The 288,358-nt window shown below is 35.5% G+C and overlaps 6 protein-coding genes across 9 annotated transcripts in view; 1 reads left to right on the forward strand and 5 right to left on the reverse strand.

Moving 5' to 3' along the window:
- Positions 1–19,858: 19,858 nt before the first annotated feature.
- Positions 19,859–156,337, reverse strand: zbtb20 (zinc finger and BTB domain containing 20). Of its 2 annotated transcripts, none has more exons than XM_056458789.1 (4): positions 156,071–156,337; positions 48,260–48,452; positions 28,962–30,500; positions 19,859–21,506 (listed from the first exon to the last, which is right to left on the reverse strand). In XM_056458789.1, the coding sequence occupies exons 3-4, from the start codon at positions 30,478–30,480 to the stop codon at positions 20,962–20,964; spliced, it is 2,064 nt and encodes a 687-aa protein (XP_056314764.1). In that variant the 5' UTR covers positions 30,481–30,500; positions 48,260–48,452; positions 156,071–156,337; the 3' UTR covers positions 19,859–20,961. The 2 variants fall into 2 exon arrangements, with proteins under 2 accessions (XP_056314764.1, XP_056314765.1); XM_056458790.1 differs by lacking the exon at positions 156,071–156,337 and adding an exon at positions 119,904–120,590.
- A 1,011-nt stretch (positions 156,338–157,348) lies between these two features.
- On the forward strand, positions 157,349–160,756 carry tex55 (testis expressed 55). The gene is made up of 3 exons (XM_056458791.1): positions 157,349–158,416; positions 158,695–158,757; positions 159,542–160,756. Exons 1-3 carry the CDS (start codon positions 158,291–158,293, stop codon positions 159,596–159,598), a joined length of 246 nt encoding a protein of 81 aa, XP_056314766.1. The 5' UTR covers positions 157,349–158,290; the 3' UTR covers positions 159,599–160,756.
- Positions 160,757–163,871: 3,115 nt separating this feature from the next.
- arhgap31 (Rho GTPase activating protein 31) lies at positions 163,872–216,085 on the reverse strand. Of its 2 annotated transcripts, none has more exons than XM_056458793.1 (12): positions 215,577–216,085; positions 198,621–198,723; positions 195,839–195,983; positions 193,009–193,091; positions 189,629–189,736; positions 185,944–186,086; positions 179,392–179,599; positions 177,941–178,062; positions 176,556–176,615; positions 173,380–174,168; positions 170,675–170,811; positions 163,872–168,411 (listed from the first exon to the last, which is right to left on the reverse strand). In XM_056458793.1, the coding sequence occupies exons 1-12, from the start codon at positions 215,674–215,676 to the stop codon at positions 166,240–166,242; spliced, it is 4,170 nt and encodes a 1,389-aa protein (XP_056314768.1). In that variant the 5' UTR covers positions 215,677–216,085; the 3' UTR covers positions 163,872–166,239. The 2 variants fall into 2 exon arrangements, with proteins under 2 accessions (XP_056314768.1, XP_056314767.1); XM_056458792.1 differs by having other exon boundaries at positions 177,941–178,065; positions 215,577–216,084.
- Positions 216,086–232,060: 15,975 nt separating this feature from the next.
- On the reverse strand, positions 232,061–259,042 carry b4galt4 (UDP-Gal:betaGlcNAc beta 1,4- galactosyltransferase, polypeptide 4). 2 transcript variants are annotated; one of them, XM_056458796.1, is made up of 7 exons: positions 258,964–259,042; positions 254,186–254,644; positions 248,203–248,435; positions 243,655–243,842; positions 241,055–241,177; positions 237,988–238,092; positions 232,061–234,343 (listed from the first exon to the last, which is right to left on the reverse strand). In XM_056458796.1, the coding sequence occupies exons 2-7, from the start codon at positions 254,454–254,456 to the stop codon at positions 234,202–234,204; spliced, it is 1,062 nt and encodes a 353-aa protein (XP_056314771.1). In that variant the 5' UTR covers positions 254,457–254,644; positions 258,964–259,042; the 3' UTR covers positions 232,061–234,201. The 2 variants fall into 2 exon arrangements, with proteins under 2 accessions (XP_056314771.1, XP_056314770.1); XM_056458795.1 differs by lacking the exon at positions 258,964–259,042 and adding an exon at positions 257,167–257,248.
- A 3,336-nt stretch (positions 259,043–262,378) lies between these two features.
- casr (calcium-sensing receptor) lies at positions 262,379–275,260 on the reverse strand. The gene is made up of 6 exons (XM_056457106.1): positions 275,064–275,260; positions 273,816–274,122; positions 269,187–270,026; positions 267,588–267,818; positions 267,351–267,474; positions 262,379–265,112 (listed from the first exon to the last, which is right to left on the reverse strand). The coding sequence occupies exons 1-6, from the start codon at positions 275,258–275,260 to the stop codon at positions 263,971–263,973; spliced, it is 2,841 nt and encodes a 946-aa protein (XP_056313081.1). The 3' UTR covers positions 262,379–263,970.
- Positions 275,261–285,185: 9,925 nt separating this feature from the next.
- eif4e1b (eukaryotic translation initiation factor 4E family member 1B) overlaps positions 285,186–288,358 on the reverse strand; it is an 8,513-nt gene continuing 5,340 nt past the window's right edge. The window contains exons 5-6 of the mRNA XM_056457107.1: positions 288,094–288,233; positions 285,186–285,466 (exon numbers count right to left, since the gene is read on the reverse strand). Coding sequence (XP_056313082.1) covers positions 285,352–285,466; positions 288,094–288,233 — 255 coding nt within the window. The 3' untranslated portion in view covers positions 285,186–285,351. The remainder of the gene's footprint in view (positions 285,467–288,093; positions 288,234–288,358) is intronic.

Genomic DNA, 288,358 nt, shown 5'->3' on the forward strand with positions numbered 1-288,358 from the left:
CTAACTGTATTCTCCCTCTCTCTCTCTCTCTCAAAAAAAAACTTTACATTACTAATGCTTTGCTTCTTAGACTTTACACACCTGAAACTTACCTACAGCACTTATTCACTGCTGCTCTTATAGTTGTGTAAATTGCTTCCTTGTCCTCATTTGTAAGTCGCTTTAGATAAAAGCGTCTGCTAAATGACTAAATGTAAACCTAATAATAAACGTTTGCAAAACGATGTAATACTTTCAAAAATCACGATTGCAATATATATGTCCAACTTTACATGCCAATTTGCACATAACAGCTGCACATATAATGTTGTATATAGTAATAAACATGTACATACACTTGTCAATCTGTATATTTGCACTCACTACTTACTTCTATTTTTTTTTAAATATATTTATTATCTGTTTTTTGTCCTGTCTCTGTAATCCTGTTGCACTGTAGAAGCTCTGTCACCAAAACAAATTCCTCGTATGTGTGAACATACCTGGAAATAAAGCTCTGATTCTGATTCTGATTCTGATGTCCAATATAAATACATGTCCATGCCTAATATCCGATGGCCAGAAAGTGATTTATTTATTTATGAATTGTTAAAATGTTAGTATTTGTGATGGAGCAAGCCCAGAGATTGTTGTGTACACTATAACTTTATAGAAAATTCACTTTAATGTGTGATATGAATATAAAGTGATCATAAATTAATATTTTCTCAGTTTAAATGAGGGGCGGGCAACTTGGACCCGAAAACAGCATTACACACGTCACCAACACGTCACCATTTAACAAGCGGATACCACGAAGGCAGTTCCCAAGGCAAAAGGGGGTCCAACGCGGTACTATAAGGTGTACCTAATAAAATGGCAGCTGAGTGTATGTTTATAATAATTTAATTAGATTGCTATGCAATAATGTGCACCTTTTTTAAAGCAGTTTGTAAACAATAAGTATTGTAAAAAGTGCTTTACACGATCATAATCTAATACAATATTTATTATTGGTCTAGAAAATGCTTCTTGATTTAATCAAGTTTTGATATTTGGACTAGAAACAAGTCAAAAACTAAAGTAAGAAAATCTTTGCATTCGGTAAACTCGATTTAATTAAGCTGATGTCAAATCTCAAAATGAACCAATCAACAGATGTAAATAGTATAATAAACAGAAAGCAGGACGCATCCGCAGGACTCGGAAATAAAAACACGAATCATCCCATCCTTTAATGTACAGGAAAGTACTATTTTTTTTATTCCTTCATATTCAAACTTCACAAACAGAGTGAACTTACAATACCTCAGAGAGTGAAAATTACAAAAAAAGGTGCTGGTAACATTTACAAAAAAATCATCCTTACTTTGCAACAATCAGTTATTCTTCCACTCTTTTTTTTAGTTTTTTTTTTTTTAGTCTTTTGCATTAAGGCTTAATACTTCTGTATAAAGTATATGCAAGTCTTCACAGTTTTTCGAAAAAAGTCACAATATTATGTAACATAATGAAGCTTTTACGGCTATTTTATGTTTAATAACAAATACACATCACTGGTATATATACGTGAAAATACAGGGCTTACTGTAAAATGGCAAGTAATGATACTGTTTGCTGAAATATTTCTTTTTTTTTTCTCTCTCTCTAAACACATTTGTAAGAAAGGTTACATGAGATACCATTGAAATAACTGAAGCGGAAGGAAAAAGGGAAAACAAAAGTAATAAAACATACACGAAAACGAGGGAGATCGCCTCCAAACTTTGGCACATCCCTTTAAATATTTTCACAAAAGGTTTCGCTCTTTTTTTTCTTTTTTTTTTGAAGTTTCAAATCATATCCATGGAAGTTTAGCAAAAAACTGGCATAAAGTGAAATCATGCTGTGTAGTAAGGTGCTAAATTAGAGATATTACAAAAGCCTGTCTGTTTCCGACAGGAAGAGAATAAGGTGCATCTGTAAGACTGAAAAGCATGTAGGCCTTTAATAAAATAAATTACAAATGCAACACAAAGAAAACAGCACAAAAGAGCCAATAGTCTTGAGGCGACCTCATGAACTCATGCACACCGAATTGTGACAGTCTTTTTTTTTCCACAGACGCATGTTAAATACTCCAATAGTGTAGTATATGGTATGAAACTGTTGGTATTTCTAATAAACATGGAATAATCCACTGTAATAGACACATGTTGATGTCGTTTGATCGGAACGAAACACAAATAAAAACATCGGAGATATTATTTCCGGGGATTTCCTATAAGCTGCGCTAGTTCAGAAGTCGTAAAAAATAAAAAGACACGAGCTCTATCTCTAGAACTTACCAAGGAGAACCCTCATGCATACTGCTAAAGTGACGCGACAAGCTTGCTCAAATAACCAACAGCACGAAAGCGATTTGGTTTTTAGTGCAAACACAACTGGCTGGCTTCAGCTTCTTAATAAAAACAAGCTCACCGAGAAGATTATACATGAAGGCACATACTTACGCTTCCTCTAACACATATCGAGACGGACTGCAACACCTTTCAACAACACCATCACCACCACGAAGCGGGAAAGCCACTATATTTCCAAAGACCATCAGCACGTATGATTGCTAGAAGTTATTATATACCCATCTGCTATTGTTAAGAGACGCTTGGATGTGATGATTTTGTGTGTGTGTGTGTGTGTGTGTGTGTGTGTGTGTGTTTAAAGTCTCTGACTGATGAAACAATGATGAAACATCCTTCGTTTATAACGTCCCAGAAACATGGTCAACTAAATCGATGGTTACATTTATGATGTCTTAAGCTGTAAGTATAGGTTTGTACTCGGTCTTCGACTCTTGGATCTCTTGGAGTACTTCATTAGTGTTTGATGAACACCACAGGATTAGAAAAATGATAAAAAATAATGCGGCTTCATGTTTCTGGGACAGCCTGCCGCCTTCACTTTTCCTCAACGCTTGTAGGAAACAAATATTACAAATGATTGTTCAATCACAAGAGGAAACAGGAAGCATACAAGTGAATGTACCTAAAACTACCCAGCAAGCACTTTTTTTGCGTAAAATAGACGTCTAATAGACATCTGAACGCAGATGTTTTGTCTAAAACAAGGCTAAAATTTGGGCTGTCAGTGAAAATTGAATAGACGGGTCCAAAATACACTACTCAGGGATATTTTCGGACTATTTTAAGGGATATTTTATCTCTTGCTTTTAATTAGCAAGTGTTTTCAAATAATTTGGCGTGTGGTGTTTCATTTTTGTGTTTTGAGAAGTACTGTGTGTGTCCTTTCATCAATATAGGCAATATATGTGCCATTTAAGGACACATATATATCACACACACACATATGTATGCATATTATGATAGCTTTTCTAAAAATGTATGCATACTAATTGTTCAATTCCTGTGTTTTGCTGTCAAATTTGCCTGAAATCTTCAATTTTTTCATTTGTTTTTATCTCAAGAACCATTCGACGAGATATCAAATAGTCAGGGATGAATGACCACACTATTTGATTACCATATTTATGTTTGTGTTAGGGGCTACTGTTTACATTGCAATATGCTAATTTTCTACCGTTTTCAAATGTAAACACACACTTGACAGACGTGAGTGTTTGTGTCTCGCTTTTTTTCCAGCATCATATTTTTAAAATGTCATGTCAAGTTAAAATAATTTAATATTTGACCCTCGGCGCCACTCATCAATATCAGTTCCAAAGCAGCGGGCCAATCAGAATCAAGTGTTGTGAGTTTCTGTTTACAAGTTGGAATGTCAATGGTTTCATTTGACCTCTAATAAGTTCATTAACAGCTGTCATGTCAAATTGTAAACAAAAGCTCACACTTGTCCCGCGTCCGAGTTCTTCTGATTGGTCCACTCCTTTGGAACTGTTATTGACGAGTGGCGCTGAGTGTAAAATGTTAAATTCTTAAGTCCTTTTTGGACTATTGTTAGGGGCTACGGCTACCGTTTTCATTCCAATATGCAAATTTTCTATTATTTTCAAATGTGAACACACACTTGACAGACGTGAGTGATTTTTTAGTTTCACATTTTTAAAATGCTGTGTCAGGTCAAAAGAATTCAATATTTTACATTGAGCGCCACTCATCAATATCAGTTACAAAGCAGTGGACCAATCAGAATCAAGTGTTTAGTTTCTGTTTACAAGTTGGCATCACAACGGTTTCATTCGACCTCTAATATGTATTTTAACGTCAAATAAAACAGTTGTCATGCCAACTTGTAAACAAAACTCATACTTGTCCCGCCTCCGAGTTCTTCTGATTGGTTCACTGCTTTGGAACTGATATTGACGAGTGGCGCTGAGTGTAAAATGTTAAATTCTTTAGTCCTTTTTGGACAATTGTTAGGGGCTACCGTTTCCATTCCAATATGCAAATTTTCTATTATTTTCAAATGTAAACACACACTTGACAGACGTGAGTGTTTGTGTCTCGCTTTTTCCAGCGTCACATTTTTAAAATGTCATGTCAAGTTAAACAAATATAAAATTTGACCCTCAGCGCCACTCATCAATATCAGTTCCAAAGCAGCGGACCAATCAGAATCAAGTGTTGTGAGTTTCGGTTTATAAGTTGGAATGACAATAGTTTCATTTGACCGCTACCATATTAACGCAAAATAATACAGCTGTCATGCCAAATTGTGAACACAAACTCACAACACTTGATTCTGATTGGTCCATTGCTTTGGAACTGATATTGATGAGTGTCAACTGTTAAATTTTTTACATTTTAACAAGTGATACGCGATCACTCACGTTGGTCAAGTGTGTGTTTATATTTGAAAACACTGAAAATTAGCGCATTATTAAACACAGACCCAATCTGTGTGAATGGCGTCAATTCGATTTTACAGACAGCTCAAATTTAGCCTTAATTTAGCCAAGATGTCTATGTTTAGACGTCTCTTAGATGTCTATTAAGTACAAAATGGCTTAGCGGGTCGGACATCTTATATGTACTTTTTAAAACAGTATATATTTCCAACTTTACAGTCTCGGCATCCTCACAAATCTTGTATCGGTATGAACAAATAACGCAAAACACAAATTTTCAAGACAATTTAAGAGCACAGAAAGCTTTCGTCGATATACGCGGTTGGTTCACGTTCATGTTTAAGTGTTCTATTGCTATTTATCGAAGAAGACGAAGAATAATTTTAGTGCAAAAATTCTTTTCTGGCTTGATAAGTGGTATTTGGGTTTAGGTCAACGAGGATTGCTACAGGGATCAACTGTGGTTCGCGCTCAGTGGTTTCTCTCAGGTGTTTTGTTATCTGAAGTGGTTCGTCTTTATATTTTAATAACACAGAGGGATTTGTAATCAAATTTTGCCATTTTTTGATGACTATGGTATTAGGGTCAATAAATACAGATTTTTTTTTTCCCCTACCAAATTTGGCTCAAGGTAATTTTAGGAACAGTTGAGTGTAGACAATCCTGTTTAGCTGAAAAAACTGGATGTGTTGGGTGTAAAAGTCATGTATGCTGTGCTGCTTTGTGTTCATGAAAGCCCTATACAAATCAAATCACGAAATTTGACTTGGCTTGACTGGTGTCTCACAAATAATTCTTAAAAAATGTCTCACAAATTGTTCAAAATTCATTCTAGTCCAGTGTTTGACATAAAAATAAAACAAGATGGCCTCGTACGCACACTAAAAACCTTATTCAATATCTCTAAACAGCAGGTATTGTAAAGCAATATTATTTAACTTTTTATTTTCATGACAATAATAGAAAGTGGATTTAAACACGAATGCAGATTTCATTTTTTTAAGGTCGCTTGAATACTGTAGGATGTTTTTTAATACCTTTACTACAACAGCTCAACTGAGTTCACTCTCAGTCTTAATATTTCAATATGAACAAAACAAAAAGATTATGAAGTTGGTGGAAATAAATTATGTGCTAGTGCAAAAATAAAACAAGGCTTAAGATATGGCTTTAAACTGTGAAAATACCAAATCTTTCTTGAAAACATTGATTTGTAAGTCCGCTAGGTTCTAACGTAATCTGTTTATAGCACAAAACAATGCGTCTTCCTAATGCATATCTACACCTACTGAGCTAAATAAGCTATTAAAGTATCCCATGGCATATTACTAAATGATCTATTCGTCAAGGGGTAAAATGCTACAATGATATGAGCATTTCTATCCAAATGTTCACATTACACATTTATTATTATTGTTTTTACATTGATTATATGATATCACAATATGTTACAGTGAAAAATGGGAATTTGGTCCTTGAAGGTAAAACGGTGGTGCATTACTCTTGTGTGTTTCCAAAGAGTCGATCACGCAATATCTTATTGAACTTATGGAGAATGTGTTATAGAGCAGTTCAACTTTTAGTAAATTAACCGCTTTGAAACAAAAGAACTTGGTCCAAATAACAAGTGAATTTTAACATCCACTGCACAAAGCAGAGCAGCTGAAATAAAAAAAAGTAGAAGAAAAACAGCACATCAGTTTATCTAACTTGATGTTTGCTTGATGTTGCTGAAGCTAATAACATTGAGCAAATAATTAACTCTAGAATTTGTGTGGGAAATATTTAAAAGAGTCACAGCGGAATCAAAAAAGCCGTTTTAATGTTATCTTAGCATATAATGAAGTATCGTGTGTGTATTTTTAGTCAAAATTAGTTTGTGGATGCTTTTCAGATTGGGTTTCTGTTGAGATTGAGATATATAATTCTTTGGCGTTAACAGAAACTTTATTGTGGGTAATAAGTTTAATAATCAAAAAATATATATTAAAAAAATCTAATTTGATGTTGACTTTTGGAGCTTTGGAATAACTAATTAGTTTTCTTTGTGTTTCTCAAGCAACATCACATTTGGTACAAAAAGAATGGTTAATATAAAGGTTAAAATGGCAAAGGTTTTTATGATATGATGCAAAGCTTTAACGTAATCTACTCTCAAGAAATTACTTTTGCTGCTTGTTCGAACTACTTAATTAAAATGAGTTGAAACAACTCAATTCTTTTTTTTTGGGACAAATTTTATTGTTTTATGTTCGAGCTACTTAAATTTGTAAAAACAATTAAGTTAACTTAGAGTGTACTCACACTAGGCTATCTGAACCATGCCCAGGCACATTTCCTGGTTTGTTTGACAAGTGTGGGTGCTCTGAATTGAGCCCAGGCGCAGTTCAATTGGCCGGCCAGGGGTGTGTTTCCCAAACAACGTCATAACTTGCGGCTGAACTATCATAGTAGAATGCATGTTTTGGGGAAAGAACAATGTAGTGACGAGTGTTTCCCCAAAACACATGGTTTCTCTGTCGCAGATCAGTCGTTTGAATCACGTTAGTTATAACGTAAAACGTTCATAATGACACTCTAAACGGGGTGGCGTAACATCTTCTTTTGAGAAAACTGCATAATTTTCATGCAAACTATATTGTTTTACACGCACACACATTTTTAAAAGAATCCAATATTAGTTTTGGTGAAGACATGCACTCGCTTTCCATGTGAATTAAAATATATGAAAACGACACATATAAAGCCAATGTATGTTTCCTTTACAAATATTATTAGCTGCTATAAGCTAACACATATTCTAATATCATATATAAATCATATAAATCGTTGTAGGCCTAATTTACAGTAGGCTATTTATTAAGAAATGAAACAATTCCTACTTAACAATAATCATTATTATTATTAAGTAGGATATTGTTTATTTTTATTATTATTTATTTTTTAAAAGTCTACTTTTACAATTTGACACATTCAAACCACTGCAGAAATGTTCTATCCAACAGGCCCATGTCATATACAGTACAGACACTTAATAAATAACCCACTCTAAATTAACGTATGTTATATATTTGTTTTCACAAACTTTAGGACATTTTTAAATAATCCGCTTTTAAACAATAGCTTTCGTCATGAGTCACGGCTGTGTTCAAAATGACATCAATGTTTGCAAAAGTGCGCTACGAAGGGAGCTGTCAATATGAAGATCGCTAAAACTGAACTGTAAAAATACTTTGAAAGTAAATTACACCTAAGAGTGATGACTTTAATGCTTTATTTTAATCATTCCAAGTTTAAATCTTAGAACGTTCTAAACGAATAGGGCATAGGGGGGATAATAGGGAATACACAACCATGAATTATGTTTCTAACTACAGCTCTAGAGGTGTAGTTGCAAGCGTACAAGTTTGCGATGCAGTTTGTGAATGTTCGTTGTAACGACGGATTTGGGAAACGCCAAATCACGAACTATGTGGATAACGGCGGAACTTACGACCTTAGTTAGCTACTGATGGTTTTCCGTAATGCATCCTAGAGCATGGTTCGGTTGGGCTTTAGCGCGGTATGTTTGTAATGTTAGTGAAAAGCACGCCTGAGCGCTAAACTGAAGACCCGACGTCACTTTTAAGGGACAGTTTTATATGGATTTATTATTCATTTTTACTTTTCATTGAACGTGAACTGTCGCAAACGACGCAAACCCCTCGCTGCACGTCAGCTACCACCTCCTAATACGTGCACTTTTATGAATATTTATAAGCATCAAAAGTTGTGGATCTGTTCAGCAAAGGATTTGAATGTGTGCCATCACATCCAAAACGTCTTGAAAATTACAAAACAATATAACTAAAGCAATCTCCATTGTATGGAGTGAGAGTGCTTCTCTTCTGTTAAACTGAACAGTCACACCATCGATAACATAAGCGTGCTCGGGCTTGGAAGTTAAAATTGTAGTGCAGGCCAAGGAGGGAATCGCGCCCCGGCACAGTTCAACGCAACTGTGCCTAGTTTGAGTACACCATTAATCGATTTGTGTTGGGACAACATGAAGGAATTGTGTGGAAACCAACAATTTTACAGTGTAACGACAAATCGTAACTTTTCGATTTAACGGTGAATTCGTATTAATTTGTATTAATGAAGGCTACGGTTAGGTTTTTTTTATTTCATTTGAATCATACATTTTCATTCGCATTAGCCGCTTTTCGGAAAATGCGTAAAATAGTTACGTTTCCTCGTTAGATCAGCTAAAAGTTTGCCAATGCATTTTTAAAACAAAAAAACTAAAATCGTTTTCTCTTATACACTCAATAATTAACTATCAAGTGGCCCCAAACATCAATGTTCAAAAGAGTATTGACGACTTTCGATATTAAAATCGATATTTTAACGATGACAGAAATAAAGTCTAGGGCTTTCATAGTATTGTGTGTGTGTGTGTTTATCATGTTTGATTTTGCTCACGCTAAATAGTTCAAGGGAATAAACGAATGTGTTAAAAATATACGTAAAAAACAAGAACTAAGGAGTGTTTAAAGGAGCGATGATTGCTCAAATCTACGTTTAATTCAGTATTTGTAGAAAGTAGAAAAAAGTCGAGCTGATAAGGTACTGTTAATGAATGTCAAGAAAAAAGGGCTGAAATCTACTCAATAAATCAACATGTCTCGTCATATCCTCCTGTGAAATGCTCTTCTGTTTCTGAACGTCATTGTAGCGAACCACCCACAGATTTGTATCATCTTTTCCACAAACAGTCTGCCGGATTTAATGCTGAAGTCAAATTGTGCAGCGATATTGGTCTTAGAATTGGAAAAAGCCAGCGTAAACCCATCTCAAATCACCAGTAACAGCAGGGGTTCAATCCAAATATGCAACAAGAATGCCACAAATTCCAGTTCATGTTTTTATCATTTGTTTTTAAATTTAGGAACTCAAAACAAGTAATGAAGCAAACGCATAAGAAAATGGAATGAGATTTCAAAAGTATACAAAGTCGGAAGAGCAAAAATATGTTAGACATATTTATTCATTTTCCTTCAGCCCAGACTCTTATTTATCAGGGGTTGCCACAGCGGAATGAACCGCCAACTTATCCAGCATATGTTTTCACACAGCGGATGCCCTTCCAGCTGCAACCCAGTACTGGGAAACACCCATACACCCTCACATTCACACACACACACTCATACACTACGGCCAAATTGGTTTATTCAATTCACCTACAGCGCATGTGTTTGGACTGTGGGGGAAACCGGAGCACCCGTAGGAAACCCGGAGAACATGCAAACTCCACACAGAAATGCCAACTGACCCAGACGGGGCTCGAACCTATGACCTAGCGACAGTGCTAACCACTTTATTAAAATTTTATTTGAATATTTTTTCATGACACATTAATTGGGGTGTACTAGTTTCTGCACCGTGATCTTAAGCTCTTTTGTTAGATTAGTTGCAGTTTTGGGTTTAGTACTGACTAATAATGTATACACACAAATAAATTATTGTATAGCACCTTATTAAAAGTATTAATTTAATAAGAGAGATCTTTATGTCGTAAGATGTTAATATTAGGTTAGATTTAGGTTGTGATATCAAGTTACCAAAATTTAATGTCTAGCCAGCGTCTAAGGACAACGTTATTTTGACATCCATTAACGACGTCAAATGACATTGATATTTGGTTGATTTTGGGTTGTGTTGGAAAGTGACCAAAATCCAAAGTCGAGCCAACATCTTAAACCAACGTCATATTGATGTCAAATACTGACATTTATTCATCAGGTATGGCAACCAAAATCCAACATCATAGACGTCATAGCCCACACAATGTCAAGCTGTAACATCATTAGACGTTGATATTTGGTTGATTTTATGTTGGACATTGGACATTGACATCGGTTCAGACATCAACGCGAATGTTTTACAAACAAATTGCAACATCCCCACGACACTGGGGTACAACGTCAAACTGACGTCATGTTGATGTCCTCTGCCTGCTGGGGTGTACTGATTTATGCTGGGCACTTGTCATCTGAACAAAAATGCAGCTAATCAGAGGAAAATGAATATATTTTTCATCTAATATAAAATATAGGAAAAATAATGTATTAAAAAACTGTTCATTATGACAACATTATGGCCAGACACTGCAGTACACTGCAAAAATGTCCGGAAATTAGCAGTTTCCCAAATTTTGTGATTCATATTTTTTATTTTTCCCTGTTTAATTATGCTTTTGAATTGAATTATGAGACCTTGATCTTTTTTTTCAAGATTAAACCTTGAAAAGTTCGAAAAAAGTTACTTTTATGAGTATTTTCAATAGTTTAAAGTGATATATTGTCTGTGTTGGTGTTGTATATTAGGCTACAAGAACCTTCTAATAAACTGTCAATACATTTTCTGTAATTTTACAGACTTATTCTTGATACTTTTATGTTTCTATTACATTATATTATTTCAAACTACTAAAATATCAGTAAATGTCAAATGTATAGTTGAATTTTTAATATCAAAAGTCGACAATGCAGCGATCAACATCCTATAATGTAAATCACAACCATAAATAAACAGAAAAAACTAAATACGGTTAATTAACCCTTTTTTAATAGTATAGCAGGAAAAAGACCCCAAAAACTCTGTTATTGGTGATCTGAAATGGCACGAACCAAACTCGACAAACAGACTGATTCATTTCTGTGCATACAGAGGTTGTGGTTGATGGAGAAAAAGCCCCCCCCCCCCCCCCCCCCCCCCCCAAAAAAAAAAGAGTCATCAGTGCTCACATCACAGCCCAACACAAGCAGCACCATCTGTCCCTCGATCCACAGGAACTTAAATACAATCCAGCGATTTTGGCCTTTTAGCAAACTGTGGGTGTCGCTAAAAGCATGCAAACTATCCTCAATCCAAATCCCAAGAAAACGCGACCCTCAACATGCAAAGAGAAGAGCACACTGGTGTTTTCTGGTTTAAAAGAGGAAAAAAAAATCATGCATGTCACTTGTGTAGTCGGCGTTATTATTAAAAGTGTGATTAGTAACTGCGGTATCTACTGTATATATATATGTATCTATATATATACACACACACACACAAATATATATGTATATATATATATATTCAATCTAAAGATATTTTACGTCTGCTTGCTTCTCCTGTTAAAATCTGTATTGTGTTTTGTCCAGTAAATATATACGCTTCTGAAAAAAACGAACGAACAAACGAACAAACTCTGTAGTCATAAATAGAGTAAATGCTTTTGTCTTTGGATTTGAGCCTATGATACAAGCGAGAAGAATATCATATAATCAATAGTGAATACCATTCAGTGCTGTAACGCGGAAAGAGAAGTGTGAAATCACGAGCATGCGTACATATCTAAGCTCTGGCGGAGGAAAAACTGAAAAGGAACATAAATTTTGGTATTGAACGTATGATATGGTCGTCTAGTGACTACGAAACAACAAAACGGTATTCGTTTTCTGTTATATTCCTCGAAAACACACACTTTCGACTTGTGATTTTTGCAATCTAACGCTAAAAAAACCTCACCCTCAGACAGCAAAAGCTTATCACGGAACAACAATGACCTCTTTTTCACATAAAACCATCGCAATATTGATTACGGTGTACACGATATCATGTCGATTATGTATAACAACAATTGCTCAAAAAGCATATTAACATCTCTGAAAGGAAAGACGTCATCATCTCAAGCAAATTCAGCATCTGTAGGAAAGAAGAGAGTAGGAAGAATAGAGTAGGAAGAACGTTTTTTTTTTCTCGTTTTTTTTTTCGTTCGCATACATAAACGTCGAATAAACTGCATACTGAAAATGCAGACATTTTCAACAGGGCATTAAAAATACGCAACTTATAAAATTCTAAAGGCAGGTTGGAAAAATAGGAAATTAAAACATATGCATTATTATTATTATTATTATTATTATTTATTATTAATTTTGATGGGGCACTTTGGACACAATATAGCACTGTATATTGTAATATAAAACGAGCTTCATTTTGGTGATTTCAGGGGTTAAAACACAATAAAACACCCTTACTTATTAGTGGTCCTTCAAATGTTTTCTTTTTTTTGTGTGACCTTTCGGATCTATTTTGTAATTATTATTGCTGGTAGTCCTCATACTTGCCTCATAGAGGGATCTGTCGATATCTATGTATGTGTATATATGTGTGTCGTTTGTCAGGCAGTGATTGTTTCGTTTTTTACGGTTTCGTGAAGTATTATTATTACAGAATAAAAATAACAGTATTATTGTGAGCTTTATTAAGCTTGGATCTGTAAGAAAGAGGCACTTCATCATTTAGTTTTTTTTTCTTCTACAAAGGAGAGGCATTGTAAAACTCCACGTGTACAGTGTTAGGTGTTGTTTTGGTTACAGTACTATCTGTTGTAGATGCTGATGAAGACATGGATACTTTATCTCGTTTTGGAATTGTTCTGACCGTCGTGTTGAGAAGATTAAGTCGTTGTTTTGTTAGAAGAAAATAAAAACTGCGAGATGAACGATTTCAATGCGTCTGACTGTTTTTATAAATGGAGATGAGTTGCAGTTTTTACTTTGAAAAAATCCAGATTTATTACAGGATGCGCAGTATATTTGTGTATGTTATGAAAAAGCTTAGTCTCTGAGCGTACGATAAAACCAATCATTCAACTCTGTTAAGCGAGCAAAAACAGCAAGAAAAGATTGCTCCTACATAAATATCCAACATAGGCTTATTCTGAAAACGTAGCCCTATATACATTTCTGGAGATCACGAATTATGTAGCCAGAGGTGCATTTCGTCCTTAAAATCAAACACTAGGGGGCGCCGTTCCTTTTCTCACTTACCACCTGAACGCTTATAGACAGCTTTTCCGGTGTTTGTACCAGTTTGTGCGGTAGCTCGACACGTATGTCGGGCGGACTTAAGATGCAGAGTGTAGTTGACCGCTCTGGTGAAGAACGGTTTCAGAAAGCGAGTGAGACAAAAACAAAAGCAAAAAATAAATAAATAAACAAGTAAATAACAGGGTGAAAATGTGGTAAAATCTGAAAACGTGGTAAAAATCAGGTTGCCGTGAGGCCTTTTTCTTTATCTGGATTGCTTTTGAAAACACTATCGGTTGGGTTTAGGGAAGTGGGTGATCGGGTCAATCAGTACTTTTGAAAACACTATTGGTTGGGTTTAGGGAAGGAGGAGCACGAGGGGATCAGTTGATTGGTCAGTCGACAGCGCCTCAAGTGGATTTATGTGAGAACAGCAGGCGCGAATGGCACTCGCGAGAGAAATTTGAGATCTAAAAAGCATACACAGCGGCCTCTGGTGGATTTACGTGAGAACAGCAGGTGCGAATGGCACTTGCGAGACAAATTTGAGATCTAAAAAGCATACACAGCGGCCTCTGGTGGATTTACGTGAGAACAGCAGGCGCGAATGGCACTCGCCAGAGAAATTTGAGATCTAAAAGCATACACAGCGACCTCTGGTGGATTTACATGAGAACAGCAGGTGCGAATGGCACTCGCCAGAGAAATTTGAGATCTAAAAAGCATACACTGCGACCTCTGGTGGATTTACGTGAGAACAGCAGGTGCGAATGGCACTGGCGAGACAAATTTGAGATCTAAAAAGCATACAGAGTGCCCTCTGGTGGATTCGTCAAAACAAAAATCGCAAAAAACGTTTCTCCTGGGACATATTTGGCACTCTCCAGAAATGTATACAGGGGCACATAATCAGAATGAGCCTGAGTTGTAAATATCAGTGATGTTTTTTCCAACATTATTTTTTTTTCTGTGCCCACAAGCCTATACTTTAGGAATAGATATTTTTTCTTTATAAATTAAGAATTAAAAAAATGTACCTTTGTTAAAAAGCAAGGAGAAAAGGTGGTAGTCCTACAACAAAAAAACCCAACTTACTCTAATAGCGAAGAGAATGCTGTATCTATACTGTACACTGAAGAAAAATTAATATGTATTGTAAAATTACCATTCTGAAGCAGAATCAAAAATAAAAGCTACTCTACATGTAAATATATACTGTAAGTAATGTAAAAAGTCTATCTGAACTACCCATAGAAGTGATCGTCATAGTGCTTTTGAAGAACCCACAAGAAACGCCGTCCAGTCTAGATGCAATGGATAGTAGACTATGACACTGAAGCTTCTGAATTGTGTCTAAACATTATCTTCGTGCAGATTTTTTGTACACTTTCACAAACTACACAATTTTGGCTAAACGAAGTCTCTGTGAAATAAAACTCTTTATTTTTTTTTCTTCTTCTTCTTCTCCATTGTAGTTACTGTTTTTCCTTTTTACATATGAACAAACACAGAGTAACAGTAATATCGGACATAAAAGCCTCATAGCACTTCAACACGAGCGAGATGAGACGGCTTTCGGATATGAAGCCTGATACTAGAACCGGTGACGATGTTGCGCAAAATGCGTGGTTATGAATCCATACCAAGATGAGAAGAGAAATTAGCAATTTGCATGTAGCTATTCGAGTGTGTCCTTCATAACCATCACCAGACAACTGTCCAATACTGTATTGCAAGGTCGCTTTTTTTTTTCTCTCTGCCCTTCTCTTAAATATATATATCCCTTGTGTAGAATAAACTGCAACAGCACCGTCACAAGCAATAGTGCATTTGGTTGCTTGATGCAAACATGATTAAGGCTATCTGTAAAGACACAGCTGATGGCCAATGTAGCTTGTTTTTTTTTTTTGTTTACCCCCTCCCAAATCAATATTATTATACTGAGTGAACCATTTGGAAGTGATGTTGATTTATCTGCTTTCATTTGGTGCTTGAAATGCTAATGTTGACTTCAAAGTTATGCCTCGAAATGCTATTTAATATCATGCACATCTTGTCAGTCAAACACAGCTCTGTGATAAGCAGTAAGCCTCCTCCGAAGGCCAGAGGGCGCTGTTGCGTGAATACTTCAAACACCCATGAAGAAAAAACCCAGGAAATCCTAGAGCGTTTCATTATAGACAGACGATTTAACTGATTTCTTTGAGTCTGTGTGATTAATAATCAGATTAATCTCACAGAAGGATTAATTTCAAACGCTAGACTGAAGTTATGAAGTGAGTTTGGAGTAAACACATTATTAAATGTGGTAATTTTACATGCTTTCAGATGTAGCAGCATTTATAATACATAATGTCATCGTAATTATCACAGAATTCAATTGGGTTTAATACATTTTTATTTCTATAGCTCTTTTACGATATATACGATATTTACGACAGCTTAACATAGAAGTTGTAGTAAGTTGAAACTGCGTCAGTCCAGTTTTCGGAGTTTAGTTTAGTTTAGTTCAGTGTGGTTTAAATTTCAATGCTGAAAGTCCAAACACTGAAGAGCAAATCCGTCAGTGCACAGCGCCACAAATCCCAAACCAAGCAAGTCAGTGGCGACAGTGCCAGGTAACAAACTTCACCGATTGACGAAAGTGAAGGAAAAAACCAGACTATTTCAATTTCATTAGTGCCCAATTAAAATGTCTGATATTTTGAATACGATTTTGCATAGCCTGTCAGTGAACTATGACTCTGTAGTAAATGCTGCTTCATCAGAAAGCATGTGGTGGAGATTTACAAGAACCGGCTTTACTGACAAAGGGGCCGTTCACATATCATCTATTAAACTGAAAATGCAATCTGCGTTGATTCCTTTGCAGATTTCAATGCTCTTCAGAGCCTTCACAGCTCCAACATCCCTAGCTGTAGCTATAATAAAAGTATTATTTATGGAGAAGATGTCATTTATTTTTTGGGTGCTCAGCGCTTCTGTGACGTAATTACTGAAATGTGACCATTTTGAGGGATGTAAATAAAACAATGGTCCCAACGTTTAATTTCTATAGCTTCCGAGAACCCAATAAGAGCCACATATTAATAAATAGTGTTATGACATCTGTTTTAACATTAAGTTATGATTGAATTGTTGATAGTTTGATAACAAGCAGGAAATGTTCATAGGCCAACGACATCCCCACATTAAAATGGTCTATATTACATACAAGTGTGAAACTGATTGGTTGGTTTTTGTCACTTGACATGAGGTGCACTTGCAAAAAATTGGCATGTTTTCAACTTCCTGTGGTGTAGTTGCACCTGTAAAAGCTGCACCTTCTTTGAGCGCACATGCTGCATTTCTCCATTTAAAATAACCAGCTTTTATTCATTCGTTCATTCATTCATAGCTTAGCCCCTGTGGTCGACTCAGCGGAATGAACCGCCAACTACTCTGGCATATGTTTTACACAGCGCATGCCCTTCCAGCTGGAATCCCCTAGCAAACAATTATGTTTAATAGACATCTAATAGACATCTGAACATAGACAGCTCGGCTATAAACAAGGCTAAACTTGGGCTGTCAGTGAAAATCTAATAGACATTCAAGAATAGCCCAAAACTAGACTAGTCATCAAATAGACAGACTTTATATATGTAGTCATCCATTTCTGTTTATTTGATGACTAGTCTAGTTTTGGGCTATTCCTAAGACGTCTCACTGAAAGCCCAAATTTAGCCTTGTTTTAGCCAAGACGACTACGTTTAGATGTCTATTAGACATCTTATAAAAACAAAAAATGATTGCTGGGCCACCACTGGGAAAAACAACAACCGTGAGCACACAAATGATATACGAACGGCCCCAAAATGTGCATGAAAAATGGCTTTCGATGAACTCAACTGACCTTAAATTTGGAAATTGACCCTAAATTTAAATCCAGCAAAACTCTATCATAGGTCTCAAACTCGATTCCTGGAGGGAATCCAATCCTGGAGCTGATCCAACCAATCAAGGTGTTCAAGATTACTAGAGACTATTAAGCAGGTGTAATTTGGAGGTGGTTGGAGCTAAACTATGCAGAGCTGCGGCCCTCCAGGAATTGAGTTTGAGATGCTTTAAATTGATAAAATTGGGTTCAACTCTACCGCCACCATCACCGAAAACCTTCAAAAGTAACCAACATAGCATTCGCTCTTCATTTCCTCCAAAGGTTAGGCCAAATTGTAGCACCACATGCAGATCCCCCCCCCCCAAAAAAACCCCCAAATAAAATAAACAGATCTAAAAGTTGGTTCAAACTGATCAACAAAAACGCATATGCTAGCCCAAGGAACCCCTCAGACCGACACAAGCTTTTTCAGCATAATCGATTAAAATAGAAGTTTGGTCTCGAAGCTCTGGAGAACGGTATTCAACAGGCGCGTTTTGCAGATCACAGATCATCCCACTCTGACTTCAAGAGAGGGCCTTAACAGCATCATGTTCCTGGTGTTGCTAATCGCAGGGAATATAGCGATGATTGTTCTCGAGAAGGTCACCGAATGCACTCTAAGTATGTAAAAGAACGTGTTGTCACTGTTGCCGTACCTGTACTGCATATTGCAAAGGAAGCCCTACAGTTCAGGCGTCACGAATTGTACAGCACACACATAGAGAGACATACCAGAGGAATATACGCACACACACAAACACACATGCTCATACAAACACATACGCGAATGTGCTCGATCCCTAGACAGCACTAAAAAGCTTTGCACAACGACCCTCTCGTAGAAACGTACTTGTTCTAAAAGACATTTATCATATATTGAGGCACACACTACAATTCTTTTTTGTGGTTTTGTGATTTTTTTATGGATTTTTTTGTCTTATTTCTTAGTTTTTTTGTGTATTTTTAAAGTTTGGTATGAATGAGAAGAAAGCCGAGCGTTCGCTTGGATGAGTTTTAACTGCACTGGGGTATGTGGGGATGGCAGGGGGATAGGGATGGAAGCGGTGTAAGCGATACATCGTTAGGATCTGACCAGCTCACAATGGTTTAAATATAAATAAAGAAAGACGAAGCTTGCATAAACAGCACAAAGTAAATACAATAGCAAGTGATGATAACAAAGCCGAAGAAAAAAAAAACTGAATCTAAATCCAAAATAAAGCTACTCAAACACAAGTGAACTATAGTAGAACCAAATATTTGATAAAAAAATGATTATCTCTAAAAACTAGAACATCTCTGGTAACAGTAGTGCACTTATTGGTTTAAGCAGTGCAACATATATGCAAGAAAACAATGCAGTCCTCTTATCAAGCTTTTAAGAAAAGATATTTCCTTTATAAACAATGACGAAAAAATAAAACAGAAGAAAAAAAAATCATAGAATTTAATTTCTTAAGTAAAACAATTCAACGTTTAAGCACAGGATCTTGAAGTAAAATGTGCAAAATAGCACTGTTTTTTTCGAAACGGCAAATTATGCGACCACAAAAAGTCTGGATAAATTGCCATTGATACATTTCGTCATCGTCTTCGAAGGTTTATCGACCTAGACGAGTGAGCAAAATCGCCAGATTGCAGTTGCACGGCAGATGAGTCTTTTTAATATCCATAAAATACGTGTATAACAAAGCCGAATATGAACACAGAGCTTCTGAGTGACGTAACACCAAAAAAACACAACCCTCTTAACTCACTTCCAAAGTACACACACACAATGTCTAGATATCAGTACGCTTGGGAATGTTTCTTATTGTTCGGAGAGTCTGTGGTATATTAAAGTTGAGTGACCGTGTTGCTTTTATTATGGTTCTGATTGTTTTCTGTTGCCTATTATCTGTCCCCTTCCTTCTCTCCTGCCCCGCATGTATCTCCTGTCAGGCGAACAGCACAAAGAAAAAAAAAAAACAGCTGTTTGAGCCACTAGGTGGAGCTTTAGGAACAGGAGTAGTGCATTTGTGTCGCTCCACCGGCCCAAACAACTGAGTCATAGTAGTCGGCGCTAACAGGAAATACATCATCTCTATGCGTTTACTTCTGCCTGGTTGACTTTTGATCTAATCTAGCCCATGGCTCCAGATAGCTTAACATAGGTTCGCATGTTCACTGAGAATCATATCCACTCCAATGATGGATTCTACAGCTGATAACAGTCTCAAAGTGAGCACGTGAGGAGCAGCAATTGACTTGGATTCTGGGCCTGTTTGCATACGAAAATCTGCCATTTTCCTTTTTGTTTTTTTTTTGTTTGTTTGTTTGTTTGTTTGTTTGGTTGAAAAAACAGAACCATGGAGCGAATGAAACGTTTTGAAGCGGAAGAACTAACAGTCGTCTTCTAAGTGGCAGTGTATGCAAAACCAATTGGAAATTATTAACGGCATTCAAAGTTTTTGCTCGAATACTGTCTGAATTTTTCTGTAAACTTGACCTGAACCATCGAAAAAAGAGGGTGGCGGGAGAAAAGGAAAAACATCATAATAATCATAATAGTCATTCATTCATCAAGCCACTCAAATATTCCCATTTTAGTACAGTTAGTAAAACTGGCTTGTACCTCGACAACATCATCATCATCATCATAATCCCTCAATGCCATAATAATAAATAAAAACCCAGTGTCAAATCGAACAACTCTCCTATTCTTATCGCACGTAAAAAGGCAAACATGTGACCATCGTTATTTTAGAATGAATCTAGAGCCAAAACGTTCTCTTTTTTTTTAGTTTTTTTTTCTTCGTTTAAATCTATACCACAGTAAGCTTGGACGCTTATAGTGTCCAATACGGTCTACATGGGAAAAGATCTACAAGTTTTAAAAAATTCACTGCAATGCTTATTCTTGTGCACACGCACGCCACATGCACAAATACACATACGTACAAAATACCTCTACCATATATAAGTGTGTATAAGTAGTTTGTGCGTGTGAGTGCATGCGTGGGTATGTGTATTTGTGTTTGCGTATGACCGAGTGTGTGCGCGCATGTGAATTTTTTTTTTCTTGTGTGTTCTTTCGCAGGCCTTTCGGTAGTGTTCAACACATAAATCAGTATTTAAGGAAAGCATACATTTAGAGGCCAGTAGTATGGATCCAGCCAGTGGATCATTATCCAACTACACAGCCTTAAGGCCACCATCTTTTTTTTTTTATTCTTTAAGAATAGCAAGGACGAAAAAAAAGGAAAGAAAAAAAATTAAACGCTTCTTTTTTTTTTCTCTAAAAAACTTAATGTGCCAGTGTCTATACTCATTACTCTTCATGCCCCAATATAAGGAAAAAAATCTAGTGCCGTTTTTCTTAATCATTTCATTCTTTTCATGTTTGCGTAAGTTTTTTTTTTTTTCGTTTGTACTTATCCGTCGGAGACATGCTTGCGCATGTGGTCATTGAAGTGCTCGATTTGGTCAAACTTGACAGGGCACACGGAGCACATGTAGGTGGTCCCCTCCTGGCAGCTGGCTTCTGCGGCCACACCCACTCCGGTGTTTCCGATTCCGCCCCCAACTCCGCCCCCTCCCACAGGCATGGCGAGAGCCACCACTCCGGCTCCCGGCTCCGGGACGGCCATCGGCACAGGGATGGACACGGGGCCTCCGGCGCTCCCTGCGCCACTGACCCCGGAGACCCCAGAGACCCCGCTTCCGGTGCTGTGCAGGGCCATGTGGCGCTCCAACAGGGTCTTGTGGGAGAACTTTTTCTTGCAGATGTAGCACTCGTAGGACTTCTCTCCGCGGTGCAGGCGCATGTGGACGTTGAGCGAGCTCTTCTGGGTGAAGCGTTTGTTGCAGATGCTGCACTGGTACGCTCGGACGCCTGTATGCGTAACCATGTGTTTGATGAGATAATCCTTCAGCGAGAACGAACGCCAGCAGATACTGCACTGGTGTGGCTTTTCACCTGAAAGAGGACACAAAGCACACACTCATTAGGATGGAAATATTCACCAAAGTCTTTTGCATAAGCTATTATCACACACACACATCCTTTTATTTATTTTGTTATAGATACTAGAGTAGATTTTATACTCTTTTACAGTGGAAGTCAGAATTATTAGCCCCCCCTGTTTATTTTTTCCCCAATTTCTGTTCAACGAAGAGATTTTTTCAGCACATTTCTAATCATAATAGTTTTAATAACTCATTTCTAATAACTGATTTATTTTATCTTTGTCATGATGACAGTAAATAATATTTGACTAAATATTTTTTCAAGACACTTCTATACAGCTTAAAGTGACATTTAAAGGCTTAACTAGGGTAATTAGGTTAACTAGGCAGGTTAGGGTAATTAGGCAAGTTATTGTATAACGATGGTTTGTTCTGTAGACTATCGAAAAAAATGATAGCTTAAAGGGGCTAATAATTTTGACCTTAAAATGGTTTTTAAAAAATTTAAAACTGCTTTTATTCTAGCCAAAATAAAACAAATAAGACGTTCTCCAGAAGAAAAAACATTATCAGACATACTGTGAAAATTTCCTTGCTCTGTTAAACATCATTTATAAAATATTTAAAAAAGAAAAAAAATTTTTTTTTTTGGGTGGGGTTTGGTGCTAATAATTCTGACTTCAAGTGTACGAACACAAGAAAAGTATTTGGCAAATAAATAAAAACAAACAAACAAACAATAAAAAAGGGTATTAATGCGTTAAAATACATTTTTTCTCACTATTTACTCACCTTCAAGAGGTTTCATTCCAGTTAAACACTAAAGAAGACATTTTAAAGAAGGCTGGAAACCTGTAACTATTGACTTTCATAGTAGGAAAAACAAATACTATGGAGGTCAATGGTATTTTCAGCATTCTTCAAAATATCTTCTTTAGTGTTCAAGAAACTAAAGGTTTGGAACCACTTGAGGATGATCAAATAGTGAGTACATTATCGGTTTTGGGTAAACGATCCAATTAAGAGTGAATAATTAAGTTGTTATTATAATATATTAAGTACACAAAAAGGTCTTTGGCACATAATAAAAACAAACAAAGAAACAAATAGAGATAATAATGCTTTAAAGGGATAATTCACAATATTTTTTGTAAACTTACTATATAAATGACTATATTTTGATTGCACACTGCAAAAAATGCAAGTTTTTTGGGCTTGTTTCTAGTCCGAATATCTAAACATTTTTAAATTAAGAAGCATTTTCATGACAAGCATAAAAACATTGTCTTATTTTAAGAAATATGTCAAAATTGAGCAAGTTTTATCCTAAAAAACAAGCAAAATAATCTGCCAATAGGGTGAGTAAAATAATAGTTTTCCTTTTGACATAAGATTACTTTGCTTACTCCATTGGCAGATTTGGCTCATTTTAAGCAAAACCCCACTTAATTTTGCCATATTATTTCTTAAAACAAGACAATATGTTTTGCTTGTCTAGAAAAAGCTTCTTGATTTGCGAATTTTTTAATATTTTGACTAGAATCAAGCCAAAAAAAAAAATAGGTAAAACAAGCATTTTTTTGCAGTGCAGATCATTATATGTAGAAAAAAATACTACAATAATATGATATAATATTATCTACACACCTGAATGTTATTTCACACATCCTTATTATAGTAAGAACATTTATGTATTTTTCCAGTATATTTTTATGCAATATTAGACATGCATTCTCCATCGCAAATGCATTAGCTGAATTTGTATTGCATATTTAAAAAAAGATTGTTCCTGTCATATTCTTGCCTTTTTAAAACATCTGGAACCTTCGCTGAAAAGTTGAACTTTGCAGGCTACTAATATTGCAAAATGTATTAATCTTAATTACTGAATTAATTAGTGCTGCGGTTGCCTAGCAACAGCAATGTAAAATTCTAAAATCTGTAAGCCCGGCACAGCCAACATACTGAAATTTTCCCTCATCAAGAACACATCTGATTTCTGCACCGGTGATGACTATGAAACTAATCTAACATTAAGAGATTGTAGTCTGAACACATAACAGATAACAGAAGATTTGTGTGTGTGTGTGTGTGTGTGTGTGTATATATATATATGTGTCTTTGAAATTTATATATGTTTGTATATATGTAGGGTGGCATGGTGGCTCAGTGGTTAGCACTGTCGCCTCACAGCAAGGTCACTGGTTCAAGTCCCGGCTGGGCCAGTTGGCGTTCCTGTGTGCTCCGGTTTTCCCCCCAGTCCAAACACATGCGCTATAGTTGAATTGGATGAACTAAATTGGCCGTAGTGTATTAGTGTGTGTGTGAAGGAGTGTGTATAGATGTTTCCCAGTACTGGATTAGAGCTGAAAGGGCATCCGCTGTGTAAAACATATGCTGGAATAGTTGGCGGCTCACTCCGCTGTGGTGACCCCTGATAAATAAGGGAATACGCCGAAGGAAAATTAATAAATATATGCATTTTTAAATATATATATTTAATTAAATTGCATAAATATGTTTTTAAAAGACATTTTCCTGGTCATTATTACCACCAGAAATTACGTTAAGCTTGTGGAAAGGTTTCTGCTGGTATCTGAAAGAAACTGAATGTTTTTTAGTGCTAATTAGACCAATTAATTAGAAATAGAAGTAACTAATGTATGTTGGTGTGCTGGTAATAAGTGCATACATTTACAGAACTTATAAAATACATTAGTTAACATTAAGAAGAAACATAAACAAGAAAAAGTGGATTTATTTATAATGATCTGACTGAATGCCTCTATACTGTAGCCACATCTGAATGCAGCTTTGAAAGAGCCAAATCTTTCCATGTCGGGAATCAAAGTCAGAACAGTTTTGGCTCAACACAAGGGTTCAGAATGTGATCTGATAATGATGATGATGACACACAGTTTGCAAAATCAGCCTCCTGTCCTGAAGAGTTGAAACAGGAGCAGCTTCTTACTAGTGGACTCTGTCAAGCCCAGGTTACTTTAAGGAATAGGTCTCCCAAAACTGAAAATTCTGTCATCATTTACTCAGCGTTTACTTGTTCCAAACATGTCTCAATTTCTTTGAAAAGAATTTGAAGAATAATTTGAAGAATGCTGGAATCCTGTAACCATTGACTATAGTGTTTGTTTTTCCTACTATGGACGTCAATGGTTACAGGTTTTCAGCATTCTTCAAAATATCTTCTTTAGTGTTCAGGACAATAAAGAAACGTATAAAGGTTTATAAAACCGTTCTCTTTAAGATTGACAGTTGATTTGGTCCTTTTTAAAAAGAAGTTATTTTGTGGCATGTCTAAACACTAGTGTATATTTTTTTCCTAAGACAAAAATCACACCTAAACAAATACAACGACACAGCCAGAACGACCATGCATTTTAATCATAGCTTGACTATATTTTGTGTAAAGTTTGGAATTTGCAAATAAGGGACAATAGCTATTTTAGGTCGTGATGTCAGGTGACCAAAATGCAATGTCCAGTCAGTGTCTAAGGACAACGTTATTTTGACATCCAATAATGATGTCAAATGAGGTTGATATTTGGTTGATTTTACAGTAGGTTGTGTTGGAAAGTGACTAAAATCCAACATTGAGCCAACATCTTAAACCAACGTTATATTGACGTCAAACACTGACATTTATTTGTCAGGTATGGCAACCAAAATCCAACTTCTGATACACGTCATAGTGGTAACGTTCACACAACATCAAGCTGTAACATCATTAGATGTTGACATTTTGTTGATTTTAGGTTGCGTTGGAAAGTGATCAAAATCCAACGACGTCGAAATCCTGTTCGACGTTAGATAAAACGTTAACTAACCTAAAACAATTAATGTCTTTGTCAAATAATTAAAAACAAACAAAAAAATGGATATTAGTGCCTAAAAGGGATAGTTCACCCAAAAATACTAATTACTCACTATTTACTCACCGTCAAGTGGTTCCATTCCAGTTGAACACAAAAGACGATATTTTGAAGAAAGCTGAAAACGTGTAACCATTGACTTCAATAGGAAAACCAAATACTATGGAAGTCAATGGTTACAGGTTTCCAGCATTCTTAAAAAGTTTGTGTTCAAGAGAATAAAGAAACTTATAAAGGTTTGGAACCACTTGAGGATGAGTAAATAGTGAGTACATTTAAAGTTTTGGATGAACTTTCACTTTAAGACTGAATTATTTATATAAGTTAATATAATATAATAATTAATATTTAACAAAATAAGTTATATAAGTTAAATAAGTAATTTTGTGGCATGTCTAAACACTGGTGCATACTTTTTCGTAAGACAAAATCATACCTAAATATACACAACAGCATAGCCAGGACAACAATACATTTGGAGCATAGTGTGAGTATATTTTGTATAAAGATTGGAGTTTGCCTAAGGGAAAACAGATAGGACTTTTTGTCTTAAGTCTTAAAATGGAGTCTTAAATAATTTGAACTAAATTCATTAAATAAAAAATGATATTTTTATATTAGATTTTTATATGCAAGGTCTTTGGAACATAATAAACAAATGAAAAATGGATATTAATGCGTTAAAAGGATAAGTTAAAGTTTTAATTTACGCTCACTTAAAAGTAAAAAAAAAAATAATAATTTACTCACAATTTACTCACCTCCAAGTGGTTTCATTCCAGTTGAACAAAAAAGAAGATATTTCAACGAATGCTGAAAACCTGTAACCATTGACTTTCATAGTAGGAACAACAAATACTTCGGAAGTCAATGGTTACAGGTTTCCAGCATTCTTCAATATATCTTCTTTTTTGTTTAACACTCAAATGCGTTTGGAACAAGCGAAGGCTGAGAAAACGAAGCCAGAATTTTTCAGTTTTGGGTGAACTATCCCTTTAGCAGGGAATGTACAGAACTTGTTGAAGCATAGTTTACTGTCTGCTGATATGGTTTGAGCAAACACTGCTACTGTTTGCAGTTTATAACAGCAGAAATCCCACTTGTGCTCTCCAAAGTGAGAAGAAAGGAACTGCACACAATTGTGTTTTTTTCTGAAACGTGTGATTCCTTAAGCTATGCACTGACTGAACACTCATTCAGTTTGTAAGTAAGTAGAGGTGCACCCACGACATGGCATAGGGGTCTCCTTCCTTCAGGCTTCAAAAACAAAACACCTCACTTTTTGTGTGTGAGTGTGTGTGTGTGTGTGTGAAAATAATGCATATTTCAGTTCTTCTGAGCTGTAGCTGAAAGTCGAGTAACTGAGGAATCATATCAGTCAACTGGTAACATGAATTCCAAAATGGAAATCTGATAAATGGCCATATTTGAACATAAAGTTATAGCTAATATATATAAACATATATAGCATGTACTAATTTGTGATCCTGGAGCACTTATGTTGCCTAGGTTTTTTCAATAGTATCTGGATGCAGCCTTTATGATGCAAGCTATGATTGCATCACTCAGCGATGCAATGTCATACACAATGCACTCAATGGAGTGAGTGACATCCCTTTGAGGGGTAGGGTTAGGGGTGGGGTTAGGTCAGCCTATTAAAAAGCATTGAATGCAGCTCAGATTGCACTGCACCAGGTCTGCATCCAGACCCCTCTCGGTTTTTTGGCAATAGCCACAAACGGAGTGTATTATTAATTTTGTTGACAAAAATCATTAGTATGTTAAGTAAAGATCGTGTTCATGAAGATATTTGGTAAATAACGTACTGTAAATATATCAAACTTAATTGTTGATTAGTAATATGCATTTTATTTAGACAAATTTAAAGGTATTTTCTCAGTATTTAGATTTTTTTGAACCCTCAGATTTCAGATTTTCACATAGTTGTCTCTCAGCCAAATTTTGTCCTATTATAACAAACCAAACAGCTTGCTTTGCAGCTTTTAGGTTATGTATAAATCTTAATAAAAAAAATGACCCTTATTACTTATGAGCCATTTTTAAAAGACATTTTGCATTTATGACATATTTCATGTTGAGCCATACATTGTATAATGGCATGTGGCCACTCGGTGTCAGTACGATACTATATAACTGTGGCTTCACTGCACTGAGGAAGAGGTTGGTAGGAACACACAGTTTTTGACTTTTTGTAGCGACTTTCTAATTGCCGCTATCGTTGGTAAAATAAGCAAGTTTTTATAGGCGTAAAATACAGAGAAGAGTGCAATATATATTGAATTTTGTTGTTTGGAAAAATAAAGATGTTTTATTTAAATCTATTTTGCCTTCGGACTCTAACTGTTGCGTGTATAAAAACTTGCTTATTCTACAAACTATAGCGGCAATTGGAAGGCGGCTACATTTCACATAGGTTAAATCCAAACATGAATTTGTAAGTCATACAGACGTGGACTAAATTGTTGATACCCTTCAATTTAGTCCAGGCCAGTTATTTATTTATTTATTTATTTTGTTGACCCATAAATCGAAAGCCATATCAGATTTTTCATTTGTTTATGTTCAGTAATTTTTGCAACCCAGGCTCATTCTGAAAACGCTATATACATTTCTGGAGAACGCCAAACACATCCGAGGAGGTACGTTTTTTTGCAGTTTTTGTTTTTGCAAATCCACCAGAGGGCGCTGTGTACGCTTTTAGAGATCTTAAATTTCTCTCACGAGTGCTGTTCGCGTCTGCTGTTCTCACGTAAATCCACCAGAGGCTGCTGTTGGCTGACTGTCTGACCCACCCTCCTCCATCCCTCAACCCAACCAATAGTGTTTTAAAAAGCCCTGATTAACCAGCGCCACCCACTTCCCTAAAACCAACCAACATATTTAAAAAGCAATCCAGAAAAAGAAAAGCCCTCGCCTGATTTTTACTGCGTTTTCAGATTTTATCACATTCTCACCCTGTTACTTATTTGTTTATTTTATTTTTCGTTCTTTACTGGACTCGAACAACGTTGTCGTGGTCAACTCCTCTCTGATGGGCAAACTGGTAACAGTGGGAGAGCTGTCCACATGGAGGTAAGCTGTCAGCTGGTAAGCGCCAAAAGGAATGACGTCATACCGCCCCCTAGCGTTTGTTTTAAAGACGAAATGAAGCCATACGTACTTCTGGCTACATAATTCGCGATCTCCAGAAATGTATATGGGGCTACGTTTTCAAAATGAGCCTATGTAAAATTTTTGTAAAGGATGACAGAATTTTCGATCTTCGGTGATCTTGACAGCAGGCTGTATTCCTGTTGCCGACTGACTAATTAAATCAATATTGATGTAATACATCCAAATAAATGAATCAAAAGAGTTTTGGTCAATTCATAAACATTTTAAGTAATCGTGATTACAATATTAACCAAACTATTATTATCATTATGATATTTTTTGTTTGTGTTTAACAACAACAACAATACAGGCTTGAAACAAGTAAGTACTTTAACTCTGGAAGGGTTAAAGTACTTTAACTAACTTTAGCTGAGCATAGAGGAAAAAAGACCAAGAGAGCTTACCTGTGTGCACGAACATGTGTTTGACGTAGTTTTGTTTGGCAGTAAAGGTCTTACAGCAAAGAGTGCACGCGTAGGGCTTCTTCTCCCCGTGCTGTCCCCCCGGCGCACCGCCCTGCTGCTGACTCCCTACCGTCGGCACCGACAGCCCGCCGGGGAACGGAGGCATGTTGGGAGAGGGGACGGCCACAAACTGCGGCTGCTGGCTCCCGATGGACTGGGGCAGACTGAAGAGGAAAGGCTTGTTGTCGCTGGCTGACTGGGTTGCGAAGAGCGTAGGCAGGTACGTGTTGCCCGCAGTTCCCATTACCTGGGAGTTGCTGGTCAGGGTCAGGGGCATACGCAGGTTGCTGGTAAGTGGCTCACCCGGCCGCAGGTACGGCCCGCCGTGCATCACTTGGGGAGCCACTAGATTGGCTTGATGGATCATGATCTCGCCACTTTCTTGAGTAGGACCGTTTCCGCTCAAATCTTCAATGATCTCTTGGGTTTGCTCGGGGGAGGAATCATTGACTTCAATCTGCACCGGGGTCCCGGGCTCGCCCTGCTGGCCCTTATTTGGACAGTTGAAGCCAGACAAGAAAGGCTGTTCAACAGAGTCGGTTTCGGTGCCGATGGAAGAGCTGACGCCAGAGTCAAAGCTCTCACCTTTGGGCTCGCTTTCCACGCACTCCAACGGCTCACCGTCCTCTCGGCAGTCCTCAATCCCATAGCAGTTGAACTCGTCCCCTTGCTCCTGCTTGATGTGGATGTCCCCAGTGTGGAGCCTGACGGGACGGGGCTGTTTGCGGCAGTGTGTTGTCTCGGTGGTGGACAGGAATCGTTCCATCTGCTGAGAGCGCTCGTGGATGCGCGTGATCCAGGCAGGGTCCTGCCCGGCCTCCTTCTGCTGCAGTGGCAAGGCCGAGTCGTAGTTGGCTGTCACCGCAGCACCGACGTAGTGAGAGCGATTTCCGCGGGTACCGTTTTGCAGGCCCAACCCGGAACAGCTGGAATAAAGCGAGGAGTAAACGCTCTGGTGAGATGTTTGCATGTAGCCCGACTCGGCGTCGCTGCTAGGACCAGACGTGCCAGACTCCGGAGTTCCACGCGGCGTCTCCTGCCCCGAGTCCCCAGGGACCACCGAAAAGCTGCCAGATCCCGAAATGCCCACATTCTGCGAGACAATCCTGGTGCACTCGTCGATAACCGTCTTGATCTGAAGGATGCTGGCAGCCGTGAGGATCTGCAGGGCCTCAGATTGGGAGACCCGCAGCACACCGCTGTACATGAAGTCGATCAGTTTCTGGACGGACTGGACCGAGACCACAGAGGGGATCTCGATGTCGCTGTAGCCCAGGAGCAGCTTGTCCTGAAAGAAGGGGCTGCCGGCAGCCAGCACACAGCGGTGAGCGCGCAGCATGCTACCATGGATCCGAACAGTCACGTCACAGAAGTGCCCGCGGTTTCGCTGCTCATTGAGGGTCTCAAGTACAGAATTGCTGAAGTTGTGAAGATTAATGTGGTGAATGCGTTCGGTCATCCCCTTGCACCTGATGTCACCTGTGTGTGCGATAGAAACAAACACAAAGAGGAAACAGATCAGTTCACACACTGGAAAACATCTTACACTTACAAAAAAAGACTTGTCCAAACTAGGGCTGGGCGAATAATCGAAAAGTAATCGAAATCGACATTCAGAATCAATAATCGATCTAATTTTTCCAGGCCAATTTTTACGGTTACTTTCCTTATCACGTGTGGAGTCATGTGACTGTTCATTTTAGGCAATGTGTGCTTTAATTTTAATTGTTCAACGTTGATGTTCAATAAATCATCTTCAAGAGTTCACACTTAGCTGATGATTGATTGTAAAGCTTGTGTGGCATGCTGTCCTGGGACAGAGCCCTGAGCTCGGGGCTCCATCCTGTTTGTAAGGCGAGAGGGGGGTTTGGGCTCAGGTAGATCTCAAGAACCCCCCTGCTGTAGTAGCTATAGTGAACAGATAGTGATTGCTCTTAAGAGATAACCACTTACTAGGAGCATGTCTATGGTGCCGATTTGGATTGGTCAATTAACTTAAGCTGCATGTTTTAGATGGTGGGAGGAAACCTGGGAACCTGGGTGACACCCACGTAAGCACAGGTAGAACGTGTAAACTCCGCACAGAAACGTTGGCTGGCTTGGTAAGGACTAGAACCAGTGACGTTCTTGCTGTGAGGCAACAGTGCTAACCTTTGGGCCACCATGCCACCCATCTAGAAAAGGATTGTTGTCTGATTGGTGAATCATAAATTAGATTATGCGGGTCCAACCGCAAGCAATCATAAGCACGTGATCCTCTCGAAATGAGTTAACATTATAATAAACTTCACATAGCTACCTAATAGTGTGTGTTTCCTTCAATTATTTTAGTTGAACTCTGTTTTTTATTGATAGATATTAGTCAGAGAGCCACATACACCAAATACAAAGAATCATTAGACATCAACTGCTCGAATCTAGCAGCAGAACACAATTTGCTCACATTTTCTTTCTCTCTGAATAAAGCAATACAATAAAATATTCTTGCATTAAGGACAACATAAAAAAAAACACAAAACAAAAATAATATAATAATAATAGAAATAATAAGATAGCTAACATAACATTATATATAAAAGTAACACATATTAGGCCTTGCAACAATACAGAAAAAATATATAAATATGAAATATGCAAAGGGTGTAGCAGTAGATAAAAATAAAAATAATAAAGCATCACTAAAATAAAATAAAAAAGCACCACTCTCTATTCATAACTAAGCCAGGGGCAGGGAAAATAGGTATTTATATATCTGTATATATATCATATATCTGACAGTTGAAGTAAGAATTATTAGCTCCCCTGAATTATTAGCCCCCCTGAATTATTAGCCCCCCTGTTTATTTTTCCCCAACTTCTGTTTAACGCAGAGAAGATTTTTTTCAACGCATTTCCAAACATAATAGTTTTAATATTTAATATTTTATTCCTCAAAAATCAGCCAACATGTGCCCATCACACAAGGTAGTTAAAACACATGCCTTAAGCAATGACAAATTATACTGCTATATTGTACAGACCACAGCAGGACTACCAAATACAGCTATACAGCTGGTCATTGCTTAAGGCTTTTATTTAAACTGCATTGTAGCTCAAATGTTACCAATAAATCAAATATAAATAACCACAGGCACGCGTCTCGCATTAGCTAATAGAATATGTATTGTTTATTGACATATTTTCTGTAGAATGTGCATTCAGTGCCTTTCTCGGCCTTATGGAATAAGTGGTCACGGGATGCCGTTTGCTAAAATGAAGCAGCAGAGAGAAGCACTGCATCTGTGTAAATTTAGGAGAAGAATTCAGAAGAATAGATGCCCTGTTGATGTGCTCTTAAACATTTCAGAAATTCTATTATAAGTGCTATATTGCAGATCCTTGTACTATATACTGCAGCAACAGAATGACAAGACTGTGTGTGTGTGTGTGTGTGTGTGTGTGTGTGTGTGTGTGTGTGTGTGTGTGTGTGCTCTATATGGATAGTTGACTATTTTCTTTTGTAAAACACCATTTTTGAAGAACAAATTAAGAAAATATAATGAAAATGTATTTTTAAAAACATTTAACTGAGGCCATGTCCACACTAATACATTTTTATTTGCGTGAAATTAAAATAAAACATTTCAGGTGTTAGTTTCAGTCTGCTAGTTTTAAGGATATTAGCTAGTGTGCTCCAAAACAGTGACGAAATTTGCATTTAGAAGATATAAAACTGATATAAACATCCCAATCTTGCAGTTTGTCACTTCTGCCTAAATGGATCAACATTTTTTTTTCACATCACCTCATAAATCTTTTGACCAATCAAATGCTCTAGTATTTAACATGCCCCGCCCCCTTCAAGATGCTTCTTATTCGCTTTTCATTTGATGCGCTTGAGCTCAACCACTCTCACTGGCAGAGCTATGATAAAAACAAAACACTATTGGCTGTTTTTTTTAAAAGGGGAGGAGCTACTATATGTCCCACCCTCTCTTCATGTTTCAGTTGAGATTACAACAAACATTGAATAAAAAATGCACATTTCGAAGCACTTCACGAGACCTTTAGCCCATTCAGTGTGGTCGGCCCCTCAGTGTCACTTTTGAAATAGCCATGAGCTAGCCGTCCAATCACAGTGGAGAAGGGGTGGGACAATACCACACAACAATCAACAAACAATCTGCTGAAGACTTTCAACTTTTATCGGTACATCAGAGTGCCGGTACATGTCACTCTAGAGGCAAGACTGTAAATCTATGACTTAGTTTTCCTTCTGCTTAGTCCCTTATTTATCAGGGGTCGCCACAGCAGAATCAACCGCCAACTATTTCAGCATATGTTTTACGCAGCGGATGCCCTTCCAGCCACAACCCAGTACTGGGAAACACCCATACACTCACACATTCACACACACTCATACACTACGGACAATTTAGTTCATCCAGTTCCCCTATCGCACATGTGTTTGGACTTTGAGGGAAACCGGAGTACCCGGAGGATACCCATGTCAACACGAGGAGAACATGCAAACTCCACACAGAAATGCCAACTGACCCAGCCGGGACTCGAACCAGCGACCTTCTTGCTGTGAGGCAACAGTGCTAAACACTGAACCACCATGTCACCGACTTAATACAGTATCCTAATTTTGATCCCACTATTAACCCCATTTTATCCCACTCATATAAATTAAAAATGCAAACTGTTCAAGGTTAAATAATCCAAAACACTTAAAGAATTGAGATCACCTGACGAATATAGTAAGGTTATGAGGTAACTATTGCATGCTATGAAACTATGAAACTTGTTATTTTTGTAATAACATACCTTCTGTTTTAGCTACTATTTTTAAAGCTCATTATAATGTGTATTGTGTCCATTATAATGTGTATGTGTATCATTATAAAGCTCAGCATAATGTGTATATTGTGCAGTATATAATAAGTAAGGCTGTTTTCCATTCCAAGCTATCCATCAAAGACTACACAGAATATTGTATTCTGCCATACACATCAACTGACCTTCCCTTTTCACAATGATGAATGATTAAAAAGTCATTTAAACTGAGATATTTACCTGTGATCAATTCTGAATCAGAGGACACCCTCATTTATTTCCCTTTTTCTTTTCTTTACTTTCATTATTCTCTATTTTCTTTTTTTCTTTTCCTTGTCTTTCATTTTATTTTCTCTATTTCTTTTCTTTTCTTTAATCAGTGAGCAGAATGCCTCACAAACTCATTTAGAGTGACTCACAAAATTTTTTGTTTTAAGAGTATTTTAAAATAATTTGTTATTCAAGACCCCAATAGGAAGTGAGTAGGACATTGAAAGCTTGATTTTAACAAGTGGTGCTTGTCTCGTGCTATTAATTAAATGTGTTTTTGAATTTTTTTTTTCATTTCTGTGTTTCATTTCTTTGGTCCAGTAATTTACCACACGCTTAGCAGAAAAAACAAAACAAAATGGATTTTCTGCAACAATAAACAAAGTTCATCCAAAACTGATCTTTTAAAGAATGTTGGAAACCAAACAGTTTTGGTAATAATAATAATAATAATAATAATAATAATAATAATAATAATAATAATAATAATAATAACAATAATAATACTACTACTACTACTACTACTAATAATAATAATAATAATAACAATAATAATAATAATAATAACAACAATAATAATAATAATAATAATAACAATAATAATAATAAATACAAATAATAGTACTATTATTAATAATAAATAAATAACTACAATTAATATTATTAATAATAATAATTATAGTAAAAACAAATAAATACAAACAATAATAACAATTATAATAATAATAAATAAATATAAATAATAATTATAATAAAATAAACAAATAAACAAATACAAAAATAATAACAATATTCATAATAATAATAAAAACATCTAATAATAATAATAATAATAATAATAATAATAATAATAATAATAATAAATACAAATATTAATAATAATAAAATATATAAATACAAATAATAATAATAATAATAATAATAATAAAAATAAAATATATAAACACAAACTATAATAACAATAATAATAAACAAATAATTACAAATAATAATAATAATAATAATAATAATAAAATATATAAACACAAATTATAATAACAATAATAATAAACAAATAATTACAAATAATAATATTAATAATAAAAATAAAATATATAAAAACAAATTATAATAACAATAATAAACTAATAATTACAAATAATAATAATAATAATAATAATAATAATAATAATAATAAAATACATAAACACAAATTATAATAACAATAATAATAAACCAATAATTACAAAAAAAAAAAATATTAATAATAATAATAATAAAATATATAAATACAAATAATAGCAATAAAAACACTGTAGGTTTTTTCAAACTGGCCTTAGAGAATTAGTACATGATGACAAAATTAGATTTTTCAAGGGTAACTCTTAAAACATTAAGATGCTTTAACCTTTAAAACATTATTTATTTCCATGCATGAGGCATCAATCAGGTTATCTGCTGAATAGAATATACCAGAATAGCCTAATACATGCGTCCTGCAGTGTGGCATTATATACTCAATCTATAAACTAATTAAACATCCTTTTTATAACTGACTCTATAAATTATGCATGCCATTTCATAAGAAATATATTAAAAAAAGATGAATGAGTGTGTATTGGTGTTTCCCAGTTCTGGTTTGCGGCTTGAAGGTCATCCGCTACATAAAACATGACCTGGAATAGTTGGTGGTTCATTCCGCTGTGGCGACCTCTAAAATAAAAACTATGACGAAGGAAAATGAATAAATAAGTTTCATAATTACATTGTTTACTTTTCATTATTGACCCCAAAATAATGTGGATCTCATTGTAACCTGACGATATAGCGACTTAAAATGTTATTTGAGTTAATTTATATAATATAGGAGACAAAAGTCAAATATTTTTGTCAATAATCTAAAATTAGTTCATTTTCAAATAAAGGTGTTTATTTGGTGGGGTTTGACAATGAACACATGAACTCATTTCTGTGACGTAATATACATTTGTACTGCAAAACAATGTACAGCACAAACATATGAAGAAACTGGTTATAGGGGACCTATTATGCACACTTTTAAAAGTAAAATAAGTCTCTGATGTCCCTATAGTGTGTATGTTCAATTCAGCTCAAAATACTACAGTAATAATGTATGTAATTATAACTCTTTGAATCTGCGTATATTAGGCTTTTGTACATAGTGTGCCGCTTTGGTGACTGTCGCTTTATATTCAAATGAGATTGTGCTCTTTTCAAAAGAGGGCGGAGCTACAAACGCCTGTATCAGCATAGTGGCAGATTCAAAAACAAGACTGACATCCTATGCTAATGAGGGAGAGACGGTTACTGGTGGGCGGGGCTTTCCCCCTCTGATGACACGTATAAATGGAGAATGTCAATCAAAGTGTTTCTGCAGACTGTTTTTATCAATAAAAAATACAATTAATACATTTTTTACCACTAAAAGCTGTTTATATTCACAGACTGTCACCACACAACTGTGTTTAAACCCCTTATAAAAGTGATTTTTGCATTATAGGTCCCCTTTAAAGAATTTTGGGACAAAACAAATGACATTAATGTTGCAGAATAGCACAGTGTTAATAATTGGGGGGAACATTATAATTCAGTGTTACAATGTTTCCCAGTTGCACAAGTGGAATTTAAAACTGGTAAGTGTCTTCTGTAGTTAGTGAAGTTTTAATGAACTGTCTAAACTGTTAATTAACCGACTGGAGATTAAAATAATAGCAGATTTGTCTCATTTTAAGTGAGTTTAAGTGAGTCGAAAGATTTACTTCTGCCAGAAATGCACTTTTGCTGATAGATAAATGTTCAATGCATCTTCAAATGATTTTTGATACAGTATTTTCTCTAAATACAGTAGTGGGCCATCAACTGTTCATGCTGAAAACAAAACAGCGCAAAAAACAACAAAAACAATCGATTTGTGTTGGGATAACATGAAGGAATTAAGTTAGCTTATTAGTTTTTACGAATACATAAAGAAACTTATTAGAGGGGACCTATTATGCACACTTTTTACAAGTAAAATAAGTCTCTGATGAGTGTGAGTGTGTGTGTGTGTGTGTGAAGTTTCAGCTCAAAATACTACAGTAATAATGTGTTATAACTCTTTGAATCTGCGTATCTTAGGCTTTTATCTATAGTGTGCCATTTTGGTGACTGTCGCTTTATATTCAAATGAGATTGTGCTCTTTTCAAAAGAGGGCGGAGCTACAAACGCCTGTGTGTCAGCATAGTGGCAGATTCAAAACCAAGACTGATGTCCTTTGCTAATAAGGGAGGTCACTGGTGGGCGGGGCTTTCCCCCTCTGATGACACGTACAAAGGGAGAATGTCAATCAAAGTGTTTCAGCAGATAAATGTTCAATGCATCTTCAAATGATTTTTGATACAGTATTTTCTCTATATACAGTAGTGCTGACTTGGAAACTAGTAAAGAGCTCAAATTTTGTTATGATAAGCTGTTTTTAAAGCATATTTATTACAATTGACCCTGTGTATGTCTGAGATCACCCACTCCCACACCTAATGCTGAAATATTGTAATGCTTCAATTAACAGTATTTAAGTTGTCCCCCCAAAAACTCAAACATTTTTCAGCTCAATTTAAATAGGTAGTTTGATCAAACATCAAAATCAATGCACAATTCTTTTCTTTGCCTTTCATTTCTTTTCTCTTTTTCTTTTCTTTAATCAGTGAGCAGAGTGACTCACAAAATCATTTGGTGTGACTCACAGAAATTTTTTAGTTTCAAGAGTATTTTAAAAAGATTTGTTATTCAAGACCCCAACAGGAAGTGAATAAGACATTGAAAGCTTGATTTTAACAAGTGGTGCTTGTCTTGTGCTATTAATTAAATGTGTTTTTGAATTTTTTTCATTTTAATTCATTTGGTCCAGTATTGTACCACACAGAGCTTAGCAGAAGAAACATAAAAAGATTTTATGCAATAATAAACAAAGTTCACTCTAAAAATTCTGTTTTAAAAAATGTTGGAAAGCTTTTGTATTAATACAAATAATACTAAAAATAGTAATAATATTAATAATAATAAATACAAATAATAATAATAATAATAATAATAATAATAATAATAATAATAATAATAATAATAATAATAATAAATCAAATCGATTTGTGTTGGCATACACAATTGTTCATTCAGTCTACACCAGTGGTCACCAAACTTGTTCCTGGAGGGCCGGTGTCCTGCAGATTTTAGCTCCAACCCTAATCAAACACACCTGAACAAGCTAATCAAGGTCTTACTAGGTGTACTTGAAACATCCAGGCAGGTGTGTTGAGGCAAGTTGGAGCTAAACCCTGCAGGGACACTGGCCCTCCAGGATCGAGATTGGTGACCCATGTACTACACCATCTACAACTAAATTCGATATATGCAGGTTTTCTGCAGGTTTCACCAAGGTAAATTTAAGTCTTTTAAAGACATTTTAAGACCATTATGAATGAAATTTAGACTCATACAGAGCTAAACGCTAAGGATTTTTTCAAATGGCCCAGATGGAAAAGATTTTTATTTGCCCAATCAAAATTATTTTTTTTTTTATTTAATACATTTAATAATACAATAAGAATAATTTAAGGCAGCACAGTGGCTCAGTGTTTAGCACTGTTGCCTCACAGCAAGAAGGTTGCTGGTTCGAGTCCTGGCTGGGTCAGTTGGCATTTCTGTGTGGAGTTTGCATGTTCTCCACGTGTAGGCGTGGGTTTTTCTTCCGAGTGCTCCGGTTTCCCCCAGTCCAAACACATGCGTATATATGTTCACCATATGGGTGAATTGAATAAACTAAATTGGATGGAAGTATGTGTGAATGTGAGAGTGAATGGGTGTTTCCCAGTACTGGGCTGTAGCTATAAGGCATTTACGTATCCGCTACTTAAAAACATATGCTGGAATAGTTGGCGGTTTATTCTGCTGTGGCGACCCCTGATAAATCAGGAACTAAGCCGAAGGAAAATGAATGAATAGTAGTAATTTGATAATAAAAATGTTAAAATTTGAGATATTTCTTAGCTAAATATTCTAAATATTGTGTCAAAACAAGCAAGCTCTACTTGTATTCGTACAGTTTCTTTGTCTTTAAAATAATAAAAACTATAATAAACTATAATAATCTATTACAATAATCTATAATAATAATAATCTAAATACATGGAGCGTTTTAAAAACAAATGCTATTCTAAGGAAAATAATTGATTAGTAAATAATTATTGGTAAACAGAGTTAAAAATAACCTTTGTAAATAAAAAGTTGAAAGTTTTATTGAAATGGATTGTTGGTGTGTATTGATTGTGTGGCTGTTGGCCAGATTGAGTAGCAATTCATGAACAAAGGAAAATTAAGACCTGTTAAAAAAAGATTTAAGACACACAACACAATATTTCAGTAAATTTATGACTTTTTAAGGCCTAAAATTTAGATTTTGAGATTTAAGACATTTTAAGACCTCGCAGACACCCTGATATATATATATATATATATATATATATATATATATATATATATATATATATATATATATATATATATATATATATATACATATATACACTTGAGGTCAGAATTATTAGCCCCCCCTGAATTTTTTTTTCTTTTTCAAGTATTTCCCAAATGATGTTTAACAGAGCAAGGAAATTTTCACAGTATGTCTGATAATATTTTTTCTTCTGGAGAAAGTCTTATTTGTTTTATTTTGGCTAGAATAAAAGCAGTTTTAAATTTTTTAAAAACCATTTTAAGGTCATTATTATTAGCCCCTTTAAGCTATATTTTTTTTCGATAGTCTACAGAACAAACCATCATTATACAATAACTTGCCTAATTACCCTAACCTGCCTAGTTAACCTAATTAACCTAGTTAAGCCTTTAAATGTCACTTTAAGCTGTATAGAAGTGTCTTGAAGAATATTTAGTCAAATATTATTTACTGTCATCATGGCAAAGATAAAATAAATCAGTTATTAGAAATGAGTTATTAAAACTATTCTGTTTAGAAATGTGTTGAAAAAAATCTTCTCTTCATTAAACAGAAATTGCGTAAAAAAATTAACAGGGGGGCTAATAATTCAGACTTCAACTGTGTGTATATATATATATATATATATATATATATATATATATATATATATATTAAACATTTAAATAAAGTCTGCACAGATTTAAAGCCTACAGCTATGGCTTCTACATTTCAAACCATAACCATACACTTCATCCTTTAGCCTTATAGTAAAACACACCATATAAAGCCAAACCAGTTGACTACATCCTAGCAAACAGCACGGAACGATCACAAATCAGCACAGTGGAGATATTATTAATGAAAAGTGGCAGTGACCTACAAAAAAAGCTTGTCTTTTTGAAAAAAGACAGAGGGCAGTCTTGAGCTAGCATCAACTATCCAGCACTCGTCTGCACTGCACAGGCAGCATGTGTTTCGCTTTTGCATTATATACCAAATCCAAAAATAAGTCAATCAAATCAATCAAGCGACGATGGGTCGCGTGGTATCATTACTCACGAAATGAATTATTTTCAGGCTGGCGTTCGTGCTGGTTTGCTTTAGGAAAAAAAAGGACCCGACTGTCTACACAAACAGTTTTGGAGAGAACACAAAATGTCTACTTTCTATGAGGTGCTGCACCCTTTTTTGTAATCCGAAAACTCCACACACATACACGCACGCATACTCAAAATATAAATAAATCACAGAAGAGTGAACACTTTCTAAAAAAATCAGCCGTGATTTCAGTGGACAGTTGTAGTGAAATCGGTTTCATCTTACAGAAAGCCACACAGTGAAAGTTGAAAGCACACGCTGTTTGCTCCTTTTCAGATTTCTCGCTCTCCTTTCCACGTGCGCTGCTCTCTAAGCACTTCTCAATTTTGTGCATTGTCATTTTAGTAGCATGTCTTACTCCCTTAGCTCACTACAATAGAGAAAAAGCTCTATTCACTATTCCTTTAGAAGAAGAAGTGACATTTTTTAACTAATACATTTTCAAGTGCATTTAAAACATATTAGCATGCACAGAAAGGAAGGTTAACAGAAAAAGGACCATTCATTAGGATTCATAGCAAACGGCATATTTGGAGTACGCAACCTTTGAGACTTAAAGGAAGACGCTGAAAGGAAATATCCATCATTTCTGAAGCTTATCAAGGCAAAGTGTTGTATTAGAAAGAAAGGGGGAACGTACTTGTGTGTGTGTGTGTGTCTGTGTTCTGTTGAAACCTTTAGTAAAACAAATCAGATTTTGTGTGTATGTGTGTGTGTGAAATCGTAATGCCAAGTGGCTCACAGTTAATATATAATACGACAATAAATATTTTCAGTCTTTTAGTAGATATATTATATAGAAGACTTGCTTTGTTTACCAAATAAAGCAAATCTAATTGGATTTGCATTGTAAACATTAAATACAAATTTAAAAGGTATTACTTTTTGGTTCATATATTAAGGTTTTAGTTATCTTACTGCCAAAATCATTCCGCATAAGTCCGCAGATCTTGTACAAAATCTGCGCAGAAATAGCAAAAAATGTCCGCAGATTCCGTCTGGCCCTGGTTATGAGTGTGTTTTGAACATTAAACCAATCAGAGTCTCATCTCCCACTTCCTTTAACAGTCAGTTGAGTCGCGCCATGGTGCAATTGCTATTTACATGGCGAACTTTGTAAGAGAAAAAACTGCTGCACTAGCAAGAATACAGTTAAACAGAGCATCTGCAGCGCGAGGATAAAAAACGAGCCTCCTCCATTCGGCCTCTTTACTTTCTCTTCTCTTTACTTTTATTCTTCACTCCTTTACTTTTGTGGGTAAGGAAACGGTGTTGTACGCACTCCACTGAAGACATCCATTAGCCTACATATTTAATTTAGTTTGTTAAGCGCAAAGATTTGTTGCAAAACTATTTCTAAATTCAGTTCTAATTTCCAGACAACGAATAAATGAACAATAATAATGAAGTGTGTTCAAAACGCTGAGTTATATCCAAACACACGTCCTGTTCTTATGCTCCATATAGTGACGCATACGTCTCCAAAACCCGACAGGTGGATTTGTTATTTAAAAAACATGGCACAAAATGTGAAAATTAGGGTTGTGCTGGTTTGAGAATAGCAACTAATCGCGCCAAACACGTCTTGCGCCTTATTGCGCCGGGTGTATGATAGGGCCCATTAAGTCATCTGGTGAAATTGCATTCATATCACAATATTTATGTCACAAAAATAAAAAAAAAATCGCAATGTTAGATCTTTCCAATATCGTACAGCCTTACTTTAAAGTATCGTCTATTGTGTTCGACAGAGGTATAATATAATAAATGTATCATTGTTTGGGTGAACTATCCCTTTAAGGCCAGGTTAAAGAGGGCTCTGATGCAGCATTGATAGTGTCTTTAGACAAGAAAGTTTTAGGTGCCTCTAAAAAAGAAAAGAGACGTTTTAAGAAAAACTATCTAGCTTAAAATTCCTAAAATAACTGTATAATTCAGTATTAGAGTGCACTGAAAAAAGGATTAATTGGATTTACTCAATTTTTTAAGGTAACTGGTTGCAAACAATCTATATAGGCTGAGTTTAAACAAACAAATTAAATTTAGTAATGTTTATTACATTTATTTGTCAAAATTCAACCCATATAAATTGTTTGCAACCATTAAACTTTAATAATTGAGCAAATCCAATAAATAATTGGCGGTTCATTCCGCTGTGGCAACCCCTGATGAATAAAGGGACAAAGCCGAAGGAAAATGAATGAATGAATAAATATATTTTTCAGTGTGTGTGCTTGTTTAGATCTGTAAGGGCTAGTCAAGGACTGATGATGATTGTTTATTTGAATTACAGGAAAGAGCAAAGAATCTCAGAATGTGCTGGAAAACTCTACTGAATGCTGGTGATGATTATATGGCGATGAGCAGTACCCGCATACAGTATATACAGTATAAAGAGACGACAACACACTCGTCCTCATGTGTGATGTCAATCTGTTATATGATATTGAAGTGTGTGAAGTCTGGACAGCGCTCTGGGTTTTCAGTACATTGTGTCACACAGTATGATATTAATGAGTAGGTCTTCTGTTTTTAATGAGAAGTAGAAAAAGAGGAGACATGAATAAAAATAAAAAATGAGGGTGAAATCTAGCCGTACACACAGAGTTAAAACTATTATGCTCAAAAAGATGTTAAAAATATATATTTGATACATTAAACAGACCTTGGGAAATATTTTTTAGATAATTACAATTTCACATGCGAGCTGATAAATTTGTCTTAAGCTGTATATGCTTAAAACAAAATATCACAAGAACGAAAATTTAGTTTTTTTACATTTCTGTAATTTAACGTCTGTTATTTTCTGGTAAATTTCTGGAATTTATTGTCTGTTACGGTAGATTTTTGTAATTTAATGTGTTATTTTCTGGTAAATTTCTGGAATTTATTGTCCGTTATTTTACGGTAGATTTCTGTAATTTAAAGGCCGTTATTTTACAGAAAATTTCTGTAATTTAAGGTCCATTATTTTACGGTAAATTTCTGTAATTAAACGTTCGTTATTTTAGGGTATATTTCTGTAATTTAGCATCTGTTATTTTCTAGTAAATTTCTGGAATTTATTGTCTGTTATTTTACGGTAGATTTCTGTAATTTAAGATCTGTTATTTTCTGGTAAATTTCTGGAATTTATTGTCCATTATTTTACGGTAGATTTCTGTAATTTAACATCTGTTATTTTCTGGTAAGTTTCAGGAATTTATTGTCCGTTATTTTACGGTAGATTTCTGTAATTTAAAGGCCGTTATTTTACAGAAAATTTCTGTAATTTAAGGTCCATTATTTTACGGTAAATTTCTGTAATTTAACGTCCGTTATTTTACAGAAAATTTCTGTAATTTAACGTCTGTTATTTTCTGGTAAATTTCTGGAAGTTATTGTCCGTTATTTTACAGTATATTTCTGTAATTTAACGCCCGTTTTTAATGGTAAATTTCTGGAATTTAACGGGCATTATTTTATGGTAAATTTCTGTAATTTAACAGTCGTTACTTTACAGTGTATATATATATATATATATATATATATATATATATATATATATATATATATATATATATATATATATATATATATATATATATATATATACAATCACCAGCCACTTTATTAGGTACACCTATCCAACTGCTCTGCTCTTTAATGCAAATTTCTAATCAGCCAATCACATGGCAGCAACTCAATACATTTAGGCATGTAGACATGGTCAAGACAATCTGCTGCAGTTCAAACCGAGCATCAGAATGGGGAAGAAAGGTGATTTAAGTGACTTTGATTGTGGCATGGTTGTTGGTGCCAGATGGGCTGGTCTGAGTATTTCAGAAACTGCTGATCTACTGGGATTTTCATGCACAACCATCTCTAGGGTTTACAGAGAATGATCTGAAAAAGAGAAAATATCCAGTGAGCGGCAGTTCTGTGGACGCAAATGCCTTGTTGATGCCAGAGGTCAGAGGAGAATGGCCAGACTGATAAAAACTGAGGCTACAATTCACACAGGCTCATCAAAATTGGACAATAGAAGATTGGAAAAACGTTGCCTGGTCTGGTGAGTCTCGATTTCTGCTTTTTACTTAAATAAACCACCAAAATATAACTACTACAAAACACTATCTGATTAACACATTCACAGATTAAATAATAGCAAAAATAATATCCTCTCTTCACATACAGTAGCACACATAATGCTTGATTCATGCCCTATTTAAATTTCAATTCAAGTAAATTCCCTGTGAGTGATCAAATTTACAACCTATTAAACATGCATTTAACCAAGTCAATAAAAAAATAACATTTATAAATATCTATATTATTCCCTTTAATAGCCATTCTACATGTTTTCCATTGTGATACTGTAGAGAGAAATAGAGAGATTTGTGTAAATAGTTTTTTCCCATGTATATATTTATTTTATATGATCTGTTTTCAATTTTATTCATTGTTTATAGGATCTGCAATGCTTTGGCAATACTTGAAAAGTCATGCCAAGCTGACTCAGATAAAATGGAACAGAATTGAATTGAGAGTTAGATAGACAGACAGATAGTTAGATAGATAGATAGATAGATAGATAGATAGATAGATAGATAGATAGATAGATAGATAGATAGATAGATAGATAGATAGATAGATAGATAGATAGATAGATAGATAGATAGATAGATAGATAGATAGATAGATAGATAGATAGATAGTTAGACAGATAGATAGATAGACAGATAGACAGATAGATAGATAGATAGATAGATAGATAGATAGATAGATAGATAGATAGATAGATAGATAGATAGATAGATAGATAGATAGATAGATAGATAGATAGATAGATAGATAGTTAGATAGATAGATAGATAGATAGATAGATAGATAGATAGATAGATAGATAGATAGATAGATAGATAGATAGTTAGACAGATAGACAGATAGATAGACAGATAGACAGATAGATAGATAGATAGATAGATAGATAGATAGATAGATAGATAGATAGATAGATAGATAGATAGATAGATAGATAGATAGATAGATAGATAGATAGATAGATAGATATATAGATAGTTAGATAGATAGATAGATAGATAGATAGATAGATAGATAGATAGATAGATAGATAGATAGATAGATAGATAGATAGATAGATAGATAGATAGATAGATAGATAGACAGTCAGGTAGATAGATAGATAGATAGATAGATAGATAGATAGATAGATAGATAGATAGATAGATAGATAGATAGATAGATAGATAGATAGATAGATAGATAGATAGATAGATAGATAGATAGATAGATAGATAGATAGATAGATAGATAGATAGATAGATAGATAGATAGATAGATAGATAGATAGATAGATAGATAGATAGATAGATAGATAGAGAAAGAGAGAGAGAAATAGAGTATAGCTTTAATTATTTTGATGTGCTGATTCGCATACTAAAGCACAATTTAAGTGTTTTGGAATAGTATAAATCTGCAGTTATTCAACATTACACTTAAAGATAATATATTTAAAAAGTACTAAATCGCAGCATTACAAATGCATAAATGCAAATGAGTTTAAATTACATATTCATGACTTTCTGCCTACAATAAACATGGCATTAAAATATTATATATTGAAGGCTACCATTAATTCTTGTCGGCAGTACAGAATAACCACATTTCAAAGACATCAGAATTAATTTTGCATTTGCATAGAAAAATGTATTGAAGTCCCACTTAATTGGGTCAAACTCATGACCATTTGAGCAAAAGAGATTTATTAAACAGATATATTTATGGAAATAATATTTTAGTCATCGAACATCTTTAGAAATAGAAAAATAATGCATTTAAATTCATGCAAAATGTTGGGAATAAATTACAAACTACGAAAATTCATCAAAATTTTACACATTTTTTTTTGTTTCTCTTAAATTTAGCTATTTTTAAATTTTTTATTTAATATTTTTTTTCAACATCAATTCGAGTGTACTCATTTTGAACCGTTATCATGAGTTATTTTGTTAGATAAGCTCCAGATTTGGCTTCAGTAGTGACTAATCTAATGTATATGCACAAATATAATATTGTCAAGCTTCCTATAGAAAATATGAACTTATATAAGTGATTTATGAGGGGTGTACTCATACATGTTGAGCACTGCATCATATTTAAATTATATTATTTCCATAATAAGCACTGTTTATGAAAGAAAAATGTAAACAGTGTATGCAGTGTATGTCCATCTGTAAGCAGCGAAGCTCAGATATTTAACTCTAAAGGAACAAATAAATACGGATTTACATTTTGCATGAACAGAACAAAGCGTATTTTAGGAGCACAATCATTTTTATGTATTATGGCATTATTTTGATGACAATTAAGCACGCTCCCCATCCCCCACTCCAAAACTCTCATTAGTGTAATGCATCCATCTTACTTTTCAGATTTGATGTAATTCTCATTATTTTCAATGATGATTTTCATTATATTCTCATTACTGTAATAAACATAGGCAGAGTGTGTGTGTGTGTTTGTGCGTGTGTGGGGGACCACAAGTGCAATATTTGTCCTCACCAGCATTTTTATTTTTGGTGCATTTTTGATGATTTTCACCTAAATCTGACGTGTAAATACACTGAAAAAATTGATTCAAATGTGATTACTTAGATCGATCTATTAATTTTTTTAAGATATGTGGTTGTAAACAATTTATTTGGGCTGAATTTTAACAAACAAATTAATTAACATTTTTCAGAAATCATTTTTTTTCAGTGTACTTGAATACAGAAATCAGTGATTGAGAATTCTGTAATGGCACCTGTAATATGCAATCGCTGGTCTAGGATCAGTTTCTCAATGGCCACAGCACACATTCCATCCGATCAGACAGAGACAGACTGTGGAAAAACTAAATATACAGCATAATTGAGTACACCTCTTACATATCTCTCTTTTAAAATAATACTTTCTACAGGATGCTATACACTAATATATTTGTGTTTATACATTATAGGGCGAGGCAGTGGCGCAGTAGGTAGTGCTGTCACCTCACAGCAAGAAGGTCACTGATTCACCTGTACTGCATGTCTTTGGACTGTGGGGGAAACCGGAGCACCCGGAGGAAACCCACGCAAACGCAGGGAGAACTCCACACAGAAACGCCAACTGACCCAGCCGAGGCTCGAACCAGAGACCTTCTTGCTGTGAGGCGACAGCACTACCTACTGCGCCACTGCTATCATGGTAAAGATAAAATAAATGAGTTATTAAAACTATTCTGTTTAGAAATGTGCCGAAAGAAATCTTCATTCCGTTAAACAGAAATTGGAGAAAAAAATATACAGGGGGGCTAATAATTCTGACTTCAACTGTATATATATAGTATTTGTGCATACAGATGGGTTTTTTCTCCTGTAGGCTGTGGTGTAAATCTTATTCTTTTATTATCAGAAAGAAATAAAAGAGAAAAAGAGAGAGGGCGTTCATATTCACAGGTCATCGCATTGCAAGATAGCGGATAGCTGATATTACACATTAATCAAGCAGAAAGACATTTGGGTGGAAGGATAATGAAGTGTGGCTTGGCGCACTCACAGTTCTGTTGGGTAATTGTGTGTCTGTGGGTGTGTTGGTTTGTCAGGCTGGTGAAGAGGCACTGGTTTGATGCTACAGGTTTGCTGGTGGTGGTGGTGGTGTTGGTGCAGCGGAAGAGGTCAGTCGTCAGCCACTCATTTCATTTCGCTCCGGCCGCCGCAGTCTAACCTCATGCAGAACCTCAGATGTCGCCCTGCAAAACACACAAGCACCAACAAACACCGTTTAGATTGTTTGTGTGTTACAGTTTTTCTCAGTGGCTTTGGTGCATTTCTCTCAACACTATTTACATTTGCACAACAGTTAATGCATCTCTCAAAACAATCAGTACAAACTGCAAAACCTAGTTGATAACCTGCAAAAGCGGGTCACCTGCTCAAAATGGAGAGCTCATTCCTCAGAAGCAAGTATTGATGTCAATGAAAGTGTCAGTGTCATCAAGTCCAGACACCATTGTTTATGAACAAGATAGTCAAATGGCTTCGTCATATTTTCATTATGACAGTTTACTCAGTAAATGTTTTCCAATGCAATAAAGTCAGATTTTGGTGACACTTCCTGAAAATGCTCAAGACAGCACTCTATACTATTTGCACAGCCATTTGAAAACTACAGTAAAGTTCGACATCACTGCATTTCAAGAGTTTACACTTAGCTGATGATTAGTTAGCTTGTTTGGCATGCTGTCCCGGGAGAGAGCCCTGAGCTCATAAGATCCTCGAGCCCGGGGCTCCCTCCTGTTGCAAGGCGAGAGGGGAGTTTGAGCTCAGGTAGATCTCGAGAACTCCCCCGCTGTAATAACCAATGAACAGCCAGTGATTGCTCTTGAGAGATAACCATTTACTAGGAGCATGTCTATAGTGCCGGTTTGGATCAGTCAATTAACTTATGTTGCATGTTTTTTGGACGGTGGGAGGAAACCGGGAAACCCGGGGGAAACCCACGTGAGCACGGAGAGAAAATGCAAACTCCGCACAGAAATGTCTGCTGGTTTGGTAAAGCCTAGAACCAGAGACCTTCTCGCTGTGAGGCAACAGTGCTAAGCACTGGGCCACCGTGTCACCCATCTAGGAAGAAGGAGGAGTAGGGGTGGATGGGGGGATTCTTCAAAACGAAGATAGCGGTGGTACGTAACCCAGGGTATTTGTAGTAGCTTAGGAGTCGTCTGATTGGTGCATTGAGAATTGGATAATGCGGATCCAGCCACTAGCAATCATAAGCACGTGATCCTCTCGAAATTTGTTTATAACTAAACTTCACTTAGTGAGGTATCTGAGTACAAGACACTGAATATGTACACTGTAAAAATGGCTGTGATTTCAACGGTAAAAAACTGTACAAATGCTACAGTAAAAATCCGTAACCTGGTTAACAGTGTGTTTCCTTAATATATACGGCGAATAACCGTAAATTGACTTTCCCATAATTCCCTGCATGGCACATCACTTTTTATGCTTTTTGTTGACATTACTGTGGATCTTTTTAGTTGTTTCCCCATCAGTTATGTACATTAGAGATTTATGTTACATCTAATGTTGATAAACAATGTTTATTTCATGACTATAATGTTATGCGTGTTACCATACTGGTGTTTAGTAGCTGTGTGAATAACACTGAGCACCTTCCATACACTGATACACTTTTCTGCTTGTGGGAAATGTTTTTTGTGATGACAACCACCAGCATACGGCTGTGTTAATGTGTCTATCTGTGTAATAAAAGATGTGCAGATGTTGGTAATTTAAAATACAGACATATCACATCTATATATTAATGAAATACGTTTTTTTACTGTAAAAATGAGAAATTACTTTTACGGTTTGTACCGTATTTTTAACGGTAAAATACTGGCAACCACAGCTGCCGGTTCTTTAACGTAAATTTTACAGATTTATTTTTTACAGTGTATGTTTCACATTTTTACTGCATTTACTCTTTGTAATACTAATTTATTCACAGCATTGTGCAAAAGAATAAATACACCCTTATTTACAACAAACATAAACTCCCTTTGGGTAGAGCTGTGCGCAACTGTAAACAATATTGCAGTACATATTGAAACTGAACCTACAACATACACAGGTCTGTAAATCATTCATGAAACTGTTCAATTTAGAAGACATTTTCAGGAAGAAAAAAAAGATAAAATTTGCTTTGACAGATTTTGACTACTAGTTCAACATTTTAGTATGCAATGACTCAAGTAATGAAATGAGGACTATTAGTTTGATATGGAATGACTATTCAGCATTCACAAGTTCAGTTAATTTTGACTGACATGACATAAGCAAATGATAATGTTATAAAACAGCAAAGAGTTGTATGAAAGTGATTGATGCATGTCCAAAAGCATCTGCAATGTGTTGGAAGGAATGAGAAACTGCTACTGTGATGTGCACAAATGACAAAAAAATGCATTAACTGTTGTGCAAATGTAAATAGTGTTGTGTGAAATGCACCAAAGCCACTGAGAAAAACTAAAAGAAGAGTTACCTAAATCACAGACATACAGTTGAAGTCTGAATTATTAGCCCCTTTGTATATTTATTTTCCCTAATTTCTATTTAACTGAAAGAAGAACACATTTCTAAACATAATAGCTTTAATATCCTATTTCTAATAACTGATTTATTTTATCTATGTCATGATGAAAGTAAATAATATTTGACTAGATATTTTTCAAGACACTAGTATTCAGCTTAAAGTGACATTAAAGGCTTAACTAGGTTAATTAGGTTAAGGTAATTAGGCAAGTCCTTATATAATGATGGTTTGTTCTGTAGACAGTCAAAAAAGATATTGCTTAATATGACTAATGATATTAAATTTATAATTTAGATTTGGATAATTTAATTTATAAATAAATTAAAAACTGCTTTTATTCTAGCCAAAATAAAACAAATAAGACTTTCTCCAGAAGAAAAAATATTGTAGGAAATACTGTGAAAATTTTCTTGCTCTGTTAAACATCTTTTAGGAAATATTTGAAAAAGAAAAAAGAAATCAAGCACACGCACACACACACACACCATATATACAAAGGTTTCAAAATAATGGCAGTCAGTTTATGTTTGGTTTGCATGTTATATGTTTGGTTGTTTTATGTAAATATTGTCATATCCCCTATCAGCTCTATTTTAAAAAGGAGAGAGAGTTATAATATTTTTATGCTTAATAAACATTTAATTTATATTATATATCCTTTTATATATACCACTAGTAAGAAATCTGGAATCAGTTCGATATAAAGGGACAGTTCTCCCTCTCCAAAAAGAAAATTCTTTCATCATTTACTCAAAATATCTCTTTTAATATCTCTAAGTAATTTTGTGACACTTTTTGAATTAACTTAAATTATACTGATTTTTAAAAGCCAATAAAAGTAACTCATTTTGTTGATTTATAATAATTTATTGACAGTAAAACTCGTTTCAAACCTTTAAGAGTTATTTTTTTATGAACATTAAAAGATGTTTTAAAGAAAGTTGGAAACCTGTAACCATTGACTTCCATGGAAAAACAAATACTATAGAAGTCAATGGTTACAGATTTCCAACTTTCTTCAAAACATCTGTTTCTTTAGTGTTCATTAGAAGAAGGGAACTCAAAGTTTGGAACCATTAGAGGAAGATTAAAGGGTTAGTAATTTTATTTTTTTTATTTCTGAGTGAACAATCTCTTTAATGTATTTAAAAGAAGCCTATTCTGCTCACCAAGCTTGCATTTATGACTAAAAATACAAAAAAAAAATATCACAATTTACAATAAATGTCATAAATAAAACGAAGTTAATGTGTGTGATTTAAAGAATTATTTAATTATTAATCATTAATTATCAACTTTGAACATTTATCATCTTAATGGTTTTGCGGAAACTGTGATACATTTTACTTTTTAGTATTATTTGATGATTATTTTGATATTAATATCTGTGTTTCATTACAAATCTCTTTCATAAATCCATATTTGTCATTGATAGATTAAAGTTCAGAAATTCGTTCATTCATTCATTTTCCTTCGGCTTAGTCCCTTTATTCATCAGGGGTCACCTCAGCGGAATGAACCGTCAACTTATCCAGCATTTGTTTTACACAGTGGATGTCCTTCCAGCTTCAACCCAGTACAAGGAATTACCCATACACTCTCACATTCACACACACACTCATACACTACTGCCAATTAAATTCATCCAATTCACCTATAGCGCATGTTTTTGGACTGTGGGGGAAAGCGGAGCACCTGGAGGAAACCGAACACAGGGAGAACATGCAAACTCCACATAGAAATGCCAACTGGCCCAGCCAGGACTCGAACCAGCGACCTTCTTGCTCTGAGATGACAGTGCTAACCACTGAGCCACTGTGCCGCCCATACTTTCCTTGTTTTTATTATTAATATATATATTTTTACAAATTTATGGCTGACCTCATGATAGAAAGCACTAACAGACCCACAAGTACATGTCGTTCTCTCTCCTTCTCTCATAATACACTGCTTAGCACACTATTAACTGAAGCGAAGCAGCCCAAAATGACGTGGAAAAGCCTAGAGGCGTACATGCATCTGTTTAACAATCACGAGCAGATTTAAATCCGGGGCGAAGGAAAGTAGATCCACAGACAAGAGTCATGTCAATTTCATCCTTCCGCCAGAAAAATAGTCCCTGACAGTGACAGTAAATGTCAATGTTCGTAAGTGTAACATGTCAGATACGATGGGGCTCAAATAACACAATACAGCTACTGTGTTATTTATTTTTAAGAGTGCCATGAAATTAAAATAAAGTTTATAAAATAGATGTTAGTATCAGTATTGTTAGTTTTAATGATACATATAAGCTAGTGAGCTCCAAAATTCAGGTTTAGAAGATATAAAACTGATATAAACATGTGAAGCTTGTAGTTTGACACTTCTAAATGGATCGACGGTTTTATTCACGTCACCTCATACTTACTCATCAAATCTTGACCAATCAAATGCTCTCTAGTGTCTTACATGCCCCGCCCCCTTCAAGATGCTTCACATTTGCTTTTCATTTGATGCACTTGAGCTCAACCGCTTTCACTGGCAGAGCTGCGATAAAAACTAAACACTATTGGCTGTTTTTTAAAAAAGGGGAGGAGCTATGCTATGTCCCACCCTCTCTTTATATATCAGTTGAGATTACGTCAAACATTGAATAAAAAATGCTCATCAGCATCGATGTTGTGATGTAATTACAATACATTCAGTTAAATAGACTTAAGCATTCAGTTGTTCAAGCGTAAAACGAGATGAAAGACCACTGTAAACACTAGCGCTGTCAGTTGTAACAGGCTAGCACAGAAACTCCATTGAAAATACTGCGGGGTAAAGTAAACTGTCATATTTTAAAGACATGACGGGGGGGAAATGGAATTTAATGCAGTGCTTCTTGTCTGATCTGAGACCCACTTCATATCGTATATCGAACAGGCAGTGAAGATCACTGATTTTTAAAGAAATCAGATCTTAAACGTGACAATTTTGTAATGGAAATACAGTTCACCGAAAGCCCTTGAGCTGCCTGGCTGAAAATTAAAAGTCTGTGTCACACTATGAGCAACTCACAGCGGCAAAGCGACAAGCGACCGTTCATTTTAATGACAAGTGAACGACTTCTGGCGACCTAAGTCTATGGGAGTGACAGCGACTATTGTTGATCAGGTGGGTGTGACGAGCAAAGCAACAAAGTTGAGAATCCTTCAACTTTATGCAAATGAAGAGTGACTGTGAGCGAGTAATTTTGATTGTAATATTATCTAGTCTATTCTGCTCACCAAGCCTGCATTTATTTGATCAAAAACTAAATATTATTATAATTTAAAATGATTTATTGAATGTAGTTTAAAATGAATTCTTGTGATTTAAAGAATTTTCAGCGTTATTAATAACGGCTCTTATAATTATCAATGTTGAATATTGTTTTATATACTTATTGCTTGATTGTGGAAATTATTATATACAGTCAAAATGATTAGACCTCCTGTGAATTTCTTTTCAAATATTTCCCAAATGATGTTTAACAGAGCAAGGAATTTTTCACAGTATGTCTGATAATATTTTTTCTTCTGGAGAAAGTTTTATTTGTTTTATTTCAGCTAGAATAAAAGCAGTTCTTAATTTTTTAAACACCATTTTAAGGTCAAAATTATTAGCCCCCTTAAGCAATATTTATTTTTCGATAGTCTAACTATCGTTATACAATGACTTGCCTAATTATCGTAACTTGCCTAATTAACCTAGTTAAGACTTTAAATGTCACTTTAAGCTGAATACTAGTATCTTAAAAATATCTAGTCAAATATTATTTACTGTCATCACGGCAAAAATAAAAGAAATCAGTTATTAGAAATGAGTTATTAAAACTATTATGTTTAGAAATGTGCTGATAAAAATCTTCTCTTCATTAAACAGAAATTGGAAAAAAATATACAGGGGGGCTAATAATTCTGACTGTATATGTTGACAAAATTTTCTTGGATGGGCAAAATGATGCAACCATAACACGCAGACATAATCACTTTATTAAACAGGCGATAATAATTATTTTTTTTGCTGAGTTTGAGTGTACAGTATATTGATTGTTTATGTTGTAAAGACTGCTGGCTAAGGGTGTTGCAAGGTGATACACAGACGTGCTTAATGAAGTGGTCATAGCAAGTTTTAATCATAAATAAACCTGCCTACTGACCAATCTGCTTTGAGAACCAGAACTATCAGTTTTGTAAATGAAAATAAAAGGTTAAAGTAAAATGATCACAACTAAAATGAGAAGCGGAGAATTTACGTTTAAAGAATTCAGTTGATATTTTATAGAGAACAAGTGTGAACACATTTTTAGTGCAATTATGACTGCAGCAGAACACACACACACACACACACACACACTTTATTCAGAATACACACACACACACACACCATATTATCTGGAGAAAAAAGCATCATTTGATTTTCACAGACCTTTTTCAACATAAGAGTTGCTGTTTTGAAGTGATTTTTTACCTTTGTTCTCTTATCCTTGATAATCAAGCAGCAATATTAGGTAAGTGTTAGGTTAGTTTAACTAAATCTTCTATTTATTACACAGCTGTCTGAAATATTCGATTCTGATTGGTCAGTCGTGACATTCCAAGGTGTGTTACTCCCAGATAACATCCACTAAATAACAGACTCATCTGAGAACTTCGTATCACCTTGACTGTCATGTAAATAGGTAAATAAGTTCAAATCCATATACTTGCATCCACATTCATAATCATATGTATTTACTGTACTTGTCTGTCATGCTATGGTTTTTGACTGTTCATCTCGTGTCTGAATAATGCACAGATTAGTGTATACTCCATCAGCTGTTTTAGTTTCTCTCAGCTTTGTGTTTTTGACTGTTTGGCACCATCTTGTGTCTGAATAATGAGCAGGTTAGTATAGACTCTATCAGCTGTTTCAGCTTCTGCCAGCTTTGCATTTACTTAGAAGAATAATTTTTTGTCTAAAACAACTGCTTGGATGTTCTTTATCCTTGAATCATCTGAGACTGGTTTATTGAACATGACAATGAGTTCACTTTACTCAAATGGCCTCCACAGTCACCAGATCTCAATCCAATAGAGCACCTTTGGGATCTGGTGGAACGGGAGATTTACATCATGGATGTCCAGCCGACAAATCTGCAGCAACTGCGTGATGCTATCATGTCAATATGGAGCAAAATCTCGGAGGAATCTTTACAGTATCTTGTTGAATCTACTGCACAAAGCATTAAGACAGTTTTGAAGGCAAAAGAGGGTCCAACCCGGTACTAGTTTATTTTATATTACGCCTATAATACATATAACTATAATAAATATAAATATAGTATTATAATTAACTGTTGCAGCTGGAAGGGCATCCGTTGTGTAAAACATATGCTGGATAAGTTGGCGGTTCATTCCGTTGTGGTGACCCCAGATTAATAAAGGGACTAAACCGAAGGAAAATGAATTAATGAATAATAAATATGAATTATAATAAACTGTAAACGATAAACAATATTTATGTAGATTTAATTTAATAATAAAAACTAATTAATAATGCATCAGGAGTCACAGTGGGTAGCACGATCGCCTCACAGCAAGAAGGTCGCTGGTTCAAGCCTCAGCTGGGTCAGTTGGCGTTTCTGTGTGGAGTTTGCATGTTCTCCCCGTGTTGGTGTGGGTGCTTCCTCCAGGTGCTCTGGTTTCCCCCACAGTCCAAACACATGCGCTATAGGTGAATTGAAGAAACTAAATTGACCGTAGTGTGTGTGTGTGTATGTGAATGAGTGTGTATGGATGTTTCCAAGTGATAAGTGCGTTTCCAAGTGCGTAAAACATATGCTGGATAAGTTGGCGGTTCATTCCGCTGTGGTGACCCAAAATTAATAAAGGGACTAAGCTGAAAAGAATTGAATAATAATGCAACAGTGTGTTAATTTTAACAACAACAACAACCCCCCCCCCCCCCCCCCCCCCCCACACACACACAAAGTTACTCAGTGTCACCTGACCACAGCTCAAATCCCAATCCCAATATTTGTCAAAATGATGAGAATTCAAGTAGCCCAAAGCGAAATGAGCAACTCTAAAAAGCCTTGGCATAAACCCAAGACAACAACACACCTCAGACACACTGATCTTTCTGAAATTCCTCCATACATCACAATCTCACACACACACACACACAAACTATATCCTCTGTGCTTTGTGAATCTAAAGTATGAAGAGGACACCATGTGACTTCCTGCCGATTGCCATGGAGGCAGGAAACAGTTGTGTCTGGTTTTCACACGGACGCATTGGTGATAGACTCGTGGACACACTTCACCACCAATTACAGGGTCAAACTCTGCCTGAGGAGAAATCATATGCTCACTGGGCCAGGTGTTATTATGCAGGACAGATGAAGGAATGAACACACCCATCCTCTCCATACCACAGCCCATCACACACACACACATACTGTACACACACAGAGAGACACACACAAGCACAAGCATACACATGCACACACATACATGCACAGAGAGATACACACACACAAGCACACATACAAACACTCACACACACACACGCACACACACGCACACACACACACACAAAGAGAGATAGACAGACACACACATACATTCGCTCACACAAACATGCACACACACAAACACATGCACACACATACACACACAAACAGAGATACAAACACACACATGCGTGCACACATATACATACACAGATACACAGACACACACAGACACAAGCACACGCACGCACACAAACACACAGAGATAGACAGACACACACACATTCACTGACACAAACATGTACACACATACACACACATGCATGCGCACACATGCACAGAGACACACACACTCTCACACACACACACACACACACACACACACACACACACACACACAAACAAACACACATTCACTCACACAAACATGCACACACACATACGCATGCACACGCATACACATGCACACACATACATACACACATGCATGCACACATATACATACACAGACAGAGATACACACACACCAGCACATGCACACACATTCACACACAAATGCGTGCAAAGAAAGAGAGACAGACACACACATATATTCACTCACACAAACATGCACACACACACATACAGTACACATGCGCACACATACGCACCCACAGACATGCATGCACACACACACATACACAGAGAGAGAGACACACACACACTCACACAGAGAGAGAGAAAGACACACACACACACGCACGCACAGGCACACACACGCACGCACACACACACAAAGGTCTCCACTGTTTTTTTAATGTATTTATACCCCTCATAAGTCACCCTCTTCCTGTAACAGCTGTGTCACAACCAGTCCATTATACAAGTTTGTTTCCGTATGTGTTACACATACACACACACACACCCACGCACACACACAGACATTTGTTTTTGTGAATTGTGGGAACATTCCATAGGTTTTTATTCATTCATTCATTCATTCATTCATTTGTTTTCTTTTCAGCTTAGTCCCTCTATTAATCATGGGTCGCCACAGCGGAATGAACCATCAACTATTCCAGCATATTTTTACACATCGGATGCCCTTCCAACTGCAACCCATCACTGGTAAACCTATACACACTCATTTACACTAACACACTATAGACAATTTAGCCTACCCAATTCACCTGTACCACATGTCTTTGGACTGTGGGGGAAACCGGAGCACATGGAGGAAACCCACGCGAACGCAGGGAGAACATGCAAACTCCACACAGAAATGCCAACTGAGCCGGCCAAGGCTCGAACCAGCGACCTTCTTGCTGTGAGGTGACAGCACTACCTACTGCGCCACCGCGTCACCCTATAGGTTTTTATATTATATTATATTATATTATATTTCTACTTCTATCAGTCTTCAACCTTAAACCCTAAACTCAAGCTTCACAGGAAACTGTGCAGTTGTATTGTGTGAACAACAACAACAACAAAAAAATCAGTGTGATTAATAACCCTTTTGAAAAACGGAGACATTTACAGGACCAGACAGAAACCGCAGACATTTTTTGCTACTATTGCGCACAACAAAAAATAAATAAATAAATAAATAAATAAATGAACTAAAAATCAGCAGATTTATGTGGAATGATTTTGGGAGTATAATAAATAAAAACTTAAAACATGAAATAAAAAAATAAGAACATTTTAACTTTTAATTAAGATTTACCAACCCAGGCTCATTCTGATTATGTACCCCTGTATACACTTCTGGAGAGCGCCAAATACATCCACTTGATGATGCGACGGCAGCCACAGGACAACAGCACCAGTGCGCTCACCACACACCAGCTATTGGCGGAGTGGAGAGACAGAGATAGAGGCAATTCATTGAACATGGATAATTGGGGGGCCATGATCGTAAGGGCCGAGTGAGGGACTTTGGCCAGGACATCAGGGTTACACCCCTACTCTTTATGAGAAGTGTCATTGGATTTTTAATGACCGCAGAGAGTCAGGAGCTCGGTTTAACATCTGATACAACAGACGGCACGCACTGACAGTACAGTGTCCCCTTCACTATACTGGGGCATTAGGACTCACACAGACTGCAGGTTGAGCGCCCCCTACTGGCCCCACTAATACCACTTCCAACAGCAACCTAGTTTTCCCATGTGGTCTCCCATCCAGGTACTGACCAGGCTAAGCCCTGCTTAGCTTCAGTGAGTCACCGGTCTTGGGATGCAGGGTGATTTGGCTGTATACATACCATTCATGCCTGCTGTTCTAGCATTAATCCACCAGAGGTCGCTGTGTACACTTTTTCAGATCTCAATTTTCTCTCACGAGTGCCATTCATGCCTTCTGTTCTCATGTAAATCCACCAGAGGCCGCTGTCGACTGACTGAGTGACTAGCTGATCGACTGACCCACCCTCCTCCTTCAGTAAACCCAACCAATAGTGTTTTCAAAACCACCGATTGACCAGCGGAAGGCGGTGGGCAGGACAATCGGTGCTTTTAAAAACACTGTTGTTGGGTTTTTGGGAAGTGGGTGGGCGCTGGTGCTTTTTCAAAAATGTATTTTTACCACATTTTCAGATTTTACCGCATTCTCACCCTGTTTTTTTCTGTGTTTATTTTATTTTTTGGCTTCTGTTTTTGTCTTACCCGCTTTCTGGAACCGTTCTTTGTCAGACTCGAACCCCGTCGCGGTCAACTCCACTCTGCTAACATACAGCGAAAAAAGCCATGCACACGGAAGTAAACGGTCAGCTGGTAAGAGCGAAAAAGGAACGGCATCATACCACCCAAACCCATACATAGCTCTGGCTACATGATTAATCTCCAGAAATGTATATAGGGCTACGTTTTCAGAATGAGCCTATGTTGTTTAAAATGCAAATTTAATGAGATCCACTAGTTTAATCATCAAAGCAAGTCTCTCATATAACATACATGACAACCAAAAGACAGAAAATATGACTTTGCAAACTGCATTGCACATGAATCATAATAAACATTTACATATTAGTCAGCAATACTACTGAAATGAGTATAAAAACTGAAAGAGCATATAATTACACATATATACATACATAAGTAAATACAAAGACTCAGAAATCTGCCTGTCCTCATATGCCACCTTCTCCATGTAATAGCTGTGTCATGCCAATATAATTAAATAAGTTTGTTTCCTGATACGTCACAAAAACAAACACACACATTTGTTATTGTGAATTGTGGGGGCATTCCATAGCTTTCTTGTTTTTATAGTGCATTTATCCTTTTATCACCCTATCCCTAAACACAACCTCCACAGAAAACATTCTGTATTTGTGCACTTTTATCTAATATATATATATATATATATATATATATATATATTTATATATATATATATATATATATATATATATATATATATATATATATATATATATATATATATATATACATACAGTTGAAGTCAGAATTATTAGCCCCCCTGTTTATTTTTTCCTCAATTTCTGTTTAACGGAGAGAAGATTTTTCAACACATTTCTAATCATAATAGTTTTAATAACTCATTTCTAATAACTGATTTATTTTATCTTTGTCATGATGACAGTAAATAATATTTGACTAGATATTTTTCAAGACACTTCTATACAGCTTAAAGTGCCATTAAAAAGCTTAACTAGGTTATAATTAGGTTAACTAGGCAGGTTATTTTATAATGATGGTTTGTTCTGTAGACTGTCGAAGGAAATCTAGCTTAAAGGGGCTAATAATTTTGACCTTAAAATGTTTTTTTTTTTCAATTAAAACTTATTTTATTCTAGCTGAAATAAAACAAATAAGACTTTCTTCAGAAGAAAAAATATTATCAGACATACTGTGAAAATTTCCTTGCTCTGTTGAACATCATTTGGCAAATATTTGAAAAAGAAAAAAATTCAAAGGGGGGCTAATAATTCTGACTTCAACTCTATATATATTCAGTTGAAGTCAGAATTATTAGCCCCCATTAAAAAAAAAAATCTTTTTTTCTCTCTCTCTCTCTCTCTCTCTCTCTCTCTCTCTCTCTCTATATATATATATATATATATATATATATATATATATATATATATATATATATATATATAAATCATTCAGTATGATTTATAAGCCTTTTGAAAAAAAAGTCACCCTCTCTTGTAATAGCTGTGCCATACCAATGCTATTATACAAGTTTGTTTCCTGATATGTCACAATACCACACACACACACATAAACATACACACTTCTGATACATTTGTCTATGAGTAAATGACAAGGAATAACAAATGGCTGTAAACAGTCAAACTGCTTGCCCTACATACCAGTGTGTTTATGACCATACATTCAAATGAGAATAATAGCATCAGAAAATACCAGTTTGCAACATCAAGCAGCATAACCAGCTGTTCTGAATGGCTGAAAATCAACGCGAGTGAATGAAACGCAAAATTCATGACACTTTTAAGTTAAATGAGCAACACATACTCTTAAAAATAAGATGCATAGTCTTCTCTCAACCCTAACTCTAACCCTCATAGAAAACATTCACACACAAAAGAAACTTCATTCTGGATGATTATTGTCGCTGATTTTCTCACAGGGAACAAAAAAAGATAAAAATTACTAGTATTACTGAGAATATTTAGTCCCCACAATGTAGTGAATACCAGGACACACACACACGCACGCACGCACGCACACACACACACACACACATACACACAGATACAGAAAAGGGATTTATTTCACCAACTGCACTAAAAGCAGTTATTTTAACTCCATATAAATTCAAAGTGTGATCATGCAAAGCGTTTAGCCAGCTTCCACTTTCCAGGCATGATAAGAATTCCCATCACTCATGCTGTTTTTGTGCTATGCATTGTTTACATTGCAAATTATGCAAATCTAATATATAAACTACATGAAATCTTTGGCTAACTCAGCTTCTATATCTTCTAAAACATGCACGCTGAATTGAAATACAGCACCACTGCATATTCAGCCCCCAGGGTTTAACGTATCTGATATTACAGTCTTATTAATGTCAAATAATAAACAATCTATTTCATTTTGTGCTTTGACTTTTTCCATAACTTATATGACAAGTGAAAAGAGAATCATCTGAAAGTTACATTTATATCCAGGCATATAAACATATATTTAACCCTTTAAACACTCTAAGAAAAACACAACCCAGGCTTGTTATTGATACGTACCCCTGTATAAATTTCTGAAGATCGTAAAATACGTCCCAGGAGGTATCGTATGTTTTTTTGCAGTTTTTTTTCTGTCGCGAATCCACCACTACGTGCGCTTTTTCAGATCTCGAATTTCTATCACTAGCACTAACCCGAGGCCGCTGTCAACTGACTGAGTGACTGACTGATCCCCTATCCAACCCCATCCCTAAACCCAACCAATAGTGTTTTCAAAAGCAATCCAAAAAAGGAAATCCCTTGCCTGATTTTCACCACATTCTCACCCTGTTATTTGCTTGTTTATTTTATGTTTATTTTATTGTTCTTCGTTGGACCCTCTGCGTCTCAAGTCCGTCAACGTACTTGGCGAGCTACTGGGCAAACTAGTAAAAGCCATCCACATGGAGATAATCAGTCAGCTGGTAGTGCAAAAATAAACAGAAGCCACTGGCACTGTCATACCGCCTCGCAGCGTTTGTATTAAAGAAGAAATGCAGCCTGCATTTCTGGCATCTCTGGCTACATAATTTGCGCCCTCCAGAAATGTACACGGGGGAACGTTTTCACAATAAGCCTGTGTAGCCATAAACAGAACCCTCTAACTACTCTTTGGTTAAACATTTTGAACAATTTCTTTGGTTAAATTGTGGTTTTGCCAACACGTCAAGCTAAATTTGACATTTTAATGATAACCAACATGGACAAAACGTCAACCAAGTTTTTATAATGCCAGTTACAGAGTTAATTGTCTATTTTAATTAAAGCTATGCTATAATAGCAAAACTAGACCTTCGAAAACAATGATATTACTGTCTAATCTACACTCAAAAAAACATTTTTGATGTTTGATCAAACTACTTAAAATGAGCTGAAACAACACAAATCTTGAAATCGTTTTGGGACAACTTAAGTATTTTATGTTCAATCCACTTAAATTTGTAAAAACGATAAAGCTAACTTAATCGGTTTGTGTTGGAACAACATGTATGAAACCCTGCATTTTTGTACAGAGTACACTCAAATATTTAGTTTTTGCTGCTTGTTCAAACTACTTAAAATGAGCTGAAACGACACAATTCTTAAGATTTTTTTGGACAACTTAATTATTTTATGTTCAATCCACTTAAATTTGTAAAATCGATAAAGCTAACTTATCGGTTTGTGTTGGAACAACATGGATGAAACCCAGCATTTCTGTACAGTGTACACTCAAATATTTAGGTTTTGCTGCTTCTTCAAACTACTTAAAATGAGCTGAAACGACACAATTCTTAAGATTTTTTGGGACAACTTAATTATTTTATGTTTAATCCACTTAAATTTGATCAGTTAACTTAATCGATTTGTGTTGGGATAACATGAAGGAATTGTGTTGAACCTTTGTACAGTATATACAGTAGGTTTAAGAGCAAATTAAAGACAAAGTCTAAAACTACATGTAGCTCTTTGAATTCCTGAATAAAAGCCCCATGAATAACAATAAGTGTTCATTGTAATGCTAGTAACCACATGCCACTTGGGTGCTTCTGTACCAGTTGAGCCCAAGGTTGCAATCGTATCCCTTTTAATTAAAACAATATTTTGATTCCACAAATCCCTCATTAACAAACACTCACACATAAAAAACTTTAATATTCAACAAAACACACTGTCACAGATCAACCAGGGACGTGCAATTAGAAAACAGAAAGACATACTACAATAACATACTACGGTAATAATAATCCAGGACAAAAACAATGCTCTTACTCTATGATGTTATAAGATGACATCTGCATCGCAAACTGTGTTGCTGTTTTACAAAACCAATACAGATATTGTGTAAAATGAAAAGAGGCCCCAGGAAACACCATTTGCAATACACAAGTGACGGCTGTCAATCAGATTCCAATCGAATTCACATAAATAATCAGATTTCCACAGACACCTATTTTTATGCGCATTTTAGGCACAAAAATATTCTCGTCGCATAAAAATAGCTGGATGGGCATGTCAAGACGCACATAAATGCGCATAAAAATGTGTTTATTTAGATTTACCACTGGATGGATAACAGGAGATGCGCAAAAACACTAGAATGGAAACACACTCACTGAATAAATTCCTTCATACGCTTTAAACCAAAACAACAACTGCACCGCTCCCAATCCCATAATCCCAAATGTTCTGTACGTCACAAAATACATCAGGTAGATATGATAAACATAAAATGACAGCGACTGCATGTGGCATCAGACAATCTGAGGTAGTGCTGTCAAAAATATCGATATATTGCTAAATATCAACCCAGGCTCATTCTGAAAATGTACCGCTATATACATTTCTGGAGACCGCGAAATACATCAAAGGAGCAATGTTTTTTGCGGTTTTTGTTTTTGCGAATCCACCAGAGGCCGCTGTGTATGTTTTTGAGATCTCAAATGGATTTGCTATTTAAACAACGCAAAATGTGAAAATTACGGTTGCGCTGGACTGAAAATAGCAACAAATCATGCCAAACACGTTTTTGCGGCTTATCTATCCATCCATACATCCATCCATGCATTATCCATCCAATATCTATCCATCCATGTATGTATGTATGTATGTATGTATGTATGTATGTATGTATGTATGTATGTATGTATCTATCTATCTATCTATCTATCTATCTATCTATCTATCTATCTATCTATCTATCTATCTATCTATCTATCTATCTATCTATCTATCTATCTATCTATCCTATATAATGTATTTTTGGCTATTCCTACAATACCCATCCAACATAATATCATAGTTCAGGGTCCTTAATTAAATGTAGAACAATAATGCAAATATGTTATAATAATAAAATAAATGTACATACATTTTTTAAATGTATAAAATGATAAGAAATAAAAAAATGAGCCAGATTTAAAACAAAACAGCAAAACATCAAATTAAAACATATGTCAATAGAATTTGTAATAATATATCAAATACAGAGACACTAAAATCATGACAGCATCTAGATATTATATTCAGTAAATCCTAAACATTGTGATTATCGTGGTCACTATTCTGCTCCGTATCTACATGACGTCTCAAACCAGCTTTTGTCTCGCCCACTTGGTCACACTTACATGCAGCTGTAAGCTCAGAAGATGGTAAAAGCACCATGAAAGTATCCCAAATGTCAAAAAACGAAGGTGTTATTCACAGAAAAATCTGCATTCAGTTGCGGTCGGTGACGCAGAAGCACTGATGCTGCCTAACCATCAAGCACTTCACAGGCCACAACAAGAAGAGTATACATTTTGATTTCTTCGCAAAGGCCTAACCTACATTCAAAAGCAGGAAGAGGACAGGCACAGCGCGACACTGTCAGATCGCAGCATTTCAAAATGTGACTAAAAGCCCTAAAAAAGACACAGTCCTTGGAGATTCGATGACCCTTTACCTTCCCTTCACTCAAGCGCTTTCGTTTTTCCCTCTCTCATTCCTCTCGATGTGCTGAAGTGAGATTGATTTCATTTTTTATGTGCAGACTAGGGCTGGTATAAGATTCTGACGGTGTGATAACCTTGGATAAAAAGATCACGGTTTCATGATTACTGCTCTTATATATAAAATATATTTATTTTTTTAATTGTCTGGGTAACTTTTTTCCCCATTGAACACAATATATTTAAATTTAAAGGGCACCTATTTTACCCCTTTTTCAAGATTTAAGATGCGTCTTTTGTGTCTCCAGAATGTGTCTGTAACGTTTAAGCTCAAAACACCCATCAGATTATTTATTATACCCTTCAGAAGTTCGTGATTTTTAGCTCTGAGCATCTTGTAGCTGTTTTTGTTGCCTGTGGCTTTAATACTGGTTCTCCCCGCCCATCGTTTCCATGTGCCTGTCAGAGTGTGCCTTAAACTTCCGCCTCGGCTGCGTCAGATAAACAGCACAGTGACAGACATGAAGGAAGCAGATCTCAGGTAACGCTTGTGAGAAATACTACAGTAAGAATTTTACCAATGACTATCTGTTGTATTTGTTGTGGAGTTAACCAATCAGGAGCTTGCTCTTGTGGGGGCGTGATTATGACGTAGCACCTGTTGTTGGTGTCCCGGGGGAAAATCCTCCTGCCTACACCGACAACAGCTCATCAAACTGGGCTCGGCTCAGTCAGAAGCCCTGCTAAATGCTTTCATCATCCAGGTTAAGTTTCTGCAGGAGTTTATGAGCTCACAGAGCTAACTGCACCACTGAAAGGATCTAGTGGACTCAGACACGACTCCAAACAAATCTACGCTGTTTTTCAGCCTTCATAAAGCACATAAACACAGCTATTTTATAAATAAAATCCATGTTAGCCATTTAGCAGCGAAGCTAGAGTCACCGGGCAGACAGAAGCCCTGCCCATGACGTGAATCCGTGTCTGTTCTAAGCTGAATTTGATGCGCGAATGAAGCGGATTTTGACGTGTGAATGAAGTAAGTAAACTCAAAATGTTCACGCTTCTATTTAAAAGCGAATAGCGTGATTAATGCGTGCGTTCCGCGTCTGGTGTGAACACAGTATAAAACTAATTCTTGATCACGATTGATGATGATTGATGATCACAGAGCGCTGAACAGATCTTTTAATCCCGGTTGCTTTGCGCAGGACCTGTCTTGTTGATATGATTATACAAGTTACTACGAAGACATGTTAATACATGGCTGTCAATCAAATCGGAGAAGCCGCACTCCTACGTCAGGTTGCGGTGGACCTCAAAATGGGAAGGATTCGGATCTTATTTTAATGACTTATTTCAATAATCTTATTTCATATCACTTCAATCTAACTGTGGATACACTATACCTACACACAGCCACAGCAACAGTTCCACACAATTTTTTTATGTCGGCCCAACACAAATCAATGAAGTTAACTTAATTGCTTTTACAAACTTAAGTGGATTGAACATGAAACAATTAAGTTGATTCAGCTCATTTTAAATAAGTTGTTTGAACATGCAGCCAAAATAATTTTTTGAGCGAAGAAAACACAAATGCAACAATGCTATCTCACGGCAATTCGTAACTTTTTGATTTAGTGACTAATTCGTATGAATTCGTAAAAGTTTGTACGATTTCCTCATCCCCCAATGACGGCTGGATTTAGGGGTGAGCCACGCCTCCTTTTACAAATCAAACATTTTCATACGACTGAACTCTTACGAATTTCTACGAATTAGCCACTAAACTGACTAAATAGTCACGTTTCCTTGTAAGATCAGGCTGAATGCAAGAAGCTGGCAACTACAAGGTGTGTGCAAATGTTCTTATGTTTCTCAAAAACACTACCATCTACTCATCCTCAACAGCCCACAAGATAGCAGGTCTAAGTAACGTTACCGTTCAATATGTGTGCAAGGCTGCTTCTGGGGTTAGATTCACAGTAGTGATGGAAAGTTCAGATCTTTTCCATGAACTGGATCTTTTGTGACAATTCCCTCATGTTTGGGCTCAGCATATCAAAAATAACGTTACGTAGTCAGCAATCATAATTTCAGTCAGTTAAAATATCACCATGATCTGAAAAGTTACTATAAATTATTTTTTCCAACCCAACTGAAGCATGATTCACTTATTTAAATTCCATTACGATTTTCTGCTATTCTGTTATTTATTCCTGTGAAATAAACTTACGTTTCGCCAGATCTTCTCATTTTATCCCTCAGTTTACCCGCGCTGCCTGCAGTTGTTCATGTTTAGTTCAGTCACAGCAGGCTATCATGTGTTCGGTTTAATCAATCACACATGCGCATTATTATGAGTTCACCCATTCTCAAATCCGATCTCAGTGTAACATTACTGTTCTAATACCTGAACAACTCTGGAAATTGGTTTATTTAGAGTCAGAGGGGGGTATCAGGCATGTTAAAAAGTACATTTTTGTGGATAAGTGCTTATTGGAGATGCGAATCATTTAAAATGATTCAGTTCGATTTGGTGAATTAGTTTAACGGGTTCACTTAGAAGATCCGGTTAAAAGAATAAATCGTTCGCGATCAGTATCAGTAATACGGAAATGAAACCCCTTATTGGACACAAATGTGTTAAATCAATACTTTTTAGTGTCTGCTCGGGTTGTCCATGCTGCTGTCATGTCCAGTCGTTGTTTTTGTCGTGGGAACAACAGCTAGGACTTATTAGAGTAAGACCGGCTTGATCTGGCCAATGGCAGCAGGCTTCCGAGGTGCCGTACGGCTTAAACACCTGGCGTAAAACTGGCATCGCAAAGTAAACAGATTTACTTCTAAAAGGCTTATGTATTAAATACAATTACCAAGACTAAAACTAAGGATATTGTCGCTATAATTTTAGTGAGTTTCAGTAAGTTCTGTATGTGCACAATATAGTTTTAGTTAGTTCTAGTTTTTTTAAAAAACTCTCATTTTTATTATTATTTCAGTTAAGGAAAATGTTTTTTCATTTCTAGTTTTCGTTCGTTTTTGTTAACTTTAATAACCTTGTATGATAATAATGATTACTTTTGAATTGATTAACATTAACCAAAAAAGGGGCATTTTTATTTTTGTTGTTTATTTGTTTTTTGTTTAGTTTTATATATATATCCTTTTATTTTGTATAATTTGTAAATGTAGCAAGGTTATTGTTGTATAAAAATGCATGTAAAGTGTTGTACTGTATTTCAATGTGTACAAACTGAAAATTAAAATTAAAATATATTATGGTAAAAAAAAAATATATTTTGTTTTTAATGACACGCACAAATGAATTGTTCACCACAGAACTAGTAATGTGAGCCAACAAAATCAATATGGTTAGTTTTGATTTCATGTGTACTTTAAAACCTTGACATTTCCAAAGTGCGGTAAACCTTGAAACCAGTTATCGTCCCATGCCTAGTGCAGACCTGTGTGTGTCATTCTCATGTTCCGGCCCTGTGAATAGATCCAGTCAAAAACAGCATCCTTTATCTCTCTCTCCACCATTGTTTCTGTATCCTCAGCGTTTCTTCACCAGGACGAGGAGGAAAGGCAATCATTTTATCATGGAAAGCATTGCTGACATTGGGTGGAACATGTCATTAAACAGAGCGCGCAGATTTAGGATGAGCCACCCTCAAAAGCCATTTTAAATTCTGCACACCTGTGACCGCACATCAATCACATCCTATATTAATGCGACAAGTTGCTGTTGTTGCCAGGCAACCATAAACAGCCTCCATTCCAGCATTCCACCTGCACTATTTTTTAATTGATGCGCAAGACGGACATTCTCATTAAAATAAGAATATTTTTTTAGGGGGGGGGTAGTTTTACAATCAGGGAATTAAATATGCGCATATAATGAGCTCGTATGAGTAGCAGTGCAACATACTATGACTTTTGGTTAAAAAAACGAATAGCCATTAAACACACACAATAATCTTGCGAGCGTGCTTTTTATTAAACCAAAAATTAATACACATATTAAACATAAGATTTGTGAAACACTGGCAAAATTTATTCAAGGAATAGTTCACCCAAATTTTTTAATTGCTCAGTTTTTATTATCTTAAATGGTTCCAAACTTTATGAGATTCTTTGTTCTGTTAGAAGATATTTTATTTATTTTAGGGGTTTTCACCTTTTATGTTGTAGGACAGTGAAGGACAGACAGGAAAGCATTGGGAGCAGAGAGAGGGGAAGGATCGGCATAGGACCTCGAGCCGGGAATCGAACTCAGGTCGGCAAGAACACCTTGATGCTATATGTCGGCGCACTTAACCACTAGGCTATTGGCGCCGACAGAAAATATTTTAAATAAAGCTGAAAACCTATAACCATTGACTTCCATAGTAGGTAAAATAAATACTATAGAAGTCAATGGTTACAGGTTTCCAACATTTTTCGAAATATCTTCTTTTGTGAACCTCATTAGAAGCTCATAAAGGTTTGAAACGAGTAAAGGGTGAGTGAATGATCACAAAATGCCAATTTTTGGGTAAACTACCCATTTAAAGTGCTTTCCTTTCCTTTTAGGTAAACGTTTTTACAATGTGAACAATGTGTAACTGCTTTAAAAACTTTAAATCAGTTTTCCTGGTCAAGAAAAGATATCCTTATGAGATACTTTGTTCTGTTAGAAGATATTTTGAAGAAAGCTAGAAACCGGTAACCACTGACTTCCATAAAACGTAAAAAAAAAAATACTATGGAAGTCAATGGTTACAGGTTTCCAACATTTTACAAAATATCTTCTTATGTGAATCTCATTAGAAACAAGTGTTTGAAACGAGTAAAGGGTGAGTAAATGATCACAAAATGTAAATTTTTGGCTGAACTACCCCTTTAAAGTGCGTTCTTTTCCTTTGAGGTAAACATTTTTACATTGTAAACAATGTGTATTTGCTTTTAAAGCTTTAAATCAGGTTTTGGAGATAGTTTTACAATCAGTGAATTAAATATACACATATACTGAGCCCGTATGACTAGCAGTGCAACATACTATGACTTTTAAAGAAAAATTAATAGCCATTATACACACACATTAATAGTGTTCACATGTGCTGCATCTCGTGAGCGTGCTTTTTATTAAACCAAAAATTAATATACATATTAAACATACCATTTGTGAAAAGCTAGCAAATATGACAATTATAATGATGCATCATGACTTTGGAGGTATGATATAAATGATTGTGATACTCTAAGACACATTGCAATGTTTTTATAATGTAAAGTCTAAAAACACAATCATTCAATGTACAGGGAAACATATTTAAGGGATAGTTCACCCAAAAACTAAATTTTTACTCTCTTAAGTGGTTCCAAACCTTATAAGATGCTTTTTTATTTTAGAACATATTTTGAAGAAAGCTGAAAACCTGTAACCATTGACTGACCAAACCTTATGAGAGTCTTTGTTCTGTTGAACACAAAAAGAAGATATTTGGAAAAATGTTGGAGGCCTGTCACCATTGACTTCCATAGTAGGTAAAACAAATAATATGGAAGTCAATGGTTACAGGTTTCCAACATTTTTCAAAATATCTTCTTTTGTAAAACTCATTAGAAACTCAGAAAGGTTTGAAACGAGTAAAGGGTGAGTAAATGATCACAAAATGTTCATTTTTGCCTGAACTATCCCTTTAACATGCTTTCCTTTCCTTTTAGGAAAACGTTTTTACAATGTGAACAAAGTGTAACTGCTTTAAAAACTTTAAATCAGTGTTTCTGGTCAAGTAAAGTTATCCTTATGAGATTCTTTGTTCTGTTAAAGGATATTTTAAAGAAAGCTGAAAACCTGTAAACACTGACTTCCATAGTAGGTAAATTAAATACTATAGAAGTCAATGGTTACAGGTTTCCAACATTTTTCAAAATATCTTCTTTTGTGAACCTCATTAGAAGCTCATAAAGGTTTGAAATGAGCAAAGGGTGAGTAAATGATCACAAAATGTTCATTTTTAGGAGAACTATCCCATTGAAAGTGCTTTCCTTTTCTTTTCGGTAAACATTTTTATAATGTGAACAATGTGCAACTGCTTTAAAAACTTTAAACGTTTTTTTTTTTTTTTGGTCAAGAACAGTTAACAGGGAGTACACACTACACAGTGCACTCTATGACATCCAAAACATGCAAAACAGAAAGCTTATAAACAATAAGTGACACATATTATTTTAATTAAATTGCACTTTTGAAGTTGCAGTCGATTTGTTGCTGTTTTGATCTATCTGCTTTGTCAAAATCTGCCTGATGAGGTCAAACAGACCCCATTATTAGCACTCTATGTTTACAACTGCTGCAGAAATCTTAGAAACTGAAACTGATTATGGCGGAACCTGATGATATTTCCAAAACACACTCGAGGTGTTTGACCAATCACAACACACCGGGTCACACAGCTGGCCAATCACAGCCATCTGGACTCTCTAGAGAGAGAAGCTTTGTAGAAAACTTAAGATTAAGATTTATGCTGCAGTTATTTATTGGATTTAATGTACTACATTTTTAGAGGTAAGTGGTTGCAAACAATTCATCTGGACTGAATTTAAACAGAGTGCCGTGGTGGGTAGCGAGTTTGCATGTTCTCCCCATGCTGGCGTGGGTTTCCTCCGGGTGCTCCGGCTTCCCCCACAGTCCAAACACATGCGCCATAGGTGAATTGGGTGAGCTAAATTGGCTGTAGTGTATGTGTGTGAATGTGACAGTGTATGGGTGTTTCCCAGTAATGGGTTGCAGCTAAAACGGCATTCGCTGTGTAAAACATATGCCAGAATAGTTAGCTGTTCATGCCGCTGTGACGACCGCTGATGAATAAAAGGACTAAGCCGAAGGAAAATGAACGTATAGATAAATCAATTATTATAATATATTGGTCAAATTTAAACTGTGACCGAGTGAAAGGAGAAAAAGTGAGGAAAAAGGAGAAAATTATGAGCAGATTTTGTTGCCAGCTGCACGACATGGCATACGACAATCTGTGTACAGTCATTTTAGGTATTTACGCACATTCTTTTCCCCTCTTTCTCCCCCTAATATTTCAGCGTCTTCAGAAAAGGCTGATATTTGTTGAAAATGTTGATGTTTGTTTCTTCAAATACTAGCTTTATTTACCCATTCAAATTTTCCATTGTATTTGCACGCCTCTAGCAGACAGCACAGATGCATGCAATTAAAAATGTTTTTTTTTTCTCCTTCTTCAGAGATGCAACACTGAATTTCACAGATAACCTTTCCACAAACAATAGCGTTTCAGAATCCACAAAATCTCATCCATTTTGCATGCGTCCATAAGACGAAATCTTCTATGTCTTTTTTGATGATATACAGTGCTCAGTATACAGTTGAAGTCAGAATTATTAACCCTCCTGAATTATTAGCCCCCCTGTTTATTTTTTCCTCAATTTCTGTTTAAAGGAGAGAAGATTTTTTCAGCACATTTCTGAACATAATAATTTTAATAACTCATTTCTAATAACTGATTTATTTTATCTTTGCTATGATGACAGTAAATAATATTTGACTAGATATTATTCAAGACACTCGTATGCAGTTTAAAGGGACATTTAAAGGCTTAACTAGGTAAGTATATAATGATGGTTTGTTTTGTAGATAATCAAAAACAAATATTGCTTAAAGGGGCTAATAATATTGACCTTAAAATGGTTTAAAAAAATTAAAAACTGCTTTCATTCTAGCTGAAATAAAACAAATAAGACTTTCTCGAGAAGAAAAAATATTATAGGAAATACTGTGAAAATTTCCTTGCTCTGTTAAACATCATTTGGGAAATATTTAAAAAAGAAAAAATAATTTAGAGAAGGGTGAATAATTTTGACTTCAGCTGTAAATGAGTACATCGCAGGCAGATCTCTCTTTTAAATTAATCTTCTCTCTAGAATGCTTTACAATAATATTTTAGTGCACATGCTAGACCCCCTAATTTTTCACGATTTTGCGATCACTGAATCCAATATAAAATCAACAAAAAGACACATTTTTTGCGATCCTGCAAAATTCTTAATTTAAAATATAAAATCTAAATATAAAAAATAAAATTGTCTCATAAAAATATATAATTAACACAATATAAACAAATTATGTTTATTCCAATTTGCAATTAATTGTTTTACGTGATTTATAATAGTTGCATACGCACCGCACATGATGTCAGGTGACTACCCCCCATTCCCCCCCACCCCTACTGCTTTTTACTTTTCTCTGCAATACCCCCTCCTTTCACTTTCATTTGGGAAACCACCCGCAAAATAATATATATAATTTAAAAAAATAAGGAAAAAACGTAAAATGTTCCACAAAATTCTGGGAATAGGGTATATGCGGAATTATGCGGAAGGACTTTTATTTTGCGGAAGGACTTTTATTTGCCATCGTGTTCCTCGGTGCTCAACAGAAATGACTAAAGCAGGTCGCACACTGGAAGCGCCGCTCGGTGCCGCAACATGCCGCGCACATGACAGTTAAAAGTATCACACACCACACGCACATTCGCATGATAATTAACATGAAACTAATCAGATGGCACTCTGTAGCGCGACAGAGAAATAAACAGTGTCCTTGTGAACAGTGACTTGCGGCGCCGGTGTGTGTACCCTGATAGAAACCTATGTTTAGAATTTTGAAATGTATGGTACTGCGTGGCGCTATGCGGCGCTTCTGATGAGCGACCTGCTTAAGATTGGCAGTGAAGGTCATCAGTTCACTGCATTTCACCGTTCTTTACCGAGTGCAAACACAGACAAGCGATCCGCTGATGAATCGACTGATTTTTGCGGCTTTAAAACACTTCAGTGTTCATGCATCTGTGTTTACACTCAGTGAAGAGCGGTGAACTGATGACCTTCACAGCCAATCACAATCATTTCTGTTGAGCACTGGTGAATACTATGGCAAATCAGAGGTGTTTAAGAACGCGCTCAGCGGCGCTTAAATGTAGCAGGAAATTGACGTTTTTAAAACTTCAGTACCGGGACAACACTATTATAGACAACACGAGGGTGTGCTACAGAGGACTGCATTGTTTTATCCCTCACTTGGTGACATAGGCTGAAGCAAGCCGGGAAGCCCCGACTGTGTTTACCTTGTGCCACAAACTGAAGCCTAGGAGGACACTCTTAAGCAGGTCGCACACCGGAAGCGCTGCTTAGACAGTTAAAAGTATCACACACCAGACGCGCACATTTGATTGATATTTAACATGAAACTAATCAGATGGCGCTTTGTGGCACGGCAGGATTATGAACAGTGTCCTGAGTCGTGGCTGGGCGCGCCGACTTGCGACGCCCATGTGTGTACCCTGATAGAAACCTATGTTTAGAATTCTGAAATGTATGGCGCTGCATGGTGCTACGTGGCGCACCGCTGAGCGGCGCTTCTGGTGTGCGACCTGCTTTAAAGAGATTGTGATGCTGTTTGATGCCTAATATGCTTTTAATTGTTTCAATTAAACTGAACTGAATGATATTAAAGTGATGTTTACACCACATCTGCATTTTGAAACCGCGGAAAGCTGGAGGTTTGTAGTTCACAGCATGTCGTTGTATGTTTACAGTGCTCCTATAATTCAGAGTTGCTTCCCACCGCAGCCTCGCTTTTGTGTTTTAAAATGGCGGCCACGTGAAATAAGTATATAACTCTTGAAAACTGCGCATTTTAGGCTTTGATGCTAAATGTGGTGTTTTGGTGACCGTCGCTTTATATTTAAATGAGATTGTGCTCTTTTCAAAAGACGGCGGAGCAACAAATGCCTGTGTGTCAGCATAGTGGCAGATTCGAAAACAAGACTGACCTCATGTGCTAATGAGGGAGAGATGATCACTAGTGGGCGGGGCTTTCCCCCTCTGATGACACGTACAAATGGAGAATGCCAATCAAAGTGTTTCTGCAGACTGTTTTTATCAAGTGTGATTATAAAAAGTACAATTAATAAATATTTACCGTATGAAGCTGGTTATGTTCAGCCACACAACTGTGTTTTAACGCTCTTATAAAAGTGTTCATAATAGGTCCCCTTCAAAAACATTCAAGTTGTCTGTGATAACCATTCAAGCTGGAATGTACAAGTTCTTCTCTTTGCCAGACCACACCATATTTGCCTGATAGCTGTGTGCGTGTCTGTGTGTGTGTGTGTGTTAGTGTGTGTGTGGAGAGTAACCAGTAACCGTCAACACATGCCAGGTGCCAAGCCTCCCTCTTACTCACCAAACCCGCTCGCTAATCATCAGTACTGACAAAAAGAATTTATTATATACTTGCTTGAATCTAAGATAGCATTCAGCAAATGTGATTACAATCTTTTAACCGTTGCACCAAGACTCTGTCTTACAGTATATTTATATATTTTTTTTTTTATTACCAAGCTTTTCAAACCTGTAAAACTAGTTTGTTTTTAAAATGATGGGCTACGCTTGTCATAACAATGCTTCTCGTTTTACTCGTGTCCTTTACGTTTATGTACACTGTGTTTATCTTGTATGTTTATATGAAATACAAGGCCTATTATTAAAATGTGTGGCAAACAAAAAGAGTATGTGTAATAATTTATCCCACAAACCTTACACTTTTAATGTGTCGAATGAAGCAGAAGTAATATCAGTCAAAATGATTAAGTTAAACATTACACAACTAATGAAAAAACTGATTAAGGGGTAGATCACACCGAACAATTTTTAAGCATTGAGAGGTGCCTTTTTTGAATGATTTACTAATGGTCGCGAGCGTTGTGCGCATTGCTTATGCCCCTTGTGTTTTAACCGCCTGCTACGCCTCACATTTTTGGCGTTGCACGCCGTGCGCTCGCAGGGCTCGCTCCGCAACTCCGAGCGGAAAAAGCGTGTTACGTCAGTTGCGTCTGTTTCATTCTCCAATTAAATGAAAGCAGAGGCGGGGTTTCCATCAAAGACTAAAGAATGCACAAGACGTGTCACTCGTATACTTTTGAATTGGGAAAAGTGTAACAGTCAATATGATAGCGATCGCTGATTGGCTCATGTACTAGAAGGCGAATAAAGCCCCGCCTTCTAGTACATGAGCCAATCAGCGATCGCTATAGAGTGAAAATTCTCCAGGTGAGGGGTTTGGACTAGACGTGAGTTTCTGTAGATTTTGTGTGATACGAACATTTAGAAATGAAACTAAATAGACAGTTTTTGTTTCAAGAGTTCACACTTGGCTAATGATTGATTATAAAGCTGGAAGGGAATCAGCCACGTGAAACATGCAGGTTAGCTAGTTGGCTAACGTTTTCTTTCCCAAACACATGTTTTAGATGGCATCTATCAAACTCAAGTTAATGAACCGAATCTTTTACTATATTAGACTTGTCACCATACTGAATTTCGTTACTGAAGTTTATAAAAAAAATGTCAATTTCCCGCTAACATTAAAGGGCACCTATGGTGAAAAATCTACTTTTCAAGCTATTTGGACAGACATGTGTGTAAGTATAGTGTATAGACCGTCATATTGGGGTGATATAAACACACCCAGTCCATTTTTTTTCAATTTAACAACACCATCTGAATAGTTTCATTTTAAATAACATGCGAATGTGTGTGCCTGATGTGCCATGTTGTGGCTCTAAGCGGGTCATCCGGTGCCTCAGTCAAAGTTAATTCAGTGTGCGTGGTTATTAGTCTCGGTGTACAAGCTCGGAACTTTAAACTAGCGCACAGTTGGCTGTAAAACTATACAAAGACACAAATGATTTTGTACTCTGCTTGGTCTGTGTCCGAGTCGTACATGTACGGCTGAATGCCGGTCCTCTCACTCATGTTGCTTCTCTCTGTCTGCCTGTCTGTTGCCAAACACAGAGCGGGGGAGCTCTTGGCTCCGCCCCCTTGTTACATTGGGCGGGAATTTGAAACTAATGTGAAGCAACACACCCCGAAACAGCGAGCTGTGGACAAGCCCCCAACATGACACTTTATAACACATTATAATAAAAAAATCTGAACTGTGTTTTAAACTGAACCTAAACTGGCACACTCAAAAGAACCATAATATTAATATTAAATCTTAAAAAAGGGGTAAACTATGTGCCCTTTAAAGCACTGTTGAACGCAACAGCGCTGATTTGCCATCGTGTTCACCGATGCTCAACAGAAATGACTGAGATTGGCTTTGAAGGTCATCAGTTCACTGCATCAATTCCCAACTTCTGTAGCAAGTGTAGTGGCAATTTTTCTTTAAAGTGGCTTTCTCTGTGGTAAAGAAGACAAAATCTTACCCAGGGTGTCTTTTTAAAGTTTTATTCTTTGCAAAGAAGGTCACAATCATACAGCAAAGACAGTTTCTGCAGAGTGAGACACTGGAAACAGAGTGTGCTCTCCCTTATATCTGGTTTCTCCCCTGTACTGCTTACGAGGTCACTTCTAATCGGGCTATACCATGTTTACGTTAGCTGTTTCAACCGCTCTGACCCATGCCCCTTACAAACCATACCATGTTTACATCAGGTGTTTCAACCGCTCTGACCCATGCCCCTTACAAACCATACCATGTTTACATCAGGTGTTTCAACCGCTCTGACCCATGCCCCTTACAATACATATGGTAAACAACCTTTCATGATAAAAGTATAAGATGACGGACAAAAACAGGGTAGTCACGCACAGTAAAATTAAGCAATGTAGAAAATGCATATAAATCTCAAAGATGAATAGAAATGAATTTCCACTACACGAGCAACGCCGCTGAAGCAGCGCGATGGATCCACAATGCAGTTCGCCAACGCTTGACGTCACCCATTCAAAGTAAATGGGAAACGTTGGCGCTGACACCCCATGTGAATGCGGCATAATAGGGTTTTCACGATACTAATTTACTAGCAGTCGATATTGACATTTTAAAAATGTCCATTTCCCGCTAACATTTGAGGAACACATTTTGTTTTGTTAAACTTTGTATAGCTAAAAAAGAAATTCTTGAAACCAGTTTAACTTATTAAATTAAGTTAACGTAACATAAACATAACATTTGTTGACATGTCTTTTTGTCATTAAATCTTTTACAATACTGATATTACTTTTGTTTCATTTGACACTATTAAAATGAAAGGTCTGGCGCACTAAATTGAGCGATTACAAAATGATTACACTGTAGAATTGTAACAACAGATAAAGGGACACTGAAGCGTTTTAAAGCCACGTCAATCAGCATGTTTGTCTATAAGCTGAGATACGAGCGTTCTGCTGATGAATCGCGGCTTTAAAATGCTCCAATGTCCCTGTATCTGTGTGAGGTGAGTTCGTTGAACTTATGACCTTCACGGCCAATCACAGTCATTTCTGTTGAGCGCTGTTTAAGAATGCGCTCAACAGTGCTCAAATGTTAGCGGGAAATGGACATTTTTCCAATTTCAGTATCGATTGGTACCGAATTCAAGTATCGTGACAACCCTAAAGTGTAGGATGTTTTATTTTTGTTTTTAAAAATACATTGTTTGATAAAACTTTTATATAGTTATAAATACAATAATTTAAAAATTTGTGTTTGTTGTTTGTTTAAACTACTTATATAAAATAAGCTTAAACAACATCATTTTTGAGTTTCTTTTAACAACTTTATGTTCAATCCACTTACATTTGTAAAAACTAACTAGTTCAATTAATTCCTTCATGTTGTCCCAACACAAATCGATTGTGTGGAATCTTCTTTACAGTGTACGTTGTGTACACATTTGTGGTTTGCAGCATTTCGAAACATGCCAGACATGCAGTTCATAATTTAATGTCGTGCTTTTTTTCTTTTTCAAAAGCTGTAAACACTCCAAAAATTCAGGTTTAATTAAATGTGTTATTTGCCGCAATTAATCTGAAATTTACAAGCAATTTCTGACCAATAAACAGTTTTTGTGCCAGATTTTTCACCCTTGAGACTGAAATTTGTAATATCACAGCAATGCAAGAGTACAGCATGGTTAATTTTTTTTTTTTAAGTGTCCTTTTGCTTCTGCTGCTTGTATAAACAGAAATCAGAAGCTCTCGCTGAAACATAATCACTCGGAGAATCAATGACATACAGTATGACGTTGTGTATGTAGACTGAGGCTAAAATTACAATGACACTCCACAACAGCAAAATCATTTACAAATCAAGACGGTTATAGTAGTATGAGCTTTTCTAGTCACCACAAATTCATTCATTCATTCATTTTCCTGTGGTTGCCACAGTGGAATGAACCACCAACTATTCCGGCATATGTTTTACACAGCGGATGCCCTTTCAGCCACAACCCAGTACTGGGAAACACTAATACACTCTTACATTCACACACTACATCCAAGTTAGTTTATTCAATTCACATATAGCGCATGTGTTTGGACTGTTGGGGAAACCAGATCACCCGGAGGAAACCCACGCCAACACAGGGAGAACATGCAAACTCCACACAGAATGCCAACTGGCCCAGCCGTGACTCGAACCAGCAATCTTCTTGCAATGAGGCGTCAATGCTAACAATACTGATAGTAACATTTAAAAACTTTATTTTATTTCATGGGATCTTCAATGTGGCAAACTTTATACCTTTTTGAGTCCAAATAGTTAAAATTAACTTGAAATCCTGCAATGTGACTATTACAGATTCACACATTGCGATATCGATGCTAAAAAAATATATATATTATGCAGCCTTAATTAGTAATATTAGATCCGTGTTTCCCAACCCTGTACCTGGAGGCACACCAACAGTACATATTTTGGATGTCTCCCTTATCTGACCTATTCATTTCAGGTTTTTGAGTCTCTTCTAATGTTCTGATGAGTTGATTCAGGTGTGTTTGATAAGGGAGAGGTTGAAAATGTGTACTGTTGAAGTGCCTTCAGGAACAGGGTTGGGAAACTCTGTATTAGATAATAGGGCTACACAATATATCGTTTCAGCATTACTTTCGCAATGTGCGAGTCCACATTAGACACATCGCAGGTATCTGCAATGCAGTTGGGATTATAGTTAACCAGACATTACAGTTACAACAATCAAATTGTAACTTTAGAGAGAAAGTTTATTATTTGCATGCGTTTTTAAGGCCTGACTGTAAGAATTTGAAGCAAACTTGAGCTCTTTGGGCGCAGTAAATTAAACATTTGTAGCTTAAAGATTAAATTAACAATATAACTTACTACATTATTACAACAATTACTTACTCAATTAAAACGACACAGTGTTAATATTATTATTATTATAGAGTAATTATTTAATTTCTGCTTCTGAATACTGTTTAACTCCCCAGAAAATAACAAATTAATTTTTATTTGCATACTATGATCGTCATTTTCTTTCATTCATTTTCTTTTCGGCTTAGTCCCTTTATTATTCTGGGGTTGCCACAGCGGAATGAACTGCCAACTTATCCAGCATATGTTTTACGCAACCCAGCTGCAACCTATCATTGGGAAAATGCTTGTCATTTTATAAATGATATTTTATGCAGATACGCTTCCCTACAGAATCATCCCAATTGATCTAAAATTATAAATTTTTTACAAGCTATTTAAGTCATCTGGTGAAATTGTATTTATATCGCAATATACACTCACCGGCCACTTTATTAGGTACACCTGTGCAACTGCTCAACGCAAATTTCTAATCAGCCAATCACATGGCAGCAACTCAATGCATTTAGGCATGTAGACATGGTCGAGACGATCTGCTGCAGTTCAAACCGAGCATCAGAATGGGGAAGAAAGGTGATTTAAGTGACTTTGAACGTGGCATGGTTGTTGGTGCCAGACGGGCTGGTCTGAGTATTTCAGAAACTGCTAATCTACTTGTAGATCTACATGTACAGTATTAGCATCAGCATTAACTTTCTGATTAACAAGTTCGTTTTGTTTGACTGTTACACATCTACGGCTTTCACTGGAGCTTGCATTAAACCACAAACATAATCATCGTCGTATTGCAGCAATGGCATTGTGTAAGATAACATTACAAAATGGCCATAAACTGTAGAAGTCAATGATATGGCAGAAACGCCTTGCATTAACCCTTCGCTCGCAAACACACACCATGACACCACACTCGAGAATTGTTTACCAGGAGAAATGAAAAGAAATTCAACGTAAAGGTGAGGTTAATGGATGATCTAGTATATTAAGTATATAAGTTTAAATATATGTGTTGTAACTCACCGGCCACTTTATTAGGTACACCTTACTAGTACTGGATTGGACCCTCTTTTACCTTCAGAACTGCATTAATTCTTCATGGCATAGATTCAACAAGGTACTGGAAATATTCTGACTCTAACATCTGAATGGCAGAAATTGAGACTCATCAGACCAGGCAACTTTCTATTGTCTAATTTTGGTGAGCCTGTGTGAATTGTTGCCTCAGTTTCCTGTTCTTAGCTGACAGGAGTGGCACCCGGTGTGCTCTTCTGCTGCTGTAGCCCATCCGCCTCTAGGTTGGACGAGTGCTTATTTAAGTTACTGTTGTCTTTCTATCAGCTGGAACCAGTCTGGCCATTCTCCTCTGACCTCTGGCATCATCAACAAGGCATTTGCGCCCACAGAACTGCCGCTCACTGGATATTTCCTCTTTTTCAGACCATTCTCTGTAAACCCTAGAGATGGTTGTGCATGAAAATCCCAGTAGATCAGCAGTTTCTGAAATACCAACAACCATGCCACGTTCAAAGTCACTTAAATCACCTTTCTTCCCCATTCTGATGCTCGGTTTGAACTGCAGCAGATCGTCTTGACCATGCCTACATGCCTAAATGCATTGAGTTGCTGCCATGTGATTGGCTGATTAGAAATTTGCGTCAACGAGCAGTTGGACAGATGTACCTAATAAAGTGGCCGGTGAGTGTATGTCAACATGCTGCATTTAGCGTAGCATTCTGGCTAAATTTCGGGTGCAACGGTTGACTGTGACTTGTTATGACTAGACATTTATTACAAGTTACAACACTGCTGAACCGACAAAATTTCTCAATGCTTACCAAAAAAAAAAGGCAGATGACTAATTGTGTGGTATGCAGGTGCTCTATGGTGGAGGTTTTCGGCTGAGTGATCATGACCCAAGAATGTGCTTGCCGGTTTAACAGAGACAGAATAAAACAATGCTGTATAGAGCAACGGGAATATTACAATGCTTATAACCTTATAAACCACCTCAAAATTATTTGTTTTGTTGCTCTTGAGTAATTCCATGCAAATGTCAACCTTGTCATGAAAAAAATGAAGTTTTCACCAAATTAGCGAAATCATTTCTAGTTTTTTTTGTGTGTAGGCTTTGTGTAGGCTTGTATTTTAAAATACTGAACAATTTCAAACCATTATTTGATTTACCAAAGTGACACAAGTGGCAATTTCACATCTGTCACATCCATAACGGAGAGGTGTCACATCCATAAACAAGCTTTTTCCTCATAAATGCAAAGATGTCAAATAAAGTCAATCATGTTTGTTCTATAGTGAGCCGACTCTTATCCTTTTGATTAGCATTGTTTCTTTTGTGTTGAGCAGTTTAATTCACAGATTTTCCACAAAGTATTGTATACTGTAAACTCACATACTTTTTTTAATCACATCCATAACGCATCTTTATTTTCCTCATTTAACATATTAAAATGTTTACAGATTGGTATTTTTCTGATCCCAGAACTGTGGTGAGTTGTTTTGGAAAATATTAATAGATGTCCCAATATAATGTTAACATATACTTTGAATTTATGTTTTGAGTGTTTACAGCAAATGTCAGTTTACAGCACATTCTTCAGAGTATCTCATTTTGTGTTTAACAGAAGACAGAAATTCAATTTACCATTTGATCTTCTGTTAAACACAAAATGAGATATTCTGAGGAATGTTGGGAAAGAAAAAGTCATTGATTTTTGTTCCATGCATAGTAAAAATTCAAAATACTACACTCAAAGTTACTTCTGCTGCTAGTTTAAACTCCTCGTTTAACTACTCCTGAGGCATGTTTTATGTTCAATCCACTTAAATTAGTAAAAAACATTAAGTTAACGTAATTAATGTGTGTTTGGACAACAAGAAGGAATCATGTAGCCCAGCATTTTTTACAGTGTATGGATGTCAATCACATATTTTTTTTCACAACATTCTTCAGTTTACTGTCCTTTGTGCTCGACAGGAGATCAAACAGGTTTGGAACAAGTGGAGGATGAGTAAATAGTTATAGTTCCATCCAAATATGCAAATTCGACGTATGTGCAAAACTGGAATATCTCACAAAAAATTTGCAAATAAAGCAGTTTCCAGTCCAATAGCTACATCCCAAATGGCACACTATGTACTTATGCACTTACGCACTCAACAGCATAGTATAGAATGTAGTGTTGTCCTAAATGGAATGTTTTTTTACAAAGTGTAAATTCAAACCGTTTCCCAGATGACATTTGACGGTTGCCAAAGTGACCAAACTACCGAATAATACCTGCCATGAGTATAACCACATTCACCATCAGGAGGCGCTATAATCACTCTCGTGGGAGAATTTTGCTTTCGCAATCCAAAATTAATAAATTAATCCAACATGAGCGACCGAAAGCTCCGCCCCTTCCACTACGCAAGCAAAGCAGCAGGCGTTGAGTGTATGAAGTGTCCATCATTCCACACTTCATTTTAATAGTAGAATAAGTGGGTCATTCGGGAATTTAAAGTGCACTTATTATTTTTAGAATTTCAGTGTGGATGCACTACTTATTCTATTTGTACTACAAAATGGCGTAGAATAGTGCACAAGTATGTGATTTAGGACGCACCTAATGAGTCAAAGAGAACTAAAATCATCAATTCCTGATAAACTGGCACCAAATATCAAAAGGAGAAAGGGAATTTACTGGAGTTGAAGAAGCCACTGTCTTATCTTTTTAACCTTACATCAAACTATTAGGTTGTTTTGAACCAACCTAAAAATTACTGTATTTTGTTACAGCTATACGTATTAATTTTAATCAAATTATAATTTGGATTTTGTTAAAACTACACTAAAAATGATTTTTGCTACTTGTTCAAACTATTTTTTTGGGGGGTGCTGTTGTTTTATCTACTTAAATTACTTATGTTAACTTAGTGGCTTTGTGTTGGGACAACATAAATGAATTGTGTTCAATATTTAAATATTAAATCATAAGTTTCCATTGTAGTTTACAACCCAGGCTCATTACTGATACGTACCTCTGTATACATTTCTAGAGATCACTACATACATCCCAGGAGCTACGTTTTTTGCAGTTTTTGTATTCACGAATCCACTAGAGGGCGCTGTGTACGATTTCTGAGATCTCAAATTTCTCTCGCGAGTGCCATTTGCTCCTGCTGTTCTCACGTAAATCCACCAGAGGCCGCTGTCGACTGACTGACTGACTGACCGACCAATACCCCCACTCACCCCCTTCCCTAAACCCAACAGACAGTGTTTTCAAAAGCACAGATTGACTTATCCACCGCCTTCCATAAATCCAGCCGACAGTGTTTTCAAAAGCAATCCAGAAAAAGAAAAGACCTCGCTGCCGCCTGCTTTTAACCACATTTTCAGATCTTACCACGTTCTCACCCTGTTATTTACTTGTTTATTTTGTTCTTTTGCCATTTGTTTTACCCACTTTCTGAAATCATTCTTCAGCAGACTCGAACTCCGTCATCAAGGTCAACTCCTCTCTGTGACTCCTCAGACTCCTCAAGTCTGCCGACGTACATGGTGAGCTACTGGGCAAACTGGTAACAGCAGAAAAGCCGTCTATATGGAGGTAAGTGGTCAGCCAGTTGCGCGAAAAGAAAAAGTAGCGGTCTGCGGCGTCATAACATTCAATTTAAAGATGAAATGCAGCCATACGTAGCTCTAGCTACATAATTCGCACTCTTCAGAAATGTATACGGGGGTACGTTTTCACAATGAGCCTGTGTTGACAATTACTTTGCCAAATTGCTTTAAAGTCATTGCACAGTTACAGGCCTCAAAACACATGCAAATTATTGAATTATAATACAAACTCAACATTACATCCTTTGATATCAATGCTGAAACTATATATTTTTGTCAAATTATTTTCATAAATGAAATTAGAACTGGATTTATGTCCATATTCACAATAAAAATTAGGATTAAAAAATTATTCTGACCTATATTACTAGGTCAGTAAGCAAATTTGGTCTGTTTTTTTTTTTGCTGTTTTTGTTTTCATGAGTACACCAGAGGCCGCTGTGTACACTTTTTCAGATCTCAAATTTCTCCCGAGTGCCATTCGCGCCTGCTGTTCTCGCATAAATCCACCAAAGGGCGCTGTCGACTGACTGACAGACTCTCGCTGCAGCCTTAGCTCTGGCTACATAATTCGCGCTCTCCAGAAATGTATACGGGGGTACGTTTTCACAATGAGCCTGTGTTGACAATTACTTTGCCAAATTGCTTTAAAGTCATTGCACAGTTACAGGCCTCAAAACACATGCAAATTATTGAATTATAATACAAACTCAACATTACATCCTTTGATATCAATGCTGAAACTATATATTTTTGTCAAATTATTTTCATAAATGAAATTAGAACTGGATTTATGTCCATATTCACAATAAAAATTAGGATTAAAAAATTATTCTGACCTATATTACTAGGTCAGTAAGCAAATTTGGTCTGTTTTTTTTTTGCTGTTTTTGTTTTCATGAGTACACCAGAGGCCGCTGTGTACACTTTTTCAGATCTCAAATTTCTCCCGAGTGCCATTCGCGCCTGCTGTTCTCGCATAAATCCACCAAAGGGCGCTGTCGACTGACTGACAGACTCTCGCTGCAGCCTTAGCTCTGGCTACATAATTCGCGCTCTCCAGGTACGTTTTCACAATGAGCCTGTGTTGGTATAAAATGTTCATCGTTACTCAATTTTAAAAGCACAACATTTCCATTAAGACTTTTTTATGCAATACTATCACTAGTTATGACAGAACTAAAATGCTTGTGTGAACTAACCCTTTAAAGGCTTTATGCATCCATTCAGATGAAATTTTGTCACAAATTATTTTGCTGCTGCTCTGTAAAAAAATAAATAAATAATTCAGGATCCCAACAAGGGCAGATTGTGTAAATAAAAAAGAAAATATGTCCAAGACTATGTTAAAGAATACAGTGGGTTCAATACAAGTTAAGAATTTGTGGCATGATACTGATCACCACACACACATACACAAAGCATCAAGGTTAAGAAGAAGCACTTAAGAAAGTAAATGGAGCCACTTTTTTTGGACGATTGAAAAGCAAACCTGTAACACTTACACTCTTAATTTAATAACAATTTAATAAAAGCATTGCATTAGGTATTCTGTATTATCTGAGCTCTAAATATGTTCTTTTTAACGTCCTACTGTCATTTAAGGTCAATCCTTTTTGTGGTCTCAGAATATTACTTTCAAATATGGGTTCACTTGGAGCTAGAACAAATATGGAAAACGTATTGCTTTGTGTGAATGATCTCATTCAAATTTATATCCAACTGGCAAAATATATTTATGTAAAATAAAAAAGTCCTGCGCCAAGGTATTATATGGGTGTGTAGATTCAACTTGCTAAACAAAACAAAAAATCTGCACACCAAGACAAACTCAGGGTTAATGTCAAGGTTAATTAAAAAGTGCTTTACTGATGATTCTCATATAAAGGGAAAACAAACTGGCATTACAAAAAAATCAAAAGCAAAAAGTAAATGTTTCAGTCCATCTTAAACTATCATTAGTGTTGAAAATGACATTGGAAAATAAGCAATAATAAAATTATATTTTTATTCATTTACATAATAATTCCATTCATTGGAAATAAACATTCAAAGGGTAAAATTATTTCCTCGTCATGTTACTTACACAACATCTAATCTTACAACAGATTGAGAGAGTACCAACATTTGACATGTGGATCACGGAGTTGGGAAAGGATTAGTTATGAATATATATATACACACACACATATATATATATATATATATATATATATATATATATATATATATATATATATATATATATATATATATATATATATATATATATATATATATATATATATATATATATATATATATATATATATATATATATACACACACACACAGTTGAAGTCAGAATTATTAGCCCCCTGAATTATTAGCCTCACTCCCACCCCCACCCCCCGTTAATTTTTCCCCCAATTTCTGTTTAACGGAGAGATTTTTTTCAACACGTTTCTAAACATAATAGTTTTACTCATTTCTAATAACTAATTTATTTTATCTTTGTCATGATGACAGTAAATAATATTTGACTAGATGTTTTTCAAGACACTTCTATACAGCTTAAAGAGACATTTAAAGGCTTATCTAGGTTAATTAGGTTAACTAGGCAGGTTAAGGTAATTATGCAAGTTGCTGTATAATAATGGTTTGTTCTGTAGACTATCAGAAAAATATATCTTAAAGGAGCTAATAATTTTGTCCTTAAAATGGCTTTTACAAAAACATTGCAGCCCAAAGCATCATTAATCCACCACCCATGCTTGACTCAATCTGGGTGGTATACTACTCTGGGTGTTCTCCACACCTTAACTCTCCCAGATTTAGGAAAGACAATGAAAGTGGACTCATCAGAGAACAATACATGCTTCACAATGTCCACAGCCCAAGAGTTTTGCTGTTGCCACACTTTGCTTATACTGTGCAACCAATGACGACTGGCCACCAAATTTAACTATGAAACCTCCAACACTAAATTGGACAGTGTTTCAGTTTCAATGTCCAACCTTTGGGTATGTATGTATATATATGTATATATATATATATATATATATATATATATATATATATATATATATATATATATATATATATATATATATATATATATATATATATATATATATATATATACACACACACACACACACACACACACACACATACTGTGCGCATAAATGAGCACATCTCTTTGATAATTTATATTTTTATCTATATTTCAGTGAATAAACACATTGTATTTTGGTGCATTTCCACAAAACATAAACAGTTATACTGATTAAAATAAGAGTGTGGCTGGCTGACATTTTTAGGAATAGAAAGATAATACATTTAAATACAATCGAGTCAACCAAATTTTACATATATTTTGGAGTTCTCTTGATTTTTTCTTTTTATTAAAATTTAATGTAATATTTTTCCGTAACATTCATTGGGTTGTACTCATTTTTGCACTGTGACCTCAAGTTGTCTTGTTAAATTATTAGCAGTTTTGGCTTTAGTACTGATTAATGTAATACATATACACAAATACTTTATTGTATAGCATCCTAGAAAGTATCTGTAACAGGTTGCACTCATTCATACTTGACACTGTATATACGGACTTAAATTCTGTATTTAAGTTACTTTTATTCCACCAGCAAAAAATTTTTGGACCGTAAATAACACAGGCTTCTTCCAAAAGATAATAAGTTGATGTACAAGAGGCATCATTGTGGAAAAAATATTTCTTATTAACATTTGAACAAAAGCTTTAAGTCAGAATTTGCCTGGGGTATGAATAATTTCGGGCTTGACTGTATATCTTTAATGAACTAATCTATAAAATACATTAGATGATCTGTCCAGCTGATTGTTCGACGAGGCATCAGGCACTCATGTCAATGACCCCAATCCATCCAGCATCACTCCAGCCAGATGCTGATTTTAAAAGACACTAATTTGATAGACACTAATTTTGATAGGCGCTGTAGATCAGCCTGATGTTCACACAGACACAGATGTCTCAGGTAAGAACAGATTTTGTTTGCATAAGGAACAGAACACTCTTAACTGCATCATGCAAAAAAATAAATAAATAATTCACATTGTCATTTTGCCATGATTACAACACAACTAAATACTTGTTTTAGTGGGATGATGGCATAAGCTGTTTTCTTGCAATCCCATTCACAAAATGTTCTTAATTAAATAAAATGATGCTGTCAGAAGTGTGCAAAGTAATAAAATAATTTCATATGTTAATATGAAAATGTTATTTGGTAAAAAAAATTTCCTAGTGATGGGTTGCAGCTGGAAGGGCATCCGCTGCGTAAAACATATGGTGGATAAGTTGGCGGTTCATTCCGCTGTGGCGACCCCAGATTACTAAAGGGACTCAGCCAAAAAGAAAATGAATGAATGAACTACATTTTATTATAGTGTGTCCCACATTTAACTGAGATATGGTTAAAGTGTTCTGCTGAATGTACTGAAACAAAAATCGAATGCAATTTATATTGAAACTATTTTTGCAATCCTTACAGTTTACCACTGTTCAAAAATAATTGATTTCAAACATAATATTCAATAATAAAGTTACTATTATAATCAAATATAATAAACTAATTATCATAATAAATTATATAATCATAATTTAAAAAATGTGTTGTAATAAAAAAACATTTACAAAATCCACAAAGTATATTAAAGTGAGTTAAGGGTGTATCTTTAGCTACACCACGATACTTCAGCTGTTAAAAATGTCACTTTTAAAGGTATTTATAGGTAAACAGACAAAAATAGTTACCATTTTTATATGTATATACAAAATATATACATTTTGTGAACCTTGATTTGTTGTTATGCAAACTATGTTTATTCAGGTTTTATTACAGGTATTTCCATTATTGCATGCACAATCTATTCAAACTAAATACTAAAGGGACTCAGCCAAAAAGAAAATGAATGAATGAACTACATTTTATTATAGTGTGTCACACATTTAACTGAGATATGGTTAAAGTGTTCTGCCGAATGTACTGAAACAAAAATCGAATGCAATTTATATTAAAACTATTTTTGCAATCCTTACAGTTTACCACTCTTCAAAAAGAATTGACTTCAAACATAATAATTGTCACGATCACCAGCGATCATAACTCCCAGAACGCTGGATCTCACACACAAACACACATGGACTACAATTCCGCCATTAATGGACTACATATTCAGTCATGCCACACACATACTCACACCTGCTCCAAGTCTCTAATGATTACATTCGCACCACCTGAGCATTGTCAAAGACTGATTACAGACCCTATTTAAACAGCACATACTCTCACTGCCATTGCTGAGTCTTGTTATCTGTAAAGTGACAATTCAACGCGTTTCCTTAGTCTTGTTTCTCCGTGTGTTTACCCTAGCCTTGTTCCTAGTTATCCCTGTCTGCCGCCTGCCTTCTGACCTCTCGCCTGTGTTTGACTACGATTCTGGACTGCCTTTATACATCTGTTTGCACCTGTGTTGACCATTGCTTTCCTGACTTTGAATAAACCTGCACGTGGATCCGAATTTCAGTTGTCTCTGTCACTCCTCGTGTTACAATATTCAATAATAAAGTTACAATTATAATCAAATATGATAAACAAATTATCATAATAAATTATTTAATCATAATTTTAAAATGTACTGTAATAAAAAAACATTTCCAAAATCCACAAAGTATATTAATGTGAGTTAAGGGTGTACACTCTTTAAATACACTTTAGCTACACCACGATACTTCAGCTGTTAAAAATTTCACTTTTAAAGGTAGTTATAGGTAAACAGACAAAAATAGTTACCATTTTTTATATGTATATACTGGCTTTGTTACCAAAAACAATTATTTTGTGAACCTTGATTTGTTGTTATGCAAACTATGTTTATTCAGGTTTTATTACAGGTATTTCCATTATTGCATGCACAATCTACTCAGTTGGAGGCAAAGTTGTGGCGTTAAATATAGCACTGTATACAGTCTGACCTAGGGTCTGACATAGTGATATTTCGTTTTGCCACTATATATATATATATATATATATATATATATATATATATATATATATATGAATACAATTTTACCAGATGATATGAATAACTCTATTTGGAAAAAAGTCTTTTTCCATGTGGTGCATCTGCTTAAAATAAATAAACAAATAAACAAATAAATAAACAAACAAACAGTGCTTTATGGTTTTCTGGGGAGTCAAACAGTATTCAAGTACAGAAATTGAACAATCGAATGTAAAATAACATGGTCATCATTGTATAAATAATTAACAAGTAATACTATATTTATATTTTAATCTTTAATAAATAATCTAATCCTGCGATGTGACTATTGCAGACACACACATTGCGATATCGATGCTCAATTGACATGTTGTTCAGCCCCTTTGTTTACCTCTTTATAAAATGCTGGGTTTCACACAATCGATTTGTGTTGAGACAACATGAAGAAATCAAGTTCACTTAGTTTAAAAATGTAAGTAGATTGAACATAAAACAATTAAATAGTGTCAAAAAAATTTAAGAGTTGTGTTGTTTCAGCTCATTTAATAAATAGGTAGTTTAGTTACCGCAATACTCAACAACAATATCTCATATTTTTTATATTTTTTAAATCGGAAGTACACTATGGTTATTATTATTATTAATAAATATAATTAAGCTTACATAAAGCCATTTAAGTGAGTCCAATCAGTTAAACAAGTCGTATTTATTGACATAATCACTAACTTTCATAGTAAGCAAATACAGTTGAAGTCAGAATTATTCTCCCTCCTGTGAGTTATTTTTTCTTTTCTAAATATTTCTCAAATGATGTTTAACAGAGCAAGGGAATTTTCACAGTATGTCTGATAATATTTTTTCTTCTGGAGAAAGTCTTATTTGTTTATTTTGGCTAGAATAAAAGCAGCTTTCAATTTTATAAAAACTATTTTAAGGTAAATATTATTAGCCTCCTTAAGCAATATTATTTTCCAATTGTCTACAGAACAAACCATCATTATACAATGATTTGCCTAATTACCCTAAAGCTGGGCTCAGACTACAAGGGTTTTAAAATGATATGTTTTAAAACCATAGTGAAATCTGGTTAGCACACAGATGAGAACAATCCGCGCCAAATGTTTTCACTTAAATCTTAAACATGCACTCACTACGAGATTTGAAACCACGGTGCAACACGGATTACAAGATATTATTAAGATAATCGTGACCAAGGGAGCGCATCACGTCATTGCGGAATAACAAAATTAACATTTCTCATTGGCTTTTGTCAAGGTGTCCTGGATATCAAACATGTCTGATATGATCAACATAGATTAATTTTGAAAACTAAGCCCTATGAACATTTCTGGAGATCACGAATTATGTAGCCAGAGCTACGTATGGCTGCATTTCATTTTTATTTTAATTATTATTATTTTTATTTATTTATTATTTATTTTGGTCTTTATTTAGTTGATTGGACAGTATTTCAGACAGGAAGCGAAGTGGGAGAGAGAGAGAGGGGGTAGGGATGGGAAATGTCCTTGAGCCAGGATTCGAACTCGGGACGCCCTAAAGTGCTACTGCACCATATGTCAGCGCGCTAACCACTAGGCTATTGCACCGACCATTTAATTTTTAAAATTAACGATATGGGGCGGTATGACACCGATACTTTTTGTGCTTACCAGCTGACCGCTTACCTTCGTATGGACAGCTTTCCCACTATTACCAGTTTGTCCTGTTAGCTCGCCATTTACGTTGGCGGACTTGGGATGCAGAGATTAGTTAACAACGATGACGGGGTTCGAGTCTGATAAAGAACGTTTCCAGAAATCAGGTACGATAAAAACAGAATCAAAAAAATAAAGTAGACAAGAAGTGTGGTAAAAATCTGAAAATGTGGTAACAAACAGGCGAGGGCTTTTCTTTTTCTGGATTGTTTTTGAAAATTGACGGTTGGGTTTAGAGGTTTACAATTGGTTAGGTTTAGGGAAGGAGGAGGTTGGGTCAGTCATTCAGTCAGTCGACAGCGGCCTCTGGTGGGTTTACCTGAGAACAACAGACACAAATGGCACTCGCAAGAGAAATTTGAGATCTAAAAAAGTGTACACTGTTCCATCTGGTGGATTCACGAAAACAGAAACTACAAAAAAAGTAGCTCCTGGGACGTATTTGGCGCTCTCCAGAAATGTATACAGGGGTGTGTTTTCAGAATGAGCCCGGGTTGGATATGATCGTAGGGTCTCTGATGTGTGTTCGCGAGGTGCAAGATTTTATCTTTAAACGGTTCACATTACCAGATAATTTGCGCAGAGAAAATCGGCTGTGAATCGGGCTAAAACTCCTGTGGTCTGAGATGGCCTTAAAGGGCAACTATGGTGAAGAATCTACTTTTCAAGCTGTTTGGACAGACATATGTGCATGTATGGTGTATAGACTGTCATATTTGGGTGATATAAGCACACCCAGTGCTTTTTTTTCAATTTAACAACATAAAAACGGTGGACCAATTGGAGCGGTTTTCAAACCGACCGCAACTTTACGTAGGAGTGCGGTCCCCCCGCCCACCAATATTGATTGACAGGCGCGTCATCACATCCTCAGTTTGTTGATTCACGTCCGCCATTTACAGCGTAAGTCGAAGCGATATCACTAAAGGAACACCCTGCTCTATTTTTAGATGCAAGGCTCATTGGGCTCAACACAAGATCAATATTCTCCACATTATCGCTCTAATCGGAATTATTGGTTGTATTTGTAGGTAGGTTTGCAAACATGTGTACTTCTCATTGAGTCTACCTTATACTTCAGCCGTTTGCATTTCTCGCGATCACAGAAGCTCCCTGTGATCTTAACTAGCATGCGTTTTAGAATTCTAAACATAGGTTTCTATCAGGGTACACTCAAGTCGACGGCTGGGCGCCGCGGACCGCTGCAGAAACCTGTTTAGAATTCAAAAATGCGTGGCGCGACGATTCGGGACACTTCATGTTTCTGCCGCGCCACAGAGAGTGTCTGGTGTGCCGTGTCGCGGCTTCGAGCGGCGCATCCGGTGCCTCAGTCAAAGTTAATTCAGTGTGCGTGGTTATAAGTTTCTGTGTACAAGCTCAGCACTTGAAACTAGCACACAGTTGGCTGTAAAACTGTACAAAGACACAAATGATTTTGTACTCTCTGCTTGGTCTGTGTCCGAGTCATACATGTACGACTGAATGCTGTACCTCTCACTCCAGCTCGTTCTCGCAGTCTGCCTGTCAGACTCTGTTGCAAACGCAGAGCGGTTGAGCTCATGGCCCCGCCTCCTTGTTACGTTGGCGGGAAGCCGAAACTAATCTACATGTGAAGCAACACACCCCTAAATCAGCGAGCTGTGGACACGCCCCCAACATGACACTTTTTAACACATTATAATAAAACAATCTGAATTGTGTTTTAAACTGAACCTAAACTGGCACACTCAGAACCATAATATTAATATTAAATCATAAAAAAGAGGTCAACTATGTGCCCTTTAAACTATTCTACCTAGTTAAGCCTTTAAATTTAACTTTAAGCTGAATACTAGTATCTTAATAAAATATCTAGTCAAATATTATGTAATGTTATCAGGGCAAAGATAGAAGAAATCAGTTATTAGATATTAGTTAATAAATCTATTGTGTTTATAAATGTGTTTAGAAATCTGTTAAACAATGTATTAAAATATACTAATGATTTAGGAGGGCTAATAATTCTGACTTCAATATCATGTATAAACCAAGACTACAATCATCATAGATTTGCTTTTCCTTAGCAATCAGTCCAGCGCTGTTACTTGTTATTTTACAGACACCGTAGCTGTAATGTTGCTATTCATACAGTATCATCACCATCAGTATAGTCATTAATTACCAACAGCATGGCAACAAGACCCCAAAAGGTGATGAATTAACGCTAATGTAGTCCAAGATACATACTGTAACCGCATATATTGCGCGCACATCCTTTTGATCACCATCCGCGCTGCCAGAATATATGCATATGAATATAAACGGCGGAGAACAGAGGCCACGATCAAAGCCATGTTCTCGGTATAAACAAAAAGAAAAGGTGCTTTGTCTATACCATGCAGCACGACAAACAGTACAGACAATGAATACTTCATGCATATTGATATGGGCGAGGAGGTAAACGTTTCCTGATAAACACGCACACACACATGCGCGCAGAAAGACTTTAATAAAAGGAGCTCATTAGGGCGCGTCGTATGAAGATCTTTCAAAAGCTTTTTAGGGGAACATTAGATGTAACAGACATAAAAGCCTCACAAAACACTCCATTAGCCTCTCCAATATTTCATATATTTCATGAAGCGTAACATTACATACTAAGCAGACGCCCACTTTTTTTTTTTTTGGGTGGCCTTCATTTTACAAGCATTTTTTTGCAGATTTCATTTATAAAAAATAAATAAATTCTTTTAAAAAAGTGCTAAACCTTGAACTGAATCAAATAATTCAGAATAAAAAAATAAAATAAATTAAAAATAAATAAATAAATAAATAAATAAATCACAGCATGAGTAGCTATTTGCATGACTAGCTATGGTATAAAATAAAATATAAAATAAAATAAACAGAATAAAATATTTTGAAATAAAATTAAATAAAATGAAAAAAAAAAAATCACAGCATAACTACCTATGGATTATGGAATGAAATAAAGTTAAATTTAATTTAATAAAATTAAATTAAATACATTAAAAATAATAAAATTAAATTCAATTAAATTTTAGAAAATTTTAATTAAATTAAATAAACCAAATCAAATAATTCTGAATTAAAAAAATAAAAAATAAATAAATACAAATCCCTGCATGATTAGCTATGGTTTGAAATAAAATAAAATAAAATAAAATAAAATAAAAAAATTGAATAAAAAATAAATAAATAAAAAAAATAAATAAAATTTAATTAAATAAACCAAATCAAATAATTCTAAAATAAAAATGAATAAAATGAAAAAAATATCACAGTATGAATAACTATGGCTTGAAATAAAATAAAATAAATTTAATTAAATGTATTAAACCAAATCAAGTAAATCTAAAATAAAAATAAATAAAATGAAAAGTATCACAGCATGACAAGCTATGGTTTGAAATAAAATAAAATAAAATAAAATAAACCGAATCAAATAATTCTAAACTAAAAATCAATAAACTGAAAAAAATTATAAAAATCACAGCATGACTAGCTATGGTATAAAATAAAATAATATAAAATAAAACAAACAGAATTAAATAATTTTGAAATAAAATTAAATAAAATGAAAAAAAAATCACAGCATAACTACCTATGGATTGAAATAAAATAAAATTTAATAAAATAAAATTAAATACATTAAAAAATAATTAAATTAAATTAAATAAAATTTTAGAAAATTTTAATTAAATGAAATAAACAAAATCAAATAATTCTGAAAAAAAAATAAAAAAATAAAAATAATAAAAATCCCTGCATAATTAGCTATGGTTTGAAATAAAATAAAATAAAATAAAATAAAATTTTTAAAATAAAAATAAAATAAATAAATAATTTTCATTTAATTTAATTAAATAAACCAAATCAAATAATTCTAAAATAAAAGTAAATAAAATGAAAAAATATCACAGTATAAATAACTATGGCTTGAAATAAAATAAAATAAATTAAATGTATTAAACCAAATCAAATAAATCTAAAATAAAAATAAATAAAATGAAAAATATCACAGCATGACAAACTATAGTTTGAAGTAAATAAAATAAAATAAAATAAAATAAAATAAAATAAAATAAAATAAAATAAAATAAAATAAAATAAAATAAAAATCACAGCATGACTAGCAATGGTTTGAAATAAAATAAAACGTAATAAAATAAAATAAACTAAAATAAAATTGATATAAAGTAAAATTAAATAAATAAAAATTTAATTAAATAAAAAAAAATTTATTAAATAAAAGAACGCGACCTTTCCTTTATTAGAAAACCAAATTATTGTTTAAATTCAAATTAAATTACAATCAAATATCAATTACAAAAAAAAAAAAAAAAAATATATATATATATATATATATATATATATATATATATATATATATATATATATATATATAAACATCAAATTAAAATTACAATAAAGTTTAGTGAAAACACAGTGCAACCAGAATTATTGATTATAAACACACAAATTATTTTGGTTACAAATGTAAAAAAAAGAATAAGAATTCTTTTTTGTTTTGTGTTTAATTGGCCTGATTGTGCACTTAAAAATGTCCTTTTTTAAAATCTTAATATGACAAAATATGTCTACATATGAATAAAATAAAAGGCCACTTGAATGTAGCTACTTAATATAGTTCAATATTACATTCATAAAAATATAAATGCACCCATAATCATTACAAATGCTTAATTACAAATATATCTAAATACACGACACGAATGTTCATTCATTCATTCATTTTCTTTTCAGCTTAGTCCCTTTATTAAACTGGGGTCACCACAGTGGAATGAACCGAAAACTAATCCAGCATGTGCTTTACACAGCAGATGCCCTTCCAGCTGCAACCCATCATTGGGAAACACCCATATACACTCATTCACACACATACACTACGGCCAATTTAATTAAATTCCCTAATAGCGCATGTGTTTGGACTGTGGGGGAAACCGGAGCACCCGAAGGAAACAAACACGGGGAGAATATGCAAACTCCACACAGAAATGTCAAAAGACCCAGCCAAGGCTCAAACCAGCGAATTTCTTGCTGTGAGGCATCAGTGCTATCCACTGCGCCACCATGCCACCCTTCTTTCCTTACATAAAACGAAAATAACACTTGGGACTTCGACATATCACAACTTAACCTAAGAACTGAATGTACGTCTGATTTAAAGGATTAGCTGCTATTGTTACATCACGTATTGCAACATTACATCATTTCTGTGCCACTGGCTTGGCACACACACACACACACACACACATACACACACACACACACACACAGACAAAATAAGGTAAAAAACATAAGTAATAATAATGACTGTTTTCCACAACCGACAGAGAGTCCAGCCTAAAGCTCCTGCCACTGGATGAGATGTGACGCCACAGCAGGCGGGAAAAACGAATCAAACAAACCAAACAAGGGTTTAAAAGCATCACGGAGCCACAGAGTGTGTGTAACCATCTCCACAAATGAAGCATGGAGAGAAGAAAGAACTCAAAAAACAAAACTAAATGACACCTTTTTTTAATGCCTTGTAAAACGAAAACATTCCAGCCCTATGTTTTTCGATAACAAAAGTGCAAGGATGCTGAATGTCAGGAATTGTGGATCACTACACACACACACACACACATTCACAATACACATAGGTGAGTGGGCAGCTGTTCTTCTCTCAGCACTGAAAAAACTGATTTATTAGATTTATAAAGGTGTTTTTAAGGTGTTTGCAAACAAGGAAGGGTATCCGCTGTGTAAAACATATGCTGGAATAGTTGGTGGTTCATTCCACCGTGGCGACCACTGATAAATAAGGAACTAAGCTGAAGGAAAACCAATGAATGAATGAAAATTAAAATATCCCGACCCTATGTTTTCGATAACACAAGTGCGAGGATGCCGAACGTCAGGAATTGCTCCTAATGATCACCCCCTACACACACACACACACACAAACATACACACACACACACATTTACACATAGGAGAGTGGGCAGTAGAGAGTGATTCATTAGATTTATCAAATGTTTTTAAGGTGAGTGTTTGCAAACAAGGAAGGGTATCCGCTGTGTAAAACATATGCTGGAATAGTTGGTGGTTCATTCCACCGTGGCGACCACTGATAAATAAGGAACTAAGCTGAAGGAAAACCAATGAATGAATGAAAATTAAAATATTCCAACCTTATGTTTTCAATAACACAAGTGCGAGGATGCCGAACGTTAGGAATTGCTCCCAAAGATCACCCCCTACACACACACACACACACATACACACACACACACACACACACACACACACACACACATTTACCGATAGGAGAGTGGGCGTTAGAGAGTGATTCATTAGATTTATCAAATGTTTTTAAGGTTAGTGTTTGCAAACAAGGAAGGGCATCCGCTGTGTAAAACATATGCTGGAATAGTTGGTGGTTCATTCCACCGTGGCGACCACTGATAAATAAGGAACTAAGCTGAAGGAAAACCAATGAATGAATGAAAATTAATATATTCCAACCCTATGTTTTCGATAACACAAGATAACGAACGTCAGGAATTGCTCCCAATGATCACCCCTACACACACACACACACAAACATACACACACACATTTACAAGTAGGAGAGTGGGCATTAGAGAGTGATTCATTAGATTTATAAAGGTGTTTTTAAGGTAAGTGTTTGCAAACAAGGAAGGGCATCCGCTGTGTAAAACATATGCTGGATTAGTTGGTGGTTCATTCCACCGTGGCGACCACTGATAAATAAGGAACTAAGCTGAAGGAAAATGAATGAATGAATGAAAATTATTTCATTAGAATAAAAGTATTCCAAACTTATGTTTTCGATAACAAAAGTGCAAGGATGCCGAATGTCAGGAAATGCAGATCACTACACACACACACACACACACACAGACACAATGAATGAATATTAAAGTATTCCAGCCCTATGTTTTCGATAACAAGAGTGCAAGGATGCCGAATGTCAGGAACTGCGCATCACTACACACACACACACACACACACACACACACACACACACACAAACACACATTTACACATAGGTGAGTGAGCAGCCATTCTTCTCCTATCTACACTGAAAAAACTGATTCATTAGATTTACTAAATGTTTTAAGGTAAGTGTTTGCAAACAAGGAAGGGCATCCGCTGCGTAAAACATATGCTGGAATAGTTGGTGGTTCATTCCACTGTGGCGACCCCTGATAAATAAGGAACTAACCCAAATGAAAACTTGAATGAATGAATGCTGTGATTTGTATACTGTATATGTCTGATGAAGCTCTGGAGACTGAAATGTTACTTTCAATAGATCTTTGAGCAAATATTGATAGTGTTCAGGATTATTTATGTTCAACAGAACAAAAAGGTCACTGGTGAGTAAATGACGACAGAAATTTCCTTTTTTTGGGTGAAATATTCCTAATCACGCAGTTTCCAAGCAATTTAGAAAGCTTAAAATCTCAGAAAATTAATCACAGATTCAGAAACTACTCTAAAAAAACTAAATTATTATGAATATTTTTGGAAATGGGCCTTTCAGGAGCCACTGATGTGCTATACTGACATCTTTTCTGGAACACAGAGGTTCTCCCTGAAAATATTCCAAGCCTTTCTAGTGATCGATGGTGAAATTTGCTAACAAAACTCACTCTGCCAAAATCACTCTGGACCCCTCACACCCAGCACACTGCCTCTTTGAACTGTTACCTTCTGGTCGACGCTACAGAGCACTGCGCACCAGAACAGTCCGACACAGAAACAGTTTCTTCCCTCAGGCAATCCATCTCATAAACACTTGATGATGATAATAATTGTGGAACCAACATCACTACTTGCTATACACTTTTATACACATATACACTTATTTAACAACACACTTTACATGCCAATTTGCACATAACAGCTGCACATATAACGTTGTATATAGTAATAAACACGTACATACACTTGTCAATCTGTATATTTGCACTCACTACTTACTTCTATTTTTTTTTAAATATATTTATTATCTGTTTTTTGTCCTGTCTCTGTAATCCTGTTGCACTGTAGAAGCTCTGTCACCAAAACAAATTCCTCGTATGTGTGAACATACCTGGCAATAAAGCTCTTTCTGATTCTGATTCTGATTCAAAAGTGCAAGGATCTTGTCAGGAATTGCTCCCGAAAATCACCACACACAAACACACGCACATACACACATACACACATACAGTGTGGGCAGCCGTTCTCCTCTCTGCCTGGCCCACATGTTTTATTACTGGTATTTTCGATTTCCATTTTTGCATGCAAAGTCTTTTCAGTTTGAGGTGAAGCTGTTAAAAATAACTTCCACTGCATGCAGTCTGACCTTCATTTTCTTTATTTATGGATATGATGCAAACATGCAATTTGTGAATGACTTAAAGAGACAGTTCACCCAAAAATATAATTGAATTATGTCATCATTTCCTCTCCTACGACTTGTTCCAAACAAGCTTGAGTTAGTTTTGTTCTCTTGAACATAAAAGAAGATATTTTGAAGAATGTTGTAAAGGATTGACATCTATAGTCTGTAACACGAACACTATGAAAGTCAAGGGTTACAGGTTTCCAGCATTCTTCAAAATATCTTCTTTTGGGTTGAACAGAATGAAAAAAGTCAAAGGTGAGTAAATGATCGTAGAATTATTATTTTTTTTGGGTGAACGATCCCTTTAAGCACGCAGTTTCAAAAAGCTTAATCAGAAAGCTTAATATCTCCACAAATTAAGCATGGATAGAAGTGTATTTCAAAGAAACTAAAATTACACTTTTTTTTTGCGATGTAAGATGAACAGGTCTTTCAGAACCCACTTTTGTGAGCACAAAATAAGATATTTTGAAAAATGTTGGTAACTGGTAACCATCGACATCCATGACAGGAAAGTCAAATACTATTGAAGACAATGGTTACCGGTTTCCAGCACTCTTCAACATATCTTTTTTATGTTGTTGAACAAAACGAGAAAAGCATGCTTTAAGCTCTTTAAGCGTGCGGTTTCCTAGGAAATCTCTCTAAATTAATCATGGATAGAAATATATATTTTTAAAAATGACACTTTTTTTGCAATGTAAAATGATCGGGCCTTTCAGAACCCACTATTGTGCTATACTATGTAGTGAGTACAAAATAAGAATGTTGAAAACTGGTAACCATCGGCATCCATGGCAGGAAAGTCAAATACTATTGAAGTCAATGGTTACCGGATTCAAGCATTCTTCAAAATATCTTTTTTTTTGTTGCACAGAAAAAAAAGTCAAAGGTCAGTAAATGATGACAGACATGTCATTTTTTGGGTGAACTATCCCTTCAAGCATGTAGTTTCCTAGGAAATCAGAAAGGTTAAAATCTCCGCAAATTAAGCACAGATAGAAGTAATGGCATCCAAAGTAGGTAAAAGAAATACTATGGAAGTCAGTGGGTGCCGGTTTCCAGCATTCTTCAAAATATCTTGTTTTGGGTTGAACAGAATGATGACAGAAATGTCATTTTTGGGTGAACTATCACTTTAAGCATGCAGTTTCCTAGGAAAGCTCCACAAATTAATCATGGATAGAAATATATATTTTTAAAAATGACACTTTTTTTGCGATGTAAGATGAACGGGCCTTTCAGAACCCACTGTTGTGCTATACTGTGCAGTGAGTACAAAATAAGATATTTTGAAGAATGTAGAAAACTGTTTTACATCCATTGCAGGAAAGTCAAATACTATTGAAGTCAATGGCTACCGGTTTCCAGCATTCTTCAAAATATCTTCTTCAGTGTTCAACAGAACGAAAAAAGTCAAAGGTGAGTGAATGATGACAGAAACGTCATTTTTGGGTGAACGATCCCTTTAAGCATGCAGTTTCCTGGAAAATCACAAAGCTTTAAATCTATACGTAAATTAATCATGGATAGAGGTGACGCAGTGGCGCAGCAGGTAGTGCTGTCGCCTCACAGCAAGAAGGTCGCTGGTTCGGCTGGGTCAGTTGGCATTTCTGTGTGGAGTTTGCATGTTCTCCCTGCCTTCCCGTGGGTTACCTCCGGGTCCCCCGGTTTAGTACAAAGACATGCGGTTCAAGTGAATTGGGTAGGCTAAATTGTCCGTAGTGTATGAGTGTGAGTGAGTGTGTATGGGTGTTTCCCAGAGATGGGTTGCAGCTGGAAAGGCATCTGCTGCGTAAAACATGTGCTGGATAAGTTGGTGGTTCATTCCGCTGTGGCGACCCTGGATTAATAAAGGGACTAAGCCGAAAATAAAATAAATGAATGTATAATCATGGATAGAAGTAATGGTATTAACAGCGGGTAAAACAAATACTATTGAAGTCAATGGTGTACGGTTTCCAGCATTCTTCAGAATATCTTTTTTGTGTTGAACAAAACGAAAAAAGTCAAATGTCAGTAAATGATGACAGAAATGTCATTTTTGGGTGAATGATCCCTTTAAGCACATAGTTTCCTAGGAAATTAATCATGGATAGAAATATAATTAAAAACAAAAATGACACTCTTTTTGCGATGTAAAATGAACCAGCCTTTCAGAACCCACTGTTGTGCTATACTGTGCAGTGAGCACAAAATAAGATATTTTGAAGAATGTTGAAAACTGGTAACCGACATCCATGGCATGAAAGTCAAACACTATTGAAGTCAATGGTTCCCAGTTTTCAGCATTTTTCAAAATATCTTCTTTTGTATTGAAGAGAATGAAAAAAGTCAACGGTCAGTAAATGATGAACAATCCCTTTAGGTACTCAGTTTCCTAGGAAATCTCCACACATTAATCATGGATAGAAATATATTTTAAAAAATAATAATAAAATGACATATTTTTTGGGATGTAAAATGAACGGGCCTTTCAGAACCCACCATACTGTGCGGTGACAATTTCATAAACCCAGAGTTTCTCCCCGAAAATATCCCAAGCCGTGGTAGTGATCAGTGGTGAAATTAGATAACAAAAGTGCAAGGATCCCGAACGTCAGGAATTGCTCCCAAAGATCACCCCACACACACACACACACACATACACACAGGCGGGTGGGCAGCCGTTCCCCTCCTCTCTGCCTGGCCCACAGTGGGTGCACAGCAGCCGCCTGCTACCTGCCCAGAATCCTAATCAGTCCAGGGGTCTGTCTGTACCCCCCTCCCCTCCCCTTGCCTCCGCCTGTCTCACTCATTCTGCCTGGCTCAGACTCGCTCCACCCACTCGCTCACCCCTCCGTCTCCCGCCCAGCCTCTTTCTCTGCCTTGGACGAAAGGGGCCGATGATCCTTCAAAATTAATTAGATCCCTCCCCACCCCCTTTTTCCGGAAAAAAAAAAAACTCCACATAAGCACCCCCCCCCCCTTTCTTCTTCACCGCCCTTGTTTTCCCTCTCCCAAAAAATCTCTAATCTTAGAAGGGAATCTCTGAGTTTTATTACGACTGAAAAAAACCCAAATGATTTTCTGTGTGTGTGTGTGTGTGTGTGTGTGTTTTCTGTCTTACACGTCAGTCACTCAATAACTGTCAATACATCCCTAGAGGTCAGCAGACGCTCAGACGGACAAAGACCACTAAAAAGAAAAGAATAATAACGCAGATGACGGACAGCGGGAGAAAAAAAAAAAGTGAGAAAAGCAGGCGATATTCAGGTTAATCAGAGACGCTTTTTAATGAGGCGGCCATCTCATAAAGCATGCCGTGCGGTGACTGGAAATCATTTTTATCAAGAATGGGGGGGTGGGATGGGGGGAAAACAAAGACGGAGAGAGGCAAGGCAAGAAAAAGGTGAGGGTGGGGAGTCGGGCAGAGCGAAGGAGGGAGGTGTGGGGTGTTTCTGGGAAAGGATGTCAAGCATCTGAATAATATAAATCTCAAATATGCAAATGTGACTTACAATGCTCGGCATTCACACATTGTCCTTTGCCTCTGAGCCTGGTCTTTAATGGCACACAGCAGAAACAATAAGAGCGAGAGAGAGGTGGTGCTGGGGATTTATTTAGAACGCGACCAAACTATATTTGTATAAAACCCACATAAATATATTAATGCTGCTGAATGGTACGCTGACCTGCTTTTCTTTTTGAAATACCGACTGCTTTTTTGATGTCTCCGTGTCTGTAATGTTTGTTTATAGGTGCTAATAATCTGCATCACACGTGTGTCAGAGGCCTATTAAAAAAAAAAAAATGACAAGAGAATGGCAAGAATCAAAGCTGACAGTATCTGTCTTGTCTGGGTTTTGGCATCAGTTATGGACGGGAGTTATTATTCAGATGCAATGAATCACTATACTGTGTGACATACTTTCTCTCGCTTGTAGGTTTTAGGCAAGGTCGAAATCACAAAATGTCCTTAGTGCAGACGTGCAACCTTTGGATACTCCAAAATGTATGTTTCTCCCTGAAAAGTACTGCTTATTTGCACTAGGGATGCAACGATTTTAGATTTTGGTATGATTATAGTCTGAGGATAAAGCTGGGCGATTAATCATTAAGTAATCGACATTCAGAACTTATAATCGATCAAATTTTTACATTACCTTCCCGCTTGTGGAGTCACATGACCTGTCTGTTCGTTGATTGGAAGCTGCACCACATATGCCTTGAGAAAGCTTATTTTCTATTGTTAAAATTATTATTTACATTAAATATTTGCTTGCAGAATATGCAAGAAAGGCACTGATTAAATTATTATTTACAAGATCTGCAAGAGTTATTTAATTTAGAAGAGATGCTGCTTATTTTATACTTTTAATATGAAAATATTTTTTTTATTATTTATTTTGTTTCCGAAAGTGCAAGTTATTTATTTTCCCTTAATTATAGGAAAAAAGTGACTGCTGGTTTTAGGTAATGTGTGTTTTTATTTCAGTTGTTCAGCATTGATATTCAATAAATAATCATTGCTGGTAGATAGTCGTTTCCTTCAATTATTTTAAAATCAACAACCCTTATTTAAAAAAATCTCACTTGTAATATGTGAGCATATTTACTGTACAAAACTCGTCCATGAACTATGAGGGCAAAAAATAAAACAAATAAATGAAAGAATTGTTTATTAATCGTAATCGAGTTAAAATGTTCAATTAATCAAGATTTTGATTTGATCTGAGGAATAATCCCGCTTTCACGATTATCATGATTGTTCTAACTTCATTAATTTCAAAACATGACTAGTTTAGAAAATCACAAGAAAAGTTATATATTTTATACTTTATATTTCTAATTTAAATCTAACACTTTATATTTTAATGTGTTATTTATTGTGGCTCAGTAACCAAATAATACCGCACCTAACAGTAAACCTAATAATAATAAAAAAACTATTTCTCTTTGCACTTAAAAATACGTAAAAAAAAAAGGTTTGGGCATTTAAACATAACTAATAATTTTACACTAAAAATAAATACCAGAACAATGAATAAATAAATATATAACAATAATAATATATTTTAAATAATCATATTTGTCTAATGTAAATCTAAGCTGCATATTAGCTAAATGCTAATTTATACTTCTGCGTCAAGCACACGCGTATGCTCCAGCGCAGCCTTCGCTTGGTCACATAGCCCTTGCCGTGGCTTACGCAGACGCTGTCGTGCACCTCTCAAAAAATTTAACTACACATCACAATGACGCAAGCTCTGTGATTGGTCGGCTTGGTAGTGGTGACAAGTGTGTAGGCGGTGCTGAGAGCCGTGAGCCCGATGGAGTGAGTGTCTACAAGTGTCGAGTCTCCAGATGAAAACTTTTGTTTTGTGTTTACCTCATGATTAAACTTGTCGCACGTCCGCCGGTTCTCGCCTCTGAATGGGCGAGTTTTAGCTACTTGTAGCATTAAAAATCAAAAAACACCCGCGAAGAAACTCGACACAGAGTAACATAAAACCTACTACCAGCTAGCGTTTCAGAAGTGTTATTGCAGAGCAACATAAAGAGCATGCAGAAGTATAAATGCACAGCTACGTGCAAAACAGGTGCTGTGGGTCACGCCGATCACTTGACGCAGAAGTATAAATCAGCCTTAAGTATTTACATTTTAAAGAAAACAAATATAGTCAAAGGCTGCTGAACCTCTGTCTTTTAATCAACTATATTACAAAATTGTTTGGTATTTTTAGCTAATTGGTCCAGTTATTGTCACGTGACTCACGGTGCACTTGCGGCATTCTTTTAACTAGGTGGGCCTGGAAAGCGTGAGCACACCGCTGCTCACACACCGCTGCTCACACACCGCTGCTCACACACCGCTGCTCACACACCGCTGCTCACACACCGCGTGTGCGCAAAACTGGAATATCGCATATAACATTTGCGAATAAAGCATCGTTTAAATCCAATGAGTGAAAGAGAACAAAATCGTCACTTCCTGATAAACTGGCACCAGATATCAAAAATAAAATTGGATTTTTATGTAGTAGGAGAGGCCATTATGGGACTTATTTCTGATATAATAATAAGTATTGCGACTCAGAAGATGAAGCCAAAAACAAAACACAATGAATGTGCAGTGGCTATTGGAGGCGTGAGATGCTTTTGGGAGCGCAGAAGCTCAAGACAGTTCTGGAGGTAGCAATAATAATAATAATAATAATAATAATAATAATAATAATAATAATAATAATAATAATAATAATACTGAACCACTTTGATGACAGACTTTGGCTGAAGAATTTTAGAATGACCAAAACAACATGTCAGATGTTTTGCAATGTAGTCAGTCCACTGTCCATTAATACCATCATGCTTATTTTTGTTATCACATGATCTGTTAAAACAAAATCACATGACATGCGCAAGCTGGAATTTATTCAGTAAAAATGGATTTCCATTGTACGCTTTTTCCAAATTTCCATTTTTTATACTCCAAAATGTGCATAAAAATAGGTGTATGGAAACATAGCTATAGATTTCCTGTTTTTCAATATGTTACAGCATTATTAGTAAGTGTTATGTATACAACAGGTGTATTATGTGCCAATCTAACTTGCTGTCAATAAGTAAATACTCTAAATAATTCATGCAGTGTTCATTTCTTCAACGAAAATAAGGGCGAAAAATGTTCATTGCCTATAGCTTGACACAAATACACAACCCTGACAGTTCTGCTCTGATCCACTCATCTAATGAATGAACAGTGCATTATTGTTGATGAAACAAGACTAAAATGAAGTCAAAATGATCAAAAATAACCACCATTCATTTTTGTTATAATCCGCTACGTTGCGCTGTTCATTAGATGAGCGGATTGAAAAAAAACTTGCATTCAGTTACATTACTAGCAGCAGCAAACCTGTCAATTTCAGCACATTGACTTGACTATCTCTATTGGGAAAATATTGATTACTTTAGATCAGTTGGGATGATTATGTAGAGGAGTGCTTATCTGCATAAAATATAATAAACAATCTACAAGCATAGATAAATACAGTAAAGTAAAAGATACAATTGAAGTAAACAGTGCTTTATCATTTTCAGAGTCAAACATTATTTAGGAACGGCAAAAAAAGTACAAATAAATCAATAAAATAAATTGCTATTATAGTAAAAAATGTCACAATTACCAACTCAGGTTCATTATTGATATGTACCCCTATACACATTTCTGGAGATTGCGAAATACATCCTAGAAGGTACGTTGTTTTGCAGTTATAGTTTTCGCAAATCCACCAGAGGGCACTGTGTATGCTTTTTCAGATATTAAAGACCCTATCATACACCCGGCGCAATGTGGAGCAAGGCGCGATGCAATTGTTGTTTGCTAGTTTCAGCTTGGCGCAAGAGCCGTTTTGACGTTTTGCACCATGTTTAAATAGTAAATGCATTTGCGCTCATATGTGCGCCCATAGGCGTTCTGATCTAAAAAAGGAGGCGTGTTGAGGCGCATTACTGGTGCGTTGTTATTTTGAGAAACTATAATAGTCTGTTCTATAGACCAGAACAAAGCCAGTCTATTGTCTAGCGCAGAGCACGTTAGTTGTGCGCCTCGCTTACACACTGCTTAATACACACAAGATGTAGAGCAATACGCAAATATCTTAACATATGAAAAAGCATTAAAATATTAAGGATATATATAGGATATAATAAGGATATATATAGGATATAAATATAAAGGATTTAAATATTACAAAACATATTATTTTCTAGCCTAAATAAATATAAAAACCATACTTTCACGCCTTCTTCATCTCGGGACGCTTTTTCAGTTCATTCATGACAATTTGCTTTTGTATAATGCTATTATTATTAGCAGTATTATTTATTATATGCATATTTATATTTGTTTTATTAAAAACAAGCTTAGATTTGCCCACCTGTCTGGTTTTAGACCATATGTGGCATAGCATGTGTATTTGGATATAACTCAGGTTTTTGAACACACTTCGTTATTATTGTTCATTTATTAATTTGCTGGAAATTAGAACTGAATTTAGAAATAGTTTTGAAAGATGAAAAATAAAAAGACGAAATGCAGCCACACGTAGCTCTGGCTACATAATATGCGCTCTCCTGAAATGTATACGGGGGTACGTTTTCACAATAAGCTTGTGTTGACAATTACTTTGCCTGATTGGTTTTAAAATCATTCCATAGTCACAGGCCTCAAAAACACATCCAAATTACTGAATTATAATATAAACTCAACCTTACCTGTCCCTTACCAACCTTACCCTCATTCGATATCAATGCTGAAACTATATATTTATGTAAAACCATTTTCATCAATAAAATAAGCACTGGGTTTACAGTATGTCCATATACGCAATAAATATTAGGATTAAAAAATGATTCTGCACTATTACTAGGTCAGTAAGCAAATTTGGTCTACATGGATAATCAGACTTTGCATAAACGTGTGGAGCTCGAGTGCACGCTCCCCTTAAAATACACATAAATATGTGGAAATTCTTCTTTATTTGGAATTATTAGACAATATAATCTGTAATAAATCATTCCCTTTAAATTAGAAGAGGAAAAACAACACGGATCATCTTATTATAAGCATATATGGCTGTGAAAAAACATATAGGTCAAACACTTCTCGTATGACACGGCTGATGCAAACACCTGAAACCAAGCAGCAAACCATCTACACATTTTCAGTCCATTCATCCTTCGTCCTTTAAGCATTCATACTGTTAATTAGTACTACACCCTTCTTTTCACTGAAGCAAGAGACCTTTTTATTTATCCATAATACTTTTATAACATACTAATATGCGCTTTTCAAAAATAATCTGAAGTTGTATCCCTAAAGGCACCTTTTTTCTTTCATTTCATAAACTATTGTTTAACCGATCCCTGAATTATAATTCCTACGTCACAAACAACCTTGCAAAACTCGACTTGCTTGCAATTAAAAACCAGTCAAGAAAACACAACACTGTAAAAAAAATGCTGAGTTCCACACAATCGATACATTTTTTTTTACTAATTTAAGTGGATTGAACATAAAACAATTAAGTTGTGCCAACAAAACCTCTAGAATTGTGTTGTTTTAGCTCATTTTAAATAAGTAGTTTGAACAAACAGCAAACATACACTCACTGGCCACTATATTAGGTACACCTTACCAGTACCAGGTTGGACCCCCTTTTGCCTTCAGAACTGCCTTAATCCTTCGTGGCAGAGATTCAACAAGATACTGGAAATATTCCTCACAGATTTTGCTCCACATTGACATGATAGCATCACACAGTTGCTGCAGATTTGTCAGTTGCACATCTATGATGCCAATCTCCCGTTCCACCACATCCCAAAGGTGCTCTATTGGATTGAGATATGGTGACTGTGGAGGCCATTTGAGTACAGTCAGCTAATTGTCATGTTCAAGAAGCCAGTCTGAGGTTTTTTCGCGCTTTTTGACATGGCTTGAAGTAGCCATCAGAAGGCATGTTCAGCAGCAATACTCAGGTAGGCTGCGGCGTTGATACGATGCTCAATTGGTACTTATGGGCTCAAAGTGTGCCAAGAAAATATCCCCCACACCATTACACCACCACCACCAGCCTGAATCGTTGATACAAGGCAGGATGGATCCATGCTTTCATGTTGTTGACGCCAAATTCTGACTCTAGCATCCGAATGTTGCAGCAGAAATTGAGACTCATCAGACCAGGCAAAGTTTTTCCAATCTTCTATTGTGCAATTTTGGTGAGCCTGTGTGAATTGTAGCCTCAGTTTCCTGTTCTTAGCTGACAGGAGTGGCACCCAGTGTGGTCTTCTGCTGCTGTAGCCCACCCGCCTCAAGGTTGGACTTGTTGTGTGTTCACAGATGCTCTTCTGCAGACCTCGGTTGTAACGAGTGGTTCAGTTACTGTTGCCTTAGCTCGAACCAGTCTGGCCATTCTCCTCTGACCTCTGGCATCAACAAGGCATTTGAGCCCACAGAACTGGCGCTCACAGGATATTTTCTCTTTTTCAGACCATTCTCTGTAAACCCTAGAGATGGTTGTGCGTCAAAATCCCAGTAGATCAGCTATTTCTGAAATACTCAGATCAGCCCGTCTGACACCAACAACCATGTCACGTTCAAAGTCACTTAAATCACCTTTCTTCCCCATTCTGATGCTCGGTTTGAATTGCAGCAGATCCTCTTGACCATGTCTAAATGCCTAAATGCATTGAGTTGCTGACATATTATTGGCTGATTAGTAATTAGCGTTAACAAGCAGTTGGACAGGCGTACCTAATAAAGTGGCCGGTGAGTGTATTTTTATATAAGATATTTTAAGAATAACTAAATGCTCAATCAGTCTCAGCATTTAATTATGTTTACTCTGACAGTTTGACAGGACTCTTTACATTTAAAAAAATCACATCAGTAGTTAAAATAAAGTGCCATTTGCGCGAAACAATAACAACATACATTAAGAAATATTGCTTTGTGTGATATTATTTATTATATTTACTGTTCAGACGAAAACAAGAAAGATTTATAGCCCATGCAATAGCCAGAGAGAGTTTTTTTGGCTTCTTGGTGAATCTGAAATCAACACACACGTGCATATACACACATTCATCACGAGATATTAGTAACACTGACTGCACACACACACACACACACACAGTTGAGGTCTGTCGAGGTGATGGTACACTCTGCCTTAGGTTAGAGGAGTAAATTATGTTAGCATATAAATGCAGACCAGAATGCATGAGAATACACAAACACAGACAGTCCTAATGAATAAAATATCGCTTTTGTCTTTTCCTTTTTTTTTGTCCTTTTGGGTTTTGCGCAAACATTCCTCAGCAAGCTAAAACAACCCAGTGTTCGAGCGGTCACCAAATGTGATGGCAAAATATGTGCCATCCTCCTGACGGCATTCATCTGCCTTTTATTTATTTATTTATTCATTTATTTAGCTAGCGCTGATTTGGGCTTGAATAGGAGGCTTCGCTAAATGTAGAGCAACTGCTTTTGGGAAGCCTTTTAACGTGGAACAAACGCACAAATTGAGTACAGGACGCACATTAATGGAGAGGGGGAGAAAGAATAATAATTAAAACAGTTTGTGATTGTCTACGAGGAAAAAAGTCTTGCTTTTTTTACAGAGCTCCAAAGTATTAAAAGCATTCAAATGCTTAAGAAGACAGATTCCTGCAAAATAAGAACACATTGACAGATTTATATTTGGCCATTTCTTATTTTGCATGGATATTTGTTTGACAGTAGTCAAAAACACAGTGTACGGGTCAAAATTAATTATTTTTAATGCCAAAAATCGTTTGAATTAGGGCTGCACGATATTGGAAAAATCTAACATTGCAATATTTTATTATTCTGTGATACATTTATATACTTTAACTACATAAGTTAATAACTATTGGGAAAAATTCCAACAAAAACAGACCTTTAAACTAAGAACAAGAACATGTTGACATATTTATGTAACCCTGTCTAATAATGCAATATCCAAAAATACATTGTAGGCATCAAAATTAACGATTTTTTCTTTTATGCCAAAAATGATTTGAATATTAAGTAAATATTACATTCCACTGGAATATTTTGTTTATTTCCTACTGTAAATATATCAAAACTTCATTTTTAATGAACATTTATCTAATTTAAATTAGATTTTGTTCCATAGTTCACAGTATTTTCCTCTCTATGAATTAAAACAATTCAAATGCTAATACATACATATGTTATATTTTTTTATTCTGTGATGCATTTATATACTTTAACTAGATAAGTTAATAACTATTGGGGAAAAAATGATCATTTTAGATTGATTGGGATGATTTTAGGGAGAGTGCATATGCATAAAATATAAGAAACAACCTATAAGCATAGACGGATTCAATAAAGTAAAATATACAAGGATTTGATTGTTTTCCGAGGAGTCGAACAGTATTCAGGTATACAGTGCTTAGCATATATAAGCACACCCCTCACAAATCTCTCTTTTAAATTCATATTTTTAATAGGAAGCTATGAAATATTATATTTGTGCATATACATTAGAGTAGTCAGTACTGGAGCCAAATCTGGAGCTTATCTAACAAAATAACTTACGATAACGAAACAATGATAACAAAAACGAACACACCCAAATTCATGATATAGAAAAATATTAAATACAAAAAAAAAAAAAAAGGAAAAATCAAGAGAAGCAAAAAAAAATTTTAAATTGTTGAAATTTTGTGGGTTGTAATTTATTTTTTGCAATATTTTGCTTGAATTTAATTGTACTATCTTTCAATTTCTAAAATTTTCTGGTAACTAAAATATAATTTTAATAAATAAATCAGTTTAATAAATCAGTTCTATATAAATGCACCAAAATATTGACTACATTCACTGAGAAATTGATCAAAATATTCATTTTCAAAATGGGCTGTATACTCAATTATGCTGAGCACTGTACAGCAGTCGAATAATTAAATGTAAAATAATACTGCATAGTCTTCGTTTTATAGACAATTTTGTATTAAAACAATTCAAATGCAAAGCATAGGAAGCCAAATTTCTACAAAAACAGACCTTTAAAACGAGAACATGTTGACATATTTATATGTGGCCCTGTCTAATGATGCGATATCCAAAAATGCATTATATAAGTCTAAATTAATGATTTTTTCATTCATGCCAAAATTATTTAATATTGAGCAAATATTACGTTTCATGAGAATATTTAGTAAATTTCCTTCAGTAAATTTATCAAAACTTCCTTTTTAATGAACATTTATACAACTTTAAATTAGATTTTCACAGTATTTTCCTTTTTTTGTAATAAAAAAAAATCAAATGCAAAGCATAGGAAGCCAGATTCCCTCAAAAACAGACCCTTATACCAAGAACAAGAACACATTGACGTATTTATATACAGTATTAGCCTGTCTTAAGATGCAATGGCCAAAAACACATCGTATGAGTAAAAATTAACCATTTTTTTTCTTTTATACAAAATTGATTTGAATATTAAGTAAAGATCATGCTTCATGAGGATAATTGTAAAAGTCCTACTTCATTTAATTTAAAAAACTTAGATTTTAATTAACAGTGTGCGCTTCATTTCCAACTATACGGATCATTTTCTCAGTATTTTCATTTGATGTATTAAAACCATTTAAATGCAAAGCATAGGAAGCCGAATTCCTACAAAAACGGACCTTCAAAACAAGAACAAGAGCACACTGACATTTTTATATGTAAGCTTGTCTTAAGATGCAATGGCCAAAAACACATGGTATGGGTAAAACATTCGTTATATATATTTAAAAAACATTCGGACAACATTCGTTTGAATATTAAGTAAAGATCATGCTCCATGAGGATGTTTTGTAAATTAAATACCTATAAAGATAATTTTCGCTGTATTTAAATTTTTTGTATTAAAACCATTCAAATGCAAAGCACAGGAAGCTAAATTCCAACAAAAACAGACCTTTAAACTAAGAACAAGAACATGTTGACATATTTATGTAACCCTGTCTAATAATGCAATATCCAAAATTACATTGTAGCCATCAAAATTAACAATTTTTTCTTTTATGCCAAAAATTATTAGAATATTAAGTAAATATTACATTCCACTGGAATATTTTGTTCATTTTCTACTGCAAATATATCAAAACTTCATTTTTAATAAGCATTTATCTAATTTAAATTAGATTTTGTTCCATAGTTCACAGTATTTTCCTTTCTATCAATTAAAACAATTGAAAGGCTAATCATATGAATCCGGATTCCTACAAAAACAGACCTTTAAAACAAGAACAAGAACATGTTGACATATTTATGTAACCCTGTCTAATAATGCAATATCCAAAAATACATTGTAGGCATCAAAATTAACGATTTTTTCTTTTATGCCAAAAATGATTTGAATATTAAGTAAATATTACATTCCACTGGAATATTTTGTTTATTTCCTACTGTAAATATATCAAAACTTCATTTTTAATGAACATTTATCTAATTTAAATTAGATTTTGTTCCATAGTTCACAGTATTTTCCTCTCTATGAATTAAAACAATTCAAATGCTAATACATACATATGTTATATTTTTTTATTCTGTGATGCATTTATATACTTTAACTAGATAAGTTAATAACTATTGGGGAAAAAATGATCATTTTAGATTGATTGGGATGATTTTAGGGAGAGTGCATATGCATAAAATATAAGAAACAACCTATAAGCATAGACGGATTCAATAAAGTAAAATATACAAGGATTTGATTGTTTTCCGAGGAGTCGAACAGTATTCAGGTATACAGTGCTTAGCATATATAAGCACACCCCTCACAAATCTCTCTTTTAAATTCATATTTTTAATAGGAAGCTATGAAATATTATATTTGTGCATATACATTAGAGTAGTCAGTACTGGAGCCAAATCTGGAGCTTATCTAACAAAATAACTTACGATAACGAAACAATGATAACAAAAACGAACACACCCAAATTCATGATATAGAAAAATATTAAATACAAAAAAAAAAAAAAAGGAAAAATCAAGAGAAGCAAAAAAAAATTTTAAATTGTTGAAATTTTGTGGGTTGTAATTTATTTTTTGCAATATTTTGCTTGAATTTAATTGTACTATCTTTCAATTTCTAAAATTTTCTGGTAACTAAAATATAATTTTAATAAATAAATCAGTTTAATAAATCAGTTCTATATAAATGCACCAAAATATTGACTACATTCACTGAGAAATTGATCAAAATATTCATTTTCAAAATGGGCTGTATACTCAATTATGCTGAGCACTGTACAGCAGTCGAATAATTAAATGTAAAATAATACTGCATAGTCTTCGTTTTATAGACAATTTTGTATTAAAACAATTCAAATGCAAAGCATAGGAAGCCAAATTTCTACAAAAACAGACCTTTAAAACGAGAACATGTTGACATATTTATATGTGGCCCTGTCTAATGATGCGATATCCAAAAATGCATTATATAAGTCTAAATTAATGATTTTTTCATTCATGCCAAAATTATTTAATATTGAGCAAATATTACGTTTCATGAGAATATTTAGTAAATTTCCTTCAGTAAATTTATCAAAACTTCCTTTTTAATGAACATTTATACAACTTTAAATTAGATTTTCACAGTATTTTCCTTTTTTTGTAATAAAAAAAAATCAAATGCAAAGCATAGGAAGCCAGATTCCCTCAAAAACAGACCCTTATACCAAGAACAAGAACACATTGACGTATTTATATACAGTATTAGCCTGTCTTAAGATGCAATGGCCAAAAACACATCGTATGAGTAAAAATTAACCATTTTTTTTCTTTTATACAAAATTGATTTGAATATTAAGTAAAGATCATGCTTCATGAGGATAATTGTAAAAGTCCTACTTCATTTAATTTAAAAAACTTAGATTTTAATTAACAGTGTGCGCTTCATTTCCAACTATACGGATCATTTTCTCAGTATTTTCATTTGATGTATTAAAACCATTTAAATGCAAAGCATAGGAAGCCGAATTCCTACAAAAACGGACCTTCAAAACAAGAACAAGAGCACACTGACATTTTTATATGTAAGCTTGTCTTAAGATGCAATGGCCAAAAACACATTGCATGGGTAAAACATTCGTTATATATATTTAAAAAACATTCAGACAACATTCGTTTGAATATTAAGTAAAGATCATGCTCCATGAGGATGTTTTGTAAATTAAATACCTATAAAGATAATTTTCGCTGTATTTAAATTTTTTGTATTAAAACCATTCAAATGCAAAGCACAGGAAGCTAAATTCCAACAAAAACAGACCTTTAAACTAAGAACAAGAACATGTTGACATATTTATGTAACCCTGTCTAATAATGCAATATCCAAAAATACATTGTAGCCATCAAAATTAACAATTTTTTCTTTTATGCCAAAAATTATTTGAAAATTAAGTAAATATTACATTCCACTGGAATATTTTGTTCATTTCCTACTGTAAATACATCAAAACTTCATTTTTAATGAGCATTTATCTCATTTAAATTAGATTTTGTTCCATAGTTCACAGTATTTTCCTTTCTATCAATTAAAACAATTCAAATGCTAATCATATGAATCCGGATTCCTACAAAAACAGACCTTTAAAACAAGAACAAGAACATGTTGACATATTTATATGTGGCCTTATCTAATAATGCAATATGCAAAAATACATTGTCTGAGTAAAAAATTAACCATTTTTTCTTTTATGACAAAATTGATTTGAATATTAAGTAAAGATCATGCTCCATGAGGATGTTTTGCAAATTTCATACTTCATTTATTTAATAAAACTCATTTTAATCAACGTCGTGCACTTCATTTCCAAATAAAGATTATTTTCTCAGTATCAGTATCATATTTATATGTGGCCCTGTCTAATGATGCAATATCCAAAAATACATTGTGGGCACCGCAAAAAGGGAAAATTAAGTTTTGAGAAATAAAAAGAAATTTTGCAAACAAAAATAAAAGAACTGTAAATAAAAATCAAGCAGCGCCAAAAAAACTAAAATATTAGCATTTAAAAAAAAAATAAATAAATAAATATATAACATACTGTTTGTTTACATACATACATACATACATACATTCATATATATATATATATATATATATATATATATATATATATATATATATATATATATTGTGTATATATGTATATAAATATGTATACGTATATTTTTCCAGCATTGCCTTTACCCCTTAAGTCAATTGCAGTTTTCATTTTCATTTGACCTGCGTCATGGGCGCCATGATTTTTTATATATACATACATTCATTTATATATATATATATATATATATATATATATATATATATATATATATATATATATATATATATATATATATATATATATATATATATGCATATATACATACACATATATACATACACATATATATATATATATGTATATATATATATATATATATATATATATATATATATATATATATATATATATAAAATCATGGCGCCCATGACGCAGGTCAAATGAAAATGAAAACTGCAATTGACTTAAGGGGTAAAGGCAATGCTGGAAAAATATACATTTACATATTTATATACATGTATACACAATATATATATATATGTGTGTGTGTATTATTATTTTTTTCAGCATTGCCTTAAATCTATTGCAGTTTTCATTTTCATTTGACCTGCGTCATGGGCGCCATGATTTTTTACCTTTTATTTATTTATTTTTTGTAACAAACTTTTTTCTATTTATAAACTTCATTTTCCCGTTGCGATTTTTTAGAAATTTGCATTATTTTAAAAATTTTTTACTCAATAATTAATTTTTTATTTGCAAAACTTTTTATGTTGCAAGTATGTGGCCCTAGACTAACTCCATAGAATATTGAATAAATATTAAGGTCTATGGGAATATTTTGTAAACTTCTGTAAATATATAAAAACCTAATTTTTAATGAACATTTATACAACTTTAAATTAGATTTTCGTGCCATATTTCACTGTATTTGAATTTCTTTGTATTAAAACAATTCAAATGCAAAGCATAGGAAGGCAAATTCCTATAAAAACAGACCTTTAAAACAAGAACATGTTGACATATTTATGTGTCCCTGTCTAATAATGCAATACGCAAAAATACATTGTATGTGTCAAGATTAACATTTCTGCCATGCCAAAGATCATTTGAATATTAAGTAAGGATCACAGCACTGTAAATATATTAAAATTTCATTTTGTATCTGACAACATGCACTTCATTTCCAACCATAAGGATCATTTTCTCAGTATTTTCATTTCATGCATTAAAACTATTCACATGCAAACCACAGAAAGCCAGAATCCAACAAAAACAAGAATATCATCATCCGTTTCTAAAGCACACAGATAGCGCGGTAAACAAATGTGTCGAAAAAACAACAAACCCATGTTAAACATCCTGACCTGTTCAGACTGATCCCAGGTGAGCGAGCAGGCGACTCGGTGTGCATTTTAGATGCCCAAAATGTGTTTGTTGATTTACACCAAAAGCTGCAAATGTTTTTATGGACATGCTCTTCAACCCTCTGAATCTTCTGGGTCTGATTTCTCAAATGTGATTCCGGCACGTGAAAAACAAGGAAGTGAAATACAGCGAGTCGAACGCTCTGCACTTCCTTTACAACAACACGCCAGGCCTGACCTGAAACGACCCCGCGCTCCTTAGGCAAAGTGCCAAGAAAGTCTTCCGGAGAGAAGCTTAAATTGCGCGTTTATGGCCTATTGCCATCTAATCATAAAGTTATGCATGTTCCTGCTTTGTCTGAAGCTCTTCTTCTTGTTTTGCCGTCAAATTAGTGCTGTTATAATATAGTTGTCATTACGCAGACCTGCTGCTTTGGATTTGTTCGTTTATTTGACCTTACTTTGCGAACACTACAGTGATGGATTTTTATTTTTGTGTGGTTTTGCTTTGTTTTGTTCATTGACATTTTTGCTTCTGACTATCGCAAAAGGTAAATGGCACTTCTGAGTCACCGCTTATTAACCGTCCCATTTCTGATGCTTTTGTGCAAATTACTGCTAATTGGCTTGGTGGGTATTAGTCTTCAATCAAATGCCACTTATTAGGAGAATATATATTCATAGACGCATATGATTGTGAGCCATATGGAAGTTTTGAGAGAAATGCTTTACTTACCTAAAGTTTGTGTCTTATTTTTAGCCCAAATATCTCAAAATTGTTAAATTAAGGAGGAATTTTACAGACAAGCATTTTTTTTTTTCAGAAATACAGATGAAGTCAGAATTATTAGCCTCCCGATATATTTTTTTCCCAATTTCTGTTTAACGGGATGCTGATTTTTTTTCAACACATTTCTAAACAATAGATTTAATAACTCATTTCTGATTAGATTTCTTTTATCATTGCGATGATGACAGTACGTAATATTTACTAGTTATTATTCAGCTTAAAGTAACATTTTAAGGCTCAACTAGGTTAATTAGGGTAAAGTTAGGTTAATTAGGTAATTCATTGTATAACAGCGGTTTGTTCTGTAGACCAGTGTTTCCCAACCCTTTTCCTGGAGGCACACCAACAGTACATATTTTGGATGTCTCCCTTACCCCCCTAATTAACTTCAGGTTTTGGAGTCTCTTCTGATGTTCTAATTAGGTGATTCAGGTGTGTTTGATTAGGGAGACATTGAAAATGTGTACTGTTGGTGTGCCTTCAGGAACAGGGTTGGGAAACACTGCTGTAGACAGTCAAAAACAATACTTAAGAGGGCTTATAATATTGACCTTAAAATGGTTTCAATTAAAAAAAAAAACTGCCTTTATCTTAGCTGAAATGAAACAAATCAGACTTTTTCCAGAAGAAAAAATATTATCGGAAATTCTGTGAAAAATTGTTAAGCATCATTTGGAAAATATTTAAAAAAGAAAACTAAATTCATATGAGGGCGAAATGAGGTGAGTAAAATAATTTTCTTTCAAATAAAGAATTGATTATTTTATTTACCCCACTGGAAATGTATTTTACTTGTTTTAAAAGGGGAAAAATTGTATTAAATTATATTAATTTCTTTATATTATATTTTTAAGTCAATATTTTTTTACTTGTCAAGAAAATGCGGTAACACTTTATAATAACTACAAACTATGAATCATTTATTAAGCGTAGCATCTAATAAATTCATTATTTGTTAAGCATTAACTCTACATAAATAAACCTTAGTAAGCAGTTTATAACTGCAGCTACAAATGCTGTATTATTGACTTATTACCACGTTTATAATGTGCTTAATAATCGTACTTTCATACTTTGTTAATGATTTATTTTTCATTGCTAAAAAAGTATTGCATTATTTACAAACCAGTTGTATTCAAGAGTAGTTGGAGGTTTTTAAGATCATTCAGAATGAGTTAGTAAATGATTATAAACTATTGAAATCAACGTTTATATATCTTATTATTCAGGTAATGGTTACTATGTATGTTAATAAATGCTTTATTAAGTCAACTTCATGCAGTTTTGTGACCTAATCTAAAGTGAGGACTATTTATGCTTTATAAATGCCTTATAAATGACAAATAAAGGCTTGGCATCAAATGAACAATAATCTTTGCAATCTTATCTAAAAAGTAAAATTAGTGTATTAAATGTGTATTTTTTGTATAAGCTTTTACCCAGTCAGCTCCATCGGCGGACTTGAGACGCAGAGCAGAGTTGTTGGTAAAACAAAAACAGAAGCCAAAAAACAAAACTAAATAAATAAGTAAATAACAGGGTGAGAATGTGGTAAAATCTGAAAACGTGGTAAAAATTAGGCAAGGGGCTTTTCGTTTTCTGGATTGCTTTTGAAAACACTGTCGGTTGGGTTTAGGGAAGGAAGAGGGTGGGTCAGTCAGTCAGTCAGTCGACAGCGGCCTCTGGTGGGTTTACGTGAGAACAGTAGGCACGAATGGCACTCGCGAGAGAAATTTGAGACCTCAAAATGCTTAAACAGCGGCCTCTGGTGGATTCGCACCACTGCAAAAATCTTACCTCTTGGGACGTTTTCAGAATGAGCCTGGGTTGTATTATATAAACTATTAAATGTCCTACTAGGTAAATGTCCAATTATAAGCTTTGACACCAGTGAGGTAGATCAAAAACCTCATCGTCAAATGGCTTAAACGTTATTTGTGAATTTGTAAATATATATACCAATGGCTAAAATAATTGAGGTCATCTCCAAGCATTACATTTACATTTAGTCATTTAGCAGACGCTTTTATCCAAAGCGACTTACAAATGAGCATTACACAGTAAGTCGATATACTGATTATTGCGACAAGCCAAGCACTGAGTAAAAAAAAATTACAGGATGTTTTAAAGGTCAGTGTAGGAACAAGACCAAAAAAAAAAAAACATTTTTGCTGTGTGGTGCAAGTTTCATATATATATATATATATATATATATATATATATATATATATATATATATATATATATATATATATATATATATATATATACATACATACATACATTTATATGTATATGTATATATATATTAGGGGTGGGCGGTACACCGGTGTCATAGTCATCACCGGTGTGACATTGCGCCACGACATGGATTTTCTAATTCCGTCAATACCGTAATAAATCAATTATGCGCATTGAACGGCTGCATTTACATCAATAATAGCTAATTCTAAATAATAAGGCATTCAATTTTCTTCAAACGTTCAGTTGTGGTCTGAATACATGTCCTTATACTACAGGGCTCGAAATTGCAACCATTTTGGTCGCATGAGCGCCCGAAATTTAATCTATGCGCCCTCATAATATATTTGGGAGCATTTGTGTGTCTGAATATAATGAACAGGGAGCTTTTGTTACTGCAGGAAATGCAAACGGCTGAAGAGTGAAAAGTGCACAGGTTTGCAAACCTCACCTAAAGTTATAATAATAATAATGGCGCAGATGACAGCGATCATGACATGAGGTAAATGTTGATCCACCAGCTGAGATCAATCAAGTGTTTTCGGAGAAGGTGCCCGAATCTTGATGCGTTGCATTCACCGCGTGTTCAGCGCAAATGTCCGCTAAATATAAAATCTAACACTGTAGACATCATCGCCAAAGAAACTCACCTTTACTAAGTTTACATTGAAACTACGGCTCATAACAAAGAGCGGAATTGCGCTGGTGGTCATCGCGAGAATCCTGCTCTGTCTGCTTATAAATTGGTGCGGCTGGCTCGCCTGCTTTATTCCACCAACACAGAGAAATGAAGATCAGCTCATAACGAGACTGAGCATTTACAATGACCAAACCAAAACTTTGATAGACAAACCAAAAGAGCGATAGAAGTGAGACTTTCTTTTGTCCGTTCTTCCTTGAGATGTATATTATTTTGCTATTGAAAGTAATACCATGATATTATACCGTCACCGTTCAAAAGATGAAAAATACTGTGATATTAATTTTAGGTCATATCGCCCACCCCTAATATATATATATATATATATATATATATATATATATATATATATATATATATATATATATATATATATATATATATATATACATACATATAAATGTATATATATATATACATATATATACATACATATATGTATACATACATGTATATATATACATACATATATATATATATATATATATATATATATATATATATATATATATATATATATATATATATATATATATATATATATATATATATATTTAAAAAAAGAAATTTAGCTTTTCTTTGAAATATTTTTCCTATAAAAACACCAAATATACTTAAAGACATTGTGATTGTGGTTTGTTCAGACTACTACTTATTTTAAACAAGCTGAAACAACACACTTCTTGAGATTTGTTTAGGTAATCGTTTTAAGTTCAATCTACTTAAATTTGTAATAAATGATCTTAATTGCTTCATGTTTGTGTGGAACTAAGCCTTTTTACAGTGTACACCATTGGCATGAAGAACATATCTTATTCTAAATACTAAATACACTCTGTTTAAGAACTATATAAGAACTATGTGTGCAAACGAATAATTATTATATCCAAATTAATATGTCAGTTCTGCTTATCTTCTTCCCAGTGAAGCCAATATTCTACAGCTGATTCAAAAGGGTTCTCTTGGCACTTTATAACACACAATACTTAAATATGATGCATTTATTCCAAATAATGCTCATTCATTTGAATAGATATCTGAAGCATCATTCACATGGGAACTGATTGCAATTCTATACCATTTGCCCCTTCATTAAAGTGCAAATCCCTATGTTAATTTACAGCGGTCTTTATGCATTTTGCTCATTTTTAAGGCAAGCCTTAAGTCATTTCTTTTAACTGTAGCTGAATTGCATTATATTTGGTTTAAAAATATAAAAGGAGGAGGAAAAAAGGAGCCCTGTGAAAGCCGTTTTTATATGCTGATTTAACTGAATATATCACAAAGATAGTTTCAAGATGGACCATTTGACTGTTCATGTGACGGTCTTCAAATCATTTGAACCCCAGGGCAGATATTGGTACAATTACAGTCTTATCATGTTGGTGCAGATGTCCATGGCAACTGCCAAATAAAAAAAAAAAGAGAAAAGAAATCTGAAAAAAAAAGGGGGATCGCCGGTAGAAACAGGAAGTCATGAGAATCCTTAAAAAGATCAGAGCGGCGATACACCCACTAGTGCTTCGCTTTGCACTCGACCTCCAGTCTGCAAAGCAAAAAAAAAAAAAACAGATCCACTCCGCATGGCATCAACAGGGAATGTCAATGTTTGGATTAAAAATGATGCCTTGCTTTTTGGTTGTGTATTGTATATCTTATGCTAATCACACTTCAGACAATAAAAATGGACTCTGGATTCACTTACTGAGGGTTCAGGACATGTGTAAACTGTAGCCGGTTTTCTGGATGTTATTACAGACCTATTGCAACAGCAGCAATCAGCCTTTCCTAATCAATGCGTATTGAAAATATCTAAAAGCCTCGTTTATAATGTGAAAGTCAACATGCATCATAATATCAAGACTGACCCGGTCGCTTTCTAAATAGATACTTTTCTGAACAATCAGTGCAAAGAAATGCATCTCTCATCACAACCCGATCTGCTTTTGAAACAATTTTGGGTTGTTTCTGATGCCACCCAGCCTGCGCGGGCAGGGGAAGTAATGTCAGCCATACAGGCTTTGTTCTGAACTACAATTTAAGGGAGTGCGGCTTTTCAAAAACAATGCAAATAAGAATATTAATGGCAGAAATAGCTTTGTGGTCACTAATCTTTCATATAAGAGGTGCTGTATGTCATTTCTTGACTAAAGGGATTGTATACACTCACCGGCCACTTTATTAGGTACACCTGTCCAACTGCTTGTTAACGCTAATTTCTAATCAGCCAATCACATGGCAGCAACTCAATGCATTTAAGGCATGCAGACACGATCAAGACGATCTGCTGCAGTTCAAACTGAGCATCAGAATGGGGAAGAAAGGTGATTTAAGTGACACTAAACGGGGGCAGGAACTGATGCACTGGGATTTTCACGCACAACCATCTCTAGAGTTTTTACAGATAATGGTCAGAAAAACAGAAATATAAGATGAGCAGCAGTTCTGTGGGCGCAAATACCTTGTTGATGCCAGAGGTCAGAGGAGAATGGCCAGACTGGTTCCAGCTGATAGAAAGGCAACAGTAACTCACATAACCACTCGTTACAAGCGAGGTCTGCAGAAGAGCATCTCTGAACGCACAACACGTCCAACCTTGAGGGCTACTGTAGCAAAAGACCACACCAGGTGTCACTCCTGGCAGCTAAGAACAGGAAACTGTGGCTACAATTCATACAGGCTCACCAAAATTGCACAATAGAAGATTGGAGAAACGTTGCCTGGTCTGATGAGTCTCGATTACTGCTGCAGTATTCGATATGCAATTGCATCAACACATGAAAGTACAGATTAATCCTTCCTTGTATCAATATTTATTTAGACACACTTTGGGCCCATTAGTACCAATTGAGCATCTATGGCTACTGATGGCTATTTCCAGCAGGATAACGCGCTGTAATGTTATAAAGTGCGAATCATCTCAGACTGGCTTCTTGAACATGACAATGAGTTCACTGTACTCAAATGGCCTCCACAGTCCCCAGATCTTAAACCAAAAGAGCACCTTTGGGATGTGGTGGAACGGGAGATTGGCATCATGGATGTGCAGCCGACAAATCTGCAGCAACTGCGTGATGCTATCATGTCAATGTGGAGCAAAATAATCTCTGAGGAATATTTCCAGTGCCTTGTTGAATCTATGCCACCAAGGATTGAGGGAGTTCTGAGGGCAAATGGGGGTCCAACCCGGTACTAGTAAGGCGTACCTAATAAAGTGGCCAGTGAGTGTATTTTATAATGTTTATTGATTATGAATTTTTTTACTCCCAAAGTGTGAACAGCTTGTAAGAAACCTAAAAAACAAGACCTTCCTTATTTTCCGCAATGTTTATTTGCTGGTCTTTGTTTAATCAAAAGGATGGGATATGACACATGAAATAAATTTAAAGGGCACGTATTGTGTCTTTATTATTTATAAGATGTAAAATAAGTCTCTGATGTCCCTATAATGTTTCATCCCAAAATACCCCACAAATAATGCTTTATAACTCTCTCAAACAGCCCCTTTTAGGCTTTGATCCTAAATTGTGCCATTTTGGAGACTGTCATTTTAAATGCAAATGAGATTGAGTTCTTTTCAAAAGAGGGCGGAGCTACAAACACCTGTGTGTCAGCATAGTGGCAGATTCAAAATCAAGACTAACATCGTGTGCTAATGAGGGAGGTTTTATCACTAGTGGGCAGGGTTTTTCCCCTCTTATGACACGTACAAATGCAGAATGTCAATCAAAGTGTTTCTGCAGGCTGTTTTTATCAAGTGTGATTATAAAAACTAAAATTAATAAATGTGTACCATTAGAAGCTGGTTATATTCACAGACTGCTGCCACACAACTGTGTTTAAAAACCCTTATAAATGTGATTTTTGCATAATAGGTCCTCTTTAGAAAGCTATTCAATGTTATGTCAATGTGTCATTCAAAGTTAAGGGGTTCATTTATTAAATTATTGACATTGTCCTATTTTGTCTCATTACTTTGTCTTATTTTGCATGGGTATATTTTTGGCAGTACCCAAAAATACATGGTATAAATCAAAATGTAAAAAAATAAATATATTTTATGCCAAAAATAATTAGAAATGCACTCTATAACATCAGAAAGGTCCGACCCTTCATATCTGAACATGCAGCTCAACTCATTGTTCAAGCTCTTGTTCTTTTCAAACTGGATTATTGCAACTCTCTACTAGCCGGGCTTCCAGCTAATTCTATCAAACCTCTTCAGCTGCTTCAGAACGCAGCAGCACGAGTGGTCTTTGATGAACCCAAAAGAGCACATGTCACTCCGCTACTCACCCGTTTGCACTGGCTGCCAGTTGCTGCTCGCATCAAATTCAAAGCTCTGATGTTTGCTTACAAAGCGACCTCTGGCTTTGCTCCTTCTTATCTGCTCTCACTTCTGCAGATATATGTGCCCTCCAGAAACTTGCGTTCTGTGAATGAACGTCGCCTCGTGGTTTCATCCCTAAGAGGGAAGAAATCACTTTCCCGAACTCTCGCATTCAATCTGCCCAGTTGGTGGAATGAACTCCCTAACTACATCAGAACAGCAGAGTCACTTGCTGTCTTCAAGAAACGACTAAAAACTCAACTATTTAGTCTCCACTTTCCCTCCTAATCTGTAACTGCCTCTCTGGCTATACCACTAACTGTACTCTCTCTCTCTCTCTCTCTTTAAAATAAATAAACATTACTAATGCTTTGCTTCTTAGACTTTACACACCTGAAACTTGTCTATAGCACTTGTTCACTGTTGCTCCTATAGTTGTGTAAATTGCTTCCTTATCCTCATTTGTAAGTCGCTTTGGATAAAAGCGTCTGCTAAATGACTAAATGTAAATGTAAAGTTAAGATCTTGTTCCATCAGGGTATTTTATGTATTGTATTGATCCAATTATTGTAACAAATCATATATCAATGTAAAAAGGATCTGTTCTGATATCAGATGATGCATAAATCTCACTTTCCAAACACTGAGCCTTATGGTATAAATATAAAAGGCTTAGAAAAATGCTAATTTTAGAAGAACATTTCTGATGGCACTTTGAGGTTTTTACATCTGACCTCTTCATATATACAGTCTCGTGTTGTTTTCATTTAACTTCAAACTTATCAGTACAGCTTTGCTCATACTTCAAATGATTTTTCCCTTCAAATCTGGTGTTTAGTTTGTTGTTTAGAAGCAATCTAGGCTGCTGTCTTGAGCTGGTTGTTATGTGTCCGGCGTGCAATGCAAAGTTTTCCTACACGTGGCACAGATCTGAGCTGCACCCAGAGTGTGCTACAGACTTTAATGTCTACCTGTCTCACTAATAATAAGTGTTTCTAAATTCCCCATATACTGTAAGCCCTTTAATATTAAAGGTGCAATAGGTGATTGTCTTCAGAAACATGCTGGTTGAAAGTCTCATCACATATAAAAAAACATTAAATATATTTACATATACTCATAAACAGTTGAAGTCAGAATTATTAGCCCCCTTGTATATTTTCCCCCCCAAATTAAACAGAGAGACGATTTTTCAAACACATTTCTAAACATAATAGTTTTAATAACTCATTTCTTTTATCTTTGCCATGATAACAGTACATAATACTTTGCAAGATATTTTTCAAGACACTTCTATACAGCTTAAAGTGACATTTAAAGGCTTAACTAGGTTAATTAGGCAAGTTAGTGTAATTAAACAAGTCATTGTATAATGATGGTTTGTTCTGTAGACAATCAAAAACAAATATTGCTTAAGGGGGCTAATAATTTTAACCTTAAAATGGTTCATAAAAAAATTTAAAACTGCTTTTATTCTAGTCAAAATAAAACAAATAAGACTTTCTCCAGAAGAAAAAATATTATCAGACACAACTGTAAAAAAATATTTGCTCTGTTAAATATAATTTGGAAAATATTTGAAAAAGAAAACAAATTTTCACAGGAGTGCTAATCATTTTGACTAACTGTATATCTATATTCTGTGGAAGGCATATAGGGCCAAGAAATGTTCGTGTAATCAATATGTTCAGTATTATTTTGCATAACAGGCGTTCCTATACCTCTATGTATTTGCACAGACAAGATATGTCTTCTTATATGCTGTGCAGGAATATCAGACTTTCTTTCACAACAACCGACATCAAGTTTATTTATTAATAAAGAGACTAAGCCGAAAAGAAAATGAATGACTGAATGAATGAATGAATGAATGAATGAATGTTGTTTCTGGTCATCTTGTCTGTGTGCATTAATATGTATCTTTGAATGATGATTTGCAAGGAAGCTGGGAAGTACTAGACACTTTCAGTGCTTCATGCTAAAGCTAGCAAGGCTTACTGCACCTTTAACATGTGCTATGCAAATAATAATGACAAATAATATACTTTTACATTTACAATTATGGCGGCACAGTGGTTAGCACTGTCACCTCACAGCAAGAAGGTCACTGGTTTGAGTCCCGGCTATGTCAGTTGGCATTTCTGCGTGGAGTTTGTTTGCATGTTCTCCCCGTGTTGGCGTGGGTTTTCGTCTGGTTTCGCCCACAGTCAAAACACAAGCGCTATAGGTGAATTGGATGAACTAATTTGGCAGTAGTGTATGAGTTTGTGTGAGAATGAGAGTGTATGGGTGTTTCCCAGTACTGGGTTACAGCTAGAAGGTTGTAAAACATAAGTTGAGTAGTTGGCGGTTCATTCTGCTGTGGCGACTCCTGATGAATAAAGAGACTAAGGCAAAGGATAATGAATGAATTTATAATTATTAGAGGATGCAATCTTAATCTAAAATCCCATTTAGACACATGGAAATATATGCAAATTAGATATATGACAGACATTCCTTTTCCTTCGGCTTAGTCCCTTATTTATCAGGGGTCACCACAGTGGAATGAACCACTGATTCAGCATATGTTTTACACAGTGGATGCCCTTCCAGCAGCAACCCAGTTCTGGGAAACATCCATACACACTCACACAATACGGCCAATTTAGTTCATCCAATTCTCCTATAGTGCACATGCTTGGACTGTGGGGGAAACAACCAGAGCACCCGGAGGAAACCCACACTAACACGAGGAGAACATGCAAACTCCACACAGAAATGCCAACTGACCCAGCTGGGACTCGAACCAGCGACCTTCTTGCTGTGAGGCAACAGTGCTACCCACTGAGCCACCCACTATGACATATATATATATGTGTGTGTGTGTGTGTGTATATATTATCATTATACACAATTATTTCACTGGAAAAAACTGAGATAGTTACAGTAGATACTAATAAAATCATTCTTTAATCTCCAAACCAAAACAACAGCGAATAAGAACACCCTTGAAAACTGTGTACATACCTGTTGCCAAACATACAGTATTTACACACAAGAATATACTGCCAGCGCACTACGCTGTAAACAGGAAGTCTTTCTTTCTGCCAGTCTTTCTTTCTTAAACAATGGTATTGTTTTTTTCTTCCTAGAAAATCAAATAAAGTCTGCCAAATCTCCGATGTCAAAATATAAGGCTTTTAGAAACCTTAAATCATCAGATTAATAACCGTGTTGCAATTGCAGCATGTTAGGACAGCCAACCATTTCACAAGATTTACAAAGAGAAAACTGCCAGTATCTCATTAATGTTTTTCACCTTATCGATGGATTTAAGAATGTGACCTAATTGAAAATGTGAATTAAAAATAAAAACTTCAACAATCCTTTTGCTGAGGGGTCACTGACTGCGCTGTGTTATTTAAGTGGTTATTTGCTGCACATGAATAGATGGAGAAAGTTTCGCAAAAAGATGCTAATATATATTCTAATATATATATATATATATGTGTGTGTGTGTGTGTGTGTATAAATATATATACACATATATATACACACACACACACACACACACACACATATATATATATATATATATATATATATATATATATATATATATATATATATACACAACAGTTCTGTCTGGTTCTTGAATCTGATTGGCTGATAGCAGTGCGATATTTTGCCAGTAAAAGGCCTCTTCACCCTTCACCTCTGTGTATTACTCCGCCCACATTCAACCAGCAACAAGCAGAGACGCTACAGTTTGACAAATATTACTGTTGTTAGACAACGAAATGTTTTTTTGTCGAGAATGTAGTTGTTTAGATTGCAAGTATGCAGTTATTTGTGAGAATAGTTTTCAATTCAATTCAGTTTCAATTCTCCTTTATTTGTATAGCGCTTATACAATGTAGATTGTGTCAAAGCAGCTTCACATAAAAGGTCACAGTAAATAGGAACAGTGTAGTTCAGTTTGTAGTGTTTAAGTTCAGTTCAGTTTAGCTCAGTTCAGTGTGGTTTAATAATCACTACTGAGAGTCCAAACACTGAAGAGCAAATCCAACGATGCGCAGCTCTACAGATCCTGAACCATGCAAGCCAGTGGTGACAGCGGAGAGGGGAAAAAAACTAGAATCGTGCCTATTTTAAAATATTTACAATTTCTGAGAGAGCTCGTCGGCGGACAAAGATGGTTGATGTTGTCTATCCACAAGATAGCGCCAGGACCGCAAAATAAACCCTTGCTTAGTGTGTTTTCTTGAGCGCGAATAAGAAGCTGAAAAACGGAAGAGTCGCGGTTTTTAAGGTGGACCGGATAGAGTCAATAAGAAGTTGCAAATAAGAAGTTGGATTCAGCCTCGTTCCTCCTTATCGCAAACACAACAGCAGTCTAGTAGTGATTGCTCTGCTTTTTTCGAGGTTAATTATTGTCATATTTTAACGGTCGCTTAATGTTTGTTATGCATTGTAGTACATATACTACTCGTGTGATATTGCTCATATATATATATATATATATATATATATATATATATATATATATATATATATATATATATATATATATATATATATATATACATATATACATATATATATATATATATATATATATATATATATATATATATATATATATATATATATATCAAATATTATTTACTGTCATCATGGCAAAGATAAAATAAATCAGTTATTAGAAATGAGTTATTAAAACTATTATGTTTAGAAATGTGTTGAAAAATCTTCTCTCCATTAAACAGAAATTGGGGAAAAAATAAACAGGGATACATAAACACTGGATGCATGATCTGATGCAGTCTATTCAAATAGAAATTTTTTTGACTATTTGGCAACCCTTCTTGTCACATAAAAAAAAAGATTATTAAAACTCTATACCTGGCCTATTGTCCTTGTCTCTGGCTTTTTAAATGGAGAGCACAGAGAAAATTTGTATGTTTACTTTGCATATTGCATATGTATTGCGGTTACGACTCAATATATGTTAATTATCTTTATAATCTTATGTTATTTATTGCTTTATTAATTACCTCTTATTATATTAGATAAATATTTTTGATACTAGAATTTATAAGTGTATGATTCATACAGGATGAAAATGTGACCTAATTTTGATTTCTGCTGGACTTTCTGATTCTTTATATTTGATACTCTAACTCTCTGTTCTGCCCACAAATTCCTTCCTCTGAACAAACTAGTACCATCACAATTTCTCTGTTGTGGTCATTTTAATTGACAGCCTACAAGTATTTGACCTCACTTTTGGGACAAGCTGTTTTGCAAAATGCAAATACTTGTATTATAAGGACAGTGAAATGTATGGGTTGCTGAACAACTTTGCAACCGGACTAAATAATATGAGCTCTCAGTAAAAGCACTTGACACAGAAACAGCCATATACACAATATGACACTGATTCTTGTCTATTTTCCTGCGGTATCATGTATTATAACCTCAGATACTATGTGATGTTTTTTATACAGCAGTTCTGTCTGGTTCTGGAATCTGATTGGCTGATAGCCGTATGATATTCTGCAATAACAGCACTCGTACAGCCTCCTCACCCTTGTGTATTACTCAGCCCAAATAGAGCGACAGCAGATCAATAATCTCATGCAGTTTGACAAATTTTGCAGCTGTTGGACAACATAATGTACTTTGAGGCTTTTTAGGTGAGAATGTAGCTGTTTAGATTGCAAATATGCAGTTTATTTATAAGGATAGTGCCTATTTTAAATATTTTTAATTTCTGAGAGACAGCGTGTTGGCTGCCATTAGCCTGTCATTGAGCAGAGCAAAGACGGTTGACGTAACAATGGCTGTTGTTTTGACAAGGCTAATTCATTGCCGACAATCATTATATTAACCAATCAGCTTAAAACCAAAGCCCTATAAATAACTAATTAGCTCTCCTCGGATGCCAAATATATTTTGTTCATTTAAAATATCTGTATGTATGATCTTGTGAAAAAGTGCTGCTAATAGTCAATTTAAATGTCATTTTTTAACCCAGCTGTTGGGTTAATCCATATTTGACCCAGCATTTGGGTTAATAAATAGCAGATTGCATTATTTTCAAAGGGTTTACGCTCAAACCACAAGATAACTACACTACAAAATGTTAAAAAATAATCTCAATCTCCTCCATTCTTTATACATAGAGATATTTATTGATTTTAATAGATGTGTTTTGTAGAAAATCAAAAGACACAGGCTGCGTCCGAAATCGCCTACTACTCAGTTAATTACTACTACTACTACTACTCGTTAAAAAAGTGCGTTTTACACAGTTTGTATGTGAGTTGTATCAGTCGGGGGCCGATAGACATCACAATGCTAAGCCGGCATCGCGATCCTCCACCCCGCCCCCATCACAGCAGCAACCCGCTCGCGAAAAATACACACGGCCCCATTTACACTAATACATCTTAGAAACATTAAGTTAAAGTTACAATGGGTTTACTTACTTAAGTAAAGTAAATAATCACTTTTTATGGCACGGTGGCTCAGTGGTTAGCACTGTCACCTCACAGCAAGAAGGTCGCTGGTTCGAGTCCCGGCTGGGCCAGTTGGCATTTCTGTATGGAGTTTACATGTTCTTGCCAAGTAGGCTTGGGTTTCCTCCGGGTGCTCCAGTTTCCCCCACAGTCCAAACACATGCGCTATAGCATAACTGTATTGGCTGTAGTCTATGGGTGTGTGTGTGTATATGTGAGAGTGTATGGGTGTTTCCTAGTACTGGGTTGAGGATGGAAGGGCATCCACAGTGTAAAACGTATGCTGAAATAGTTGGCGGTTCATGCCGCTGTGGTGACTCCTGATAAATAAGGGACTAAGCTAAAGAAAAATTAATGAATGAAATAATCACTTTTTTACAGTGTTGTTGTAACCCATTGTTGGGTAAAATATAGACAAACCCAATTGTTGGGATAAAAAGTGTCATTAAAATTTAGTAGGAAAAAAAACATGGGTTTGTCAATATTTGACCCAACTTTTGGTTACAATAACACAGCATTTTTAAAGTGAACTGTTAGCATTGGTTAATGTTAAATGTTGGAGAAATATGGTTAATTCTGTGTTTTTTTAAAGCTATTATACTTTAAAATCTGCATTGTGTTGACGTCAAATGCTGTGATGTGCCAAATGACTACAGTAATCCATGATGCGTCATTGCTTCATTAATATTCATGAGTCTGTGTCCTCATCCAATGAGAAGTCACATCCCTGAATTATTCACAACAGCACGTGTTGATTTCCAATGTCAGAAGATTCAATCTGTGAGCTCGCATACAGTGACAGCGAGAGAGGCAAATATGGATAAAAATGAGTGTTTGTTTTTGCTTTGAATGAGTTTCTGGGATGCAAAATAGTCATACTTTCGGTTTTTGAGTGAAACTGAGCTTCACCATTTCTCGATATGGAGAACAGAAATCTGTTACATTCTGTGTGTATCAGTTTCCATATTAAAAGGACACTTTCGAAGCACACAAAAAACACAAATTTGGACGAACACAATGTCAATTTTTTTTACATTCATTTTCATTTTTTTAACACAACTGTTGGGTTAGTTGGGTTTGACCCAGCATCGGGTTTATAAATCACAGCATGTTTCAGGGTGTATTATTTTCAAGTGTTTCAGCACAAATCACAAGATAACTACACTACAAAATGTTCAAAGATAATCTAAAATTGTGTGTATCTGTTTCCATATCAAATAGACACTTTTGAAGCATACTGTGACAAAAAAAAACACAAATCACCGCAGAAAAATTACCATTTTGTGTGAATACTTTCTAAAAACTAGTTGAAAAAAAAACAGGATGATATTTAAATCTCTTTAAACACAAAAAGCCTGAGACCCTGCCAATATTCATTACATATTATTCAGACTTGTTTACTGAAAGAGTTAATGATACAACTGTTAAAATAACAAATACAATTTAGAAGTGGATCATTTATACCACTGTTATACAGGCATAACTTCTTGCCCTAAAACTGCCCCATTGTAGAGGTAACAGTAAAATCCGTAAAGCTGCTTTATTAATTTACTTAAGTTTTTACTTTAGAATTTTTACATTGCCATAACATTTCATTTTATGGCGTGAAAACTTTCAATTCTACATCATAAACCAATATATTCAATTCAATTTAGGGCTGGGTGATATGGCAAAAATGCATTCTCAATTAATTCTTTTCCAATAACGATATATATTTTGATATCAGTTGTTAATTCTTCCAGTTTTAAAAGAGTATCCCTAAAATAACTGAAGCCACAAATTAGAGCGTGCATTAAATAGCATAACCTGTTTTTGGTGGGCGATAATATTCGGAGGCCATAATTTAATGCATCTCTATTATCAACACACTTCTAGATTCCCATTGTTGCACATTTCTGCTGTGTGATTGGCTCTTAGATCAATATAAAATAAAAAAGTACAGAGCTTATCATTGTTATCGGGATAAATTTTATTGCCATTCAATATAATATAGTTTATCGGCCCAGCCCTAATTCGATTCAAGTGTATTTGTATATGACTTTTCTTAATAGTTATAGTTTCAAAGCACATATATCTACTGTATATATTAATAAAATGTGAATTTATATAATTTTGGAGTAAGAATGGCTATGGCAACTGCAGCTAGCATACCATTAATATACGTTATTATGATATAACTATAACTATATAACTATAACTATATAACATATAACTATGAAATAAATACAAAAACAAGAGTGCAAACGCAAATTGCTGTACTGTACTCAATTGAAGTAGACTGAGTTACAAAACATTAATTTGGTCACACTTTAATTTAAAGTACAATTCCAACTATCAACAAACCATTAACTGAGAATTAGGGCGTCACAGTGGCGCAGTGGTTAGCATGATCGCCTCACAGCAAGAAGGTCACTGGTTCGAGCCTCGGCTGTGTCAGTTGGCATTTCTGTGTGGAGTTTGCATGTTCTCCCCCAGTTGGTGTGGGTTTCCTCCGGGTGCTCTGGTTTCCCCCACAAGTCAAAAGACATGCGCTATAGGTGAATTGGGTAAGCTAAATTGTCTGTAGTGTATGTGTGTGAATGAAAGTGTATGGTGATGGGCATCCGCTGCGTAAAACATATGCTGGATAAGTTGGCGGTTCATTCCGCTGTGGCAACCCCAGATTAATAAAGGGACTAAGCCGAAAATGAATGAATGAATAACTATGAATTTTTAACTACTGATTTGTTGTTTATTAAAAGTTAAAATCGTAGATTTTAGGATGGATTTAGGTATTTGGTAAGGATTAAGGATGTAGAATAAGATCATGCAAAATTTGTGCTTTATAAGTACAAGTACTAGTAAACAGCCAATATCTTAAGTCAGTAGTTAATAGTGGGAATTGGTACATTCAAAAATAAATGGTAAATGAAGACTTTAGTTTCAGTACAGTGTTTATTTCGCTCGCGCACATTGTTATTCTTTAGGTAAATTATTCTCTTTTTTGGTAAAAAATATTGACTATTTGCGTCTGCGTTTAGAGTGGCGGTTCTTCTCTGATGATGTCAGTTTGTTAATATTCTAAGCCAAGCCCCTCTTAAAGCTGGTTTATACTTCTGCATTGAGCAATCGCGTTGACACACGGCGCATGCTTGCGCGTAGCCGTTATACTTCTGCATGCTGTTTGTGTTGCTCTGCAATAACACTTCAGAAACGCTAGATGGCAGTAGGTTATGTTGTGTTCCTCTGTATCGAGTATCGTGTTTTGTTTTTTCCGAATGCTACCTCAATGTACAAGTAGCTAAAACTCGCTCATTCAGAGGTGGGAACGTAAACACAAAACATCTGGAGCTCCTCCACAGGACTCGATACTTGTAAACACTCGCTCCATCTGGCTCGTGGTTCTCAGCACCGCCTACACTCATCACCGCTACCAAGCTGACCAATCACAGAGCTTGCGCTACGCGTTGTTTGTTAGATATTAGTATCAGTATTATTCATTTTAAGGATATCTATAAGCTAGTGCGCTCTAAAAAAGTGACAAAATTCGCATTTAGAAGATATAAAACTGATAAAAACATGTAAACCCTGTCACTTCCTCCTAAATGGATCAGCAGTTTTATTCACGTCACCTCACACTACAGTTCTCATCACATCATAACCAATCAAATGCTCTCTAGTGTCTGACATGCCCCGCCTCCTTCAAGACGCTTCTCATTTGCTTTTGATTTGATGGACTTGAGCTCAACCACTCTCACTGGCAGAGCTGTGATAAAACAAAACACTATTGGCTGCTTTTTTTTTTAAAGGGGAGGAGCTACACTATGTCCCACCCTCTCATCATGTTTCAGTTGAGATTACGTCAAACAGCAAATAAAAATGCAAATTTCAAAGCACGAGACCTTTAATAATCTAATTTAATTGAATCCAAACATAATCAAGCAAAATGACTACTGTATTATTAAATGATTCACAAAAACGTGATTCCAAACTCACCACTAATCAGTGAGGAAACTGTAAATTTGGGAAAAAAAATCTCTAAAAACAGTGCTTTTCTGGCCAGAAAACAATTCACACACTTACCCCTCTGCCAAATTGCCTTGGCAACAATATCTGTCCTGGCAACAGGTATGTACACCTATGCACACAGTTTTTCAAGGCCATTCCTACTTCAAAATCGCTCCGAAATGCTTCCTCAGTTCTGCAGCTGTCCTCTTTAAGCTGGCCCAGTTCATACATACCCATAAAAACGTCAAGTGCTCTTTCCAAAATGGCCACATAATACAGAGTAGGATAAACAACACCTGGATACAGCCACTGCAATAACGTGTGGCGTGTTCACTCCCCTCTGAACCAGACACAAGTCGCAGACGAATGTCCTTAAACAACACACACACAACACACGCCAACCCTGTTCTCCAGAGAAAGAATATGCTTTTAAAATATTTACGTCAAGACAGACAATCGTGACCTTTACCACGAGTCTACATTTTGCGTTTCCTGAAGTCTTTCCTTTTTAGCACCCCGAATCGTACATGATTTCAAATACCCTGCATCATTTTGTTCATAGTTGTGTATTTCTGCAGTGAATTAAACGTGTGTGTGTGTGTGTGTGTGTGTGAATGTGCGTGCATTCGATGACAGTTGTTGTCTTCCCAGAAACATGATACATTATATATTTGTCCCACCAGATCCTCCACTGTTCCGTGCAGCGTCTTCAAAAACTAGTCCCTGCCAGTAACAATAAAGACTTGTTAACAATGTGAAGTGGTAATGTGTTAAAACAGCCTTCGCCGTCGTAGCCTTTCCTCGATTTTTCGGCGTTATTCTTCTCCTATTGGAACGGTGAACACGTTTGGAGCTGCCCTTTTCTCCAAAATGGAGGACATTCTATCTGTGAGTGCTCCGCTGTGCTCCAAAGCAGCTCCCTCCCTTGCGTTCGTCAGGCCCGCTTCTTTTTTTCTTCTTTTTTTTTATACAGCCCGGTTGTAAACAAATAAGAAGTAAACTTGGCCAAACTCTAAGAGAGAACTCTTTGACTATACCTCTGTTTTATTTTTTCGTCTCTCTCTCTTACAAACCATTTCCAGATATTTTCCTTCAGAAATGGCAGTGATCTCACTAGGACTTGTAGAAAACCATATGAGAGCCGGGGTTAGCTGAGGACACCAAAGCACCTTGGCAAACATACAACTTCCCTATTAGAATCCAAGATACATTTTTCACATCAGTGAGATGCCTGTGTACTCGTTTGTGCGTTTAAAGAGACACGCTGAAAAGCCATTCCTGTGCTTTATCCCTGCAAACTTAAAAATTATAAGAGAAAAGCACTCTTTTGGAAGTGTAAAAACAAACTGACTCTCGTTTAACATTTGACAGGGACAGACTTCGGTGTTTACGTTATGTTGAGAATGTCACAGAGAATATGTTGTGTACTTTACACATATTTAGGAGGGAAAAGATTGACCAAGTTAAGGCTGCAACACATGACTGACAATTATGTATGCAAAAGGGCGGGAAAAAGTTGCTGGCACGCTCAGCGTGGAAAATCCCCATTGTACCAAAGCAACTCTTCTTTCTGAGGTGAATGTTACTAGTCTGCCAGGTGAGGGCTCAACCTCGCTGCCTAAAACTGGTTTTCCTGATGTGGGCGTGTGAATAAGATAGCGCGAGTAGGTGACGCTGCCTCAATCGGGTCATCTGAGGTGAACGACGTACAGTGCAACAGTACAACCTACGATGCGTTAACTTACAAGCGGAAAAAATGCATCATTGGGAATAAATCAGGAGAGTAAGGTGGAGAACACGAGGACGTCTCCATTCCACTGAAGCAGCTGCTGTTCAAGGAAACACAATTAGACTTTTTAAAGGGGCGCATGCACAAAAGACAAAGGGGTTTCAACTTTGACCTGGATTTTGCATACAGTCCGTGCCTATATTAAGAATTCCTTTTTAAACCAGCAAGCTGTTGCAGGGGGCATTGCCAAACACAACTCAACTCACATGTGTGTGCATGATATTGGGAAAAACTTAACATTGAGATGTTTCGTTTTTCTGCGATATCAACAGAATTGATTGATTTAAAGAGCTCAATTTGTAAAGAATTCATTTAGTTTTTTATAAAGTTTATACATTTTATTGATTTTCCTTTTTGCAAATAAAGCAGATATATAGGTCTGTCACAATAATCAATATATGGACAACACATGGACATGACCTCAATCATTTTTGGTGATGCAATATATACCGCCCATACATAAAGACCAATTCTAGGAACACTTTAGCTGACTGTGCAACATCTCTATCTCTATTTGAGGTGTCAGTGCCAGTATGGTTAAAAACACACTATAGTATTTAGTATAAATTACTATAGTATATTTTCATGTGGGTGTCTGACAGCTGAAAATAGATCTTCAGCAGATATAGCAGCCTCTGTTACTCTTTACCTTGCATTTTTTTGTGTTAACATTTATTATTATTTATTTAGGATATGCGTGTTCACATTCTGATTCCAATACCTGATTATTAAACTATTAAAATGACTATAATTAAATGAAATATTCTTAAGAATAAAATATGATGTGTTCTTTGTCATTATGGCTGGGGCCAGATGGAATCTGCGGACATTTTTTGCTATTTTTGCACAGAATTTTGTTGAAAATCTGTGGATTTAAAGGTATTTACAATCCTTTTTAACTTTTATTTAATGTTTACAATGCAAATCCAATTAGATCCACTTTATTTGGTAAATAAAGCAAGTCGCTTCTATAATATATCTACTAAAAGGCAGAAAATATTACTTTACACACTGTATTGTAAATAAACCATATGAATATTTTCATGTTTGTCAATAATATTACTAGAATTAATAAAAAAACTGAATAAATATAAATTTACACACATTTACACAAGTAAATAAACAGAACCAATGATGGGCTTAAAATCTGTGGAAATCTGCGGAATTCTGCACGCGCAAATTCTGTGTGGGTCTGATTATAGTATAAAAGGGTCTTAAAATGACAATAATATCATTTATCGCAATATATTTTGGTGCAATATATCGTATGACAATAAATAGATATCGTTACAGGCCTGCAGATGAATATCAAATACAAAGCATTAACATAAAAACAATTCAATACAAAATAAATAAATAACATCATTTCTAAATTATATGCATATTAAATAGTTAGTAAATACACCAAACCAAAACACACACAAGAAAAAAAGGAGTGTGGGGGGTTGATTATATCATAAGCTACATTTCCTCTCACCTATTTTTATGCACATTTTGGATATGCGTATAAAAAACAGATGATGGAAACGCCAAGATGCGCATAAATTTTTTAAAAATGCGCATAAAAAACATGCGCATAATTGAGTAGGATAATTTTTTTCTTCGATAAGAATAGATGTGCAAAAACTATGATAGAAACACTTTTACTGAACAAATTTCAGTATGCGCGTTAAAAAAGTCATGTGATATTGTTATAAGAGATCATGTGATGATAAAAATATGTGTTAATGGACAAATCAGCAGGCTGAGCACATTGTTAAACATCTGAAATGTTGTTTTGGTCATTCTAAAAAACCTTAACCATTTCAGTATTAGTGCTTTTATATTATTAATGACCTCCAGAATCAAGAGCGTCTGTGCTCTGCATCTCACGCTTTCAAACGCCACCTCGCGTTCACAGCGTGTCAGGATTGCCTTCTGAGGGACAAGCAATTTATTAAATGAAGAAAAGATTGACGCAGCTTCTCCTACCGCAGGAAATTCCTTATTTAATGTTGATATTTGGCAGCAGTTGATCAGGAAGTGACGATTTTGTTCACTTTGACTCGTTGGATGAAAACGCTGCTTTATTCGCACGTCTTTATCCGATAATCCAGTTTTGCTCATCAAGCTAATTAGCATTTTTGGACAAAAACATAGCTATAGACATAATTATTATTTTGTCTCGTTACTCGTTTGCTAGCATTGTAAGTCAGAAATTTTACAAATTTTGCCCATTTCAAGAGTTCACACTTAGCTATTGTTTAATAAAATTTTCAGATTTGGCATGCTGTCCCGGGAGAGAATCCTGAGAACCCTTGGAGATACTTAGGGGGAGTCTCGCCATGTAGCATGACAGAAGGTTCCAGATTAGTTAGGTCTCGAGAGCTCTCCCTGGTAAAGGAGAAAAGGTAGAGATGGGGTGGATTGTTCTTCAAAAAAACGAAGATAAGAAAGGTAGGATGAATGAGCTTGTTTATTGGATGCTAGAATTCATCTGATTGGTCTAACAATGATATCTAATTGGACTAGCAATGATTATTGATGCGAGGCCAGCCGCGATCAATCATATCACGTGCTCCTCTCGAAATTATTTAAAACTAATAAAACTTCACTTCAATCCTTCCATGTAAACTCTAGGAACGTTTTTTTTAAAGCTGCTGCACTTTACTTTTACTCTTTACTTTACTCCTTTACTTTAGTGGATAAGGAAACGGTGTTGTGCGCACTCCGCTGAAGACATCAATTAGCCTACATATTTAATTTCGCTTCTTAAGTGCAAAGATTTGTTTCAAAACTATTTCTAAATTCAGTTCTACTTTCCAGTAAACTAATAAATGAATAATAATGAAGTGTGGTCAAAAGTGTGGTTTGGAGTTATGTCTAAACACACGTCCTGTTCTTATGCCCCATATTGTGATGCAGACATCTCCAAAACCTGACAGGTGGACAAATCTAAACTTGTTTAGATTTAAACAAATATAAATATGCATATAATAAATAATACTGCTAATAATAATAGCATTATACAAATGTAAATTGTCATGAATAAACTGAAAGTAGCCCTCAAAGACAAGGCATGGAGGCAGTGGTTTTTATATTTCTGTAGAAAATAATCATTTTTATAACATTTTAATCCTTTAATTGTTTTCATTTTTAAAGATATTTGTGTATTGCTGTACATCCTGTGTGTATTAAGCAGAGATGTATAAAGTACTAGAGACCCAAACTTAAGTAAAAGTACAAGTGCTCTATCAAAAAGTGACTTGAGTAGAAGTAGAAGTGGTCTTTAAGCACCATACTTAATACTAAAGTATTCAAAATTTTTTGTACTTAAGTATTGCAAGTAGTTCATTTCAAAATTTACTACTCAAGTACTGAAAGTAAAAGTACAAGTATTGTGAAATGTAGTTATTAAAGAAAGCAGTCAAAAGACATGTTGTTTTGTTTATTTTAAATATCTTTTTTTGAGGCATGTGATTAAGCAGAACGAAAAGAAACATGGCTTTCGATACTGTTTTCCTCTCGCACTTGAACCACAAATTTGATAAATTATAACAGGTTTAACACACACCTTTCAAAATTGTGTCACAAAAACACTCTGTAATCCACTCAAAACGCTATCGAAACCCATTTTTGGATCGCAAATTACCGGTTGCAAACGCTGTAAACAGAAGTTCTAAACATTCCACCGTAAGACGCTGGTCACTATGGCGCCCTCCATGCAGCAGCCGAGAAAAAGGTCTATAATAGTAACGAGTAGCAGTGCGAATCTACACTGGTCTCACGGTTTGGTTCGGTTGCGATTATCATGCCATCGATTCGGTTCAATTTGATATCTCGGTGCATTGACGATTCTTTCCATACATAATTAGATTTTTTCTTCACAACACAAGAATTTTTTTAATTAAAATCTATAAATATATTTATATATTATTTCTAATACAATTTTGTTCTTTAATACAGCAGTAAGATATATGAATGGTAGCCTTAATTTGACCTGCTCAAAGAAAACACTCTTTCTGAATGTACCCAACAAAACTCCAGTACATGCACAGAAGACAGCATGAGCATTTATAGCAAATAAACTCATGTAAATATTATACCGCTTGCTTTTTGAGCACTGATAGGCGAGGTCTTACACCCCTATGATTGGTTATTGTCTTCACCTGCTCAACAGAAAAGGCTGCGATCGGCTTTGGAAATGAAAGCGATGTTCACCGATGGCGGGTCTTTATGCACATAATACACGGTTATCACAGGTAATTCATAATAGACAGAAAACTTGTAGAGAAAACTTGCACCTCAGGCAGGCTCGTGTCTTGCTTTAACAGCAAAGAGGAGAGGAAAAGTTACCTCACAAATACGCCAGCGGGTCAAATGTCCAAAGTGAGAGAGAGAGAGAGAGAGGTAAAGATGGAGTTTTACAGCATTTCTCCGTAGTAGTGAAATAGCGGCTCGTGTGCTGTGCCGCCTTCATTGTAGTAAGAGCTTTAATTACTCGCCCTCGTCTCCTTCGCCATAGTATTCTACTGAGACATTGCGCATAGGAGATAATTGATGTCAGTACGTAATAACCGGTTATGATCTATTACTGAACCGATATCAATAATTTTGACACCCCTAGTAACGAGTAATAATGCAGCACATAAAAAGTCTAGCAGAGTAAAAGTATTAAACTTATCGAAAATATGTACTGAAGTAAAAGTGGAAGTTGGAGAAAAAAAACAATACTCCAGTAAAGTACAGATACAGCCTTTTTGTACTTAAGTACAGTAGTGAAGTAGTTCTACTTCGGTACTATACATCTCTGGTATTAAGCAACGTGTACGCATTTTGAACCTAGAACGCATAACTAACGTGCTCTGCGCTGCACTTTAGACCAGGTTTTAGTTGGTCAGTGGCACAATCTATTTCAGTTTGATTTCAAAATAGCAACGTGCCAACAGTTCGCCTTAACACACCTCCTTTATAGACCGGCACATCCATAAGTCCTCATAGGGGCGCAAATGGATTTATTACTTAAACAACATGGCACAAAACATGAAAATTAGGGTTGTGCGGGTCTGAAAATAGCAACAAATCGCACCAAACACATCTTGTGCCTTTTTGCGCCAGGTGTATGATAGGGCCCATAGTCTTCATTGTATAAAAAATCTTAAATGTTACAATATCTCATACACTTCAAATCTCACATTCATAGGGCTTTAAAAAAGGCAAATAAATAAATAAATGGAAAAAATTTTAGTCTATAAAGGTTAAACTTTACAATGTGGTCAATTATAATCTCCACTCAAATCTCCTAATGGATGAATGAACTAAAACTGAACTGATTTTGCAGAATCCACATTGTGTCTATTGTGGATTTGCTTCTGCAAGGTAACAAAAATCTGAAATTTAGTCTCTGAATAATCTGACGAGTCCTCCTCAGGTCTGTCCTTCACACTCATAAAAATAGCATGAAAATTAGGAAATCGCTCATCAAGACAAACCTCACATTCAGTAAAAAAAAAAGAGCCGAATTTATTCTTCTAACATGTTTTTTTTTATTAAATTCTTTTTACATTTTAAACTCAACCCAATTTGTTACCCCAACTCTGAGTCAAATATGGACAAAACCAAAATGTTGGGTTCATTTTTTAATCTAATTTAATTAAAATTAACTCAGCCCAATATGTCCATGTCTGACCTAGTGTTGGGTTAAGACGACCCAGCATTTTTTTTAGAATGTATACATGTTTGCAGCTTGTCTCAGCATTAAAAGCAGAAAATACAAACTATGTCTGGTCTTCCTCAATTTCAGATCACTTCAGTATAAAGTAAAATGTCAATTTTACTTAAAATTATCAAGTTACTTCAATGCATTCTTTACTATTTAAATGGCATCTTTGTATATCTTTTCTGCTGAAAATACTGTTGTCCTAAATAACATTTGAAAAAATGTAAATAAAAAATCTTACACATACCTTAGGAACGGTATTACAGAACGGAATGGTGGTTTTTATAACCTTGACTTTTCCAAAGCGTGGTATACCTTGAAAATGGTTATCGTCCCATGCCTATCACACATTCATAGGCCTTAAAAACAAAGCAAATGAGTAAATGGAAATCTTTCACTCTATTAAGGTTAAACTTTACAACGTGGTCAACTATAATCCCCACTCAAATCTCCTCAAATCTCCTAATGGGTGAATAAACTAAAACTGAACTGACTTTGCAGATTCCTGATTGTGTCTATTGTGGATTTGCACATTGCGATACCAATGCTAAATGCAGTATATACTTCCGTGAGGTAACAGAAATCAGAAATCTAGTCTCTGAATAATCTGACGAGTCCTCCTCAGCTCTGTTCTTCACACTCTTAAAAATAGCGTGAAAATTAGGAAATCGCTCATCAAGACAAACCCCACATTCAGTAAAAAAAAAGAGCCGAATTTATTCTTCTAATATATATATATATATATATATATATATATATATATATATATATATATATATATATATATATATATATATATATATATATATATATATAATTTTTTTTTAAATTCATTTTACATTTTTAACTCAACCCAATATGTTACCCCAACTCTGAGTCAAATATGGACAAAACTAAGGTTGAGTTAATTTTTTTAATTCAATTTAATTTAAATTTTTAACTCAACCCAATATGTCCATGTCTGACCTAGTGTTGGGTTAAGACGACCCAGCATTTTTTTTTAGAATGTATACATGTTTGCAGCTTGTCTCAGCATTAAAAGCAGAAAATACAAACTATGTCTGGTCTTCCTCAATTTCAGATCACTTCAGTATAAAGTAAAATGTCAATTTTACTTAAAATTATCAGCTTATTTCAATGCATTCTTTACTATTTAAATGGCATCTTTGGATATCTTTTCTGCTGAAAATACTGTTGTCCTAAAAAACATTTTTTAAATGTAAATAAAAAATCTTACACATACCTTAGGAACGCTATTACAGAAAATGTTGGCGGTTTTTATAACCTTGACTTTTCCAAAGCGTGGTATACCTTGAAAATGGTTATCGTCCCATGCCTATCACACATTCATAGGCCTTAAAAAGAAAGCAAATGAGTAAACGGACATCTTTCACTCTATTAAGGTTAAACTTTAAAATGTGGTCAACTATAATCCCCACTCAAATCGCCTCAAATCTCCTAATGGATGAATAAACTAAAACTGAACTGACTTTCTGGATTCCTCATTGTGTCTATTGTGGATTTGCGCATTGCGATACCAATGCTAAATGGTAAATGCTGTACAGTATATCCTTCCGTGAGGTAACAGAAATCAGAAATCTAGTCTCTGAATTATCTGACGAGTCCTCCTCAGCTCTGTTCTTCCTACTCTTAAAAATAGCGTAAAAATTAGAAAATAGTTCATCAAAACAAACCAAAAAAGAACCGAATGTATTCTTCTAAGATAATTTTTTTATTAAATTCATTTTACATTTTTAACTCCACACATAATGTTACCCCAACTCTAAGTCAAATATGGACAAAACCAATGTTGGGTTCATTTTTTTTTTAAATTTAATTTACTTTTTTTTTCTCAACCCAATATGTACATGTTTGACCTGGTGTTCGGTTAAGACAACCCAGCATTTTTTAGAATGTATACATGTTTGCAGCTTGTTTCAGATATGATTGTAGCCTGAGGGGTGAAGCTCCAGAAGGAACCCTTTGGTTGGTTGAGTGTTGAAGCACAAGTGATTCGTTACTCTCACAATGTATATTTTGCATACATAAGTGAGTGATGATCTACATCTCTCTCTTCATAGTCATGCTTTAATGTAAACTGACCATTCTCCAGAGAATCAAAAGCAGAAAATACAAACTATGTCTGGTCTTCCTCAATTTCAGATCACTTCAGTATAAAGTAAAATGTCAATTTTACTTAAAATGATCAGGTTACTTCAATGCATTCTTTACTATTTAAATGGCATCTTTGGATATCTTTTCTGCTGAAAATACTGTTGTCCTAAAAAACATTTTTTAAATGTAAATAAAAAATCTTACACATACCTTAGGAACGGTATTACAGAACGGAATGGTGGTTTTTATAACCTTGACTTTTCCAAAGCGTGGTATACCTTGAAAATGGTTATCGTCCCATGCCTATCACACATTCATAGGCCTTAAAAACAAAGCAAATGAGTGAATGGAAATCTTTCACTCTATTAAGGTTAAACTTTAAAATGTGGTCAACTATAATCCCCACTCAAATGTCCTCAAATCTCCTAATGGATGAATAAACTAAAACTGAACTGACTTTGCAGATTCCTGATTGTGTCTATTGTGGATTTGCACATTGCGATACCAATGCTAAATGCAGTATATCCTTCCGTGAGGTAACAGAAATCAGAAATCTAGTCTCTGAATAATCTGACGATTCCTCCTCCTCAGCTCTGTTCTTCACACTCTTAAAAATAGCGTGAAAATTAGGAAATCGCTCATCAAGACAAACCTCACATTCAGTAAAAAAAAAGAGCCGAATTTATTCTTCTAAGATAAAGCCTACGGGTAAGGGAATGTTCAGCTCAATTAGGAAAAGTGGATAGCTCACTAATTCTGATAGATCTCTCAGATTAAATTGTCAAGTAATTACATTGCGAGCATTCACTAAAAGCAAAAAAAAATAAAAAATGGACGAACTTCACAGCCCAATTACAACCAAATTCGAAACGTTTTCTCGAGGGCTAACTCAAGCATGTTTCATAGAAGTCGTCAACACAATCTGAGATCTCTGTCCTGAGATACAGCAGTTTGGTATTAAAATAAAGCCTCTTTTTGCATTTCTATCTCCACTGGATATCCCTCTTACAACAAACTCTATAATGCTGAAGTATTTTTTGTCAAACGGCTGGCTGGAGGGATCATAGTTTTATTGCTGGAGACCCGTGAACGAAAGCAGAGAAAATCAAAGTGTGAACAAATGTGCCTGTTTCTGTGTCTGACCATTGTTACCATGGTTTCCCCTCTGGCTATGTCATGAGTCTTGATGTAAAATTGTTCTTCTACGTAAGAGAAACATCGTCATGCACTACAGATCATGCAATGAATATTTGAATGGATCTAAATAAGCCATATTACTTCTCAACTCGTAATGGAGGCCTGCTAAGTTCTTTTGTGTTCTGGCTTTTCTGGAGGTTTAAGCCTTTTAAGCCTATTGTGTTGTTTATATTGTCAACATTTGGAAACATTTACCTTACTAATAAACCACTGGGTATATCGTGAAAAACCAAGAAAAACCAATATTAGGGGTGTTGGGGAAATTTACATTATTGATAGTTCACCAATATGCAGTGATCAATTAGATATTACTAGGAATTTGGAATCTGTAAGTGACGAAATACACAGATTTCCACAGATGTTTGAGCCCATCATTGAATCTGTTCATTTAAATATGTGTTTATTCCATTTTTTTAAACTAAATTCACTTATATTATTGAATAATATGCAAATGTTCAGATAAATGTACTGCTGTAGATTTGTTTACCAAGCAAGTGATTCGAATTGGTTTTAAAATGTTATTTTTTGGTGTATTTCTATTATTATTATTATTATTATTATTATTGTTATTATTATGGCTCAGTTTTCAGCTCCAACACTCACAAAATAATTCTACATAAATCCGCAAAATTAATTTATTATTCTGTGCAGAAATAGCAAAAAAATCTGCACATTCTGTTTGGTCCTGGATATTACCTATAATAATATGAACATGTAATCAGTAATGTGAATGAGTTTGAATGTAATTGTTTCGAAGGACCTCAGAATAACGTGAGAAGTTATGTATATATACTGTATACTCTAAAAATGCTGGGTTGTTTTACCCCAACTCTAAGTCAAATATGGACAAATCCGACATTGGGTTTATTTTTTTTAATTAAATTCAAGTTACATTTTTAACTCAACCCAATATGTTACCCCAACTATATGGACAAATCCGACATTGGGTTCATTTATTTTTAATAAACTCAATTTACATTTTTAACTCAACTTAATATGTTACCCCAACTCCGAGTCAAATATGGACAAATCCAACGTTGCGTTTTTTAATTCGATTCAATTCAGATTTTTATCTTAACCCAATATATTACCACAACTCTGAGTCAAATATGGACAAATTCATCGATGGGTTCATTTTTTAAAATAAATTAAATTTATATTTTGAACTCAACCCAATATTTTACCCCAATTTCAAGTCAAATATGGACAAATCCAACGTTGGGTTAATTTTTTTAAATTAAATTTAATTAAATTTTTAGTCTCAACCCAATATTTTACCCCAACTCTGAGTCAAATATGGACAAATCCAAAGTTGGGTTATTATTTTTTTTTTTTATAAATTCAATTTATATTTTTAACTCAACCCAATATGTTACCCCAACTCTGAGTCAAATATAGACAACTGCAACATTGGGTTTATTATTTTTTTTCTTTTTATTAAATTTACATTTTTAACTAAAACCAATATGTTACCCTAACCGAGTCAAATATAGACAAATCCAGCACTGGGTCAATTTTTTAATTAAATTAAATGTACATTTTTATCTTAACCCAAGATGTTACCTTAACTCTGGGTCAACAATGAACAAATACGACATTGGGTTCATTTTTTTAAATTAATTCAATTTACATTTTTAACTCAACTCAATTTGTTACCCCAACTCTGAGTCAAATATGGACAAAACGAAGGTTGGGTTAATTTTTTTTTTATTAAATTTAATTAAAATTTTTACTTCAACACAACATGTACATGTTTGACCTAGTGTTGGGTTAAGACAACCCAGCATTTTTTAAAATATATATATATATGTGTGCAGCTTGTTTTAGATATGATTGTGGCCTGAGGGGTGAAGCTCCAGAAGGAACCATTTGGTTGGTTAAATGTTGAAGCACAAGTGATTGGCTAATCTCAAATGTATAGTTTGCATTCATAAGTGAGTGATGATCTACATCTCTCTGCTCACAGACATGCTTGTATGTAAACTGATCATTATGCAGAGAATCAAAAGCAGAAAATACAAACTATGTCTGAATTTCTACAACTTCAGATCACTTCAGTATAAGATAAAAAGTAAATTTTACTTGAAATTGTCAGGTTACTTCAATGTATTTAGAATAAAAAGACATTTCCATGACAGCAGCCCTAAAGCAAAATGACTCCTCCTACTGGTTAGGTCCAGAAACATCAGAAAAAATAAATAAAGAATTCTTGTCATGCATGTTTGCTTAATTAAAACACTAGAATCAACATCATGTCAAAATACTTCAGGATATCATTTTGAGACGGTCAATTCTTTGCTTCTAGAAGATTCCAAGCAATCAAATGAAATATACTGTAACATGATCATTATGAGAAATATCATACCACGTGTCAGGCTGAAATGTGTTGCAATTATATCATGAAGAAAGCAAAGCCAAAAGGCCAAATGCCTGTATTACACAAAACGCTATACCCTCCCCTCTTAGTACTGTCACCTACTGTTAATACACAAGAATGGGTATTTGGAAACGTGTGTGAGCTGAGCAGCAAGCAAGTTAAACAGAAAATAAATTAAAAAAAGAAATATGTTTCAGTTCCTGACAGTGTGTGCCTGAATTAACAGTGTATCAGCATTCGTCCCTGCGCTGTATGTTGTTCAACACTCATATGATATCCATCTATTTATATGTGCATATATATAGGTTCATGATGTATATCTGCCATCAGATCTACATCAGGGTAATGTGGTTGATCTCGTTGTGTGTTTAGCTCGGTTTTATTCATTCGTTCTCCCGTCTACCCAAATAGAAATCTGATACATGGAAATATATGCAAATTATATAAATTACCAAGTTCATATTTGGATTTTGCATATGTAAAGTACATGTTGTATATGCAACATATATTTTTCCTATAGATTATAGCTAATATATTTGAACAGATATGTAATTTGAAAACAAATATATGTAAAAATATATACGTATAGACAAATATACGTATAGACATTTAAGTTGCATATATATGACATGTATTTTATAATATGTGAAATCCAAATATGAATTAGAAGGTCATATTTGTAATTTGCATATATATATATATATATATATATATATATATATATATATATATATATATATATATATATAGTATTTATATATATATATATTGTATTTATATATATATATATATATATATATATATATATATATATATATATATATATATATATATATATATATATATATATATATATATATATATATATATCGTATTTATATATAGCTTTTGGACTTCTTGGAAACATACACCATGTGCTGTACTGAAATAAACTGTATTGTCTGATCATAAGTTGATCTGACTCCCACCCTGACATATAATTACATTAATGCATGCCACCATCTAAACAGGCAAGATGATATTCCTATAATCTTAACTGTACAGCAAAACACTGACAATAAACAACGCAATCAAGTCTCATTTTCGGGGTATAATGAGAACGACCCTTCCTATCATCTGACAAAACCATTGTAATTCTCTACAACTGCAATTGCTTAATAGTAATTCGACTTTCTTTCGATAATCAATTGCAAGCCAACTGACAAACTCTTTAGGAGTCTTTGGCTGTGGCATGTGAGCATTACGTTTGAAGCACTAAGAGGGTTTGATGTCTCCAAAATAAACAGCGCACAATGCCTCCTTTTGATCTACGAATCTCAATATTCCTAAGATCGAGATTTATTTGTTGTCTTTTGCTCGCATTTAATCGTTCTCATCTCACCAAAAATAGACAAAAGAATGTTTAACGATTTTTTAAAAACTTTACTCCACATTAAAAACAGGAGTATGAATTCGATTATGTGACTGAGGTCCATATGTTTCAATGGTCTGTCATCTATCACACCCAAAATAAATAAATACATAAGTATTATAAATAAATAATTATCCGCAGGAATTAAAGCACGTTGCTGCATCATTAAACATTCAAAGGTCATTAAGCATAAATGTAAAAAGTGCTTCAAAGCACATACGATGACCATGCGCTCTTATTTTGCTGTTATAATTTCAACTCAATGAGGTGATCATTATAAGCAACAATCAATATGGATTTCAAATCAGTAAACACAATAAACACATTACTCTTAAATGCTTAAAAGACTCTGTTAATGCATAGGATATAAGTTATCAACAACTTATTCATTTAATACATTTTACTTAAGATTTAAATCACTCAAGAACAAAATTTATAATAATAAAAAATGCTAAAACGCACAAGTTTATTTTTTAAACACAAATGTGTCACATATTTCCAAGCATAGCCACACTTATGTTTAACTACACTGTAATAACACTTGAAAAGCGTTCAGGAGACACACAGGAATATGAACTGTTAAGACTCCTAACATGTTTAGGCTACTTCTGTTTACAATACATGCGATTCACATTTACAATAAGGTTTATTTTCGGTTTTGTTGTTGTATAACGTGGTCCCATTCACGCAGAGCTACAGCAACTTAAAGCTGACAGACGAACAGCCTACACACAGCCAAGGCCCTCTATCCCAATCGAATACCGTCCAAAACAGCCATAAAACCACACACGTTTTTAATTGATACAGTTGAAGACGTATTTCCACTTCATTAAGCAGGTGCACAATAAAAAAAAACACCATGAGAAAGTATAAGCGGAGCTGTCTTGCACGTGTTGGGGTAAAATGGCTTAATTCAGGAACTAATACAGGCCTTATAACCTGGATTTTCATTCAAAAATAATTTCTAATAAAACCTAGCTGGATATGGAAAGAGTTAAATTACTCGACGATGTCCTGCCAGCAGATCCACGAGAGCTTTTACAAAAGAGTTAGGCTATGTGAAATAAGGGTCGGAAGCAGAGCAATGAATAAATAAATAAATAAATAAAGCGCCAAAATATTTTTATTTCAGATATATATTTGCAATAAGCAAAAAGAACAACTTATTCCTCACAAAAAAAGTATTTCTCAAATATTTGTAATGATTAATAATAAGATAAAATATATAGGCTAAGTTAATCTATGCATAATCCTTTCTCCTAGCCACGTAAGATGTGAAGACATGCACATTTAAGTTGTAGGTGAAACGTAGAACGATTGAAACAAGACATAAAAGTGTTTGACAGGCATCCATAATTATAACTCCAAATATATTAGTGTACTTCCAAGGCCGCACTGCCAAAAATGTAAGACTGGCGGTGCGTAAATCATTAAAAAAAATAAAAACTGAGTGCGAACAAACACACACTTTGTTAAATAAAAAATGAGACTATTAAAATGTGTTTACCCCGTTAAAAACAAGCTTTTCCTCAATTCAGTTCACAAGAAAACACTCAAATAATCAAAGTAGCCAACATCGGATAGAATCTCCCCACATTAAATGACAAGCTTTTCGTGTAATTTGCTATAAATAAACAGCTTATATAAGACAGACATTTTATAATACTGCGTCGGGAAACAGAGGGCATATGATAAATTAATGAAAAATGTGTCTGGGCTGCTTTTTCCACTACGGGCCAATGCCATGGCTCTCATACCCGCCGTCTCCTACCACACAGAGATAACAATACAATGAGAGCTGTGATCGGACGGCCGCTCCAAGGCCCCGTTACCTCCAAAAAAAACTGAGGACGAGCTCCTCTGTGTTTTGCCATATGAAGTTTTTTGGTGTTAAAATGGCCGAGAGATTTATTGTTTGCGTAGCCTCCAAACGCGTGCGTTATAGGCAACAAGCTGGCACTTCACAACACGGAGTCAAAAAGAGGTCATTCAGTAAGTACAAGCGTTAGAAACCAGAACAGATGGGCATTTATGTTTAGTGACTGAAAGTAAATTTCGCTTTCCTTACGTACTCGGAGCGAGCACTAAAAAATTCGGTCACTTAGCAAGCCTGCGTATCCTAATTTAATAATGACAAATAACGGACATGGTAACGCGCCAGATACACTCCCTACAAAACTCCACAGTTTTAGTGTAACTACAAGCTGGCTTTTAACACATCCACCGAAAACAGCAACATTCATAACAATTATGCTTATGTCTGAGATAGCCCGAGTCCAGAGGCTAGCGCGCAAATCTACCGGGGTCAATAAAATATTAGCAATAGCCCGGAAAATACTGGGATTCCGGATAAGCGGCTGAAATGTTTAAATCATCACTTCTATCTCGAGTTAAACAAATTACTTCGTATTGTGAAGCACATTTGTGATACTTGACACTTAACACACGTTCGGAGCGGTGTTATTCTATCAAATATTTTGGTCGTATGTAGGGAAGTCCCTAGCGGCTCCGCTTTTCGTGTCATGGTTCAGTGTTGTTACGTTTAACTTGGCGTAAATATTAAAACGCACTGTAAACGAATACAACCCATAAGAAGTACAAACAAAGTGTTCACATCCCGACAACTGCTTAAACTAGTATAAAATGAGTGAGCGAGCGAGGAATTACATGGTCATTCTACCTGAGACGTCACTCCGGACTAACATTTAGTCAATATTTTGCTGTGTTCACATTTCAGACAAACACTAGATGTTCTGGGGAAAACTTCAGAATGGAGATCCTGGGGATTCTTTCGCAAGTAAATGTAATTTCACTTGCAAGTTTGCTTTTTCCTCTTCAAAGCTGGTTCACTTATAAAACACTGATGAACAATGAGTAAAGTCTTGCGACTGAGCTATTACTTTATGCTTGACGCTTAAGTTTTTTCCCGGTTCATATCAAGGGAATGACTGCTATTACTCTTATAAATAGCCTAACATAAATAGTATAAGTACCCTCCCCCTCCCTTCCCTCTCCCTATTTCTTACCTGCTGCTTTAAGGGTCTTTCTTCTCCAGTGGCTACAGCGCTTCACAGCTTCCCCGGTTTTCCCCAGGCAAGGACTGAGTTTATTAATATTGTCCCTTACTTTGTTTCATTTCTCACTTCCATCTTCTTTCATCTCATCAATAAACACACGCTGCAGCCTACCTTCGGAGAGGACATCACGCAGCTCGCTCGTGCCCTCCCATTTTTTCACTATTCGTCGAAGATTTTGGGCAGCCACGCCTTTCTGCTGGCGATTGGAACAGAATGGACTTTCTTGAAGCACGTAGGTTGTGATATAAATCGTTCAACATGACTTTACCCCAATCGGTGAGCCGCACGCCCTCCCTTCCGCGCGGCGAGGAACGCTGAAACTGGCTCCATTGTGGCTCTGAAAGTGAAACTGTTCTTCCCTTGTCGCGATTGTTGTGCTTGAACCAGCATGGACACTACGCATCCTCAGTTTCCTAACTGTACAAGTGCACCGTTGAGTATGTCGAAGGTCCCTTTTGGAGGAGTTTCTGCCTTCACCCCCTTGATTCTTGAGCGTGGTCAAGTGCATGCATTAGCACGAATTAAACGTTATTTGGTCTAACAAGCGCGAATTAAACTCCGCGAAATCCATGTCCCATCCACGACCAAAAGGCCAGTCATCCGAGAATCCCGCATGTTGATCATTTATAGATAGCCTACTTTAGATTGGTTAGGGACGATGTCAGTAAAATTTCTCCAAATTATATCCGCGCCCACATTGGATGATGACGCTGCCCGTCAGATTTGGGGACCAACAAGCTAGATTGTTCGCCACCGTGCCTTTTACTTTCTACGCATTTCTATTTTCTCATTTATTTATTTTTTAACGTCCCTAGCTGACCTCAAGGAAACGTAAGGAGAGTTGCTGACGGCACTGCTGGCCAATCAGATCGTGAAAAGTGACACCGAAGTTTTTTGTTCACCAATACGTTCACAGAGCCGTTGTGACGGACACAAAATAATGCAATAGTGGTTCACGAGTCCCCAGCTACACTGAGCAGTGCCCCCTCCTCCCGACTCCCCCCAGTCTAGACAATGACAGGTGTGTGTGTGTGCGCGCGCGCCCGTCTGTAGTCTAGACGAGGAATAATCAACCTTCAAGCCCAAGTGATTTTTTTTTCAGGCATTTTATATATATATATATATATATATATATATATATATATATATATATATATATATATATATATATTCATACACTACAATTTGAAAATGAGCTAGTAATCGCGCAAACGTGTCTCAGTGATATGAATGAACAGAGTAATTTACATATATCTCGAATATGATGATGTCTGGCAGCGTTATAATTATAATTTACGACGTCCCGGCAGGAACCTTTGATGGCAAATATCAAAGAGACATGTTTACATAGATCAAGCCAATTCGTGGGTATCTGCTCTGTATATTACTATGATAAAGGAGCGGTTCGACCTTGGCACACGTAAATATTTCGTCACATGTAACAATCCCTCTCCTCCATAATATCATCCCGCTTAGTATGAGGTTTCCGGTCCGTTTGCGCGCTTTTCTTGATATGGAGTTCCCCCTTTCGGTTGTAAACATGAACAGCAGCGTTTCACCGAGAGGTTCACCGGGGGACACGCACACCGTCTGCCCTACATAAAATGCACCCATTGTAGGCCGAGGTGTCAGCTGAGGACGACTTGCAACCTAGAAACAGCGGTTTAGCCCCTCCTTCTCTTTGTCAGGCGCATTGTAAACGTTAGCCCGAAGTCTTCTGAGGTACTTTCTCCCAAAATAGCGCATAAAACCGGCCTCAACAGCAGAACTAACATTTCGTCCACACGACGGTAGTTTTGTTCTCTCCAAATAACCGTTTTCTAGACCCCCCACGAATCTTTATCAAAGGCGCTGTCCCGGGAAACTATGCCCAATGACATCATCCAAGCCTTTTGTATACAGTTGCTAGGGGTTACACGGTGACATTTCAAAAACAATCCCCTGCTGTAGACACATTCGAGATACGCGGTCCCGGTTGGGTGCTTACGTTAAACGGACTAAACACAAACTTTAGTCTTTATTTTAAGATAGAGGTAAAGCACTTGATATTAGAGAGCGAACGCTGGCTGCTTGAGTATGTTAGCAGAAATGCTTCGCGAAAGCGCACTTCGCAACTTACTTTTTGTGTACATCGTATGCTAAAGAAGACTTTAGCGTAAACTTTGTGACATGGCAGACTTTGATACATCAGAAAAAGTGCTTATCACAGAAAGTGCGGAGACCGTGCGTACTACGGACCCTTATGAACGCTCTGTTGACTATATGGAGACTCATAATATCCTTCAAATATTTCAGGTGAGAAAGAACAAAGCTGCTGCTACTGATATATTTTCTTACGAAGAAAATGGTAGACAGTGAAGAACTGCTTTGCACAAAATGGCGAAGGAGCACTACGTTAATAGAAGTTCCTAAAAATGCAGCTGCGTTAAAGTATTTAATTATTTCACTTGATTTTATTAAACGTGTACACGTGTTACAATTATAAATGTAAAAACAGCAGCTGACTGACTACAAATGTCATTTTAAAAGTATAAGACTGAATTGTATTTTCACTTATTGTGCTATTATTTCAGGATATCACTGAGAAACTGGTATTTGATAGACCAGACGATCCTCTTCAGTTCATGTTAGAGCAGGTATTTTGTTTTGTATTTCAAATTTCCAGTGAATGCTTATGATCTATTTATAACTGCAGTATATGAGCAATTCCAGCGTTATGGATGTGACATTTTCAGTAAAAACCTAAAACATAAATACACAGAGAAAGTATTAAATTGAAATCTGTATTTATTTTTTTAAATAACTAACCAGAGTTATGGGATCAGACAAATATCAATCCGTAAACAAATTTCATATTTTAAATTAGTTAAACTAAGATGCATTATGGATGTGAGTTTACAGTATACAATGTACTTTGTATAAATTCTGTGCATTAAACTGCACAACCCAAAATAAACAATGCTAACCAAAAGGATAAGAGTTGGCTCACTATAGAAAAAAATGATTGATTTTATTTGACATTTTTTTTGCATTTATGAGGAAAAAGCTTGATTATGGATGTGAAACCTCTCCGTTATGGATGTGACAGATGTGAAATTGCCACTTGTGTGAGCTTAAATCAATTATAGATGTTTGAAAACATTGACAGAGACATTTTTGAGTATTTTACAGTACTGCCAAACACAATCCTACACAAAAAACCTTAGAAATGGTCTCGCTATTTTGGTGAAAACTTATTTTTTTCATTGCATGGTTGACATTTGCATTGAATTGCTCTAATACTTAATTGTTTCTGATGCCTGTGTTTATATATATATGAATGATATGACTTGATGATAAATATGCAGTCTGATTTATTAGTGAAATTATTGGAATTAGCTGTAAACCATTCTAATAACTGACTTTATAAAACTTTTGCAGGTACAAATGAAGATCAAAATCCGTGATGAGTCGAGAAGTACATTTGTCAAAACATAAAGAACTCTTAAAGCAAAGCAACAATGCAATGAATTGACTCTAAGTTTATACTTTTATTTATATATTTCTTGAAACGAGGTGTATTGGTTGCTGCAGGTCATTCAGTGACTCTACATTGTTGTTGTTTCCAAGCAACTGTTTTTTTATGTATCATGTTTCGCCACAATTTTTAGAAGATACTGTTTGCATTCGTTTTCCGTCAAACAGTGCTGAATTCTTCATAATGCTGTTTGTGTCTAAATATCTCAACAGGATATACTCAAGTGGCTATCTAGATTTTATAAATGTATAAAAAAAAAAAATAAAGTAGGAATTGCAGACAAGCTTTCTCTGGATTTCGGAGGCAAAGAATGAATTGATTTGCGGGCGTTATCACTCAATCCTATTGTTTTATGAAATAAATATGTTTTGTAAGACAAAGCAATTTCTATATTTTGCATTTTGCAAGTGTTTTCCATAAAAATGTCCGGCTCGACAAAAGTAGCTGGCTTTTGCTCTGCACTCAGATGTCCATGAAGGATTTTGGCTGCACGAGTAAAGGAAGTCTTTGTTTATAATAGGCTCTTCTTACAGTGCATTTCTATAGTAATCTACATTTACTCTGCTGTTTTAAGACTGCTTTATCAAATACAGTCACTTGATTTATAAATAAAAAATAAGTCCAAAATATGTTTACAATTACTACTTTTTTAGTGTGTGGTGTTTGTTTATGTAGATGAGTAGTAGAATGTTACTAGTTTAGTGTGTGTGTTCATATATTTTAGTATACTTTAATAATGAATGTTTGGTGTCTAATGGGTTTTAAACAGTGAACATACTGTATTCAGATGTTTATCGAATTAATCGAAATCGAGATTTTAAAAGTTGCGATTAGCTAATCGCAAGAGACTGCGATATGAAATTTATTTGTATTATTTAATTTCCCCTGCCCAGAGCAAATGCGTGACTGGCGTCTGTGTGCGATAGTCTTACGCCAATTGAGCGATGAGTGTCTTGCTAAAGTCAACTGAAAGTATTGCCAGTGACGCTCAATCTAGTGGCAAGCAACAGCAAAGTACAATTTCAGAGTTGTTTCAGCCATGTAAGTTTGCTGAGTGTTCTGTATTTTTATAATTATGTTCTGTATTTTTATAATTATTATTTTTTGTTTTTATAATAAGCTACACTATCTCCCTAATTGGAGTGAAAATTGTTTTACAGAAAGGTAATGTAATTTTATTTGTGTTTACTGTTTGCTCTAGAGAAAAATGAGTATTTCATTTCTGAGTATTTAAAAATAAAATTGAATAAATGTTTAAGTAACACTCACAGCATTTTAGCAGTAAGAAGCTACGATGCAGAATACTGAGCTGAAGCTTGACTACAAAATGAAATCGCAAATCAAATCGAAATCGCAAAATGCGTCAAAAAAAAAAAACATTTGAATCACAATTAGATATTTTCCCCAAATGGCACAGCTCTAGTTTATACTTACCTTTTAATAAGTTTTTGTTGGTTTATGTCAAAGGGTCAGGGCTTCAGCAGCCCCAAACTCAAGTTCAGGGTCAGTTAACCAGGCGAGCGAGCTACTGTGGTGCCGTGAGCAATTGGTGACCTGTGTATAATAGAGTGGTTGTACATATATCATTGGTTTGTTTGCTGTTTATTTGTTTTTTTTATTTTTGGTTATTTTGTTACTCTGCTGGGTTTCGGGGTCATTTTGGTTTTCAAGCTCGTACACTGTAAATAAACCAATAACTTTGCACATTATATCAGCGAGTAGTGCCATCATTTTTTTCAAAGTTTTCTCGCTTTACCATACATCGAGAACCCAATACGAGCCTTCCAGGTTCATCAACGTCACAGTATGTGTAGAATTATATATGTGTATATAGTGCTCATATATGTTACTACTTGTTTAGAGTGTGTGTATATATAAGTATATATTGTGTGTATATAGTGCTCAGCATAAACGAGTACACAAAATGAATATTTTTTCCCATTTCTCAGTGAATATAGCCAATATATTTTGGTGCATTTGAGGATTTAAATGCATTTAAACATTTAACATTTTATTAAACAGTTATATCCGTTAAATTAAGAGTTTGGTCACAGAAGTGCTCTAGGAATATAAAGATATTACATTTAAAGTCATACAAGTTATTGCCAACAGATTTTCAACTAAAACTTATATGTTTTAAAGTTCTCTTGATTTTTCCTGTCTATTAAAATTGCACTTACTATTTTCCCCAACATATTAATTTGGATTAGTTTTATTAATTGGTTGCAATTTTGGTTTGATATTTACTAATCTAATGTATATACACAAATATATTATTGTAAAGCGTCCTATAGAAAATAATAACTCAAAAAGAGAGATCTGTGAGGGGTGTACACTCATTTATGCTGAGAAATACATTCATATACTCATACATGATTGTAAAGGGGTGTGTAAAGCCCTTAATCTTTTTGCTGTGAAGTTTCAACCCTGGTGCACTGTTCAAATGTACTACCCTTTTGTTATGTTCGGAATGAAAACATCCACTGAATTAAACTGCTGTAAAAATGCATCAGATAAATATTATTTTCCAATTTTTTTGGCAGAAATCTGTTAACCAACCTCAGTCCTGATCAAAACTACTCAGTTTTTTTAGAAAATTACAGGATTTTAACTCTTTAATTGCCAAATTCACAAATGATGTTTCTGATTTGGTGAAAAAACACACAGAATCACGTATTTTTGACATAATAAGTAATTGTGGACTGGATTTTTTTTCCCTTTTATTACAGTCCTGGACATGTGAACAATTACTAACAACATTGGCTTTGATACATTGTTAGATTTTAATTTTTTCTCCCTAATTTACTGTTGGTGGCTGTTTTTGCCCCTTTGACTTTCATTATAACCACATTTGATGGTGGATAAATGCAGTCTTTGTTTTTATTTACTCCATGTAGTTCTGAGAGCTGAGATGCACATTTGATTTTCTCAGACACATCAAGGTAAGTGCGCAAAGGTCACTCCCACACACTCACAGACAAACATACTTTACACTTTAATTTGCTGTTTCACTCCATATAAAATCCAGAAACTAAACTTTTTTTTTTGCACAGGCCTATCTAAAGGAATAATGGTGCCAACTGATGACCAACACTAAAAATAAAAAATTTGACCTCTTCCCATAACAGAGAAAACCACTAACAATCAAAAATGCATGATTATATGGTGTCATGGTTTTGTAATAATAAAAAAACTGGTTATAATGGAAGTCAGTGGGGCTAAAACAGCCACCAACAGTATATCATGCAGAAAAAAAATGAAAATCCATCAAAAACAATGCATCAAAGCCCATGTTGTTACTAATCGTTCACATGTCCAAGACTGTGATAAAAGGTTTAAAAGAATCCAGTCCACAATTACTTTTTATATAGAAAATACGCCATTCTGTGTGGGTTTTTTCACCAAATCAGTGATATCATATGTGAATTTGGCAATTAAAGCATTAAAATCCTGTAATTTTCTATACAATTTAGTAGATTTAATCAGGACTGAGGTCGATTATTTATGCAAAACATTTTGAAAAAAATATTTGTCAGCTAAAATTTTTACAGCATTTTTCATTCCGAACATAACAAAAGGGTAGTAAATCTGCCCAGAGTCTATTGAGTAAAAAAATCAAAGCATTTTCTCAAAATATGTGTCAAAATAGGATTTGCCACCCAAAATTAATTCCAAATTAAGACACAAAATCACCCCAGAGTGGATGAAAACATCCCCAACAGTACATAAGGGTTAAATCAAGTCTATTTTTCTTCTCAAAATAGTATTGTCATTTACTTACTTTATTGAAGGTAAATGTAAATTTTGTAGTCTGAACTGAAGTGTTTCAGACACCTCAGAGAAAGCTGCAGATGATAGTCTATTCAAAACATTTAGCATTGCCTCCAACCACAGGAAATACAAGTACTATTAAAATGCTATTTTTACCATTCAAATCTAATGAATAGTAACGCTTGTCTTGCGTTTCTGCCATGCCAATTTATATTAGGGAGACATTATCTCATGGGGAGCAATTCATTTAACATTTTTACAGGCATTTTGAAACATCTTTTGTTTAAAAAACTATATTTGACTCAACAAGTGACACAACTTCCCCATGTACCAATAATATATCAAATGCATCATTGATATATCAATGATGAAATATCAAAAGGATGCTAGAATAGAAAAATGCCAATAACACTGTTACTAAACAACATAATGTAATTTAAAATGCTTGTCACAGTGTACACGTTACATGTGCAATACTTTTTTATTTAGTTAAGAATGGAATACATACAATATATCCAATTTGAGTGAATACAAAAACATATTACAAGGTTAGTGTTTTTGATTACCATAACCGACAGCTTCATTGTCTTTCATCCTTGTCGAAATGTCTTTGCCTTACGGTTTACATAAAACACTGATGTTTTTATGTTCTCATTTTAAAAACTTAATATATCATTTTTGATAACATTTAGTAATCAACAGTTTTGAAAATATGACAGTATCTTTATCGACTAAAGAAGAGAGAATGCAACTTGAGACCATGTTTGAATTATTCAAGAGCACTGACCTTTAAACTATCTTCAAATCACTGGACTTTACTCTTAATTATTGATTTTTTTTACTTTATAATAGACTTGGGAGAACAGTTTTGCATTACTTGACAAAACAAGACGCTATGGTATAATAAATAAACAATGTTTTTTTTTTTTTATTACAAAATTTTGGGGCTATTTTAAAGCTTTGGCTTGCACACCTACTGCAATTTCCTCATGTAGATTTGTATATAACTTATTAATTCTGTTGTAAACATAATATGTTCCAATCAGGACACAAAGACTACAAGTTCCTAAGAAAGGCAATGGAGGAGCCAGTTTAAATTGAGATGTGCCTGTACAGTCTGTATTTACATATACAGTTTCCCATAGGTTTCAGTTTTTTCTTGAAAAGATATAAACAATATCTGATATAAATCTAACCGCAGCAGCAGCAGAATTTTACACAAAGCTTAATACTTTTGTATTATCAGGATTAAAGAGATAGTTTAGCCAAAAAGTACTCACCGATTACTTGTTTCAAAACTCTATGAGGTTTCTTGTGTTGAACACAAAAGTTAAGATATTTTGAAAAACATTGGAAACCTTTAACCACTGACTTCTATAACAGTGGTCCTCAACCACCAGGCCACAGACAGGTATTGGTCCGTGGATCAATTGGTACCGGGCTGCACAAGAAATCATAAATTATTTCCGTTTTATTTACTATCTGAGTCTGAAAAATCTTTTATTTTGAAAAATAACCGTATTCTCTCGTGTACGTCTCGGTTACTTGAGCGCCCAAATTTAACCCACAAGTAGGAAAATAAGTAAGAAAGAGACGTCTTTAGAAAATTTCTTTGCTAAGGGGAAAAGGCCCAGTGAAGGACCCGGAACTGCCAAGGAATGGATCAGCAACCCATTTGTCAACAAATCAGGTGAATCCAGCATGGCTGTGCCAACTGCTGAAGATCGCAAATGATGGCGGCCTTTTAGGGGCCATTCGCATATTGCGTCTTTTCTACAGTTCGTGCAAGTTCGTTATTTCTGATGGAGGTGTGCATGCAAGTGGCGTAACGCACTCAAGCCTTCCAGATGCACCCAGTAAATAAATTACGCAAACGCACCAAGAGTCACATGACAAGAACTGATCGAATGTGCATGGAATATACAACATTCGGTGGACTAATTATCTCAGACAAACACAGAACACCCAAACACTGCAGTGCTTTGTAATTTTTTCCATAAATAAAACTTGTATCAAAGTGACAGCAATGTTTTGTCAGCTTGTCATTCTCTGAGAAAACGGTCACCTACAACCTACGAAACCCCACCCGGTCCATGGTATAATTGTCAAGTGTTGATAAAAAGGTTGAGGACCACTGTGCTATAGTATTTGTTTTGAAGGTTTGTAACCACTTGAGGGCAAGTAAACATTCCTTAATTTTCCTTCGACTTAGGCCCTTATTTTTCAGGGGTTGCCACAGTGGAATGAACCACCAACAATTCTGGAAAATGTTTTACACAGAGGATACCCTTCCGGCCGCATCCCAGTACTTGGAAAAACCTCACATTCACATTCCCTTTTTTCTTTTGGATAAAAGGTGCCCTTCAAAAATGAACTAAAGTGCCCCCTGGTCTTCAGTTCGCGATCACTCCCAACCTCCCCACTTTTTTCTCAGCACATGCCCCTTGGAAAGTCTCTGCACGGTACTGTGTGCACTCATACAGTATGGTCAATTTTAGTTAATCCAATTCACATATAGCCCATGTCTTTAGACTGTGGGGGAAACCGGAGCACCCGGAGGAAACCCACGCAGACACAGGGAGAACATGCAAACTCCACACTGAAATGCCAACTGGCCTAACTTGAGAGGCATTCAGTGACATTTTTGCTGTGAGGTAACCACTGAGCCAACGTGGCGAGTAAACGGTGAGTAAATATTCAGTTTTGGGAGAGCTATCCCTTTAATGGCACCTTGATTTCCAAGCATCACACCATGTGTTCTGACACTCGGTCACATTGGATAAGCAAGACATTTACTAGTCATCACTACTGATGACAGGTCAGTCTTATCTCACTCGATCTGCCTGTTACTTCTGTTGTCGAATATCATTGACCTCCTTTGTGGCTGATAGAAGCAACTGGTCGAGGTCTCAAGCCTTTGTCCACTCTTTGGCAAGGTCATTTTATTTCGCAAGGTTACCCCTTCAGTAGTTTTGAGGTTTTCAGCTAGTTCGTTTGCATATGCATCAAACGGCGATGTTTCGGCTTTAATAGGGGATAAGGCTTGCTTATTATCATCCCCTACCGAAGGGTAGTCCATGATAGGAAACGGTGGGCTGAACAAGATGAGACTTTGAGGTCTTGGACGATTTCTGAAAGATGATCTCTGAAGAAGCGACGAGCGCTCTGGTCTTGGACGGTCCATAAATGTGTCGCCGTTTGCAGAACGTTTCCTTCTCAACACTGGGAGATCTGGAAAGGATGTTGGCTTGTAATTCTCAATGCATGTGGCACTGTTCATGGACTTGTGTCTTTGAATGCCTGATGGAGGTTCAGTGCTTTGTCGATCTTCCCTGTAGACTTTCTGAAGGGGAAACGAAGAACTTACTTTTCCCAACTTGCTTTTGGTGGGTTTCTTTTCAGGCGTGCTTTTGTTGACCTGATCAGTGCTCTCCTCAGAGTTTTTCCTCCCCGGTAGAGTATGAGGTATGTGGCTGTATTGAATTTTTGGTGGGATAACAGGAACAGCTTTTGCTTGGCAGGTTTTGATCATGAACGCAGTACGGACTGAGGATACGCTGACAGGCGCAGAGTTACGTCGCATTGGTGCTTTGGGCGCACTCAGGAATAGCTCCAATTCTAGAGACGAATTACCATCTTTGGCTTCAGGTGTCATCCATTTATTTGCACTATTCAGATACTGGCAATTTGAGATATCTCTGAAACCTTGATGTCTTAAATCGAGATTTAGAGAGCATGGCCTGAGTTTGGGTTTACCGCTTCCTTGACTCTTCTCCGTAATGCAGAACTCATGGGATGTTTGCCGATGAAATCTCTGAGAGCAAAAAGAGCGTTTCTGCTTCGCTTTGCTCATGTTTTGCAGTCCAGTAGTCTCCTCTGGATCATTAAATGTCTTCAGTTGTTTAACCTGTGGAATATCCAGTTTAATGTCATCTTTGGCTCCTTCAAGCTTGAGCTTATCGCTGTCAAAATGTGCCGTTATCTGCGCAAAACAAGCTACATCTGTGTCTGCGTTTTTCTTTCTTGTTGGGAAGTCAGAGTTTTTAAGTTCTGCCGTCACAGCAGCTTCAGTTTGAGTTGGTGCAATTTCATCAAGTGCAGCTGGTTCTTTAGCTTCAGGATTCTTGCTGTTGGGTAACTCATCTGCGTTTGGTTTATCCAGAACTTGGCGGTGAACTTCCTGACATGGCGTAGTCTCTTTTTGTGTGGGAAACAGATCCTCAAGCTTTGGAGAGTGAAGAGGGCTGGTGACCCACTGTTGGGTAGAACACAAATCCTCCCATGGCTCAACCTGATCCAAATTACTCCCGCAAGTGTCCACATCATCTTGAATTTCCAACGTCAAACGCTTTTCATTCAAACAAGTCGAGAGCCTTTCCAAATTTCCTTTGATTCTGCCTGCTAAGTCCAGTTTCCTGGGCTCATCACTAACTTCCTTTTTTTCCTTCTCACAAATGTCATTTGTTACTAATGACTCTTCATCAGTGTGAAGATCCAATTTTACAGAGACACTTGTGTTATCTTTCGAGTCTCTGTCTTTTTCAGAAAGATCTGTTTTGACTTTCTCTTCACTGCACGGTTCTGCGTCTTGGAGAATATCTGTTTCCTTTAGGTGGAGAAATGGGGAAAGCTGTAGACTGGTGGTTATTATGTTTTGTGACTGGTGTTCCGTCCTGTCACAATCACTTTCCAAGTAATTCCAGCCTCCGTCACATGACAGCAATCTTTCAGGCATATGCTTCATGACAGAATTAAATGTAGTAGCACCAGGATGATCGAACATTACATTTTTGGTGAGGTCTATAAACAGTCCCTTTGATGAAACAGTGTTTGAGGGCAAACTACTTCGCCGTGCTTGAGCACTAAGCTTGAGGTTGTCCTGATTTCCAGTTATTTTGGTGATGCTGGGCTGCACTTGGTCATCTGGCATAGTTATTGTTTTCACGTCAGTGATGGAAACCTTGTCATGCATACCAGATGAAGGCACCTTGTCGATTAATTCCTGTCAAACACAAAGACAAAAAAATTAAACAATTTGAAAATCGAAGACAAGTCAGTACTATTTCTGATGTCACAATTGACCCTTCTCTAAGCCTCGCCCTCCTTAGTTACTGTTGCTACGCCTGTCAAGCTTTCGTGCCTGGCATGTCTATTACAATATGTATGCGTCGGTGTCAGACATTGCCAGGGATATAATTAGACATTTTTTGACAAACAGGTCAGATATCCGAGAAAGCCAGACAAAAAAGGACTGCAGTATGCATTACAGGGGTATATTCACAACATAATAGGCAACCAATTAGAAAATAAATGAATCAAAATTGAAGCTAGGTTAGCCTAGCCGCTTCATACGCTGACCATTCAACAGCTTAGATCACGCACAGCAGGAGAGGTGAAATTTAAAAGTAATCTAATAATAACAAATTAAACTGGGATTTTTTTTTTGCCAAAAAGCATGATAGATTAATTTATGATTCTATTTAATAATTTAAAAATATTAATTAACAATTTAAAAAAAATTCCACTATTGAAACCGGTTTTAAGATTTGTGTATTTTCAATCACAAAACGCTGTTGTTGTGTAACCGACTAGGCAAAACGAATGAAATGTTTCCAGTTTTTAGCTATAAATGTTGTCATGTAAAGACCCTCAACACTGTAAAAAGTTCCACACAATTCCTTCATGTTGTCCCAACACAAATCCATTAAGTTAACATAATTGTTTTTACAAATTTAAGTAGATTGAACATGAAACAATGAGGTTGTCACAAAAAAACCTCAAGAATTGTGTTGCTTCAGCTCATTTTAAATAAGCTGTTTGAATAATCAGGAGGAATAATGTTTTGAGTGAAGAATGTGGCTTAAAGAGATGGTTCACCCAAAAATGATTTACTTCATGACATTTTAAACCTACACTACCTGACAAAAGTCTTGTTGTTGATCCCAGTTGTAAGAGCAACAAATAATAACTTGACTTCTAGTTGATCATTTGGAAGGTACATTGTTACATTATACAGAAGATAGATTTTTCTGATGAATCATCTGTTGAGTTCATCACAAATACTGCAGAAGAGCTACTGGAACGACGCATGGACCCAAGATTCTCACAGAAAGTCTTTTGGTTTGGTGAAGGAAAAATCATGGTTTGGGGTTAGATTCAGTATGGGGGCGTGCGAGAGATCTGCAGAGTGGATGGTAACATCAACAGTCTGAGGTATCAAGACATTTGTGCTGCCCATTACATTACAAACCACAGTAAAGGGCAAATTCTTCAGCAGGATAGCACTCCTTCTCATACTTAAGCCTCCACATCAAAGTTCCTGAAAGCAAAGAAGGTCAAGATGCTCCAGCATTGGCCAGCCCAGTCACCACACATGAACATTATTGAGCATGTCTGGGGTAAAATGGAGGAGGAGGCATTGAAGATGAATCCAAAGAATCTTGATGAACTCTGGGAGTCCTGCAAGAATGCTTTCTTTGCCATTCCAGATGTCTTTATTAATCAGTGATTTGAGTCATTGCAGAGATGTATGGATGCAGTCCTCCAAGCTCATGGGAGTCATACACAATATTCATTCCTTGTCCACTGCACCATGACTTTATATTCTATACTGGACATTATTTCTGTTAAGTGACAAGACTTTTGTCTCAGCAAAGTCAGACCTTACTGTCCTTATTAAATCATTAAAAATCAAGGCATGAACATATTTCATTTTGGTCAAATAAGCGTAATCTAGAGGCCTTTGCCTTTCATATAAGCCACTTCTGATACCAACTGATCAACTAGAAGTCAAGTTATTATTTGTTGTTCCTAAAACTTGGATAGGCCACAAGACTTTTTTGATCACGATTAACATATTTTTGATGAACCTTAAAATCTGTCTCACCAATAATAACCCATGTCTTATTTTCTTCTAATGACTTCTGAATATCACAATAAGAGTTACATGATAATTCAGACTTTAACTGGTTTGTTCTTGCTCGTCAAGCAAGCTCATTTGATGATCATCCATTTTTACCACTTTTTTTGTGCTTGATGCCTTGATAAATATGTATAAAAGCACCAAAGCTTTGGTTATTTAGGAGTTTTAATAAAAGCACAGAAATCTCTCAGGTTTCGTTATTATTATATCACTGCTACTGCTATTTCATCTTTGCCAATTTTACATTTAAATTACTTATATACACCGCAGTACTTGGATTTGATTAAAAATGCAGGGGGGCAATTCTAAAATTGCATGTGTGTTTTATCACTTCATATCATACCAGTTTGTCCAATTTTGCCATTTCCTGTTTTGTTGATGTGGTTTCCAGTTCTTCCCCTGTTGCTTTAGTCTCGGATGACGCTTGAGGTTGAAAATTCTCCACAGTGGCTATCAGCTCTCTCACTTCTGCATCCTTGCCTGATAAAATACAGATACATCGGTTAATTAATCAGTCCTGCTAGACGAATCAAAGATGCAGTGAGTAATTTGCAAAAATAATGTGACTGTCGAACCCTTCCCCTTCTTCCATTAGTAAGATATCTGACGGTCCCAGTCAAAACCACACATACTATTGGCTGAGGTGGTGTTGCTGTGCTGGGCTGGTCAGAATTTGACTCAATGCAATACTTTAAAACACCACAATCTTTCAAATGCTTTCCTTACAGATGGTCTAAGCTAGGATATGAGAGAGTATTCCAACACAGCATTGCTTTTACTTCATGTGAATGCTTAATACATTTATATGATAATGAACGAGTAAAATAATATATAAGGATTAGTATTGTAAACACCAATATGAAAATTCTCTCATCATTTGCCTTGTTGTTTGAAACCCAAAATACATTTTCAGAAGACAAATAAAGATTTGTTTGAAAGATTTCTGTCTCTCCACTGAAAGTGTGTGTTTCCAACACTCATAAAAGAGATCAAACTATAAATCTCCATGAATATAACGGTTTAATCCAAGACTTCTAATGAGAAATGAATGCTTTACACAGGGAACAGATTTTTAATTTAGGTTTTAGGCATGCAAGAACCAATGAGTTTGATTCTTGTATCAAGCGTATAGTGTATATAATGCTCAACATAAAAGAGTACACATGTGAAAATGAATATTTTTATCCATTTCTCAGTGAATATATGCAATGTATTTTGGTGCATTTGAACAAAACAGATTTATTAAATGTATCTATTTATTAAATAAATATTTAGTCATTGAAAAGCTTTAGAGATTAAAAGATAATAAAATCTAAATTCATGCAAAATATTGGGGAAAAAAATGGCAAACTACAAAATTTCAACAACATTTTTTGCTTGTCAAATGTTTGGGGTCAGTAGGATTTTTAAATGTTTTAAAATAAGCTTCTCCTGCTCACCAAGGCTGCATTTATTTAATCAAAAATAAGAATTAAAAGCAAAAACTGTAAAATTGTGAAATGTTATTGCACTATAAAATAACTCTTCAAAAGTAGTTCATAATTTAATTTAATAATTTATTCCAGAGATTTTAAAGATACATTACTCCAGTCTTTAGATATTTGATCCTTCAGAAATCGCTCTAATATTAATTATTATTAACATTATTATTATTAATGGTATTAGTAATAAAAGCAATAATGACTGGAGAGATAATTTTATTTGAAACTACATACAATAAGAAAACAGTTATATGAATTTTAATAAATATTTAACAAAACAAAAAAAAAAAAAACATGAAAAATAAAATAAAACTGACCCCAAACTTGTGACCGGTAGTGTGTGTTAATATATATATTTACGTTTCCTGCTTGTTGTCAAATTACTTCATAATTTAACCAAGAGGCAATTCAATGGTATAAGGTAATAAGGTTAAAACAGCTATCATAACATTATTTATCAATATGTGGACCTTTTTGGATTCTCAGAAGCTTTAGAAATGAAAAAATGTGAAACAGAAACATGCATTGTTTACATCCCTCAAAATGGTCAATATATATACAGTTGAAGTCAGAATTATTAGCCCCCCTGAATTATTAGCCCCGTTTATTTTTTTTTCCCCAATTTCTGTTTAACGGAGAAAAGATTTTCTAAACACATTTCTAAACATAATAGTTTTAATAACTCATTTCTAAAAACTGAATTATTTTATCTTTGCTATAATGACAATAAATAATATTTGACTAGATAATTTTCAAGACACTTCGATACAGCTTAAAGTGACATTTAAAGGCTTAACTAGGTTAATTAGGTTAACTAGGCAGGTTAGGGTAATTATTCAAGTTATTGTATAACGATGGTTTGTTCTGTAGACTATCAAAAAAAATTAGCTTAAAGGGGCTAATAATTTTGACCTAAAAATGTTATTACATAAATTAAAAACTGCTTTTATTCTAGCCAAAATAAAACAAATGAGACTTTCTCCAGAAGAAAAAATATTATCAGACATACTGTGAAAATTTCCTTGCTCTGTTAAACATAATTTGGGAAATATTTAAAAAGGAAAAAAAAAATTAATGGGGGACTAATAACTCTGACTTCAACTGTATGTATGTATGTATGTATGTGGATATATATATATATATTTTTTTTTTTATGTGTGTGTGTGTGTGTGTAAGTATGTCTGTTTAGAAAACTTTGATTAAGCGACTTAATTTGGATTTCTTTTTTTTTTTTTTTACCATTTTGAGTGTAAAGAAGGGACAGAATTCTTTCAGATTTGACTAAAAATGTCTTAATTTGGGTTCTGAAGATGAATAAAAGTCTTATGGGTTAGGAACGACATGAAGCTTCATAAATGATCACTTAAATGTTAGTTTTGGAGGGAACCCTAGGGTTATTTCATTCCAAAACTAACATTTAAGTGATCATTTATGAAGCTTCATACATATCTATATATATATATATATATATATATATATATATATATATATATACTTTACATTTAAGGAATGACCTTTTCACTTAAACTTAAATATTCGTCACACTGACACACTAAAATCGTCATACTCTTTGTTGTCGCCATAGCGATCGCATCTGTAAAATCTCTTTCCCCACTCTGCTCCTCATTTTCCATGGGGAAAGAGCTGCTGTTGCTATAGATACTGCATCCGCTGCCTCCACTGCTGTTTTCTCTGTGCCCAGAACCGATGGCACGACCTGCCAGTCCCGTCTCCCAGTCTGTGAAGCTGAAGTTTCCAGTGCCACACAATCCAGCAGTGCCCATGCTTTCCCTGCGATGGCCTTCCAGAGGTCCTGCCTCCTTACTGGGCTTAAAGAGTCCCCCTAAACCCCTGTCCCGCTCTTTCCCAGGTGCCCTGCAGGGGGTGCTGTTTGAGTTAATCACCGCAGACACACGCAATGGCACAGACACCGCAAACGGCTCTGAAATATTGAGGGCCTTGCGCTGATGCCGTGGCGAGGACTCCAGCGGAAACAGGCTGCCTGGAAAAGACGGTCTAGAGGATCCATTATTGGCCGATCCAGAATACAGCATACGGCGGTTTTTGGGAGACGTGGGCTGGCAGCCGCCGCGCTCGTCACCTTTGAAAACCTTCAGCTGTTCTGGAAGATTCTTCTGCAATGGAGATAAAGATGATGATGGTGATGAAGAAGACGAAGAGGCAGTCGATGCTCCTTCTCGTTTCTCGTTCAGGGATCCTCCTGAAGCCGTTTGAGACTCCAACTCCCATTTTGGATCTTTTTTATTCAGGTAGTTGATATCTGAGCCCAGGGTTCGAGACTTGTGAATTGGGATGAACATGCCGTTGGCTCCTTCTGCTGCTGCTTTGTCTTCATCTGAATGGAAATGATGAAAATAAAAGAGATATCTCAAAATCCACAAACATACAGCTGTCCAAAAGGTCTTTTCACACCCGAGTCACAGACACACTCAGATATACAGTTGATGTCAGATTTAATAGCCCCCCTCTATATTTTTAAGGAGAGATTTTTTTCAACACATTTATAAACATAATAGTTTTATTAACTAAAACTGATTTATTTAGTCTTTGCCATGATAACAGTAAATAATATTTGACTAGATATTTTTCAAGACACTTCTATACAGCTTAAAGTGACATTTAAAGGCTTAATTAGGTTAAGGTAGGGTCATTAGGCAAGCCATTATATTACAGCAAATTGATAAAAGATATTGCTCAAGAGGGCTAATAATACTGACCTTAAAATGGTTTTAAAAAGATTGAAAACTGCTTTTATTCTAGCTGAAATAAAACAAATATTTAGAAGAAAAAATATTATAGGAAATACTGTAAAAATTCCTTTCTCTGTTAAACATCATTTGGGAAATATTTGAAAGAAAAAAAATTCACAGGAGGGCGCATGATTTTGACTTCAACTGTAGGTGAATATGTTTGCATGATATAACACATCAAACAACTGCATTAATTAAAAGAAGAAACATTTGCTAATAAAATAAAGCATGGCCTTAATGTGACTAATTACTCTTCTGTGAGCTTTGATGAGAACAGAATCAATACATTCACTGAAAACCATGCAAATAGATCAAGGCAGAACTTCTTTGAGAACAAAAACCTGTCATGAACCGTCAGTAAAATATAAATTGCCCAGAGGACGTGTCCCACACTCTGACATCTTAATTAATGTAGTGGTTTATTTCCTTCTCATCACCTCATTATTCTCTCGTCTTTTTAATAAGTATTTTTATATACATTGAATATATACAGTTGAAGGCAAACTGATTAGCCCTCCTGTAAAATTGTAAATATTTTCAAATGTTTCCTAAGCGCTGTTTAATGGAGAGCAGATTCAACGGGGGCTAATCATTTATTTTATTTCAGTTTTATTTGACAGGGACAACACACTTTATTAATATAAACTAATGTACAATATGCCAGAATTAGCCTGAAGGCTATTTTTCATGCAGTCGCTGGACTGATGTTAGAATAGTCACCCTAATAACATAACACCCATCCATTTATCTATCTATCTATCTATCTATCTATCTATCTATCTATCTATCTATCTATCTATCTATCTATCTATCTATCTATCTATCTATCTATCTATCTATCTATCTATCTATCTATCCATCCATCAGTCCGTCTGTCTCTCCTTCAGAATTATTAGCCCCTTGAATTATTAGCCCCCCCTGTTTATTTCCCCCCCCCCCATTTCTGTTTAACGGAGAGCAGATTTTTTCAACACATTTCTAAACATAATAGTTTTAATAACTCATTTCTAATAACTGATTTACTTTATCTTTACCATGATGACAGTAAATAATATTAGACTAGATATTTTTAAGACACTTCTATACAGCTTAAAGAGACATTTAAAGGCTTAACTAGGTTAATTAGGTTAACTAGGCAGATTAGGGTAATTAAGCAAGTTATTGTATAACAATGGTTTGTTCTGTAGACGATCGAAAAAAAATTTACTTAAAGGGGCTAATAATTTTGACCTGAAAATTATTATTATTATTTATTACATAAATTAAAAACTGCTTTTATTGTAGCCAAAATAAAACAAATAAGACTTTCTCCAGAAGAAAAAATATTATCAGACATACTGTGAAAATGTCCTTGCTCTGTTAAACATAATTTGGGAAATATTTAATAAAGGAGAAAAATTTCAAAGGGGGGCTAATAACTCTGACTTCAACTGTACACTCTCAGAAATAAAGGTACAAGAGCTGTCACTGGGGCAGTACCTTTTTAAAATATACATATTTGTACCCAAATAGTCCACAGTGGTACCTAAAAGGTGTATATTAGTACCCAAATGTACCTTAAAAGTACCTCTGAGGTACCATTATGGACACTTCAGGGACAAATATGTACCTTTCGAAAAAGGTACTGCCCCAGTGACAGCTCTTGTACCTTTATTTCTGAGAGTGTATATATCTATCTATATATAATATTCCTTTTATGTAAAAATTGATTTTAGTCAAGCCAAACAAAAAGAAATGAGACTTTCACTAGACAAATATAAACAGTAATAGGAAATACTGTGAAGGTTTAGTTACTCTGTTAAACATCACCTGGGAAATAATTTTAAAAGATTTGATATTTCACAGGAGGGCAAATAATTTGGCCTTCAACTGTACATTTACAATTATTTACAGTGCAAATCTTTTAAAACTCTTTTTAAGAGAAACAACAACACCGTGACTTTAAATGAAGTATGTGGAGATCTAGCCCCACCTGGTGCTTGAAAGGAACAGAGAGAGTCCATGCTTTTGGATGGCCGGATAGCGGTCTTTTCTGTTGAAGAGAAACAAGGAGACAAATATTTACATTTTTACTATTTACTATTCTACTATTTTACTATTTACTACTATTTTTGATTGCTTCGATGAAACTTCACATTGTCAAAACAGTTAACACACAGGCCTAAACAGCGGCACTCATGGTCAAAATGACATATTTTGCTTGCGAAAGACTCTTAACTGTGCCAAATCATTTAAAACATGCAACAAAGGGAAATTTTGCCTTCAAACAACACAAACTGCAAACAAGTATATGAGCTCTTTCAATCAAGCATTACACAACGGACAACAAAATACAGAACTGAATCAGTGCACCATTGCTTGACATTGTAGCCTATTGCCAGTGCTGTTTGTTGTCTTTCAATGTAGGCTGTGTCAAATTTTCCTTTTTGCAAAGAATTGTATCCAGAATAAGAAATGCTTTGATTAAAAATGTTATTGAATCCATGACATTTTTACAAACTGCAGCTGAAAACTGAAATACTGTTTAAAACAAATAAAATAAAAAAAGAACCCAATTAAATACTGCAAATATTGCAGAAACACATGTAAACTAAAATAAAGGAAAATCTATAAGGAGTATAAGACATAGCCACTATTGACCTCCTCCATCCATGCTGGCAAAGATCAACATAGACCTGCCACCTTTTTTATAAGGTTTGCAGACTGAAGATTTGTGTGAAGGAGTGTCAAACCGGTGCTTTAAAGATTTCTTACTAATCTTGATAGTTTCTAATAGGTAGGAATAGATGGTTTCTGTTTGGTTACCATAGCTAAAACAATGGGGTTTGGACTGCTTGAATGACATCCATGTTAACTGTTTTGAAAAATGTCGGGGAAAATGAGTCAATCCAATGAGAAAGGGTTTACACATTTGCAAGACCTGTCTTCAGCTCTGGAAAATGGAGTGGATCCTAGTTTCTTTAACTAGGTCAAAGCAATCAAGAAAAACAGTAATCTTGTTCTTAATGTATATTTCTTTATATATTTCTTTATATATTTCTTTATATATATATATATATATATATATATATATATATATATATATATATATATATATATATATATATATATATATATATATATATATATATATATATATATATATATATATATAATATATATAAGAGTTTTTTTTTTTGCTTTGACCAATATAAAAATCAGCTTTGAACAAAAAGTGAAGTTTACTGGGGTTTATTTCTGCACCATTCTATACGAGAAACCTATTTATTGTTGCTCTGCTGCCTGATGTACTGTAGGTGGCCTGTTCTGTTGGCATTTTGATTAATGACTGAAACTCGTCTTTTCTTTCTTTCTTACCTGAGGAATTTTGGGCTCTCATAAACACACTCCCATTGCGACTCAGTTTCCCTTTAGAGTCGATGACAGATCGCCCAAGACTGAAAATGGACTTCCACTTCTTTGATTTTCCTGAGAACTTTCTTCTGCGTCAGGAGAAGGTTAATTAATGTCTCAGAATGCAAGGGAAAAATGAGTAATGAAGAAATGTAAAATATAGCGTACAGTCATGTGAAAAAGTTAGTACACCCCTAAAGTTAGTAAAGTTTAAATTTCCATGATATCCGGGGATTTAAAAAACTATCTGATATTTGACAGGTGCAAAAATTTGGAAATGTATATATTTTTTAATATAACTTTGTTTATTACTTTTGGATTTGATTTGGATTTTGTTCAGTGTGGTTTAATAATCACTACTGAGAGTCCAAACACTGAAGAGCAAATCCAAGATCTACAGATCCCGAACCATGCAAGCCAGTGGCGACAGCGGAGAGGGAAAAAAAAAACTTCACTAAAAGCGGAAGTGAAGAAAAAAAACCTTGAGAGAAACCAGGCTCAGTTGGGCACGACCATTTTAATTTTCTCCGCTGGCCAAACGTCTTGTGCAGAGCTGCAGTCTCAGAATGTCAACGTCATTTGACGTCGTTATTGGACATCAAAATAGAATTGTCCTTAGATGCTGGCTAGACATGGAAATTTGGTCACCTGACGTCACGACATGAAGTGAATTGAACATAAACAAATAAGTTGTTCAAAAATACACTAAAGAATTGTGTTGATACAGTTTATTTTACATAAGTAGTTTAAACAAGCAACAAAATCATTTTTTGAGTGTAGTGTTTATTATTATTATTATTATTATTATTATTATTATTATTATTATTATTATGTCCATTAAAATCAATAGGGTGTCCTAAGTTTTTCACTTGACTTGACTGTATTAGGGCTGCACAATATTGGAAAAATTTACATTGCAATATTCTTTTTTATTCAGTGATATACATTGGGATATTAAATATATTACACCAGATGGATTGAATAACTCTTTTTGTGAAGAATTCACTATTTCAGAGTGTTTATAGTGGAGTGCATGTGGATAAATTATTAAAATCAGCTTTCAACCAGATTTCTAGGTGTAAAAAACATACAATTGAGGAAAAAAAAGAGTTTTAATTGGTTGGACACAAATATTTAAAAATAAATCTAATGTAAAATAACACTTGGCAGCCTTTACTGTAAAAATTTAATGGGTTTTTGTTGAAGCCACAAATGCTATTGTTAATTGTGCCTGAATTCGTGAGATATGTTTAACAGAAATAATAGTTAATAGTGAACAGTTAAACTTTGGCATTAATCTACAATAACCATACTTGACATTGCAGATCCAGTGATGTGTCTATTGCTGATGTGCACATTGCGCTATCAATGCTGAAACGATATATTGTGCAGCCCTACTGTATATTATACTGTACCTGCTGTCGGAGAGATCTATTACTGTGTGATACATTGCAGCAGTGCTGGTGTCTGGAAGGCTGTTTTCTCTTTGTCTTTCTCTCATTACTGGATGGTTTGGACTGAGAGATCGAGCCTGGGCTTCTTCCAGACTCATAAGCTTCATGGGCCCACACTGTGTGCTGGCAGGCAAGGTGGCGTACTTCTCCCCACAGGCCACGCTAGGGCCTACAAAACCATAAATTGAAGTATTAGCATATCATGAGCAGTAAACACTTTGCACTAAAAAGAGCTCAAAGCCTGTGTAAACGCATCAGGTTCTCTCCGGGTTTGATGTCTGGATCAATAAAATAGTTTTTAATAGTGACATTTAATGATAATAATCTGTTTTCATCAACCATGCGCACTGAAAATACATGCCTCAGCCTATATGTTGGTGAAATGTAAACTACGATCCTCTGGGTATGTTTCGTTGCACGTTTCAGATGACAAATCCACTAGAGGGCACTGTTTACACTTGTGGAAATTAACATATGTTACTTTGGGTATGTTTTGTTATACGCTTCAAACACACATCGCTCTTGTATATGTTCATGAAATGCCGGGCTTGTGAACCACCGAGCTAAACCCTTCGCTAAATCCAACAATAGTGTTTCAAAAGCAAACCTAATAGTAAAGTACACTGCAAACACATAGTTTAACCTTGATTTTACTCTGATTTTATCTCTTTTTAGCAACTATGCTTCACTGCACTCAAACCTGAGCACTCTGCAGCATAAATACAACACCGTACAAGGTGAGCTACTGAGCAAACTGACCATGCCAGAAATGTTGTCCATATGGAGATTTGCTGAGGTATGCATTTCCATTGAGCCTGTGTTGGTTTCCATCATACAGTATCTACTCAACATTTTCAAAACACATTGGCTAGAGAGACGAATTTGTTATGGCCTACAAAACCATAAAAGCAGTCTGAAGTATTAGCATATAATGAGCAGTAAACACTAAAAAGAGCCCAATCTTGTGTAAAGACATTAGGTTGTCTCTGAGTTCAATGTCTAGCTCAATAAAATAGTTTTTAATAGTATCATTTAATGATAATAATTCTGTTTTCATCAACCATGCACACTAAAAATATATGCCTCAGCCTATATGTTGGTTAAATGTAAACTACGATCCTCTGGGTATGTTTTGTAGCACGTTTCAGATGACAAATCCACTAGAGGGCACTGTTTACACTTGTGGAAATCTAACATATGTTACTTTGGGTATGTTTTGTTATATGTTTCAAACACACATCATTCTTGTGTACGTCCTTGAAATGCAGGGCTTGTGAACCACCGAGCTAAACCCTTCGCTAAATCCAACTATAGTGTTTCAAAAGCAAACCTAAGAGAAAAGTACACTGCAAACACATAGTTTAACCTTGATTTTACTCTGATTTTATCTCTTTTTAGCAACCATGCTTCACTGCACTCAAACCTGAGCACTCTGCAGCATAAATACAACACCGTACAAGGTGAGCTACTGAGCAAACTGACCATGCCAGAAATGTTGTCCATACGGAGATTTGCATTTCCATTGAGCCTGTGTTGGTTTCCATCATACAGTATCTACTTAACATTTTCAAAATACATTGGCTAGAGAGACGAATTTGTTTTGGCCTACAAAACCATAAAAACAGTCTGAAGAATTAGCATATAATGAGCAGTAAACACTAAAAAGAGCTCAATCTTGTGTAAAGACATCAGGTTGTCCCTGGGTTCAATGTCTAGCTCAATAAAATAGTTTTTAATAGTATCATTAAATGATAATAATTCTGTTTTCATCAACCATGCGCATTGAAAATATATGCCTCAGCCTATATGTTTGTGAAATGTAAACTACAATCCTCCAGGTAGTTTTCGTTGCATGTTTCAGAAGACAAAACCACTAGTGGGCGCTGTTTACATTTGTGCAAATCTGAAATACGTTACTTGGGGTACATTTTGTTATATGTTTCAAAAACACATTGTTCTTGTAAACGTCCATGAAAACTGCAGGGCTAGTTATACAGTGAACCACCGAGCTAAACCATTCGCTAAACCCGTCCAATAGTGTTTTACAGGCAAACGTAAGAGAAAAGTACACTGCAAACACATAGATTTACCTTGATTTTACATTGATTTTAACTTTTGTGCAACCATGCTTAACTGCACTCGAACCAGAGCTCTTTGCAGCACAAATACAACACCGTACAAGGTGAGATACTGAGCAAACTGACCAAGCCAGAAAAGTTGTCCATATGGAGCTAGAGAAGTCAGGCAAATGTTTTCAATTACAAATCATAGATACCATTAAGTTGTCCTGTGGTATTTATTTGGTTTTGTGCAATAACTGTAAATATGATCCTTTATACGTTGATAATATGTCCCTTGTAAATATCAACAGTGTGAAAAGAAACGATGGCATTACACTGCATCATAGCATTCATTTTACCTAAAAACTGCAGGCAGACATACTGTTTGTTGATATATGTTTTCGTGGTTTTACAATAATATAGACTGAGGTGTGTATTTCCATTGAGCCTGTGTTGGTTTTTATCATACAGTATCAAAACATTTCCATCCAAATTCAACATTTTCAAAACACACTGGCAAGAGACAATATGCAGTCAATAATCCACCATCGCACTTCAACAATAACACACAATTGCATGCGTGCAGCCATTAGCGGTTTGCTTTTTTGTATGCAACATGCCTATTGTTTTGCTGTTACATTTTTGGCTACAGATCTCATGCTATTGTGTTTACACCCCACTCCAAATCTAACCCCATTTCCTGACTTTATCATCACACGATAAAATCATCGTCACGAATAGCACATGCAAACCAATTTACAACATATTATTAAATTTAAAACATAATTAACGCTTTTAATTTCAAATGATAATTCACCCAAGAATTAAAATTTAAATAATAATAATAATAATAACTATAATAATAATAAAAACTAGAATAATAATAATAATAACTATAATAATAATAAAAACTATAATAATAATAATAAAACTATAATAATAATAATAACTATAATAATAATAAAAACTATAATAATAATAATAAAACTATAATAATGATAATAATAAAAACTATAATAATAAAACTATAATAATAATAATAATAAAACTATAATAATAATAATAAAAAAGTATAATAATAATAATAATAATAAAAATAAAAACTATAATAATAATAATAATAATAATAATAGCTATAAAAATAAAATAATAATAATAATAATAATAATAATAAAAACTATAATAATGAAACTATAATAATAATAATAATAATAATAATAATAATAGCTATACAAAATAATAATAATAATAATAATAATAATAGCTATAAAAATAAAATAATAATAATAATAATAATAATAATAATAATAATAATAATAAAAACTATACTAATAAAACTATAATAATAATAATAATAATAATAATAAAAACTATAATAATAATAATAAAAAACTATAATAATAATAATAAAAATAAAAACTATAATAATAATAATAATAGTAATAATAATAATAATAATAATCCTAATAGTAATAAAACTATAATAATAATAATAATAATAATAATAATAACTATAATAATAATAAAAAACTATAATAATAATAAAAATAAAAACTATAATAATAATAATAATAGTAATAATAGTAATAATAATAATGATAAAAATAAAAATATGAATAATAATAGCTATACAAAATAATAATAATAATTATAATAATTATAATAAAAACTATAATAATAATAATAATAATAATAATAATAATAATAAAAACTATAATAATAATAAAAACTATAATAATAATAATAATAATAATAATAATAATAATAATAATAATAGCTATAAAAATAAATAATAATAATGATAATAATAATAAAAACTATAATAATAATAATAATAATAATAATAATAATAATAATAATAATAATAAAATAAAAATAAAATATTTACCTTTAATTGTTTCAAATCTAATTTTGTTCTGTTGAGCACTAAATGTTGAAAAACTGTGACCACTGACATCCATAGTAGGAAAAACTGATTCTGTAAAAGTCAATGGTTACCGATTTCCAACATTCTTCAAAATACCTTCTTTTGTGTTCAACAGAACAATAAAAGAAAAAAATGCTTTGGAACCAGAGGTGTATGAGTAAATAATGGCAGAATTGTAATTTTGGGTGAACTATCCCTTTAAGGAAAATGATTGTGTAGCCGTGTTGCGTTCTCAAGAATGTAATTGCATTCGCACTAATATTACATACTTTATTTCTAATCAGCGCACTCATAAGCAGATTTCTTCAGTGAGTGAGTATAAATTCAGGGCATAATGGAGCAGCTTAAATAGGCTGTGGTAAAACAAACACATGTCCCCTGATCAAATTATCACAAGCTGTGGAAGACTGTGGATGGCTTTCCGCTGAGCATAGGCTGCACTCAAACCAAATGTATGCTAATTACCTAAATGAGCTGCAATTTCCAATTACTGTATATCCTGTTTTAATTCATACAGCGCGGATACAGAATATACCCAGATGGCGTACATTTCAAATAAAATCTCCTCTCAATGCTGCTTCTCCTCTCATTCAAACATTACTTTTGAATATGTTTCTTTAGTGACTATGCTAACAAAAATCTGGCATCTTTATTGCTTCAGTTACTCATAGCTAGACCAGCGAGAAATCTACGCCCGCAGATTCAATCTGTTTATTTCGATATGTAAATGTCTGTAAATGTATATTTATTCAGTTTTATATTAAATTCGGTCCCACTTTATATTAGCTGGCCTTAACTACTAAGTACATGGATTCAAAAAATAAATACTATGTACTTACTGTGTTCATAATGTATTGCAGAATACTTGCGGTGCGATACGGGTAAGGTTAGGGACAGGTTTGGTGGTGTGTGTGTAGGTATAAAGGTGTGTTAAGGTGTAATGGATGGTCAACAGTGCAAATACAAATGAAATTACTGATGTAATTACATGCCAGTATTTAATCAATCATAAGTACAAAGTAAAAACACAGTAAGTACATTGTAACGAATGATTAATTTCAGTGTACACTCCCTGACAAAAGTCTTGTCGTCTATCCAAGTTTTAGGAACAAATAATAACTTGACTTCTAGTTGATCATTTGGTATCAGAAGTGGTTTATATGAAAGGCAAAAGCCTCTAGATTATGCTTATTTGACCAACATAAAATATGATGCCTTGATTTTTAAGTATTTAATAAGGACAGTAAGGCCATGATAAACAGAGATCAGTGGGCAAATTTGGCCAGAAGGGCATCCTGGTATTTATAATGGACCACAGAGAGTCAGGACCTCAGTTTAACGTCTCATCAGAAAGATGGCACTCACTGACCAGTATAGAGTCCCCATTGATGTTCCGGGGCGCTAGGACCTACACAGACTGCAGGTTGGGCGCCCCCTTCTGGCCTCACTAACACCACTTCCGGCAGCAACCTAGCTTTCCCATGTGGTCTCGCATCCAGGTACTGACCGGCACAGCCCTGTTTAGCTTCAGTGGGCGCCCATGTGGGAGTTGCAGAGAGCTAGATGCCGGCTATTATTATTATCTGTCTGTTGGCTGTGGATGTGTAATATACTAGAGACATGCTGTGGCTTTTTTTATTAAACAAGTGGTTGTTTTTTGATTGTAAACCTTATTTTATGTATTAGGTTTTTAGCTCCTACGCTGAAAGTCATCACACATACATTCACAGATATTTTTTCTTTTTACAAAATTCTGCTCAAAAACAGCTGTTAATCACTATTAATTCCTGTTAACTAATGCATTAGTTAACACTAACTAATACAACCTTGATGTTTACCTATGGAAATGTGTATATATTTTTATTCAGTTTTTGTATTATTTATTAATAATGTTATGCAATAATATCCAAATGTTTCTTTAATTTATTTACAATTATGTTAGTATAGTAATATTTTCTCTCTTTTAGTAGATCTATTAAACAAAAGACTAATTTCATTCCAGATTTTATTAAAAGATCGAATTAGATTAGCATTATGAACCTTAAATATAAGTTAAACGTTATTATTATTATTAATAACAACAAAAAACATCCGCAGATTCTGTCTAGCTCTTGCTATGAACAGAATTTTTTTTTGCAGATTTATGTGGAATGATTTTAGGCGTATCGTAACTAAAACATAATATAATAAATAATAAATAATACCTTTTTAAATTATATTTAATGTTTACAATGCAAATCCAATTAGATCTGTTTTTGGTAAACAAAACAAGTCTCTCGTATAATGTATCTATTAAAGGACAGAAGATATTACTTTACAAACTGTACATTGTAAATAAATCAGATATACATTTGCATATTAATCAATAATATTACTGAAATTAATCTAAAAACTACATAAATATAAATTTACACACATTTACACAACTAAATAAATAGATTCAATGATGGGCTAAAAATTTTTGGGATTTCTGCACCTGCAGATTTCAAGTGGGCCTACTCATAGCTTATGGAATGCTAGCTGTACCGTCTCTGTCCTTTGAGGGCTGAAACTCCAGGTTGAAGATCTGCTCGGTGTGATTGAGGATGAATTCCACAACCGACTGCTGGACCCGAACCTCCAGAAATGCGATATCTCCATTGCAGGAGGGCACCTCCACCTCCTTAGAACTACAGCAAAAGACAAAGAGAAGCTAGAAAAGCATGTTCATAGTAGTAGACTATAAAATTTAAGGTAATAAATACAAAATAATTAAACCCAGGCTCATTTTGATTATGTACCCCTATATACATTTCTGGAGAGCGCCAAATACATCCCAGGAGCTATGTTTTTTGCAGTTTTTGTTTTCGCGACACCACCAGAGGCCGCTGTGTATGCTTTTTCAGATCTCAAATTTCACTCGCGAGTGCCAGTCCTACCTGCTGTTCTCGCATAAATCCACCAGAGGCTGCTGTCAACTGACAGATTGACCAATAGCCTATTTTAAAAAACACCGCTTGACCCGCCCACCCACTTCCCTAAAACCAAACGACAGTTTTAAAAAGCAATCCAGGAAGGGAAAGCCCTCGCCTGACTTTTACCACATTTTCAGATTTTACCACATTCTCACCCTGTTATTTACTTGTTTATTTAGTTTTTTTTTAGCTTTTGTTTTACCTGCTCTCTGGAACCGTTCTTCACCGGACTAGAACCCTATCATCGCAGTCAACTCTGCTCTGTGTCTCAAGTCCGCCAACGTAGATGGCGAGCTACCGGACAAACTGGTAACAGCGGAAAAGCCGTCCACACAAAAGGTAAGTGGTCAGCTGGTAAGTGAGAAAAGGAAATGATGTTCTACCGCCCCATACAATGCAGCCATACATACTTCTGGCTACATATTTCGCGTTCTCCAGAAATGTATATAAGGATACGTTTTCAGAATGAGCCTATGTTGAAATAATTTCTGTGAGAAATGTAGATGTTTTTGTAGAGCATGGCTAAGTGCAGAGATAACAATGAAACAAAATTCATTCATAGCATGGAAATGGTCTAATATTCATATATAGATGCACACACTTGTATATGTGGTTTGTGAGGACTTCCATGGACATAATATACTTTATACTGTAAAACCTACATATTATAAACCCTATTTGAATGTCATTAAAGATCCCGTGAAATTTAAATAAGAAAAGGTAGACGGTCTGTTAGTCTTAAGGATATCTATAAGCTGGTGTGCTTCAAAACAGTGCCAAAATTCACATTTAGAAATGATAAAACTGATATAACCATGTAAAGCTTGTAGCTTATAGTCACTTCCGCCTAAATGGATCAACGCTTTTATTCACGTCAGGTCATACTTCAGTTTTTCATCAAATCTTGACCTATTAAATACTCTGTAGTATCTGACATGCCCCATCCCCTTCAAGACGCATCTCATTTGCTTTTCATTTGATGCGCTTCAGCTCAATCACTCTCATTGGCAGAGCTGTCAGAAAAACAAATCACTATTGGCTGTTTTTCAAAAGGGGAGGAGCTACACTATGTTCCACCCTCTCTTGAATTTTCAGTTGAGATTACATCAAATTAAAAAAATGTAAGTTAAGTTAAAGTATGATTTTGATCATACACAAGGCATGTTCTCATAAATCACCTTAACAGTGTAATACCTAACAAATGTCACTATACAAATATGTGTCTTTGTAAACCACAAATACCAGAACAGACACACCTCTTTATTAACTGTTCAACTGCTCATTAATGCAAATATCTAATGAGCCAATCAAACAGCAGCAACTCATCTCATTTAGGCACATTTTCGTGCTATAGATGATCTGCTAAACTCAAAACTGAGCATCAGAATGACCCAAATATGAAAATAACCCCAATTATGAGGTAATCTATATCCCTTGAAGGTGTCCAGTGGTGTTGTTTTGCACATTCAGCATACATATTGACCAGGAGCAACACACAAACCATGACATTTCAGTGTAACTCCACTCGCAGTGCATACTAATCAACCCATACCTTAAAGGGATAGTTCACCCCCAAAAAAGGTACATAGTTGTCTATGAAGGGTCCATATTGGTACCTCAAAGGTACATTTTAGGTGCATTTGGGTACTAATATTTACCTTGAGGTAGAAATATGTATCTTTTGAAAAGGTACTGCCCCAGTGACAGCTCCTAGTACCTTTCTGAGAGTGTACAGTACTATGGATGTCACTAGCTATGTTTCCATTCACCTATTTTTATGCGCATTTTGGATTATGGCATAATAAATGCCTTATGGTAACACCAAGATGTGCATACATTTTTAAAATATGCATAAAAAACCACATGCACATAACAGAGTAGGATAAACTGTTTACGCGATGTGTAAAAATGCGCATAAACTATGCTGGAAACACTTTTACTGCACAAATTCCAGTATGCGCATTAAAAAATTCATGTGATTTTGCTATAAGAGATCATGTCATGATAAAAATGGGTGCGATGGACAGCAGTGTTGCCAAATCCACAGATTTTCAGCAAGTCTGTGTTTTTTTTTTTCAACTCTGGTCAATCTAAAATGATCATTCTAAAATGCCATAACCAACGTCCATCATCACTGTGGTACAGAGTTATTATTGTATTATTATTACATCACAGAACTGTCTTAAAGGTCTCATAAAATTTAAGTTTTTTAGATGTTAATATCAGTATTGTTAATTATTAGGATATCTATATGCTAGTGTGCTCCAAAACAGTGGCAAAATTTGCATTTAGAAGATAAAAAATTGATTTAAACAGTTTTTTTACGTCACATACTTCAGTTTCTCATCAAATTTTTTGACCAATCAAATTCTCTCTAGTGTCTGCCCCGCCCCCTTCAAGATGCTTCTCGTTTGATGCACCTGAGCTCAACCACTCACACTAGCAGATCGGTGATTAAGCAAAATGCTATTGGCTGTTTAATAAAAAGGGGCGGAGCTACACAATGCCCCACCCTCTTTTCGTGTTTTGGTTGAGATTACGCCAAACATCAAATAAAAATGCACATTTCAAAGCACTTCACGAGACCTTTAAGCATTAATTGTGTCAGATTGACTTCTGAGGCGCAAGCAATTCATTTTTATAAGAAAAAGATTCACGCAGCTTCTCGTATCGCATCAAATTTGCTTTTTCTATTAGATATTTGGCTCCATTTTATCATCAGGGAGTGTCTTTTTGGCTCTTTAAATGTAAAAACACGGCTTTATTCACAAATCTTTTATGCAATACTCTAGTTTTGCGTATAAATTTAATTCGCATCTTTGGATGGAAACATAGCTAATAGCTGCTATTCCAACATTCTTCAGATTATCTTATTTTGTGTTCAACAGAAGAAAGACATTCATGAAAGTTTAGAGTGAATGCGAGTAAATGTAAAGGACATTCAATTTTTTTGGATTAGTTATCTCTTTTATATGTGGCCCTGTTATAGGAGATCAATAGGAACAATTTAAAATAGAGCGGTGTTTCCCAACCCAGTTCCTGTAGGCACACCAACAGTACATATTTCTGAATGTCTCTCTTATCTGACCCATAAACTTCAGGTTATGGAGTCTCTTCTAATGTTCTGATGAGTTGATTCAGGTGTTTGATTAGGTAGAGGTTAAAATGTGTATTGTTGCTGTGCCTTCAGGAACAGGGTTGGGAAACACTGAAGTAGACAATGAATAATGTGTGTATAAAAAGAATATAAAACTCACCGAAGTAGATTTGGAGCCCACACCAGAGCAAGATTGCGAGCATGCATGTTGGTTTGGTGGCTGAGGGTGGCTAAATACGCCAAATGTTTAGTGAGGTATTCCAGCGTTCTGTGAGGAAAAATAAAACAAAAATACATTCATTAAGAGATTAATATTCATATACTATACAGTTGACAACTAAATGATTAATCTTTTTCAAATATTTCCCAAGTGCTGCTCAATAGAGCAAGGATGTTTTCATAGTAATTCCGATTATATTTTTTCTTCTGGAGAAATTCTTAATTCTTTTGTTTTGATTATGGTCAAAATACTGCCTGCGGTCAATATTATTAGCCCCCTTAAATGTATCTTTTGATTGACCACAGAACAAACCATTGTTTTCCAGTGACTTTCATTATTAACCTAACTTGCCTAGTTAACCTAATTAACCATAACACTGTAAAAATATCCATAAATTAACATATTTTTATTTATTTTCCTGTTTATTTATGCTTTTGAAAAACTTTTAACCTTGAAAAGTTTGAAAAAGTGACTTTTATGAGGATTTTTAAAAGTTTGCAGAGCTATATTATCTGGGTTGGTGTTGTTTATAACGCCACAGAAACCTTGTTATAAGCTGCCAGTACATTTTCTGTGATTTTACAGAATTAATTCTCAATATATTATTATTTATTATACATTAAATTACTTCAAACTACTAAAATGTCAATAAGAGTCACTTTGTTAAACTGTAGAGTTGAATTTTGAACATTAAAAGTCGACAGAGCAGAGATTAAACTCCCATAATGCAATTCAAAACATATTAATTAAAAAGAAAACACTTGTGAACCACATAAATATGCAAACTGTTAATTACCAAATATGTTTTAGTGTAGTAAAGACTTTAAAGCTACTAGTTACTGTACAATTATAGCTTCTGAATACTAGTATTTTGGAAAATATTATGGAAAAACTAAATAAATTAGGGAATAAAAATTAGTTAACACTATTGAAAATGATTTTCTTACTTAGATTTTTCGTCTTGTTTCTAGTCCAAATATCTAAAAACTCTTAAATCAAGAAGAATTTTCTAGACAAGCATAACACATTGTCTTGTTTTAAGAAATAATTTGCCAAAATTAATTGAGTTTGCCAATGGGGTAAGCAAAATAATCTCATGTCAAAAGGAAAAACAAGATTATTTTGCTTGTTTTAAGGAAAAATTCACTTAATATTGGCATAATATTTCTGAAAATAAGACAATATGTTTTGCTTGCCAAGAAAATGCTTCTTGATGTAAGAATTTTTAGATATTTGGACTAGAAAGAAGACAAAAAAATAGAAGAAAAGCATTTTTTGCAGTGTATTACGTTTTTAAAACATGTTAAAATAAAACTTCTCTGTTAAACAGCCTTTGAAAAATGTCTGAAACAGAACAAACATTTTACAAAAGCAATAATTATTATATTAATTATTTTAAATTCAACAGTATGAGGCATAAAATGAAGGCTTTCTCCACTCTGATTGCATAAAACATACAAGTTAGAAGTTGTGACACCACCTCCTGGGATGTCTTTGACAGCAGTTGTCTATTATTAAACCAATGTGTTTCAAACAAAGGATTTCAGACAAAGTTACTATGGTTTCTGGAAAATGTTGTGCAGCTATAGTTGAATCCCCAATGCACAATGGAAATTAAGCAGCCAGATAAGTGATTGTACTGATGTTTTTGTAAACTGCAGGTCAAATGATTCATGGGAAAGCATTCATTTGGATTCACAAGAGTGAATGGTTCATGAAGGAGACTTCTGCTGAGAGATCAGCCCAATGTCAAGAAGGTCGGTCAATAACAAATAAAATATTTAGAGTTAGGATAATCTGTCAGTTTTTACTTTCTGTGTTTCAAAATAAAATGGAAGCGCAAACACATGCTTCAACAATACAAAAGTAAATAAAGACAGAAACCACTTAGAGTTGAAGTCAGAATTTTAGACCTCCTAAATTATTAGCCCCCCTGTGTAATTTTTTTTAACAGAGAGAAGATTTTTTTCCACACATTTCTAAACATAATAGTTTTGATAATTTTTTTTAATAACTGATTTATTTTGTCTTTGCCATAATGACAGTACATAATATTTCACTAGATATTTAGATACAAGATACTAGTATTCAGCTTAAAGTGACATTTAAAGGGTTAACTAGGTTAATTAGGCAAGTTATGTAATTAGGCATGTTTGTTCTGTGGACGAACAAAAAATATAGCTTAAAGGGGCTTATAATTTTGACCTTAAAATAGTTTTAAAAAATTTAAAACTGCTTTTATTCTAGCTGAAAAAAAACAAGGCTTTCTCCAGAAGAAAAAATAATATAGGAAATACTGTGAACATTTCTGGCTATGTTAAACATAATTTGGAAAATATTAATAAAAGAAAAAAAAATTCACAGGAGGGTGAATAATTTTGACTTCAACTGAACCTGGACCACAAAATAAATCTTAATTTTCACTGGTATTTTTTTTGACAAAAGCCAAAAAATACATATTATGGGTTGACTTTATTTTTATTTTAACCCAGAAATCCTTGGGAATATAAGGTAAAAGAAACTTCATGAAGATATTCAGAAAAAGTCTTACTGTAAATATATCAAAACTTAATTTTTGATTAGCAACATTAATAAGTGAATAATTTAGGCAACTTTAAAAGACAATTTTCTCAATATTTAGACTTTTTTTATACCCTCAGATTCCAGTAGTAAATTGGTGGCCATATCAATATCGGCTGATAAATCCAATTTGTAATGTCATCATTATCGGTCTGATAACAGAATTAGGCCAATATTATTAAGCCGGTAAATTATGTTCATTTCAAAGCCTTGCTGCCCACCACTTTTTAAAATTATTTTACTCCTATTTTGATTTTAAGTAATGTTCAGTGACTTGGTTGCTTTATTTATGCATTTTTAAGGTCAGGAAGTAGATTTTATTTACATAAAAGAAAGGTGGCCAAAGAAAAGAATGGCCAGATTAATAAACTGCAAAGATCAGTTCAACCTTTCCTGAAATTCAGCATTGAAAATAAAATCAGTTGTTCACTGAAGGTCTTTTGTTTTTGTAATCATGCAGGAAAATGAGAGAAATGTATATTTATCGGCTAATATACTGGCCACTCTAAAGAGTTGTCAAGAGTACCATTTCAATGAGTCCCTATATTCCAGACTGTCAAACATTATATCTCAGTTAAGTATTGTATAATCCTAACAAACCAAACATCAATGGAAATCATATTTATTCAGCATTCAGATGACATAATATTTAGTTTTATGAGGGGAGGGGGGTATTTATCATGTTATTTGATTTTAGTATATCATATTAAATCATTCCAGCATAAAAAGGTAGACTGTACCTGAAGTGTGACTCAGGAAGCTCTTTTATGGCACTCCTGATGTTTCGCAGCTGCTCCTGCTCCTCTTTGACCGACACTGCATGCTTCGCACAAACACAGACAATAATTAACAATGACTCCTGAATGCTGGACAACAGTGTATTCTACGGTTTATACATCAGGGCTGTAAGAAACTGCAGAGGAACGTTCAAAACAAGCTAAACTAAAAGCTAAATGTTTAGTGCGTGATGAGGAAACTATCCCTCTATCTGAAAAACGTAATGCTGCTTAATGCTTTATTGAACTTGTCTCAGACTTATGAAACATCACACTGTTCATAATAATCTAGCTATTGTTAATATAATGATTAATAATTCTGCTGTTAACAAAAAGCTATTAAGCATGTTTATCTGATTTGATAATCAGCATAGATACAGAGGTGACTTTACCAGTGTAAGCATTTGAGATAAGATACAAGCAGCTAAATATATGAAGAGTTCAGATGCAAAACCCTCTAAATCCATCAGACCTCTTTTCTTGTAAATGAGCATTTTCTATCAGGCTCCTCTGCTTAGGTTCAGAAGTTTCATTCTATTTGTAATGATAGGGTTATTAGCTAGTAATTAAAATAACTTTTTTCAAAAATGTCACTTTAGACAGTTTTCTGTTTTTTAATAAGGTAGATTTACTTTTGCGTCAAAACCAGCTAAATCCACTTGTGCTTTTTCTGCAAAACCCTCTAAATCCACATATTGGGACAAGACAGTGTAATTAGCTGAAAATCACTATAGATGCAATAAGAAATTATTTTACCTAACATAAAACACATTACACAAACCACCTGAAATTAAAAATACATAAATCTGTCAAGTAAGCGGCGGTTCATTCCACTGTGATAAACCAGGAAAAAGCAGAAGGAAAATGAATGAATGAAATTTGTAAAGTAAATGAATTAATCAAAAACATAAGAACTGACATTAATAAAATCTTAACAATCTGTTGTCATTTCTGATAATTGGGATTTAGATTTGATGTAAGTAGAGCAATGTAAACACTGTAAACATCGTAAACTAAACTTGGTAGGTTCAAATAATGTAGTGTAAAAACATTGTGTATTGTCCATTAATATATAAAGCTTATCCGGCGTATAGGTATTATGAAGTGATATAAATGATGTATAGTTTTATAAATTATATTTATCTTTTTAAAAATAGCTTAAATTAGCAAATAAAACAACAAGGTAGGTCTACTGGACACAAAGGGGACGCCTCTGAGACACTTTTCGAAGCTGTCATTCATTCATCCTCACCATACTTAAGGTCTTGGTCTCTTGTTTATCCTCATAGCAGGAGGATAAAAGAACGGCATCTTCACTCTGTCTTTCGTGAAACGGTGTTGCCGTGTAATGTATAGTAAATCAGACTCATTCAATGTATTGATGTTGCGCAAAAAATCGTTATGAATGCATGCTACACTTCTGACTGTACATTGTGTTTTCTTTTTCTTATTACGCAGAGTTTTCAGGTAAGGCACATTTTCATGAGCCATTCACTGACAGTCGGACAGGCTCATCCAGTTCATCAAACTCCGTCTTTTAAAATCGGAATCGAAATAAAAAAAGTCTCCTCATAAAAGCCGGCGTATCAGCGCGCCGTTATATTGAAAACATATAATTCGATTAGCGCCTTCTGATTTGGTTCTTGGGATATAACGAGATTTGCTGTCAAAGGCAAGTGGTGTTTAACGGCTTTTGCCAACAAACTGTTATTTGTGAATGCGCTGACGCTGGGATTTAGATGATTTGAAGCAAATCTATTTGTTGATGGTGTAGTACATGCCTAAAGCATTCACTCAATGTCATCATCTCATTTTTTGGCGGAAGTGGCGTTTAGCGGCTTTTGCATCTGAACTCTTCATTTCATATTTGACAAATGTTTTATAATAGAAATGTAAAATAATATGCAGTAATGCAAAATAAGGGATGCTTTCTGCCAATTGTTTTCCCTTTGAACTGAAAATAATGAATGAATCCTTTACAGAACAAGATTCATATCATTCATCATAAATATGACAGGAAGCAACTTTTTTTAATTGAGTTTTTCCTTAAAACAAGCAAAATACTGTTGGTTTTCCTCCTGACATAAAATTATGTTGTTTACCCTATTGCCAGTGTTTTTTTGCTTGTTTTATGGAAAAACTAGTCAAATAAGACAATCTTTTGCTTGTCTAGAAAATGCTTCTTGATTTAAACGTTTTTAGATATTTGAACTGGAAACAAGAAAAAAATTTGAAGTAAGAAAAATATTTTTTGCAATGTAATCTCAATTTATATCCTACTGTTTGGACACCTACAGGAGACATTTATGCATGCTTAATGTCTAATATAAAATTAGTGAAAAACTAAATATTATATTCAGCTGTTTTTAAGGTTTTAACCTCGTTTACAAGATGGAAAGTTTGCTTGTTTAATTTATATTGCAACTTATAGTCATTTTTGGTATTTAACACAATGACATTCAAACACAAAAACAAAACCTCTTAACCTGATTCAGATGTGTTATTCTATTCTATTTTACACTGTAAAAAATGCTGGGTTCCACTCAATTCCCTCATGTTATTCCAATATAAACTGATTAAGTTAACACAATCATTTTTACAAAATTAAGTGGATTGAACATAAAACAACTAAGTTATGATGACAAACATCTCAAGAATTGTGATGTTTTCAGCTTTTTGTTAATAGAAGTTGTTTGAACAAGCAGCAAAAATAATATTTGAAGTGTATTCTATTCTATTCTATTCTATTCTATTCCATCCAGCCCACTCTATTTCCCCCACTCACAAAACTTACTGTAAATTTGTTGTAGAGTTCATAGGTGAGGAGCGGGTTGGGCAGCTCTCTGAAGTACAGCTTACATAAAGAGCCCACGCAGTGGATATCCTGAAGATACACTTCTTTAGTGAGGTCAGGACAGAGTTCGGAGCTAAACTCCTGTCTGAATACACACACAGAGAGGAACACATGTTTACTACAAAGAAAATGCTTTCAGTCAAGTACCATAAACACTTCCACCATACTAAACTACTCCATGCATGCAGCGTTGGGTAAGTTGGGTAAAAACTCATCTCTTCAGCGATCACCTGAACCCCTGTAAACAAAAAAAGCACCCCCACCCCCCATCACATGACAACTTCAAAACATTACGCAATGCTAAGGGGGTGTACTCCCACTAGGCTATCCAAACTGTGCCTGGGTGCATTTGACCCCAATCTTCCAGTTTATATGACAAGTGTGAGTGCTCCAAATCACCCCCAGGCTTGGTTTAGATGGCCGGCCCTGGCCTGATTGGAAGAGGTGTGCCAGAGCATGGTTCGGTTGAGCTTTGGCACAATACAGTTGTAGTGTGAGTGCAAACTGCACCTGAGCACGAAAACTAAAGACACGCCTTCACTTTTAAGGGACTGTTTGAAATGGATTTATTAATCATACGTACTTTTCAATGAACGTGAACTGTCATAGTTAATTAAAGACCAAGCCCCTCACTGCACATCAGCTGCACCTCCTAATACGTGCAGCACGAGGACTTTCAGGAACATTTTTGAGCTTCAAAATTTGTAGATCTGTTCAGCTAAATATTTGGCTGTATGTCACAGCATCCCAAACGACTTAAAATAATATAAAAAATATGACTAAAGCAATCTCCATTGTTTGGAGCCAGAGTGCTTCTGTTACTAACTGAACATCATTGATGACGTAAGCGGGATCGGGCTCGAAAGGTAAAAATACAGTGGGAGTGCAGGCTGAGGGGAGAGGGGGCAATTAAGGCAACCGTGCCTAGTGTGATTAAACCCTGAGTGTGCCTCTACAGGTGAGTGGGCTTGACAAACCACCTGTAGAAAACACTTTACGATCACTCAATACCAAAAAAAAAAAAAAAAACACACACACACACACACACACGCACACACACAAGAAAACAAAACATTGTGCATTTATGAAGTGAGTTTCACACAGGTGAGTGGCCTTGACAAACCACCCGTAGAAACACTCTTCTCTCTAACCCCCTCCCCTCTTTACTAGCACTTAATACTCTTAGCATTAACAGTTCCAATGTACACAAAGTGATTTATTGAATAATTTTCATATTAAACATGAATCATCATTTAAAAGCATAAAGAATTTAAAGAAACTCATAAACATTAATTATTAAGTTCTATAATACAAATCAGCTGGTAAAACAAAACTATAAAGCAGGTATTGTAAACTTATAATTTAAGGCAAAAAAATAAACGTTTGGTAAGCATTTTCTGATAAATACAGATTCAATATTGATATTCGCACCTTTGGCGTTTGCTTTCCACTGAGCAGAATAGCTGGCAAAAGTCCTGCATATGCAAAGTGTTCATGCAGACATTTTACTATTGGAAAACTAATCAAACATCGTGCATATCTCGCTACAATACTAAATGTGCATAATTCTATTTCTATTTTCAAATTAAGTAAATTAACTGAACTTTTAAGTGATTACAAAGGCATCGTGTGAAAAAAAAACTCCAAGAGACCACCAGACAAGGATGAAGCGTCAAGCATGAGCGATTTACATGTTAAGTCAATGCAAAGACAGAGAATAGACATCCTGCGGCGCGTTACGCACAATTGAAGCAGCGTGAGTTGAGCGTTTTGCTTGTTTGACGCGAGTTAGAAAATCTGAACTTCAGCAGACATTAGCGCAGCGTTAACCAATCAGGAGCTTGCTCTTATAGGGGCCTGATTATGACATAGTGCCTGTTGTTGGTGTCCCGAGAGGAAATCCTCCTGCCGACACCAGACAAAAGTTCATCAAACTAGGCTCGGCTCAGTCGGAAGCACTGCTGAAAGCCTCCATCATCCAGGTACATTTTCTGGAGGAGTTGATGATTTCGGAGAGCTGGGTGCACCTCTGAATGTATCTAGTGCACTCAGACACGGCGCCGAACAAATCTAGGCTGTTTTTCAGCCTTCATAAAGCACATAAAGTACAGCTACTCTCTCAATAAAATACATGTTAGCCACTTAGCATAGAAACTAGAGACACCTGGCTGACAGAAACATCTCCCATGACAGGAATCCGCATCTACTGTGAACTGAATTTAATGCACGAACGAAGCGAATTTGACGTGCGAATGAAGAGAGTAATATTTACGCGTCTATTTACACACGAATAACGTGATTTATTCTCACATGCTGGTGTGAACACAGCATTACTCAACTCATTGATTCTTAAGGATGAATAATGTAACCTATTTATTTGTAAAATCCAATTATTATGCAAAATATCCAAATTAAACAAAGTGCTCATGTAAAGCATGTGCTATCTTCTTGATGAATGTAATATTAGTTAAAAATTACAATTATTATTCTAACTATATTTGCATAAGGAAAAATACAATTACTCTGCTTCTCTAAATTGATTTGTACACAACATTTGAATGTATTTACAGTTTTTAAGGCAAATGTATTATAAGTAATGTAAATTACTCAAAAATGAACAGTAATCCATTTACCTTTTAGGTCATTTTATTTACAGTAACTAGTTACTAATTACCCCAAATACTGAGTGTATGCATGTAGGGTTTCAAACAAACTGTCCGACCTGAGTTTCTGGATGTTAGATGTGATTCCTGAGAGTCTGTAGATTCCATCCACAATCCCATGTTTCTCTATGAACTCTGCACAGGTCTTCAGAACGTGAGGAACTGGATGGAGGAAAACAAGCAGGACATTTACGGACGCATTCAAATATATTCAAACAGAGTAAAGGATTAGATCATGCCTGTTATGATTGAGCCTCTGTTGTGTTAAAGGGTTAGTTCACCCAAAAGCAAAGATTTTTAGTATTTCTTTACCTACCCTCACGTCTTTCCATATTCATAACAAATTAGTTAATCTTCTGAAAGCAAAGATATTTGTCTCTCCATTGAAAGCCTGCTGAAATACAAATTAGGACAATAGCTAAATATGAATCAGGTGAATCAACCGAAGGCTTCTCCATCACAATATGATCAACTCAAGTCATTTAGGCTTTTATTAAAGGGTTAGCTCACCAAAAAATTAAACATCTGTTATTAATTACTCACTGTCATGTTGTTTCCATCCACTGAGACTTTCATTCATCCTCAGAATGCAAATTAAGATATTTTAGATGAAATCCTGGAGCTCTCTCCTGCTCCATATACAGCAATGGATCAAGACGTTCAGAGTACAGAAAAGAAACCAGCAACATTGTCAAAACATTATACATGAGTACAGTAGTTCTACTGTAATTATGCGAAGCTCCAAGAACACTTTTGTGTACCAAAAACAGTAAAAATGACTCTGTTTGCTTTTATCTTCTTCTCCGCAACAGTTCAGGTTGATTTTACTATGGATAATACAATGTACTATTAGAGTCAGCAACGCAACACACAAAAAAGCACCACATTACTCATAGTAAACACACACCCAACCAAGACAAAGGTGAACAAAGTAGTTTTTACAGTTTTCTTTGTCACACAAAAGTGTTCTTGGAGCTTCGCATGATAACAGTTGAACCACTGAAGACATATGAAATGTTCTGACATTGTTTTTGGTTGATCCATTGCTGTCTATGGAGCATAAGAGAGCTCCAGGATTTCATCTAAAATACCTTAATTTGTGTTTTGAAGATGAACGAAGGTCTCAGGGGTTTGGAACAACATGAGGGTGAGAAATTAACAACAGAATTTTCGTTTTTGGGGGAACTAACCCTTTAATAAAAGCCTAAATGACATCTTTTCATCATATTATGATCAAGTAGACTCCGATTAATCCACCAGATTCATTTAGATCTATTGTCCTAGTTTGTGTTTTGGCAGAACAGACTTCCAGCGGAGGGAAATCGCACAGATTTGTTTAAAATATCTTAGTTTGACTTGAGGGTGAGCTGAAGAATTACTAAACTCTGAGGTGCCTGAGAGTCTTGAATGAGACTTGAGTGCTGTTTTCCAGTTTTACTGTATTTGTAATTTGTTCTCTTTAGACAAAGCTCTATTTTGGCTTCAGAAGCCTTGGATTAAAGCACTCAGGTTGTCTAGACTTTTATGATGTTGTTTCGTTGTTGGCATCACTGCTGAAATGCTTCTAAATATCTACAGGAAAAAAATACCCATTTCACATTAAAACAACAAAGAGATGCAAAGATTTCACTGTCATGGTAGAACTTTTTATTAATTTTCTGATTTGCAAATAGAGCGACACGATGGCTCAGTGGTTAGCACTGTCTTCTCACAAAAAGAAGGTCGCTGGTTCGAGTCCCGGCTGGGCCAGTTGACATTTCTGTGTGGAGTTTGCATGTTCTCCTCGTGTTGGTGTGGGTTTTCTCCGGGTGCTCCGGTTTCCCTCACAGTCCAAAGACATGTGCTATAGGTGATGTATAAGTGATTTTATTAATAGGCTAAATTGGCCATAGTGTATGTGTGTGTGTGTGTGTGTGTGTGAGAGTGAATGAGTTTATGGGTGTTTCCCAGTACTGGGTTGCAGCTGGAAGGTCATCCGCTGCATAAAACATGCTGGATAAGTTGGCGGGTCATTCTACTGTTGCAACCTCTGATGAATAAAAGGACTAAGCCGAAAGAAAATGAATGAATGAATCCTGTAACCATTGACTTCCATCTTTGTTATTCCTACTTTGAAAGTCAATGGTTACTGGTTTTCAGCTTTCATCAAAATAGCTTCTTTATGGGTGAGTAAATTATGACAGTCTGGCTGAACTATCCTTTTAAATTCATTCATTTTCCTTTGGATTAGTCCCTTATTTATCAGGGGTCGCCACAGCGGAATGAATCGCCAACTATTCCAGCATGTTTTATGCAGCGAATGCCCATCCAGCCTCAACTTGGAAACTATCCCTTCAAATAATACATGTAAATGATGTTAATTAGTCAACGAAATTTCACTTAATACACGTAGGCTAAAAAATAAATAACTAAATAAATCAGATATTTTCTGGTCACCTTTTGTTGACATCTTGCCATTAAAATGGCGGCCACAAAAACCTTCTCAATACACACAACCATCATCACGAACAATAACAGACACTGCATGCCAATTTTGAGTTCACTTGGACAAACTACACTGCAGTCAAAGCCATTGTCATGTTTTGTTGTGTTGAGCACTGCATGTGTCCTTAATTTGAACCCTTACACTGTCCAAAAATATCCGCAAATTAGCAGTTTTCCATATTTTGTGATTCAACTTTTTAATTTTTCCCAATTAAATATGCATTTGAATTGCATTATGAGACCTTAATCATTCTTCCAGCGACTTTTAACCTTAAAAAGTAAAAAAAAGAGACTTTTATGAACATTTTTAATAGTTTAAACTGGCATTGTCTGGGTTGGTGTTGTATATTAGGCTACAAACAACTTGTAATAAACTGTCAGTACATTTACTGCTATTTTACAGACTTATTTTGTCTCTATTTTGTCTCTATCTTATTATTTGTTATACATTATATTACTTCAAACCTCTAAAATGTCAATAAAAGTCTCTTTGTTAAACTGTAGAGTTGATTTTTCAATATCAAAAGTCGACAGAGAAGAGATCAACATCCCATAATGCAATTCACAAACGTAAATAAACGGAAAGCACAAAATGCAGAAACTGTTAATTAACAGATATTTTAAGTGCCAAATCTGCTGTAAAGACTTCATTCCACATAAGAGTTATATTCACTCATATAGCCTCGAATTGAATGCACTGATTTGGAGGCATTCTCTTGGCACACAAACCCAAAATTTCAACATACTCCCTATAGGACAGAAACTAGCCATGCGTTTCCCAAAAGTATCGTTAGCCAAGAATACTGGACATATTTCAACATTTGAAGTAGCAAGTAGCAACATTTTTCAAGCATTAATAAGGGGATTACAGCTCCAGTTTCTAAGATTAAACTCCCCATGAAATCAAAACTAGCTCACATAGCTAGTTTTGTGGTGAAGAATTATTCTGTGCATGTCATTAAGAAAAAAAAGAATAATTGTTTGCTCTTGTTATCTTTAATTGAAAACTGAAAATGCACTTCCTGTTAGTTTTCAGTTAAATTCTCAGATTACATCTGTATGAAGTTCAGATGTAGTTCAAACTGTATTGGGCGTGACTAACATACTTAACCACGCCCCTCCAGCTGTCAGTTGACAACTAACTCGCAAACCCAGAATAAAATGCCTACTTTACTTCATCCAATCAGCTCACAGTAGAAAAAAACAAGCCACGCCCACTGTTTTTCTCATATAATATTCTGTTTCTCCAGGAACTACCTCACAATTGGAAAAAAACTTTCCCTATATACATTTCTGGAGAGCGCCAAATACGTCCCAGGAGCTACATTTTTTTGTAGGTTTTGTTTTCATGAATCCAGCAGAGAGCGCTGTGTACACTTTATAAGATCTCAAATTTCCCTCGCAAGTGCCATTCACGCCTGCTGCTCTTGCGTAAATCCACCAGAGGCAGCTATCGACTGACTGACTGACCGACCGATCGACTGACCCACCCTCCTCCTTCCCTAAACCCAACTGATAGTGTTTTCAAAAGCAATCCAGAAAAAGAAAGGCCCTCGCCTGATTTTTACCACGTTTTCAGATTTTACAACAGATTTGGTCATCACGATCAACTCCGCTCTGCATCTCAAATCCTCTGATGTACGTGTCGGGTTACTGGACATAACTGGTAACAGCGGGAAAGCCGTCAATATGGAGATAAGCGGTCAGCTGGTAAGCGTGAAAAGGAACAGTGTCATACCGCTCCGAAGCATTCGCTTTAAGATGAAATGCAGCCATACGTTCTTCTGGCTACATAATTTCCGATCTACAGAAATGTTAACAGGGCAACGTTTTCAGAATGAGCCTATTTTGCGTAAATGTGTTTTACAGTAGCAGGGCCCTATACCGCAATTTTATTTTACAGTAAAACAGCCTTACCGCAAACTTCTTTTTATGGTAAAATCCCCTTTACGATATTTAAATTTTACAGTATTACAATTTTTCCAGCAATTTTACCATAACTTATTTACATTTCACACTAGCAGTGCAAAACCCTTATTTTTAGTATTTACAATTGAGTTAAATTTAATGAAATTCCACAAGCGATGAGATCATATCCAACAGTATTTTTGTAGCTTATTGATATTATATCCATTTTAAATGGTCTACAAAGTCATTTTCATTCATCAATCAATTTAAAATACATTTTGTGATACAATTACTTTGATTACAGTAGAATAACGCAAATTTCTTATAGTATCTTTATCACTTATTGTTTTATATCCATTTTAAATGGTCTATACAAGTGATTTTCATTCATCAATCTATTTAAATACATTTTGTGATACAATTACTTTGATTACAGTAGGATACCGCAAATTTCTTGCAGTATTTTTATAGCTTATTGTTATTATATCCATTTTAAATGGTCTAAGAAAGTCATTTATATTCATCAATCTATTTAAATACATTTGTGATACAATTTCTTTGATTACAGTAGAATAACGCAAATTTCTTAGTATTTTTATAGCTTATTGTTATTATATCTATTTTAAATGGTCTATACAAGTGATTTTCATTCATCAATCTATTTAAAATACATTCTGTGATACAATTACTTTGATAAGAGTAGAATAACGCAAATTTCTTATAGTATCTTTATCACTTATTGTTTTATATCCATTTTAAATCGTCTATACAAGTGATTTTCATTTATCAATCTATTTAAACACATTTTGATACAATTACTTTGACTACAGTAGGATACCGCAAATTTCTTGCAGTATTTTTATAGCTTATTGTTATTATATCCATTTTAAATGGTCTAAAAAAAGTGATTTTCATTCATCAATCTATTTTAAATACATTTTGTGATACAATTACTTTGATTACAGTAGGATACCGCAAATTTCTTACAGTATTTTATAGCTTATTGTTATTATATCCATTTTAAATGGTCTAAGAAAGTCATTTTCATTCATCAATCTGTTTTAAATATATTTTGTGACAATTACTTTGATTACAGTACAATAACGCAAATTTCTAATATGCAGTAAATTACTGTAAAAGTTTTCAAATGACCCCCAATGCTGTGCATATTACAGTAGTGAACTATAAAGATTGTATGTGGTAATTTACAGGGTATTTTTGCAGTAAATAACTGTAAAACTGCGGCAAAGTCTAACAAATATATTGTTTTTCATGTTCGTATAATGCGTATAGAGCGGGGCACAAAGTAATGCGGGGTAAAATGTAACAGAGTTTTAAGGTATTTGCTCAGGGTTAACCATGGCATGCTTCCAAGGTTTTCACCACAGTGTCAGCAGATGCAAATTATTGAAAAAGTTCAGCGAAATTTGGCCATAACCAAAAGTGTTATTTTGAGCCCCGCTCTCCCCTAAAATATAATGTTGTTCACTCTAGTAAATACATTTTATAACATTAACTAATACAACCTTATTGTAAAGTGTAACCACATTTTAAGTAAATACTTTTTTTTGACAGTAATGTAGATTTGTGTCCTCTCGTTTTGCTCCAGTATAGCGTCTCATGTAGACTACAGTACTATTACACCGTCCTTCCTTCATCCTGTCAGGCTTATTGTGGGGAAGGTGGGCCTGGGCAGGAAGTTAAAAATGGTTTGTTTGTTTCAGAGGAAACCTGACACACCCAGGCCTTGCAGCTGGTATTACTTATGACACTTCCTCTTATTCTAAAAGTCCTTTGGAAAAGCTCCCACCCAACTCCATCACTTCCTAACCATACCTTCAGCCATGATAGCTTCAAGCTTTAAAGTTGCGGCTTTGTTTACAGGACACTAAACAGACATCTTCATTATGGGGTTTAACAACTGCGTGTTTAGCAGCCAGTTTGTTGCTGTGATAGTAATTTAATCTCCTACTTTCTACCATAAAACACAAATACTATATACTATACTATCTTTATCACGTTTTCCAAACTACTTGTCCAATATTATATAATTGGGTCATGCTTTGTTATAATGTACAACTCATGTTATTGACAAACCATCAATAAACTATTAATTAGCTGCTTATTGTTAGTTATTAGGGTAGTAGATGGGTTTAGAATTAGGGATGTAAAATAAGATCATACTTTCTAATTACTAATAAATTCTTAATATCTTCATAATAAGCCAGTAGTTAATAGTGTGAATTGTTACTTAAACTAAAGTGCTATCTTTAATTGTGTAATTTAACTTTATATTTTATATTATACTTTATTTTATATCGCAACCTTTCATTTTACTTCAGTCTTAGTACACAATATAAGTGTAGAATAGTCAAGCTTTATATAAGAAAATGATCAAAGCTCTGGTCATTTTCGAGGGAGCTGCTAACGGTCTAATCCGATTCAATGACTTATGCTAAGCTAAGCTAAAAGTGGTTCTGCCAGACCCGGAGATCAGCTGAATGGATTCAAAATGCTAAAACTATCAACGAATGAATCGTCAAAGGCTATTTCCAATAGTTAATAGCTCTGGAAATGTGAAGAATTTGCCTCATTCATGTCTTCACCATTTGGCGTGAACCCAGCCGTGTTGGCCAATCAGAAAGGAGCAAATAGCAAGCACGCTTATGTCATGAGGCAAAAACTCAGGTTGCGGTGTCCACTCAATCACAATGTACCCCAGAATTTTCGAAAATCTTCACCTTGGCCAGAGTTTTCAAAAAGTTTTTGTGTGGACAAACAGCAAAACCGTGAAGAGAAAAAAAAAATACGGTTTTGAAAATACCCATGTTTGTGTGGACGATGTAACAACAGAATAGTCAAGCTTTAAATAGAAAAATGACATTTGACAACTACAACAAAAATGACAACTCTGGACATTTTCAAGCGAAATGCTAATGGTCTAATCCGATTCCATGATCTATGCTAAGCGAAGCAAAAAGTGCTCCCGCCAAACCAAAAAAAAGATCAACTCAATGAATTCCAAAAATTGCTAAAACTATCAACCAATCAACCATCAAAGTCCATTTCCAATACTCAAGAGCTCCACAAATGCGGGAAGAATAATTAGCTTAATTAACATCTTCCGCATTTGGTGTGAACCCAGCTATGTTGGCCAATCAGAAAGGAGAAAACAGTGTGCACAGTGATGTTATGAAGCGAAAACTCCGGTTGTAGTGTCCACACCATCACACTGTCCCCAGAGATTTGGAAAACCTTCAATCTGGCTGGAGTTTTCAGAAAGTTTCAATTTCAGCCAACCAATACTCTAAACTCTGGTCATTTTTTGAGCAAGATGCTAATGGTCTAATCCGATTCAATGATCTATGCTAAGCTAAGCTAAAAGTGCTCCCGTCAGACCCGGAGTTCGACTGAATGAATTCAAAAATGCTAAAACTAACAGCAAATTAACCATCAAATTCTATTTCCAATACTCAAGAGCTCCACAAGCATGCAGATTTGCCTCATTCGTGTCTTCAGTGTTTGTTATGAACCCAGCCGTGTTGGCCAATCAGAAAGGAACAAACATTGATCACGCTGACATAATGAGGCGAAAACTCTTTTGGAATATCTTCACCCTGGCTGGGGTTTTCAGGAAGTTTCATTTTCAGTCAGCTGATACTCAGTTTTCATGTGGACAAACAGTGAAACTGTGAATAAAAAAAAAATACCCCTGCTCATGTGGACAGAGACTTAGTACGCGATATAACTACAGAAAAGTCAAGCTTTAAATAGAAAAATGATCAAAACTGGATATTTTCAAGCGAGATGCTAATGGTCTAATCTGATTCAATGATTTATGCTAAGATAAGCTAAAAGTGCTTCCGCCAGACCCGGAGATCAGCTGAATGGATTTAAAAATGCTAAAACTAACAACAAATTATCCATCAAAGTCTATTTCCAATGCTCAATTTCCAATTGCCTGATTCTCATCTTCAGATTCAGCATCTTCAGCATTCGGTGTGAATCCAGCCGTGTTGGCCAATCAGAAAGGAGCAAACAGGCAGCGAGCATGCTGATGTCATGAGGCGAAAACGAAATGTAATATCTTCACCCTGGTCGGAGTTTTCAGAAAGTTTCAGTTTCAGTCACCCGATATTCGAAACTCTGGCCATTTTTAAAATGAGATGCTAATGGTCCAATCCGATTCAATGATCTATGCTAAGCTAAGCTATTAAAGTCTATTTCCAATCCTCTTAAATAACACTTAATAATTAATAATACTCTTAAATAACACTTAATACTCTTTAATAACACTCAAATAAACTGAATAGTCTATAATACTCTTTAATAACACTTAAATACCTCAGATGAAACTACTGTCAGATGACATATGAATGCCTGTAAGCTTTAAAGGGCACCTATTATGCCCCTTTTGAAAAGATATAAATTAAATCTGATATCTCGTATGCTTCCGCCAGACCCGGAGATCAGCTGAATGGATTTAAAAATGCTAAAACTAACAACAAATTAACCATCAAGGTCTATTTCCAATGCTCAATTTCCAATTGCCTGATTCTCATCTTCAGATTCAGCATCTTCAGCATTCGGTGTGAATCCAGCCATGTTGGCCAATCAGAAAGGAGCAAACAAGCAGCGAGCATGCTGATGTCATGAGGCAAAAACGAAATGTAATATCTTCACCCTGGCCGGAGTTTTCAGAAAGTTTCAGTTTCATTCACCCGATATTCGAAACTCTGGCCATTTTTAAAATGAGATGCTAATGGTCCAATCCGATTCAATTATCTATGCTAAGCTAAGCTATTAAAGTGTATTTCTAATCCTCTTAAATAACACTTAATAATTAATAATACTCTTAAATAACACTTAATACTCTTTAATAACACTCAAATAAAACTGAATAGTCTATAATACTCTTTAATAACCCTTAAATACCTCAGATGAAACTACTGTCAGATGACATATGAATGCCTGTAAGCTTTAAAGGGCACCTATTATGCCCCTTTTGACAAGATATAAATTAAATCTGATATCTCGTATGAAAAGTTTCAGCTCAATTTCCCACACAAATAATTTTTTCTTCGAAACTGAACCTTTTAGGCTTCGATCTAAATTGCCGTTTTGGTGACTGTCACTTTAAATTCAAATGAGATTGTCCTCAAAAGAGTGTTCTCAAAAATCAATACTGTGTACGGTTGTCTTTCTGAGATTGATCCTTCAAGGTGGCCTGGAAAGATGGATCTCTAAAAACACACAAGCAACAGCCTTTACCTCATCTTGCCCTCGTGAGCACCATGGCTTCACATACCAGACTACATTATACAATTTATTTCATTACTTTACCAAAAAGAAATCATTAAATTCATTTAATGGATGATCTTTCCAGCAATGTTTTGTTCTTATTACAGGCGGAGATTTAATGAAAGAGCGCTTCAAGTTCCATTGCTTGAAATATGCGGTAAATAAGCTCAAAATGTATTAATTAAAAATACTTTATTCACAAAATGAATTACCAGGCACTCCACTGGGTCATGATCCATTTGGAAGATAATTTAAAACATGCCTATTCAAGGGGTCAGCTATAAAAGCATATTCCAAATGATGTAAAATAACAGAAATCTCTCTTATTATACAAAGAGGGAAGAAAATGAACCGTTTAGTCACTCAGCATCTGAAGATGTCCATCCACCATTGTCCTTTCTGAATCTGCGCTTGGTGAAAAAGTTCAAAGTCTTCACCCAAATGTGCATGATAGAACATTACATGAAGCAACATTTAAAATCAGGGGTGGGGTCTCAAAATCAACTTGGCGGGGGGCCATATCAGTGACTGGCAATTCAAAGGAGGGCCGCTTTAACATTCAAGCACAACAAAAAAGTGGAAACCTGATGTAATTGATGCACTCAGACATTCTTCCCCTGAGTATATGCAATCAAAGCTCCTTCTTCTTGTTTCTTGTTGAACATATTGAAGGGGTAGTTTAACTTGCTATGAAAATACTACAATTTAATAATAGGCATAATAATAATAATGTCCCACGTGTCTGCATATTTTTTATACAAATCCTAACATGCATATGGGGAAAATCTATTAAATTTGAGTCGAAAATTAGCAAAATGATCATATTTACACCACCATTATAACGTGTAAGCCATGGAGATGTGTTTGTACAACACAATGCAAGTGGTATAAAACTAATTATAATCAAATGACCCTTGAATATTTTCAAAAGTAGAGCTTTAGTAAAAATAGAGCACTTACAGACATATATTTTAACGTTTAAATCATCCCCAGAGATAATCTGCATGTGCATTACTTTCGACCGCACGCTGAGAGAAACTGAAAGTAACCTGTACTTTAACCTGTAGCAGTACATTATATGTCATATGAGACTTAAGCCCCGCCTAGTTGTTGCGCATGCAAACCCGGGAAAATTGTAACCTGTGGCCCCGCCCACTAGCAAAGAAAAAGAAGCTAGACACACACTGTAGCAGACGCCGGTTGAATCAAGTCACGCTGTGCTCAGCTAGATATTATTGGAAGTGTGAGGGGAAAGTTACTGTTATTTTCTCTACCCAAAGATGAAACTGTGAAGAGTCAGTGGTTGAGGTGTATTTTTGCAAAAATACCTCAGCATTATAACCCAGCCTTGTGCAGTTCGAGTGCTTCTGGAATCTACAGTACATGCTTACAATGAGGTTGAAATCACGGTAGTTTTCCGGAATAAATAACAAAATGGGTGCGTGTGGCTGGAGATGGGTCTGAAATACGGGAGACTCTGGGGAAACAGGAGTGTTGGCAGGTCACACATGCACTATGCACTGTGACTACTTCCATATTGTTGATAAGCTGTGCAGGGCATTTCACTCTGTCTCGCTCAGAACGCTGTCGACCAATCATAACAGGCTGTCATCGGTCCAATCAGCGCAGATTAGCTTCACGCTAAGTAGGGCTTTGGGAACAAATGAATCGCTGAACAAATCATATGGGAGTCGCTGGGATAATCAGGTAAAAATAAATGCAGATTATAAGAACATGAAAGTGTTTTTTGACCTTGCATGCATATTAGACTGTTGTTGAAGACCCTTAAAACCAAAATATGGCCCTTTTAATGTATAATAGGGGCTCTTTAAGTTAACTTAAGTTATTTTGGGAGAACATGAAGGAATTGTGTGTAACCCAACAATTTTTTGTGCATATTCCAGGCCAGGCTCATTGGAAATACATGCCTTAGGCTACATTTTTGCTAAATATATAAATTATTAATATATTTTTGATGCATGTTTCAGGTGACGAATTCACTAGAAAGCACTGCTACATTTTTGCACATTACTTAGGCAATGTTTTCATTTCCAGCCTGGTCTTAGCTGGTCAGGCTGGAAAATGACCAGCTAAATCCAGCTAAAACCAACTTGACCAGCCTGGTTTAATCTGGACATAGCTGGTTTTGGCTGGGCTCCTAGCCTGGCTAGGCTGGTCAACCTGGTTTTAGCTGGTCATTTTCCAGCCTGACCAGCTAAGACCAGGCTGAAAAGGGCAGGAAACCAGCCTGGAAATGGCCAAAACCCCTCTAAAACCAGGCTGGTCAACCAGATAAAACCAGCTAACCAGCCCAGGCTGGTTTAAGCTGTTTTTTTCAGTAGGGTTGACATAGGATTGAACCAGATTTTGGTAAAAACCCAAACATTACAAACATAAACATTACTGAACTGCTGAATGTATTCAATACTTCATATAATAGGATTTTTGTGTCTGCAGCTTAAAGGTGCAGTAGGTGACTGTATTCAGAAGCATTGTTTGTTGTGCTGGTTTAAAGTCTCTTCACATTCCAATAGTAATGATTACAGTAAATGATCTAAATAATCTGACGGCATACAACTAAAAAATATTCATCCAATTAAAAGTGTCAGGCCGACATCTCCCATAATTCCGATAAGTAGCTCAAACTGTCTGTCAGCAAATGCAGATTTGAGCTACTGCGCACCTGTTTGTACGCAGCTCCGCCATTTGTGCATACGCATGCTGCGCGTTCAAGAGAGTGAAAGAGAGCGGTAAAAACATGCTCAATCAAAACTTTTTAAAATCCCAAATCAGTATTGGAGTTAGTTTTGCACGCTTGAGGAAGGACAACACCATGGCTGAAGTATTTCTGTTAGACAGGTAATGTTCTGTTTTAAAACTACTTTAGTCACGCAGAGCTGATGTAGCTTGTGTTGTTATGAATGGGTTATATGCACAGAAGTGTTGCTCAGCCACTGAAATCTCCCGGTGAAAAGATTGATGCGACTATTTTCAGCTTCATAAGGGCCTTTTACAGCATCGATAATGTAGATTTTATTTAGTTTAACAACAAAACATCAGTAAATAGCGCTATTCCGCCTAGCCTGCTATACTGAGGTGTAGTTGGTTTTATATTCACATTGGTTCATTTTTTAACTGTGATGCGCTTCCTATATTGTTTACTACTACACTGAATATTCGGTCAGATGTAGCATGTGCAAGTATGGCTTAGACATGAGTGTCACTACTGCACGCTACCGGCCAAGCTTTAGCTTAGCACATCAGAGAGGGTTCTGCTGGTGTGCACGGTTGTGTTTTCAGGAGGTGTGGCTTGGGAGGCAGGGGAGGCACCTGTATTTATGCCAACAGGTGAGCATTGTGGCTGATCATCTACTGCACCTTTAAAGATGCATCTCATATAGAGAATGAAGTCACATGCATTGGTCAGGTGTGAGTTTATCACACACTTCAACAGAGTGCAAAAATCTAGTTCTGCAGACCTCGTCTATCAAATCTGTTCTTTACTTTGTATTTTGTATTGGATTCAAATAAGGTGACTGGCTGGGCCATTCTACAGCTTGATGTCCTTTCTCTGAAAGCATTTGAGAGTTTTGGATCATTGTCTTGCTGAAATGTCCACTCTGGTTTCATCTTTATCATCTGCTAATGTAGATGTTGGACTGAAGCAGCTAATATTAATTTACACGGAGGATGGGCAGAGGGTTGCTGAAGAACTACTGAGAGATTTCGGCTGCTGTCTGGGCTTTACATTGCCTTTCCACACCTTCCTTTCTTCATGTGTTCATTATTTTTTTCGCTCTGTCATTTCATTTTAGTACAAATAACTTCATTTGAAAAATTATTTGTTTTGTTTCCTTTGCATATATGGATTTCTTTGGTTGTTATCAACATCTGGTGAAAATTTCAAGTCAACAGCACCTTTAGAAACATGTTTTCTGAGAAAAATGGTGACGTGTTCAATACTTTTTACCCCACTTTACACCTAATGAGCCTGTGTTGGTATATTCCATCACCTAACTCTGACCATACTCTTGCAAAAAACATAAATCTTTACACTGAAATATAAGATTAAAATAATAATAAATAGAATGATTTATAAGCTGTTTTCCCTCATGTGAATTAAATAAGTACTGTAAATACTAAAATGTTGTTCCCCCATACATGTATACAGAGTATACAATGTAAACGTTGGAAAAATCCTAATCATTAACTGTTCAGAAATTCAGCTTGACGACCTCCAGCAGGACGGATGAATGAAGGATTGTCCAAGCGAGAGAAAGATGACTAAGAAAAGCTCTCATTTTGACTTACAGGAAGTCAGAGTACGTCTCATTGGTCAGTTCTGCTTTTGAATTGGTAGTAATTTCAGCTGTTTCATGCATTGTATTTGGTAAATGCCAAAAAGAGATGCTGAGAGTTCAAAGTAAAGACCGTCTTAACCACTAAACCAGCAAAAAGGTTCAGAAATGTAAAATATAAGGAAGTAAATAGGTCTTTCTGCAAGATTAATTTAAGAATTAAGGCTAAATGTATTCTGGGTTTTCTTCTTTAAGTCATGCAAGTGTTTTTAGAGGCTTTTTTTTATTGGACAAACGGGTTTATGAATGTTACTTTGGAAATATAGCATCACAAAAAACATAAATCCAACTTTATACTCTTATAAAGCAAGCTAAATGTGTGTGTTGTATGGGGAAAAGAACTTAAAGGTACAATTCACCACAAAATACATTTTCCCCTCAGAATTTACCATTCACTATCCTCCATGAATTTCTTTCATCTGTTGAACACAAAACTAGTTATTTTGATAGTTCGAAGAAAAGCAGCCACTGACATCCATAGTAAGAACGAACAAAAATACTATGGAAATCAATGGATGTTTTTCTCCAACAACTTCTTCAAAATATCTTCCTTTGTGTTCAACAGATGAAAGAAACTCAAACTTGGAACAAGTGAAAGATTGCAGAATCTTCATTTTTGAGGGAACTATCCCTTTAATTTGAAGAAAAATCAATGAATGGTTTGTCACAAAGTAATAATGCAAGAATAATTCAATAAATCAATAAATATAATCAATAATAAATCAATAAGTATCTAGAGAGCATTTATGATGTTTCTGCCTGCTGCAAAGGTCAAAACGTGAGCAGACAGATCTAAAACAAAACAAAAAATCTATATTCAAAATTATATTTCCATATTTAGTGATTCGCAGGTTTTTTTTCCATTTATTTACGGTTATAAATTGCATTATGGGATCTTGGAACAAGTGAAGGATTGCATAATCTTCATTTTTGGGAGAACTATCACTTTAATATGAAGGAAAATCAATGGCTGATTTGTCTCAAAGTAATAATGTAAGAATAATTGTGATCAATAAATATCTAGAGAGCATTTAGGATGGGTCTGCCTGCTGCAAAGGTCAAAATGTGAAGAAAAGTGTCAAAAGGCAGACAGATCTATAACAAAACACTGTAAAAAATATAATATTTATATCAAAATATGTTTATTTAAATAAAAAAAATCATATTTAGTAACAAGCAGGTTTTATTCCATTTATTTAAGGATATAAATTGCATTAAGGGGTGTTGATTTCTGCTCTGTCCACTTTTGATGTTGAAAATTCAACTTTACAGTTTAACAAAGTAACTTTTATTGACATTTTAGTCGTTTGCGACAATATATTGTTTAATAAATAATACACATGGAAATAAAGCTGTAAAATAACAGAAGTATTGGTTTTACCAGGTTATAGTACTGTAATTTACAGCCTCAACTTCAATTTATCACTTCAAACTATTAAAAATGTCAATAAACGTCCCTTTTTTTTAAACTTTTTAACATCAAAAGTTGTTAGAGGAAAGATTAAGTTCCCATAATGCATAAAAAAAGCTATATCACAAAATACAGATGTATTTACACTCACCGGCCACTTTATTAGGTACATCATACTAGTACCGGGTTGGACCCCTTTTGCCTTCAGAACTGCCTTAATCCTTCATGACATAGATTCAACAAAGTACTGGAAATATTTCTCAGAGATTTGGGGCCATGATAACATCTCGCAGTTGCTGCAGAATTATTGGCTGCACAGCCATAATGCGAATCTCCTTTTCCTCCACATCCCAATGGTGCTCTATTGGATTTAGACTGGTGACTGTGGAGGACATTTGAGTACTGTGAACTCATTGTCATGTTCAAGAAACCAGTCTGAGATGATTTGCTCTTTATGACATGGTGTGTTATCCTGCTCAGAAGATGGGTACACTTTGGTCATAAAGGGAAGGACATGGGCAGCAACAATACTCAGGTAGGCTGTGGTGTTGACACGATGCTCAATTGGTACTAATGAGCCCAAAGTGTGCCAAGAAAATATCCACCACACCATTACACCACCACCACCAGCCTGAACCGTTGATACAAGGCAGGATGGATCCATGCTTTCATATTGTTGATGCCAAATTCTGACCCTACCATTCAAATGTCGCAGCAGAAATCGAGACTCATCATTTTTCCAATCTTCTATTTTCCAATTTTGGTGAGCCTGTAACTTGCCTTAATGAGCATTTTCAAAGGTGTACCTTATAAAGTGGCCAGTGACTATATATTTAACAGTGTGTGCTTAAGATAAACTGTCAGGGATCTGTCAAACTCTTAAATTGCATTGATTATGCCATTATGGATCGGAAAAGCGGTTTATGGATCAGCCTGAAGAGGTAAACATGCTGTTATGCTTGATATCCATCCATAATTCATAATAACACAATATTTTATCAGCATCAGATAGATATATCTGATCATAATATCACACAATAAGCCAAATCATACAGTCTGTAAGCTAAACAAATGAAGAAAGTCACATCAAAATATCAGACTGTAATATTTCACAGCCTTTTTACTTCACAAAGAGTGTCTTTAAAACCCAGCCCTCTTTAAATCTCCTCCTCTCCTTCCTCTTCCTCTGATCATTTCCTTTGCTCTTTATTTTCCTTTAAAGCTTTGTCTTGAGTTTTTGTAAATCCGACCACCACGACACAACTAAACAAAGCTAAACTTTCAGATTTATTTGGTAGCCGTGCAGATTATGCAGTTCAAAAGCAACAGTGTTCACAAAAATAAAGATAAACTAAAAATAAGCAAGCAGACCCTCTTTGAAAATGGGTGTTGGTTTATTACACGTAGCTAATGTTTACGCAGAGGCCCAGACTGGAGCGGGATCGTAATAAAGTCAACTTATTATGACTGCGGAGACTTTAGGAGAAGAAAAAAAGGGGCAGCCGTTATATGAATGGCAAGAGGAGGAGTGAGTATGGAAAAGAGGAATTTACCGTCTTGTCCCGAACTCTGCAGATGTTCACTCAAGTCACAGCCGAAAGCATTGTCAGTTCCTTTCCTTTTGGACTTGAGCTTGGCAGCCTTATTCTTCATCAGGCTTCAGTGTTTTATCCGGATCAGACCTGAAAATCAACCATTGGCCCCAAAACGTAGAGGAAAATGTGCTTTAAGGAAAAAAAAAAAACCAGGAAGTCCACAGTGACAAAACAAAAGAAATCATCCGCTCACATCTTGACCAAGCCACCAAAAGAGTTGGTGTGTGGGCGAAGAATTCTGGAGCGGCGCAGTAAACGCCCAGCGTCACTTCATCATCATCATCATCTCCTCCTCCTGCTGCTGCTGCTGTCCCATAAACCCTCACCCAAAACTAATCACACAAATTACCTACGTGAAATCAATACTAACTCTAATCCGTCTACATCTGGTGCTGTTCAGGAGCTCATTTCTGCTGGTGTTGAAGTGTTGAGAGGATTTTTGAAATGTCAGAAGTTTTGGTCAAAGGGTTGGGCAGAGGGGAGGGGAGACCAATCACTTATTTTTTTTTCCAGCGTTTTACTGAACCCCTTTCACCCATCCTCCCTCAACCATCCCGCTTTCGCTCTTCCTCCCTCCGCTTCGTTTTTTTTTTTAACAGGAAACCTGCTCTCTGCCTTCCTGAATGCTTCCAGAATACACAATTTCCTGTAAAGGGAACCTTGTTTGGAAAACAAAAACAGACAGAGAGAAGGACGTTGGGAAGAGAGAGGCTGCAATATGGAGAGAGCTAGAGAGAGAGAGAGAGAGAGAGAGAGAGAGAGAGAGAGAGAGAGAGAGAGAGAGAGAGAGAGAGAGAGAGAGAGAGAGAGAGAGAGAGAGAGAGAGAGAGTGTGCGGGAAAAACTGGAGAACTTTACAGGCCAGATGAGAGAGGGAAAACACAAGGTTCCCGTTATCCACGGCTTGTTAGGCATTTTGAGCGTTGCTTCTTCAGCTACAGGCATTTTTATAGTATGTCTCACTGAGTACGTTTACATGGACATCAATAAATCGACTTTAATATGATTAAGACAATACTCTGTTTAAGAGTCTACCATGTAAACAGCTATTTTTGATTAATTTAATTCGATTACGGTCATAATCGAACTAAAGAGAAATCGAATTAAGACGTGTGGAGTTTGCCGATTTTAGTCGCATCAATGAAGTGCAGTACAGACATGTAAACACCTTAATCAAACTATTACCGTCATGTAGGACATATCGCCACGTTTTGCGACAGGATTGTCTATACACATATGGCTGTCTGACGCTATTATCTGCACCTACCGAGTCAGTGAAGACCACAGACACCTGCATCGTGAAATGCTGAGTTTTTTTCTCCTATTCAGCGTGCGGTATGAAATTCCATTAAAACTACAGTCTTCCAGCAGTTCATAGTTGCATCCAATATCTCGTTTGTCACGGGGGCATGCATGAAATGTTCCCGAATGAAAGTGAAAGTGTCAAACTGCAGTTAAAGTCAACAAATTAAAAATGAAACAGCCGAAATTACATAAAACTACGGAGGAAACGTGGATAGCGCGGTGACGCAATGATGTTAATCGAATTATGTGCTATAACATGAAAAACGAGATCATGAAAGGAACATTAAAAAAGCAACTCATGTAAACGCCTTAATCTTATTTACGCCTTATCTTATATAAGGCAAATAATTTGATTACTGATGTCCATGTGAATGTAGTCAGTGTAAAAAATGCTGGGTTCCACACAATTCCGTCTTGTTGTCCCAACACAAATAGATGAATTGTTTTTATACATTTAAGTTGATTGAATATAAAACTACTTTTTGAGTGCAGATTTCCTTTTCCCTCCTATTCTTTTCTTTTTGTTGATGAATGTGGATGTGGGTGGCACGTTGGCTCAGTGGGTAGCACTGTCGCCTCACAGCAAGAAGGTTGGTTCAAGCACCAGCTGGGCCACTTGGCGTTTTTGTGTGGAGCTTGCATGTTCTCCCACTGTTGGCGGGGTTTTCCTTTGGGTGCTTTGGTTTCCCCCACAGTCCTGCCAGAGGCAGCTGTGTACGCATCCTGAAATCTTAAATTTCTCTTACAAGTGCCATTCACACCTGCTGTTCTTGTGTAAATCCACTAGAGGCCGCTGTCGACTGACTGACAGATCGACTGACCCACCCTCCTCCTTCCATAAACACAACCGATATTGCTTTCAAAAGCAATCCAGAATAAAAGCCCTCGTCTGATTTTTACCACGTTTTCAGTTTTTTTTTTTACCACATTCTCACCCTGTTATTTACTTGTTTATTGAATTTTTTTGGCTTTTGTTTTTGTCTTACCTGCTTTCTGGAAGCGTTTTTCGCCAGACTCAAATCCGGTCATCACAGTCAACTCCGCTCTGCGTCTCAAATCGTCTGACATACATAGCGAGCAAACTGGTCAATCTGGTAACAGCGGGAAAGCAGTCCATACGGAGGTAAGCGGTCAGCTGGTAGGCACAAACAGGAATGGCGTCATACCGCCCAGTAGCGTTCATTTTAAAAGAGGAAATGCAGCCATACGTACCTTTGGCTACATAATTCGTAATCTCCAGGAATGTCTATAGGGCTACGTTTTCAGAATGAGCCTGTCATGTTCAGTGGGTGGGGAAAGGAGCAAGAAGCACACATGCGATTTGCATGTTCCAATCCCAGCGCCAACTGAAACTAAAACCAACTAGACTGCAGCGCTGAGAACGAAAAAAGACACACAATGACAGAAAATGACCCGAGAAAACTCAAGCCAAGCACAACATTCAAGACATGATGGAGCTAGTGTCTGAACTCTGCCACCAAAACAAGAATTAACAAGACCGGAGTGGCAGAATCCTGACAGAGCCTATGTTAAAAAAAGAAAAAAGAAAGAAAATGACATTTTTTAATAGATGCCCTTTCAGATGCAACCCAGTACTGGGAAACAACCATACCACACTCATTCACACACATACACTACGCCCAATTTAGTTTATTCAATTCCCCTGTAGCACATGTGTTTGGACTGTGAGGGAAACAGGACCACCCGGAGGAAACAAACGCCAACACGGGGAGAACATGCAAATTCCACACAGAAATGCCAACTGACCCAGCTGGGACTCGAACCAGCGACCTTCTTGCTGTGAGGCGACAGTGCTAACCACTGAGCCACCGTGCCTCCCCCTGATTTGTTTTCTTAAAGCTTAAAAATTATATACATATAAGCTATTTCGTTTTTTTAAACTAAATCTCTACCTGATTTTGCCTGAGATGCTAGGCCACTCCATGATTGTGGATGGGGGACACATTTGCATAAATGTAACACGTATTTTAAAATGTAATACGTATTTTGTTAGACCCTCACCAAACCATACAAAATATGATAGAAAACTATGTTACAGTGGAAGTCAGAATTATTTGCTCCCCTGTTTATTTTTTCCCCCAATTTCTGTTTAACGGAGAGAAGATTTTTTCAGCACATTTCTAAACATAATAGTTTCAATAACTCATTTCTAATAACTGATTTATTTTATCTTTGTATAACGATGGTTTGTTCTGTAGACTATCGGGAAAAAATGCTTGAAAGGGCCAATAATTGACCTTAAAATAGTGTTTAAAAAATTTAAAACTTATTTTGTTCTAGCGGAAATAAAACAAATAAGACTTTCCCCAGAAGAAAAAATATTATCAGACATACTGTGAAAATTTCCTTGCTCTGTTAAACATAATTTGGGAAATATTTAAAAAAGAAAAAAAAAATTCAAAGGGGGGCAAATAATTCTGACTTCAACTGTATATATAATCATATCTGCCAACATTTGACTATTAAAATCCAGTAGACCGAGGGGGAGGTGGGTGTGGATGTCTAGGTGTCAGGGGTGAGGTGTCTGAATAACAGCTAAGTAACTAAGTAAGTAATAAGTGTACTATGCACCAGGTTTTGGGCAGCCGCTGCAAACGGATACTATACCAAATCTGTGATCCAGGGTTGTTATAGACTGCACCAAAAAGCTGAGGACTGGGAGGGGTTGAAATTATGGGAGTTTTCTGGGGGGAAAATCAAAAAGGGAGGGTGGCAGGAGATGGGTCTGAAATACGTGAGACTCCCGGGAAAAAGGGAGTATTGGCAGGTATATATATAATTTATAGAAACTTCCATGAATTTATAGGGGGCCCTGAGATTTTCTAATAACCGATTAAACCGCTTATTGGTTAAATCTGGCCCTGACTTTATAACTGCAGGTTAAAGGTCTCGTGAAGTGCTTTGAAATATGCATTTTTATTTGATGTTTGACGTAATCTCAACTAAAAAACAATGAGAGGCCGGGACAGAGTAGCTCCTCCCCCTTTAAAATAGCAGCCAATAGTGTTGTTTTAGTCACACTCTGCCAGTGAGAGTGGATTAGCTCAAACACATCAAATGTGAAGCGTCTTGAAGGGGGCGGGGCATGTCAGGTACTAGAGAGCATTTGATTGGTCAGAAGATTTGATGAGAAACTAAAGTATGAGCTGACGTGAATAAATTCATTTAGGCGGAAATGACAAACTGCAAGCCTCACATGTTTATATCTTCCAAGAGAAAATTTTGTCACTGTTTTGCACCACACTAGCTAATAGATAGCCTTGAAGGCTAACATACTGATACTAACATCTAACAAACATTATTGGACCTTTAAGTAGGACTATATAATGTCCAACCTCCATACAGTACAACACTTTTCTGATTTTGACTAATGTAATGACGTGCACCTTTTGTAAAGCCGTTTTGGAACAATAATTATTGAAAAAGAGCTATAAAAATAAACTTGAATTGAACGTGGAGAAGAGAAGGGAAAAAATCAGCAAGAAGTCATTTTGTGTTATCTGAGAGGAAGGAAATATATGAGGATTTGGGACAGTATAGGCTGACAAACTTGACCGTGCAGCAATAACCTTGACAATAGCAACACAAAAGAGCCACCAGTAAAACAGCATCTATAATCTGCCATGTTAAAACGGTTTATGCAGCATGTCCGAAAGGCACATTCTCAGTGGCGTTTGCGCAAGAAATGTGGGACTTCCTATAAATCTCATGCATGTAAAAATTCTAACTATTTGTTTAAAGGTGCTGTATGTAAGTTTTTGACTCTAAAGCATTAAAATACCATAATATGTTTGCCGATATTTAATAAACATCTTAAAGGGCACCTATGGTGAAAAATCTACTTTTCAAGCTGTTTGGACAGACATATGTGCATGTATGGTGTACAGACTGTCATATTGGGGTGATATAAGCACACCCAGTTCTTTTTTTTCAATTTAGCAACATAAAAACGGTGGACCAGTTGGAGCTGTTTTCAGATCGACCGCAACTTTACGTAGGAGTGCGGTCCCCCCGCCCACCAATATTGATTAACAGCTGCGCGTATTAACATGTCCCGGTAGTCACGTGTATAATCATATCATCAAGACCAGACATGCGCAAAGCAGCCGGGAATAAAAGGTGTGTTCAGTTCGCTAGGATCATCAATCATCATCAAATGTGATCAAGAGTGAGTTTCACAAGTTTATAATGTTTTAAAACAGAGCACGTGTGTAATGAATTACAGCGATTCACTTCAGCTTTACTTCATCAGCACAGCCGCGTGTCAGAACAATTATAAAGGAAGACGCTTCAGTCCCGGTTATTAATATACATTAATATAAGGATATCCATACAGCAGTGGATATTACCAGTATCATCTCACATGCGTGCAAAACGAGTGCAAAGCTTAACGCTCTCTCTCTCTCTTTCTCTCTCTCTCTGTGTGTGTGTGTGTCTTCGTGTCTGAGCTGTGTGTGTGTGTGTCTGCGTTTCTGAGCTAAGTGTGTGTGTGTGTGTGTGTCCACGTCTGAGCTATGTGTGTGTGTGTGTATATCTGCGCTACATTTGTGTGTGTGTGTGTGTATGTGTGTGCGCTATGTGTTTGTGTCCTTGCTGTGTGTGTGCGTGAACTTTGTAATGACATTGTGTGTGACTCATTGTTGCAACTCCACAAAAACTGCATCAAATACTGATTGTTAAAGTTCTTACTGTAGTATTTCTCACACACGTTATGTGAGATCTGTTTCCTGAGGCAGCCGAGGGTGGCGATTGCTGACAGGCACGTGGGAACGGTGGGTGGGGAGGACTAGCCTTAAAGGGCCAGTACAAAAAAACAGCAAAACCTTTTTTCCAGCTATAATATAGACACTTCAAACAGCTATAATAAATAATCTGATGGGTGTTTTGAGCTGAAACTTTACAGACACATTCTGGGGACACAAAACATTTATATTAAATCTGAAAAAAGGGCTAACCTAGGTGCCCTTTAAGTGAACATTCTTGTGTATCTGAAAAACAATGCTGAAGTCAGATATTCTGCTTTGAAAATGCACGTTACTTGCCGGAACGTCTGTCTTTGTTTTGGCTTCATTTTAACCCACCCACTGCCAGTTTAGCCAATTATATTTTAGCACCCCAGGTTGGCTTGGTGGAAAACAGCTTATTTGATTCATTCTTACGGTGGCTGAGAGAACTTACGTGCTGCAATTAAAAAAAACACATACAATTACAAAAAACACCAGCAAATTAAGAAAAGATCTTCATCTGTTTGACAGCACATGTGCTGCGAATTCTCACAATGCAAACAATTTACGAAAACGTGCTGCATTTTCTCACAACACAAAGAGAACGAAACACAATGGAAATGTTTCAAGGGGACCCAAAAACATGACGGACCCCACTGTGCCATGACTGTCCACTTGTTAAATGTGACGCCACGTGAAGTGGCTTCCGGGTCCAATCGCTATAACAGACTGTCTGGGGAGACTCAACTAATGGTAATAATACACACTAACAAAGCGATGTAATACTTTCCAAAATCAAAAAGGCATTCATTTTTGTATAAATTGTTAAAGTTTTGGTATTTGTGATGCAGCAAGCCTAGAAATTAATGTGCACACTATGATTTTATATAAAATTCACTTTAATGTGTTTTTTTATCATCACATGATCTTATAACTAAATCACATGACTTTTTAATGTGCATACTGGAATTTGTTCGGTAAAAGTGTTTCCATCGAAGTTTATGCGCATCTTTTCTTATCAAATAAAAAGTTTACCCTACTAAGTTATGCGCATTTGTTTTTTATGCGCATTTTCAACATTTATTCGCATCTTGGCATTTCCATCAACCAATTTATGCGCATATCCGAAATGCGCATAAAAACAGGTGGATGGAAACATAGCTAATCTGGCAACCTGCGCTTGCATGTGTTTTGAACCAGGTTCAACCACTGGGTGTCAAACTTACACACTGCACCTTTAATATGAGTGAATTAACACAATTCTTAAGTTGTGTTTGGAGGACGACTTAATTGTTTTATGTTCAATCAACTGAAATTTGTAAAATCAATGAAGATAACTTAATCAGCTTGTGTTGAAACAACATGAAGGAATTGTGAACCCACAATATTATAGCTGTTAAATGTTCCAAACACTCCAAATTTTGACCCAATTTTGGGTGTAATATGGACTAAACCACCTGCTGGGTTAATTTTTTGAATAAAATTTATAGGACCAAATTTAATCCAATGCTCGGATTTGTACATGTTTTACATAATTTGTTTTAAATAAGCCACTGCTTCCACAAAGAACATTTGAGTGAACGTTTTTTTAATGAAAAGATTCATTTTAAAATACATTTCTGCGATAAAGAACATTATGGAACGTTCCATAAATGTTAAAGGTTCTTCATGAAACTTTCATTAAAGCACTCTTAAAAAATACAGGTTGTTGTTACCCAACACTGGGTCATCAAATAAACAATCTGAACATTTGGGCTAAAACTGTCATTTAGAATTCATTTTAAAAAATAACCCAACATTGGTTTTGTCCATATCAGACCTCTTTCCACTTTGATCAATTCTGGGTTCCACGCAATTCCTTTATGTTGTCCCAACACAAATCAATTAAGTTACCTCAATGGTTTTACAAATTTCAGTAGATTGAACATAAAACAATTAAATTGTCCCCAAAAACACCTCAAGAATTGTGATGATTCAGCTCATTTCAAATAAGTGGATTGAACATGCACCAGAAATCATTGTATGAGTGCAGAGTGAGTCTAAAATCTCAATTCTGATATTGTAAGGTCACTTTTAAACATGAATCGTTGTAGCCAGAGGTACGTATGGCTGCATTTCATCTTAAAAGGAACGCTACGGGGCGGTATGATGTCGTTCCTTTTTGTTATGCTAACCAGCTGACTGATTATTACTTCTGTGTGGACAGATTTTCTGCTGTTACCAGTTTGCCCAGTAGCTCGCCATGTACGTCAGAAGATTTAAGATGCAGAGCAGAGTTGACCATGACGATTGGGTTCGAATACGGCCAAGAATGGTTCCAGAAAGCAGAAAAGACAAAAACAGAAGCCAAAAAATAAAATAAACAAGTAAATAACAGGGTGATAATGTGGTAAAATCTGGAAACGAGGTAAAAATCAGCTGAGGGCTTTTCTTTTTCTGGATTGCTTTCGAAAACACTGTCGGTTGGGTTTAGGGAAGTAAGTGGGCGGGTCAATAAATGTTTTTGAAAACACTATTGGTTGGGTATAGGGGAGGAGGAGGGTGGGTCAGTCAGTCAAGTCAGCCGACAGTGGCCTCTGGTGGATTAACGCAAGAACAGCAGGCGCGAATAGCACTCGTGAGAGAAATTTGAGATCTGAAAAAGCATACACAGCGGCCTCTGGTGGATTCGCGAAAACAAAAACTGAAAATAAACATAGCTCCTGGGACATTTTTGGCGCTCTCCAGAAATGTATAGAGGGGATACGTTTTCAGAATGAGCCTGGGGTGTTTGATTAATATAATACTTCCATGTGGAATAAAATAATTGTATAAAACATGTTAACAATATACACTTCTCTCTTCGTCTCTTTGATGAATTACAAAGGCTGTTTTTCAATCATCAAAATTCTTCTAATGGTTTTTTCCTAGAACAGCCAGAAAAAGGATCCTTTCAAATATGACATAAAAAAGTAGCACTGATTAAAGTGTTTCGGGCTCAAGAACAGACAGTGTGTTGTGTGGAGCTCCATGTGCCAAAGGCTGTTCTTCCTATAGGGGAACTGCATCATGTGACAGAACACAACAAAGAGGGAATTCAATTGGATGCCTGTGTCAGACAATCTCAGTCCATGATGTAATAGAGCACCAAACTGCCCACTTTTTCCACTCGGTTGTGTTTTTTCCATTCATTAATTTCCCATTGGGATTAAGCAACAACGTGTCTTCAATAGAAAAATAAATAAATAAATAAAATAATAATAATAATATACAAGTTGAAGACAAAATTATTAGTCATTTTAATTAAGTTTTATTTAATTTAAAGTGCTGTTTAATGAATATATTTTCTCAACACATTTTAAACAAGTTTTAATAACTAAATTCTAATAATTTTTTAGTCTTTGACAATATAACAGTATTTTACTAGTTTTTTGTTTTATTATTATTTCAGCCAAACTAAGAAATAATAAAAAGAATTAGAAATAAGTTAAAACTGAAATTAAAGTAAGAACTAAATAACTTTTCTTCAGAAGAAAAATTTAACAGGAAATACTGTAGAAAAGTTTCCTTTGCTCTGTTAAAAGTCACTTATAGGAAATTAGTTTTTAATTAACTTCACGGGAGAGCTAATAATTTGTCTTTTACTGTTTATATGGGTGATTTTATTTTTTAACACCATGTTTTAATAAAAAAAATAAACTTTTTTTTCTCCCAGATATTAGAAACAACATCATGGAGCGTTTGTCTGCATTCATTAAAAACTTTTTACTTAACATTTACCCCATTTTTAAACATAATTTCCAAAATAAGTCAAATAAAATCTCATTACCGCAACAGTCTGCAAAATCAACTTGAATTGACTTTGTCATTTTTAAATAATGGATTATTACCGGTTCTGTACTACTTGAGACTCAGAAATAATATTTATTTTTAAATAAATTTTTAATTTGATTGATTTCTCTTATTACAGCAACAGTTGCGGTATGTGAGAATGGAGTTGCAGATGATTTTTTTTTCATTATTTTTATTATACATGAACATTCAGGAAATTATATATAATGTATTAGAATGATTCATTTGTTTTCATTATAAAATTGATTTAACTCTTTTTACTTAATATTTACCAACTTTTTGAACATCATTTCCAAAATAAATCAAATAAAACCTCATTACCGCGAGAGCCAACTCAAAATCACTTTGATATTTAAAAAAAAAAGGACTATTACCAGTCATGTACAGTTACTTGAGACTCAGAAATAATATTTATTTTAAATTAACAGAGTTTTTTTTTTCAATATTTTTATTATACATGAACATTCAGGAAATAATTTGTTCTGTGATGTAATGTATTAAAATGATTCTTTTTTTATTATAAAATTAATTTAACTCTTTTTACTTAACATTTACCACATTTTTGAACATAATTTCCAAAATAAATCAAATAAAATCTCATTACCGTGAGAGCCAACTCAAAATCACTTTGATATTTAAAAAAATGGACTATTACCAGTCATGTACAGTTACTTGAGACTCAGAAATAATATTTAATTTAAAATTAATTTTTATTTTGATTGATTTCTCTCATTACAGCAACAGTTGCGGTATGTGAGAATGGAGTTGCAGATGATTTTTTTTTCATTATTTTTATTATACATGAACATTCAGGAAATTATATATAATGTATTAGAATGATTCATTTGTTTTCATTATAAAATTAATTGAACTCTTTTTACTTAATATTTACCAACTTTTTGAACATCATTTCAAAAATAAATCAAATAAAATCTCATTTTAAAATCTGCATTTTGTTGCCTTGTACTTGTACATGTGTGATGACAATAAATTGAATCTAATCTAATCTAATCTAACTACCGCAACAGTCTGCAAAATCAACTTAAATTGATTTTTAAAAAACTGATTATTACCAGTCATGTACAGTTACTTGAGACTCAGAAATATAAAATTAATTATAAATTAATAAGATTAATTACAAATTAACAGAGTTTTTTGTTCAATTGATTTCTCTCATTACGGAAACAGTTCTGGTTGTGGTATATGAGAATGGAGAATTTTTTATTATTATTATTATACATGATTCATGAATATTCAGGAAATTATTTGTTCTGTCATGTAATGTAATGTATTAGAACGATTCATTTGCTTTTGTTCTGAATGTTCATGTTAATATGTTTAAACTACAGCATAACACACATTCAGTATACAGTTTGTTAATGAGAATTACAGTAGAAAGTCCTGTAAAATAACCAAAAAAAGTTAATTCTCATGTTAAAAATAAACATTGCGCTTTGCAGAGTACAGTATATTGTCTTTATTCTTATGCTTTTTTACATTACTAACTGACTAAGTTTTTATATTTATAATCCTAAGTCCAATGTTGTTTTAATGGTTTCATGAGAATAACTCACATATATTTATAGTCTATAAAGTTGCATGAGGATACTGTCATTTTACAGTGAATCAGACTTGTTCATAACTGGTGAATTTTCTGATTAGTTCAGCATTGTTTCTGAACACTGAACTAACTCCTGCTAAATAACGACACTGTTATTTTTTGCTGAATTTATTTTGTTATCAATGAACTACATAATTACTGACTCTTTTCTGGAGTTTATCAAACATGACATTATTCTCCTGTTCATTACTTTGAAGCTGATTTTTAAAAAGTGCTATTGCATAAAGTGATCTAAAATAAACGCATATTGACCATTTGTTTAGAAAGCTAACATATTTTTATTTTTGAATAATAAAAAGCTTATTTAAATTGTATTTAAACATTGGATTTAATAAAAGAATTAAAAAGGGAACTTACATTTGCATGAGTCTGCCATCTGCTGGAGAGATGCAGGAATTCGTTCAGTGCGCATCTGGCGTTTTCTCTTCTTCCTGTCTTTTTAAAATAAAATAAAAATGTTCAAATGTTGAGTGAAAAATAAGGAAATATTCAAAGACGCAAACATTCAAACAAATATATATTGGTTTTACATTCTATACTGTAACTTTATAACTCGATTTTTACTCAGGAAATCGGATTTATGCGTTTCGATTCATTAAGAAATAAATTGATAATAACATTAAGGCTGTCGAATTTGCCTTTTTGTTCAATGTATAGTCCAGTAGGTATTCTATAGGCACAGATTGGCTTGTTACTAGTAGCCTCTGCTAATCCTAATATCCATAGAGAGTTCGAGAGTGGATCAATAATTTTACATTTTCTAATATCTACAAATGTTTTTAAAACAACACTTTTTAGGACGTATTATTATTATAGTTTTATACTTATTCCAGATATTTGCAGAGCAAGCCACACATGATCAAGTCACAAAAAAAGTTTCTGCCTGGTCCGAGTCAAGTTCACCATAGTGTATATTTTTGTCTGAATTATGACTTTACTCATTTTAAGCGTGGCTACAACAACAATAATTTAATTACTTATAATACTTATTAATACATCTTAACTGTTACTATATCAGGGGAAAACAGTTCAAAAAATAAAGTTTAAAGAATGGTTGTACCTTCTGGACACTGGGGATGCAGATTTAATAGTAAAATTTGTGAAATATACAACGGGCTGGAAATGATAAACACTTACAGACTTCCAGGCAGTGGTCGTGGGCCAAGGTAAAGAGCTTTTGGCCAAGGTTAGTCCAATGTTCGGGGTAAGCAGCTAACATAAACAATATTATCCAGGCAAGTGTCAGGTCAGGCCGCAAACCATAATAAAAGGGAAAACGGTCAATGGCAAACAGAGGATAGAAAACGTTTAAAATTGTACGCAGGGCAAATCAAGAATTCTCATCAAGTATACTAATTTATCATTATATGACCCAGTTTGTGTGTGTTGGGATTTTGCGATGCTAATCTGTAAAGTCTACAGCTGCGGATAGTGTTGCCAAATGTAGCCGATTGATTCCAGCCCAAAAACTGAACCGCTGAAAAGCAAAAAGCGCCGCCCAACAATCAGTAGACTATCATAATCTGTCGTGAGGCTGTTTCTATACTGTTCTAAGCGTTTGTATGCGAAGAACAGGGGCTATGGCATCTATTTGGGAGATCAAAACAGGTTTTTAAAGGCAGACTGGAGCAGGTGGCCACGCCGTTGCAAAACCGCCCAAATTTTCACTAACGTTACACGCCAATGTCATTTTTACCCGCAAAAATAAATTCAAAACCGCCCAATCTGGCAACACTGGCTGCTTTTTAAATTACTGTGAGGGTTGGGGCAGACGTTAATAAAATACAAATTAACAGGTAATTTAATGAATAATACTCTATAACTAATGTTTTTACATTATGCCTGCGATTGTTGGGTTTAGATTTGGAGGACGTTAACCCTGCTGAAAAAACCACCATATGCTGCCTGGTAAGGTATGTTTTGATGCGGGTATGATGGTCTTGCTAGTTTCAATGCTGGTTTTGCTGGTCTCAATGCTAGTCAGGACCAAGCGGCAACCTCCCGCTCTCCCTCGGGAGGCCAATACGGAAGTAACAGAAACTGCAATTCATCAAAATTCCGCTAGTCCTGGCTCCATAATAGAGCAAGTTGCAATTGAGCCCACTGTTAGAATGGCCAACTTTACAGCAGAAAAAAAGGTGTTTACAGCCTGGTACAAAGAACGATTTTGGTTCATATAGCTATTATTACCCTCCATGACAACTGTGAGGGGGGTGAATTTTTTTATAACTCATCCATTTCCTTTATATTAGGTTATTTTGTGTTTGCATAATTAAGGGCGTGGCCACTTGAGTGACAGCTAGGTCTCGCTGGTCGCCGTCACTTCACCTCAGCTGAATCCGGCAGATTAGCCACTGATCTCGGCATATTCATCGTATTTTTGTGTTGTTTTATGTGGCTTTACACAGTCAGCTGCCTTTTGGACTTATTTCTTACAATTATCAGATGATATGGGATGCTGTGTGCACTTAATTGTGCTCACAAACCATTCACGTGGCCTCCGTTTCCCATGTGAGTAAAGTTATATACTTGTATACCATCTCTATAAATGTATTTGTTTTATTTAAGATCATTTATCATTAATATTTTTCTTTAGACCCGTAAAGCACTCCAGAATGTGACAGATTGATTAGCTGTAGGCTCTAGAACAGTCATTTGAAGTGTTGTTATACAGTGTTGTGCTGGAGTTCATCAATAGTCTTGCATTTAATAACACACACTATATCTGAAGTGTTTGGAAGTAATTCGCGTTTTCCTCCTGTAGAAAAACGTCATAAGAGCAATGTTTAGTGGCTCAATGTATTACTACAGTGTTTTTGAAAGTCTAATCACTTTACTGATATAGTGTACAGCCAAGCACATGTGTTCAGAACACAAACGAGTCTCAGGTAATAAAGTATCAAGCGTTTCTCCCAAAGTAAAGTCTGTCTGCCAGGTCCAAGCAAAGTTCCAGCAGGTGTCTGTAGCTCCGCCCACTCTCCGCCTCTTTGCCCTTGTTTGGTATCCCGCCGTGGGTGCGATGACGCGCGAACAAAATGGCGACGGTTGGCCGCGCCTACTTGAGGCTTCTTTTGCGCTCTTCAGAAACCTATGGGTGACGTCACGGATACTCCGTCCATATATTTTACAGTCTATGGTCAGGACCAGCAAGACCAGGATTTTCCCTCTTTTTTTCGAGAGGGAAAATACAGTTTAATGGGTTATTTATAACTACTGTCTTTACATTAGGCCTGCTGTGATTGTCGGGTTTAAAGTTGGGGTAGACGTTAGTATAAAACAATTAATGGTTAATTTAATAAAAAATAGAAATAATTTTCTAGCAACACCTGTCCTACAGAGTTATGTACGGTGGGTGAGAGAACTCAAACGCACTGCAAGTTAAGAAAAAAATATCCAAACAAAAGCGCTTAATAATTGGACAAAACATCTTCATTAGCTTGACAACACAAAATGCAAATTCTATTAACGCATAGAAATGTGCTGCAAATATCGGAAGTCCACAACGGATATCGGTCCATAAAAAAGAAACTTAAGTTTCTTTTTTTATGGACAGATATCCGTTGTGGACTTCAGGCTGCTTCCTGTTTAAGTCCTGTTTTTCCCCCTTTAACTCTCAACCAATTTTAACTTTATTTTTATAATTCTGTCTGTTATCTGTTAATGGGGCTTATAGAAATGTCTGAAATGTCTGTCATCTGGAATGGCAAAGAAAGTATTCTTGCAGGACTCCTAGAGTTCATCAAGCTCATTTCAATGCCTCCTCCATCTTACCCCAGACATGCTCAATAATGTTCATCTCTGGCGACTGGGCTGGCCAATCCTGGAGCACCTTGATCTTCTTTGCTTCCAGGAAATTTGATGTGGAGGCTGAAGTATGAGAAGGAGCGCTATCCTGCTGAACAATTTGCCCTCTCCTGTGGTTTGTAATGTAATGGGCAGCACAAATGTCACATGTTGCCATCCATCATGAGCTTGGAGGACTGCATCCATACATCTCTGCAATGACTCAAATCACTGATTAATAAAGTCATCTGGAATGGCAAAGAAAGCGTTCTTGCAAGACTCCCAGAGTTCATCAAGATTCTTTGGATTCATCTTTAATGCCTCCTCCATCTTACCCCAGACATGCTCAATAATGTTCATCTCTGGCGACTGGGCTGGCCAATACTGGAGCACCTTGATCTTCTTTGCTTCCAGGAAGTTGTATGAGGAGCGCAATCCTGCTGAAGAATTTGCCCTCTCCTGTGGTTTGTAACGTAATGGGCAGCACAAATGTCTTGATACCTGTGGATGTTCTGCAGATCTCTCGCACGCCCCCATACTGAATGTAACCCCAAACAATGACTTTTCTTTCATCAAACTTGACTGATATCTAAGAATCTTGGCTCCATGCAGGTTCCAGTAGGTCTTCTGCAGTATTTGTGATGATTTTTCCAAATGATTAACTAGAAGTTAAGTTATTATTTGTTACTCTTACAACTGGAATCGATGACAAGACTTTTGTCAGGCAGTGTATATAGATTATTGTAGTAAAAACTAAAGTATACTACAATATATCAGTTCAGTATAGTTAATACTACAGTATGCCTTAGCAGTCATAAATAAAGTGTTCTAAATACTATAACATATTCAGTATAATACACTTTTTTTATTATAATTTTTCAGGGTTTTCACCTTTTAATTGATAGGACAGTACAGAGTATTGACAGGAAAGTGTGGGTAGCAGAGAGAGGGGAAGGATCATCATAGGACCACGAGGCAGGAATCGAACTCGGTTCACCGTGAGTGCATGTGTCGACGCACTAACCACTACACCAATGGCGCCGACATACACTTTTAATATAGTACGGCCTAAAAACATTGCTTACAAATAAATTACTATGGTATTTTTTTATGTGGGTTACTAAAAGTAAAATAAAACAAACACAAACTGAAGCAGACTCCAGTCTGTAATGTACTTTATTTGATGGACGTTCTTAAATCCTGACACATTCTAATCATGACTTGGTCTCTGTGATCCTTAAAATGTGAAAGGACAATATTATTATACATATAAAGTCCAGGTAAACACAAACTTCTTTCTTTTCCTCTTTAAAAGTAAACACCACCCAGTTTTATGAGTGAACAGCCGCTCGGGCCTCAATGTACAATAATTAACCCATCTAAAACTACATTTCACTGAAATGAAACTGATTTAAATCTGATCACTGGACCCAAACACCTGCTAATATATATATTCATTTTCACCAAACAAATATCAGAAGCATGTTCAGCGGGAATCAACAATCGCAGAACATGCAGACTCGCGTCAACATTTTAACCGACATAATAACAAATCCATTTGCCATTGCTCCCAGATGTTTTATCATATTCTGTGATGTATAAACGTGAACACAAGCAGAACAGAATACAGTGTATAACTTCATAATTAGAGATCCATCTTTAACCCTTATATTATGTTTGTGATGTTTTCATCCACTCTGGGATGAGTTTGAGTCATAATTTGGACACAACTTTCTCTGTGCTTCAGCGAATGGAATGATTTTTGGTGACATCTTATTTTGACACAATTTCGGAAAACGCTTTAAAAAAATTAAAAAACCCAGCAAATTTGGGCAAATTTACTACTCTTTTGTTATGTTAGTGGCTGTTTTTGCCCCATTGACTTCCATTAAAATTACATTTTTTGATTGCAAAGCAACGACACCATATAATAGAGCTGGGCGATTTGGCCTAAAATCGAAATCTCGATTAATTAAACATTTTAATTCGATTACGATTAATAAACGATGATTTTTTTTGCCCTCATAGTTCACTGACAAGTTTTGTACAGTAAATATGCTCACATATAACAAGTGAGAGATTTTTGAATGAAGCGTGCATTACTTGATTTTAAAATAACTCAAGTAAACACACACCATCTCCGATTATTTATTGAAAACAACGTTGATCAACTGAAATTGAAACACACATTGCCTAAAACGCGGCTCTCTGCGCAGCCCACCGTCGTCACCGCTACCAATCAGACCAATCACAAAGCTTGCATTTCGCGTCGTTGTGACGTTTAAGTAAAAAAATTTTGAGAGGTGTGCATATATACAAAGGCTGCGCCAGACTGTACACGTGCCCTTGGCAGAAGTATATCATAATAATATAATAACTATAAATCATAATATAATAAGTATAATTCAGGCTTAATAGAGCGGGGGTCACGTGACTCTACACATGATAGGATAATTAATTTAAATATTTGACCTGGAAAAATTTGAACGATTATAGGTTCTAAATGTTGATTATTTTTTGATTAATCACCCAGCCCTACCATATAATTATGCAGTCTTGATTTTTTGTAGTTTTCCCTGTTGGGAAGAGGTCAAATGTGTAATTTTTACTGTTGATCATCAGTTCCAATGCAAAAAAAAGGATAGTTTCTGGCTTTTTAATGGAGTTTTAAGGAGTGTCGTGTGTGTGTGTGTGTGTGTGTGTGTGTGTGTGTGTATGTGTGTGTGTGTGTGTGTGTGTGTGTGTTTATGTGTGCGTACGAGCGAGAGAGACCTTTGCGCACTTACCTCGATACATCTGAGAAGATCAAAATAAGCACCTCTGCTCTAAGAACTACATGGAGTAAACAAAAACAAGATAACGGTTTTTAAATGACCACTGCAATGTGCTGTTATACTCCATATAAAACCCAGAAATAAAGCTTTTTTTTTTGCAGAGGCACGTCTAAAGGGTTAATATTTAAAAAAAATAACAATAATAATCTGACATATTTTTAATTTAGTGGATGAAGTTTTCATCCTAAGCATAATGCAGTTTGAACAATCCACAAGGGTTAATCCCAAACCTGAAAGCTCCACATGATCATTCTGTTTAAATCTACTTGATTCCTGTAATACTTAAATGTAGTGTTTTGATCAGAGCTCTGGCCATACTATCTTAACTGACAGATTTGGATGGACAGATCCCATAGTGCGACTCTGTGTCGAGCAAGAACACCCGGTATGAGATCCGACAGGCACTGGTGAATGCTGCATTTCAATGCAAATTGTCTCTTGAGTTTCACCATCCAGAAACAGGGCTCAATGAGCTTGCTCGGGCTGTCCAATGTCCACCGTGACGTTGATGAACAGCGGTGCTCTGTGGACAGATAGAACCTTGTAGGAACAGCTGTTTAAGCCATCGTTCTTCCATGTCTGATGAGTGCGGCGTAACAGTTGCATCCTGCATTGCAAAAAAAAAAAAAAAAACAATACAGTTGAATTAAGATCATTCACCCTCCTATGACTTTTTTTCTTATCAAATATTTCCCAAATGATGTTTAACAGAGCAAGGAATTTTTTTACAGTATTTCCTATAATATTTTTTCTGAAGAAAGTTTTATTCGATTTATTTTGGCTAGAATAAAAGCAGTTTTTAATTGTTTAAAACCCTTTTTAAGGTCAAAATTATTAGCCCTATTAAGCCCATTGTTTTTCAATTGACTACAGAACAATCCATCGTTATACCATTACTTGCCTAATTACTTTAACTTGCCTAACTAACCTAGTTAAGCCTATAAATGTCACTTTAAGCTGAATACTAGTATCTTGAAAAATGTCCTGTAAAATATTATATCATGGTAAAGATAAAGCAAAATTAGTTATTAGAATTTAGCTTTGTCATTAAATAAAATTGATTTATCAATAAATGTTGTTAAATATTAATGACATGGTTCTAAAATTATTGACAGAGTATTGACACTTTTACTGAGAAATTTACTGAGAAATCCGTTGTGTGTGTATCAGTTCTTTTTGAACATTACCATATGTAAAAATGCTCAGCTGCCAAAACCGACCTCCGTAGACTACAGCGAATAGTGCGGACTGCTGAACGAATCACTGGTACAACTGGTACAACCCTTCCTACACTTCAAGAACTGTACTCTTCCAGAGTGAGTAAAAGGGCTCGCAAAATCACTCTGGACGCCTCACACCCAGCACACTACCTGTTCGAACTGTTACCGTCTGGTCGGCGCTTCAGAGCACCAAGCACAAAAACAGCCAGACACAGGAAAAGTTTCTTTCCTCAGGCTGTCTACCTTATGAACAGTTAAATATTCCCCTACTGTGCAATAAATATGTGCAATACTTTCTCATACGCACTTGTACACAGCACCTTATATCAATATACAATGCAATACTTTCTCATACGCACTTGTACACAGCACCTTATAACCTGTATATTTATAACAATCTGTACATACAACTCAACATCCAGATTTCTTGACTAACCGCATCTGTTTAATGTTTATCATTTCTATTTTTATTTATTTTTTCATATTTATTTTGTGTTGTCACTTGTCACTTTATGTACACTGGAAGCTTCTGTAGCCAAAACAAATTCCTTGTGTGTGTGAAGCACACTTGGCAATAAAACTGATTCTGATTCTGAATGTTCATATTCAAAACAGGACATTTTTGTCAAGTAATGTGAAGCATCAATATGTGTTAATAGAATTGGTGAATTTATTAGTCTTTCATCCTGTTTGATAAAAAATTATATTTAAAAAATTGTCAAAAAAATAAATAAATAAAGATGACCTTGTTACCATTACCCCGTCACGTAAGATGTGTCTTGCTATAAAGCAATCAAAACCTATTCATTCAATTATAACTTACAATTATTAAAGATGCAGTGCCTGAGCTTGATGACTGAGGACAGCTTATTTTTTTGTTGATCAAACAATATATATATTAGGCCTGTCACGATATCCATTTTTTGTTGTACGATATATTTTGCACCAAAGTATAATGCAGTAAATGATATTATTGTGATTTTAAGACCATTTTATGCCAGAACAACAATATAACATGATCACAATGCAAGTGCACTCACCCAAGAACACATCATATTTTATTCTGAAGAATATTTCATTTAATTACAGTAATTTTAACAGTTTAATAATCAGGCATTGGGATCAGAATGTGGAAACGCATATCATAAATCAATAATAATATATGTTAACACAAAAGTACAAGGTAAAAAGCAACAGAGGCTGCTATATCTGCTACCAGATCTATTTTCAGCTGTCAGACACCCACATGAAAATATACTATAGTAATTTATAGTAAATACTATAGTGTGTTTTTAACCATACTGACACCTAGTAGAGATAGAGATGTTGCAGAGTCAGCTAGTGTTCCTAGAACTGGTCTTTATGTATGGGCGATATATATTGCATCACTAAAAATGATTGAGCTCATGTCCATGTGTTGTGCGATAAGTCCATATATTGATTATTGTGGCAGGCATTATATATATATATATATATATATATATATATATATATATATATATATATATATATATATTTTTTTTTTTTTTAAATAGGATTTTTTCTACTGGCCCAATCTGAGATTTTCACTTGCCCTGCCAAAATTTTCACTGGCTCCACCAAAAAAAAAGAAGTTAATAGCTATATCTTAGACACATATTTTAAATAATGTGTCAAAAGCCAAACACAATTGTATACATACACATTTTATTCAGCATAACTTTTCTTTAAATACAACTGACAATTTAAAAAATACAATTATGATGCAATTAAATTTGGAAAAAAAATATATATAAAAAATATAAATAAATAAATAAAAATATTATATATTATATACTATAAGGGAAAATGTGCACTTTAAGGTAAGACGTTCTCATACAGTTGTCAGTTGTCAAGTTTAGTAAAAATCAATCTATTGAAGCAATCAATCTATTAAAATAACGTTGGCTAGAATTAAGCATTATAGGCTTAAATTATAGATGGAAATAACAGATGAAGCGGGACTGCAGTCAGATCATGAAGCAGATCAATGTTAATCTTTCTTTTGAGGTGTTAGTGCAGAAATGAACAAAACAATCGGCCTAATAGAAAATATTATAAGATTAAAATATGGAATTATCAGATGGTAATTTCTGCCAATTTTCCTAACAGATAAACAGCACTCAGTAATATTTCAGCATGCTTATAAACGACTACTACATATCCAAAATACACTGTGATATAGCCAGTTGTTGGATCATTTTTCTTTCTCACTACAATCGATCCGCTCCAGAGTTCATTAGAATTGAACCGAGACCACCTCATTCAGGTGATCTCGAACCGGTTTGGCGCGGATAAGAGCACGATTGCGGGATTCACATATACCAAACAAACCGCGCTAACTGGGCAAACGAGACAGGTTCCGAAACAAATGTCTATGTGTGAAAGCACCCTATTTGCACGCAATTGACAAACAGTCGCAGCCAAATTAAACTGTAGTGACAAGGCAGCACTGACTCAATGGAGCCACTAACCATTCTGTCTACTGTCCCGAGTGTCTCGTTATAGTTGAGCCCTGTATAGAATCACTGACAATTTTATAATAAGTAGGATTTACTTCATGATACAACTCTAATTTAGGAACCATCAAATAAACTGAAATCTGAGCTGACAATTGATTTATTTCTTGTTTCGTCAAGCAAAAGTAATTCAGTCTTTTAATCAGATTTTTTCCAATGCTTCTTAATCTTACCCAAATGTTTTTTAGGAACAGGTAAAAACCAACAAGCTTCTATCACTGAATGCAATGAGTGATAATAATCTTGTGCTTCATCCCGCTCCATTTCGACCATGTTAAAATGTATTCTTTGTTCAGGTACTTTTATGTATGATATTTCTGTTCAAAATAAATAAATCAAAAATCAAATCAATGAGCTCCTTTCCTTAGATTAGCTGTAACTTAATGCATGCTTCCATTTCATTTATAACCAAAATAGCAATCGTACATCCCTCTTTATAAGTATTTAGTAGTAACATTTAATACATTTTATTTCTTCTGCATGTTAAAACTGACCTGTCTTTATTGACTTGATTGCCGCTGTCTCTGTTATGAAAGACCATGGTGTAGCGCGCCACTTCAGGTGACGGCCGCACTATTGCCATTTTCTGTAGTTGCACCCTGAAAAAAAAAAATTTACATCCTCAACATTTAGAAATAGCATTCAGACATGGCATTACAGCAGTGAACATAGAAGCCTACATATCAGGACACACCAGCGCATGTGCAAAGATGAGCATGATGAGACACAACCAGTCCACTAGGTGGCAGTGCAAGCGTACCTGTAATAAACATCAGTGCTCATGCATGGCTAAATATACTTCATTCATTTTCCTTCAGCTTAGTTCCTTATTTATTAGGAAATATAGAATGAACCGCCACCTTATCCAGCATATGTTTTATGCAGCTGATACCCCTCCAGCCGCAACCCAGTACTGGGAACACTCTCACACTCACACACACACACACTAATACACTACTGCCAATTTACTGTAATTCATCCAATTCACCTATAGCACATGTGTTTGGACTGTGGGGAAAACCGGAGCACCCGGAGGAAACCCATGTCAACACGGGGAGAACATGCAAACTCCAAGTAAAAATGCCAACTGACCATTTATACTTTGGATGGAATATACACATTTCAGAGGACACTATGCTATCCGAACCGTGCCCTGGCGCGTTTCCCAGTTTGTTTGAGAAGTCTGAGTGCTCTGAATTGAGCTCAGGCGTGGTTCAGTTGGCAGGCCCTGGCCTGGTCGGAACAGGTGTGCCAGAGCGGGGTTAACTTATGCTTTGTGGTGTGCTTGTAGTGTGAGTGCAAATCGTGCCTGAGCCCTAAACTGAAGACCCGACGTCACTTTTAAGGGACTGTTTCATATGGATTTATTAATCATTATTCACAGTTTATTAAAGACGCAAACCCCTCACTGCACGTCAGCTGCATTTTCAGCAAACCTCCTAATACCTGCAGCACGAGGACTTCTATGATTATTTATGAGCGTCAAATGTGGTGGATCTGTTCCGCGAATTATTTGACTGTGTCAAACGACTAAAACGATATTGTGAGGGGACGAGCATGCTTCAACACAGTTCAAGACAACTGTACATAGTGTGAGTTAGGGGTGGGCGATATGACCTAAAATTAATATCACGGTATTTTTCATCTTTTGAACGGTGACGGCATAATATCATGGTATTACTTTCAATAGCAAAATAATATACATCTCAAGGAAGAACGGACAAAAGAAAGTCTCACTTCTATCACTCTTTAAAAGTTTTGCTTTGGGTCATTGTAAATGCTCAGTCTCGTTATGAGCTGATCTTCATTTCTCTGTGTTGGTGGAATAAAGCAGGCGAGTCAGCCGCACCAATTTATGAGCAGACAGAGCAGGATTCTCGCGATGACCACCAGCGCAATTCCGCTCTTTGTTATGAGCCGTAGTTTCAGTGTAAACTTAGTAAAGGTGAGTTTCTTTGGCGATGATGTGTACAGTGTTAGATTTTATATTTAGCGAACATTTGCGCTGAACAGGCGGTGAATGCAGCGCATCGAGATTCGGGCACCTTCTCCGAAAACACTCGATTGATCTCAGCTGGCGGATCAACATTTACCTCATGTCATGATCGCTGTCATCTGCGCCATTATTGTTATTATAACTTTAGGTGAGGTTTGCAAACCTGTGCTCTTTTCACTCTTCAGCCGTTTGCATTTCCTGCAGTAACAAAAGCTCCCTGTTATCTGACAGCGGGAAGCGTTGAGTGACTGACAGCTAATATGAACCAATACAGCAGCAGGGTAGAGCGATTCAGCAAGTTTTTAGAGAAAATCAAATCAGATTGCACTACAACCATTATATTCAGACACACAAATGCTCCCAAATATATTATGAGGGCGCATAGATTAAATTTCGGGCACTCATGCGACCAAAATGGTTGCAATTTCGAGCCCTGTAGTAAAAGGACATGTATTCAGACCACAACTGAACGTTTGAAGAAAATTGAATGTCTTATTATTTAGAATTAGCTATTATTGATGTAAATGCAGCCGTTCAAGGCGCATAATTGATTTATTACGGTATTGACGGTATTAGAAAATCCATGTCGTAGCGCAATGTCACACCGGTGATGACTATGACACCGGTGTACCGCCCACCCCTAGTGTGAGTACGCCCTAATTACCTCAGACAAACACAGAACACCCAAATACTGCAGAGCTTTTCCATACTATGGAAATGGTCAATGATCACAGGTTTCCAGTTTTCTTCAAACAGGTTTGGAACAAATGAAAGACGAAATAATTTTAAGTTTTGGGCGAACTCTTTAAGCATTTTGAATATGTCAAGCTGCTGTGATCAACCCATTGTGATGTTTCAGTGAATGTCTCAGTGAATATTAAATTACTGAAAGAGCTGCAGTTTATTATGGTATATTTATATTTATATGTATATTTAATATGTTTTAAAAGTAACTTCAAAGTAATTAGTAATCTGAGCACTTTTTACATGAAGTAATTAGTTATGTAATCAGATTACAATTTGTCAGTAGTAGTCAGTTATTTGTAATCCATTACTTTTTAAAAGTAACTTACTCAACACTGGTAAACTATTGCACTCTTTCCTAAATACTAAGTCTTATGATTATGCGCATGGGGAAGATCAGATGTTACAGAAACTTCATAGAAAGATGAGAAATATGAGAAAATATTCTAATGTGATTATAGCAGGGGTGAAAGGTAAAATACAGAAGAATTCCAGGTAAATGAGAGGGTTGACAGGCATGTATGCATACCCAGGGCTTAAGAGGAGCTAAAACTTCCTTTCAGCCAAAAGCACATACCTTTTCATACAAAGTACAAACTGGTTTGACATTTTTGGAGGTTTTGTTAAAAAAAAAAAAGCCACTTAGGACAAACTTTTTGTTATGCACGCTCTTTGGATGCAAACTAAATAAGAGAAAACTGACTTCACAGCTGCCGCATGACCTAGTTCAGCACTTATAGCAGACAATGGATTTAATCAGTGTGAAATATTTAAGTGAGCCGTGAGCACTTTTGAAAGCATGCACTTTAAAGTTTTCTCACCTTATCCTCAGGTCATCGTCTTCTCCACCCCAGCCCCAGTAGGAATTTGGAAAGCCGTTCACCTTGTGGAACTGGTCCCTCGTCATGGCTGAGACGCCCCCGAAGTATCCTTTGTATCGGAGTCTGGGATATCAGGGGCAAAAAAAAAAGTCATAAGTGTCTGGTGAACTCATTTTAAACATAATTAAATGACAAAATTATGAACAATTGGAGCATAACATGGCATTTTAAAACTAAATAGTGCAGTTATGAAATTAATTGGGGTACAACATCAGTCAATGTAGCTAAATATCAATGGAAAACAGAGATGCAGTAATAAAAAATAAAAATAAAGTCGAAGAGATGCAGTAATAAAAAATAAAAATAAAGTCGAAGTACAAGCTGCCTAAATAGGTTTTCTAGCTAGCATAATTCATTAGAGAAACAACTGGATTGGAAAAATATATTAATAAATCAAAACAAACAGGAAAAACACTTAAAATAAGCAGACTTTGAGTCCTAGTGAAATATATCACTGGATGTAATCAAACAAATGCAAAGTATATCCCATTTTTTCATTGCATTACTATAAAGTGTTTACATAGCCCCTTGATCAGATTATAGGAGGTTTAGATCAAGCCCGATCAGATTGATTAAGGTGTTATCAGTACATACTGTAAGGGCTTTTCAGTCAGAAAACTCACTACTGAAAAATGCTGATAAACTAGTAGTGTCACTGCTTCCCTTTACAGTCCAACTACAGCTGAATCACAGTTGACACTCCTGTTGAACTGTATTATTCATCAATGAGCTGACTCAAACCTAAAATACAGCATTCATGAGGAAATGCTTTTAGTGAAATTGTTTCTCGCTGACGAAACTTCATAACTTTTGAAATATTTTGCCTGTTTATTGGTGTAAAGCTGTTTTGTCTTGGTGTAAAGCTGTTTTAATGCTATCTGTATTGTAGAAATTGTTAAAGAATTAAAGTTTATTGTACTTCCAAGTGATCCTATATGAATGTGTTTAAATGCATCGCTATGTTGTCTTGAATGGATTCTGAGCTTAGTTTTTCCATCAGATGGTGCTGTATGTTTTACAAACAGCCATAATCTGCTTGCATCCACTTCCTTACAAATACCACTTGAATCTAAAATAATCAATAATAAAGTTAGGAAAGGTTTAAGCAAAGTGCTAGAGTCTATAGTGAGTTGTGTTTACATTAATATTGTGACATAAAGGCCAAATTACATGACTCAGCTGAACAAACAATCGCTCTTCTTTAGTGTATGTTTAAATACTAGCCTAGTGCGCCATCTGCTGTAAAAAAAAACAGGCCTAGAGTGCCACCTTCTGATAAAAACTAGCCTGGAGTGGCATCTGCTACCAAAAACTAACCTAGAGCGCCACTTGCTGTTAAAAAACAGCCTAAAGCAGCGTTTGCTATTACAAACTAGCCTAAAACGCTGTCTGCTGCAAAGAAACAAGCCTAGAGCACCACCTGTTGTTACAAACTATCCTTGAGAGACTAACCTACAGAGCTGTCTGCTATTAAAAACTCTCCTAGAGCACTGTCTGCTGCTGCTAAAAACTAGCCTAGAGCAGCATCTGCTACTAAAAACTAGTCTAGAGCACCATCTGCTGTAAAAAAAAAGTAGCCTATAGAGCGCCGTCTGCTGTTAAAAACCAGCCAAAAGCAGCGTCTGCTATTACAAACTAGCATAAAACACTGTCTGCTGCAAAGAAACTAGCCTAGAGAACCACCTGCTGTTACAAACTAGCCTTGAGCGCCGCCTGCTACTAAAAACTAGCCTAGAATGACTTCTGTTGTAAAAAAAAAACTAACCTAGACCACCAGCTGCTGTTAAAAACTAACCTAGAGCACAGTCTGCTATTAAAAACTAGGATAGAGTGCCATCTACTGCAAAAAAAAAAAAAAAACTAGTCTAGAGCCGTCTGCTATTAAAAACTAGCCTAGAGTGCAGTCTACTGTAAAAAAAAACTAGCCTAGAGCACCAGCTGCTGTTAAAAACTAACCTAGAGCACCGTCTGCTGCTAAAAACTAGCCTAGAGCAGTATCTGCTGCTAAAAACTAGCCTAGAGCGCCGTCTGCTGTAAAGAAAAATAGCCTAGAGCACCATTTGCTATTAAAAACTAGCCTAGAGCGCAATCTACTGTAAAAAAAAAACACTAGCCTAGAGCGCAGTCTGCTACTAAAAACTAGCTTAGAGCAGCATCTACTGCTAAAAAAATAGCCTAGAACAGCATCTTCTTTTAAAAACTAGCCTAGAACGACATCTGCTGCTAAAAGTTACCCTAGAGCATCATCTGCTATTAAAAACTAGTTTAGAGCATCGTCTGCTATTAAACACTAGCCTAGAGCGCCGACTGCTATTAAAAACAATAGCTTTGAGCGCCATCTGCTGTAAAAACTGTCCTAGAGCGCCATCTGCTGTAAAAACTGTCCTAGAGCGCCAGCTGCTACAAAAAACCAAGCTCATAATCGATTCGAGAGTATAGTTATGTATTTTGGAAATCTCAGAATCAATAAAAAAACGTATATATCAAACAATTTTTTACCACAGGTCTATGGTTAAGTGAAAGTTCTCTATAATACTCACTTGTACCCAGTGGAATTCCTCCCCACCACTAAGTGCTTCGGCTGTTTCGCGCACATGTATGAGTTATGATCATTCTCAGGAACCAGATCAACATCATGGAAGATAAAACAGTCCCAGTTGTAGTCTTTCAGAGCCTCGAGGTAGCCAACATTTAATAACTTTGCTCTGTTAAATGTAGCATCTCCGGCCTACAAGAGAAACACACACACACATTATTATTTACATTACTATTTACTGTCATCATGGCAAAGATAAAATAAATCAGTTATTAGAAATGAGTTATTAAAACTATTATGTTTAGAAATGTGTTAAAAATAAACTTCTCTCCATTAGACAGAAATTGGGGAAAAAAATAAACAGAGGGGCTAATAATTCCGACTTCAACTGCATATATAAAATCACATATATCTATACTAAAGATTACACATACATTTGTGTTTCAAGTGGTCTCTTGATCTTAGATTATATCATTTTTATACTCTCCTCCCATATTTATTGGAAATAAGTATTGAACACGTCACAATTTTTCTCAGAAAATTTCTGAGACTTGACTTGAAATTTTACCTAGATATTGGTAACCAAAGAAATCCATATTTGCAAAGAAAACTAAACTAATTAGTTTAGAAATAAAGTCGTGTAATAAAATGAAATGACGCAGGCAAAACGTATTGAACACATGAAGAAAGGGAGGTGTAGAAAGGCAGTGAAAGCCCAGACAGCAGCTGAAATCTCTCAGTAGTACTTCAGCAATCCTCTGCCCTTCGTCAGCGTAAATAAATATCAGTTGCTTCAGTCCAACATCTACATTAGAAGATAATGAAGATTAAACCAGGGTGGACATTTCACCAAGACTATGATCTAAAACACAGCCAAGGAAATCAAGCTGTAGAATGGCCTGACCAATCACCTGACTTGAATCCAATAGAAAATATAAATTAAAGCTCAGATTTGATAGACGAGACCCACAGAACAATCAAGATTTTTACACTCTGATGAAGACTTTGGAAAACTTCATTCTCCATATGAGAGGTGACTTTAAGCTGCCATCACCAAAAAAGCCTTTAATATAAAGTATTAAAGACATTTCAGTAGTTCAAGACTTTCTCCTTGTGTCATTCCATTGTTATTACACATTCTCACAGATTTTATTTGTTTTTTTTTTTTTTTTATATTTGTATTGTTTTGGGTTATTACCAAAATCTGGTTCAATTCCATGTCAACGGCTCCTTTAGAAATATTATGCCCAGAAAAAAAACATCACATGCGCAATACTAATTTTCCCCAATGTATGTTGCATAAAAAGCAAAGCTAAAAAAGCTGCAAAAATAACTATCCATGCCTTTCAACACAATTTATTTTTCAGTGTGTGAATCCTGGCAGCAGTTCTTTTAAAACCAAAAGAAGATTTGTTTGGGACTGCTATTAGATATGTCTCTCGAAGAACTATAATTAAAAAGCAAAACAATAGTTGTAAGCTCTGAATAAGCCAGGCAGCCACAATGACAGGTGTACTGGCAGAACTAGCAGAACTAGAATGGCAACATCACACAAAACCTCCAGGACATGAAGGAGGAGGAAAAAGCATTCATCATAACTTTTTATAAGCTTCAGCCTTACATTTCCTTCAAATAACTGTACGATGTACTTTATTTTCAAGCATTTCCATAAAACAAAACTGTTAAATGCAGTATATTCTCCAGCATCTCCTTTAAATAAAACTGTATGATGCAGTATATTTTGCATCAGTTGGTGGTTCTGTCAATACTGTTGGCGAAGATGTCATGCTGAGGGAGGAAAAAGCTGACTGTAATATGAAAACATTTCAGAATTCAAAACTTCCTCTTCTAATGTTTACGTTACGCTGTAAAATCAGATAGTTATGAAATCTGACTAAACACATTAATCACAGTAATGGTTATTCAGCAGTGAGAAACTTTGCTTTGTACTTTTATTACTTAAAAAATGTATAGAAATAAACAGCAAAAAGTGTAACTTCCAGAAGGACTCAATTTCATGTGTACAGTTACTGCATTTCGTTGCCTTGTACTTGGACATGTGTAATGACAATAAAGTTGAATCTAATCTAATCTAATCTAACAAATAATGTTATTCCACTGATCAGAGTAAGGACTAAAAGATGTTCGTGAGACGAGTAATCTCTTGACCCCCATAAACATGCAATGTTTATTATTTTGATTATTCACCAAGAAGTATGGCTATTTTTACTTTCGATATTCACATATAAGACATAAGAAATGATAATCGAGAAGGCATGTGTTGTTGTTTTTTCACAGATATAAAAAAGCTTTGTTTATTATCATTTAATGTATTTGTGTTTGAATATTATATTTGTTTTAAAGAGTGAATTTTATTTTTTATTAAATAAATGAATTAAAAAAATAAATAAACATTTTGGTCAGAAAAGTAATCATGTAGACACCAATTAAAATCAGTTTAGATCACATATCTTAGGGCCCTATAACACCAAGCGCAATAAGATGTAAGATGTGTTTAGCGAGACTTGTTATTTTCAGACCAGCGCAACCCTAATTTTCATGTTTTGCGCCACTTTGTTTAAATAGCAAATCCATTTGTGCCACTTTGTGGACTTAAGGGTGTGCCGGTCTAGAAAGGAGGTGTGTTAAGGCGCATTGCTGGTGCATTGCTATTTTGAGGAACTGAAATAGACTAGGCTATTGACCAACTAAATGCTGCTCTTAACTCCAGCTTAGAGTGCGTTAGTTATGCACCTATGAGAGACCAAACATTTACACCTTAATTAATACACACAGGATGTACAGCAATACACAAATATATTTACATATAAAAAATAATTAAAGCATTAAAATGCTAAAAATATTATTTTCTACACAAATATAAAAACCACTGCCTGTATGCCTCATCTCAGGGGGCTTTTTTTTTTTATTCATGACAATTTGTATTTGTATAATGTTATTATTATTATTATTATTGTTATTATTATTAGCAGTATTATTTATTTTATGCATATTTATATTTGTTTGAATAAAAACAAGTTTAGATGTGTTCACCTGTGGGGTTTTGGAGACGTCTGCATAAAGGACCATATAGGGCATAGGAACAGGACGTGTTTGGATATAACTCCACACTTAATTATTATTGCTAGTCTATTAGTTTGCTGGAAATTAGAATTAAATTTAGAAATAGTTTTGAAACAAATCTTTGCGCTTAACAAACAAAATTAAATATGTAGGCTAAAGGATGTCTTCAGTGGAGTGCGTACAACACAGTTTCCTTATCCACTAAAGTAAAGGAGTAAAGAGTAAAAGTAAAGAGAAAGTAAAGAGGCCAAATGGAGGAGACCTGTTTTTTATCCTCACACTGCAGATGCTCAGTTTAACTGATTTCTCGCTAGTGAAGTGTTCAGTTTTTCCACTTACAAGGTCTGCCATGTAAATAACAATACGCCATGGCACAATACAACTGACTCTTACGCCCCATTCACACGAGGCATCAGCTTCACCGCTTCCCATTCACTTTGAATGGGTGACGTCAGGCGTTGCCGAACTGCATTATGGATCTGTCGGCGTTGCACGCAGCAGAAGTTGGGACTTGCTCAACTTTTCAAGCACCGACGGAAGCGTCAGCCAATCAGATTGCTGTACGCAAATACACCAGCTCAGGCAGTGGCCTATTGCTGACTAATTTCATTGGCTGACGCTGCTATGACAATCGTGTCAGTCACAACTTCAGACACGCCCTCTGTCAAGCGTTGACGCTGAAGCCCCGTGTGAATGGGGCGTTAAAGGGAATGGGAGATGAGACTCTGATTGGTTTAATGCACGTTATGCTCAAAACACACTCATAACTCATTAAGAGAATAAGCACAACCCTGTTAGACCATGCGCTGGGGCGCAAACTGTATTTTTCCATCCTTAAAATAGCATATTCAGACGTGCTTTTGCACCATGCACTTTAGACTTTGCACCTACATCGTTAAAATAGAGCCCTTAATGTTGTTACGTTGTGCTTAATTGCATTTGTTTAATCAAGGTATTGTGTTTACATTAGGTAAAGTTTCAATGCAATATTAGAACAAAAAGAAAAAAACAACACACATTATTGTATAATGAGGATGCGTGTAATTGTAGAGTTTCTCTCATTTCAGTTTCAGGCAGACTGTTTGGTGAAAGTGTCACAATGCAGGCTTTGCAAACAATCTGTTATTTAAGGATGGGGCTGTGCAAACTGTAACAGACTCGACAGCAAAGCCATGGGCAAACATTTGCTACACGTTTCAATATGAACAGGGCGTTTTACGTTTAACGGTACAGAAGGAATAAATAGTCTATTTAAGGTCAGAGAAGAAAGGATAAGGTCATAAAACTGGTCCTAAAAGGATAGTTCACGCAAAAATTACAATTCTGTCATTGTTTACTCATCACTGACTTGTTCAAAACCTGTCTGAGTTTCTTTTATCCTGTTGAACACAAAGGAAGACAAAATATTCATGAGGGCTAATAATTCTGACTTCAATTGTATGAGCTCCTGTCAGGGCTGTTTTCCTACCTGGTGAATGACATAGATGGCGTAATGGAGCTGCTGTCTCTGTAGGAAAGGGTGAAGGTGGTAGAGGAGGTAGAGCAGGTGCTTCTCTCTGTTTCTGTGAGGGATGAGGATGGCCACGCTCTGTCTGGCCGTACAGTCCGAGGGTTTATACTGACCCTCCACGACCTCTGCGTTTTCAATCTCTACCTGCTCCAGCGTCAGCGAAGGCTCGAATGTCAGCTTCAAAGAGCCTCCTGTGGAGAAGAGCAATCAGAAAACTAAATAAGCACACATGTACGCAGGGCCGCAAGTAAGTGAAAGGCCCACAAGCCAGGTGCAGACCTTAAATACAGCACCAGCTGGGGCCACACATTAATTATAGGGCCCCATCTTTGGAAACAAGCCCAAATTAGCAAACAGCTGTGGAAGGAAAAAAAACTGTAACAAGTAAACATTGACATTCACAGAGGTGGCTGCAAAATTCCCACACATTTCCCTTAGGCTTGTAGTTTCATGGTTCAAATTTGTATCCAGTATTATCAATTCATTTAGCAGATAGCAAAAGCTTGAATAGTAATGCATGCATGATTAGCAAATATTCTAAATACGTTCTCTTTTACTCATTGGATGGAAACAGTGCTTTATTTGCAAATGTTTTATGCTATATTTCAGTTCTGCACCCATTATTAAAGGGCACCTATGGTGAAAAATCTACTTTTCAAGCTGTTTGGACAGACATATGTGTAGGTATAGCGTATATACCGTCATATTGGGGTGATATAAACACACCCAGTCCTTTTTTTAATTTAACAACATAAAAACGGTGGACCAATTGGAGCGGTTTTGAGGCCGACCGCAACTTGACGTAGGAGTGCGGTCTCCCCGCCCACCGAATTGATTGATAGCTGCGTATTAACATGTCTCCGTAGTAACGGGTATAATCATATCAACAAGACGTGCGCTAAGCAAACTAGATTAAAAGATCTGTTCAGTTTGCTAGGATCATCAATCATCATCAAGAGTGAGTTTTACAAGTTTAAAATATTTTAAAACAGAGCATGTTTGTAATGAATTACAGCGATTTACTCCACCACAGCCGCATGTCAGAACAATTATAAAAGAAGACGCTTCAATCCCGGTTTGTCGATGTTAAATCAGGTTTATTTTGTACATTAACATAACATGTATCCATACAGCAGGGATATTAGCGTGCATGCTGTCACATTTGCGTGCAAAAAGAGTGCAAAGCTAAACGCGTGCGTTGTCCATGTGTGTGCGTGTCTACGCTGTGTGTGTGTGTGTGTGTGAACGACATTGTGTGCGACTCATCGTTGCAACTCCACAACATATGCAACAAATACTGTAATGTAAATACAATTACATTGGTCAAGTTCTTACTGTTGTATTTCTCACAAACATTACTTGAGATCTGCTTCCTTCATGTCTGTCTGTTGTCTGATGTAGCCGGGGGAGGAGATTAAGGCACACTGACAGGCACGTGAAAACGGTGGGCGTGAAGGACTAGCCTTAGGACTAGCCAGCAGTACGCAAAAGCCGCTACCTGCTGCTCAGAGCTATAAAATAAAACTTATGAAAGGTATAATAAAAAAATCTGATGGGTGTTTTGAGCTGAAACTTTACAGACACATTCTGGAGACACAAAAGACTTGTATTAAATCTGAAAAAAGAGGTAACCTAGTTGCCTTTTAATGCCTATCTTTGGTTTTGAATAGTAACTGAAGAGTTCAGATGCAAAACCCTCTAAATCCATCAGACCTCTTTTTTTGTAAATGAGCATTTTCTATCAGGCTCCTCTGATTAGGTTCAGCAGTGTCATTGTATAGATAATGAAAAGGTTATTAGCTAGTAAATAAAATAATGTTTTCATAAATGTCACTTTAGAAAATTCTTAGGTTTTTAACAAGGTAGATTTTCTTTTGTGTCAAAACCAGCTAAATCCACTGGTGCTTTTTTTGCAAAAACCTCTAAATCTACCTATTTGGACAAGACATTGTAATTAGCTGAAAATCACTAAAGAAACAATTAGAAACTATTTTACCAAACATAAAACTTATTACACAAATCACCTGAAATTAAAAATACATAAATCTGTCAAGTAAGTGGCGGTTCATTACGTTGTGGTAAGCCCTGATAAACCAGGGACTAAGCGGAGAGAAAATGAATGAATGAAATCTGTCAAGTGCATTAATCAATAACATTAGTATATATTGACATTAATTAAATCTTAACAGTCTATTGTCATTTCTGATATTTGGGATTTAGATTTAATGTAGGGCAACGTAAAATACGCTTGTTAGATTCAAATAATGCAGTGTAAAAACATTGTGCAACATTAATATCTGTGCATTGTCCATTAATAAAAAAGTAATAAAATATATTGAAGTAATAAAAATAATGTATAGTTTTATACATTATAAAATAGCTTACATTAGCAAGAAAAACACAAGGTAGGCCTACTGTGCAAAAAATGGGATGTCTTTCAGAGCCTTTTAGAAGCTGTCATTCATTCACTCTCACCATACTCTGTCTCTTTTTCATCTATTGTTTATCCTCATAGCATTCATGCGGGATAAAAGAACGGCATCTTAACTTCGTCAATCGGGAAGCGCAGTTACCGTTTAATGTTTAGTAAATCAGACTCAAAGTAGAGTCGCTGTCACGTTTTCTTTTTCTTATAATGCAGAGAGTTTTGAGGTAAGGGACGTTTTCATTTGTTGTTGAAACATTTTTACATGTTCAAACGCTTCCACTTATACTTAAGTGCATTAAATTATATATAAATATAAATTAATATATAAATTAAACTTCGTCAATCGGGAAGCGCAGTTACCGTTTAATGTTTAGTAAATCAGACTCAAAGTAGAGTCGCTGTCACGTTTTCTTTTTCTTATAATGCAGAGAGTTTTGAGGTAAGGGACGTTTTCATTTGTTGTCGAAACATTTTTACATGTTCAAACGCTTCCACTTATACTTAAGTGCATTAAATTATATATAAATATAAATTAATATATAAATTAAAGTGTATTAAAAACTAAAACAATACAAAATAAATTGATCAGTAATTAAAAAAAAAAAAAACACATAGGTACTTTTATTTTTTCATAAGCAGTACGTTGACTTGAGTATTTTTTAGGATATCCGTACTTTTACTCAAGTACTTGATCTGGGAACTTTGTTTACTGATGATAAGATGTCAGACAAAATAATGACGCTTTTTTTTTATGAGGCAATGAAATAGAAATGATTCCAAAACAGTGTCCATACAGTAATCTATAATACTATAATCCAGCTAAAGTCACATGACAGGCTTGTGTGAGGAGCACATCTCAATTTAATCCAGAATCCTCTGATATTGTTCCCATTTTGACAGAGCAAAAGGTCTCTAAAATGTCTCTCTAGTTAGCTTTTTTAAATAAAAATGGTGTGTTACGTCTATAAACAACGGCTCACATTTTTTTCTCAGCACAACACTATCATTTTTGGCTTCTGATGATTTGTTCTACAATGAATAATGTGCATTTCACAGTATAAATCATCATGCATATGTCACTGAGTTGATAAAACAGTGGCTGAAAAATTCAGGTTAATTTTATTAGAAAAAAATTAAAAAGTATAAAATGCTAAAAAGATACAGGATGGCTTGAAGATTAAAGGGTTTAGAAGCATATTAGTCAAGGTTTAGCCGAGGGCTAGGCGATATGACAAAAATCTTAATAACAATTTAAGTAATCTCATATCCTGATAACAATATACAGTTGAAGTTAGAATTATTAGCCCCCCTGAATTATTACCCCCCCTTTGTTTATTTTTTCCCTCCAGTTTCTGTTAAACAGAGAAAAGTCTTTTTCAACACATTTCTAAAGATAATAGTTTTAATAACTCATTTCTAATAACTGATTTATTTTATCTTTGTCATGATGACAGTAAATAATATTTGACTAGATATTATTCAAGACACTTCTATACAGCTTAAAGAGACATTTAAAGGCTTAACTAGGGTAATTAGGTTAACTAGGCAGGTTAGGGTAATTAGGTAAGTTATTGTATAATGATGGTTTGTTCTGTAGACTAATCGAAAAAAATATAGCTTTAAGAAGCTAATGATTTTGACCTTAAAATTCTAGCCAAAATAAAACAAATAAGACTTTCTCCATAAGAAAAAATATTATCGGACATACTGTGAAAAATTCCTTGCTCTGTTAAACATCATTTGTGAAATATTTAAAAGAGAAAAAAAGATTCAAAAGGGGCTAATAATTCTAGTAATTATATATATATATATATATATATATATATATATATATATATATATATATATATATATATATATATATATATATATATATATATATATATAAATAACACACACATATACTAGTGGTGGGCTGTTATCGGAGTTAACGTGCTGCATTAACGCGAGACTCTTATCGCGCGATTAAAAAAAATTCACCGTTAATCTATTCTCAAAGTTGGATTGTGAGCTGGGTCTATTATACGCAAGCTATGATGACTTTCACCTTGATATTTTAGCATGGATGTATACCTGACCGGTGAGCCGTCTGACAAAAAAGTACCATTCTGAATCAAATCAGCAGGATGCCCGACTTTAACTCACGAACATTTCATTCATACCCCATGACAAACTGGGGTATTAGACGCAAATAAGGAGTAAGGACTGGTGAGAGTGTTATGGAATTTAATAACGCATAGCGAATGGAAAGAAAATAAAACATTAAGGTCATCAAAAAAAAAAATAATAAAATAAAATAAAAAATAAATAAAATAAAAAAAAGCAAACTGTTCACAGAGTGCAAACACAGATACGAAAACAATGGAGTGTTTTTAAAGTTGCATCAATCAGCTGATCTGTCTATGAGTTGACATACGAGCGATCCGCTGATCAATCTACTGATTTACGTGGCTTTAAAATGCTACATGTCCCTTTATATGTGATATTTCAGTTTTTCTTTTTTAAACCTCTGAGGTCTGTGATGATTCTGGGGCCCCTGAGATGTTTTGATATGCCCTAACATTTGTGGTTATTTCAGCTACTTATTACATAGTATTGGCCAACATGTATTTTTTTGTATTCAGCACAAACTGTGGTACAACAATAGGTGAGAAATATTGATGTACATGCTTTTTTGTAGAAAAAAAAATATATTATGCATGGTTAGCATATTTTGGTGAAAAAATGTAGTTGAAATAAAGTCCAAAAAACCACAGTGAACTGGCCTGAATAAGACTTTTGATTCTTGTAGGCTAGAATATTTACTTCACAATTATGCGAAAATTATTCTGTTCTCTCATTCAAAGAAAAAAAATACAATGATTTACATTTTTTAAAGTCTGTATTGGGTCAGCTCAGCTGTATGCATGGGAGCGACAATGGTCATGATTAATTCAGACCTGGAGAGACAAAAGACACTCCCCCACTGGCTAATGTTCACCAATCAAGGGCATTTTAAAGCAATGTCCATCTGCAAAAATGTCAACAATTCTGTGTTCTTCTGTCAATAAAGGGTGCTGTGTGTACATTAATAAAGAGATAAATAAACTTAAATGATTTTAGCAAATGGCTGCAAAATAACAGAGTGAAAAATTTAAGAGGGTCTGAATACTTTCCGTACCTGCAGTATATTGACTGCACACTTAAAAAATGATGTTTGTTCAATCTACTTATTTTAAATGAGCTGCAACAACACAATTCTTGAGGTTTTTATTTGTCACAACTTAATTCCTTTACGTTCAATCCACTTAAATTTGTAAAAACTAATAAGTAAACTTAATTCCGTCATGTTGTCCCAACACAAGTTGATTGTGTGAAACCCAGATATTTTACAGTGCATGTAAAGGACTACTTGTTTACATTTTTATGTAGATACTCAGAAATGTACTCATGTATTCATATATCATCACATTTCTTACATTATTTAGAACGTTTGATTACAAATGTAGAAATATAAAGTAAGGCAGAACTCACGGAGCAGGGGTGAATTCTCGGGGCAGCTCTCCTTGGGAGGCGGTTCCTCTACACGCTCCTCGATGCTCTGGACCATCTCCGACTCGAGCTCCAGCCGATGAAAACCCTCCGCATGCTGACCGTCAAGAGGACTCGATCCTTCCTGGACCGGCTTAACTGGGCCATCATTAGAGAATGTTGCAATCCACGCTACAACGCAAAGACACAACAATAGCAGAAACAGACACTTCCCCTTCCTGATGATCTTGAGCATGGAGGAAAAGATGGTCATGACTGAAGATTAGCTTGAGGTGAAATCCAGAGAACAAGAAAGAGACATCGGGGCATCTGCTCCAACTTTAACAATCGCTCTTAAGAGTTCCAGAAGTCTCTTTCATCTGCTTTTTTGTTCATTTTGTCATCAGAAGTGAAAAATACTTCAGTTGAAGCAATTGTTGTGGCGAGTCCTTGATGGAAAAGCTGAAATACAAAGAAAAACATTCGCATTAGCTCAGCTCATATGATTTGCAACCAGTAATGGGTAGGCCTGTCACAATAATCAATATAGCTTCTTGTCGCACAACACATGGACATGACCTCAATCATTTTTAGTGATGCAATATATATCGCCCATACATAAAGACCAATTCTAGGAACACTTTAGCTGACTGTGCAACATCTCTATCTCTATTGGAGGTGTCAGTGCCTGTATGGTTAAAAAAACCACTATAAATTACTATAGTATACTTTCATGTGGGTGCTTGACAACTGATAATAGATCTGGTAGCAGATATCGCAGCCTCTGTTACTTTTTTCCTTGCTCTTTTTTGTTAACATTTATTATTATTATTGATTTATGATATGCGTTTTCACATTCTGATTCCAATGCCTGATATTAAATTGGTAAAATGACTGTAATTAAATGAAATATGCTTAAGAATAAAATATGATGTGTTCTTTGGAAGAGTGTACTTGCATTGTGATCATATTATATTGTCATTCTGGCATTATATAATGAGTGGCATGAAATGGTCTTAAAATAATCATGTTTATCGCAATATATTTTGGTGCAATATATATCGTACAATAAAAAATAGATATCGTGACAGGCCTAGTGATGGGTAAGTTTTTATTTTTTTAATAATTTATTTCATCCTTACAACTGTATTTAAATTACTTTTCTAAATACTCCATCAAAAAAGTCACTCAAAAGATACTTGACTAAATACTAATCCACATAAATCCCCCAATGTATAGACAATGTAAATTAAACTCCTAATTCTTTAAATTTGAGTCAATTTTTAGTTTTGCTGTAAAAAAAAAAAAAACCTAACACATAAAATATAAACAATATACAGTGCTCAGCATATACAAGTACACCCCTCACAAGCAGATATCACAGCCTCTGTTACTTTTTTCTTTGCTTTTTTTTTTGTTAACATTTATAATTATTGATTTAGGATATGCGTTTTCACATTCTGATTCCAATGCCTGATATTAAATTGGTAAAATGACTGTAATTAAATGAAATATGCTTAAGAATAAAATATGATGTGTTCTTTGGAAGAGTGTACTTGCATTGTGATGATATTATATTGTCATTCTGGCATTATATAATGAGTGGCATGAAACGGTCTTAAAATAATCATGTTTATCGCAATATATTTTGGTTTAATATATATCGTACAATAAAAAATAGATATCGTGACATGCCTAGTGATGGGTAAGTTTTAATTTTTTTAATTATTTAGTTCATCCTTACAACTGTATTTAAATTACTTTTCTAAATACTCCATCAAAAAAAGTCACTCAAAAGATACTTGACTAAATACTAATCCACGTAAATCCCCCAATGTATAGACAATTTAAATTAAACTCATTATTCTTTAAATTTGAGTACAATTTTTAGTTTTGTTGTAAAAAAAAAAAAAAAAACCTAACACATAAAATATAAACAATATCCAGTGCTCAGCATATACACGTACACCCCTCACAAATCTATCTTTTAAATTCCTATTTTTAATAGGAAGCTATACAATTATATTTGTGCATATACTTTAGATTAGTCAGTACTGAAGCCAAATCTGGAGCTTATCTAACAAAATAACTTGCGATAACGGGCCAAAAACTAGTACAGCCAAATTGATATGTTATAGAAAAATATTAAATACAAATTTTAAAACAGAGAAAAAAAATCAAGAGAAGCAAAAAAAAAAATATTTACAAATAATTTATAATAATATATTATATTATATTATGATATTATACAGTTATAGTAAATATAGATATTAAATAAATACATGGAAATTCATAAAGCATTTGTTAATGCAGATAAATACATTCAATGTTTTAATCTATTAATCTTCCTCATTAAAGTAAATAGTATTTTTAGACTAGTTACTAATCATATTATTACGAAAAACAGTGAAGTCGTTTCAAAACTATTAAATAATGATGATTGTGTAGCCAATAAATGCTAAATTAAAATCAATTCTTGGGTAAAATACATCAATTGTGTTGTTTTTACTTGTTCGTACACTTGAATTATCCACAACATTATTCATTTATGCATAGATTAATCATGTTTAATAATAAAAGGTGTTTATTGATAAATACATATTAGCACCTTCATCCAGCAATCTTGCTTTTTATATTTATTTTACAAAGTAAATCAATTTTGGTAAGGTAGTAAGTGTTATTCATTGAGTATATTTAGACAATCATTAACACAACAAAAGCTTCATCTCAATAAAAAAAAACACAAATGTAAAATATAAGAATTATGCAGTGAGCAAACAGTAACAGATCAAAACTCTAAAATATTTCTATATTTATTCGATGTTATCAAGCTATGCTGTCAAAGTAAACTGGAGATTGCTCTCTTGACATTGACTCAACCATCTTCATGCACCTGATATGCTCTAAAAACAGAATATATGTCTTATGTTATACAAAATATTAATTCATGTTTAAAAAAAAAACTATTACATCTCTTTCCTTACCGGCAGCTATTATACGCTGGTCACATTCCTCAGGTTTACCGACCTAAACAATACAGTTCTTTTTCCTTCTAGCATAGCTTCTGTCACTTGTCAACTTCTCGGGTTTCATGTTGACACACTTTACTGGTTTAGGTCTGTTGTGTGCATTTCATCATCTGTTTCCTTTGCAACAGGACCTACTGTGCCACGTCAAACAATCTAAAAAGTTGACTGTTAAACACAAACGGTCCAGAAGGCCCTTATTTAAACGAGTTTACTGCTTTTTGTTTTACTGATTAGTTAAAAGAAAGGACATTGTATATTATGATGACTGATTGTGGGGGTCAAATGATGACAACCCCTATTAGTAGATTGAGGTAAAGTTGGTTTTATATTCGCACATTCATTCATTTTTGAACAGTCACATGGCAACTATATTGTTTACAATGCTGCTTTGGTCTGAAATTGGAGGTACATATGACTTACAGAACAATAATAGTATTATTTAATTGATGTTGCACTGCTAATATTATTTTTCTATTCAGAATTTGCAAAGAATACTTTCCTTAAATTAGATTATTAAGGAGAAAGTATGAATTTGTGAATATAAACCCAATTTTACCTTAATTCTCAGTAGCAGAATAAGCAGTTTCATGTATAACTAAGTTATATAAAGATTTAAGTCGCACAACATCGCTTCAAAATTACTTAAAATCAACAATTATGTCAAATACTTCTTTACAACCTCTTAAAATTACGTTTAAAATATAGTTTGTGTACTAAAGCACCATAAATGATAGGAAAAGTGACTTGTCTCTAACACTATATCATTTTAATTAGTTTGATATGGCTTCAATTCAGAACACAGCTAACAATGTTTTCGTGTTAACGTTGGTTTAGCATTTACTAAAATTATTTATTAGGTCAAATACTTCTTAAAATCCAGTTTAAAATATAGATTATGTCCTAAAGCACCTGTGTATGAATTTAGGAAAAGTGACTTGTAGCTAACCTTTGCTAATATTAATTTGTTTGATAAATATATAGTTCGGAAAACAGCTAACAATATTTTAGTGTAAACATCGGCTCGATAAATCAACTATTAGGCCAAATCCTTCTTGAAATCACGTTTAAAGTACAGTGTGTCCTAAAGCACTTGTATATTATTCTAGGACCCAACACTTTTTAATATTAATTTGTTGGATAAATATTGAATTCTGAACACAGCTAACAATGAGTTAGCAATTTTTTAAATCCTCTATTAGGTTAAATACTTCTTGAAATACTGTTTAAAATATAGTTTATGTCCTAAAGCACCTGTGTATGAATTTAGGAAAAGTGACTTGTAGCTAACACTGCTTAATATCAATTAGTTTGATATAGATTTAGTTCTGAAGACAACTAACAATGTTTTCGTGTTAACGTTAGTTCAATATTCTTAAAATAAACTATAAGGTTACATACTACTTGAAATCAGGTTTCAAATATAGACTGTGTTCTAAATCACCTGTATATTAATTTAGGAAAAGTGACTTGTAGCTAACACCTTCTTAATATTAACTTGTTTGATATGGCTTCAATTCTGAACACATTTAAACAGTTTCTGTGTATTAATTAGTCATGTTAAAGCGAGTTATTTGACTATCTGACAGCGTGATTTAGGAATATGGACGCACATTCGACAATAAATTAGCGATTTAAGGTTAGCTTAATAACTGAGCTAAAGTAAACGCTTCTTGAATAATTTTAAACGAGAGAACGCGCAGATATATGGTTAATGAAAAAGGTAGACTCTAAATATAGGTTTAAAAGACTTACGGCTGTAAAAGCAGCTGTACCTTCCGCTCAATCTCACCGCTGTATGGATTAAACTCGGCATTTCCGCAAATACAGACGCTGAAAGGGACGTCATTAGCTGGAGACTCTGGAGGAGGCAGGATGAGCATTCCGACACCTGCTGGCAGAAGACAGCACTACACCATTCTGTCGCTGATACCTTTGCTGATCATGTTTGTGATCCTGTACAACAATAATTATTATTTTTACAATACTGTGAGGGGCAGAGGTTTATGGTTGGGGTAAACCTTAATAAAATACAATTTAATGAGTAATTTAATAAATAATAATAATACTCTGTATATTTAATGTTCTGTCATTACTGTGAGGGTTGGGATAGTGGTAAGCATTAATAAAATAGTTTAATGGGTAATTTAATAAATAATATTAAGTATAATAACTGTTTTTCATTACTGTGAGGGTTGGCCCTACTGGAAAAAAAAAGCTTAAACCAGCCTAAGCTGGTCGGCTGGTTTTAGCTGGTCAACCAGGCTGGATTTAGAGGGGTTTTGGCCACTTTCAGGCTGGTTTTCAGCCATTTTCAGCCTGGTCTTAGCTGGTCAGGTTGGGAGATGACCAGCTAAAACCAGCTCGACTTTGAAGCTGTTTTTTTTAGATGGGATATGGGTAGACGTTAATAAAAATACAATTTAATGGGTAATTTAATAAATAATATGAATAATACTCAGTATATGTACTCTGACATTACTGTGAGGGTTGGGGTATAGGGGTTAGATGGGGTAGACATTAATAAAGTACTAATTAATTGATAATTTAATACATAACATAAATAATTATCGTTAACTTGCGGTCGCAGTGGTATCCCTTCTAGCAACTGTTTTGTTTAGCATTGTTAGCAAGGCTAGCAAAGAGCAGTGTTGGGTAAGTTACTTAATTACCAGTTACATCATTAGTCGTATTTAAAATCACATTTCTAATTACTTCATCTTGGTTACTCGATAAGTAATTTATTTACTTTACAATTTAAGCCAATATATAGGCTATACCCTGCTGAAAAAAACCCAGCATAGCCTATGCTGGTAAGGTATGTTTTATTGCTGATATGCTGGTTTCAATGCTGGTCAGGACCAGCAAGACCCGCACTTAAACTAGCACTGAAACCAGGAAGACCAACATTGAGACCAGCAAAACTAGCATCAAAACCAGCAAGACCAGCATTAAAACATACCTTACCAGCAAAAGCAGCTTTCTTTCAGCAGGGTATGAGCATTATCACACTTGTAGCAGTGCGATATGGCTTTATATCGGCACTGGTGGGCGTGTGTTGGCTCAAAGCTGCAGGCCGAGTGCCTTAGTGTCCCACCAATGACAATATACAGCCATATCACACTGCTAAAAGTGTGATATATTGCGTTTATACAACAGTTCAGCAGCATAATCTTCTATATATAAAGGAAAATCAGACACGGAGAGTCTAAAAATCCTTTTGTATGGGACTACTTTCTTCCGCCATTCATTGACTTCTGCAGCTGACGATAGAACAGCAGAAACCATTGCTCATTCACCAATGTCGAGCTAATATTTGAATGATTCTCTAGCATCATGTCTAAAGTGATGACAAAACAGGTGATTTTGCTCACATTTTAAGATTATAAGGCGGAACGGCCTGAAATGCCATCAGTCTACAGAGATTTCACAGTATTTCTCTGTTGCAATCAGGAGATCACAATAATTAACCCAGAAAAAGCCAAAGAATAGCAAACACTACCAGATTATTGTTGGAAAAAAGCTAAACACATGCGGCATTTCTTCTTTCTTTGTTTTTACTGAACTAGTCTGCAGTAACGAAAAGGAGACTCATTATGAACAAACAAATGGCCAACCAATAAGTAACTCAGGATTATACAGAGTGGCCAAAACAAAATACACACATTCTTGATATGCGAGTCCCATCTCACACTCAATACACTACAATTACTTTGGTATAAATACAGCACTACAAAACAGAGAGATCGACTTAGAAAGTCACTTACCAGTTTTAGAATGATTTGTTCAGCTGTAGTTCGAAATTACGCTGAGTTTTTCTCCTCTAATGGCTTATTATGCAGTCTTTGTCACCATCTTGTGGTGGAACGTCAACCGCCTTTGCTCTGCTCAGTATGACAGGCTGATGGATGCCGACGTGCTGTATCTCCAAAATTATAAATATTTAAAATAGGCACTATCCTTATAAATAAACTGCATAGCTGCAATCTAAACAACTATATTCTAGTCTAAAAAAGCCTCAAAAGTACATTATGTTGTCCAACAGCTGCAATATTTATGAAACTGTAGTGAGTTTATTCATCTGCTGTCACTTTATGTGGGTAGAGTAATACACAAGGGTAAAGAGGCTGTACGAGTGCTGTTATGGAATGTTATAGTCTTAACTGTTGAATATTTTATAATATATTGATCAATTTGTTAATTCACTTTGGATGGAAGTGTTTAATTACTGATAAAAACAAGCATATCTATATCTCATCTACTTTTTGGAGCATGATGAAATTTGGAGTACATTTGGAGGACTAAAGAATAATAAGACAATAGCGGTTTGTTCTTTAGCCAATGAAAAATATATATTGATTTAATAATAATATTAAAATTGGAAGTTTTTACTTTTTTTATTTCAGCCAAACTGAAACAAATACGACTTTCTCTAGAAGAAAAATATAAAAGAAAATACTGTGAAAAATCTACAAATATCACTTGAGAAATATTTATGGAAAAAAATATGTAAAAAAAACTGTACATCCCTTTAAAATAACAGCGTTTCTCCAATGAAGTCAGTTTTTATGCCGCTCAAACGTAAACTGGAGACATACCAATAATAAGGAACTAGGAATGAAATGTTTATTTTGCATCTGTGTTACACTGAAGACATTTCCCAGATGCCTCAAACAGAGTGAAAATAATTAATGCACAGAGCTATGTTTCCATCCACCTATTTTAATATGAATGTTGGCATTCAACATAGAAAACTGCTTAATGCCAACATGCGCATAAATCTCGAAAATGTGCATAAAAACTTTATAGATATTGACAGGTATATTTGGGTGGGCGAAGAGGTCCAAACATGTATGAATGTACACTCTCAGAAATAAAAGTATGCGAGCTGTCATTGGGTTGGTAACTTTTCAAAAGGTACACATTTATACTTAAAGGGTCCATATTAGTACCTCAAAAGTATATATAAGTACCTAAACATTTTAAGAGGAACACTTTTGTACTTTTTAGGTACTAATATGTACCCTAGAGGTATTAAAATGGATCCTTTAGGTACAAATGTGTACCTTCTGATGAGGTACCACCCCAGTGACAGCTTGCATACCTTTATTTCTGAGAGTTTAATATATTAGAAAAAAGTGACAACCATTGATTAAATTTCCTTCGTATATTTACACGTTCATTGAGTTTCATATTCATCTTCTAAGACGCAAGTCATTTATTATATAGGATAAAAGGCCCACAGTGACTTCTTCAACTGCAGCAAACTCAATTTTTGTTGTGGATATTTGGCACCGGTTTATCAGGAAGTGACTACTTTATTTTATTTGACTCATTAGATGAAGACAGTGCTTTATTCACAAATGTTTAATGCGATATTCCAGTCTAATTCACACCTTTAGATGGAAACATAGCTCATGAAAGACATTGCATGCAAAAGACTATTGTGCTATATTGAGTAATGGAATTGTTGTGACAGATTAGTAGTCCTTAATACGAAGACTGGGAGAGGTTCTTGCTTCATTGTTTTTTTTTTCAGTTCTGGGTTTTAAGCAAAACATTACTTGCAGACGGATTCAACTATTGAACTAGGGAATGCCATGATATTGTAGCCCAAATCCACCTCCATGCTTCACTCTGGGCATGCAACAGTCTGGGTGGTACACTTCTTTGGGGCTTCTCCACACTGTAACTCTCCCAGATGTGGGAATGACATCAAAGGTAGACTCATTAGAGAGCAATACAAATTTCACATTGTCCACAAAATAAAAATCTGAATACTAGGAGAGGTTCTTGCTTCATTTTTTCTAGTTCTGGCTTTTTTTAAGCCAAAAAATATTTTGCAGGCAGATTCAACTATTGAACTAGGGAATGCCATGATATTGCAGCCCAAAGCCACCCCCATTCTTCACTCTGCGCATACATCTGTCTGGGTGGGATGCTTCTTTGGGGCTTCTCCACAACGTACCTCTCCTGGATGTGGGAATGACAGTGATGGTGGAATCATCACAGAACAATACACATTCAAATTGTCAACAAAAAGTTGTCTTGAAATCTAGGAGAGGTTCTTGCTTCATTTTTTTCAGTTCTGGCTTTTCAGCAAAAATAATATTTGCAGACGGATTCAACTATTGAATTAGGGAATGCCATGATATTGCAGTCCCAACCATCAATGATCCACCTCCATGCTTCACTCTGGGCATACTACTCTGGGTGGTATGATTCTTTGGGGCTTCTCCACAACGTAACTCCTGGATGCTGGAATGACACTGAAGGTGGACTCATCAGAAAATAATACATGTTTTACAAGGTCCACAAAACAAAATCTGAAAACTAGGAGGAGTTCTTGTTTAATTTTCTTTTTCAGTTCTGGCTTTTTTAAGCCAAAAGATATATTTGCAGATGGATTTAAATATTGAACAAGGGAATGCCATGATAGTGCAGCCCAAACCATCACTGATCCACCCCCATGCTTCACTCTGCGCATGCATCTGTCTGGGTGATACGCTTTTTTGGGGCTTCTCCACACCGTAACTCTCCCAGATTTGGAAAAGACAGTGACTCATCAAAGAACAATACACATCTCACATTGTCCACAAAAATAGTCCGAAAACTTTAAGCAAAAAATATTATTTGCAGATGGATTCAACTATTGCGCAACACAACCACTGCTCACAATGCCAACCACATCCTTGATCCAATAACAACATTTACACTGCAGTGAATGTACAAACCAGTCACACACAGAGCAGTTCTTGCTAATCATTTCATCGAGTTTCTAGCCTCTTCGAAGCTTAAGGAGAGGCTGACCGTCCCACTTCCAAAGCTCACCCTCGGTTTTGAGCCGTGTCTCCGCGTAGACGGTGACTCCATTTCATTCCCGTTGGTCTTCAGGCTGATGGATGAGGAAGGCGACGATGCGGATGAGCCGCCAACACTGCTGGATCTCTTTCTAAAGCCTGAACTGTGTCGTAGAGTCGCTTTTGCTGCAGCTTTAAAAGCGTGAGCCGCTGTGCTACAGCGCACCTCCTCGATCGTATTCCTCGATGGTTTCAGAAGAATGATATACACCTTGTTAAAAAAGATACAGGCAAGCAAACTGAAGCTGGAAGCCAGAATTGCTATGACCTCAACAGCCGAGACAAATTTGCCATAAGTGCTGAAGTACGCCGGAATAAAGGAGATCCAGACGATGAAAAAAATGAGCATGCTGAACGTTATGAATTTGGCCTCCGTGAAATTCTCCGGCAGCTTCCGAGACTTGAACGCGAAGAAAAAACAGATGGCGGCCAGCAAGCACGTGTAGCCGATCAGAAACCCCAGAGCCATCATGGAGCCCTCGTTGCAGGTGATGAAGATGATTTCATCGATGTCATAGTTCTTGTAACTTCCTGGCGGAGCATTGTACAACCAAACCACGCAGATCATCACCTGCACAAACGTGAACAGGAAGACTAGTAAGAACTGCAGGTTTAGTCCCCACCACTTACGGTGGAGGCTTGTAGGGATTTTAGCTTCGAACACCAGTAGGACACGATTGGTTTTGACTAGAATGCATGAGATGCATAAAACAAAGCTTATGCCGAATGCTGGTTGGCGTACCCGGCACGTCCAATCCTGTGGTTCGCCTATGAATATGAGAGAGCTGGAGAAACAGCATATAAGAGAGAAAAGCAAAAGAAATGACAGCTCTCGGTTTGATGCTTTCACGATTGGAGTATCACGGAATTGCATAAAAACACCCAACACAAAAGCTGTTAGGAGAACCCCGAGGACTGCAAATAAGGCCAGTGCAATCCCGAACGGTTCAGTCCAGGACAGAAACTCGATTTCTTTCAGAAAGCAGGAAGTGTGATTGCCGTTTGACCAGGAATTGTTTGGGCATTTAGCGCAAACACTGGCATCTGTGGAGAAAAACGGAAAAAAAATATGAAAACTGATGCCAAAACACAACAACACACTAAAAACCATCCCTTTTATAGACCATTTTAAGGGATGCAAGCAAAAACAATGGTCCCAACGTATCTCTTGTTTTATATTTTTAATTTCTAAAGCTTCCAAGAATCCAAAAAGAGCCATTATTGATAATGTTATGATAGCTGTTTTAATATTAAGATATGATTAAATTGCCTCTTGTTACAGTTATGAAATAGTTTGATAACAAGCAGGAAATGTTCATGAGCCAATGGCATGACCACATTGAAATGATCTTTACCAGAGATGCCCAAACTACGGCCTGCGGGCCAAAGTTGGCCCATTGTAACCTATGATTTGGCTCTTCATCCCATCTGAGAAGAGAGGGAGATCATGATGGGGATGGTTTAGAGATTGTAATTTCAAATTTATTGGTTTGCTTGCTTTATTACTAAGCTACAAAAAGCTAACTGAAATTAAATGTTTAAATTAAATGGTGTAAATGAATCAGATTTAAGAAATGTACATACTGTCACGCGATGAACAGAGGACAATGCAAAGACATCAGTGAGCAAATGAAGACAATGGCAGATTCTGCTTGACTAGAGAAGTGTTTGTGTATATTGCTTATGATGAATGATGAGGTTTTTTTGAAACATAATGACTTATACTTGAAAATTTACTAGGTTTTTGTTGAAACAACCACTTTATTCACTACATTTTAGTTTTTTTTTCTCAAAACATTTTTTTCTCTAAATTAAATGTTTTTTCTCAAAACAACATTTTTTCTCAAAATGTAATGTTTTTTTTCTCAAAACATAATTATTTTTTCTCAAAATGTTTTTTTCTCATAACATAATGCCTTATTTAGAAAATGAGTTTATTTATGAACATTTTATTAATAAAATAAATAACATTTGTATATAAAATAACATTAAATAAAATGTATGTTTAATAAAGTTTAATCTTGCATTATAATGACTTTAATCTTGAGGTGTTTTTTATTATTATGTTTGGGCCAAATCTTGAGAGGTTTTATTATTTTATTACTGCTTGCCCCTTTAAATTGTATTTATTTATTTATTTATTAATGCTATCCTAATCCTGTACTGTACTATAGATTAAATGCATAAAAAGTTTTTAAAAAGAAGTTTGAAACAGTGTAATGCTGCGGTCACAAAAGTTTGAGCATGCAAAATTCTGTCGTATGGTGCTGCGAAAAGGGGTGGGATTACACAAGATGATTAAACATTTAAAAAATGCGAGCGATTGGTCTATATTTTACATTTCTGTTCTGATCTTTGATTGGTCTCATGGAGTCACAAAATGCGATTTTGGAGGTCAGAGTTCACCAACCTTGAAACTTTGCAACACAGCAAACTGCTAAACTTGTCACACGAGCTTGCATTTCCGGTCTGACGCATTTACTTGCGTATGAATGGAAGTCTATGGGGCGAAAAGTGCAGTGTGACCGCGGCTTAATACTGGATAAACCCCCCAACATTCCTATTGACTTCATTTCCAGCCCTGCTCCAACCCAAAAAACCTTGATTAGCTGGTTAGACGTGTTTGATTACAGATACAGCTACAGTAAACCCTGTGATATTATCTGCATGTCATTGATTAGTTGTCAGATTCATACCAGAGAAATTAAAAATTGCCTGAAATCCTACCTGTCCCAGTACTGTCTATAGTGTGTCCCAAATTACTATACTATAGCACAATACACTTATACTGTATATGCTTTTGCAATATGTGCTCAACTAGAAAATGTATATGGTTTGTTTTGTCATTCAACAATGGAGTTTTTTTTTATATAAAACACTTATCCATAAAAATGAGCTGCTGTTTGTGTTCTTTAATTTATGCAATGCCACTGGATTACTCCCCAAACTTTCCACTCTAATTAGCAAACTTAAGGGTTGTAGTTGTAGTTTTGGCCTATTTTGTAACCCTGATCCCAAGTTGCTATTTCATAAACTCGCCAAGCAATTTGCATCAGCGCAAACCCTCAAAACTACTGCCAGGACTTACTAAAGATACACAGTAAAACAGTAGTCATGAAAAGGTGTTTCCAGAGACTTTGTTTTTGCATTAGCGTTTCACTTTTAGATATAAAATTTCTTGGCGGTGAGTATTTAAATGATTCACACGACATAATTGACTAACATTTGTGGTTGTCAGTTTACTGTTTGGAATTATTTCTGGCCCATAATACATTTGCTAACCTTTATGATCACTGTACTCCCCATCCGAACATTCTGTACACTCAAAGCAACATGTGGGTTCGCCATCAATAATTCCTTTCCTTGTTCCCGGTTCACACTCCTTACTACAGTTGGAAAATGGCACCTGGTAGAGAAAAGAGAAACAACGTGTAACCTCATTTTATCCAACATGCTCCATTAGTTAAGTAAATAACCTTTGCTCTAATCTAAGTGCTAATAAATATGAGTATTGTTTACCTCAGTTAGACGTCCGTTCCACAGTATTTTGGTCTTGTCAATGGAAAGTTTTGCCACGTTCTTGTTATGTATGCTGTAATAACCAACCTCCTTGAATACAACAGACCCATCCTCTGGTGATCGATGCCAGTTTATGATGGTATAATTGGCTGAAAGCTCACTGCCATTGTCAAAGCGCACCCTCTCCCCCATGCTGTCAATGAAGTCGAGGTGTCTCAGTTGTTTCAGAACCTTTAAATATCAAAAATAAAACTGATTAGATTTCGCAAAAATTGTAATTCTGTTATTAAACGCTCATCCTCATGTGGTTTCAATCCCCTGCGACCTTCGTTCATCTTCAGAACACAAATTGAGATATTTCAGATGAAATCCTGGAGCTCTCTCATCCTGCAAAGGCAGCAAGGGTCCCAAGACATTTCAAGTCCAGAAAAGGAACTAAAAAAAGTACAAACATCTTCAGTGGTTGAAATGCAATCCTCCGAGGCTTAAAGAAAACATCTGTGCTCCAAAAAAAACAACTTTGTTTGCCTTGTTTGCCTTCCATGTCAGATTAGGGTCTGTTATTAGCACAAATAATTGGACTCTTGCATGTTGTGATTCTGAATCTAATGGCCATAAATTGTATTGTCCATAGGAAATGTACACCCTGACCTTTTGCAAAAGAGAAGACAAAAGCAAACAAATTTGTTTTTGCAAAATTTTGGCTCATTACATTTTTCTTGGAGCTTCGTACACCTCATTCACACACACGTTGCTGAGTCTTGTTCACTTTTAGCATTACGAAGTGTCTTGCGGTCCTGTGATTTATTTATTTTTTTACCTTTGTTTTGTTTTATTGTTTATGCTGCCTTTCATAACAGCATAATGTTGCTTAAGAGTCTGGGACAACATAGATGAGGATCCACATGCAGTTTAATATTCTTGAGTAGTCAGGCCGGCAATGGTCAAACAGGTACAAACTGGATCATGAGGGTAATCCAAAGAACGTGGTCAAAATAACAAGCAAATGGTGCGGAAAGGCAGCATAACAGCATAAACAATAAAACAAAACAAAGGTAAAAAAATAAATAAATCACAGGACCGCAAGACACTTCGTAATGCTAAAAGTGAACAAGACTCAGCAACGTGTGTGTGAGTGAGGTGTATTTATAGTCCTGGTAATGAATCTTCACAAGCTTTAGCTATGTGTTTGCAATAAAGGAGAGAACTAGAACTGGTGTGTGCATGTGGTGCATGTTGGGATTTGTAGTTCAAATCAGTGGCAGTTTTAAAGTTCTCCAGCAATCTGCAACTGCAAGATTGCTGGTGATGGTGACAGCATCCAATTGGACCACTGAATTGTATTCCAATTGGCCCAATGAAGTCACATGGTCTGTTTTTACAATGTTTTTGGTTCATTTTCTGAACATCTCTGGTCTATAAAGTATGAGAGAGATCCTGGATTTCATCTAAAATATCTTAATTTGTGTTGAAAGATGAACAAAGGTCTCGATTGGAACAACATGTAATTTATAACATTTTGTGTAATTTATGAGTAATTTAAGGGAAATTTATAACATTTTAATATGTTTATTTGACAATTTCTTGTAAAAAGCTCACCTGCCATGCTTCAACTTTCCTTATATCTGCACAAGAGCCATTAGAAAACAATCCTTTCCCAGGAGTGCAGGTAAGTATGTCCTGAAGTGCCTGTGCTATGGCATAAACAGCCACGTACACGTTGTAGGAAATCCTGAGGTGCGTGTAGTCCAAATACGGCGTCTCAACACTCGCAATGTCCTCTTCCCCAGTGCACAGTGGCCTGAAACTCGTACTGCCATTCTCACTGTCAGCATTCCTTGGACTGTCTTCAAGATAACAGTTGAACGTCTCTTCCCAAAATTCACGCACAAATTCGTTATGGCTGGACTTCTTTGGATGGACCTGCTGTAAGAAAGCTTTAAAGCCAGGTATATGCCCAGCCCTCAGAGCAAAACCAATGGTTCCTCCCATGACGTCAAGATACTCTGGTTTGGCGACTAGACTAGAACTGGCCCATGCTTCGCTCGCCAGCCAGACACGGTCAGTGATGTTTCGTCTTACCATCTCCTTAACTAACGGCTCGATATCTGGTCCGCTAGCAAACACAACAATAACCTTGGCGGATGAGTTCTGGATGCGGTCTGCCAGGCGACGAATCTCAGCTTCATCAATGTACTGTGAAATTAAAACATTGAGGTCAATGCAGATATCCCGGTGAAACATTTCGTTCTCAAACTTTTCGATGCCTGGCCGGCCGTATTCATCGTCAGAGGCGATGGCGATCACCCAGTTCCACTGGAAGTGCTCGATGATGGCAGCCATGGCAATCGCCTGGTACTCGTCTGTAGGGATTGTCCTCATGAAGGATTTGTACTGGTTTTTGTTGCTCAAAAGGCGGCTGGATGAAGCATAGCTGATCTGACAGTAGAAGAGAGGGATAGTTTGAAAAAATTAACAATAAAGAAATGATGTTCATATGTCAGTTTAATTACGCAGCTCCTTTTTGATAGGTCACAGTTCCTAATAGGAATTTATTTTTCTGACCGATGAACTGATTGTAAAGCTACACTATATAAAAAAATCATTAAAATATTGAAATACCACTAGAACATTGTAATATATTTTGCTGACTTATGTACTTACATTATTGCTAATGTTTCAAAGAATGTTCAAATACAGAGAACAGGCTATTTTAACTAGTGAGACATGAGTGTTTCCTGTGTTTATGCTAGGGATGGCTGACGCAAAAGTGATGTTTTGACACAGTGTCTAGTTCCCAAAACGCAAGTGTTTCGAATCACTGCACGATCCGAAACACCCAGGTCATGTGACTAAATCGATTCAAAACACCCTGGTCATGTTACTAAAGCGATTAGAAACACCTAGGTCACATGACAAAAGGAATTCAAAACACCCAGGTCACATGACTAAATCGATTCGAAACACGCAGGTCACGTGACTAAAGTGATTGGAAGCACCCCGGTCACATGACTAAAGCGATTCAAAACACCCAGGTTAAATGACTAAAGTGATTTAAAACACCCAGGTCACATGGCTAAATCGATTCAAAACACCCAGGTCACATGACCAAAGCGATTTGAAATGTCCAAGTCACATGACTAAAGCTATTCGAAACATCCAGGTTACGGGACTAAATCGATTAAAAACACCCAGGTCAAGTGACTAAAGTGATTCGAAACACCCAGGTCATGTGAATAAATCGATTTGAAACACCCAGGTCACATGACTAAAGCGATTCGAAACATCCAGGTTACGGGACTAAATCGATTAAAAACACCCAGGTCACATGACTAAAGTGATTCGAAACACCCAGGTCATGTGAATAAATCGATTTGAAACGCCCAGGTCACATGACTAAAGCGATTTGAAACGCCCAGATCACATGACTAAAGCGATTTGAAACGCCCAAGTCACATGACCAAAGCAATTCAAAACACCCAGGTTACTTGACTAAAGTGATTAAAAACACCCAGATTACGTAACTAAAGAGATTCGAAACACCCCGTCACATAATTAAAGTGATTCAAAACACCTAGGTTACATGACTAAAGCGATTCGAAACACCCAGGTCACATGACTAAAGTGATTCGAAACACCCAGGTCATATGACTAAAGCAATTAAAAACACCAGGGTCACATGACTAAAGCGATTTAAAACACCCACGTCACATGACTAAAGCGATTTGAAACACCCAGGTCACATGACTAAAGCAATTCGAAACACCCAGGTCACAAGACTAACGCAATTAAAAACACCCAGATCACATGACTTAAGTGATTAAAAACACCCAGATCATGTGACTAAAGCAATTCGAAACACCCAGATCACATGACTAACGCAATTAAAAACACCCAGATCACATGACTTAAGTGATTAAAAACACCCAGATCATGTGACTAAAGCAATTCGAAACACCCAGGTCACATGACTAACGCAATTAAAAACACCCAGATCACATGACTTAAGTGATTAAAAACACTCAGATCATGTGACTAAAGCAATTCGAAACACCCAGGTCACATGACTATGGTGATTCGAAACACCCAGGTCACATGACTAAAGCAATTAAAAACACCCAGATCACATGACTTAAGTGATTAAAAACACTCAGATCATGTGACTAAAGCGATTCGAAACACCCAGGTCACATGACTAAAGCAATTCAAAGCATCGGACATTTCCGATGGACCTGTCAAATCTGCGTTTGATTGACAGGGTCACAAGAATCTTATGTAGCCTAGTGGACTGTGCGTGTGCACAGAGTAACTGTGCCTTAAATGTCCTGAGTTCAAGCACCCGGGGGAAAACCACGCAAACGTAGGAAGAACATGCAAACTCAACACAGATACGCCAACTGACCCAGCCGAGGCTCGAACAAGCGACCTTCTTGCTTTGAGGCAACAGCACTACCTACTGCGCCACTGCGTCGTCAGTCAAGACACAAATACTTATAAAAAATTGCATTATTAAAATACATCGTCACAATTTCTGATCAAAACAAGACATATTTATTTATTCAGATGTCAGACCGATGTTAAAGGGAACATAGTTTACCTCTTTTTTATGATTTAATATTAATATTCTGGTTCTTCTGAGTGTGCCAGTTTAGGTTCAGTTTAAAACACAATTCAGATTTTTTTATTATAATGTGTTAAAAAGTGTCATGTTGGGGGCGTGTCCACAGTTCGCTGATTTAGGGGTGTGTTGCTTCATATGTAAATTAGTTTCGGCTTCCCGCCAAAGTAACAAGTGGGCGGAGGCATGAACTCACCCGCTCTGCGTTTGCAACAGTCTGACAGGCAGACTAAGAAGGAGAGAGAGGATCACCATTCAGTCGTACATGTACGATTCGGACACAGACCAAGCAGAGAGTGCAAAACCATTTGTGTCTTTGTACAGTTTTACAGCCAACTGTGTGCTAGTTTCAAGTGCCGAGCTTGTACACAGAAACTAATAACCACGCACACTGAATTAACTTTGACTGAGGCACCGGATGCGCCGCTCGAAGCTGCGACACGGCACACCAGACACTCTCTGTGGCGCGGCAGAAACATGAAGTGTCCCGAATCGTCGCACCATGCATTTTTGAATACTAAACATAGGTTTCTGCAGCGGTCCGCGGCGCCCAGCCGTCAACTTGAGTGTACCCTGATAGAAACCTATGTTTAGAATTCTAAAACGCATGCTAGTTAAGATCACAGGGAGCTTCTGGGATCGCGAGAAATGCAAACGGCTGAAGTATAAGGTAGACTCAATGAGAAGTACACATGTTTGCAAACCTACCTAAAGATACAACCAATAATTCCGATTAGAGCGATAATGTGAAGAATATTGCTCTTGTGTTGAGCCCAATGAGCCTTGCATCTAAAAATAGAGCTAGCGTGTTCCTTTAGTGATATCGCTTCGACTCACGCTGAAAATGGCGGACATGAATTAACAAACTGAGGATATGATGACGCGCCTGTCAATCAATATTGGTGAGTGGGGGGACCGTTCTCCTACGTCAGGTAGCGGTCGATTTGAAAACAGCTCCAATTGGTCCACTGTTTTTATGTTGTTAAACTGAAAAAAAAGCACTGGGTGTGCTTATATCACCCCAATATGACGGTCTATACACCATACATGCACATATGTCTGTCCAAACAGCTTGAAAAGTAGATTTTTTACCATAGGTGCCCTTTAAAACAAAACACGTCACAAGAGCAGAGAATCTAAAACCTAATGTCTACACTAAAAACCATTATCTCTTCATGCTAGTCTGGAACTCTCACGGCTTCACTAAATCACTTCTCAATTCTACACTGTGGGGTTTTATAACCCAATTTGTGTAAATGTTTCTGCGCTGAAGCTGTTCCAGAGCAATACATACAAAATGACCACTAGGTGTCACTGTAGAGATTTTGAAACGCTTCAAACGTTTCGAAACATTTCAAAGCTTCGACTGTTTCAGTATTTCATAAAGCCTGCACCCACCACTAGTTTATGCTAATTATGTCACACACTGTGTTTTTATTTAATATTACAGCAAATAGGATTGTACCAAAATGATTTGTAGTACTCTCCCATTCACTGTGCTCTAAGTTTATTCAACTATGACGACTTCCGGAAATGTGAAAAGGGTCCATTTATACTGCAATTACCATGCATACTTCTTATTTTAATAAAAATAAAATTAATATAATAACCTGAGGAATGTAGAAGAGACCCAGCAGGTCTGCCACAGCCGTAGACACTGCAGATCCAGAAGCCCCGACCACTGCAATGGTTGATGGGATGTTCCCTGTGCAGTTACAGAACTCATCCAGATTCAATGAATCAATCTTATTCTGCGCAACAAAACTCAGGGACGCCTCCAAAGCTTTCGAGACAGTGTTGCACGTGTCAAATATACGGTAGCCAAGCGTGATGTTGGGAAGAAGTGTGGAGCTGTTATTGATCTCCTCTATAGCAAAGATCATAGACTGCAGCCAGCGGAATCCACGGAAGTTATATCTGAAAAAAAGCAGCAGCATATAATATGGGGCATATTTAAGATCGTGAAGAGCTGTGAAATCCATGACTTGTCTTTTCCAACATTCTTCAAAATATCTTCTTTTGTGTTCAACAGAGAGAAACTCAAACAGGTTTGAAACAAAAGGTTCACCGAGTCACTTAAATCAGTTTTGTGTTGTAATCAATCAGGATTAAGTGACTACAAGTTTTGAAATCTACACAAAAGAGAGGCTGCCCAAACTTATGCATAGCCTATTCAAGAGTTCACACTTAGCTGATGATTGATAATAAAGCGTGTTTGGCTTGCTGTCCCAGGAAGGAGAGAGCCCTGAGCTCAGAATGTCCTTGAGCCCGGGGCTCCCTCCCATTTGAAGGGCAAGAGGAGAGTTTGAGCTCAGGTAGATCTCGAGAACTCCCCTACTTGTGAACTGCTGAGATATATCTGACTAAGAGTTGCCTTAGGATGTTACTTTGAAGTAGTCAATTAATTATGGTGTATGTTTTTGGACGGTGGGAGGAAACCGGAGAAACCGGGGAAGAACATGCAAACTCCGCACAGAAACGCCAATCCGGAGAGGGCTAAACCAGTGGCGTTCTTGCTGTGAGGCAACAGTGCTACCCATTGGGCCACCGTGCCTATCAGAGAAGGGGAGGAGTAGGGGTGGAAGGATTCTTCAAGACGAAGATAACTTGAGTAGAAAGCTCTGGTAATTTATAGTGTGTCAGTATTCATCTGATTGGTTCAAATGTACGGAGCTAATGTGGTACCAGCAGTGTTCAATCAGAAGCACTTGATCCTCTCGAAATTAGTATATAAATAAACCACTATCCCTTTGAATAATATTTAGAAACACTATTCAGTCAGCGTTTTAAGCAAATTACTAAGAGTCATGGCGTCAGACGCATGTGTTTTGAGAAGCTGACCATGTTGTGTTTTGTACCTGACACACTCCGTTGACTCCGGCCGTGCTGCAAGATCTTGGTCTTTGGAGGCCACCCCAAAGTGCATCGGGAAAAGTCCTCCAAGCAGTATATCGCCCGTCTTCTGGGCTCTCTGGTTTGGACCATAGGTTGAAATTACACAGCTGAAACCCAGCAGAACCAGGTAATGCAGGTAAAACTTCAGATGAATCCTCATTGCTTCAGTTGGATCCTAATGTGGTCTTCATGAAGCAAGACTGATGTTGGCAGGACAGAAAGGTTTGGGATTTCCTCTAGTTTCAAAACCGGATTATTTATTAAATGTCAATTCAAAATGCATGCAGTGTCGTATGGACCAACACTCTGTGAAGGAGCTGGAGAGTCTGCGCACATTTCTTATCATGTACGGGTCTATCTGTGGAGCGGTAGATCTTTTTGTTCCTTTCTCCAGTACATTCCTCTCCTGTTCATAATGGGATAGATCAAGAAAAGCCTGGCCCATGTGAAAGTGATTTACTGAAGACAGTGTTTGATTATTATTGTTTTTCTTTGAATTCACCACACAGCGATTAGATGAATGCTGAATTCTCCTGAAGAAATACACAAAAAAGAGTTATGAACAAAATGGTAAATACAAGAAATGTTTATTAAATATGGTACTTTAAGGGAACACTCCACTTTTTTAAAAATAGGGCCATTTTACAGCTTCCCTAGAGTTAATGGTGCAGTAGGCAAGTTTGACACCCAGTGGTTGAACTAGGTATTGCACGCCTGGTTCAAAACACACGCAAGCACAGGTTGTAGATTCAGTCATACATGTTCTTTTCGGCTTAGTCCCTTTATTAATTCGGGGTCGCCACAGCGGAATGAACCTCCAGGTTGCCAGATTGACGACACCAATATATCAGTGATCCAGCACTAGGGCTGTGCGAATTGGGGAAAATATCTAATTGCAATTTTTTTAACAGATATGCAATTTATATTTTGCAAGTAAGTGAAAGTAAAAAAAAAGGAACTGAAAAGATATTAATTTAATTATTATTTAATAACTAATTATTATACTTATTATTTAATAACTAATTTTATTTAAATTTGTTCATAAATATTCAGAAATAAAACACTAATTTTCCTCTAGAGCAAACACTAGTGAGTTATGGCGTTAGTTATCTCCTGGTGCCTTTGTGATGTTTTTTCAGACGGTGTAACAGCCGCAAACAACTCTAAAATTGTACTTTGCTGTTGCTTGGTAGTAGATTGAGTTGCACTGGCAATACTTTCAGTTAGACCTTTTAGCAAGACACTCCTCATATAGCTATCTGTGGTGCTTTTTTAGGTGCTGGTTGTTGTATTTCCTCGTGCTGTGGCAACAATTCTGTGACAGTAATTACAAAGGACCTGTTTTTGTCTGGTATCTGTGACTTTGAAACCAAAATATTCCCATATTACCTACGTGCTGTTTCTTTGATACTAACAGGTCTATTAATGCTTCTGAAGAGGCAGACGCCCTCATCCCACTCGTCCACGCTTTCCTGTTTGTTCCGCATAGTTTGGTTGCACAATTCTGATTGGGCAGAATGAAAGTGAGCTCACTCAATTGGTTAGTAAGACTGTCACACAGAGACGGCAGTCATGCATTTGCTCTGGGCGGAGGAAATTAAATAATACATATATATTTCATATCGCATCCTCTTGAGATTAGCTAATTGCAACGTTTCAAATTGCAATTGCGATTCGATTTCCGATTAATTGCACAGCCCTATTCAGCATATACATTTAATAATGTTAAAGAGGTTCAATATATATTAATTAGATTATAAACCTTACCATTTAATTAGAGTGCAGTGAGTGCACTATTCTGTGCTTCTGAATGGCTGTATTTAAATTTCTGTTGTGTTTCTTCTGGTGCAGCCAAATTGCTTATCGCTGCAATCTCGTCACTTAGTGTGTTGTTAGGACACAGGGTTTAATGTAACCTGCTCACCTACTGTTTACTTCAGTAATATTTATATGATTTGCTAATAAAAAACACCTAATTTGGAACTCTGAATCTGCGTCTTATTTTGGAGGCTGTTACTGTCCACCGGAGGTCGTATTTCTGTCTCGGACGCATGCTTTGAGAGCCTTCCTGACTAAATCAATGAAATACGCAGTGTTCCACTGAGGCAACCCGGGGTGCTGAAATATAATTGGCTAAACTGGCATTGGGTGGGTTAAAAGAACCAAAACAAAGACAGATGTTCCGACACGTAACACATTTTCAAAGCAGAATATCTGATTTCAGCATTGTTTTTCCAGATAAACAAGAATGCTCACTTAGCATGTTTCTTAAATATCTGCAAACATGTTATGGTATTTTTATGCTTTAGAAGAGTCAAAAACTTACATACAGCACCTGTAAACTGTTGAGTTTTACCATTTATAAATACATTCAGAAGATCTTCGGATATGGCACTTTTAGCTTAGCTTAGCATAGATAATTGATTCGGATTAGACCATTAGCATCTCACTCAAAAAAAAAAAAAAGAATTTCAGTAATTTTCCTATTTTGGTCTTCAATAGTTACATCATGTACCAATACATTTTTGACAATCTTAGTAAACAATGTTGCTTTTATATTGGTTTACTAAAATGTCAATAAAAGTCCCTTTGTTCGGTTGCAGAGTTGAATTTTTAACATCAAAAGTCAACAGAGCAGAGTTCAATGTCCCGTAAATCAATTTTTCTCAACCACGTTCCTGGAGGAAAACCAGATCTGCAGATTTGCCATCTCTCCAAACAAACACAACTGATTCAGATCATCAGCAGAGATTGAGAGACCTGTATTGCGTGTAACAGACAAAGGAGACATCCAAAACATGCAGTGTTGGTGGGCCTCTAGGAACGTGGTTGAGAAACACTGCCGTAAAGCAAAACATAACTGTAAATAAACTGAAAAGACCTATGGATATATATAACCTGTTAATTAACATATTTGTTACACTGTAGAATCTAAAATACGTTATATTCATGTTAATGATATGCAATGATCTAATAAAAAGTGATCTGATCTGAGGACAAAATGCTGCCTAGTGAGAAAAGTTTCATTATATTTGCAAATGAATGCAAGTGATTTGTAATCTTTATTCCTAAATTGTTTTTCATCATCCCCACGCTCCCTTATAACTCCATGCTGAGCTATTTTCCATAATGAACTGAATTTAACTCTACTTTGTAATGTAATGTGTGTATTTATATGGCGCATTTATTGTGTATGACCATACACCCATTACTTCACAATCATGAGGGGGGGGGGGGGTCTCTCCACACCACCACCAGTGTGCACTTGGATGCTGCGATGGCAGCCACAGGACAACGATGAGCACTCACCACACACCAGCTGTAGGTGGAACCATCTGCAACCCATCACTGGGAAACCCATCACAAAGTTGCTCATAACTGAATTGATCTCCATGTTTTCTCATAGGTGAAGAGTGGGACAGATTTACTTGGAGTTCCACCTGGCTGACCTTCCCACTGCTGGATCTGTGACACACTATGGCCAGTTTACAGCCACTTCCCAGGTGTAATGTTTTAAGATCCAGCTAATTAACTCTGGAAATATGCTCCAGCAGGACTCGACTATTACACAAAGCACCGCTCAAATCCCTGGAAAAAGGGTTGTTTGTGTGAGAATGAAGGATCGTGAGCTGCACATTTTGAGGGAGTGTTGATGAATATAAGTTTGAGGACATATGTGACCCCGGACTGCCAATTAAAGTTTTTTTTAATTATTGAGATGTATACATTATCTGAAAGCTGAATGGATTTTCCATTGATGTATGGTTTGTGAATATAAACCAATATTTGTCTCAGATACTCTGTAATCTAAACTTAAAAATATATATTTTTAAACTATTTATTTAAAATAAGCTGAAACAACACAAATCTGGAGATTTTTGGGAGGAAACTTAATTGTTTTTTGTTCATTCATTAATTTTCCTTCGGTTTAGTCACTTTATTTATCAGGGATTGCCACAGCAGAATAAACTGCAAGCTACACTCATACACTACAGCCAATTTATTTTATTCAATTCACCTGTAGCAGATGTTTTTGGACTGTGAAGGAAACCGGAGCACCCAGAGGAAACCCACGCCAACACAGGGAGAACATGCAAACTCCACACAGAAATGCCAACTGACCCAGCCGGGACTCGAACCAGCGACCTTCTTGCTGTGAAGTGACAGTGCTAACCACTGAGCCACCTTGTCACCCCTGTTTTTTGTTCAATCTACTTAAATTAGTAACGTTAACTTAATGGATCTGTGCTGGGACACCATGAACGAGTGCAACCCTGCTTTTTTGTGTGTGTAAGCATTCTAAATACCAATCCAAATACTTCAAAATTAGTCTAAATGAAGTACTTAGGAATGCACAAATTAATAGAAAATATGAGTTTTCATATATTTACAGCAGGATATATTCTAAATATCTTCTTGGAACACAATTAATATTATAAAGGTTTTTGATATGAAAAATCAATCATTTTGGCCCACAATGCAATAGTATATGGATGCAGCCTCTACGATGCAAGCTGATATTGCATCGCTTAGAGATGCAATGTCAGACACAATGCACTCAATGGAGCTAGTGACGCCACTGTGAGGGTAGGGTTAGGTAAGCACATTAAAAGGCATTGGATGCAGCTCAGATTGCATCTGCACCCGGTCTGCAGTCAGACCCCTCTTCCACAATGTGGAACTTTAGACTAGTTTCATTGTTCAGGTTAACATATTATACTCAAAACATCTAGGTTTTGTGCTAAACTTACAAATTAAAGTAAAAGTAAAGTTCAAAGTGTGATACAAAATGCCTTATTTGTGACAACACACACTGCCTGTGTACACTCTTAGACAAATCAATGTTCCTTTTTGGATTGTTGTATAGATTTACTCTAAACTTGGTTCCACAAACTTACTGTAGTTTCACAAAAGAGGCCCAATAATAACATTGAAGTTTAAAACGTTTGCAAAGCATGCCATATTCCCATTGCACAATGCTGACTCTACACAACTCCAATATTGTGTATAATCTTCAATATATACAGCACAAATGAGTACACACCGCTTTTGAAAATAAACATCAAATATTTCTCAGTAAATGTAGACAAGATATATTTTAGATATATTTTAGTGCATTTATACAAAACAGTTTTATTACGTTAGTTTGTAAATGTAAAATATTTAGGAATAGAAATATAATGTAATCATATTCAAATGAGGTGATATTCAAATTAATTTTGCTCTAACATAGTAATTTGAGTGTACTGATACTTGCAGCAAGTTCATTCATTTTCCTTCGGCTTAGTTCCTGTATTCATCAGGGGCCGCCACAGCAAAATGAACTGCCAACTATTCCAGCATGTTTTACACAGCGGACGCCCTTCCAGTTGTAACCCAGTACTGGGAAACACCCATACACAATGGCCAATTTTGTTTGTTTTATTTCACCTACAGTATATCCCCATGTCACCAATACGGGGAAGACATGCAATCTCCACATAGAAATGCCAACTGGCACAGCCGGGACTTGAACCAGTGACCTTCTTGCTGTTAGCCAACATTACCAAGCACTGAGCCACCGTGTCGCCTTATACACAACTTCTACATAGTGTATATTCTTCAATATATAGCATAAAAGAGTATGCCTGTTTTTAAGAATAAACGATATTCATTTTCAGCAAATTTTAGACAATATATTTTGATGTATTTTTACAAAACTGTTTTATTAAGTTAGTTTGGACACCTTACATCTTTAGGAATAGAAATATAACACATTTAAAGTTAAAATAAAATATTTTTTACCATTTTCCCCTAACATTAATTTGGATGTACTGATATTTGCACCATGATCTTCGGTTATTTAGTTAAATTAGTTCCAGTTTTGGCTTTCTAATACACTTCTCAATCTAATACTCAAACACTTTATTGTATAGCATCCTATAAAGATGTATATAATTTAAAAGAAAAATCTGTAAGGGGTGTACTCATTTATGCTGTTCAATGTATATAACTGAACTGACACGGATTGAATTTACTATGATCTTTCATGTGAAGCTGCTTTGACACAATCTTGTAAAAGCGCTATACAAATAAAGGTGAATTGCACTGAATATAAAAAGAAAGACAAATTTCTTAGGAGAATTTTCTTAACAAAAGCATCACGTTAAAAAACCCCCGTCTTCGCATATCACATAATTCACATTGTATTTTGCAACAAACATGAACAATTAACACACAAATAAAAAGGCACTTACCTTAATAAAAGCTTCAAGTAACAAACGGCACACAAAGAGACAAGCCAAATCACTGTTCACGAATCCCAGCAAACGTTAAGACGATTATCACTGGAGACGGTCGTTCTGTTGGTAATACTAAACCATCATTTTACAGGTAAAATGTTCTGTTCTTTGCCTGCACTTCTGAAGTCAGATCAGTGTTTTGAGTTCCTCCATTAATTCTGAGTGCTGTGGCTGTGTGTGCTGTTCCTATGAATAGAGTCAAACATTAACCAGAGCAGAACTGTTCATTTCCTCTGGCTGCTTCTAGTCAGTGTGTAGTCATTTGTGTTTCATTCACCTTTAGCAGAAAAAAAAAAAATTATAATCATAGTGATACAGAGTTGAAGTCAGAATTATTAGACCTCCTGAATTATTAGTCCCCCCTTTCCCCTAGTATTCAGCTTAAAGTGACATTTAAAGGCTTAATTGGGTTAATTAAGCAGGTTAGGGTAATTAAGCAAGTTATTGTATAACGATGGTTTGTTCTGTAAACAATCGAAAACAAATATTGCTTAAGAGGTCTAATAATACTGATCCTAAATGCTTTAAAAAATTAAAAACTGCTTTTATTCTAGCCGAAATAAAACAAATAAGAAAAAATATTATTAGACATGCTGTGAAAAATTCCTTGCTTTGATAAACATCAAGGAAATATTTGACAAAGAAGAAGGGCTAATCGTTTTGACTTCAACTGTATATAAAAAGATCCACAAGTATACAGACATGGCCACAATTGTTGGTACCCTTCAATTTTGTCCCGGCAAGTGTCATTAGTTTGCTTTTTATGCTTCTGTTGAACCACAATTCAATTCAATATCTGATTAGCATTAGTTCATTTTCGATTAATGTTCTGTCCTGAGCCCAGTTCTTTTTAATTTAAATATGTTTCCCCTCAGCAAGATTATTAGTAGTTTTAAATGTATATCTTATCATTGCTATGTAGATGATCATGCGCAATTAAGCTTTTCTTTTAGCCCTGACAGACTACTAGACAAACTGTTTCTCTTGCAGGATTGCTTAGTCTTCTTTAACAAATGGATGGCAGAGTTTTCTGCAACTGAACCCTGATAAAACTGAAATGTTGATTTTTGCTCCAGAGAGCATCACCCCAATCAGTTTTTGAGGGTGTCATCTTCAAATTGCAGTGACATTAGACATCTGCGTGTCATCTTGATAGAGCTTGTTTTAAAAGCCAGGTTTAAGCTGCGGTCACACTGGGCTTTTCCTCCCATAGACTTCTATTCATACACACGCGAATGCATCAGACCGGAAACGCAAGGTCATGCGTCGAGTTTCGCATGTCGCTGCGTTGCAAAGTTCAAGCTTGGTGAACTCTGACCTGCGAAATCGCATCATTTGACTGCGTGAGACCAATCGAGGATCAAAACAGCACCTCTCTGTACAGAAATGTAAAACATAGAGCAAATCGCTGGCTTTTTAATGGGCTAAACATCTTGTTTAATCCCGCCCCTTTTCGCAGCGCCGTACGACAGAATTTCGCACACTCAAAGCCCAGTGTGACCGTAGCTTTAGTCTGTTGTTCGTACATGCTTTTTCCATCTGAGAAAGTATCAGAAATATTGTTTCAAAGAAAGCAGTTTGTTTATTCTTTTGTCTCTTCATGGTGGTACTATTGTAATGTTCTGTTCACTTGTCTGAACTAATCTTCTATGGAGCGTTTGTAAGTTGTGCAGAAGGTTACCAACAATTTTATCCTCGTCTGTAGTTTTAAATGTAAAACTGATCCCCACAAAGCAATTTTGTGTTTAAAAGAAGCCTAAAACATAAATGTCTTAGCAGGGCAGCACAGTGGCTCAGTGGTTAGCACTGTTGCCTCACAGCAAGAAGGTCGCTGGTTCAAGTCCCAGCTGGGCCAGTTGGCATAGTGTGGAGTTTGCACATTCTGCCCGTGTTGGTTTACTCCAGGTGTTCCGGTTTCCCCTACAGTCCAAACACATGCCTCAGGGGCGTAGCAACCGGGGGAGACCCGTCCCCCTCACTTTTAGAGACAGACCATTTAGAAACAGGGGTTTAATAATTATATGAAGGTATGATCACATATAGCCCCCCCATTTTTAAAATGTCTGCTACGCCCCTGCATGCGCTATAGGGGAATTGGATGAAGTAAGTTGGCTGTAGCTTATGAGTGTGTGTGAATGGAAGGGCATCAGCTGTGTTAAATATATGCAGGAATTGTTGGCAGTTCATTTCGCTGTGGCGCCCCTTGATAAATAAGGGACTAAGCCAAAGGAAAATGAATGAATGGATGTCTTTGCAAAAACAAGGCTAAATTTGGGCAGTCATTAAAAAAATAACGTTAATACACTATTCATCAAATAGACAGGACTGATTGACTGCACATGTGAAGTCTAATCTATCTGAAAACTAGTGTATTTTATTACTATTTTTAGACATCTATTAGATTTTCACTGACAATTGAACTATTAGATGTCTTTTAAACAACAACAACAAAAAAGCACTTGCTGGATTCCTATACAGTTTCCTACATAGCATTCATAAACATTTTAACTTGACTTTCAGGAGTTATTATAATTCGCTTGTATTAAAAAATACAATAAAAACAGTTGATCACTATGAGTCTTTCTACTAACGGGATGAATGGATACAATTGGTTAAATAAGCCTGTCAGTACCAATCTAGGCTAACTGACACGTTTAAGGTTTTCATTTTTCCACATGCACATAGCTTATTGTCTGTTCATTTTATCAGAAGTCCAGTCTTAAATACAGCTAGATAACAAACAGAGCATGTTAATCTAAACAGTTTCCAAGAAATCACTATATACATCGTGGTCAATGCCATTTTATTAGTTACCTACCTGTATTTCAGGCAGGATGTCTGGTAGAAATGACCAAATGTCAGACAATGTGCAACATTAATCCAGATCTTGCATTTGCTTTTATCATAGGTGGAAAACTGAATACAATAAACGCGTCAATTAGCTTGTTACTGCATAATTGACAAATTGTACTGTAAATAATACACCAACCACACTGACATTTACAAAGTAGTGGTCAAAAGAGATGTTCAGTGGGCCTATTTGCACAATATTTGCTTTAATCCCTCCTCATTCAACTCATTGGTTTATTATGCCAAAAACAGCTTTGTTTTATTGTGCCATGCAAAGAAATGCACAAAAAAAAAATTTATATTCACAAAAATAAAGTGCACAATGACCAAAATATTAATAACCAGTTATTATTATTATTATTATTTCACCATTTCTCCCTTATAATTGCCAGCCATTCTGTTGTGCATGCCTAAATAAGCATGCTTCCTATATTATTACAAATAAAAGCTTGCAATATGCTTTAGGGTTGTCACAATACTGAAACTCGATACTAATCGATAATGAAATTTGAAAAACGTCTATTTCCAGCTAACATTCGAGCATGTTCTTAAACAGTGCTGATCGCCCATTGTGTTCACCTGCTCAACAGAAATGACTGTGTACATGAACATTGCCAAATCTGCGCCGTTTGAGAACATGCTCAACAGCGCTCAAATGTTAGCCGGAAATGGATGTTTATAAAATGTCAGTACCAATTGGTATCAAATTCGGGTATCGTGACAACCCTAATATGTCAAGAAAGTCTATGTCAATACAACAGCAGTTGTCTGAATAAATAAATAGCAAGGATATACATTTTTCTAAGCTGTACTGAACATTACTTTGGCCACTACTGTACATTAAACCTAGGCTTTCTAGAAACTGAAGTATTTTCTATCCACAAATGGATGCAGCCATAAAAAGACGTGCAAAAGTAGATCATGTTTTAATTTGAAGAAAAAAGGTCTTGGCATCTTAGACACAAATACCAGAAAATTCACAACTCAAAGAGGTCCGACGTTTACAAAGTCTTGCATATTATCAAGTTGAATTAAGTTACAGCCACAGGTGAACAAAACAACAAAAAAAATAATACAAGATGATGACTCTTTGACCAATACAACAAACTAAAGCCCGCTTTTAAACAACAAACTTGTTTTTGGTTATGGAGTTGCTCTTAGTTGCGGTGTCTGCATGGGCTTGATATCCAATCACAAGTTTCTGCGGGAGTCCCAGACTATCCTTATACTTTCGACTGAAAGGGAAGCAATACAAGAGAAGTGAACAGGCAGGCAAGGGTTTTTTTTTTCTTGCTGGGTTTTGTGATCTGTATACATGATCCTCGTCATCTTTTCTGACCGAAGCCAAATTTAAGGATGAAACGTTTGCAAAAAGTGTTTACTGCTTGGGTTCAGTCTATTGTTCGTCCAACTAGCAGAAGACTACAGACTGTTCCGCCTGATATGAAGGATGATTAGCTTCATTAGGTTGCTAGGCACAAATTACTTTTCCATGATCATTAATGTTTACAGCACCATGAGTGGTCAAATGTTTACATCTGGCTCTCTTTTATGGATATTGTAAAGGAGCTAATGGACATCACTTTCATTAAAGCAAAGAAGAGCCATATGCAAGCATGTGTATCTGTGTGTGTGTGTTTGTGTGTGTGTGTGTGTGTGTGTGTGTGTGTGTGTGTGTGTGTGTGTGTGTGTGTGTGTGTGTGTGTGTGTGTGTGTGTGTGTGTGTGTGTGTGTGTGTGTAAGCATATATAAAGTGTCAAAATGGGCCTTATGCACATATTGTTTTTAAAATGAGAAACTGGCACAAGTTTCTCTTTCACTTCTTGAGGTTCCATGAAAAGCAAAGACCGTGTAATATAATCAGAATATCAGTTAAATAAACCTACTGTAAGAATCGAAACAACTCTTAATGTGTAAAACAAGATAAAAAGACATTTAAAGGGAGAGTATGTAGGCCTGTTTTTGTTGTACGATATATTGCACCAAAATATATTGCGATGAACGAGATTGTCATTTTAAGACTCATTATTTAACGCCCGAATGACAATTTAATATCACCACAACGCAAGTACACTTCCAAAGAACACATCATTTTTTATTCTTGAGAATATTTCATGTATTATAGTCATTTTAACAGTTTCATAATCAGGCATTGGAATCAGAATGTTAAAGAGCATATCCTAAATAAATAATAATAATGTTAACAAAAAAAGAGCAAGGAAAAAAAGAGACTGCTAATATCTGCTAATTAATTAATGGTAAAAACTAGTGTTGTTTTAACCATACTGACACTGACGTCTCCAATAGAGATAGAGAAGTTGCACAATTAGCTAAAATGTTGCTAGAATAGTTTATGTATGGGCGATATACAGTTGAAGTCAGAATTATTAGCCCCCCTGTTTATTTTTTTCCCCCAATTTCTGTTTTACAGAAAGAAGATTTTTTTTCAGCACAGTTCTAAACATAATAGTTTTAATAACTCATTTCTAATAACTGATTTATTTTATCTTTGTCATGATGACAGTAAATAATATTTGACTAGATATTATTCAAGACACTTCTATACAGCTTAAAGTGATATTTAAAGGCTTAACTAGGGTAATTAGGTTAACTAGGCAGGTTAGGGTAATTAGGCAAGTTATTGAATAATGATTGTTTGTTCTGTAGACGGTCCAAAAAAATATAGCTTAAAGGGGCTAATAATTTTGTCCTCAGAATGGTGTTTAAAAAATTAAAAACTGCTTTTATTCTAGCCAAAATAAAACAAATAAAGAGTTTCCCTGGAAGAAAAAAATATTATCAGACATACTGTGAAAATTTCCTTGCTCTGTTAAACATAATTTGTGAAATATTTAAAAAAGAAAAAAAAAATTAAAAGGGTGGCTAATAATTCTGACTTAAACTGTATATTGCATCACCAAAGATGATTGAGCTCATGTGTCGATATCTATTGATTATTGTGACAGGCCTAATAATTTGTTTTATGCAACTTTAACAATGATTACTAAAGGATCGCATGACACTTAAGACTGGAGTTACGATGCTAATAATTTATCTGTCATTGCATGAGTTCATTACACTTCAAATTGTAATATATACAGAGCTCATACACATTTTTACTACTAATTCCATGATTTTTTCCAAGACTTTCAAGTAAATTTTCATGACTTACTGTTTCAAGCAATGTCTACATATGTGTGGTAAATGAAAAACAATGCATGTTCAAATTAAATACAGCATATTGTAACATGCAACAATCTATTTAGTTTCAATTTATAATTATATCTATGTAAAATTGATTTAGATAATTCTTACACCGCACTAATAATGTGAGAGTATGTGGCCAAGGACAGAGAAGTAGTAAATAACCTAATCAAGTATACAGATATCAGTTTTCCATGACTTTTCCAAAACTTTGTGGGTTTTTCTGTTGTTCCAAAACTTTTGCCATGTCAAAATTCCATGACTTTTGCAGAAAACAATAACGAAAAATAACATACAGAATTTGAAGTTCAGCAAAGCATTTATACAAATATGTACTCCGTGTTCAACTAAAAATATATATAATTTCCTCACTTTATACTTGCCCTCAAGTGGTTCAAAACCACAAAATATATACTTTGAAGAAAGCCAAAAACCTGCAAACATAGACATCCATAGCAGGAAAAACTATGAAAGTCAATGGTTACAGGTTTCTGAGGATTCTCAAAGGTTTGAATCAAGTAATGAGTGAGTAAATAATAACAGGATTTTCATGTCTGGGTGAACTATCCCTTTAAGTTGAACTAAACTAAATGCAGATTATATTCTTTTAAAAATGAACACATTGGCTATATGAAGCAGGACTTAAAAGCATGCTTACCCTATGTATGTGACCGTCTCGGAGTTCTCAGCATTGGATGTCCAGAGAGCAATTTTGTCCCCTTTGGAACGGATGTTGATTACACTTCCACAGATATCCCGACTGAAGGAGCCGAAGGCCTCACCAATGAGACACAGCAACTGCCATAAGAATAAACATATTCAGCATAAAATTTGATTGATTTAGTGATTAGATTAAATCTTAGACTGAAGCAGCTTCCTGAACATAAAGTGATAAATATTACGGGTGGGAGAATTATTAGCCC

The sequence above is a fragment of the Danio aesculapii genome, chromosome 5, assembly GCF_903798145.1.
Source record: "Danio aesculapii chromosome 5, fDanAes4.1, whole genome shotgun sequence".
Lineage (NCBI taxonomy): Eukaryota > Metazoa > Chordata > Actinopteri > Cypriniformes > Danionidae > Danio > Danio aesculapii.

Excerpts from the sequence above, each read along its gene's own strand:
- zbtb20 (XM_056458789.1), bottom strand. The coding sequence starts at position 30,480 with ATGACCGAACGCATTCACCACATTAATCTTCACAACTTCAGCAATTCT. Across the intron at positions 21,507-28,961 it reads ACACATGTTCGTGCACACAG|GTGAAAAGCCACACCAGTGC; the intron begins GTAAGCTCTCTT and ends GTCCTCTTTCAG.
- tex55 (XM_056458791.1), top strand. The coding sequence starts at position 158,291 with ATGGCAGACTTTGATACATCAGAAAAAGTGCTTATCACAGAAAGTGCG. Across the intron at positions 158,417-158,694 it reads ATATCCTTCAAATATTTCAG|GATATCACTGAGAAACTGGT; the intron begins GTGAGAAAGAAC and ends CTATTATTTCAG. Across the intron at positions 158,758-159,541 it reads TTCAGTTCATGTTAGAGCAG|GTACAAATGAAGATCAAAAT; the intron begins GTATTTTGTTTT and ends AAACTTTTGCAG.
- arhgap31 (XM_056458792.1), bottom strand. The coding sequence starts at position 215,676 with ATGAAGAATAAGGCTGCCAAGCTCAAGTCCAAAAGGAAAGGAACTGAC. Across the intron at positions 195,984-198,620 it reads TCTAACATCCAGAAACTCAG|ACAGGAGTTTAGCTCCGAAC; the intron begins GTCGGACAGTTT and ends GTGTGTATTCAG. Across the intron at positions 168,412-170,674 it reads TGGCAAAATTGGACAAACTG|GAATTAATCGACAAGGTGCC; the intron begins GTATGATATGAA and ends TGTGTTTGACAG.
- b4galt4 (XM_056458796.1), bottom strand. The coding sequence starts at position 254,456 with ATGACCATCTTTTCCTCCATGCTCAAGATCATCAGGAAGGGGAAGTGT. Across the intron at positions 238,093-241,054 it reads GACGATGACCTGAGGATAAG|GGTGCAACTACAGAAAATGG; the intron begins GTGAGAAAACTT and ends TTTTTTTTTCAG. Across the intron at positions 234,344-237,987 it reads AATCAAGTCAATAAAGACAG|GATGCAACTGTTACGCCGCA; the intron begins GTCAGTTTTAAC and ends TTTGCAATGCAG.
- casr (XM_056457106.1), bottom strand. The coding sequence starts at position 275,260 with ATGAGGATTCATCTGAAGTTTTACCTGCATTACCTGGTTCTGCTGGGT. Across the intron at positions 274,123-275,063 it reads GAGTCAACGGAGTGTGTCAG|ATATAACTTCCGTGGATTCC; the intron begins GTACAAAACACA and ends GCTTTTTTTCAG. Across the intron at positions 267,475-267,587 it reads GGAACGGACGTCTAACTGAG|GTGCCATTTTCCAACTGTAG; the intron begins GTAAACAATACT and ends TTTCTCTACCAG.